The sequence below is a fragment of the Lepisma saccharinum genome, chromosome 8 (assembly GCF_977018435.1).
Source record: "Lepisma saccharinum chromosome 8, izLepSacc3.1, whole genome shotgun sequence".
Classification (NCBI taxonomy): domain Eukaryota; kingdom Metazoa; phylum Arthropoda; class Insecta; order Zygentoma; family Lepismatidae; genus Lepisma; species Lepisma saccharinum.
In genome coordinates this window covers 79,928,386-80,216,743 of record NC_139236.1, presented here as the reverse complement: position 1 = coordinate 80,216,743, position 288,358 = coordinate 79,928,386, and the positions used below count along the sequence as shown (strand labels likewise).

At 37.5% G+C, this 288,358-nt stretch overlaps 6 protein-coding genes across 10 annotated transcripts in view; 4 read left to right on the top strand and 2 right to left on the bottom strand.

Annotated features, from left to right (window-relative positions):
* Nucleotides 1-8,084: 8,084 nt before the first annotated feature.
* LOC145991190 (uncharacterized) lies at nt 8,085-16,577 on the top strand. Its single transcript, XM_083127066.1, has 2 exons — nt 8,085-8,206; nt 15,238-16,577. Exons 1-2 carry the CDS (start codon nt 8,149-8,151, stop codon nt 16,428-16,430), a joined length of 1,251 nt encoding a protein of 416 aa, XP_082983192.1. The 5' UTR covers nt 8,085-8,148; the 3' UTR covers nt 16,431-16,577.
* A 10,337-nt stretch (nt 16,578-26,914) lies between these two features.
* Nucleotides 26,915-39,758, bottom strand: LOC145991189 (uncharacterized). The gene is made up of 3 exons (XM_083127065.1): nt 39,532-39,758; nt 31,847-32,555; nt 26,915-27,553 (listed from the first exon to the last, which is right to left on the bottom strand). The coding sequence occupies exons 1-3, from the start codon at nt 39,599-39,601 to the stop codon at nt 27,361-27,363; spliced, it is 972 nt and encodes a 323-aa protein (XP_082983191.1). The 5' UTR covers nt 39,602-39,758; the 3' UTR covers nt 26,915-27,360.
* A 41,942-nt stretch (nt 39,759-81,700) lies between these two features.
* On the bottom strand, nt 81,701-117,297 carry TRAM (translocating chain-associated membrane protein 1). The gene is made up of 8 exons (XM_083127063.1): nt 117,125-117,297; nt 112,354-112,527; nt 100,470-100,585; nt 97,416-97,631; nt 94,821-94,930; nt 91,325-91,472; nt 90,255-90,412; nt 81,701-83,344 (listed from the first exon to the last, which is right to left on the bottom strand). The coding sequence occupies exons 1-8, from the start codon at nt 117,251-117,253 to the stop codon at nt 83,244-83,246; spliced, it is 1,152 nt and encodes a 383-aa protein (XP_082983189.1). The 5' UTR covers nt 117,254-117,297; the 3' UTR covers nt 81,701-83,243.
* Nucleotides 117,298-117,775: 478 nt separating this feature from the next.
* Nucleotides 117,776-209,078, top strand: Ars2 (arsenic resistance protein 2). The gene is made up of 20 exons (XM_083127894.1): nt 117,776-118,031; nt 136,236-136,357; nt 138,817-138,942; nt 147,628-147,735; nt 152,411-152,584; nt 161,638-161,704; nt 163,925-164,133; nt 176,926-177,083; nt 179,654-179,761; nt 180,179-180,366; nt 182,408-182,626; nt 183,415-183,555; nt 184,065-184,268; nt 187,791-187,958; nt 189,070-189,207; nt 190,663-190,787; nt 192,672-192,825; nt 193,834-193,970; nt 195,351-195,491; nt 208,163-209,078. The coding sequence occupies exons 2-20, from the start codon at nt 136,242-136,244 to the stop codon at nt 208,227-208,229; spliced, it is 2,748 nt and encodes a 915-aa protein (XP_082984020.1). The 5' UTR covers nt 117,776-118,031; nt 136,236-136,241; the 3' UTR covers nt 208,230-209,078.
* Nucleotides 209,079-220,681: 11,603 nt separating this feature from the next.
* On the top strand, nt 220,682-252,902 carry LOC145991187 (uncharacterized). Its single transcript, XM_083127062.1, has 11 exons — nt 220,682-220,770; nt 225,916-226,004; nt 230,920-231,025; nt 235,841-236,015; nt 236,782-237,087; nt 237,785-237,910; nt 242,008-242,103; nt 242,340-242,497; nt 246,049-246,222; nt 249,439-249,651; nt 250,582-252,902. Exons 2-11 carry the CDS (start codon nt 225,934-225,936, stop codon nt 250,747-250,749), a joined length of 1,593 nt encoding a protein of 530 aa, XP_082983188.1. The 5' UTR covers nt 220,682-220,770; nt 225,916-225,933; the 3' UTR covers nt 250,750-252,902.
* A 17,001-nt stretch (nt 252,903-269,903) lies between these two features.
* The window catches only part of LOC145991185 (sphingomyelin phosphodiesterase), a 176,469-nt gene continuing 158,014 nt past the window's right edge, over nt 269,904-288,358 (top strand). For all 5 annotated transcript variants that reach the window (XM_083127061.1, XM_083127060.1, XM_083127059.1 and 2 more), the window contains exon 1: nt 269,904-270,115. The gene's annotated coding sequence lies outside the window, so the exon portion shown is untranslated. The remainder of the gene's footprint in view (nt 270,116-288,358) is intronic.

Below are 288,358 nucleotides of genomic sequence, written 5' to 3'. Positions count from 1 at the left end.
AACTGAAATAACCGAAAAGAACAGTAGAAAGTGCATTAAAACTCCGTTTCTATAATAGCAACAAAACACGTTTATTATGGTGTATTTAAAGGGCATAGGCCTAAATACACTATACAGTACAGTACAAAGTCTGGGAGAAACAGAATTTCATCAGTGGTTGACTGCCTTTTCCTTGGGAAGTTCTTTTGTTGACTTCTAGCCACATTTAAAACCTTGCATTCTGCTTTTTTTCTTTTTCTTGCCTGTCCGGATTAAGCGAAGTCCGGCTTATCGGAGTCCGAAGTAACGAGTTTTTACTGTACTTCTTTGCACATATAATATTAATTAATAACAAAATTAATTAATTAAAATGTATAAATATTCAACATGCATAGATTTGGTTGGTTGATTGATTTGGTGATTTAAGTCCACTTTATGCACAGTAAGTCTAATCGGGACTGGACCTACAGTTTAAAGTAGGATACGAACCACTATGTGCCTCCAACAACATGCTTAGAATAACTAAGGATTATGTTTCTATGTTAGTGAGTGAAGATATAAAGTCTATCATGTGGGAAACCAGTATGGGGTAGAGACGAAGGCTTTCCTGGGTGGCTTCAGGAGGTGTGACCTCTGGGAACTTTAGGAAATTAGCTATATTGAAAAGTTAAAAGAGGAGAGTGAAAAAATAGAAATGAAAATAGAAAAAAAACATATATGTAGAGAGAAGGAAGTCAAAGGAGAAAGAAAATGTTATGTGTATCGATTAGAATATTAGTGTAATTTTAGATACTGTAGTTAGAAAAAGATAGTTAATTTTAGAGATATATTTAAACGCTGGGAAGAATCATCCAGACGTATTTCTTGTGGAAATGTCAGTGGTTCTCTCATTGTTGTCGTGTTCGTTTCTCGGAATCGCACGTCCTTCATTGAGAAGCCATCATGGTAATATTTGCAGCCAGGCTCTTAGCTTCTGTAGTGAGGAGCGGCGTTATGCAATAAAGCACTCGCAGCAAGTATGGTAGACAATGGTGCAGGCAAAAAGTGCTTGACAATTGCCTCTTCCCTGCCTTGTTCAGTTTCCACGATCGCCCTTGAGGCACTTCTACTGATTCAGCAGGTTGAACAGTGACTTGGTCGATTGCACCCTTTACAGGCGTACTTCCTTGTCCTTGAACCTGCCTGGGCAACGCCTCTTCGATTCTTTTTTGTTTCGTGGTGCGTTTCAGGCTTGTTTTTCTCTTTTTTATTGGCGATTTGCAGCTTCTCTAGATACCATCAAAAGCCGAGAACTGCAATATTCGTTGCACTCGGCAAGTGCAACACAACGGCCTTCAACGTCCAAAAGATTATAAAAATCAACAGGATCTTTCTTAACTGTACACAACACACCGGTTTTTGTAACTAGTTTGTTCACATTATTTTCTACATAAACTTTTTTTAAGCTCCCTGTAATTAGTAGGATAGTCTCACAATTTGAAAAACACCGAGTACCCTTTGTAGGGAGAGGGTAAGAGAAAATTCCTCCTTGTGAATGTTGCATCTCCCTTTCTGGTTGCTAAATTTTAACCTTTGGAGGGGGAGCATGATTTATGACATTCCGATGCTTCGACAAAAAGTACTACACGAAGGATTTTTTTAGGAAACTAAATATTTCGCACCTTACATCATCAAGGGAATATGATGGTGCCTGTCAATCCGTTATCTTTACCTGAACAATCCTCGAGTCAAATGAGAGAGAGGGAAGGAAGGTGATTAGAGTAACAGAGGAAGAATAAAGATACAATGAAAGATATGGGAAAGCAGAGACAGTAAGAAAGAGAAAGAAAAACAAAAACAAAGATAGATAGATAGATGAGAATAGAGAAACAGGGAGGGAAAGGTGGAAGAAGAAAGGGAAGAAGAAAGGAAGAGAGAAAGAATATAGAGAAGCAGGAAGAAAGAGAGATAAATAGAAGGGATAAAAGATAAAGGAAATAGACACACAGGAAGAAATAAAGAAAAATAGAAGGGGATAAGGACAAAAACAATAGAGAAAAAGAGAAGAAACATGGAAGGGGATAAGCAGAAAGAAATAGAGATAGATAGAAGGAGAGGAGGAGGATAGAAACAGGAAGGAAGAGAGAAAAATACAAGGGAATAAAGTAAATGAATAGAGAAAGAGAGAGAATGATGGAAGGGGATAAACAAAAGAAATAGAGAAAATAGAAGGGGATAGAGAAATGGGGAAGATAGAGGGGAATTGAGAAAGAAATAAGGAAATAGAAATAGCTGAAGAAAAATAAATCAAATTGGAAATTTAAACAGAGAAAATATACAGAAACTGGAAGAAAGAGAGAAGGAGATAAATAAGCACAGTAGACAGAGAGAGAGAGAAAGAGAAAAAAAGAAATGTTGTAAGAGGAAATCTTAACAGCAATGACCAACTAAGAAGGAGGACCTACTTGAAAATATTGTTTCCAAGTGAACTAAATTCTCCTTTCAATCCAACTGTGCACCAAGAATAGTGATCAACATACCGAGAAGTTCGACCAGCCCAGCTATTCTTATCTGTTTCACTCCTTAATGCATGTGGTTCAGTTCCATGGACGTCCGCAAGATTCTTTTCCAGGGAGGGGCAAGCAAGATAATTTTTCCCGGGGGGGGAGTGATGCCCTCTCAAAAAACACTGCTTCAGTCTGAAATTACCATGTTCCTTCAACGCACTTGTAATAATTAACATAAATTACTGTGACTGAAAATAAATTATGTGTGAAATATATAACTTTTAGGTGGACATTCATTTTCCATGCGGAGGCCGTGGCCCCCTTTGTCCCCCTTTCTGAACGCCCATAATTACATCATTTCCTCACAATAATATTATATGAATATTCGATCGTGACTTTTGGCTCAACCTGTATTTTGAACAAAGTACAAATACATGATTGATTGATTGATTTGATTTATTTACTTCCCTTTTTGTGCCACTTCTGGCTAATTTACAAATATGGGGATGAGTGATGGCATGATGAAATTGGTGAATGAACACTCACGAACATCCATGCCCAGGCCGGGATTCGAACCCGGCACCCCTGGAGTCGTAGCGCGATGTGCTAACCACTCTCCCACAGGGGCTGGCACACTTTCGTGGAGTTCAAACATCCTGGAAGTTATAAAAAATGCGTAACTATTTTTAGTTTTGCAACAGCATTATAGGAAGAAATGCAATTCACTTAAAGTGAAATGAAATACGAGCACTTTTCAATTCTTCGTAAAAGTAGAACATGCCTGCTCAAGATATTTAGGAAAAGGGAAAAACCGACGTCAAAGAAAGCAAATGACCTCCAAGGTACTCAAATTATACTGGACTATTTAATTCGTGAACTGTGCCTGCCTAAGTCGAATCGTCACACACCGTGGGCTTCAGAGTAAATTACTTACTTTCCTTATCTTGCCTGCGACATGTTTTAAGCCTTATAATGTTTTCTCTGTAAGGAAAACAGTTTTTGAGCAGGAAGTAAGGCTTCTTTATTACTGATACGAGGTCATAATTTTTTGACATTTTCGAACACATTACTGATCACAGTTACAATTTTCTTCATGTCCATCTCTCCCTCTCTGACACTAGTTCCTCTCTTTCCTCTCTGTATTTCTCGTTTGTCTCTTCCTCTCCTCTATTTCCTCTTTTCTTTGTCTCTCACTCTCCCTCCCTACCTCTTTTCTACCTACCTATCTCTCTCCCTATCTCTTTTCTACCTACCTCTCTCTCTCTCTCTCGCTCTCTCTCTCTCTCTCTCTCTCTCTCTCTCTTTCTCTTTGTTACTGTAAGGTATTCTTCTTCCTCTTTAATTCTCTCTCGCTTTCTCTTTGTCTCTCTTACTTGCTTCTCCCTCCCTTTATCTGTGTTTCTCTTCTCCTGTTTATCTCTCTCTCTCTCTATTATTCATGTTCCCTTCTCTCCCTTCTATTCTTCTTCACTTCTCTTTCTATCTCCCTCCCCTTCTCTCTGTCTCCCCATTTTCTGCTTTCCTGGTCACAGTTCGAATTCCTACTTTCTTTTTTTTCCCTTCTATGTATTTTTCTCTCTATCTTTCTTACTTCCTGCTCCTCTGTTTATGTCTCTTTTCTATCTTCTCCCTGTTTACCTATCGTTCCCTCTCTCTCCCCCTCTCTCTTTCTATCTCCTTCACTTCCTCCACGTCTCCCTCTCTTCTCTCCTTCTCTGTTAATTTCCAAAGGCTTATTAACGCATCACTAATTACAGTGCCCGCACGATTATCATCGTCTATTTGTAAAACCAGTTTACCGAGATGAAACTTCTGAGAAACCTATACAGCACAGGTTATACAAACTGGCTTCTTTTGCGGGAGATCTTTTTTTTTCTGACAGGATTCCCCTAAACAATATCGCGATTGCTTCCTTTCTGGTCCGCTTAGATATTATCGCACCTTCTGGGGAAATCCGCGCTGGAGGATGTAATCGCAATTGTTTCCTCTTCCAGATGGACCTTTGCTCTTTGGCTTGACAAGTTCGTGTTTATGCTGTTTGATCGTTTTCTCTGAACTGTTACGGGCAATCCCAAGGTTATTTAAATGATAGGCTGGAAATATTATGCAAGTCCAGCAGAAATCTTTGTTTGCATTTCATTCTACAAAGCAGGCCTTAACCTGTAAATAACATAATGTACAGTATTTAAAAGTTGTGAAAAGTTATGTAACATGAACCTTACCTGATGATAAGGAATTTATTAGGAAAAATAAATTTTGCATGATAGCGTCTACAAAATTTATTGTAATATGCTAAAACTAATATTCAGGGAACCTCTCATTATTCTATTTATATCATTAATAATTTACTTGATAGAATATCAGGTATTCTATGCATGCCAGTGGTCTTAACAACTATCCGTGACAAAAATATTGAGCCCTCTGTTTACGTACTTGTAATATTGTATTCCGTAGTTGGAAAATTATTCTACATTGCATTTTCTTATTATAATGAAAAATTTACTAAAAGTGTAGTTCTTTCTTCCATTTTGGAAGAACGGGGAACTTAACATCATACAGTTCATAATCAACTATTGATATAAAATTGAGATTTTTTGTACTTAAAGATTGATTATTTTGGCACCTCTGTGGAAAAAGAAGATTTTTCAAAAATCTAAATTTTAGGCAAACGTGCAATCTTGAAATGCATAATTGCAAATTCAATGAAATTGTAAAAAACCGTTCATATGACACATTTGATCCAAATCCAGAAGTTTGACGTGTATATCTCAAGTATGACCACAGATATAAATTATTATTGACTACTCCTAATATGGAAAATGCGCGGATGACGTATGGCGAGATGCGGCCAATCTCGGACTCCGCGGGCTGCAGGTGACTTGCACAGCGTTGCCGTTTCGCTACACGGCCTGCTGGAATCTTGGAAGTGCGTTCCGTTGGTCCGATCCAAAGCATTGTAGCAGTGTTAAATGATGAATAAACAATTTGTCTTATTATGAATGAAAGACATTTTCTTTGTATACTTTAGTTTTTGTTACATTTTCTAGCTTTTTTCCAATCTTTATACGAACGTCATTTTCTCCGTATCTGTATCATTTTATGTCGCTCATTTCAACAGAGTAAGTGCAACGAAGAGCACGATTTGATGAAGGCGATAAAGGATCTTAACAAATATTCGAACCCGTGACTTCTGGCTTCGCAGTCTCCCCTGTATAAATAAATAACGTGCCTGCGATGTATAGCAACTTCATAACAAAATAAAACAGGAAAGAAAAAGTGCATGTAAGGGATCTTATGTATGTGTGCGAGTTCAGGCAATAATTCATGGTAGGAACACAAGAGTGATAAAATAAAATTTGCATTCGTCAATTACAGTATCTGAACAATGCTTCCCTGTGCAAAACAATTCGCCTTGTAACCAAAACTTTAGGCTTACTTTCCGTGTCGAAGATGCTGGCTGAACACAGAATTTAAATGGCCGCCGGCGGCGTGTGGCAACAAAGCGCACTTCGTCGTAGCAACGAGAAGGAAAACGCGCGAGCCGGTTGCCAGGAAAAACAATTCTGTCTGTCGTTTTCAATTCGCAGAATATGTATGAAAAGATAAGGCATGGAAATTTGATTTTTATTCCATGCTCATCATTTGGATATGCTTAGCGTCGCCATTGGGCTAGCCGTTACCGAGATTGCAACACTGTTATTAAACATTAATTGTGGCTGTTCCACAAATGATAGCAACGTTATATATGGCTGAGATATTTCCACATAAACAAGCTTCAATCACGAGAAATGTCATATTTTTACGACTGGTTTACAAGAAGCTACACACAATTGAATTCGACTTACATAAAAAACACACGAAAAAAACTACACTTTTATGAACACTTTTGTTTTAATAGAGAACAGACAGAGCTAAAATCAATTTGCAGCAGATACTTCTGGCTTTCCAATGAGATATATTTGACTTCTTTCCTCCCACGGAGTACAATTTTACAAGCACGTAAACAGAGGGCTCAATATTCTTGTCATGGATAGTAGATATAAGCAAGATAATGAATGTATGTTGTTATCTCTCCACTCTCACGCCATCTGTTTACATATTCATAAAATAATAATAAAAATTGCATATCTTTAATAACAAAATTTAGTATTGTTGCTAATTCACCTTTTAACATTAATAATAAAATGTATTATTATTACATGGTTAGAGTACCAGAACACTTCCAGCAATCTATTTCGATGTATGTGCCTCTAGCCGGGGTTGGTGAAAGAAACTGTAGTTTGAATCGTAGCGCTGGCTAAGATTAGATGTTGTTATTGTTAGCTTTTGTTATTATAGTATTATTGTTATTAGGAAATCATGTAGACCCCTTTACCCAATACGTCTGAAAAAGCTATTATCTCTTTAAAGAACTAAAAACAAAGTGATCAATCTTACTCGAGACGTGTGTTAACACAAATGATCATTAGGCCAAAAACTAAATGACAATCGCCTTTTCAAAGGGGTGACTCCTAGACAATTCAAATTAAAGAATAGTTTGTGTGGCTTGAATTCGTTGTTTCATCAAGTCACTGGTACAAGAAATGTAATTGTATTAATTAACAGACTAAGATCGGGTCATTTATGTACTAGGCAACATTTATTCAGAATTGGAATAACGAACAATAAGCAATGTGAATGTGGCTGGGAAAGTGCAGATGCCCAACATATAATACTGGGGTGTCCAAAATGTAATAAGGAGAAAAATACCTCATATAAAACTTTATATAACTTAAAGGGTCAGTTTTCAATACAAAGTTTGTTTGTCAATCCAAATGTTCGGGTAGGTTCTAGTTTGATAACATTCTTAAGAAAATGTATCATACAATTGTCAAGGGGAATGCTTTTATTTTTCAATGTGAAATAGGGTGGAAAAGACATAAGGATATTTTTAATGTAAAACAATTATGTGTGGACAAAATGTATAATACACCAAAACGGCTTCAAATCTGTTAGGTCCAAAATAAAAGAATGAAAGCTATTTGAAGCTGTACTTACAGTGGAACCCTAAATAAAATTATCTCCAAGCAGAATCGAAAACAGGACCTATTGATTACAAGGCTAAAACATTAACCACTGTGCTTTCTGGGAATCCCATGCTCTCATTTTGCGAAGAAAGCAATGCGAACATGAAAACCCATTCCGTGCAGGGCAACGTTAGGGATGACGTCATCCGACTGGGCAGTGGTAATTTTTTTTCCAAACTTGTTATCTTCTGCATCTTGTCCAATCACCTCTTCCGTTATACTCGAACCCACACAATTGACGGGCTTGCAAAGTACAAAAAAAAGGACGATATGGAATACAAAAACGTGCAAAGAGAAGAGTAGAGAAGGAAGAAGATGAAATCGAAGCGGCAATTCAGAGAAAGGTTTCTGGAGTCCTTGGATGTGTAGGATGACTTTGCTCGTCCAGACGAGAACCCCTTTGGGAACTCCTCCTGGAACGAGCTAATGAGGGAGGGAGCACACGTAACCGAGTGGGCTAACCCATTCTTGAAAAGTACTTTGTCATTGGCGGCGTGAAACTGACACAATAATAGCTCGGAAGATGGGGTTTTCTGGTATAAAAACTGTGCATGATCCCCCATGGAAGCACATTCTAGTCTGGGCTTCTGGTTTTGGTGTTGCCCAGTTTGTGCAGGATGATTGGTTACGTTGTGCTGATTGCAGCGGTGGCTCTGGCTGGTCTATCAGAAGCCGGTAAGGATATCTGCTGTGCTCTTGTTATTTTGATTCTTGTCTCTCTCTCTCTCTCTCTCTCTCTCTCTCTCTCTCTCTCTCTCTCTCTCTCTCCCTCACTTTATTGTTTTCTCTCCTCTTTCACCCTCCTTCTCTCTTCCTCTCTCTTTCCCTTTTTCCTTTCTATCTTCTTGCCTCTATCTCCTGTATTATCTCACTCACTCTTCTCTCCTTACACGCACTTTCTCTCTTTTTCTGATTGTACTTTTTTATCTTTCTCCTCTCTTTTCTCCCCCTTTTCTCTCTCTCTCTCTCTCTCTCTCTCTCTCTCTCTATCTCCTTTGGTATTATATTTAACACAAGAAGGGAAAATATAGTACTTCTAATAGCATGTACGAGGGTCACTATTTATATTTTGAGCCTAACAATGAAAAAACAGGAATTTGGCATTGAAAACTGCTTTATTGTTTTTCGAAGTATTCTCCTTTATGGTCAATACACTTTTGCATTCGTTCGAACCATTTGTCAAATCAGTTTTTCCAATCTTCTTGAGACACCTCCATAATATGGTTTTTGAACGCATCAACGGCGTCTTCCGCCGACGAAAATCGTTGTCCACGCAATTTATTCTTGACATTCGGGAACAAGAAGAAGTCATTGGGTGCCAAATCAGGACTGTACGGCGGATGACCCATCAATTCGATTTTCTGACTGTTCATAAAGTCGGTTGTTAGACGAGATGTGTGACAGCTGGCATTGTCTTGATGAAGAATGATCCGACGGCGTTTGTTTGTTTTCCGTATTTGACCGAAGACCTCTGGCAAACAAATTGTTGTGTACCATTCAGAGTTGACCGTTCTACGTTCCTCTAAAGGCACAGTTGCCACATGACCAGTTTTCCAGAAAAAACAGGCGACCATTTGTTTCGATGTGCTTCGAGCGCGAACAACTTTTGTTGGATTGGGTTCATCTTGAAACACCCATACAGTCGACTGCTGTTTACGTTCCGGCTCATATGCATATATCCATGATTCGTCACCTGTTACAATCTTATATACGTCTTTTGAAGCACCACGATTGTATTTATTGAGCATTTGTTTGCACCAATTGACGCGAGCGTCTTTTTGAGTTTTTGTCAAATTGTGTGGGATCCAACGAGAACATACCTTTCTCGCAGCTAAATGATCATGTAATATTTTATATATCCTGGTGGAACTAATGCCTATGGTTGCCTCAATCTCACAGTATGTCACATGACGATCTTGCAGTATTAGGTTTTGCGCAGCATCAATGTTTTCTTGAACAACTACTGATTTTGGACGACCTTCGCGAATCTCGTCGGTGAGCGAATGGCGGCCACGATTAAATTCGTTATACCAGCGTTTCACAGTGGCAAAGGATGGGGCTTCATCGCCAAATGTGGAAGTAAGTTGATCGATGCACTCTTGTCTTGATAATCCACTTCGAAAATCGTAAAAAATTATCGCACGAAAATGTTCACGAGTTAATTCCATTTTATTGTTGTCGCGCAATCTCCAAGGCAACATAAACATCACAAATGAAGCTATTGACAAAACATTTGAAGTACGTTATGGTCAATAATGCCAGAGGATTCCGTGCAAACGTCAAATCGCGCCTAACTTCAATCAGTGTTGCCAAGGCTCAAAATATAAATAGTGACTCTCGTATATGGAATATATGTCGGTAATTTTTGAAAATATGAAAATTATAAGTAAAATATGTGCTAATATTATGGAGAAGTATGGAAATAAAAAATAACATTTTTCGAGCTTGCATACCACCATTCGTAAAGAAAATACAAAAAAACATGGATTTAGCACCATATGAAGATACGTAATTATCTTCATATTAATCCGTTCCTTACTTTTCAATTATACTGGAGCTGAGGTAAGTTACCTGACCGACATTCGGAGGAGAGTTTAGTTCTTGGAGTCGTATTAATCTATAAGATTATATTCGATTTAAACTCTCTCTGGATGCTTCATGTTGACCAGGGCATTCACTTGTTTACTTCAGTTGTCTCAACCTCTGTGGTATGTGAATCATGCACAGTGTTGTGTTATGTAAACTTCCTGATGTTTTCAGGATATAGGAAGTTCCATCAGGTTTATGGAGTCGGCTGTTTGCAATAGAAGTAGGAATAATCACGATTCGGCATGGAGGAAGGTCTCCATGGCCTGGGTGATATAGAGGTGAGGCAGACTGAGAAGGGACTGACTTTGGTTTTGGATTGAGGAGAGAGAAGAGCTTAGAGAAAGAATTTGAAGGAAAGTGAGGCGAGGCGCTGGTCAACCTGCAACGACTTAGTTTATTTTTATTCTTCGAAATTATCTTCATTCTTCAGATAGGCAGGTAATTATCCTAACCCAGCCATGATTCAGGTTCAAAGGTTCAAAAAACCCAATGAGTGACCATTGTATTTTCTAATTGTTAAGGTATTTAGTTTTAGTTGTGCCTTTCGCACTGCCAAGCATTTGACTTGTCATGTCAATGACGAGTGCTCTCATCATTGAGGATGGATGAATATGTTACATCACCCATTTATTTATTGTGGGAGTGACTGGTTTTGATCCCCATCGTTCTTTAGAATGATACGTGGTGGAGTTTACATAAAATATAATCTTATAGATTAATAAGGAGTGAATGATCTTAGCAGGGAACTTTTTTCAATCAATGTCCCTGCATAAGTGGCTCTGGGGTCCACCCAACCCTTCATGAATGTATACCTGGGAGCAATCTACAGGGATAAAGGAGGACTGAGGGTGGTGCCGATCACAACTTCAGTAGGACCAAGATCGAGAATGTGTGAATCCCGAGAACTACACCTTCCCAAGTGTCTGATACGAGACAAGGGGAGAGATATAACCTTCTTATTGGAAGCAAGAAATTGTTATAAAAAATGTATGGAAATGTAAGAATTTGACTTACATTTTTTGACATTGTAACTGCACAGCCATGGGAGGGGAGGATCGAACAGGTCCCTCGACCTCCCCCCTCCCCGGAAGTTTACTTTTTTAGTTACAAAGAAGCAGGAAGATTGTTAATGCTATTTTTAATAACAGAAATAAGTTATTCAAACAGAATAACCAAAGTAAAAGAGACGTTAGATCGAAAATAATTGAGTGTAAAATATGTTTTTCATATTGCACCATTTGGACGGGTTAAAGTTACAGTGGTGTAAGTCACATTCTTAAAAAGAAAAATAAGTCTGACTCACAGCACTCTGCTGATTAAGACAACAGCTGTTTCCTTTATCACGAGACCTTAAACTGTCATCTGTTGACAGTTGAATGAATCTCTGATTTACTTCACGTTTTCTGTTAGCAGATTGACTTATAAACATCTGGTTTCTGTGTCTAAGTCATTTTTTTAAAAAAGTGACTTACACCACTGTAACTTTAACCCGTCTATATAATCCGACGAATAAATGTTTCCACAGTTTTCCAAATTCCAAAAAAATAGTTTTACGTGAGAGCTCAAAATAGGTAAATTTTACGACTAAAATTTTACCCTGTCTTTTAAAGCTTCTTCTTGAACGAGTTATGTAAAAGTTGATAACAAAATGGAGTAACTATTCGTTTCACAGTATCTGGATGAAATGTTAAAAAATATTACAACACAGTTATTCTAGATATTCACTCATCTGGTAAATACCGTAGAAAAGTTTCCCCAAGTAGATTAAAATGGTTATTGTTGTATAATAATAATAATAACAATAATAATAATAACAACCATGATAATTATTGTTGTCATTACTTCTACCATTCAAGTTTATCTCAATGGCCTGAATATCTCCCTCCCCCTTCCGGCTACAAAAAACGTGTGGCGACGCAAATGTGGACAGTCAATATTTTAAAAAGGTCGCGGGTTCGAATCCCGGCCTGGGCATGGGTGTTATTTGTGAGTGCCCGTCATCACTCAACCTCATCTTCGCGATCATCCAAAAGTGGCAGAAAATCGAAGTAAAATAAACCAAATCAATATTTTAAAAATTTCAGTTCCACAATATTTCCAGATTCGAGTCACCACTGGCATAGCGCAGTCACTGGCATTTCAATGTAATCGTTACAAACAAGAACTGTCAGAGCTGTGACCGTACCATTAACGTCAAACAGTTTTGATTTGTCTCCAAAGCAAGATTGGCCGTGATCTTGTGACCCTTGTGTTACGTTGCTGGCAGTTTGATTGGATCTAACACAGAAATGGCGAACATATTCCCCCTCCTGTTGCCTGTTCGTGGGGATAAAAGAATCATCTCCTGTTTGAGGTTTCCCAATTAAGAATTCGGATCACGTCAACAAAATTACGTAACTTAACTGAAGGTCATCATCAGCAAAGAAGCACCATTATGCAACTGAAGTGATTTTTTTTTGTTTTGTTTTTTTGTAAGAAGGTAGAGAGATGCTCTTCCACCCTCGCAAAAGAGTGGGTTTTACAGATGGAATGAAGGGGGGGGGCTGAGCATAGGTGTGCAAAGGCTAATTTATTTGCAGGTGCCTTAAGGAGAGTTTCAATTGCCTATCTGGTCAATGTTAACCAGATTGTGGTACTTCATGTTCCTTTTTCACATAAACAATTTGCTGAAAGTTTAACATAACAGTCTTCGTCATCACTTTACCACAAGTTCTCCTATCATTGTAGCGATCAGTGGCTGTGGTTAGGGGGGCGTGCGGGGGCAGTTCCCCTCTCCCACTTTTAGTCACTTTTGCCTCCTCACTATGCTAAACCTTATCTACCAAGAGAAAGTAAACTGTCCTTGCCCCCCCCCCCCAAACTTGCTTTCCAGTTTAGCAACCCAATCGCCGCCACTGGTCACGATATTTATTTTATTTAAATAGTGAAAGTAAACAATTGGATATCAACATTGGTCAATGTAATGCAATACAAGACTATATATCTTTACAGATAATATATTAGCTGAATTCTTCTTAATAAACCAAGTTCAGTTTCTCCATGTTTTCTAATGCGCATTACTACATGAAATACAATATTGTGCCTGGTCACTTGATGGCGTGATTTATAAAGTGAAAAAATATGTTCTTTACTACGTGATTACTGATTTAAACAATGTCACATTGATTTGGAGAGAAAGAGAAAGCGGGGCATATCAAATTATACGAAGTAGCTTACTTTTTTAAAACATAGATATTATTTTCATTGTTTTAATGGTACTTTCTGCATTATATTATTTTATGATACATGAGGGAGTGTCCAGGTGCGCACGCCTATGGTGCTAAGTATACCCCAGTGATGTGCGTCTACTCGTAAACAACGATAGTCTACATTCTACACGTAGACTATTTTATACACGTCGATTAGGTAATATATGTAAACAACTTGGTGAAAGGTGATAACTTAACAAAGGGCGCCGTGGAATTGAAAGAAAATTATACTACGTGTCAGTTGCTGATGTGTGAAGAGAACTTTTCATACTCTATCTTTCAAACTCGAACAATTTCTCACCTACAAAGAAACCTAATGTAACGTTAGCATATATTCTAGTGTTTTATGGGGAAAAGACCACTCTTGCCTCACGACTGCCATCTGTTGTTGTTTTTTGCATACTATAGATCTTCTTCCATAGTTGATGATAGAAGAGAAGAGAAATTTTGTTGTAAATAGGGTTCTTTTGATTTCGTTAGGAACCAATATAGTTGAAAATGAAAGCCTTGAAAATTAATTTTAACGCGTAGATTACGTGTAGACAACGCATGTAGACGTAAACTTATAGTCTACAGCACATCACTGGTATACCCCCTCCACCACTAGACATACGATCTCTACGAAGTTAGTATAAACAAAATCACGTGAGAAATAGTTCTTTTTCTATGTGTTACTGCCTTTATTTTGCCCATGAATATATTGATCGTACCTGCCCAGCTCATAAAATAAGCCTCAGAATTTCAATACATGAGCTACGTTGATGTATATGGCTCAATGTAGCATCTACGTTGAGTGGTATGGTTTTATTACGCGGACTATATTCCTAAGCGCAATATTACAGCACAGCTGCCATTCAAACAACCAATAGTAATTCTCAGAAGCCACGTGTATTTGATATTGATTTCTTTGCTACAGTGGACAGAGAATAAAGTTAATTTTCATGCCTGTCGGATATGAATTTATCCGATGCTAATATCATTTGTTCCACAAATACGAGGGACAATCAAAATGTTAGTCGGAGTAGCCTTGAAACGTTTGTGTAAAAGAAATTGTGGTGTCGAATCCGATGAAAAAATGGAAAGAGTTTACTAGTTCATGATTTTGAACAGACCTCATAGAAATAATAGAGACATGAACCAAACATAATTAAAACAATGCAATGTTAGAAAAGATAATATATTTTCAGCTGTCTAACAACATACGTACTATTATTACGCAAAAAAGTTCCCCTCCTCCGAAACGTAGTGAATATCCTTGTAAAAATGTTTCCTGTGTATAAATTATTCCAGAAATTCGCACCATCTATCCTCTGCTACTGAAACTAAAGAGTTTAATTGACACACATGGTGTTTTCAAAGTAAACCATCTCTCTCGCTTGGGTTGCTGACTTGTAGGTTCTGACTACTATTAACAGTTTTAAGGGACACGCTTCATTTTCAAAACCTAATCTATTATCACATTCAAAAGCTTATTACATACTCGCAAGGATGTATCTTGTATGATATTCTTATGGCTCTAGTGGCTTCCTCCACTGCTAGAAATTACGGTAAAATATACAGTATTTTACCGTTAAAATTTAACAGCCTGCATGTTAAATGACAAAAATGGGTAACAACCGTTTCTTAATTTAAATATTTTATCTTGTATAAAATTGCATTAACTAGCTTAGCATTGTAATGGTCGTTAATTTTTTTAAAAACGGTCATTACCATTTTTACGGTAGTTGGCAGCGAAAATTGACGGTCTTTGACCGTTATATGTCCAGACAACTTTTGACAATGTTCAGTACTTTAGTTAAGTAAGTGAAATATTCATAGTAAGTATTTTGTATCGAAAAAATACTAAAAATTACACTCTTTTATTTGCAGTTCCTGAAGATGGTGATTCAGGCTATCAACCAAGGATTGTCTTCTTTCTACCAGAAGACTCGTTCCTTGAACAGGAACGCTTCAGGCGGCAAAACAATTATCCTCAGGGAGTTCAAGTAGATCCAATTCCTCCAGGATACCAACGACCAGCTATTCAGATATCGCCACCAGCACCCGGCGGTTACAGAGTCGAGGGTAGGTTTCCCCAAGGAGTACAAATCTCACCACCGGCTCCCGAAGGGTACAGAGTCAAGGGTGGGTTTCCAGAAGGAGTACAAATCTCACCACCGGCTCCCGAAGGGTACAGAGTCAAGGGTGGGTTTCCAGAAGGAGTACAAATCTCACCACCGGCTCCCGAAGGGTATAAGTCGAACTACGGGAGGAGAAGCACCGAGTTCTTCGTGAGGCAAAAGCGTGGTGGTTACGGAGGTGGAGGTGGTGGATGTCTGACGTGCGGCGGCGGTGGTGGATCTCCTGGTCTTGTCGGTGGCGGACATGGTAATGGTGGATTTGGAGGTGGTGGTTTGGTGGGTAAACCTATAGGAGGAGGCAGCGGTAGCTTCAGTGGTAGTCAGAGCTCGAGCTCGTCGTCCAGTTTCGGCGGTTCGGCAGGTCTTACTCACAGTGGAAGCGATAGCTCCAGTTCCAGTTTTGGAGGCGGCCTTGGCGGTGGCGGTTTAGGAGGATCGCACAGTGGTTCGCAGAGCAGCTCGTCCAGCAGCGCTGGCGGATTTGGTGGTGGATTTGGCGGCCGTCCTGGCGGAGGACACGGTGGGAACGCCGGTCTTGTTGGCGGACACGGAGGTGGTATCGGCGGTGGCGGATTGGTTGGAGGAGGACATGGCGGATCTGGCGGTTTCGGCGGCGGCGGCGGCGGTAAGCCCATTGGAGGAGGCGGTTATGGAGGAGGACTAGTTGGAGGTGGCGGACATGGCGGATCTGGCGGTTTCGGCGGCGGCGGATTGGTCGGAGGAGGAAATGGAGGCTATGGCGGTAAACCAATTGGAGGCGGCGGACATGTAGGAATCGGCAGAAAACCTGTTGGTGGAGGAGGTTTCGGCAATGGTGGCTACGGCGGAATCGGCAGGAAGCCCGTTGGTGGTTACGGCGGTGGCGGAGGTGGTGGTGGTGGCCACGCCTCAGCTAGTGCTAGTGGAGGTGGTGGAGGAGGCGGAAGTGGTTATGGACGCTAATCTTATGGATCAGCAGAAACCTGAAGCAAGTTTGCAGCAGGCCTAACGCCATGTCATAGCTATAACATCTCGGAATAATGGCATAACATTTGAGACTCTTGTTTGTATTATAAATGAAATACATTTTTTTCTCACTTTTAATTTAAATTCTAAGTTGTTTGTTGTCGACCCATGTCAATTGACAAGTATAGACTTGACAAAACTCCTCCGCCATTTTTATCATTCAATATTCCTCCCTTTCCATCTCATCCTAAATTTACATGTTTGCTCTAAGAATGTTTCTCTCTTTCGATTGGGAAAAAGCTATCCATGCATATAACCTTGCCTGTTGGATGAATCAAGGTAGGTGAAATACACAGATGTTTTTACAAGTCGCCACAAGATGATGCTGAGAATTTTCATCTCGGAAATAGACCAATTTGGAGGCCTACAGGCTGGATCTTTTGAGGTTGTATAAAGTAAATATCGAGTCCTGGTCGAGCCTGCATTTTTTGCTGAAAATTTCTACGTAGTACAGCTCCTGTGTGTGCCTAATCTACAATTATAAAAATATAAGTTTGTGTGAAAGAAATAATTTTGCATCTGCAATAGTGTGGAACATCACTGCTGGCCGTAATGTGCCGAAATGAACATGCATGTATACGTGATATGAATTTAGTTAATAAAGCGTTTTCGAGGATTTTACGAGACAGTCAAGATAACAGCAAAGAAAATGGCAATGTTCGAAAAAAGCTAAATGGAAGATCACAAAGCTCTCAATCTCGCTCCTTTGTTCTATCTCCGCGCTCTTCTTACGCTCTCTTCGTCTGTCTCGCATACACACAAATTACTTTTAATACTTTGTCTACAACGGTTAAGTAAGAGAGGAGCTGTAGCCTATATATACATTGGGCTACAGCTCCCGGCATAGGCGAATCTAGAATTATTTTTTGGAGGGGCACAGGATATGCTGTTAACATATGATGAGATATAATGTTCTAAATACAGGGTGATCCGTTTGGGTATGGATAAAATAAAATGGATGTGATTTTTTTTTTTTTTTGGTCAAATGTAATTATCTGAAATATTGTATACAAAAGACTGAAAGGTGGGAGTTTTTATTTTTATACACTACTAACAGTTTGATACAGTTTTCAGTTTTCTACATGTCCTCCATTGCGAACTCTGCACAACTCATAACGGTGATTCAATTCATTCCACGTCTGGGGTGATTCTCTCTGTGTTTCTTCAAATGTTCGATACCACAACAATATGGAATCGTATTTCGGTACTTTACGCACACCATACTGACGACGAAATTCCCGTTGGACTTGTGTAACACTCTCACACTTTGCATGCCAAAGAATACATTTAGCCCGTTGCTGGTTCGTAAACGCCATTTTAACAATAACGAATCAGTTCAAACTTCATTGTTGCCAACACACTACAGCAAAACTCCCATGTTTCACGCACGAAAATTTTACTACTATCACATTTACGTTTCTATTAATGTTTTATTTTATCCATACCCAAATAGATAACCCGGTATAATGTGCATAGTTTACGACATATTAAAAAGTAACACACACAATGACGAGGGTTCGTTTTAATTTTAGTTTGTGGCTAGATAAGTGGAATCCGAACCACTGTGCTATGTACACTCACCAGCAATAAAAATGGGACACTTAGATCCTATAGAGTTAGGCAACACACAGAACACCTTCGAGGGAAGCGAGTATTTCAGGATCAGAATGTCCTGTTTTTAGTGTTAGTGATTGTACCTCTACCAGGAACAATCCCAGGACCTTTTCATTACAAGGTGATAGCATTAGTAGGTTTTTTTTTTCGGAATATAAGAAATTGTGTGTTATTTGTGTTACCAGTCATTACACAAAGGGATGATTCCTTCGGGTAAACTGTAACAAACATGGGAAATATATTTACCTAGAATGCTCTCACTTTGTATCCATTAATTAACGTTAACGATGTTTCATTGTAATCCGTGCTCGAAGTGAGGAATTGTGCGAGGGAATGGTATCCCCCAGCTAGCAAAATGTCTTGCAAAGCTTCCCCCAACTGTCTAATTGTCTCCATGTTAAACCATGGAAGCTTCCCCAAGGGCCGATCAAACATATCCCCAACTAATATTTTCCACTTTAAGTTCTGCTTGTAGCCAAAAAGACCCGGATTCGATTTCAGGCATCGACTTATTAAAGTGTGTGCTAGTCCCGATTATTGAATATGTTCTCAACTTTGTTTCATGTTTTACTATCTGGAAAAATATAACTCGCGAACAATTTTGTTCGTTCTAATATAATGCTATCTATGCTCTTTTACAATACTTAGTCAACAATTTTGGAAGGGGCACGTGCCCCCTTGCCCCTCCCGCTAAATCCGCCAATGGCTCCAGGTCCTTAACGGAAATCTAATACGGTTTGCCTTGACTAATGTCATAACAAATTTGATTTTATTTGTCCATCCATGATGAAAAATTAAAATAATATATTTATGCTTCTTCTCGACGACGCAAGCACGTGAATCGAAATTTTATAGCTATAGTTACATTCACATGCTGAATTTTGCTCTCGAATACATTTTCTCTGCAAGGACCAAACAATCAGGTCACAATCTCCGTAAAGCATTTACCCACAATGCCTTCAAAAGAAAGCATGCATCAATATTACTGCAGATAATGTGTCTGTTAGCATGTTCACTTTCTTTGTTCTACTCAACGCGAGGTTCAAGAATTGAAAAAAAAAATCCTCTGCACCAGTATCAGAAAAATTCAAGTCCGTAACGATGCAAGAAAACATCGACGAACAATTTATATGGTAATATTTATGCATCACACTGTCAAACAAGTGCAAAGAAAATACGGTAGATTAACCTTTACATGTTCATTTTCATTGATTTGCGAGTTTCCTGAACTGGGACAAAAAGCTGGTAAACAGAGGACAACTAACTTCTCGCCAGGATTTTAATTTCATTTCTGAAAATCACACAGGATGGAAAAGTAATGTGTGTTATTTAAGTCTTGATGAACAATTTGTTGATTATTACAACCGACTATATCAGTTACATTTCATACACGATATCTATAATGTTTATCTTCAATGTAGATAACAGCTACAAGGCACCGTTAGTGTGATTATTTTTTCCACAATGCAACTCTACAATTCAAGCCAATGATGTTATTTCCCTTGCACACTACGTTCCACTTGTATAACTTTCCTGCTTACACATTCTACAACAGAACGATCTTCAAATTCGTATTTGCAGTTTTCATTCGTTGTTATCGATAACCTAGAAGTAGGATATTGGTTTCTTACACTTTGGCAAAAAAGTAACGTATGTGATCGTATTTACTTTTTCTTCTTCTTCTTTTCTTCGATTGATTTAGCCATTCAACATTCGAAAAGTTTCATCAAATCTATGCCATACGTAGAAAACAGTATACAAAGTAAATGTACCACATATTTGAAACAAAATGTAGGAATACGAAAATGAACGAATTGACTTTGGTAGAAATGTGCTTAGAACATGTTTGAACTTGATTACACCCGAAGTTTAACGTTTAGGAAAGTATACAGGAATTGTCTGTATAGGTTGTTGTGCAAATTATACAACAGCAGGAACTTCATTGTTCATCAATACGGTTCACGGTGTAAAAGAAGCTTGTCGTATTAATGTTTACGTTAACACATTTGATTCGCTGCTTCAAATAGAAATAACTGCTGCAAAGATCTGTACAAGGGCAATTGCATTTTAATCGCGAACTTTAGATATTTTCAGACTTTGGCTATTAATCGAACATATTACAAGGGAAAGTTATTTAATCGAACATGCTTCTTATTTTATATATTACTTTCTTATCTAAATTGTAGAAATAAGATTGTACAAATGAAAGAAATATCCACTAACCTGCTTCACGTTTTACTGCTGTTAACCACCCAGTCTGCAGGGTCATGTAATCGTCCTGATATATCGTTTTGGTCAACTTTATTTTCCCCCATTTTCGTTTATTCTATCACTCAGAATTCAAATCAAAAGCAAACACCGAATTATGATATTGCCAGGAGTTATTTGTATGTCCACAGAGTCTTGCTATAAAACTTCACTTTATGATGCAACCGATATATTTCGATATAAAATCCCGAAACGACACAACAGTAATACCTCGTTAGTATCGCTAGTTTCCGCCAGTGGCGCCAAATTCATCATAAACGTTAAATTACTCCCCAGAGGGAAGCTGTTTAATGCAGTTTGTGCCAGTGTTTTACGTTTGGGGGGGGGGGCATACGTATATCATAATCTAATAACGTTACTCAGTAACATTTATTTCATAAGATAAAAGCTGCAAAGCTGTGTACTATCTAGACCATTACTTTCGTCTGCCAGGCATAAAATTTTCCATTCTTTGTCACGCTGAGTTATTTTCATATTTTGTACTTCCGGTCACTGGCGAACGCAGAGGAGGCGCTGATGGGGCTGCAGACCATCCTAAATTTTGAGAATATCAACATTTTGAAATAAAAGCAGTAAAGAAAAACAGTGGTAAATAAAAACTCTCCTTAAAATGAGCTCCAATCATTATTTATGAGAGTTTAAAGTTCTAAATATACGAAATATCTTATTGCGTATCTCGCCCCCCTTGAGTGAAGCGATGTACAGTCCACCTTTACAATTCTAACCCCACTCCGAGAAATCCTGCATACGTCAGTGCTTCCGATGGTTATATGAGGTAGGCTAACTACCGTACTTGCCGGCGTATAAGATGCATTTTCTCCTTTAAAAATAAGTCTGACAAACAGGGCGCGTCTTATACGTCGATACTCTGTGTTTGATTGTCTTCATTTCTTGAAATTTCTGTGTTCTGAGTAGACGATTTCTTTCGGTTTGTAGGGCCTTACCGATGGTGCAGTGGTAATGTCGTCGCCTTGTAATCAAGGGTTCCCGGGTTCGATAGCCGGTGAAGGCACATAATGGTTCAGAGTCCACTTTAAACTGTAGTTCCAGTTTCGATTAGCCGTACTGTGCATACAGTGGACTTAAAAACCAAATCAATCCATCAATGAATCAAACCATTGCGCCATCGAGAGACCCCTACAGTAATAAGAAGTGAAACCTCCCCTACAACAGTAGCTGCGTCAGAAACAAAAATAGTGTAGAAGCACGGAGTTCGATAATGGTGCAATCAATGTCCAGCGAATAATTCGAAAATAACAAAGTCTAGGCTAAACAAAAATAATGTTCTTCAATAGTTAGTTATTACCTTCATGCTGGTATTCCCACCAGAGGTAAGAGATCATCCAACCAGTTACGGGGTAACGTGTGGTCAGCACGAAGAACCGCAAGTCATTGTTGTAGATTTTTATGATGCGTCACCAGGGTGCCCACAGGGGGGGGGGGGATTATGGCGCAAGTCGCGCCATCGAGATTTTTGGGGGGATTTTTTTCCTTCAAATAATATAAAATTCAACATTTACATCTTTTTCCAAAATATATGTAAAGATTTTACACCTTATATGCACCAAATTTAATCCATTAGATGAATAAAAGAAAGTCTTTAAGGGTATTATCGAAGGTGAGGGGGAGGGAGATATCCAACTTTTACATATTAGTCCTTAATTGACATGTGGGTTCTTGGGGGGGATTCTGGATTAAATTTTGGGGGGACAGTATCCAACTCTAGGTCTTAGATTATGAGGAGGATTGAGGGGGAGGGGGATTGATCATTAAATTGAGGGGATATCCAACTCGTGTGTATTGCTATTGTCAAAGACTGTTGCGGAAATCCTGGTGTGGAGACTGGGAATTAATTTTTTGGAGGAGGCAATATCCACTCTTCAATATCAACAGTAAGTCATTAATTAATTGAGTATTAAATTTAAAGGGAGAGATAGAAAGATATTGTTGATGTGTTAAATCTGTAGTGAAGAGAGAGTTCGAACATTAAATTTTGGAAACTGTATCTAACGATATGGTATCCACACGTTTTCGACCCCGAACGTGTCAAAGGAGAAGCTGGAAAAGACTAAGAAAGTATTGACATCCTATTAAATTTATATTCTTGAAAGCCCGCAAAGAAATGGATGTAAAAATTTTCTTGCTCGCTTCGCTCGCAGTAATATAGTGCTAGGATGCGTGTTTGGCGCTTTATTGACGTGAATGTGAAGTTGTTATACTATAGCTGCATTACAACACAAGCAAATTTTCTCGATTATGATAAACGATTTTAGGGGTGGTCTTGAGTGAAAGCCCCCCTGTTTAGGGAGGAGGGGCAGATCAAGTATAGTGTTCAGTGAAGCTAATAAAAAAGTTACTTTCGGTAGACAAGCTGCCGTAATTAAATACTTTGTGCGGATTACGATATGGTTTGAGGGCGCGAAAGATATGATTTGGGTCTTGCACCAGATTTCCAGTATTCAAATTAGTAATTCACGTCATAGCATGTCGTCTGAACACACCTCAACTCATCTTCAGTGAAAGTTGAGCAGACTCAGCTTATTGTTTCTCCAGGAGACAATTCCTTCGCCATTCCTTCAACACATGTGTTTCATAATCAATATCGGAACGCACGAATGATGCGAGTACAACGGTGGACAAAACTGCATATATCGTTGTATCAGGCGCGTCACCCGAAGAGGATGAAGGTGGGTGGACTTAAGACCACTGTGAAATAGTCTCACACCCCACACCCTACCCCCGCTCCTGTCCACCCAAACAGCTCACATAAGACATTTTCAGATTTAATAATACACTCCTCACAAAAATTTGCAATATTGTTATACTTATTAGGCTGTATGTTACGTGTAATAAATATATTATTAGTAAAAAATAGGAACGCCTTCTTTCAATTTCTCTCTCTCTACTTTTCTACCTTATGGCGTACACTGTCACTACTTTTTAACTTCATGAGATTTCAAGAACCGTCAGTAGATGTCTAGAAGTATGAAATATCGAAAATCTATTTTGTAAAGAAAAAGGCTATGCAGAGGAGCACTATCGATTTGAGACTATACAACTATACACGTGTACCGGATATTTCTTATAATTATATTTTTTTAAGACAAAGGGTTCAAATCAAAATGTGATCTTTGATACTGGAGGACAATTTATAAATATTAATTACTTCAACGAAAGAGAGTAACATTTACGTTTAAAAATGTTATCGATTCTAAGATTGCAGAAGTAGTTTAAAACAATCCTCACTTACTGTAATACGCAATCAAAAACAAGATCGAATTTCGTAGTATAAAAAAACGATTTTATTTCACGCTATTTGGTGCTCGTGGTTAAGATGCAGAGCCGTAGCTCCGGGGGGACTATGGGGGCAGTGGCGTGCCCAGGATTTTCGAAAGGTAGGGGTTAAGAACAGCCCTCATTTCGCCATCTTTTCTTACCTTTGATGTTCTCTCTTTTTTAGGAATACTGGGCCAAAGGGGTGGGGTTATAACCCCCACCAATCCCCCCTTGGGCACGCCACTGTATGGGGGAGTGAAAGAGAACCCAGAAAGAGCAAAAATAAGAAAGGTGAAGAAGATAAATTTACGGCGAACTATTAAATTAATATTATGGTAGTGTCCGTTTGCAAAGAAATAGATCTTAACAATTTATTCTCGCTTCGCTCTCAATTCAAACATTTCTGTAAAAGTCACTTAAGCTTTGTACTTGCTGCTTGAAAAGAAACTTTCTAAGCACAATTAGTGCTGAAGTCTCGCATTGTATGCGCAGTCGCGAATTCTCACACGCGCGCGCATGCACATAATACTTTGTGTAAAACAATTATTATTTCCATAACTAGATATAAATGTACGGATTATAAGATTAGATATCTGGTCACCATTATCAGGAAGAAACTATTTTATTATAAAATTAAATAATATGGCCAATGCTCTGCACTACGAAGTGCTAAAACACCAGCATAGATTGATTGACTGAATTAAAGGTTTTGAGTGCGTCGATACTAAAAGCCATTTTGCACTCTTCTATGTATACGGGGAAATATCCCCTTATCTAAAATACTGACTGAAAAAGTTAAAATAAGGGTTGTGAAAAGCCCCTTGGAAAAATTTGAAAGTGCAAGGTTGTAAATAGGCCTACACAAAGCAAGCACAAAACATTAGAAAGTCAGAACGTATTAAAACCTTCCTCACAGACTGTGCAAGAGGCCAGCTCTTCGGAAAAATCTAAAAACATTTGATAAAACACTGTTGTCATCACCCAACATGGATGACAAAGAGCTGGGAAGATTAAAGGTTTGTCTATCTGCCTTCACTGTGTTTCTTTTCACCTTCTCTCTCTCTCTCTCTCTCTCTCTCTCTCTCTCTGTTTATTTTTCTTTATTCTTATCACCCCCTTCTCTCTGATTCCTTTTCTTTTCCTTTATTCTTTTCAACCCCCTCTCTGTTCCTTTTTTCTTTATTTTTCTTCACCTCCTCCTCCCTATCTCTGTTTTTCTCTATATTTCTTTGTGTCTCTTTTTCACTTATTTTCTTTTCACCTTTTGTCTGTTTTTCTCTCTCTGTGCGTGTTTCTCTTTATTTTCTCTTCACCCTCCGTTTGTCTCTGTGTATTTCTTTTCTTTATACTTATTCTATTTTCTTGTAGATCTACGTTTTTATCTCTCCTTCTAACTTTATATTGTCTTGTAGCTTTCTACCTTTCTCAAGCAGCGTTATCTTCACGCATTATTCATCTCGGGGTTATTTCTTTCCGGTTGACTTTGCATGCTTGTGAACATAAATTGAAACATCCTCATTGTCTACTTCAGTGAAAGAACAATCACGTACCGAAACTAAGAAAACAAACGCCTACGTTAAATGCACATGCAGCATTGATAGCCAAGCTTCACTGGTTGTTGTTCCGTGCCATTTGCTGAATCTGTTTACAAGTCAGATTACCCAGTTTTACACAGCGGATCCATTGCTCACAGCATGTGTACCGGTCACAGATAATTTGCTTTAACTGCAACAGCATAAACTCCGGTCGTAAAACAGGGAATTATCGTAATTTGCATGAACATGGCATTCCTAAGAACTAGTTCTTCATAAATGATGCACGATGTTCGTCTTAAATAAGCTCAAACCGCAGTTTATGCCACGAAGATCATGGTTTATTGTCATTTTTTTAGAACATCTTCTCTCATAGTCTTTCAACTGACATTGGATTAAAGTCATACTGTGTCATTCGCGTTAACAATGGAGTTGAGGTTGATTTGTAAGTTAAGAAACTAACAAATTACAACGGACATGCATTTGCTTTACAAGTTCTGTTTGATAGTGTGTTTATGTTCAGTTATGTAGTGTCTTAGAATTCAGCTGAGTTGTTTCTTTAGTGAAATTTTCATTGAAACCCAAGCTCTATGTTTCTTATGCGATAAACGTTTTGTGTATAATATGTAAAGTATGAAGTAGTAACATAGACAGTCTCGTAGATGCTACGATAGAAAAAAACAATAACCCATCAACCAGATATGGTACTCACGTCAGTTGTAAATATCATTGTTTTTGTGGTTATAGTGTTTTAAAACCTTGTAAAAACGTGAAGAACGGTGTCTTGCTAGCTACCATTGTTTCTTAATGTAAAGTGATTTTACAAGTGACTATGTGTATATTTAATTAGATAAATTACATTTTTAAAGAAGTGGTACACACTTCAATAAAATGCAAGTGTATTGACGTTAATTTAAAGTTTAGTAAATATTATATTTCATTCCAGACCCATTCGTTTAATTAAAATTTGCAAGAAATCCACACACACACGCTGTACTAACCACTCCGACAAGTCGACGATAGCAAAAGTAGTGTTGTTTTGTATTATTTTATCATCAACACCCTAAAGTTCACACCTGTATCCGGCTGGAATTCTAACATAATTCTTGGAATGTTGAAATGTAGGACAAATGCTCGTACAAACCTGCGAATTTTTGTGCGTATAACGCATGGGTAGGTGTCTCATTGTTTATTAAGTCTGCATCTGCATGCATTATTATACCGGGTGGCTCATAAGTCAGTTGGCAACTGCTGCTCTAGTCAAGTAACTATTAGTGTCATCTGACTTATGGGCCACCCTATACTTTAATTATTTGGAAAGTGTACAATAAACCAAACTCATACGTACACGTCATATATTTTTCTGACTTCCGTCTGCTTCCAATGCTAGTGTTGCCATCTATCCCTGTGTAAAAGTACCTTAGAGAACGGTAAGTTTACCTTATTTATTGATCCTACCTCGTACTTACCGGCTGCCACTTGGTCTTGTTGCATATGTATAATATAATAGTATAAACTAATCGCCTTTTCCGAAACAATAAAAATTTTCTGCTCCTCTGTTAGTTTCATGAATGAATAAGGTAAAAAAAAACTCAGACGTGTGTAGCAACTTTCCTGATAAGCCAACAGATGACACCCTGTATTTCGGATACGTTTCAAATCAATATGGAAACTCATATGTGTAATATAAGTTTGTTTAGGACATCTTTTTTAGAGAAAAAATATCAAAGCTAGGATAGAAAATGACATGTATTTTGTAAAAAGCTGGAACAAATACATAAATATTCACATTTTGATAACTTTTTCTCTCACATGTGAAACTGTTATCCAAAAGAAACATGTTCCTATGTGGAATACTTCATCTTCATTTTCATAAAATGTTACAGTGTCACAGTTTCATTCCACATGCTCAGGCGCAATGTATCGCCTGCTTTCTTGTGTAATTGACGCGATCAAAATCAATTGGCATCCTTCTTTGAAATTTGTGGTGTTTGGTTCTCCGAACAGGCAACGAAAATTCCCCAAAAAAACAGAATCTGAGAAACGCTTCACATGCTCATATCACAGGTTCGATTCCTATAGCAAATACAGTTCATTCACGGTGTGAACGTGTTCACGCAAACTGGCGGCGAAAGTGCTCTCAGTTGTGGTTAGGTTGATGTGCATGGAAATGGTGATTATTCAAAATGGCCGGTCTTCGCGCTGTAGGTGACCTTGCCGGTGCTGTCGATCGAAGAACTGGATGAGCTGTAGACTCCCTTCCCCTTGCCAGCTGTGTCGACAGATCCTACTCTCACGACTGGTCCATCACCTACAGGGCCAGATCTCAACAGTACATTGTCATGGCAGGTAGGGCACCCTGCTCCATAGCTGCAAGAGAAAAAAGGTTGTGATTGTAATATCATGTCATTGCCAATGCCGTTTACAAAGTATTTGGCTTTCCCGACCACATAGATGTAGTATAGCTATACCTAGTTAAAAAGTGGAGCGTTTTGAATAAAACGGAAAAAAATCGATATATTTAAAAAGTAAAATTAATGAATTAATTTTCGAGAAGGTGATGTAGTAAATGAAAATATAAAACAATGGTTCTCTAGAAACACCTTTTCTCAATGCTCAGGTAAAATTTGAAAATTCTCTGCTCATCGGTTCTCGAGGGAATTGTGACCAAAGTGTACATAGGCTTGACGAGGAAAATGCTCAAGGTTCACCAGGATATAAGATCACCTTAAGAAGAGAATACTCATCATAAAACTGTCAGTAAAAGAAACAAACATTAAATTTTTCCCTCGGTGTAGATTGCAGACTTCGTTGCATGGAATTTCAACACGCAAAACGATTTGTCGACAGGTGTAGCATTTTCAAGAATGCATTAAACTCGATCCGCGTAGCGGCGGGCATGTGAACTACTACATATTAGGCCATAGAGATGGTTTCTTAAAGTGTATAGTTACTGGTGACGAATACTGGATCCATTATTTCCAGCCAGAGACGAAGCGAGTCAGCAAGATGTGGAGGCATTCATCATCGCCGAAACCAAAGAAATTCTTTACTGCTGCGTCTGCCGGCAAAGTGATGCTCACACTCTTCTGGGGTTGTAAAGACCCAATCTTGGAACATTATATGAATAGAGAACGCAATCTTAACACTGAGTCGTATTGCGGTATGCTTGAGAACCGCTTGAAACATGCAGTAAGTTCGAAACGTCGTGGTTTCCTAAGTTCTGGTGTGATCTTGCAACAAGATAACGCGAGACCACACACACAGCTCATGCAACAGCACAAAACTTTGCGGAACCTCGTTTTGGAGCGTCTACCACATCCTGCATATTTACAGGTCATAGCACCGGGTAATTATCATGCATTTAGCTCCCTTAAGGAGGTATTACGAAGTTCCGCAGTAACGATGATGTGAAAGATCTGGTGCATGAGTGATTACGGAGTCAGTCAGAACTTTTTCTCTTGAAATCAGGGCATTCGTGAAATATTGGCACATATGCACTCAACGTGGTGGAGACATTGCTGAAAAGTGACGAAATGTTTTCAGTCCTATTGTACAGTCACGGACATTTCTGGGTTGTAAGGGTACGTTTGACTTTCAATAGAATCGTTACAACTCAGAAGTGCCCGTGACTGTACATATTATGTTAATAAAAAAATATTAAGGTTACTTTCTGACTCTCCTATGTAATACTGACAACAAGCATAAACATTATGTAAAGGCAAGAACGTTATAGAAACTTGACAATACCATCGAAAGCGAAAGTGAGTTGAATAAATAAAATTCATGCTTCCCGAGTTATTATATTTGAGCTTCTGATTATACGAATAAGGGATAAAAGCTTGTCTGCTCAATATAGCGATCAATCAAAATCAATTCGCAATTACCAGTTACAACTCAGTTTTGCTACTGACTGTACAAGCAAATTTACCACGCTAAATAAAAAGAAGTTCAAGGCCAGTAGAGAGCACGTAAAGAAAACAAGTGTCGTGTTTGTTCAAAGCATTGAAAATTGATTTTCAAGAATCACTATTTACTTTTTCTCTTTGTTGACTCGTTAGTTCCTGGAACGCTGGGAAAAAAAAGGGAGGGGATGTCCTGAACAAAATCTGTGAACGATGATGTAACTGGGAAAGCCCATTTTTTTCAGCCTTTCCTTTATTTAACCACCCAGTGTAAATTGCGTCATCGCGTTCACAGACTACTCACCGCCTTCTAGCACGAGGACTTTCCTCTTTAACATATAGATTATGGCTTTCAGATGTAAATAGGGTTTTCTCATTCCTGAGTTAGGCGTAACGGAAACAGACCCATCTTTCGTTGCATTTTTAATGGGGAACGTTCACCTTTTGTGCATTTAGGGCAATGAAATGTTTATGAAACCGGTTTCAAGTTACTTTAGGTTCGTATTTCGATTAACTTAAAGTTAAACATGAGATTCCTCGCTACATGGAAGAACGTCCATGTCTAGTAAGGGACTCGAACCCAGAACCTACGATGACGAGAATGTGAAATGTGACAATTTCGCACCAGGCATGCATTTATTTAAATATCGTCGGAATGGGCGCTGCTACTAAATAAAATCCACGCATAATTTCAGAGTATGAATTTCCCCCCATGTTGCAAGTGCAAGGGGTTTTCAAAGTTCGTTATTAAGCTAGATAGCATGTTTGGAAAATATCCCATGTATTCCTTATGAAGAAACAACTTCAGATTCAAGTTACGGCTAAACAAATGGGAGTTTCGACTCTTTCTAGCGTAAATATCATCTTCAATGAATCCTCTACCCAATCATATGTTCTTTTCCGCCATCGGAAGTTTGATATTCTCAAGAAAACGAATAAAATAATTCTCCCATAAGCGTAATGCAATTCTCCTTGCCTCCTACGACCATCCTGGCAGTGTTGCAAAACCTGATGCGCGTAAAAGAGCTAAATTTCACCTTAAATTGAGCTAAAATTGACTTTCAAGGAGCTAGATTTACGAAGGCTGGTAATTTTAGTTGTCAAGGTGGTTGGGGGGCGGGGGACGCTGCTACGAATACAGGGTAATTTTAAATTGATGACAATTTATTCTTAGTTTTCACCGTCTAGATCTGACGGCATCACCTATCTCAATAATACACCAATGGTCAGTGGAGTGCCCAAGGGGGGGGGGGGGTTGGTGGGTGTCATAACCCACCCTTTTGGCCATTATTTCCAAAAAAAAAATAACGTTAAAGGTAGGAAAAATTTAAAATAGGGGTGACTACCATAAAAAGTGTACGTAGCCCCCCCTTCTAAAATGCCGGACACGTCACTGCCGATTGTCGTATGAAATCGAAAATAGGGGATTACCGGATAACAATATTGTCAACTTCATTCAGCAAACGGCGCTATATAAAAGTAACTGGGGAGGTGGGGCGACGCAGCCAATATAATATCACGTCACGTACAAAACTTATACTCATGGCAAAAGTTGATCTATGTGGGCCGGAGCCAGTGATGGCATCATAGTGGGGAAGAAGGGCGGGTGCCACAGTTCACAGCCAAACGAGTGCACGAAAGAGCCAGATCTGGTTCCAAAAGAACTAAATTGGCAACAGTGCTCCCCAGCTGCCTCAGGGAGAAGGACCTCGGGCAAATTGTCACTCTTTCCCTTAAATGCATTTTATGTGTTACACTGGAGAATGTTTGGAAAGAGGGTGGACGAAATGTTTTCAGGTGGCTCTGCCTCGCTTCAGAGCTTACGGCTACCTTTTTCCTTATCACTGTCTTTGTTTCTCTGTTCCACCTTTCCTTTCTTTCGTTCTCACATCCTTGGTTGTAAGAACGGCCCATGAGAACGAAACATGCCTGCTTAAATAAAGACCATTCTATTCTATTCTCTCCGTTCTTTCTGGTTCTGTCTGGTCTTTTCTCTCGCGTTCTTTTTTTCCTCCCTTTTGCTCTATAACATTCGTTCTCCTTTTCTCTTTCGTTTTTCTTCTCCTTCCTTCGTTCCCGCACCCTTTCTTCCTATTCCTGTCTTTCCATTCCCTCTGTTTCCGCTTTCTTTCTTTCTTCCTCCTTCTCTATCGCTTTATTTCATTGTCTGTTTCTGTTTGCTCGTTCTTGCTCACTTTTTCTCCTGTTTCTGTCTCTCCTTTCCCTGCTCTCGCTTTCCGTCTTTTCTTTCCCTTCCCTGTTTTCGGTTTCTTTCTTTCTTCCGCTTTATCTATCTCTGTTCTTCTCTGCTTTTTTAAACTCTTTTGTTAACTATATTTCAGTCCCTTTATTTTCGTTGTTTCTCTCTCGGTCTTCAGTTTTCAACCTTTTCAATCCCCCCACCCCCAGTTTTGGAACCCAATCGCCACCACTGATGCAAATTATGGGCTTTGGATAATATGAGAAAGATACACAATGAGAAAATGAAGATGTGAACGAGTACTTGTATTCTAGGTTGAAGATTTTGAGATGCTGTAATGGCAACACGAACCCTCCTTGAAATTGTGTCAATTGCATTGTTAAATCATGTGTTAAATCTAATACAATAAAGGATTTCGTAGCCAGAATTATAGGTGTATATTACACCGGGAAGTGAGTAGAAGAAGCTCTGGTTGTGACTTACCATTTTCTAGAATTGCAGTGATGACCATAATCTAAGGAAGCAACAACAAACGCTTACATATTAAGATGGACTTACCCTTGACCCCCTCCCACTGGAAAACCACCTCCTCCTGACGGAAAACCTCCGACTCCTACGCCACTGCCGCTTTGACTGGAACTGGAACTGCTGGACGAGCTGAAACCGTTGCCACCTCCACCTACTGGAAAACCGGAACCGTAGGCTCCGGGACCAAAACCATGCCCAAAGTAACCTCCAGCACCTGGATTGACAGGATGTCCTCCAAAATTAAATCCAGGATTTCCGAAACCGAAACCTCCTGGAGCAAATCCAGGGTCGATCTGTCCGTACCCACCGCCGTAGCTTGGTCCTCCAAATCCTCCTAAGCCGAATCCTCCAGTTCCCAAGGATCCAGCACTGCTCTGGCTGGAACTGGAAGAGAGGCTGCCACCTGAGGAAGGTCCCCCGCTAAATGTCAACGGAGCGCCGCCGGTTCCGGAACCGCTGGAGCTGGAAGCTTGGCTTGAGCTGCCGGATTGGCTTCCAGCACCGTCTCCTCCGGCACCGTAAGAGCTTCTTCGGAATCTGTTTGGCTTTCCGATGATCTCGAACTTCTCCACCTTCTTTGGTCTCCATTCGTCGTCGTTCTGGAGTTTTGGGTAGAAGATTATCACCGGTGCTCCCACCTTAGGGGGTTCTTCGTACACGCTTGGCATGTAGGAGTCGACAGGTGCTGGAAAATAGTCTGTTCCCGCATCTTCATCTTCTTCTGCGTACAAGATATGCCCTATAAAAGAAAAATATAACTTTAAACTCTTGGTATTGGCATGACAGAGTTCACTGTATGCTCAGATGGGATAGCCAGGGCTGTAGTCAAGGGTATACAACGGTATGAGCCGTATACCCTCTAGTTAACCATACTAAACAGCATATACCTTCTGCTTCAATGCATATACAATTCAACTTTCGATTACTGTAGCTTTTAGGCTTAAATGCAATCATTAAAATACTTGTTTCACATTTTTTTTGTTTTAAGAATACTTCGCTAAACCTCTTTTATGCTAAGTATGAATATATCATCAACATTATTATTCCATCATCTAGGCAGCCTCAGTGTCGGAGTGCTTATACTGCTTGCAATTCCAACTGGCGGCTGGGAAACAACGAATCAGCGATCAGTTGATTTCTCTTCGACTAACATCGGACATTTTCGAGTCACAAGGCACCGAAAGTTTCTGGCGGGACGAACAGAAAAAGCGAAGCAATATAAATCAATCAATCGACATGTTTTCTAGAAGTTAAATGATTTCAGCCACACATTTAATCTAAAGTCAATGGGAAAATGGTTTCTACCTAAAGTTTGACGGGACTTACTATAAACCCTGTGAAAATTTCGAGATTACAGCACTGGGGATAACCAGGACTTTACAGCGCGATTCGTCAACTCGTGCGCGCTTGTAAGGCTAGCGAACTATGTGAGACAAATATGTTGAAGAAAGTCAGGATTCTAATGTCCAGGAGCGGCAAGCTTCTCATCATTGAAAGAAGAAAAGGATCTCTTTCGAGAGCTCCAAATACGGGTCACCTATTTCCTACAAGTGCACGAATTGTTATCTAAACATAATGGTTTCATAATGCTCTTGAATCAGTTACAATAAATCTTGCCACCAAAATTTTACCAACCGGGAATAACTGAGCATCTGTTGGAATATATTCCTAAATGTTCCAGCGCACCCTCTGCTGTTCACATGTGAAGACAACATGGAAGATGTTAATTGCAGTTGCTAATTTGAAGAATGATTAAATAATAATGTTTCTCAAATTCTGTACACACACAAGTATTACTGTATACAATAAAATTCAAGTTTATCAGCAATATTTAAAGTAAGTAAGACTTGTTACATATAGGTATTAATAAATTGTTTGATTGAATTAAGTTATTTTACGTCGCCTTTCTGCTACCTTTGGCTAATCACGACGATATGAATGAGTGATGGCATGATGAACTTGACGAAAGGACTCTCACAAAGAACACCCATAACCAGGTCGGGATTCGAACCCGATATCTCTGACGTCATAGCGCTCTGTGCTAACTACTCCACCACGGAGATCGATTTATATGCAGGGTGGTTCAAAAGTATGGAGACAGCTGAATAAAAGTTGAATGACATTCTGTTCCGAAAAACTAACACTGCAGATTTGTAATAGGGGCGGAGGAAAATGTTATAGGGCATATTACGACGACGGACGCCATCTTGAATTCAAACTTCAAAATTTTAAATGGAAATGGGGTGATATGATATATCAAATGTGGCTAGAATTTCGCGAGAAATGCAGTGTTGACGGTTATTTCGACGTATCTTTAACCAGTAAAAAGTTATGAATAAATTATTGTACCAGTTTGCTCCTTTTCGATGTGTCAGAAAAAAGCATTAAAATGGCTCTAACGCGTCAGTAACGCATTGAGATCAAATTGATGTCTAGAGAGAGAAGTTCGCATGTCATTGCACACGATTTTGATCACGGATATTCCCAAAGAGTTGAATTTTGTGACTAGTAGTTTCCAAAAATTGTGATGTTTCCACTGGTATGAAAAGCCCTTCACAAGTGACGAAGCTAATTTTTATGTTCATAAGGAAGTTAACAAATAGAATATTCGAAGTTTTTATCTGATAACAAATTTCGGAGAGATCACAGGTGAATGGTTAGTAGTGGTAATTAAATGGTGTTGTGTGGTGTGAGGAACGCGATTGGTTAGTTCATTTTTCATCGACAGAACCGTAAATGACAAGGTTTATTCAACCTTTCTTACTGAAGAAGGTACTCTTTGCAGAATCTTTTTTCAACAGGACGGAGCGCCACAATGCTATAGGAACGTTTTGAGAAAGTATAAAATTGAAGAGGAAAACATTAAATTACTTACAATATATGTAAGTAATATGCACACTAAGCTCAAAAAAGCACTAACACCTCAAATATGCATTTATATGCACTATAAAACTTTGCCAGGGCGTTCCAAATAAAATGAAACGAATGAATCCATTGAAAGCATATGAATTTTCCCCAAGGGGAAAAAACATGCAAATATGCAACAATCCGCCCCATAGTCATCACAAGCCACTGATGACGTCAGTTTCAGCAGAGAATTTGCCACACACATTAATTTATGTCATCGTCCCACTTCAATCTCTTTGGTTGTTTATTGGTAGGCGTCGTCACTTTCATCATCCGCACTAGCCAAAAGTGATCTTTGTGATTCTCCCTTCATCAGTTTCATCTGAGAGATAGAAGGTAAAGTTCTCCGTGCACTTTGCGCCGTGCCATAAGACACATATATAGAGGGATTTGAAGTTAGAGCCACACGCATTCTTTAATCTCGGCCATGTGATCAGCGGCACGCTTCGGTCGCCTTTACCCCCCCCCCCCCCCAGGGTTGGCCCCAAGTACCCATTTATTTGAGGCTGAGTGCGCCCCACAGCCGCTTTATGCGAACTCGGGTCTCCAGCGTGGTAGTCAGATTCCCTTACGACTACACCACCACGACTCCAAACGTGGCAGAGAGGCGATTAAAAATAAACAAGCTTTGACAAGGCGAATGTCTTGTTTCATTGGAATTTCTAAAGTAACAATTGGAAGTTGCAAGAAGTTGACATTTGAAAGATGTTATGATCGGATGTTCTATCAACTTGTATTTGTACCTTTTTATTATTATTTTTATTTATTTATTGTCGCTTATCTGTCAATCTTGGCTATTCACGATGACGAAATGAGTAATCATCAAGTGAAATCGATGAAGGGACAATGACAAAAAACAGTCATGTCCAATCCAAGGCTCGAACTCGGGAACATGGATGACGAGTCGAAACGGATGTGTTCCATCAATTGCAACATAACGACAGCGCGGGAATTTTATAATCTTCCTGGCAGTGGCGGCGATTGGGTTCCAAAACCGGGGGTCGGGGGGCAAGGACAGTATATTTGCCTTTGTAGATAAGGTTTAGCATCGTGCAGGGACACGCCACCTCTAATCGCCGCCACTGCTTTCTGGTATATACGTCTGTTTGGGCAAAGGTATGCTTTAGTCGGCATCTAAGAAGGGTTGTACATTCAAAGTAGTATCGACTTGTTTTCCATTGTTACCGCGAAGTAGCCTCCTCCTCGAAAGAAGTCGACATCGCATTGTCTACAAAAACCGGGTGTGGATACACTGTAAATTGCCAACTTTTTAATGATATTGCAGCACTGCTCGGCGACAATTTCATCACAACAATAGTGGTTGAGCAAGAGGGCGTCCCTCGCCTTTTATAGTTGCTTCTTATCAACAACGGAAGAAAGCGAAAGGAAACGAGAGAGCAGATCGCTCAGGAGATATCGTTCTCTCCCGCGTTTAGCTCCCCAACGCTGCTTTGCTCCGTGGAGCGAAGACGTGGCCTTGAAATATCCAATTTGTAATCTCGATCGTCGGTTCATATTCCACTCCTTCAGTCACGCATGTAACTACGTACAAAATAGGCAGACAATGGCATTTCTCTTTGCATATTAATGCACGCTGAGAGTGTGTTCTGAATTGGAACCTGATCTCTGGGAATTATTTTACAAAACTGTCCTTGTTCCTTATTGCAGTCGAACAACTTTCCACAGCGTGTAGTTCACAGACCTCTAGATACAGACTGGGAACGTGGGCCTTTTAACATGGGTCGACTTGAAGCCAAAATTTTCGAAGAGGGGGTGATACTATCATGGCTGCGAGCATACCTTCATATTTTCAACAACTATTTTGAAGATTGTGAGTCATTGCACCACACAAGATTGCGATTTTGAAGTTTACTGAGAAGGATATAACTCTACACATTCCACTCCACAAGTGAGAACAGATAATTTCTTCATATATATGAAAACAATAACAAGCTGTAATGTGCAGCTCCGCCATCTGTCTATCCCCTTGGCTATGCGCGAGCGAAGATGCGTGGCTTCAGACAAAAGCGCATCGTTTCTAGTCTGTGCCTAGAGAGTATCCCTTATTGCACAACACTTGAACAATCTTTCGTTCTGACGTCAGACGATGAATGCCTACGAGGTTAGGTTAGGCCTGTTACGTTAGGTTCCATTAGCATAAATACAATGAAAAATTATTATTTAGGCTAAGAGAACCAAACCTAGCTAGCCTAACCTGATAACGTAGGCATCTAGCCTAAAATTAAAAAGCCTGCTCCCGTGACGTCAGAACACAAGGTTGCTCAAGTGTTGTGCAATAAGTGAGAGCCATACCTAGAGGTCTGTGGTGTAGTTTTATGCATTCTTCTTGTAAATGCTGAGGACTGAAAACATGGGCGAAACTTGGACCCTAATTTTGGGCGGGAATAATCGAACTTGGGGTTCAACATTTGGGAAAAAAAGACTCGCACAGTTTTCCATCTCATACAAATAGCATCCAGGATTATTTTCAAAATAAATGTTAGTTACACTTGTGAAATCACAAATATTACTCTCTATTACTTTGCTCCTCATGTTCCTGAAAATTTTGGGGGATCAAGTGCACCTTCGCCCCCGCCAAGTTACGCCGATGACTGAAAATGTTATATTTTGAATCAGTTCACTTATTACAAAGTCAACTAAAAGATAATCAAGCATGATTGTCGGCACATGCAGTTTATTAAAATTTCTTTGCGTCAGTATGTACGGACGTTCGAAGCACTATTTCAATGGAGATGAAGCAAAGTATATCTTTCAGGGTGGGGAACAAACAAGATATATTTCACCCATAACAGCATCACCCTTGCAGAAACCACCCCTTTAGTTAGAACTTATTATGTTCCTGCAACGCCCTTATAATAATTGACATAAAATACTCGAACTGAAATGAAATTATATGCGATTGATAGATTGATTTGGTTTATTTTACTTCGCTTTTCTGCCATTTTTGGCTAATCGCTACGAAGAGGATGAGTGATGATGATATGATAAAATTGATGAAGGAATACTCACAAAGAACACCCATGCCCGGACCAGGATTCGAACCCGGGACTCCTGGTGTCATTGCGCGCTGTGCTAATCCCTTTATACATACATACACATACATATATACGTATATACATATGTATGTATATGTATATATAAAGAAAAGCCCCAAAGCGACAGATTCCCCCCACACACACCTTATATCAGTTAATCTCAAATGTCGACTTTCATTCAGGACAGACAATCACAAACATCCATGCCCGCACCGGAATTCGAACCCGGTACCCCTACTGCACATTACATCATAAAATATATAATTTACCTGATCACTTGATTATTTAATGTCCTGTGCGATTTACAAAGTGAAGAACTTCATCTTTGCTAAATGATTATTGATTATTATAGCAAGCAATATCACATTGTTTTGGTGGAAGTCAGACAGATTGAAATGAAATAGCTTACATTTTTTTTAAAAACACACGGATATTATTATTTGCATTACTTCAGTGGTAGTTTCTACATATTTATTTTTCAGGACACATTAGGGGGCTACCCAGGCACCCCTGGCACCCCCGTGCGAACGCCTATGCATATAATTCTTATTTTATTTTTTTTACATTGTTTGTCTGTTTGTTTAGGCTAATGGCGAAGATAATGAATGTTGATTAGATAAAATTGATGAAGGGACATGAACAAGGGAACATCGAAGTCCAGTCCAAGAATCGAACGTGAGACTGTCGGTGGCTGCATCAGAGATCCCAAGTCGATAACCAAATGCGCTACCACGCCAGGAGTCCTGGGTTCGAATCCAGGACTGGTTATGGGTGTTCTTTCTGAGTGTTCGTTCATCAACTTCATCATATCATCATCACTCATCCGCATCGTAGCGATTAGCCAAAGTGACAGAAAAGTGACGTAAAATAATCTAATTCAATCAAATAAAGTAGATAACTCAACCTGTTCGGCCTCTCTTTCTCCCTCCCCTCCCTCTCCTGTTTATGTGCGTGTTTGAAATGAAATTGGTCAATGACCGAGAAAAAAGCGCACTAACTGTTGTTAAAAGTAACTAATTTTAATTCTTAATAAACAAAAAAGCTTATTTACTATGCCTACAGTCCTATTAATTGATTTCGTTTACTTTTCTTTTCTGCCACTTTTGGCTAATTGCGAAGATGAAGATGAGTGATGATATGATGAAATTGGTGAAGGAATAGTCACGAATAACACCCATGGCTGGACCTACAGTTTAAAATTGAACCACAATGTACCTCCACCGGGAATCGAAACCGGGAACTCTTGATTACAAGGCGACGACGCTACCACCACGTCATAAGGGAGGCCCTTGAACCACTATGTGCCTCCACCTGGTATCGAACCCCAGACCCCCATGATTACGTTACCATTACGCCATTGGGGAGGGCACCACCCTTGGAATGCATACACATTACTGATTGGGCCATTACCGGTCTTTAAAGTGTTGATCTAGTCTCGATTAACCTACCTGTGCATAATTAAAAGATTAGTACTCCCAAATGAGTTATAAAAACTAGAGTACAAAAGGGACTCGCGTTGAAATCTTCAAAGAAAAAAGGAGGCAAAAAATATGCAAGCAAGTTTTTGTAGTCATTATCTTGATGACCACTGGCTTAATACGATGCAGAAATTACCGACCTTGCATCTTGGTTGGCCTTCACACCGTTTACCTTGACATTCATCAAGCACTAAACGCTCTATCATCAACTTCAACCACAAGTATCGGCTAAAGAAACAGAGGGGAAAAAAAGGGTGAAGCAAAATTAACATACCTCGGGGCAATCCCTCGTCACCTTTGCAGAACACGGCAAGAGCCAGAACTAGCCACAGGCTACAAGACATGTTGACTTTTCGTGTTATCAGTTCCCCCTGCTGGCTCTTTTCACTCTTTCTTTCACGAATCCCAATGCGAGAATGAATGCTTTGACCTCGGATCGAGTCTTATATACACTCACACGAGCAACACTGGCTGCGGGCTACAAGGTTTCCTTTGTAGCAGTGCAGGAAGACACACGAAGATCGGTGTGATGTAGGAAAACCCTATTATAGAACTTTTGGACCCTTAGAAGCAAAGCCAATGCAACGTAAGGTTGAGGACAAATGGAAAAAAAGAGAAGGAAGAAGTGTTGATAATTGAACCTGCGTCATCTGGTGTGCAAATGCAATACTAATCTGTCTTCCTTTCCTCGATTTGCCACGTGATGGTGACGGATAGGCTGGAATTCGAACTGGCATGGCTGAATGGGAAAACCGGCAGTTCGGTGATGATTAACTTTGTTTATTTTCCACCTCTTTGTGACCGCGCTTTTGCAACGTCACCTCCAACAGCGTTTGACCTTGAGACATGAATCTTCGTTTCTGTGGAGTGCAATTTATGCAGAGAGCTGGTCATCACGAAAGAGGGACAAAAGCAGATGGGTAAAGAACTTGTAGCACGATAGCTTCTATGATTCTCGTACTCTATACCTTACATGGCTATGTAATGAGCTTTGGAGTTGCGTGGGTGCCTTATCTGCAAAGCATCTTGCATAAAGGAGGCATCAGAAGGCCAATTGTCTTTCGTATTTCACGTCGCATTTCGGCCAATTTTGGCCAATCGCAATGATGATGGTGAAGGGTGATGATGACTAGATTGTCAGGTCGTGACTCGAACCTGGAACCTATGGCGAGATCATGGTTTAACCGCTCAATCCGCTCGGCTAACCAGAAAGAAAATTATTTGTTGTGATTGTGAAGATAGAGGAAGGAGACAATAGATTGGGAAAAAGAACAGTGGTCGGAGACGGAAAGAGAATAACAGAAGAGAGAGAGAGAGAGAGAGTGTGTATTAGGGTTATGACTAAAAAAAATTTTGCAATTTTTTTTATCTCCTGTGGTCGCAAATGATGAGCTTTTGTGACCTGATTACTAAAAAATAATTATTACAGGTGGCTCTAAAAAAAACTTCCCGCACCAACCCGTTTCATTTGATTTTGATTTGATTTGATTTAGTTTATTTTACTTCGCGTTTTGTGCCTCTTGGCTAATTTGCGAAGATGGGGATGAGTGATGAAATGATGAAATTGATGAATGGACATTCACAAACAACCAAGCCCGACCGGGATTCGAACCCGGGACCCTTGGCGTCGCAGCGCGATTTGCTAACCACTCGGCCACAGGGTTGGGCCAAACCCGTTTCAATTTCAGTGTGTGTCACAAGAACTGTATGTACGGTACTGTAGCCTGTAGCTATTAAAAAAGTAGATCTTTATAATATCGCTCATGATAAAATGACTAATAAGATGTGTTTATATTTTTAGTAAAACATTATTTAGAAATTATACGTGTATTTGTATATGTATGTAGTTACAGATTATGCTAATTATACAGTGTGTGTGACTGTTTGTGGTTTCAAACAGCGAGGATTCTTCGGAAAGAGCATCACAATAAATTTAATATTTTTATAACCCTACATTATCAATAACAACTATTTTTGGGGCTCTTTCGAAAAATACCACAAACAACATTTGTAATAATTAGTAAATTAATGTAGTAATTATTAAATTATTATTTATTAAGTGACAAATTGTGTATATTTTCTCTATTTTCAGGTTTCGTAGTTCAATATTAGTATTATAATGGCATATTATAAATCAAGTGAAGCGATTAAGAAAAATGCGGAATCGTGGACGCAGAATGTAGCTATTGATGTAACAATAAGACGAGATGTACCTATAATTGAAACACTTAGTTCTTTTACTCGACTTCCGCGAAAGAAATACATTATTGGTCGCTATCATACACTTCTGGAAACAGAGAAAGATAAGAAAGAAAGAATGGCTATGATAACTGGTGAGCTTACTGTTCTCTGGGAAATATTTAGCTTTCCAATTTTATCAAAACAAGCAATTATGTCAAAAGTAGTTAAATTGATTGAAGAGAACGATAAAAATAGAAAGAAGAAAAAGGATTCACTTCAAGTTGAAATAGAAAATATATTTGACATAACGAAAACAGATTGACATTCGTGTGCCAAGAAGATAAAGAACTATACAAGTTACAAGTTAAATCACAAGGTAAAATTGGATATGTAACAAGCACAGTTGCTCCACAATCGTCCATCCATCCCTCTAAGCGAATTCGAAAATCGGCTTCACAATCTGAACCAAACGCTGTCTTTGCCACTGATGTAGACGACGCATCATCAGCAGAAGTAAGTATGGATGAAATTTTTCTGACACAGCATATGTATCAGAAGAAAATGAAAATGACAAAAGAAAACGAGTCGTGCGTTTTTCAACATCACATGCAACTTAGTTGGTGACAAAAAAATCTCTTTCAATTAATAAAGCTGCTGCAGTGTGCTCCAGTCTAGCCGAAGATGGAATCAGTGTTACAACACCATCACAGTCAGGTGTTTGGCGAGCTGTTATAAGAAGTGGCGAAGATGAAAGGCGTAAAATAAAATCTATTTTGCAAGAAGAGAAACAATTCTGCCTTCATTTCGACGGTAAGCAAATTGCAAATCACGAGTATCAAGTGGTAATCTTGAAGAGCTCACTTAGAGAATTGAAATTAGGTATAGTAAAATGTGAAAGCAGGTCATCACAGGATATTTTTAATGCACTGCAAAGTTTGCTGAATTAATTTGATGCATGGAAGAACTTCAAAATGATCGTATGTGACACAACAGCAGTAAATACTGGACGAGTAAATGGAATTGTTCAAAAATTAAAAAGTGAAATCATCACAAGAGGATTTGATCAGCCACAGTACATTGGCTGCCAGCATCATATTCTTGATAGAATCGTAAAGCATGTGTTTGACATCATTAATCCGATTTCTTCTACCAAACCAACTCTGAACTATGAATTCGTGGACGAAGTGATAAAACAATACGATGTCTTGCAGCAGTCCTACAAGCCAGAAAGTTAAATGATAACTGTACAAAATCCAGGTTGGCGAGATGATTTTAGATTTCTGTATGAGTTATGTAGAGCATTCCGTCTCCTTAAAGAAACTGGTGCAATCCCAGCAATTAAATGGAGAAAATTACAGTCTCTTCACAATGCCAGATGGAATTCACGTGCTATACATACTCTTATTTCGTACTTCCTTATTCCTAAATGGAGAATATCACTGGAAATACCGTGCTCTTCCATCTCAAATACATGGGAGGAAGCCTGGTTTTCGAACCAAATGTTCAACGCAGAGATTCACCAGAAACTGATGGATGGAATTTCCGAATTAAATTGCTCTGCAGCCATGAAGTGCTTTGTAACTCACTGGAATGTTGAAAGATCCGTTGTAGATATATCACGGACGAACATTTGTGCCGAACGAGGGGTGAAATTAATGGAAGAACTGTACCAGAAATGCAAAACATAAATATTTGAATCTGAAGCTTATTTCAACTAATACATTTTGACTGCGCTGAATGTACTTAAATTTGAGAATTTTCATTGTCATTGGTGCGGAACATTTTTTATGAATTGAACGAAATAATTGTCATTTTCTGATTCTGAATTAAAAAGTTCATTGATTTCTACTACAGGCTAAAAAAATATTTTTTGTCATAACCCTAGTGTGTATGCTACGCATCCTCGGTGTCATTCGTTGAAAGGTGAGGATGATACATAGATACATTATACGTACGTATACCTAGGTATATATTATAAATACACAGTGCTTTTCTCTGGCGGTACCCAATGGTACACCACACCGGCACCTTTTTAATAGGTGAGAATAAAAACTAATAACGTAGTATTTTAACAACAGAAATATACGCGCGCGTGTACATAAATGCACGATCATTTATGAACATAGGCCTATTACAATATTTTGAGTTGTTCTCACATGGGCGGCTCGCATAAAATTTTCCAACTTTCCATCCTTAAATTTGATATATTGACATCATGTTTACATGCTATCATAAGAAAAAGTCTTCTAAGGGAGAAAAAAGAGTTGAAGGAAGCCGTAGGGAATGAGAGAAAGGAAAGAAATCAAAGAAACCACAGAGAGGGACGGAGAGAGAAGGAAGAAGGAAAACATAAGTGCGCGGGGGCGCAAAAGGAGAAAAGTGAGAGAGAAAGAAATAAGGAAGCAAAAGCGACAAAGAAAGACATAGACAAGCGAAAGAGAGAAGGAAATGGTGAAGCCAGAAAGATAGAGAGAGAGAGAGAGAGGCGAGAGAGAGAGAGAGAGAGAGAGAGAGAGAGAAAGAAGGAGCGAGAATAGAGAGAAATAAAAATGCGACGGAGAGAGGAAGATAGGAAAGAGAAATTTAGATGAAAAACATGCACAAAGAGAGAGAGTAACAAAAAACGATCGATAGAGGGAAAGAATGAGGAAGAGACAAACAGAAAATGGGAGGAAAGACACAGAAAATAAATGGTCAAGTAGAGAGGAATGAGAAAACGTTAAAAGGTAGATAGAATATAAGGAAAGAATGAGACGCCCATGAGTTCTTGTGATGAACACCATAACAAACCAAGCTGAGAAGAGAACTAGAACCTTTCTTCCTAGAAGAAAAAGTACTGTATTTTTAAATAAATAAATAGTGATATTGTATTATTATTATTTTATTTTTTTATTGTTGTTTTTTTCTTTGCAGATTATGTTGTGAGCGATAATGACGACAGCACAGGAGAAGGCACAATGTGTGTGGTATGCTGAGTCTGGTAATTGTAAATAAAATTTTGAGAGCAACGTTGCAAAAAACCGCATGTCTTTATCTCATATATAGGGACACAAATTTATGGTAAATAAAAACTGAGGAGAGCGGTAAATAAAATGTTAGATCAGCGGTATATACCAGCGGTGAAAAAAAAAATTGCACACACTTTTTCATTATGAGAGGAAACAACATACAAAAGAGCTATAAATTGATAAACTACTTCATTTTTATATACTGTACACATGCACAAGTACTTAGCTGTCCAACCAAAAAGAAAACATCAACATAAAATCACTTCATTTCTAAATTGCATATCTCAAGTGATTTATTCATTGTATGTATTTAAAGGATATCCTTGCTGTCCAACAAATAAAATAATCACTACTGCACATACACAAACACATGTTAAAAATCACATGATGATAAACAAAATTCATTCATGACTGAATACCAATGACACCATTGTTTCCCTTGATGTGCGGGAACAGACTAATCTTATCGCTGCTACAGCTAGCAAGTTCAATGAAACTGGAAGTTGAGTAGACATTCGGCGGAAGAAAGGAATGCAGCTTGACAGGGAACCAAGTTTTCGAACTGAGATTATGTGCATTGGAAATCCCAATTTGCAGCGTCTTCCTGATGTGATCGAAGATAAAACGTTCTTCAGCTGCTAGTGGTAGGAAACTTTAGGCAAACGTTTCGTTACAAATCGACAGTTTGCGCGCGCAACTTCGATTGCCGGTTTTTGCGTGTTTTCTACTTAATTTGATGATATTTCACGGTTATTTCGCAAAAAAGCGTTCATTTCGTGGAAAAGCACACATTTCGCATTACTTCGTGAATAAAACTCCTGCATATTTCATCATTGGGGGTGTAGTTACGTGCAGAATGTTCAAAATTGAATCTTTTTTTTCACATTTCGCGATTTCGCGCATCGCGAAAATTCAATGTCCCTACTCATATAGTTTCGGAGTTAAGTTTCATTGTAACGGTAGCAGGACTTTGTGGACACGCTGTATCCCAAAATGCTGGAATTTACCCAAACTAGATTTTTTTTTAAATACCGCACTGTATGTACGTATGCGTTAATTAATTATTTAATTCGAAATATTTCAACTGTAAGCAATATAAGAATTGATTGATTGATTGATTTGCTTTATTTTACTTCGCTTCTTGTGCCACTTTTGGCTAATTTACGAAGATGGGGATGAGTGACGATATGATGAAATTGATGAATGGACACTCGCAAATATACATGCCCAGGCCGGGATTCGAACCCAGGACCCCTGGCGTCGTAGCGCGATAGCATTACTTTACAGCCTTCGAACCATTTCGATTAAAGTCTTGAACATCAGCTGTTACAGATCTGTTGGTCTTGCAGCTTGGTCAAAACAACTTAGCAACCACAATTTGCAAGTAAGCCAAACAAAACAAAGACTCTACTGAAGGAATATTACTAACAAAATTCTTCGAAATCAAATGCTATAAAGAGATAATAATATAAATAGGTGTATAATAATAGTTGATTTTTGTTATTAACCGTTGCTTTTCTGCCACTTTTGGCTTATCGAGACGCTGAGGATGAGTGATGATATAATAAAGTTGATGAAGGGATTTTCACAAAGAACACCCATTCCCAGGACGGGATTCGAACCAGGCCCACCTGTGCTAACCACTCCACCACGGAGGTCTGCCAATTACGGGAGAGTTGGCAAGCCTACAGTTGAAGTTCCGATTTGAACGCCACTTTACTTCAACGAAAGTTCCGAAATGTTGTGCTATTTGTTTTAATCTCGTGCAATGTGGGAGACCTTGGGAGTGTAATGTCGTCGCAGTTCGTGTTGGATCGGGGCCTCCAAGATGCGTATACTTCGTGTATACTCCGTATACGGGCCGCAACCTATGATGCTAAAGGAGCTGATGACGTCAAAGGATTAGTCGTCCGTTTTGGGGAAATACGTGTATTTGAATGAGCGATTAGTACGATAAAGAGTCCCTGTAAATCTATTTATTTTGGAGTAAGAACAAGTTATGGCAAATTACAATAGTTGTATCCTGATCAGTTACAAGTAAATTTATGCGTTTGTATGTAGTACAGTACCATATGTAATTCTATGTTAGTAAAGAAAAGTCTGTGTTCAACCAGTGCTTTAAGAATTTGTGAACATAGCTGAATGGTAATATTAAGTACAGTGGGATCCATGAGTATTACCGTGCAAATTGTCCATGACTATTTTGATTAATTTATTCTTACATCCTGTGTGTTTTTAAGCGATGAATTTTTATGTATGCTGGTGCAGAAGTTGTCAACAGCTTGTTTTGAGTTTTCTTTTAATTCTTGAAGCCCTTATTGGGTCAAATAAAGTGCACGAACATGGTGATGGACAATTTGCACGTTAATACTCATGGATCCCACTTTACATGGATGCCGAACTTGTAATTATTATATTCCTTTATTTAACACGAAAAAATGTTGATTGTTATTTATATGTTCGTATTATTGCTCATACGTTGTCCGAAATTGTGCAGTTCAAAGTGCAAGAGTCACGTCTTTAACACATTTCCTTCTTCAAGTTATGTTCCAGTTTACAAGAATTATGTGCTTGATGATATACATGACGGAAAGAAATATAATATATATCAATAGAATTTTAAGGCTTTGTTCAATTTGATTAGCCTATTTCACAAATACATTGTGGATAATTTTGTACCTTTGTACTCAGTAATGGATGTTATATTTTCCCTTTGTCGATTATTTCTATCAAAAACAGGAAGATCCTTTTTATTATTACGATGTAGTTAGCGAATTATATAAAAACGTGCACTTGTGTCATCAACATTTAAGATATTTGGAAATGTAGACAAGTTGCTAAGGTGAAAATTTACTGTGTAAAGAATAACGATTAGTACATTTGCATAGTCAGTCATTGTGATTTCATGTAACACATTTGCTTTATGTACATTTATGTTCTATGGAAAAGTAGGAGAGCGAGATATAATCTCAACCTATTCTAAATATCACAAGGGGAAAATATAATTATCAACTTACATGCCAGCGAATATTGCATGACACGATTTCAGTACATGTCCAGGTACAGTTAGAAGTAAATTGTCGTTGTTAGGGATGAATGAAACACACGCTGATATATGAAGACCCAGGGGGAAAAACGATGAATGTCGATTTTTCGCCCATTTTGAGATCGCAGCGCCATCTGATAGCTCAGAAGCTGTACTATAAGAATGTGAACGGCCTTTGGGGCGGGGGGCGGGGGGCGGTGAGAAGTGCCTGAAAAACGCATTCAAACATACGGGGCAAGGGGGAAAAACGATGAAAGTCCGAGCGTCGGGGGAAGAACGATGAGTATTTTCTGTAAAATGTGTGCCTCACTGAAACGGGTTAGCGCTACGGGAAGGTTATCCCAGTCATTCGTTGTGCGTGTGTTGAATCGTGCAGTGTTGTGATCAGTTCTATTGTGTACCAGTGGCGTCCGGTCCCTTGGGGCTTCCGGGGCTTAGCCCCTAAAGAAAAACGGACGTATTGACGTAATTATTCATCACCATAACGCATAACTATCACACGGTCTTTTAAAAGGCGATTTTTACCCACGTAAATTCGTCGTCTGCTGCAATGGATACGACAGCGCTCCTAGCGGCATTGATGTCAATTATCGCTTTCCGGAGCACGTCGCAAAGGAAGGCGTGGCCTACAGCCACCTACGCTACAGTGAAGATCACATGCTAGCAGAGAGAGAAGGGGAGAGTCCAATGGATTTGAGTGCTGATTCGGGGCTAGTTCCTTCGCGTCGCGTTCGATCTCGCTTGTTGTTCTGTAGTGTTGTGGTGGTTTTCATTCGCTATGTTTGAGTGAGTTTGGCAGGGTTGATGTTCGAACACAAATTGATGAAGGACATAGGCTGTCAATTACAAGACACAATGAATTTGTCCGGAAAGATAGGCATATATTAAATAGAATTATCGATTGCTTAAAATTCTGTGGTCGACATGAACTTGCTCTACGAGGACATAATGAAAAAGAATAATCTTTAAACACAGGCATCTTCCCAGATTTATTATCCCTTCATAGAAGAGGGAAAACTAAAGAGGGAACTTCGTGTTCTTTATTGTAGTGAAGAGTTGAAAAACATAAACTCTATCAGTAGATTGCATTCATTTTTTATTTAAAATTATTTAGAGGGTACCTTTTCAGAAACAGTAAAAATGACAAACATAGTTTTAATAACTCCAGTGGCAACAGCTGAATCTGAACGATGTTGCAGCACATTGAAGCGTATTAAAACCTGCTTAAGAAATGCAATGGAACAAGACAGACCAAATGCCTTGGCACTTGCTTACAATAGAGAAAGAATACCTTTCAAACATAGAGGGCTTCAACGAAAAAGTAATAACAAAATTTGCTGAGCAGAAGAACAGGAGTCAACGTTCGTAGAAAGATATGTTTCACAACAATACCTGTTTCTTTTGTAATTATGTGAATTGTCATTATATTTTAAATTCTTTAAAAAAATAAGTCCAGATTTGTAGTTTAGAACAAGATAAATACCCGTTTTTTTGTAATTCATGTAATTTGTCATTACATTTTAAATTCTTTCAAAAAAGTAAGTCCAGTTTTGTAATTCATGTAATTTGTCATTAAATTTTAAATTCTTTCAAAAAAGTAAGTCCAGTTTTGTAGTCTAGAAGAAAAAATACTTATTTTTTGTAATTCATGTGAATTTTCATTATATTTTAAATTCTTTAAAAAATAAGCCCCGGCCAAATTTGAGGCCACGAGACGCCACTGTTGTGTACTATTTGTGACGAACCTGAATGTTTGCTTAATATTTGTTGAAATATTAAGATTTTGAAATGTTTGTTATTTCAAATTATGTGCAAGATGTCACAGACAACTTTAATTAGATTGGTACAGTTGTGGTTGGAACTTGTATAAATGTTTAGAAATACGTCATAATATGTTCGCATTGACGTCACGTTCCCATCTCAACAGAGGAAGTGACTCGTACAAGTTCGCAAAAAGCTGTGGTTGAAGCTGGCATCAATGACTCTGAAAAATCCAAAAAAGAAACAGAACTCTCAAAACTTGAAACAGAACACAAACTTCATTTACTGGAAGCTCAGAAGTTTTATTCCCCCAAGAAGTTATACAAAAAGAAGAGTAGAAAGGATGACACCATAGCAGCAGTTACCATGGATTTTCAGAAAAATTTACCGACCCCCAACATTAGCACCAATGATGTGTATTATAAACATCAGTTGAGCTTCTACAGCTTCAATATTCACATCCTTTCCTCTGGTGATTCAGTTTTCTTCACATACGACGAGACCGTTGCTCATAAAGGGTCAGATGATGTGTGCTCTATGGTCGACAGTTTTGTGCACAACTTTTTGCCGGAAAAAGTTCGATGCTTGGTCATCTTTTGTGATTATTGTGCCGGCCAGAACAAGAACTATACTGTCAATCGATACCTCCACCATCTCGTGACAGAAAAACGTCGTTTCGATGCAATCAACGTGTTTTTTTTTCCAATCAGGGGTCACTCCTACTTAGAGTGTGATAAAAACATGAGCTACATAAATCAACAGTCCTATGTTGAGTTACCGGACGAATGAAGAGATGTAATAAGGAGCAGCAGACACAAACCAACGCCATTTGCTGTGGTAAACTGCACGAAGGAGCACTTCAAGACGTGGACTGAAGCCAATTTACCTGCCAAAATGTCCATTTCCTACCAGGCCAGTGCGTTGTTTGGAGATACGAGCTGAAACCCCTACCAAAATTTTCTACCGCAATACCTATCTTGGCACTTACTTGCGCGCTGATGTCAAGTGGCAACCACCGAAGCGAGGAAAGAACAAAGGGACCTCTACTTCAACTAGAACCATTTTGAGAAACCTGTACGATGGACCGCTGCCCATTCATTTGCCCAAGTACAAGGATCTCCAGGATTTGAAGCGATTTTTCACCAACCCAGAGGCTCAACAGTTTTACGAGACCATGCTAACCACCAACGCTACGGTAGAAAATGATGAGGATCTCTATGTGGACTACTTAGTTGATTATCAGAAATAGTTTGTGAGTTACCCCCAAGACTGATTCAACTTTTTTCATTTTGATGATAGTTTGATAAATAACAAACATCACTCTTTTTAATGTTGTAGTGTTACTCTCATTTTGTATTTGTTCATTAGTGCACACCTGCAATGTAGAATTAAAACCACATTTTTCGGCATAATTTTGATTATTACTCTTTTTTGGTTTCCTCTGATTCTCCAGCAACATGGTACTATGGTTAACCACATCTGTGGGAGTAAAAGGATTCTTCAAAATAATTATTTTGGCATATAATGGCGTATTTATGAATAGAAATACTTGTTTTTCATTTCCTGGCAAATCGTCTCGAATAAACATTCATCGTTTTTCCCCCTGCCCCTTCATATATTAAAACTTACGCCTTATACTGAAAAATAACTTTTTTAACTTGTGGTTTTTACCATTATCTAGCTTGTTTACCGAGAAGGGGTATAATTATAAGGACATTAGAATACGATATTCTTTTAACAATAATCTCCTAATAGAACATAAGGTATATTGTGTCCTCTTGCTTTTTGCTTTGGACTTCTTCATTAAAGTAAGTTGCTTGCATGTTGTGTTAATATTCTCAACGAGTTTCATTTTCCGTGTGATCGTAAATCCCTTTTAGGCATGAATTACTGTTAGATCATTTAAGATTGGTTCTTAGCATCTAGGTATTGCGAATATGTTATGCTAGTACGTTAGTTGCATTAGTATTTGTAAACTTTATCTCTTTGCTTGCATGTAAGATTTTAATGCAAAAAAATATTTTAAAATAATGTAACCTACAACCAAACCACGAAAACTTGGGCATCCAAATATTTACCAGATTTCTAGAAAATTAAACATTTATTCAAATTATACACGGGAATTGAGTTTCCAAAGTTGGAAAGCTTATTTAATACGAAACTCCAATCTTACAATCTCTTTCCTCAACCTTCTGTACGTAAACTTTTACAAAATTATCTTGCATTATAACTTGGACAGTAAGTTTTATTCCACATCAATTTAATAGTAATTATATACTAACGATGATAATTCTTTACGAACTTACAGTAAGTACAAATTTTATCTATATCGCCTTTTATCCACTGGTAATTTGAAAAATAAAGGTACATTATGCAGAAGGGTAAAGATTGCATTTTACTATTATCAATATTATTTTCTAATGTCATATAACATTTGAAATGGTCTTCAGGTGAAAGCAACGTTCTGAACGAATAAGAGAGGACTATTCACTCAGAAAACTAAATATTATACTCTTATAATGCACTTTGTTAAATGTTGTAAACGGACTATACCTGACATCCTGTGACGTCACGGAAGCTGGTGTGAGGCCCGTATATAAGTATCTCGGATGGTATCTTGGATGCAGGTAATAGTGGCAACAGCGCTTCTCAGAAAAACAGGTGCTGGCTCGAAACGCGATATCGGCTTCCTTTCGAGCTAAGTCAAAGATATCGAACTGGCGTTCGAATGAGGAGTTCAAATATACTTATACTCACGTCAGTGTGCGAATTAGCGGGAATGAAATGCCGGGGATTTCCCCCTTACAAAACATTCCTTCCCTGGCAAAAGACAATTATTTTTATTTCTGCCAGGGATGTTTTATTCCCCTCAAAGAAAATAGAATTGAAAGCATACGAGGTAGCATTCTTTAACTATATAACGAACACAATTTAAAAATCATTCACGTCCATTAATGTCATCAAATATTTCCCTGTCGAAAAATATGCAGCCTTGTGGAACCCAAGCGTCTCGATCGAGATACCCAAATGTAACCCTCCCGGTACCAAGCGTCTCGATCAAGACGCTGTGTCAAGGTCGTAGTTTTTACGTTATAACTTTTCTATTTTTGGCTAGAATTTCGATTTTTTTTATATATATTGTTCCTAACACATGTATTTAACAGAAATGTTTTTTGCAATTTTTTTTTGTCTTCGTGAAAATGGAGGGGAAAAAGCGGGAAAAGGGACTTCTCTTTTGCGTCTCTTTTCAAGGTCAAATTTTTGCCGACAAAGGAAGACCGGCTTTGTTGTTCTAAAGCAACCCCTTCTTTTAAAAAAAAAGTATTTTCAGGGGATTTCCCCCTTTTTCCTCCTCCATATATACGCCGAATGTGCATAAATTATATATCGTCTGAATCTGTGATTCATTCTGCGTACAACGGTATATCGTTCATATCTCCAGGGCAAATAGTCTCTGAGCTAAAGTCATTTCAAGGTACCGCTGCATTTTGAAGCTTGAATCAGTGGCGTGCCGACCATTCCTTTTGGGGCACAACTCAAGTTACATTGGTCATATGATAATAATGCAAAATATTTTGTGTTCCTTACATGTCAGCGATCATTTTCATGTGCATGTCGACACTGTCATGTACTTTTTTCTTGAGGGGAGGGTGGGGGAACCAATTTTTTTTCCGAAATTTTGGAATTTTGAGAGTTAGCCCCTCCCCCCCCCCGCCAGATATACGCCGAATTTGCTTAAATTTTATACAGTCTAAATCTCTGGTTCATTCCGCGTACAACGGTATATCACTCATCTCTCTAGGGCAATTAGCCTCCGATCTACACTCATTTAATTGAAACTCTGCATTTTGCTCAAAATCGGCTTGGGCATCATGTGAAAATGGCCTTGGGCACCAAAAGGTTAAGGAAGGACATCATTCTGCAACTGAACAACCTCACCGAGCCAACAGCAAGCTGTTTTTCACTGGTTTTCATGACATAGTGCTCATATTTTAGATATACAGTAAAACCTCGTTACTCCGGTCCCCGATAAGCCGGACTTCGCTTAATCCGGAGAGGCAAAAGGAAAAAAAAGCAGAATACAAGGTTTTAAATGTGGCTAGAAGTCAACAAGAGAACTTCCCAAAGAAAAGGCTGTCAACCACTGATGAAATTCTGTTTCCCGCAGACTTGTACTGTACTGCATAGTGTATTTAGGCCTATGCCCTTTAAATACAACATAATAAACGTGTTTTGTTGCTATAAACGGAGTTTTAATGCACTTTCTACTGTTCCTTTAGGTTATTTCAGTTAATCCGGACTTTCGTTAAACCGGTCAGCTTATCCCCTATTAGTCCGGATTAATGAAGTTTTACTGTATTAAATTATTCACAAGAAACTTGTTGGTAAGTTAGACGGACGTTAAATTTGAACTTGGAAATACTGTGGAAATTTGTCAAGTTTTCGGTGTTACTAATTCGATAGCTATTTTTATGCAAGAATTTCGGTATTGTTAGAATGTAAATATAGTAAGTGTTTCTAATTTACATGTAAATGATATCATAAGATTTAACAACCGCTGTTCTAAGGAAGTTAAGTCAATAATGTAGTTTACTTCCCAAAATGAAACCACAAATACGCCACTGAGTGCGTATCCTACCCCCGCCCCCAAAGAAAAACGCTTAATTCGCACGTTGCTTACACTACACATTCTAAAGCCGGCTTTAGACGAAAGCATCTCCTTTAACATTTTTGCTAGCACAAATGCTACGTAAATGCTTCCAAAAATCTTATAGCAGATAGTACTTTACACAAAAGCATTTTATGGAACATTTCTATTAGCTGCTTCAATTACAATGTACAATACATACAGCACGAAAGGCACGTCGAGTTACATCGTCAATGATGTGTGCATGGTGTTTACAATTGAAAAAGCTAAAATATTCTTCCATATGTGTACAGTAAACGTTGTAAAGTATGTATTTAATCACCGCAATTCTTCTCTACCTAAAAGCATTTAATACGGAGCGATATTCCTCTCGGTTCAATAGTTACCGTCGTTTAAAAGTGTGAAGTGATACGTTGTTTACATATCACGCGACCGCCATTACATTTGCACTCGTGACCATGAGGTCGCTTCTGATTGGTTACGCTACGAAAAATGATTCGGACCGAGCCTATCCTTGGGAAATGTCATGAAATATCCCATTGCAACTGAAATGTCATAACTAGAGACCGGATGTTAGGCAAATTGCCTATTCTTTCCTGTTAGAGATATGATGAAAACGAACGTTGCGAAGGCCGGGGAGGGGGGGGGGAGGGATTAGCTTCATTTAAAGGCAATTTAATTTTGCCTTTTTTGCCTATTTCATACGATATTGCCTATATTATTTCATAAATGCCAGATATTGCCTATTTTAGGCATTTTCTTTAAAATTGGGACTTAACTGAACTCGGTGCATACAATTTCCTGTTCCCAGGATTAGTTTCCGATGCTTCCAAGAAATTTTAAAATAACAGTTAGCGGGTTATTGCAGCTAATAAGGACTTGGACAAATTAAGGGCAATTCAACAAGTTCTGAAAGGTGAAAATATACAAACTCAGTTAGATCCACATGTTCTCGCGTGCTTTAAGTATGCTCCGGTAACATCTGTGGAGGTTGAAAGATTTTTTTCAATTCTAAAAAATGTGTTGTCCGATCGCAGACATAACTTGTCGGTTGATCACCTGAAGAAATACCTTGTTGTGATGTGCAACCGCAATTAGTGCTTCTTATTCAGAGACTGCCAAACCCTACAGTACAAACTTGAAATGCATTTAAACAGATTCTTAGTTCGAACTGCTGTGTAGAATATATAGTGTAAATTTTTTAACTGAAATAACCCTCTGTGCAGTGATAAAGTGTATATTTAAATAATTTGCGTACTGGTTGGAAGTAGCCAACAATTTCTTTTGTCAGACTATTGTGTGTAGCCATTATACAATGGAAAATTTTGGGCTGACGTGACTCCTGTTTGCAGTGATTTATTAAGTACAATATTGGACTGCTGTCTCTAATGATGAGCTCCTGGTTTATTTTAAGCAATTATAAAGAATGTACAGGTATGTTTCTATATTTTTTAAACACCTATTTCTTTTTGTATGTCTATCTTCATTATTTTGAGTTAAATTTAATTGCCTTTTTATTGCCTATTTGTATTTTAATGCCTTTTTGCTGCCTATTTTGAAAATTATAAGTGCTTATTTGCCTGCCTATTTTATATGTTTTAGTGCCTAAACATCCGGTCTCTTGTCATAACATTTCTCACTTCACGCGGTAGCTTTTCGGTCATGGCATAAATGTTAAGAAAAATGCTTTCGTGTAGAGTGGGCCTCATGCGTTGATTGCACCCTGGCGCCATCTATGGGTCTTGGGTTAGGTCGTAGGAGAAACCAACAGCTTATTTGCTATCCTGTTGTCTTGATGAGGTAGGCAGGGCAATGTAAGAAAAATAAACCATAAGGAAGTTGCGGGCTGCACGATTGTGCCTTGGGACACAGACGAAGGTGCCCTCCTGAAGGTCCATCAGATCTTTCCTGGAATCTCAAGTGCGATATTCAAATAAATCAGGCTTAAGTATTGAATCCCTCGCTGACCTTGACTCTGGAGATGATGACTGGTCTTCTGCCTGCAATTGTGGTGCCCTCTCTGATCTGGTTTAGCAATTTGCAGAATTGAGACAATGGAGAGGACTTTCCCCTCTGAGTAGAGATAAAGGGACGAAAAGGAAACAGAATAAGAGCAAAAGAGATATTTTTCTTCTGTCGCAAGGCCTTGAGGGAAAACAGCATCGCAACCAGTTGAGGTACTAATGAGTTTTTTGAAAGGGAAGATCCAGAGTTTCATTTTTTTCTCTCTCGGTACAGTGGCAAAGACATTTCTATAGGCAGCATCTTCCCACGTTGGTTTGGTGTGTTATGTAATGCTCCAATTATTGTTCAGTTCTTGCATAATGGAGGTACAGAGAGAGATCTTATCAATAAGAAGTTAGCTCAGTCATTTTTAAGTGATTATGGCTCCATTGTATTGCATTCTTTTTCTTCTTCTTCTTCTTCTTCTAACTCTTCTTCATCTCCTTGTCCTTCCACCATCTGTATGAGGTGTAAGGGGTGACCTCCTTGGAATGAATTGAAAGCTCAGCCTCTTTTCAACGTAGTACTACATCCTGGACGCTGAATTATTGCAGGCTATATCCAGTCAAAGTTTTCAAAAGGTCCCACCTGAAGAAGTCCGCCTCCACCTGCACACATTCAGGAGTGTGAGCTTATATCCTGGTACCTTTAAGCAATAAACCAGGGGGTCATTTCCTCAGAACATCGGTTCCCCCGTTTATTGTGTACTACTTTTTTTTTTCATTATCTTTTGTTTACAATTTACATTTTACATGACGTTTACATTGGTATTAAAGATTACACGAATTTTGTGAGTGCCCTGGTTGTTTCAGTCTCCAAGACAATCAAGGTTTACATATTATAATTTGTTAGAGTAAAGAGTGAGTAATGTTAGTAAGATTAGCATATAGTAAGCTATTATATGTTGACCAATAAATTGATTCGGTTGACCAGATCAATGATTGGCAGTAGCGGCGATTAGGGGGGCGAGGGGGCAACTGGTCCCCCACACTTCCCCACGTTTGCCACCGCACTATGATAAACCTTATCTACGGAGGGAAATATACTGTCTTTGCCCCCCCCCCCCCCCCCAGTTTTGGCACCTTGCCCCCCTGGTTTTGGAACCCAATTGCCGCCACTGATGATTGGTTTACAAATTATCGGTTAGTTTTCATTTTCAAAGGGCTGACAATTCACCACCTTCTTATTCCATACATACCTTATTTATATAACCAATCCCTCTATCAACCAATTAATCATTGACTAATGTATTATCCTCTAAAAAAAGACAGTCCAATTTAGGTTCAAATAGACCAATCAGGATAGCATGACGTGGACCACTGTCTAAAATTAAGCGACCGCCCCTCAGAAGAGGAAAAACTAATAGTAAACCTTTATTGAGCCAAAAGTATAGCCATGAGTGGCTCGAGATAAAATTTTTACCCGAGCGAGATGGAACTTTGGCGCCCCTTACGTTCCACCGCCCTCTAATAAAAAGCATGACCATTTTATATATTTACGTTTGGTTGACGGAAAATAATAACTCTATTTGTTTTAAATCTATAAGTGTTACGGTTAAAGAACACGTTTATTGTAGGTATGTGTTCATTTAATTCCTACATAATGACATCAAAATAACAGTAATCTCTTAGCTCAAACTATTACATGATTCTGCAATATACTTATTAGTATGTTGTGCAGGAGTAACTTCAATTAATTTGTGTCTCAACAAATCCAACTAATCAGAACTAATGTTTTGGCTACTCAAGAGGAATACCCCCGTTGGCGTCCCGGGCAGTCGCGCCGCTCCGAACCTAACTTCACGTAAAGCTCATCGTACATAACAAAACCACGTTCTACCCGTAAACACAACGAAAGAGGCTATTTTCCTATGGTTACTGTGCTAATTGTTTAATTCCAGCAATTACAGCGACCTTCACGTGTTTCTGCCTCGACTAAGTGTCATAAATCACAACACACAAAAACAACGCATCCTAAAATGAGACAGCATACAAGGGAAGGTAATTGTAAGCTGAACGCTTCCTGTTACAAGATTGTTGCGCATGGACACGATACAACAATTATGAGAACATTTATCTCGGAACTAGGCTAAACAATGCAAGTGTGATGCGAGCAGAAGGCACGTGGAGCATACAATGGCGAACTAACGACCTTCTCACGGACGATGGATGAACATGGGGAAGAAAATGGTGTCCATTAGTGGTGACGTCACAACCAGACGACGAGCTGACACTTGAGTCTACACGACGAGAAAACGTGTTTTCTTCCTATTCAAATCAATGCTATTTTCCTTCGGAAGGGGTAGCTTTAATTATTGCGACAGCAATTATGAAACAAAATTATGATGCGTATCGTACATCAATGTGAGATTTCGGAGAATACGACTATATGTCACACATACCTTACAGAGGATAAGGTAAAGAATAACCGGAGTAAGAAATTCATGCATTTTCATAACATTCCAGTTCCGAGCACAGCCGAAGCCAACCCGAAGCTCACCCGATCTCAAATCGGCCACGCTGCCGCTATGGATGCAGCCTCAGGCGATTGAACCGACGGCGCCCATTGGCTGAGATTTCTTTCTGAGCATTCGCTTTACTCGATTTCCTACTCCATTTATTCTTTACATTCTCATCTGTAAGGTATATGTTATAGATAGACTTAGTCTCTGAAATCTCCTATTTACGTTGATGTACGATGCACACGACAATTTTGTTTCGTAACTGCTGTCACAATAATTAAAGCTACCCCTTCCGAAGGAAAATAGCATTGAATTGGATAGGAAGAAGGGCACGTGTTTATTTGTTTAGACTCAGTCCCAGCGCGTCGTCTGCTGTAACGTCACGCTATTGGACTCCATTGCTATATCAAAATCAGAAACTATACTCTGTCCCGGGAATCTCTGGAGCAAGCGAACGAAAACAAGTACTCTGTGCAAGTAGTGACTCGAGAGGACTTGGCCAATGAACGCATGAGGGGAAGTGAGTGCATAGAGGGGAAAATGCGGATGCAGATAGCGGCCGTTTGCAACGGCGCGCACGGCTTTGCTCTGCCCACACGTTTTCTTCCCTTCGCTACCATTATGCAAGGTTTTGTTCCACAGATTCCCGAAATAGGGTGGATATCCCCATGTAAGTTAGCTATGCTGGAACAACTCTCCTGCAAATCGTAATTTAACTCTAGACGAATAGGCCTAATTCACGATATAGACAACGGGTAGGGAATTCGAACAAGTGTTGCGACTGGCAACCCGAGAACACTTGTTCGAATCACGTCGCCAGGAAAGCTACAATTCCTATTAACGGGTAGGGAAGTCACGACTTGAGAACAGCCACAGGTCGCATGGTGCACGAAGACGCCGTACTGGAATTTTGTGTTTGTCCTTGGTGTGTTGCAACGCACCGCTCCAGAAGAACTCTGTAATCTTCCGTTAAAGATTAACTTACGTAGATTGTAGAAGGTAAAATAGATTTTGTTGCGTGCATGATGTTTAAGACTTGTCTCGGCCGATATCCTTCACGTAAATTAGAGAAAATACGCGGTTTGTCAACATTTTAAAAGGTGAAGAAGCAAGTTGCTATTTCTGGAATACAAGTCTCTCTTCCGCGCATTAAAAGCGCAAAGTGTATTCTCTAAAGTTTGGTTAGATTGATTGATTTAGTTTATTTTACTTCGCGTTTTGTGCCTCTTGGCTAATTTGCGAAGATGGGGATGAGTGATGAAATGATGAGATTGATGAATGGACATTCACAAACAACCAAGCCCGAGCGAGATTCGAACCCGGAACCCTTGGCGTTGCAGCGCGATGTGCTAACCACTCGGCTACAGGGTCCGGCAGTGTGTCATATTGAAATATATTGTTCGATTTCGCTGAAATTCGCATCGGGATCGTTATTTCAACATCAAAGGGAATATCAAAAAAATCCTTACTCTCATTAATGGCGAATCACATCGAGCTGGATTTCTTAGCTAGTTGGCGCTGTATTTGCTTCCAGACTGGAAATGATGTCTGCGAGACTGGTTCTGGCAACCAGACAGTGTTCTTGCTTCTCTGCTCGATGCTTCGGTAAGAACCAATCAGAGCAAACGTTTCTTCATGTGAAGATAATCTGCGAGTTTGACAAAGAAAAGGCGCTTTTCGTCTGTGGTTTTTGTGTTGGTTGTGCGATGTATTCGTAACTCGATAAAAAAAAAAGTAGCAGAAAGGAAGTGCACTTGTGTTTATTCACATTTAGGACTTTATTCCTAGCCAGTGACGTACTCAGAGGGGGGCTAATGGGGCTACAGCCCCTCTCGAAATGTTGATAAAATGAAAAAATCAAATGATAATCCCTTAAATACTAAAAGATCAAAATGCGTAAATGCAGCCCCCTTTTAAAGTCACCCCGATTACAATTTTTGTCTTTGAGTCAAATTCTAATAGACTGAAAAACTCCAAACATGCAAATTGTTTTATGTATAACGAAGCTTTGTAATATCCACTTTTACAATTCCAGCCCCTCCGGGAAAAAAATCCTGCATATGCCGGTGTATATAGCACTAGATACCATTGATAATTTTTAGATACTTATCGGTCAACTCTTCTAGCTACCCCGTCCGTCCCCGGTAAGGATGAAAATTTACCTTGGTTTGCTATGAACATTTGGTGTTGGGGGATTTCCAGTAATCTTCACAGTTGGTGGTGAAAATAGCCTTTGTTTGCTGCGAATAATTCGAACCGCAGCTTCCTATCCGTCGCTCTTAATCCTGTGTACCTGGCGACCTCTGCAGCTGTAGGCGTTATCATCGTCCTCACGATTATTCGTCCCTTCGCACGATTTCTAGGTCTCTGAAGGTCACGTAACCGAGTATCGAATCATCTTCACAGATCACCGGTTCTTTCCCATCAAAGCTTTCTTGGCTAACAGCGAAAGTGGATTGCTCTGCAGGCAAAGGTTTGGTAATGTGGTTTCTGACCAGTCGAAGGTCACTCGGTGCTTCGAGATGGTGCTTCTAGGGCACAAGGAACCCAACCCATTGTTTCAAGCATTGAAATATTATCTAACAAAAACAGACATGTGAAACGTAGCTTCAAACGGCAATAAAATGTCACATTTGCAATGGAAAGTGCTGCATAATAGATTTCAGTTTCTTTTGTTGTTTGTTTCAAAAGACATACTATGTACAGTGGGATCCATGAGTATTACCCTGCAAATTGTCCATGACTATTTTCATTAATTTTTCTCTTACATCCTATATGTCTTTAAGCGATGGATTTTTATGTATGCTGGTTCAGAAGTTGTCAACAGCTTGTTTTGAGTTTTCTTTTAATTATTGAAGCTCATTGGATCAAATAAGGTGCACGAACATGGTGATGGACAATTCGCACGGTAATACTCATGGATCGCACCGTACGAGAAATATAAATAAAACGCACATGGGTCTTCATATGGTGATTTTGTTGCAATTAATTATCATTGAGTTGTGTGATTTATTTACAAGAAACTTTCCAGCTGAAAGTAACTGTAAAAGTAACGTAGAGTTACTTTCCAAGTACTGCACCAGTAACTGTAGCTGTAACTCATTAACATTTTCAGCCAAGTAACATTAACATGGACGTCCGTAGGATTTTTTCCAGGGAGGGGCAAGGAAGGTATTTTTTGTACGGGGGGGCAAACAAGCCACATTTTCCCCAATAATAGTGTTGTTCCCTCAAAAAACATTGCTAAAATTTGAATTTATCATGTTCGTGCATTAATTAACACATATTATTGTGGCTGAAATGAAATTATATGTGTGAAATATATAATTCTTGGTTGACTTTCATTTTCCAGAGGGCACGGCCTCCCCTTGCCCCCCCCCCCCCTTCCGGACACCCATGAACAGTAACTATAACTCAATTACTTTTAGAAAATAACTTTCCGAACGCTGATAACATTAATAATAATTTGACACCAAAACTATTTATAGTTATTATTAGTTCATAATTATTATTATAATAGTTACAATAATTAATAATATTTAATTTAATATCGACCACGCAACCTCCACCAAAATTTCTGGCTATACCATGCGGCCACTGAGTATAAGACACTCAAATGTCAATCTCTTGTCCAAGCACTCTGGAAACTGCAACTGTGTCTAGACCATCGATACACTAAACTTTAGAGAATTTTTCGTTCCATGTTACATTCTGTGGTCTTCGTTCGTCACTGGCGATGCTAGCGATATCTATGCGCAGGTTACCCACCTATTTGATTTCCAAACTCGAATTGTTTCTCTACTGTCTCGCTAGATGGCAGGCTCAAAGGGAGGGGAAGCGGGGGTACATAGACCTACAGCTTTATCCTCTATATACTTTGAGCGTTATCTGTCCTGTCCGTGTGTGTTTATGAACGTCAACCAGTGTTATCTGATTACCATTCACCCTCATGATTGCGATTACCCCCAAAAATGGCAGGAAAGCGTTGAAAACGCACGTAAGTCAGGTCAACTATGCACACGTCTTCAAGTAATAACACTCTTTCAAGGGAAGGGGTGCAAAAACCTGCACAAAGTTAGTCCCATTCAACTCGCATCAGCAAAATGGCCCTTTGTTATTCTTGCACTTCCTATATAGGGGCTATTAGCTCCCATTTTTCTTGTTTTATCACGTCAGCTGCTAGATCTGAATAGGAACGAAGGTTAGGGAAAATGAAAGATTGTTTTGTTTACTTCCTGGTCATCGCCAGATCTTTTCATCAATCTTCCGTTGAACTTCTGAGATTTCGAAGCATGACGTCACAGCCTTGGGTCGGATCCTGATGTTTATCCACTTGCTTTGCTGGTTAAGAAAGACGGAAGGTCAAATGCAATGAGCGTTTCCAACGCACCCTTCTTCTGTATTTTATTTCGTGAAGGTTGGGTTTCAACTTTCAAAATGCCCCAGTAATTTGAATGAGAGACCCACCAAGGTTTTTCACCCATAGCATATTTGAATTATGAATATGCAACTCACAAAAGATGTATTGTTTCTTCCGAAACGTGCAAGGGCATACAGTTTTTGTTTTCAAAATCGTTAATTCCAATGTTTGGAAGTAGGGGGTTACTTGAAAGGAAATTACTAGTTACTTGTTTGACCAGGGGCGCCGACTTGTCAAAATTATTGGGGGGGGGGCTCTGATCACTGAAATAAATTGATGAATGACTCACCCCCTCCCTTTTTAAGTTTTGGCCTCATTGTTCGGAATCTCGTAAAAGCCCATGAATTCCTCAAAAATATTAAAATTTTCATTTACAGTTCTAATCAGAATGTCAATTGTTCACGGATGGATATGTCACAAGTTTTGTCAACCATAATAGCAAAATATTCCCGACGTTCAATATCTGCTACCATGGAGCGCAAAACAGATCTCCCTTATATATGAATGATCTCGTTCTTAATGTCATGTAAGAGCCATTTGTTTTGTTTGTTTTTTTTTGTTTGATTTGGTGTTTTAAGTCCACTTTATGCACAGATAGGCTAATTGGGACTGGACCTACAGTTTAAAGTGGGATCCGAACCACTATGTACCTCCTCCGGGTATCGAACCCGGGACCCCTTGATTACAAGGCGACGACGCTACCACTGCGCCATCGGGGAGGCCCAAGAGTCATTTGTAGCCCGAACGTCCCATCCACTCTTCCAGTTCATGCACATCTTCTTTTCAAACTCTTTTTAGTAAAAATGATAACAATACTCAAAATTATATACTTAGTATATAGTAATAAGTCATGTGTTTTGCTGTATCTGGTCATGCCCCCCCCCCCCCAAAGTTGATGGTCTAGAACATTTCAAATGTGTTTTTAAAGTTAAGTTCATGTGGCACAATTCAGAGTAAACTTTACAAGAGAAGCAAAATAATACATTAGATCCTCTTAAGCAAAATTATTTGGGGGTTCTGCCCCCACATCGTTAACATTGGGGGGGCTCGAGCACCCCCCCCCCAAGCCCCATGGAGTCGGCGCCTATGCTTGTTTCTGTACATTTCAGCAGGTGATGAACAAAATTATTGTTTACTAGAAGACAGAAATGATATATGATTCTTCATACAGTGGCTCACAAAATTGAATTGAACGTACAGTACACCAGCCTCGATAGGACATGCAAAGTAATAATTAACCAGGAAAAGCATATTTTGCCCAATAACTTAAATATACTAATGTCCAAAATTAAAGCAACAAACGGAAATTCTTTCCCGTGTGTCCATTTGACCACATAATACGATCAGGTGATAGTAATATTTATGATGTAATAGACAACTGGTTAACTAACCTTAATGTGCCAGGATTCAGGGGTGCCAATCCCCCCCAAGACCAATGGCGCATCCCCCCCCCAAAATCATGTCATGTGTTTCCCCCAAATCATATCATTCGCGCCCTTAAACCATATCGTAATCCCCACAAAATATTTAATTACGACAGCGTGTCTACCGAAAGTAACTTTTTTCCTAGCTTTACTGAACATTATAATTGATATGCCCCTTCTCCCTAAACAGGGGTGCCATCACTCAAGACCACCCCTAAAATCGTTCATCATAATCGAGAATATCGCGTGGATCCCGCTTTATACTGTACGTTCAGTCCCAATTAGCCTTAGAGTGCATAAAGTGGACTTAAAACACCAAATCAATAAATCAAACAGTACCCTTAACATTGAAGAATATTAATTTAATGGGGTGTAAATACTTTCTTAAGATCCCGAGATATTTAGTATTTTCCTTTTCCAGCTTTTCCTTTGGCACATTCCGGGTCGAAAACGTGTGGATGCCTTATCACTAAATACAGTCTCCAAAATGTAATGTTCGAACTCTCTCTCCACTACAGAAATCCCTTGACAATCTAAGATTTAACACTTTATCAATATCTTTCTATCTCCCCCTTTAAATTTCATACTCAATCCTAACACCAAAATTTCCATGCCAATTTTAGACTTACTGTTAATATTGAAGAGTAGATATTGCCTCCTCAAAAAAATTAATTCTCAGTCTCCACACCAGAATTTCCACAACAGTCTAAGACAATAGTAATACACAAGAATTGGATATACCCTTCAATTTAATGTTCAATCCCCCTCTAACTAAAGTACTCGCCATAATCTAAGACCTAGAGTTGGATACTGTCCTCCCCAAAGTTTAATTCAGAATCCCCCTCAGAACCCACGTGTCAATTAAGGCCTAATATATAGGAGTTCGATACCATCCTCCCACGCTCGATAATGCCCTAAACACTTCCATTTCTTCATCTAATAGATTAAATATGGTGCATTTAAGGTGTAAAATTTTGACGTGTTTTGGAAAAGATATAAATGTTGAATTTTATATTATTTGAAGGGAAAATATCCCCCCAAAAAATCTCGATGGCGCAACGTGCGCCATAAAACCCCCTTGTGGGCACCCCTGCCAGGATTTATCAACAAAAAAATCACGATAGCAACAGGTTAAACTTGGCAAATTTATCAGCAAAAAAAATCACACGAGGAAATAATTTCTGCTTGTTGCTTTAATTATGGACACTAGTGTATTAAACTATGCTTCATAAATCAACGTAATATAAATAATTCAAAATGTTCAGCTACCTGAAAACAAACGTGGCATTCATTGTGTCTGATAGGACACACGAATTAAAACAATGGAAATTGGCAAACCATAATAGTATTGTTGAAGTTTTAAAGCACCTACAGTAATGTGTGAGTCATACATATAGAGTTAACAAATAGATATGTAGGAAAAGAACATAACTTACTAGCGCAATTAGCATATTTTCTAGAGCCTGCATCACTTATCATGATCACTGTGCCTTGTCACGTTTTCAATTAATCTGACAGAAGAAAGTTTTTCCATTGCCCCTCCCTCTCGCAGAAGACATCCTTCCTGGAATCTAGTGAAGCTTCTAAAAACGAATTTGACCTCATGTCGTCAGCCACGCAGCAGATCTCAAACAAGCCCGAGAAGCAGGCTCGTAGCTAGGTTGATCAATTTGGGGGGGGGGGGGGGTCAAACGTAAGATTTTTTTAAATCAAACTATTATAAATTAACAAACCATTTATACACCATATAGGCCTATGCTGTATACATACATTATATATGTATGTGTATGTGTGTGTATATACAGGGTGACAAGAAATAACCCGTACAAAGTTTGGCGTATCCTGCCAATAATGTAGTGTACCGTAGCCAAACAATTGTTGTGTTATTGGATTCGCCATAGTCTCTTGTAACTGTACCTGTTGTTTCGGCTTCATAACGATCACTTTCTTTGTGTTTCATAATGTCAACCAAACGCAGTGCAATTTTGGAACTGTGGCGTCAAGGAAAGCGTCAATGTGAAATTGTTCGTTTGCTGGGTGTTCCAAAAATGACAGCCTCAGACACAGTTCGGCGATTCAAGGAGTTCGGCTATGAAAGCCACTGTCGCGGAAGAGGAAGAAAGCCTACCGTCAACACGTCCCAGAACCGCAAGATCATCAAAAAGCAAGTTCAGCGAAATCCGAGGGTCTCCATGAGAAAAGTCCCCCGTGAGATCGGGATCAACCGCGAATCTGTGCGCCAAATGGCGAAGAAGAACATCAACCTCAAGGCGTACAAGCTCCAAAAAGTTCAGCTTCTCACGGACGAAAACAAGCGCCTGAGACTCGAAAGATGCCGCCCTCTGAAGCGCCGGGCCGCAGATCAGCGATGAGAGCGCATTCTCTTCATAGACGAGAAGCTGTTCACCGTGGAGCAGGCGCACAACCACCGAAACACGACAGGGCCTGGTCTGCAGAGACTCCCGGTACCTCAGCCATCGTCGAACACCGCCAAAATCCGCAGTCGGTCATGGTGTGGGGCGGAATTTGCACAAGCGGCAAGACGCCCCTGGTTTTCGTGGATCAAGGGGTCAAAATCAACCAAGAAGTGTACCGCCGCGACATTCTCGAGAACGTCGTCCTTCCATGGGACCAGCAGCACTTCGGCGATGCGCAGTGGACATTCCAGCAAGACTACGCTCCGGCCCACAGGACGAAAATGACGTAAGCGTGGTGCAGAACCCATTTTCCGGACTTCATCGCATCGACGGAATGGCTGCCCTGCTCGCCGGATCTCAACCCAATGGACTACAGTGTCTGGTCGATTTTGGAGGCCAGGGTATATACTAAACGCCACCACAGTTTGGAGTCGCTGAAGCAATTGCTGCGTCATGAGTGGAACCGATTGTCGCCCGAGGACCTGCGGCCCATCGCCCAAAATTTCAAAGCCTGTTTGGACCTCTGTATCGCCGCCCAGGGAGGCCACTTCGAAACCGTCTGAACATCTTGTTCCTAAGGTCCCATGTCATTGTTCTTCAGTGTTGTTTTGCTCAATTGTTTCGGTTTAATAAATTTATGATCACAAACGTTAGTACGGGTTATTTCTTGTCACCCTATATATATATATATATATATATAGTCTTGGAAAAGGGCCTCCTCGGTGGCGCATGGTATCATCGTCGCCTTGTAATCAAGGGATTCCGGGGTTCGATACCCGGTGGATGCTCATAGTGGTTCGGATCCCACTTTACACTGTAGAACCAGTCCCGATTAGCCTTACTGTGTATAAAGTGGACTTAAAACACCAACTCAATCAATCAATAAATTGGAAAGGAATATCATTTTCTTCTGTAGCCTCCAACAGTCTACGGATATACTCTCGCGAAATACACAGCCATTATTCGGGAAACTAAATGCAGAATGAACTCATTAGCTTAATGGCTGATACACCAAGAACAATGTTATTTGTCTTTAGATTTGTAAATTTGCTACAAAAAAATTGAGAAGTAAATAAAACCCTTTTACCGTGGTTTTAGATATAAAGTGCTGGAACCAGGTTTACAAGTATTGGCAACAGTGCAAACATGAACGTGTGCGTAATGAGTTCAAGCTAGGCATCTCATGTATACAGTTCATACCGGAATCGAATCCAGTATCTCTTAGTTCAAGGGCGGGCCCGAGTCTTCTCTGCCACCTGATTATTCACTTGGGAAATGATGACGATAAGAAATTATATGCACACGTCTAATTTCTTAAAATTAATCTTCTTTGTGTGTGGAAAACTGAATATATGATGGCACTGGATAAAACAGTTCCCACACGCTCAAATAATTACGCTCTCGTCTTTGGTTCGGCAGGTTCAACAACCTGCCTGGGTTCGATTCCCGATGGAGTCACATAGTTGTTCGGATCTCACTTTAAACTGTAGGTCCAGTCCCGATTAGCCTTACTGTGCATAAAGTGGACTTAAAACACCAGTTAAATTAATCAATCAATCGAAAGGTTCAAGGTTCGATCCCTGGTGGTCAGGCCGTTGGCCAGATTTTGATTTCGGAAGGGGTTATCCCTTATCGGCAGCCGCCATCTAAAGACGAAAATGTTGAGGGAGGAGTAAATGCGCTGAAGATGAATTTATTGGTATATTGCAACTTACCATATACAAGATGTTTAATCCTGTTAATGAAGTAAATTTAATTACTACTACACATTATTAAAATCAGATATTTGTAGGATTTCGGGAAAGGACTGCAGCCCCCGAGCCCCTTCCCTGGGTATGTGCCAACATTTGTATTAGTTCCAACATTTCTGAGCTTTTACAACATCGTGAGGACAATTTGGGAAGTACTTGAAAGCGATATGGAAGCAAATTCTGCTCTCGAAACAATGGGACTCGATGTGATGACCACGCGCAACCGAATGAAAGAACTCTTCGCAGGCCTTGTCCCTCAATATTAATTTTACTGACTAATTGTAAGTTTTTCTCGGCCTCCTCGATGACGCAGTGGTAGCGTCGCCGCCTTGCAATCAAGGGGTCCCGGGTTCGATACCCGGTGGAGGCACATAGTGGTTCGGATCCCCGATTAGCCTTACTGTGCATACAGTGGACTTAAAAACACGAACTCGATAATTGGAAGTTTTTAGAAGAACTAAACATGGTTTCTTATGCATCGTTCAACTTTGCTTCTTTTCACCCTACTTTTACAGTTTTTCTTCCTAAGAATTCCACTGAGTATAACACGCTACGTAACCAGAGGTACAAGATTCGGACATTGGACAGGTATGGTTGTATCATGTCTGTCCCATCACCATTCCTTCGGCTCATCATTCATCATCATCGTCGTATATAACCCAAGAGGTAGAAATGCGGCGTAATATAGAAATATATAAATGATCGACTTGGTTTATTTTACTTCGCTTGTCTGACACTTTTTGGCTAATCGTGAAGATGAAGTATTAAGATGACAATGAGTGATGTGAAATTGATGAGAGGACCATCATAAAGAACACACACGCCCAGTCCGGGATTCGAACCCAGGACCCCTGGCATCGTAATGCACCTTGTTAACCACTGCACAACAAATAGAAACAGAAAATGCTTGATAAGTTATTTGATCTCCATAACTCATGATTATATTATAAGTATTATTCGCTGTATGACTAGGGATTAATTATATTTGTATGTCTAGCCAACCTAGCCACCTAAGCAGCAGCAGCTTCCGCATTTGCAGGTGGAGGCTAAATGAAGAAAAATCAAAGAAAGTCAGAATTATATACAAATTTTGTAACATAATACTTATAGAGCATGCAGACGGCTGTAAAAACAATTGCTACATACCTAGTTACTTTCCTTAATTGAAACGTGGTATATTCTTCATTATACATGAGATCAACCACCCTGGGAGTCGAACCCAAGATCTTGTGTGGTAGTCAGACTCTCTTTTAGAATGCCAATATGTTGGATATTTGGTCGATCAGTCGATCCTGATCCATTGTTTCCAGAGGAAGACAATCTGGCAGCTTATCATTCGACATTTTACTCGCGATGTAGGAAAACGAGATCACAAACACTTCGTGATGCTATCTTCTCGCGTTTACAGAAGTTTACCACCGCTCGGACAACAAATCCTACTTCAAACTGACAGATATCAAGTGTCCACCAAATCAACAGATGAACCGACCGCTTCGATGTTTCTCCAAATTTTTAGAAAGTGGCCTTTCCCTCCTTGCAGGGCAGGTCATTAACAGGAGGGTTGAGTGCATGTGAGAAGAACCGTTATGTCATTCATTCCCGCGCCGAAAAAGGGACAAGCAATAGAATTCTGTTCTTGGAATATGAAACGCATGGGGATATCTTTTCTGAACCACAAAATAATTAACGCAGAAAGTTCTAGTCACCCGTAGCTAAATCTTCCTGTTTGTGTCGTCCTTTCGGGCAGTGATTTATCCACACCCCCCTAACACCCCCCCCAACACCCTCCCAAATTTTGACGAACACCCCCCCAAGCAGAAAAGTGGAACACCCCCCATGTAGGGGGGTGTAAGTATGGATTTTTATATCAACAATAGAATAACAATACTCCAACACAAAGGAACCATTTGTAGCTCTACCAGAAGTGTAGTCCAATGGACCTTTCGATCAACTACAACCAAAGTGTCAAAGAAGGAGGGTGGAATGTTCAGCATGGTCATTTCCTGGAAACACCAGCTTCCTTGACAAGGCTTTGGAAGGGACACTGCCATCTGGAAAATATCAAACTGACCTCTCGCCCTCCTTCCAGGGAGACATACCGCACACAGTGTTGACAGTTCATCGTTTGAATACCTAAATAAATATTTCTTAAATACGTTACAGATTTGTAAATTGAACCCCTGAGTCAATGAAATTTACATTTTGTTGCATTTTCCTTTCGATTCGTTCATGTGAAAAATGTACGATAAAAGTAAGGGAAGATATTCAAAGATACAGGTTTGACTTCTTGTAGTGAATTGTGTTACTATGGTTAGCAACACTTTTTTCTGTAACTTGGGCGAGATGGATGATTTTGGAGTGGTAGAGAAGAGAACTGTCAAATGCCTTAGGCCTTAGGTCAGAATCTCAGTGTAGCATCTCAGTTCGTGTGTTGTCGTTCTGCTTAGTGTAACTGTCTGAAACTTTATTGCAAAAGTGGTTGAAGAAGATACGGGATTTTGACAAAGAGAATGAAATCGGACAGAAAGAAACCGAAAGTGGTGAGTAGAGAAGCAGTGACACTATATGTAGGTATAATTTTTCCCAACGGATATTCATAAAGTCCCGGGTTCGATCCCCGGCCGGTTCAAATCCGGGAACTTTTCTAACGTTGGAAGCGGCCCCGGCGCTCACCCAGCGTCGAATAACATGGGTACCTGGGGGAAACCCTGGGGGGTAAAGGCGGTCAGGGGCGTGATGCTGATCACATCACCCCCACTCACGACCGGATCAAGAAAGTGTGGTTTTTATCCCCACACCCCCTATACGCCTTCATGGCGTGGTACTAAGCACAGGGGAGCACTTTACCTTTTTTTTACGAATATAAAATTTACTGACAGAGTATTTGATATAAAACGGCAAATATTTCATGAAGAATCGAAGTGATTCATTCACGTCTATAGTTGATGTATGTGACCATTTTTGTGGCTCTAAGAGTTCTTACCTCTGTAAAAGAAATTATATATTACAAAGAGAGTTGTAAAAAAAGGGGGGGGGTTCGCACGAGGTGGTTGCCTGAGAGCTAAGGACAAATGTGGTGTCGAACAAGCAAAACAGATAAAATAGAAAAGCGTTAAAGTCGTGGTGACCTGTGAAATTACTGGCATCCTATTAAATTAAAGTTATTGTCAGTTTGCAAAGATATATATTAGTAAAAATTGTCTTCCTCTTTATATGTAGGCTAGTCGGTTCCCTGACATAATGACATATTTAATTTTTTGCAACTTTTAAGAGGAAGCAAAGGAAGTATAAGGAATTAAACATAAAAATACATTTAATTTACATTAAGTCCCAAATTTATATCTGACCATAGGCGCACCAGTGGGGGCACGACGGCGCTTGCCACTCACTACCTGCTGGAAAACGTAGAGATAAAAATTTTGTTTGTTTCATTGTGCTCTTTGTGCTGGAAAGTGAAATAAATGCTATTCAATTTTTAAATAATTGAAAATAAAACATTACTTCAATTTAGAAGTGAAAATTCCTTGCCTTCCCTTTGCAGCTAACATGCCATACGTTTATTTGCACATGTTTTTTAGTTTTCTTTTAAGGCAAAGATACACATGACTCCTAATTCCCTAGAGTCTCTCGTCCAGTATTTGAAAGATAAACTCTGAACAGCGTCAAGAGTATTTTCCAAAGTTTTGTAAGGGTATAGGACTTCAATATGAAATTCGTTGACCGATTTCGTTCAAAAGCAATACCAGGCATCTATCAACTTGCATCCCAACTTCCCACTATATTTTAAAGTCTTCATAACCATTCTCTAAATATATACATAGTTTCATTACTTTATTTCAGTTTGTGAATCATTGTTTAAATAGAGATTTGAAAACAACAGCAGAATTTGTAACTCACTCGCAACATAGAACTATTAAAATTATATATATATATGCATATTTTCTAACTGAAGCTAGAACAGGAGGAGCCAGGGGCCATGTGCTGAGGTAAAGAGGGCGCCGAACGAGCAAAGCAAGATTGTAAAGAGTAAACATCGTGGGATACTGTGAAATGAAAGTATTGTCGCTATGTTTAATTAATAATATGGATTATCAGTTTGCAAAGAAATAGTTCTAAAAATTTTCTTGCTCGCTTCGCTCACAGTGTATTAATTTATTAAAGATTCATATTATATTTGTATTCAGGCATACAAGCGCGCGCACACCCATGCCATGCATTTTCACTGATATTTCATCGATGAATTGGGCACCCCCTAAGATGAACTCCGTCTTACACCTACGACAAGAAACATACAAATAAAGTTAGAGAATATTGCGCAAGTGTTCCTAATTTCTTTAAAACTAGCTTAAGAATTGCATGAAATAGTTTCTGGTAATAATATGTTTAAATTTTGTGTTTTTCAATGTCATCTCTTGTCTTTTGTTTTTCAATGTCATCTCTTGTCTTTTGTCTAATGATTGATTAAATCAAGTGGTGAACTTTATTGGAAAGCAATACTCGAAACGTTAGACTGAAATGTTAACATTATCACAAAAATCTATTTTCCATCTTTTCCTGCATTTGACATATCTTTTCTACTGAAATGTTACATGAAGGAAAGGGAGGGGGTTGATCTCTGGAAACATCTATGAACAAATTGAAGTAGAAACGGTCCAAAATATTCACTTAACATCCCCAAACTTACACCCCCCCAAAAGTTTCCAACACCCCCCCAAGAGAAAAATCCTGGATAAACCCCTGCTTTCGGGGCCCATGGAGCCAGTGGAGGGCCAGATGAAGAGAAAGTGCGGGTTTTGATGGATCCTGGATCTGGTGTGCAGCAGGGAGGAAAAGTGCTTTTTCAATAGGTCTCAGACTTCCCTGACCGGGGCGGACCACAAAACCATTAACTGCATCCCTTCCCAATACATCTGTTTGTGTTCAACAAGCAAGAAACAGGGAAATAAGAAAGAAATGCCTTGCTTGGGTTCGTGCTACTGAAAATTGAAGAAGTGTTCCAAACTGCAAGCAAAATTTACTGAAGAATTATTTTGCAATATTTGTCATCAAAGTGAAATTTCCAGCAAATACAGAACAGTTTCCTGGGGCCACGTGGACGTTTGCCGGGACCAGTGCCCCCGCGTCCCCCCCCCCCTCTAACGACGTCCCTGCCGAGAAGGAAAAAAGCAATGGTGAATTCTGGCTGGCAGATAACAAAGTATGTGCTGTCTCCAGCGCTCCTCTTAATGGATGAAAGCACTTATGTGATGGCTGATGCCAAGTTTTCCAGCAGACAACAGACCACCAAGTGACGGGAGCGGTACTGGGATAAAACTTCCGAGGTATAGTGAAAGCCTTAACAATGCCCTCTCCTACACACACCAATTCGAATAACTTCCAAGACTGTTTTGGCATAAACTCCAATTTCATTATTCGTTAAAGTAGTCAAGTTGTCAATGTTTCTAACACAAATTTGAAGATTCTTTTTGCAATTTTTAGGATGTTGTTCTTGATGATTCCACCATTACATAGGAACATAGTTTATAGTTTTGAAACATCATGAAAAGAGAAGTTAAAATAAGCTAGGAAGGCTCATAAGGATATTGAGTTTTTAAAGCATAAGAGGATCATGATAATGACAATGAATGTGATGACTGGATATGTTGAAATTTGTTATATTCCAGCTTTCATGCATTTTCTTGCCACCAAGAATCACAAAATCTATGATGTAGGATATGTCAGCAATTGTTGCATAATATGGGTGGCGAGAAAGAGAATCTTTAAAGAAATAGCAGGCCTCAAAGCTCATTTACATTCCACTTTGATTTCTTGTGACCATACTAAATGGCACCATGCACAACATAAAGGCCACAGGTTGAAAAGGACTTGATCATCTTCATCTAGACCCAAATTGTTAGACAATGAAGTTAGTTTACCATAGACAAGTAAAATTAATATTTATGGCATCCAAATAAAAAAAAAAAAAGGACAAGTAACAACTGCTGTAAGAGAAATGCTACTCAAGTCTAGGTTATCAACAGGCATGAACATATGCTAGTACCTCAGATGTACCTCATTGGGACTTATCGATCAAGTAGAAGATCTTTCCCAAGTTTATTTTTCAAATTCCCTGCGATCTCAAGTTTTCAGGTGTGTTGGAAACCTGATCAATTTCATATCAATGACTTGATCCACCCCGAAAAAAATTCTGGAGATGCTGTAGCTGAGTTACTGTTACCCAAAAACAGTTACTCACACTTGTAATTCCATTCCAAGTAACTAGTTACTTTCACATAGACTGAAAATGCGACGTATGACCATAACATATACAAACATTTCCAGTGTCTAATTATTTTGTTTACAACACTTCCTTCAAATTAGCCCTTCTTACTTTTAAATAAGTGCATGGTGATTCAAAAGCCTGGTCTTATAGAACAAGCACGCTATTAGTACATGTAGCGAAAAATATAAAGAGGTGGAAGTTGGAAATGTGTGAGTTTCAATCTGAAGGGCTTGAATTTTCACAGTAGCACCAGAGAGGATTATAGAGAGTGATACCGAAGCGTCGGTTCCTTTGATCTTCGTGTCCCTCGCGTGGCGGGCAACGTGATTGGTGGACGGATTTTGAGCACACCCCACCTGCGCTGCTGCAGGTTTCTTCAATGTTTGGCACTGGGAAAGTGCACTGTTCGAAGTGGCTGCGGTAAAAGTGTTGTTAGAAGCAGCACAATGCGGAGAAGAGGATGGATTTGGTGTTCTGCAATAACCTGCAAGAACACTGGAGAAAGAAAAGATAACCAAGGAAAACATATAAGTTTCTTCTGCTTCCCAAAAGTACCAGAAAGGTGTCTTGTTTGTATATTCATGCACAGAACAGAATGTTTTGATAGTTGCTTAATTTTGATCGTCAATAACATGGAAACTGTTAGAAATATCCCCAGCTTTTTTTCTTATATATATATTATAATGATCCGTCCACTGGGGTGTTTTTAAAATATTTCCCTTACTTGTTTGTCACTGTTATATAATGTCGTCAAGAAATTAATAAATATCGCATCCAGAAGTGTATATTGATATTTTTTACTTTACAAGTCGAGGAAACGAGATCTACCAAACAGTTGCCGTGATGTGATTTATTGCTGGATATAATTAGGCAAATACCATGTCCACGTTCCAGAAGGAACACCTTTTTAAACTCTTTGTACGAATGAGGATATACCATTCTATGAAAAGAATGAATAAAGAAACTTTTCGAAGACAGCTTGACACAAGAAGAAAGTTTAGTAAAAAAATATTGAAGGTTGTGCATTCATAACATATCCATTTCATGTGATTATAAAGTTCTATTGTTACAGAATTGGAATCCTCTGTATGAATATAGTGTTATTTCATAATATAGACATCATATTTGACAACCACGAGCTGATTTATAGACTTGCTTTATTTATGAGGTGTACATTTGAAAATATCTCATGATTTTTTTAAAATCCAATTATAAATTTGTGGGCAAAATCGCTTGTGAAAACTAATGTAAGTAATGTACATATTATTTTTTGTCGGCCGCGGTGGTCTAGTCGGTAAGGTGTCTGACTGCCACATGGGAGATGCGGGTTCAATTTCCAGGGTGGGTGATCTAAGGTTGGAATTTTTCCTGCCTTATACCCCTATAACGTGACTCTAGAGTTCACCCAGCCTCAAATCAATGGGTATCTGGGGGCAGCCATGGTGGATAAAGGCAGTAGAGCATGGTGTTGATCACACCACCTCCAAAATGGCAGAGATCGAGAATGTGTGGGACCCTGTACTCACGTTCCCTAAATGTGTTTTTGTGGCTTGGTGCATATGCACATACATTATTATTTGCATTGCAATTACTATTATTATTAACATTGTTATTAGTCTTTTTATTACCATTATTAGGGAAAACTAGTTCACAAAGCATCCATGAGAGGAACAAGTAAGGGAATCTTAAAATTTATTTTTGAAAAATGGTAAAGATTATTTTAATAAGGAACAATATTTTCATTGTAACATGTAGAAATTCTGTTGTAGTCAAAATGAGCTACAAAATTGTTACTATATATATTTTTTATTTTTTCAAATCGAAAAACAATATCAATTTAACAAGTCTTGAACACTTCCAAAATATTATTAACTTTTAACATTGTGCAAATACTAATGGTTCATACAAACATAAAAGGCACAAGCGTAGCGAGCAAAAACAAATTACCAAATTTTAGATAAAAATTTATAATTTAGACAGACTTATTAGTGTAAATTTTTAATTTGACGGTTTAATTCAACCTTTTTTGCTCTCCCTGTGGATGCCTTTGGGAGGACGAATGCCAGTATCTGTAATAACGGAAAAAAATCAGTAAGCATTCATACACAGAAAATTGTAATGAAAAATCACGAATTGCCTACCAGAAAACAAAATACGCACATAGGAAACTACCACACATGTAGAAATTATATAAGAAATAGTAGATATCATATGTAATTAAAACGATGAAGAGAAAGATCAAAATGCTTGTATGAAATATGAAGCTTGTTCCTGTATGAGTTTGTCTTCGTTCAGTGACTGGTGCAAATCAAGTTGCACTTAGTCCTATGAACGAGACAGTCGTATGATTTCAAGACGACAGTAGATATTCGGCATCAGTTTTCCATAAAATTAATTCCATCTTGAATATTGTCTTTTGTGAGGCTACTCTTAGATTTTTTTGTTAGTCCTACTTCTTACTTCATAGTTATACTTCTCCAGATAATTTATTTCAATCCAAGGGTAAGGGGAAAATGCACACTGACCCCACTGTGGTTGCGCCACTCATTCAATCATACTTTGCAATAAGCTGTAGATTTTATTCCACCGAATGTCATATTTTTATTATTATTATTATTTTTCATTCACTAAAAAATCATTTGTAGGAAATAAGGAGGACAGAATTTGCAAATGCGAATAATTACATTTGAGAACATTACTCATTATCATGGTCACGATATTTGCGCACATTTTGAAAAGCATATCAAGCAACTCAGTGAAAGAAAAAGATAAAAAAAATTATTTAAATCACAACGCACAGTATTACACATATGCTTTAACATTACAGGCAACTGGGATGCACGCACCCAGCTTTGCAGGTGCTGTCGGATCTAGGGTTGCCAGACATTCCTCTTTTATCTTTAACTTCGCTGCTTCTAATTGAAATTATATCCAACATTAAACCAAATCGTTTGTGAAAATAGTTAGTTCACACATTTAAAATGAAACCCCTTTTGTACCCTTCCGTCAAGCATTGTTGGAGCAACCACGGGAGTAGATTTTCTTGCTTCTCTTCCGACCGCGGAAAACATAAGCATCCGACGCAGCGGCAACCATGCCAGCGTAAGCTCCTCCTGCCTGGGGGACAAAAATTCTCCCGAGTTAGCACCACAGACAAATGCATGCAACCTAATACATTTGTCTGTGGTAGCACACACAGCTGAGGGTGTACACTGGTATGAGTCTCAATGGTAGTCAGAATACCATACGTGATCGCAATACTGTACAGTACTGTACTGAGTAAATAAATAATTGATGATAATTACATGCAAAGTAAAATAAAAAAGTAAAGATACTTGAACCTGTGAACATGTGCAGCCCCTCCCCCTCCTACACTGCTAAAAAAAGGTGTCGAGTCAGCTTGTAATGATAGGAATGTCTGTAGTCTCTCTTAGTACATTTGGTTCCTCGGTTGTTTTCCATAATTAAGCAGACATAATAAATGTCAGTGACCATCGGCATGGCCAAATTGTCATTAGTGAAATGCAATGTTAATTAATTCACTTCTAGTTGGAAAATTCAACAACTGTAGAATAGCACATTTAAAACGTAACTTTTATCCCTACACATTCTAGACAAATGATGCATGTTATTTCAGGTGTATCAGCTGTGTTATGCTGTAGCTCTCCAGGTCAATCCTCCACTTTTAGTGGCTTATAGCATCAGAAAAAGACCTGTCAGCAAACGTTTGGAATTGGATGTCCTCTATGTGTTGTGCAAGTTGGTGTTCTTTGGCAACAACCTGTATATTCCTGTTCTGCACCCTCATATTGATGCATAGTAGAGTACTGCATGACACCTCTTTTGCTCGCTCATATTCATTCAAGAACCCACCCTCGAGCATGCTGAGCAAACTGCATTTGTAGTGGAATGATTGGCAGGTGTTATTGTCATGCACGAGGTCATCCTGTATTACAGTGTCTAATTAGCAGCACTGTCAACCTAAATTGCATACATGGAAGGAAACTACTCCATGCAATTACAATTCTAAATAATAAGTCTGTGCGTTACTACGAAAGACCAAAATATGATATACACATATATATAAAATGAAGAGGTTTTCTCATATATAAAATATCTGCCTATGTAGTTTCAGGTCACATTCATTTTCATGTGTATGACCATGTGTATTGGTATGATAGACTAAACTACATTTTAACATGAGGATGAGGACTATCTTCGTGTAAGTTTCAATTTCACTGCATATTTCACTTCACAGTCCATACTTGAGGGACCACTACCATAGATAGATGACTGTTATACGTGTACTACCAAGCTTCAAGTGCATGCTATTTGTTCTGCCTGGTCGAGCGTTATTACCAGAGTTAAGATTTTTAGGGGAAAATTTCATTGGGAAAAAGGAAGGGAAAAGGTGCTAAATAAGACTCAAAAAGGGGCAAAAAAGGTGCTGATTGGGGCAAAAAAAGGTGCTGATAATTATACTACTTATTAAAACTTTCCCTCCTATTTTATTAGTCTAAGCTATTCACTCGAAGCTGTGTACACATTACGCACATAGGTTGTGTTACAGTTATTCACCAGAGTCGGGGAAAAACACAAAGCTGTTGTACCTTACAACATTAAGCATTTCTAAATTTTTAAAAGTGAGTTTGTTTCTTTTCGGAGATAAAATGTCTTTATATAAGCTGATGCTTCTCTCTACATCCACAGAAACAAGTGGGGCAAACTTAGTATTAACTCGGAATGGTAACTCTGTGGAAGTGGCAAATTCCACAACATCCGGATTCTTGTCAAGACTGGCCTCAAGTTTGTCTCTGGCAAAACCATCTAACTGGCCCCTCACAGTAGTAAAGATATCCCATTGTTTTTCCTTTTCGACGCCTTGTTCTTCTAAGCTTTTGATGGCTGTCGACAGGTACTTGTAGGAATGTACACAAAATAGTTCTTTTTGCAAATCATCTATATTGTCTGTGAGGAGAAGTTGCTGTGCCTTGGAAATTGCACCTGCGTCGGTTGAATCCAGGGAAAGCACAAACTCCTTAATTTTTTCAAAATTTTCACACAGAAATGCAGCACACTCAATCCATGATCCCCAGCGAGTAATGATGGGGAAATGTGACAGGGGCAGGCAGGTAGTTTCTCTGTAGGCAAGAATGCGACTTGGGGCCTTAAGGAGTATTTTCTTTAGATCAGATACGAACTCATTTACAATGTTGTATTCGTTCCTAATAGATTCAGAAACCCTGTGAAGGGCATGAGCCATACAGGTTACATGCTTTAACTTAGGGAACAACGGTTTCAATTGGTTAAATGCCGAAAGCATGTAGGGAGCCTGGTCAGTAACTACAACTACTACTTTTTCGAACTGAATTCCACCGGGCCACAGTTTTTGACAGAAATCCATAAATGACTGCATCACTGTACTGGCATTGGTTTTCTGCAACTCATACATGTTTAGTAACATGGGCTTAACTTCCTCACCTGTCAGAGGAAAAACCAAAATGTTCAAAACATATCGTTGCATTGAGTCTGTCGTCTCATCCAGAATGACACCTATATCGCAATCTGACACTTTCACCTTAATTTTATGAACAGTTTCTTCACACACACAGGTTCAATAGTTTTTCCTTAACGTACTCTCATTGGGCACTGTACTTTTCAAGGAACCCTTTCAAGGCCGGATGGTTCACCTTGAGTGGAATCCCCACCTGTGTAAAAGATGCACACAAGTCAACATTAAATTCCTTTAAATTTTGGTTCTTGGAAGAACACTGCTCAAATGCATTGCATAAGAGAGGCTGCCAAGATTTACTTCCTTGCAGATTCTTGTTCTTTTGATGCTTAGAGCTGGAAATATGTTGCTGGATGCGATCTCTCTGGTGTTTTTCATCTAATGTGATTCCCGTATCACAAACAGTGCATCGAATAACAGTTCCATCACTTTCTATGAACTCGTGCTTAAATTCTTGAGCCAGACTGAGAAATCGGGATCTGGGCACTTTCGGCATGGTAAAATACATGCACTAATAGGATCTAACAAAGTGAAAAAGCAAGTAAGGAACTTACGTCCACAACCAATATCTGTCCACTGCGCACACATGAAACGTGAAACCCACCACTTCAGAAACACATTGTTGCTTCACTGCTTCCAAGATCAAACTGAGTTTCCTTCTATCTTAAAAAAATAACGGCGATCTGGTGCATATCAGTAGCGGTCTTTTCATTGCTGATTTCAAATAGGCAACAATCAAGCACAGTTTAAATACATTCAATTTCAGTTAACAATGTGAAAACATCTTAAAGAGAAAAGTGTCGCGAAAAAAGAAAAACATTCAATGATTTGCTGTGGAAATATATTTAACAACACCAGTAAAAGGACACAAAAAGGGGAGGAAAAGCAATTAAGAACACAAAAAAGAGGAAAATATATAAATGTTCCAGAAAAGGGAGGGAAGGGGAAAGGTTATCAAAAAAGGGGAAAAAAGGTGCTGGAAAATTAGCTCCATTCTCACGTTGAGGCAACATTTCTCACACTGAGTCTTTCCTGAGAGGTCTCACTTTCACTACGAAAAAAAGGTGCGCACCTAAAAATCCTAACTCTGGTGACATCATGGCAAATGAAGAGCTCTCAATTCCATACGCTACCTGGCATCGTTCATGCGAATTATTGGGTGCTCGATGGAAATCTTCCCACTGCAGCACTCTAATGCACATCGATTGATTGTTTTGCTTTATTTTACTTTGCTTTTTGTGCCATTTTTGGCTAATTTGCGAAGATTGGAATGAGTAACAATATGATGAAATTGATGAATTGACACTCGCAAACATCCATGCCCAGGCTGGGATTCGAACCCAGGACCACTGGTGTTGTAGTGCAATGTGCTAACCACGCCATCACAGGAACCGGCCCTAATGCATATCTTATGGTCTAGTGTTCATTCTACATCAAGGGTCTCCAAAATACTGGAATACACTAAACTAGACCTTTTCACAGGAAAATACCATTATATATGTGTGTGTATGTGTGTGTGCTTGAAAGGATAAATAAAAACAAAACAACTTTTTCAAATCAAAATTAATTTTTAATCTTAGCAAAATGCGAGTGGGAGGAAAATAACACACACCATTTGTACACAAAACTATCATAGTGCAAATCATAACTTTCATTCATTACAGGCAACATGTCGGAAATTCAAACATTTCCATTCAATAAAAAAATGTGAACAATTCCAAAGTAAAATTAGAAGAAATCAAATATATTGTAAATTTTATTATTAATATATAAATCTATTCAATTGCAATCAATTTTGCATTTAAGCATTTTCAACAATTAAAACACAAAATGTACCACTATTTGGAATACAATTATTGATGCACAGTACCCATGGAAAGCAAGCATGGTGGAAAAGTCATTTAAATTACAAGAGCTACAATGACAATTTGCTATTCATAAGCATACATATATTTACAAACAGGCATAGTTGATCATAATGGGACATGTTAAGAGTTAATAGACTGTGTGGTTAACAGTGTCTTTATTATATGTATATATTTTGTTGAGATTGTAATACCATGGGAAATGAAAAGAACACAATGGAATGAAAGTTTTGACATGAAAGAAATACAAAAAAATGAAATTAAGAAAATACAAAACCATTTATCGGTATGGTTTTTATTAATTTGCCAACGAAACTTATCAATGAAAAAAATGACATCACAGGAACCAAAATCATACATTCACAAAGGAGTTATCTCCATAAATTTTAATAGGCAATAATATGCTTACTCTCACACATACATAAAGATGAATGACTTGAAAATGGAGAAAGAAATTATTTTATTGCAAAGATTTTGGAAGATGATATATTTCAACTACATACGGCAATGTCATTATACACTCCTCACAAAAAGATTGGAATATTGTTATATTAGGTAATAGGTGACAGACATGGTGGTATATGTCGGCGAAAACACAAGAAAATCCAGCAAACAGATAGATACCATTGGATTCGAAGCATGTGCCTATCACCTAATATAACGATATTCCAAACTTTTTGTGAGGAGTGTATGTATATACGTATATATAATGATCCACTGATACAGAACTGGAAGAAAATACCATATATAAGTTTAATAAAGGCAGATATTTAATTTTCATATCTGGTCACCATAATACAAAAAGTTATATATATATATATAACTTTATACATATAGATATATGTACAAATTTTGTTTATAAAATTTATGCTGATTTACAAAATTCATTGTAGAAACATCTGCCGACTATTAGCATCTACAACTTAGTCTCTTTATAAAATATATCTAAATCCCATCCCTACAAAAAAAGGCATAAATTTGTTATAAAATTACGTTTATTCAATCACCTCCTCCTATATTTTGTACACAATCTTTCTCGAAATGCAATTTCCATGAGTTAGTGAAGCCTGTGCAACAACTAAGAAAGCCTTGCTTCAAAAAATAATCCATAAAACATCACATTTCATTATGAGCAAAAAATGGAATACACATGTGACCTCGACAATCCCAAATCTGGTTTATGTGCACATACAAACACTCTCCTCTTCTCTCGCCAAATGACTGATTTATTTGCCCTTGTGACCGGAGGATCGTTGTCGCAGGTTCTTCTTTGTATTCTGATCAACTTCTGGCAATTCGTTAACATCATCGTCAGCTTTGCTTTTGTCTGGAAAGAAACAGGACATAATTTCAGCAACTATTCACAGACATTTATTAATTTAAGTTGATGTACATGTATATGTATAATGTGTTTGGAAACTCGCTATGATATATGATATAAGAAGAAACATGTATTACTTTTTTTCCATGTCTCTATCGCTTTTTGTACAAAAGTTACGTACGTTCAAAGTCTTGGTTGTATGACTTTTTGGACACCCTGTAGTTTCCCACATTTCCACCCTTGCATAAAGGCACAAAACAATACATCATTATCAGCCCTATAAAATTGATAGAGCAGAACTTGTTTACAATGGTCTCTTCTTGCTAACTGGTACAGGCTGGTGCTGCCTTTAGCATTAGGATTTGGTGCTAAATGCATTTGCCACAGACAATGCAATTCGAAATTGTTTCTGTTTCTTGAATTAATCTCCAAGAAGTGAAGTGGGAGAAGATGTGCCAAGGCAGAGGCAAAGATATAGTACAAGCAATGCAAGCACTGCTTGCATTTTCGAATATAATTTAATGTACTTAATGTTTTAGCCTTATTTAGTTTCCATCGTACTAGATTTTGCGAAAAATTACGGCCGCAAACTCCCTCAGCAGCTTTGTAGCAAGCACCAGCCTCAATGCGGCTTCTCTGAAAAAAAATAACGCACCAGAAGGAGTCGCATGGTGAAGTGTGAAATTCGAGTGGAACCCGTCCACAACGCTTCTACCAAAAAGCTCTGTTTGCTGAGCTTGGGTTATTCCCAAAAATAGCCGAGCTCAACCGAAAGCAGAATATATTGTAACCAAAAACTAGTAACGAATATTTGTCTTAATGAACACGTAAACAAGATCACGAACATAACAATAATTCTTAGTCATGTAATAACAAAAGTAAGTTATTATCATTGTTCTAAATTCCATATATATATAATTTTATATTACAATTTATTTTAGATTTCGCGAATTGTAAAAGTTGTAAAAAAAATGGACATTGGGAGTTTGGGCAAGATGGTAAAGGGCGAGCGTTTGTGTTTCCAGGAAGTGGAATGTCTGCACCCCCGTGAAGTGTTACCCCAGGGAGGGAGGGAAGATTCGATGGACCTTGGTCTGCACCAGAGTGCATGTAGCCGCTGTTACCGCAGGTAACACCAAAATATAAAGAATTGAAGAACCAGTCTTAAAATATTATTACGTACATAAACTGGTAATATTGTCGTAAAGTAAACATTGCAGACTGACATTTTTTCTGACACCGGCAAAAGCGAAGAGGAGGACTGATCCGGTACCCTCCACAGGCAACATGAGGAAAGGGCCCTGAGCCCACCCAAGGAAGACTTTCCGTCGCAGCAAAGACTGTTTCAGCGGGAGGAGGAGGCAGGTTAATAGCATGACTGTTTAGCCGCCGCAGTTGCCGGTGATACTTACCGGAAACATACCAGTGTTGCCATATCCAATTGACAGAAAAGAGCTAAGTCGCCTAATCGGGTCTATCTTATTCTGAAGGTGTCCAGTCACACTGGGGAACGATGACGCAGTGGTAGCGTCGCCGCCTTATAATCAAGGGATTCCGGGTTCGATACCCGGTGGAGGCACAAGTGGTTCAGATCCAACTTTAAACTGTCCCGATTAGCGTTACTGTTCATGAAGTGGACTTAAATCGCCAAATCAAAATTTTAAAAAATCAAATCACACTGTGGCAAAAGCAAACTACCAAGTGATATTTTGTATTTACACTAAATATCAGCGATTATGAAAGTCCTCTTCGTCCTTCTTCGACATCATGGGCGAGAAGGAGAGGAGAGGGATGGGTATGGTCAAGGGGTGAGCTGTCCTTCTAAAAATGTCAACCTAAAATTCTATATTTCACACATATAATATTATTTCAGTTACAGGAATTTGTGATAATTGTTGATAATACTGATTGAGATTGACATACGTTGTCGCAGGAATGCAATAATGAATATGTTAAAGGGGTATCTCTCTTAATAATGTATTTATTATGAGAATTGGATTTGTCATATTGAAGTTTGTTGTAATGATATATTGTAACAGTGTTTGTGATACTTGTTTTGTGTAATTCAGATGAAATGTGTAAATATATGATAATTTCTGTTGTCACAGTTAAGCAGTAAACCTGATCTGTCACCAAGATGTCTATATATATATATATATATATATATATATATATATTATGTATTATCTGTCTATGTTTGTGAATATGTGTGTGTGTGTGTGTAAAGGAGGAAGAAGGGAGAATGTGTACGTGTGTACATACAAGTTGTAAATGAAAATGTAATATTTTGATATTACCTTTCTGTAATTGGAGATTTGTCTCTGTTGAAGGGAAATAAATAAATAAAAATAAATAAATAAATAAATAAATAAAATTTTGGATTGAAGCAATGTTTCTGAGGTGGTAGAACTGTTTTTGTCTGAAAACAATACTTACAAGCATAATTTCCCGATTGTTATCTTAGCACGCTCTGAAGTGTCAGGTGTCGCAGGTTCGAATCCTCAGCAAGAAATGGTTACTTCAGTGGTCGTTATTATTTTACTTACGTAATTATAAAAAATAATAATTACATACACAAAGAAATAATAATTTTATTTCAATAATTCACCATTCATCCTCATCGTCACGATTATCCAATAAAGCGAAAGCCTTAAAGGTAGCAAAGGACGTAAAATATACAAAATAGTAGTGGTGTCAGAAATGAGATTTCAGTGGATTTAGCGAAACATGGGAGTGGGAGTAGTTAGGAAACAGATGAAGACTACATCTACTCTACATACATCTTATTTGAAACGAAAAGTTTCGCGATTTGGGCAAATCTCGTTTCAAAAGAACTAAGATGGCAACATTAGTAGAACTGGACTTCTTGCAGGTTCCGAAGGAAATATTGGGGAAGGGCCGATGCTGAGAGGGGAGGGGGGAAAGGAGGGTGCTTCACGTGTTACAAAAGTAAACAACGGTTTGTGGGAGGGACTGTGCAGTGGGAGTTTTGTGACTGGTGTCTTTCGTCTTTATGTTGTTTTCGGGCATTGTCAATTAATTAATGAAGCTTGCTCCAAGTTCCGAGGTGGCGGGTTCATCCTATCTGGACAGTATGTGTAATCGTGCGATAGAAGATATTTTGAAGCAATCTTTCGGTTCGTTTTTTAGCAGAAAAAATCGAAATTGTGGCGAAAGGGAGGTCAAAGCCTATTTTGAACGATTTAAAAACCAAGTCGTCTGCTGGATATGACCGACATTTCAATGTTTCGTGGTATAACGACTATCCGTGGTTATGTGGATGTGTGCAGTTGTCGAAACTCTTTTGTTGGCCATGTACTCTATTTTCGGGTGAAAAAAAAAACGTGTCGAATTCAGATGTGGATAGCATGGACCATGACCATGACGCACCCAAAAATTCAAATTCAAATGAAAAACTTCTCGTTATGACAGCATCATAGAAGTTTTTTGATTTGATTTGATTGATTTTGCTTCGCTTGTGCCGCTTTTGGATAATTTGCGAAGATTGGGATGAGTGGTGATATGATTAAATTGATGAATAGACATCACAAACGCCCATCCCCAAGCTAGGTTTCGAACCTGGGATCCCAGCATCATATAACTATTTTCAAAGTCGGATTGATCTGCTCTATAAGTAGCCTTCAATGTTTCTGTAAGTATCAAATTACGTATTATTGTGTCAACAACCAATGTTTGCGATTTCACTTTAGTCCTTATGTCAACATTTTTTTTCCTGATTAATAACTTTACCAAAATCTAGTATTGAATTTCATACGTACCAGATTAATATTATATGAACTACTTGGAAGATATTGGGGGGGGGGGGGGGCATGAGGTGGGGAGGTGCCCAAGTCTCCCTTAAATGTCCTACTGATAACCAGTAACACTTTTAAAAATCCACGCCACACCACTGGTCTGCACCCTGTGTCCAGCTTGGTCCAGCTCAAATTATGTCAAAAGTGTTGACCGCTACCAGTGTTTGCAACTTCCAAATTATTTACACAGCAATTCAAGTGAACTGTTTCACAAATTTTACAACCACATTCAATAAATTGACTGCTTTTGAATAAAACTTGGGGTGAAAATAAAGCTATCTAAAAAAGAACTGTATACTGATATTAACACAGCACAATTAAATCGTATACACTGTACACATTATGAACATAAGAACATGTTTTAAGTTTTATTATTATGACACAAGTGGTTCTTCCAGGATTTTTTTTAGTAGTCTCCTCATTTTGTCATCTTTTCCTGCCTTTGACTTTCCTTTTCTTAGGATATACTGGGCCAAGGGGGGGGGGGGGGGTATGCCTCACACCAACCCTCCCCTGGCCCCGGGCATGCCTCTGTATGACACTTTATTACTTAAATTTTATGTATATATGTACTCTTTCTGCTGTAATGATTCTGATTCCACCGCTTAGTTTCTATCTCCAAACTGATATATCTTTCCTTCCCATGAGGGACAAAATTAAGAAACAGGTTGGTATCACTTTCGGTCATTTCAGAGATTTTCAAAGTGATCTTGCGTGGATGGTTTCCAGTTGTGGAAAGAGCGTGGGAGTGTCTTCACGTTTTTAGAACCTTGAGGCCCTAAGATTTGTTGAATTGTTCGATAGCGGGAAATTTCGCATATATGCAAAGGAGTTTGGAATTTATTGTGGTGAGTACATTGTCTATGCACGTGTTTCTTTGGTTTGAAATGAAATTTTTAAAGTTTGCGTTTAACTTTTTATTTTAATGTTTGACTCCGAATGTGATTTTTAGGGTGCCCACAAATCCTAAATTACAATCATGCAGTGTAAATTAAATAAATGAGTCCCCCCCCCTTTTATTTTACCTAAATCCGTTTGGTCACCATTTGGCCACATTAAAAAATAATGAACAAATAAAGGTACTAATAAATAAATAAGAAATTACGTACCCCTTTAGCCGTATGCGGAAAGTTCGCATATATAAGACGTTTACTACCATACGAATAACGTTACCTGGAATTTCGAAAGTAAATGTGACCTTTGCAGATCATATGGTTTATTTTTAGAACTGTCACTTTATTATATATTTTGACAAATCCAGCGACCGGGCCAATGAGGCTATAAACCTTAAATCCCCCTCTTGGCATGCAATTGTACTACTTGTTTTGTTGTACTGAAACATTGCTTGCCTCCTTCGTAAGACTACGCTTCGCTACTGTGCCAAGGTCATGTGAAAGTAACTAGCACAAATGAGGTATGATTACTCATGTAAATGCAGGGGTATATAGACTTTGTGCACAGCCTGTATTGTTTGGTATATCAAAATATAGAAGGGTGGTTCAACAAAGAATTGCCCTTACGTACTCGCATATTTCATCGACACAAGATATATATAAGATTGCTTCAACATAATGTGCTGGTTCGTACGTTACCAATAAAGCAATCTGCTATATGTGGCTATAAAATACTGCCCTATCCAGCCTACTCACATGGGCATCCAGAAGGGGGGGGAGTCAAGGGGGAGCCAAGCTCCCCCTGGAAAATGAAAGTCAACCAAAAAATATATATTTCACACATATAATTGAACCGGTGAGACCAAGAAGGGAAAGATTCCACTTTTTGAACAAAATGGGCTGAAAACTTTGAATACATATCAGAGCTAAAATAAATATAAAAAAGACGTTAAAATATCAACGTTAAAAACTGTACTTACGTATGCGAGTATGTTGTTCCTATTTTCCTTTCTTTAGAACTACGTTCCAGGGACTAACTATCCCCTTCTTCAGGTTCGTGCGAAAAAATATAGGTACTTAACATGGTACCACGTCGAAATGTAATAAAAGGATTGTGGACAAGGGTTGGTGTGGATACATTTAGGATATTATGTCCCCACCCTAGACGTATTTAAAAAAAAAAATCGTCGTTCACTAAAGATTTGTACTATTAATCTATTCTCATGTTAAAAACATTAAAAACTAAAAACTTGCGTGTATCACTAGGTACAACTCGCCGGTTCGGTTTTTCCAGCTGAACTGGGCTTCCTAATCTGCGTGGAGGTCACTCGTCTACTAACGTTTTCCACTCCCCATTATTCTCTTATTTCCCCCTCAGTCGCGTCACCATTCCAAAGTAAATTTCTGTTCTTCTCGGGCAGCTTGGATAACTTCCGGAGTGACGTGGAAACCGATATTGGGTACAATCTTCCCGGTTTTATCCCATTTTTTTAGGAAATTGATCCACCTTTCTTCTAAATTTCCTTCATCCCTCTTAAGATTATTCTCCCCCCCCCCCACAAATATTCGCTGTTTCCTACACATTTCTTCCTAACTTTCTCTTTTCCTTTCTAATGATTTCTATGTCCGCTTTCCAAGATGTGTTCTGAGAGGCCTGTTTTGGGAACTTTTTCTTTTATATCTCTTTCATGTTCGCTCCATCTTTTACCCATATTTCGACCAGTCTGCCCTGTATACTCCTTCCCACATAGGGTAATAGAGGGAGCAAACCTGCCTTCACAGGATATCTAGCATTGCAATTTGAATATATCATACCTTCATATGTAAATAAATTTAAAAAAATGACAGAACTGAAATATCATCTGCAGTTTCTGAGAAATGACATGTGTATTTCTGGCATGTGGTTGTTGTTCATATATGGACCCGCAGTCCGTTAAAAGGTTAAACACATGAAGGACGTAAGACAAAAATGAATGAAAACAGTGATGGACAATTTGCCTAGTAATATGGATGCATTCAACTGCACAGGCATTCAAAATGTGTTGGGGAAAAAACAGTCATGTGGAAATTGGAAATCTGTAAAACCAGGAATCCTGATAACAATGATCTGGTATTTAAATAAAGGTTTGACAAAGAAAAAGCATGATATAAAACACAGAAACAATAATATCCACAATGAAAATACAGCGTAGGACTACATCAACTTACGTTCGTCTTTCTTCTTCCTTGAAATCTTCTTGTCCTGTTTTGGTTTCTTGGTCGTCGCTTGCAGGGCAGCCTGTTCTCGCATTCTCTTTAAGTGGAATGTTATAAAATTCCACATCAACCACGCTTGTAGAAGGCAAACAGCTACCAATGAATTTATTCTAATAGAAAAAAAAATATTTTCATTATTACCAACATAACTGAATGGAATAAGTTAACTTGGAATTCATAAGTTCAGATCATACCCCCCAATAAAGAATAAAGTTCACTGCTTGGTCAATTAACACATGAACACTATGCTGGCATTCTTGTGCATTTTTTTCTTTAATGAAAGAGAACTTAGTCGTTTACAAGCAAGAACAAGCACATACTTTAAAACGACCATGGTAATTTATGGGCAGGAATGTGATAAAACATTTAATTCATTAGTTAATACAAGATTGGATTGAAAGAAATTAATTATTGCACCAGACTGGCCTTCCTAAAGAAGACTCTACCAATAACAGCCTGAATAACTATGCAATACACTCTAACATATATGGCTAATTCTACCATATCACTGCCGAATTTAAAATTCAGTTAGCAACAGTTTGAAAATGTATAATGCCAAGTTTATTATTCTGGTTTAATGATACACATGATAACACACAACATTAACAAACCCACATTGTACTCGTTATTAAAAAAATAAAGGTAACGGAAATTTCCATCAGTAAACTCAAATTATTTTAAAAAAATTTTTTGGAACGGAATTTAAAAATTCAGGTGCCAGATTACTCAGGCGCCATGGTGAGCAAGCACCCTGAATTTTCCTATCCCTGATTATAAATATTTTGAATTACAAGTGTCTCAATATCTAAGTATTGGCATTCGAAATCAGTAAGGAGACTGGTAGCAGTATGTGCTAGAAGTGGTAGTATAACTGCAATAATATGAGCATTTGGAGAAAACATCCACAGAAAACATTTGAAAGAAATTACAAAGCATCCTTCCGTGCAATTTCAGATGCTACTTTCAAATTACTATATGCTACTGTCTATAAAAGTAGATAGGAGTAAACTAGTCATACCTACCTAACAATCTGAGTATTAAAATTTCCTGAAGCTACATCAAATCCTTGGTTATCACTCAAGGCCAGACCATACCAGAATGTAAGGACTGATAGAATTATAGAACTGAGTCTCACAAGAACAAAGACCACATTGGCCACCATGAAACTAGCTGAAAAATGAACGATAATCATTAATTGAAGCACAAGGTTGACAAATGAAAGTTTGACTTACAACTAACAACTGCTTAGAGACACTTCAATTCTTTTCTCATCAATTACATAGCAGATTGAAAATAAAGTTTGTTATAAATAATCAATATACACTCCTGTTCAGATAAGGTGGCACATGCATAGTGTGTCCAACCTCATAAAATATGCCAATTTATGTGAACAGGAGTGTACATAAACACATTCTGTGTTTTGCACTTCTGGTATGATCACATAAAAGAATAAGTATTCATGTATTATTAATTTAATAAATCATGTTGGTGTTAAATCTTGCTTCAACTAATTAAGTTTGAGTCATAACTACAAGCATTAACTTTTAGTAATTGTGATACCATCACGATACAGTGGATCCTAAATATTAGGTTTTCAGGGGATTGAGATGAAAACACTTGAACGAAGGAAAATGTAAATTTGAGGAACACTTTGTTGTTGTTTTTTGACAATAGTTTCCAAACTTTAAAATTATCATTGAAGTCTAAAGCAGCTATATGTTGCTCAATTCTGGAATTCTTTCTTTCAAGTTGTGGGAAGGACAAAAGTACCATTTCAATGATGAGTATGGATTACTTTTGAAAGCAAATTTAAAAATTACAATGACATTGGATAACTCAGGACCCTAGTTACAACACAAAACAAGCAAATTAAATATGCAGAGAGGTAAAATGGAATTTTACTTTTGATTGATTTTACTTCACGTTTCTACCATTTTTGGCTAATTGTGAAGATGAGAATGAATGGTGATAAGATGAAGGGACAATCACGAACACATATGGACAGCACTTTATGCATAGAAAGGCTAATCGAGACTGGACCTGCAGTTAAAAGTGGGATCCGAACAACTATGTGCATCCACCAGGTACTGAACACAGGACTTGATTACAAGGCGACTACGCTACCACTGTGCCATCACAGAGATTTACATGAGGATGGATGTGTGTGTACATGAAGAATAGAAAATATGAATATAATGGCTAGTGTGCTGCGACATTTTTGCTGTTCCATACGCATGAACACCCACACCCACAGACAACCATGCTGAAGCAATTACAACAAAAATATTAACTTCAATTTATGCTTGCTGAGTAAAGTTGGTGCCAGCTCATTGACTGAACCTGACTGAACACGTCAAGTAGTTGACTTTTGACTCTCAGCACTGAAGTTTCCACATTCGAGTTCTGGCATGTGCCTGGGTATTCTTAACTAGTGTTCCTTCATTCATTTCGTCTAATCACCACTCATCCTCATTATTGCAATTAGCCAAAAGTGGAAGAAAAGTGACAAGAAATAACAAAATAAAATACAATACAACTAATGCTAGTGGTTCAGATGACACTTCAAACTTAGGATTCATCTCAAGTAGCATATCTGAGCATTAATTTTTTTTAACATCAGATACCTGTAGTGAATTGTTGAAACAATAAGGAGGCAGATGTTTTTATCCCCCTCAAAGAAGTAAAACTGAAAGCATATATACACCACTTCTTAACCAAAAACTCAATATGCTGACCAAGGCAAAATTTATTTTATTATAAAACATAAACTAAACGTTGAGAAATGTGATATTTAAGCACACGAGAGAAACAGGACATGACATAGAGTGCGATGAGGCTAAGCAGATAGGAAGGGAGAAGAGAATACTAGTGAGAAAATGGAAGGTGGCCAAGGAAATAGGGAACAAAGGGGAAGAAGACACGATGAATTGGATTGGGGGATGAACATAAAAGAGAATGGAAGAAGGTGTTAGAAAGAGTGGAAAGAACGAGAGCGAAGGAGGAGAGAGGAAGGAAGAGGAATGAAGAAAGAAAGGATAAGGAAAAAGAGTGTTAGATAAGGAGTCCAACCACATTCCAGATGAAAGGAAATGTTTATCTAAATCGCCGGGCAGGTGAAACAACAGTTGACAGGAGGCCACCTGCTGGAACACCTGGAAAAGGATGTTCCAGATAAACCTTTCATTGAGTCTGGAGGGGAGTGACTTCTTCTTCGATGGGGACCTGGCAACTCTGCAGGGCCCGAACTTCTGATTCCATCTCTTTCTACTCACACCAATGATGCTACGAAGTTAGCAAAAATTTTGAATTTTTCTACTGTCCGGTGAGTGTATCCTTTTACCTTCTTTGATTTTTACTTAGCCCTTTTGGCCATCCTTGCTTTTGTCCATTATATTATATATATATCTTCCTGTTTTGTACCTTATTTCATTTTTATTTGGGACAGAGTCTGAAGAAGACCTTGCTAGAAGGTTGAAACGTAACGTAACATTTATGTTTTATAATAAAATAAATTCTGCCTTGGTCAGCATATTGAGTCTTTGGTTATCATGGAAACAAGGCTTAATGATTTTATAATTACCATTTCTTAACTATGTCATGAACACAATTGAAAAATTATTTCTATCCATTAATGCTTCAGTCATAAAAGACTTCTCTGCTTGTGGATTAAAGGACACCATTCTGCACCTGACCAACCTCACAGAGCAGAGACAACAGCAGGCTGCTTTACACTTAAGATTTCATGGAATAGTGCTGATTGTACAGTCACGGACACTGCCGGCTTGTAACGATTCCATTGAAAGTCAATGTATTCATTACAAGCTGGCAGTGTCCGTGACTGTACATGTATTAAAGTGTTCACAAGAAACTTGTAGGTACGTTAGATGGATGATAAGTTTGAACTTGGTGATATACATTTGGTCAAGTATTCTGTGTTAAGACTTCGATAGTTCTTTTGTGTACGAGTTTGGGTCTCCTTAGAATTATTATTATTATTATTTATTGTTTGAAGTAGAGAATGTAAATATACTGTTTCTAAATTATATGTAAATGTTGTCATACGATTTAATGACCGAGGATAGAACCAATGTTCTAGGTACTTAGACCAGCAAGGAAATTGTTTAGTTTACTGACTGGAAAACATACACAAATTTGCATATCCAAAAAAAGCTACCTCCCAAAATGAAGTCAGAAATACGCCAAAGGAAAAAAAAGCTTAATTCGCACAGTGTACGGAAGTATCATATTACTAAAGAAAGACACGAGTTCATGGTAATTTAGTGCAATAGCACGTTGGCAGACATGAATGGTCAAAATACAACACTGAAGTCCACACACTATCAGTATGTTAAAAAATACATCTTTATTTCATCTTGGGTTTGTAATCTGCGACATGTGAATTTCACATACAAAGCATGCAATTGCTGAAAACAGTTCACAACCATGCACTTATCAAATAAAGTTTCCTTAAAGAAACAAAGGATAATGCCATTCAACAATTTTTGTCACATTACGTACCTTTGCTTCCATTATCTGCTTTATCTGAAAAGTATATTAATCTCGCAGCATGGAACAGTGCCTCGGAGATATAGTGAAGGACCAGAAGACAAATACCAACTCTGTTGAAGCTGAATAAGAAAAATATCATTTTACAATTAACCCCAGATCTGAGAGAAAGCAAAATTTCAACTGTAATTTTTTATATTTTTTTTACAATAGCACAGTGGAACCTGGATTTCAGCTTTCTTGCTTTTTTGCTTTTCTGATCCCAATACATTTTCCTGCATTGTAAGTTCTTTAGCCATAGTGGCCTGAAAATATACAGGGTGTACCAGAAATGATAGTGCAAACTGAAAGGGTGAAAATTACACGATAGTACAAGCAAAAAAGTCTGAGTAAACATGGGATCGCAAATGAATCGCTTGCGAGATAATTGCGAACGTATGGTTACGATCCTCCACTGACTTGATTGCTTTTACACATCGTACACATGTCTCCTTGCGCACTCCGAGGTTTCTTTGTTTAAAACTGAACACTGCCGAAAGAGGGCATTGTAAACATCATACGTCCTGTGCAGGATGGGAGGCATAACAGGCAAGTCACTTGTCTGAGGCGTGACAGTTGTGCTACTCTAGTCAAAATGGAACAACTTTATACCAACAAAGAATATGCAGATATGCATTTCATGTATGGTAGGGTTAATAGCATGGGAGGCTGCACGCACCTCATGGAACATGAGACCTTCGCACACGGTATGACCTGGTAGGCCTGCAAGCATTACGCATACAATCAAGTCAATGGTGGATCATAACCATACATTCGCAATTAACTCTCAAATGGTTCATTTGCGATCCCATGTTTATTCAGACTTTTTTGTTTCTACAATCATTTACTTTTCACCCTTTAAGTTTGCACTATCACTTCTGGTACACCCTGTATATACAATGGATTCTTTTTTATTTCAAATTTGGATAATTCGTATTATGCAGTTACTGAAACAGAGGTTTATTCCCCTTGTATTCAAATTTTTTAACCTATTATCTGGATAATTTGAAGGAAGATACCTGGAGACAGCCATAGGGAAGTTTCTGTTTGATGGTATGCAGTCTCCATCCTCTCCTCAGTAACATAGAATTGCCAACCTTTTTGGTATATTGTTCAAAATGTCGAAGCGTGGCATGCTGAATCTCAAGCAAACATGAGTGATCAACTTGTTTCATGCAATAAATTTACCTGAAGATTTTGTTAACCGTGTAAAAATAAACAAATGAAAACAAACATAAATCATGAACTTCTTACTATTACGAGATAAATTGTTTTGTGCATGCTCTATAGGACCAAGCACAAAATATGGCAATTTTTACGCATGTTCATTATTTTCGTTCATACTGTATACAGTAGTTTTTGTTGATTATGCAAGTTTTTGTTAGTTCGAATTATTTTCATATCCTCTTGGAGTTTGAATTTTAAAAAAGTCCACTGTACTCCTTTACATCAAATATGAAACTATGAAACATGCCTATATTGGATAGCAAAATTTCAGATAATTCAGAACACATCACAAACACTGTACAATAAAAAAATGCATGGAATATGACTATTAAATAATCAAATGTTAAGCAATAGCGTCTACAAAGCAGTTTACTTCTGTCAGAAGAATAGACCTCCATCTAATTCCAATGTGGCAACTTTCAAGAAACAAAACACCATGATTGACAATTTCACACCTTGTGCTCCTAAAATAATAAAGTAACTGGTTTCACCAAGTGTATTGAAATCACATTTTCACTCACTTTTAAAATGCACTTCGCTACTAAAATATCACTGGCTGAATGCTGTTTTGCCGTATCTCTACTTTCCGCCCGAAATGAGTTGGAGACATTATCGTGTTCTGTACATGTTAATGTGTCATGTAGCTGGATGTCAAGGTGTGTAAATTACAGGGCTGAGCCGATACCATTTTGAACCAATACTGATACTCTTACACATTACCATCTATACCGATACTTGAAAACTGCAATAATTAAAAAGTTGTTCAAACATATTGATTAATATAGTATGTATGTATTCCATTCTAATTGTATTGTATCAATTTACCAAGATTTTTACTTTAAAATATTTAAGAATAACATAAGAATATTAAATTACATGTTATGTTATCACCAAATTCAGTTTTTCACACAAAAGTAATGCAAAATAGAAAGAAACTTCGAGCCTTGCATAATTTCGAAGATAATGAAACTCCATGAAAGTGCCACGTTTCACTTTTGCGGATCTCGTGAAAGATCAAAATGCCAGAAAAATATTGGCCGGTATTGGTAAATAAATTCCAACCGATACTTTCTGCTACCAATACTGATACATCGGTATTAGTATCGGCTCAGTCATAGTGAATTATCAACAATAATAAAATGTTTGAGCAAATCTTCTAGTCTATTCAAAGTCCACATACGGCAAATTAATCAGCTCTGCTGAAAAGTTAGTCAGATGGACAAACAACAACATAGTACGATTCTGCCTACGATATGATGAACGCGATTTATCATAATTTCACATTCAATGTGCTTACAAACCACCACACCAGATAATAATCTAAACAGTAGCAGTACTTACTTCAAGAGATATGCAGCAACAACAAATATCAGGTGCAGAGTGGCATATCGTATTCTGGGAAGCATCTCTTCCTTCTTCGTCTTCTGGAAATACAGTTCAGGATAGCAATGCAACCAGTATGATATCTGGATAATGAAGAAGAATTTGTACATGAAAACCATTTTATCGTGAGGATACTGTTCCCACAGCGAAGAGATGTTGAGGAGCAAGTTCTCCCTGGAAGAATCAGAAAAAAGAAAAGTGTCATGTTATCATTCTGCTGGACCCCGCTCGGTAATGTCTTTTTGAAAATGTTCCTCACCTCATAGAGCCCTAGAGCGCTCCCCACGAAAACAGTGCAGTCAAGGTCACGCCACTCACCTACAGTGTTGCCAATTAGCAACAATTTGAAGCAACGAAATCAATGCGTACGTACAACACGTGGTTGAACGTATGCGACTGTGTCGACTGAGCAGCTTAGAAGAAGTGTGGCAACCCTGGAGGGTCAGGAGAAGGCAAGGGGAAGCTCCAACCTTGACTGGACAGTTTTCGTGCCGAGAGCTATAGTTAAAAATTATTTGCATTTGTCTAATATTATGTCTCGTTTCTGCCTCCTTAGGTTAATTGCTGCAATGGGGATAAATTGGAAGAAACTAATTATGAGATGCTTAAAAAAAAAATGCCCATGCCAGGAGACAAAATGAACCTTCGTTGACAAGATCATGAGTAGATTAAATTAAGGAGAATCAATGTGCAGATTCATTTTGCTGTTCTCTAGATGTGTAATAGTTACAAAATAAGACAGTAAACGTTAATATTAAAGGTTTCTATCTTTTCTTGGTGACAATTTATCCTGATCACTCAGAACTTTTTCAAGCTTACCTACCAAGATACACGCACAGGCCACTTCACATGGCTAGTCACTCTACACTACTATAACGATAAGTGTGATGAAAAGAGAAGAAAGTGAGACTAAATATCGAGAAAACAATTCAGTCTAATCTATCTCACTAATCAATCACTTTGATAAATGTCCTCGGTTAAATATGAAGTCTTGATTGGCACATCATTTTATGTATGTACCTGTCACAAATTCAAATCAATGCAATAGCTCAGTAGGAAGCTAAGGATATATGTTGAAAAGGAATACCAGCTTACATATGCTGATGAATAGTGTTTATATTCAAACAATAATAAATATTTTTATAATTATTATATTGACAAAAAACTAGAAATAACAAAAGTTACAAGAGCATCAAATTATGCATTTGTTTACAAGAACATTTATAACATATAAATGTTATTTATATGAAGAAAATATTTCTTTATTATCTCCTTGTGAGGTAGAGTAAGTCTTTTTCTTAATATTTTGGCATGCATCAGTTCTACATCTGAGTATACGCAATATGTCAATTTCTTCAACCAGGTTTACAAGATGGCTTCCATTCTTTAATTTTTAAAACTCCACATGTGGTTAATTCACATCCAAAATGCAGAAGATATTTCTCTCACTTTGTCTTATTTTTCAAAACATTCATTTGAGGTAATGCATTATTCATCTACTAGCTTGATAATGCAGATGCAAGCAGATAATAATTTCCTGCTTCCAATTTTTAAACCTGGCACTTTTCACAAGTTCCAAATCTTTTTTAAAGATTATGCCATTATAAAAGCATTTCCAAGATTCTGTTATGAACAAAATGTCTCTATATAGTTTAAACAAACCATTAAAGATTAACTTGCAAAGTATAATCTTTCAAAATATCAAGATTTATACAAATATCAATCCTTCACCAATAGTCACATTTTTAGTTATCTTCCATCCATCATCAGATCCCCCAAAGTCATAGACGATTTTTTAGTATGTGTTATCTTCAATTGTTTTTGTTTTATATTTTTGTCAATAAGTGCTTAACAGCTTGAATGTTTGTGTAGTAAATGTACATATTTGTTCTGTTACAGCTATTTTACAATGTATATCACAATATACTTATCTAATGATTACAATTACCATTTTTTCAATGTTGATACAAAATACCAAGAATGGCATCATATTAGACATTGAACAATTTTAAAGAGTTGACCTTTGTATATAAACCTTGATGCCAATGCAAATGTAGACAATTTCAATAAATTTAATTATAAATTTGAATGTAACTTATCTTGCTTGTCTGAAAGAACACATATGATTGAAGATATTTGTTTTTTTCATATTGTCAGTCAAAAATAACTGTTATGAATATGAATTCAGAATATTGCACAATTTGATAATTTTGTCATGATATACAAATTGGCTTTTTTAAACATCATATTTAATTAAATTAGTTTAAATAGTAATTCAGACATTTAATTGCATTATTATATGAATAAATTTTGAGCAATCATCTGACAAAATTATTATAAATATTGCACAAATGTGGAACTCTGAACTTAACCTAACCATTTTCAAATGTTCTTATGACAATGTATTAATTTTATTGTCATACTACACTAACATATTTTGTAATATCTAACAGTGCCTGTTACACTTTCCAAATTCCTTCATTTCTTTACTAAGAAAAGATCTGTTCATATGATGAAAATGACAAAGGCACACTCGCAAAGAACACCTATACGCAGGCTGGGATTCAAACCAGGACCTTGGCATAGTAGCAGTGGCAGCGATTAGGGGGTACAGTTGCCCCCACTTTTTGCAACTTTTGCTCCCGCACTATGCTAAACCTTACCTGCCAAGGGAAAGTTCCCTAGTTTGCCCCCCCCCCCCAAGTACCCAATCGCCGCCACTGCATCGTATCGTAGTATGATACTCTGCTAACCATTCTGCCATGCATGCTACACAAAGATCTTGGTTCAAAATAATGAGCAGCTTATAGGAAATTTAAATTTCAAGGTTTCTACTTCAATATGATATAATTTTAAGAATATTGTGGACAGTATTTTTACATCTGCTTGCTGCTTGTTAGAAGAGATTACATATCTTCTGATTATCTCGCAAAATATCTTAAAACAATTTAATCTATCTAAACAATTAAAATGATAAAAAATTTTAAAACGTTAGAAAGTAGAATATATTACCTGAATATCACATCACCTCCCCACAGAACAGACATTATGTAAAAGATGACTAACTGACCAGACTCGTTGAACTTGCTGTGCTTGACCTTAGAAAGGTGGAGTTTTCTGTTGACTTTCTGAAAAGGAACAAAAAATTTCAGTCCTGCTTTCACATAAAAGAAGATAAGTCAATTCTAAACAAGGTTCCTAAAATGAAATTACTTTTCCAACAACCACATAAAAGAAATTCTGAATTAATATCCAAGCTCCATATCTACACTGAACACACTTTCTATTTCATGTTGTTTCTCTGCTAATTTTCATGATGATGAAAGATGATTACATGAAATAGATGAAGGAACATTTACATAAGAACACAAGTCAACTCGATGGATCGGCACATTAAATGGTGAACATTTGATTTTTCTTATTTAGTGTTGCTTTTCTTCAAACTTTTGACTAATAGCGACAATGAGAATGAGTGATGATGTGATGAAATTGATGCCTGGACACTCACCCATGCCGTGATTTGAACCTGGGACACCTGGCATCATAGGTAGAGGCACATATTTTTGGCAAATAAAAAGCACAATTTCGGTAAAAAAACAGAGGCAATTTCGGGATCAAAAGCGGTAAATAAAATGACATTTTGGTTTTAAAAATGTAACTATGATCCTAAATTTGATTTAAAAGCTTCACTTAGACCTCACTACTAGACCTCATATTTTTACGTTCTAAAAAATGTACCTTTAGGTTTCTATAATAGGCTCTAAAAATCCTAAAATAGGTTCCAAAAATTCTAAAATAGGTTCTAAAACATTAACGGGATGGACTACGACCGCCATCTTGAAAATTAGTCCCATTCATTTACATGGTAAATTGTTACCATAATTGCGTTGCTCTGAAATGGAACTTCGACCATCTGCTTGTAGGGCCTTGTTCTTCGTAACCTTCCCCTGTGTTCTAATACTTCGAAGCATAAATTTTATAATTATATTGAGAGCAAAATAATAAAAACTGACAAAATGCAGCTGACATGCCTTTCCACTTAATTTTCTTATTTCACAAGAAGAATATTATAAATCCAACATAATAGTTCACTAGAGGAAACATTTATGCTGCGATTGATGTATGCTTGTCACTGGGAACTTTGCGTATTATTATGCAATTACTATAATATTCGATGTCTGCAGCGTATTTTTTTCGCAGCATATTGTGCTGCCACCTACCATTACTCCTGGAACTTCCAGGAGGCGGAGGGATATTTGAGTTGGGCAGCTTCTGCTAGCTAAATGTTCGTCGAGTGATGTCAACCAACACAATCGCCAAAAAATAGAGAAGATTGTCTCTATCAGGTCAGGGAAAAGAAAGACGAGGCGAGCAATTAACTTGAAAATTTAGCGAGAATAACAAAAAGAATATAGATAAATGTAAATATGTATTTAGATTACTTCCTGTAATGTAGGTAATTTAAAACTGCGCAGTCGTCATGCCAACAATTTTGTCCGCAAATTCATGGGTCATCGAAAACCTTGCTGGTCTGAAGCCTAGAAATTGCCTGAGGGAGGGATACCGCTATGGTTCTTCCGTCCCTCGGTAGGAGCGAGCTCCAAATGTTTGTCACTTCACTTGTGAGTGGTCAAGGTCAACTTTTCGGAATGAGACAATGGTGTGTTTATTTACGATACAACAGATCCCAGTGATTAGGTGATACAACCAGAAACATTTCCTCTTTTTGGAAACCGTTATGTCTTTCCATTTGGAAAGGGTTTCTACAAAATGTGCGAATCCTTATTGTTTTGATTGCACGATAAGCTGCATATTCTATTCTTGTGTAAAATTATTTTCTTTCACCTAGATGCTTCTCTTGAATAATTTCACAAATGATAGTTTACGTATTCTCACGAAATCCGTACTGCTTATGTATGGTATCCTACAAAAATAATTGTAGACAAAGGAGATACGAAATAGACTGACTGCAAGCATAGATGGATGCATAAAATTTTCCTGGGAGGGTCACAAAATTTGCCGTCAAGATACGACAGGATGTAATATTGAGAAGATTATGGGCAGACACAAGATTCCAAGACAAATGCAAGGATGAAACAACTGTTTTTCTTTTACATCCACTTTTACATCTCACCAAATCCGAACCTGGGACCCGTTGATTATACTGGAAAGGAAAGGCGCCAGCGTTAGAAGAATTTGATGAAGTAGAACTTGTTCCACAATTACTTGTATTGACTGACAGTGATTAAAAAAGGAATACTTTTGAGAATTTTCTTATTCAGACGAAACTTTATTTTCTCTTATTTAACGTCGCCTTTACGCCACTTTTGACTAATTGTGACAACGAGGATGAATGATAACACTGGTCGACAGCGAGAATTTTTTTCGAACTGCTGAAAATGAATCTGAACTTGGTTTTTGTCCTGCACCCTTAGATTTAGAATTAATGCCAGTTATAGTATCAACCTTTAGACCCCGGCCAAAATTTGAAGGAAATTGCAGAGCTTCATGTTGGCGGCCTTTGTACCCCTCTACTTGGCTGCACTTTTTAACACTCTGTGCAGTGCAGGTGTATCCAGTGTCAGGGTGGTTTAAGGATATGGCATTCAACCAACTACACGGAAAGCGGTGTTCAAGTTCAAAAGATTCATCAAATGCCTGTCTGCTTCTTTAAACGGTCATTTGATTAGTTAGCATGCACCACGTCACCATACACCACACTTGCACCGGTCTGGAAGGTAGTGCAGACACCAAATACACTACTTGACTCGAAATCAACAAACTAGAGGACTCTGTGTTGCACCGTGCAACCAACTAGATGCTTCGGTGCAAAGAGAGTCGAAGCAAGTCAAAAAGTGCAGCCAACTAGACGGGGCTATCATCCCAGAATCAAAAATGATACCTCGTTGGAAAGCTTATGGAACTCAGATTCCAACGAAGTACATTTAGGTTCCATCACGCCCAATTTGTAGAAGAAGAAGAAAATATTTTTTGGGGGGTAAAGTTAATTTTTGGAGAACTTGAGGTAAATTTTGCAACACTTACAGTTGAGCTACGCAAACATAAACTCAGTAAGACACACCCTATACGTTAAGTTGGCTAACTGAAGTTGTCCTGTAGGACGAATTCCAATGAAGAAACATATGTAAAGTATACATATTGCAATATACAGGGTGAGTCAAAAGTCCGTGACCACCCCTAATAAAATGGAAGGGAGTGTAGATTGCAACAATTCAATACTTTTTCCAGTTCTTAAAACTGGTTAAAACTGAGATTAATTGCGAAAATTACAGGACATAAATGAATGAGATAACACCTATGCCCAGGTCGGTGCTGGAATCTTGAACGAAAGTCACACACACGTATATATACTAAAACAAAATTAATTTTTGTTATAGTCATGTTGGTATTATAAGCAGAAAAAGTGATAGCATACAGAATACACCACTTAGAAAACTGTGAAAATTGTCATACTCTCAGAAATTAACTCTCTTATTATTCGATATTTCATTAACTTCAGTTGGGGGTTAGGGGGCGAGGTATCTGACTAGGGGACACCTGTCCCCCCCCCCCGAACCCTTGTCACCGTAGCGTGCTGTGCTAACCACTCCGCCACGGAGGTTGACTCTCAGGCGAAACTATCAGAAACATTGGAAAGATCAGAGTTCCTATTCGCGAACCGTCTTCTAAACAAAAAGTAGGAAAGTAGCTACTCATTACATAAACGACAGAATGAGTGAATCAGTGAAGTCAGATATATTCCACTTTCTGAGGTTGTATTATTTAATATTATTAGTATTATTTTACTGTTCTTGGATCCTGAAATACTGTAATTTATTCTGTTGTTCTCAAAAGGAACAGTATTTCCTGGTGAGATATTTTGCTCTTGCCTTGACGTTGTATTTATGTGGGCCTTTAATATATTTTTGTCAATTTTTTTCAGATTGAAACATAATTTTAATTACGATTTTTAATAGCGATCTTTTATGTTTGAGCAAATTTATAATATTTATACCAATATTACGAAATGAATTATTAATTCATATGCAGTCCCAGGTAGCCAAATGTTGCTTTCGGTGTGAACTGTCTGGCCTTCGATATGTCGGTGTTGGCCAAGCATTGTGAGGATAATGGCGAGTTCATTGAAAAGGAAAGCCAAATAAGCTTCGCCAGGAAAGCCAAATAACAGCAACAATTGGTTTGATTTATTTATTTATTTGGTTTATATTTCTTCGTTTTTCTGCCACTTTCAGCTAATCTCGAAGATGAGAACGAGTGATATGATATTATGAAATTGATGAGACGACGCTCACATGGAAGCCCATAACCAAGCCTGGATTCGAACCCGGGAACCCTGTCATCGTAGCGCGCTATGCCAACCATTCGGCAACGAAGGTCGGCACGATAAAAACAATTTGACTCGTTGCGTTGAGCAGGTGTACTCCAAAGATAAGCCATTCAGTAGGTATCGAACCTCAGACGACATTTTCATCATGGAGTTTATTATTCCAAAGCTGCTACCTCGGTGGCGCTTAACTGACTGACTTCTGTTCTAAAGGCTCTAGGTTCAAATTATGGCCATGGTTTGCATATTTTAGTGCATTTGTTCTATTCCCTGTTTCATCGGATCACCATTTATCCTTGCCGTGGAAAGTAACGAAGTTTTTGGTTCACTAGTTGCTCAAAAGGCAAATCGGAACTGGAGTAGTGGAGTTTACGAGCCACTGTGTAAAGTGTTCCCACCGGGAATCGAACCCGGTCCCCTTGATCACAATCCCACGTTATCCCCTACGCTATCGAGGCGGCCTGAAAAGTGGCGTAGACGAGTGGAGGAAATACGAACTATAAAGAGTGTATTCAATCCTGAATATTAACTATAATACAAAAATAAAATTTTCAATACTTAGATTCTAAGAAAGCTTATTCATATAAAGGCAGCGGCGGCTCAAGGGGGAGAGTCGCCGTGCCATGGCACTACCCTCAGAAGAAATGCATAACCCAAGTATTGTTAAATTAATACATTGATAGTTTACAGACAAGGAGATTCGAATCTTGCAATCGGTCAAGCTGACGTGACAACCGCCCCAACCACAGACTAGATATGAACAGCCCCAACCTCCTCACTGCATCGCCAGCTGTTTCGTACTCTCAGCGAGGCAGCGGTCCGTGCCACTCAAGAGCTGGCCTAACCAAGTTCAAACACGTGAGAAGTCTCAGCGAGTAACATTTCCACCATGAGCCGGGAAGAAGGTGGCAGGGGGTGGTGTTAGCCCATAAGACACCAGCTGTGCCCGTTTTCGCTTTGGCACAGCGAGGGAACTTTCGCAGTGTTGACACAGTTGCCATCTTCAGATATAAGTCGCTAAATACGACGGATTTGTAAGACCCGTTGGGGAAGTAATTCTTGAAAAAGGTACTATCTACTTTTCTGCCAACTTTTGGAGAAACGAACCTAGCATTTTTCCAAAGTTAAATGAACATTTTGATAATAGATAGATGCACCTAGAGGGCCATCCAGACTATTTAAAAATATAAAAGTAAAAAATCCTATGGTGATGCGAGTTTTCTTTGGTATTTCGACAATTTCCTTTTACATCAAATGTCTAGAATATTTTCAACATCCAGTTGGAATACGTGTCCATGGGGGAGGAGAAGGTCAGAAGATTTGTATTCCCTTCCTCTTGTAATTGTGTTTTTAGTGAAGTGTCCTGTAGTGTATAAAGATAGGTTAGTGAGTGAAGATGAATCGTATTAGCGTGTTATTACTTAAACCCACACTGTATTCCACGTTACCAAACGAGGATAAACATCTTGGCCAGTGTGGCAACCTCAAGGAGGGAGTGGGGGCATTGAGGAGTTTTTTTTCGATTTCTTGATCCCGTTGGCACTACCCATCATACTTTCCGCCGGCCACCACTGTATAAAGGTGGATCCCGTACAATTTGTAACGAGACTGGTTCGTTACAATAAATAAGTATGCAAGTGGTCAGTAATTTGTCAGTATTTGGTAAGTTTTTTTGTTACTTTGTTCAGTTAAATCAGTAATTTTGACCACTTGAATAGTTTCCACCCCTGCTATCACCAAAACCAAAACAATCGCACATAGGAAATTCCAACCCAACCTGAGTCGCTGGCTAAGGGCTAGCACTATAGACATTCAGTTCAGTGGTCAACCTTGCCTCGGGGACAGACAAAATCAAAACAAAAGCAGTTGGAGGGTGTTGGTTGAATGTTCTGCGAGGAAGGAATTTACAGTACCGTAAGTTTGGGGAGGGGAGCTTGAACGAGGGTCGGCACGTGTTTCCTATTTTGTGGGTGAAAGTTTTATTATAGCGTATACTATTTTTCGCTGTTTGTAAGTAAAATACAGAGTGATTAACTTATATTTTAGGAAAGGAATGAAATGATAACATTGTACACAGAGAATACCATAACACTTCCTTGCAGTACTTTGCAAACATTCAACTACACCTTTTATTTTTTTTTAGCTAAATTAAATCAAAATGTAAAACAACCTTTCTCATCTTGTCTATTCTAATGCATAACATACAGCCAAAGTACATCTACGTTTCGTGTTTTGCACTAAGTACAGGTAAATTGTAGAGGAAGAACTGCAGCGACGGAGGAAAATGCAAATCAAACAGGGAACTATATTTAGTCACGGAATAAGCCACACTCTTGCATTGGACCCGCTCGCAAAACTATCGTCTGTGGTTGCTAGTAATTCGGAAATTTCACCACCAGATGTCTCAGACGTAAGGGTGGTAAAGTCGTTTCCTTGATCCATGGCGTTAAATTAGACTTAAAAAAATCAAAGTAGGTTCCGGGGTGTAAGGGGTACCTTCCACGTAGGGGCCCAAAAGTCAACCTCACTTCCACATAGTACACCCTGGACTGTAGACTAACGAGGCTCTGGCGACTGGCACTATGGCCAGTATAATTTTGTGTGTGTTGTCCTGTTTTCTGTCCTTGTGTGTGCTGAGTGCCCATTTACAGCCTCAGCTTTTAACAGAAGTCAGAAGATTTTAAGATTTTTAGTTATGCAACGTTAGAGTTGTCATTTGTAATAAGGGGCTGGCCCCTGTATAATGTGAAGGGTGCAAAATAGCCTAAGTGCTGACGCACCCAAAATTTTAAATTCAAATTCAAAGTAGGTTCCGAAAAACTTAAAATGGTTCAAAGATCCTGAAAAATACTAATTAGGTACAATTGTTAAAAACAAAATTTCAAAGGAACCGTGAGAAATTTTAACAGATATATGTAACCATAAAAAATATTAATATTCTAACCAAATTTTCATTTCTATGCATTATTTTCAAAATTATCCACTAATTATTGTAAAACTAATACTTGTACTGTTAGCAAAAGTTACTTATTGATATGATAAATGAATTACATATAATTTCCTGCACAATACATAACATTGTTCACATTATCCTCAGACAAAACGCCGGCTTTTATCTGTGAGGATCATCTTATATGCTGAAAATGATCTTTAAACAGATGCTTAGTCAATGGTGCAAATTTGAATGCTAGAAAGCACCAAAAGTAAGCGGATCAGAAGTTTGCAGTTTGAACTGTGCAGGCAACAGTGGCGCCAGACGTTTTGTTTTGTTTAGAGCTTGAAAAAACATTATGGACTTAGAGGGAGGGAAATTGGCAGAGAATATTTTTCAAACAAGTTGGTCATTGAATTTTTTTATTACCAAACAGAACAAATACTTCTGTGTGATGTTAAAATTATGTAAAACCTTAAAAATATATAAAAAACATAAAAAAAGGTTTGATTAAGATGCAAAAACCTAACATAGGTTCCAACAAGCAAAATAGGTTATTTTAGGCACTATAAAACTTCATGTAACTTTTTACTTCTCATTTACCTGCAAAGGCAAAATTGGTTAAAAACCTAAAATATGAGGTCTATTTATTACACCAAATAAACATATCCCTTCTAATAGCACATTTATGTAGTAACCATAGTATTAAGATGATTCCTGTATAAAGGGGTCTATTTTCTCTTCTGAAATATTTACAGCAGCTCCATGAATTGCATAACTCACAGGATAATTCGAACTTCAGAAAGTGTCTCGTCAATAAATAAACTCTAAATTTCATGTTTCAGAGTCTATTTCGCATCATTTTGTGACAAAAGAGAGCAGGAAAATGTATCTCGCACATTTCAGAAACATGAAAAATTAGCATCACAATGCGTTATTTCACATTCCATGTTTCCGCCAAAAACGAAATATGCATGCCTCTAATCATAGCACACTGTACTAACCACTCCAACTTTCGATCATGAAAAAGTTTCTCAGTTGAATCCCGACTTGTTGGTGGTCTTCATGAGTCTAATAGTCACTCGTCTTCTCTCAACACAAAATAGCAAAATATAAAGAAACACAGAAGACTAGGCTGAAACTAGAACTTGGATCTTCAGTGTTAAGATAATGCATCAACCACTGAATACACTCAAACACAAAGGCAAAATTACTAGGTTCTGGTTCTCAAATTCATTTTTTTGCAATACCAAACAATTTGTATACTAAGCTCCCTCCCCAACCCTCATATTTTTTTACTGTCAATTTTAATTACTAGTAAAATAGTATACAGGGTGACAAGAAATAACCCGTACAAAGTTTGGCGTATCCTGCCAAGAATGTAGTGTACCGTAGCCAAATAATTGTTGTGTTATTGGATTCTCCATAGTCTTTTGTAACTGTACCTGTTGTTTCGGCTTCATAACGATTACAGTTTTTGTGTTTCAGACTGTCAACCAAATGCAGTGCAATTTTGGAACTGTGGCGTCAAGGAAAGCGTCAATGTGAAATTGTTCGTTTGCAGGGTGTTCCAAAAATGACAGTCTCAGACTCAGTTCAGCGATTCAAGGAGCTCGGCCATGAAGGCGACCGTCCCAGAAGAGGAAGAAAGCCTACCGTCAACACGTCCCAGAACCGCAAGATCATCAAAAAGAGAGTTCAGCGAAATCCGAGGGTCTCCATGAGAAAAGTCCCCCGTGAGATCGGGATCAACCTCGAATCGGTGCGGCAAATGGCGAAAAAGAACCTCAACCTCAAGGCGTACAAGCTCCAAAAAGTTCAGCTTCTCACGGACGAAAGCAAGCGTCTGCGACTCAAAAGATGGCACCCTCTGAAGCGCCTGGCCGCAGGTCAGCAATGGGAGCGCATTCTCTTCACAGACGAGAAGTTGTTCACCATGAAGCAGGTGCACAACCACCAAAACAACAGGACCTGGTCTGCAGAGGCTCCCGGTACCTCAGCCATCGTCGAACACCGCCAAAATCCGCAGTCGGTCATGGTGTGGGACGGAATTTGCGCAAGCGGCAAGATGCCCATGGTTTTCGTGGATCAAGGGGTCAAAATAAACCAAGAAGTGTACCGCCGCAACATCCTCGAGAACGTCGTCCTTCCGTGGGCCCAGCAGCACTTCGGCGATACGCAATGGACATTCCAGCAAGACTCTGCTCCGGCCCACAGGGCGAAAATGACGCAAGCGTGGTGCAGAACCCATTTTCCGGACTTCATCGCATCGACGGAATGGCCGCCATACTCGCTGGACCTCAACCCAATGGACTACAGTGTCTGGTTGATTTTGGAGGCCAGGGTATGTGCTAAACGCCACCACAGTTTGGAGTCGCTGAAGCAATCGCTGCGTCATGAGTGGAACAGATTGTCGCCCGAGGACCTGCGGCCCATCGCCCAAAATTTCAAAGCCCGTTTGGACCTCTGTATCGCCGGCCAGGGAGGCCACTTCGAAACCGGCTGAACATCTTGTTCCTAAGGTCCCATGTCATTGTTCTGCAGTGTTGTTTTGCTCAATTGTTTCGGTTTAATAACTTTATGATCACAAACATTAGTACGGGTTATTTCTTGTCACCCTGTATATTCAAATTATTTCTTCATAAATCTGTCAAAATACTGTATACAAAAGTCCACATAAGTGTAGATTTTTATCCTGAGTTACATCGGGCTGTATCATCATCATCCTTCACCATTTCCTGCCTCTGGCTGGGTCGGCATAGAAGTAATTTCCTTCTGGTCTTCCACCACTCCTCTCTTTCCAAGTTGTTCCAATCTTGTCCTCTTCTCCTAACACTCTCCGCTATCTGCTCTTTCCACCAACATCTTGGTCTCCCCTTTGGCCTTATTTCCGCTCCTTGTACATTGTAAGCTCTTACTGGCAGTATTTCTGCACCCATTTTCTTCATGTGTCCTAACCATATCCTCTCTCCCTGATCTATCCTGTCCTAAAGCTTCACTACCCCCACTGCCTGTCGGATCTCCTCATTCCTTATTCTATCCCTTCTGGACTTCACCAATATACTCCTTAAAAATTTCATCTCCACTGCCTGCATCTTTCTTTTGTCTCTCTCTGTCATTGTCCAAATCTCTGTTCTGTACGAAAATTATTGGCACATAGTATGTGTTATATATTACCTTCTTGTATTTCATAGGTACATCCCTGTTCCATATTAATCTTCGAACGCTTTGATATAGTCCACCACCCATGTCTTCTTCTGTTTACCTCCTCATCTATCCTTTCACTTCTCTCAATTATGCTTCCTAGATATCTCAAGCTCTCCACTACCCTCAACTCTTCCATGTCCATCCTTATTCTTGGTTCATTTCTGGCTCTGTTTCTTGTTGTTATTAGCACGTCACTCTTTTCTGCACTGAATTTCATTCCTGCTCTTCTGATTTCCTCATTCCAACTATCAATCTGTCTCTGTACTTCTTTTTCCCTGTTTCCTCATATTACCAAGTCATCAGCGAACAACAGGGTCTTCTTCTCTTCCCCACTTCTTTGTTAATTTCATCCATTGTAATTATGAAGAGCAGTGGGAAAAGAGCACTTCCCTGTTTTAGTCGATTACTTATACTGAACCACTCTGTTCGTTCCACTGGTATCTTCACACAGCTCTCGTTTGCCTTGTATGTCCTCTGCACTCTACACTCTTATGTCTTCCTCATCTCCTCGGGCTGTATTCTAATCAAAATACTAATCTTTGCAATTCGATAAAATACTCTTGGATTGTATGCACTAAGCAAAAAATTTTAAAAAACATTTTATTTATGTGCTATTTACTCTAAACTTACAACATTCTATTTTTTGCTCATGTTTTATGGATAAAAACTTTTTGTTGCAACTAAAAAAACAGTGAACATTGAACACTATTCACGTCAGTGTCAAAAAATTCCTCAAAACATGGAATAGTCACTGCCTGATTCTTATATTAAGTTACTCTCTAGTCCCTGGTGCGTGTGTGTCATTAGAATCATTCAAAAATTAATTTTCAAGGTTATACAGTTATAAATGCAACACTTTTATAACAAGAGATTCACCAGCAGAATTCAAACAGGAGAAAAGTTAATTTTTCAAACATATGCTTTACCAAGTTTCGAACTGGGGAAAATATGAACACACTAAGTCCTGATATAAATCCTTCCCTGATAAAAACATAAGGCTCTGAGAATTGTCACGAACACAAGATAACTTGGGATAAAAATATTCGAACAGAATTTGACACCTGAGTTTAGTAGTGATAAGTACTGAAGGGGTTAACAATAAGATTCCCAAAATTACTAATCAATAAGGGCAAAATTCCCAAATAAAACACATATTAAATAAGGTGATAAATTATATGAAATATCAACTTCACATATTTCAGAGGTAGGTAGTAATTAAAAGATTTGGAATGTAATCTGTAAAAATACATATGATCTGAAATCTAGGGCCAGCTTCTGATTGATTTGAGTTTGCTCAAGTTATTTTTAGAACCCATCATATTTTAATTAAGCTTTGATAAACCAATAGTGTGTTGACTGAGTAACCAGAATATCGCAAAGGTAATCCAAAGTTATAAGTACGACATACTTACATCTAAAATGTATTCCTGAATGATCGCGTGCATCACAATGCAGATCAAAAAATAGAAGAACACCACACACGAATCCTTCAATCCATATGTGTAATGTGTGATATCCAAGGGATCTTGTTCATTTGTTACATTGTGGTGAACTGCGATGAACATATATGCAAGAGGAGAAGTAACCTGGAAATAAAGTTACAAACATTGTACATGGCATCAATATAGGTTTTACTTTACACAAATCACACTAGCTTGCATTTTTCTTATTTCCTGTCACTTTTCTGGGAGCGATTTTACAATACCGGGAATTTCTCCATTTTGTTTGAAATTCAGCATACTCACTAAATTAGGGCTTTTAATCACGAATCCGAAGTTAAAATTTGGCGCTCACGTGTCAAACTTGCAAAATAAGAGGGTCAGTCATCGCAACCGACAATGCACAATTGCTCATTATTTATTGCAAGATTTTCCGTTTCAAATACTTAAAGAACGAAATATATATATGTTCCTGATATTACTACGACCCTAAAATTTAACTATGTTTCTTAACCTAACCTAGCCTAACCTAACCACGCGCCAATGGTTCGTGGGGCTAGCACCAATGGTCCGTGGGGACCATAATTCAGGAATTTCTATACGTGAGCGCCAAATATTAAGTGCAGATTCGTGATTAGAAGACCCAAATTAGCAAGTATCCGAAATTTCATACAAATTGGAGAAATACCCTGTATTGTTAAATTATACCCATTTCTGCATCGTTAGGTTAATCGTGATGAGAATGAATAGTGACTAGTTCGAATTGTGGAGAAGCAGCCTGTGGTCATACTGGGTACAATTGGAGTTTGTCCTTTACAACGGTGCACTCGGCCGAAAATAGCAGAACAAACATCATTAAATAAATGTGGATGGTTAGAACACTGGTAATAGGCTACTTCGATGTGTATGGTAGTGTTTCGAAAAACATCAATTACATCCAAATCTTTTTTTTCATTTTATTTTTGGCCAAATATGCCAGAAGCACAGTGCTGTGTGCTCTTCAAACTTGAATTCTTACTGTTTGTGAGACAGTAGTAGACACTGAAAAGTTTATTGCCTTGGTTTGTGCTGCAATCAGATCCAATGTGACTATTGGATGACAAAGAAACTTCGGGACCGTTTGCCCACTGTACACCCTCGAGAATTACGTCGAGTTAGTTTTTAATCGACAGATTTCAATGTTTTACGTAATGTAAAAATTGTTCCAGCGTTAGGAAAGCACAAATAACGGAGATATTTGATCCCAAAGAAAGGCCCACGTAAGTTAAAACCTGCAATTTCGGAGTATTTTTGCAGCTTTTTTTAAAATTAAAACTGTTTGTATGCACACTCAAACAGCGAAAGAACACGTCGAAAATAACTTCAGTACCAAACCTAACTACGTAAAGTTATAGCTGCTGTTGTGGAAAGTCATTTTGGGTGCTATATTCACTTGTGCGAAGCCTTCGGGCTGTTCTGCTACATGGTCAAGTAACACGCTAAGGTGACAGACGTACTTTACTTCACAAAAACACATTTCCGAGAGCTAAAATCAACTGAAAACATTCATAAACAACAAAATCTTCATAAACCATGCAAAATATTTCACTTTCTCCAGGGGGTACAGAGGGTCAAGGGTACCGAAACTTCATACCCAGGCCAGGGTACTAATTCCGTATAATGGAAACACCTAGAAATTATTTCTTTAGGTGTAATAATGAATTTCTAACGAAAATAATGTATATTTTTTTGAATTTACAAGTACTCACTGTTTTTCCTTCTTACGGTTCTGTAACACACAATGTGGCGATAGCGTACTGGTTCATCGCACGTTGTGGCAGTGTTTTGACAATTTGAAGTGTGTATGCAGTGTTTCCAACCTTCTTCACAAAAAAATACCTAATTTCGTGGCCGGATTTGAAATGATGCTAATACCTCGTTAGCCCCACAAATCATTTCCAGTAAGGTTAGGTTACGCAAGCTTTGTTTGAATTTTCAGAAAATAAAAAATCTTGCAACAAAAAGGCGTATTTGGAAACATTGACAGGGGGTTACATTATGAAACGCACGGACCAACCTTGACGTATAGAAGCAAATGGAAGCAAGAGGAATTGCGTGTCAGAGAGATATTTTTTTATAGAAAAAAAAAATTCAAGCTAAAAAATATTACACGGCGAAAGCAAACACATTGAGGAACTTCAACGATGATGTAGAAAGTGATTTCAGTAAGTAGTTTCTTCTGTAAAAATGAAGGGTAACAGTTCGTTATATCGAAGACACATTAAAATCGGATATTTTGTGTTTTGCATGGTTCGTACTTACCAATTGTGTATTGCGAAACATAATTCAAGGTGCCATTATGCTTTTTACACGAAAACAAACACAATTTTTCACAGAGAGAGTAGTTTTTGTTATTCCTTTTTTCGCTTCCATAACACACACTATGGCGGGCAGAGGTTGACTAGTGTTGTAGGTATGCAGTGTTTCCAACCTTGTTCACCGAAAAATACCGACTATTGTGTTAGTCACGTGTGCAAATTATACATTATGCACGGGTAGCTGACGGATAACCCCACGAACCCTTCACGGATAGCTCCACGAACCATTTCTGGTAATGTCAGGTAAGCATAGTTAAAAAAAGGGAGGTTGGATACACTGACAGGGGGTTACGTCATGAAACGTATGCAGCATCCGTTTCACATAGCGAAAGCAATGGCACTTGTGCGTCTGTGAGATATTTCTCTTGAAAAATACATGATTTCCCGGTCAAATAGATTCAACGATGAAAGAAAATACCTCAACGAACGTTGGAAACCTTAGAGAAACTCATTTCCGTAAGTAGTTTCTTCTGTAAAAAGGAAGAAATGTGTCTCCGATATAACGAACTGTTACCAAATGAAGAAATCCGTTTCCATTTCTACCTTTTTTAAAAGCCTGTACGTTGAAAGAACAGACCCAGATTTCTTGACTACTAGTGTGGGAGCTTCCAAGTGCAAGAAGTGGTGTTGCCACATGTCTCATATTTGCTCAGTTATAAATGGCAGTTTCTGCTGTCAACATGCACCCTTCACTGGCAGTTCAGGGAGAGGCAGAGAATGGAAGACCCATTCATTTGCTTACCAGAGGAGTCCATTAGGCTTAGCCATACTTTGAATCCTGAACTGTTGCTCTGAGGTTTGAGTTTGGCAATGCAGTGCACCACAAGGATTTCCTATTAGCTAGTGGACATGTTGGTACTAGTTTACTATCCTTCGGACAGATTTCTTCATTTCTACAGAAGAAACTACTTACCGTAATAAGTTCCTGTAGTATTGTCTAACATCTGGAAGGTGTTTTGTGTGATGTGGGAATGTTTCATAGCGGAAATTCAACCATTGACGCATAGCCCCACGAACCATTCATACATAGCCCCACGAACCATTTCTGGTAAGTTTAGGTTAGGTAGGGTCACAATAGGTTACAATAGTTAAAAAATGGTTTCGAAAAAATATGCGTAGCCCCACACACCATTCTCGCATAGCCCCACGAACCATTGACACACAGCTCCACAAACCATTTGCGGAAACGTACGTTCTTCAGTTACAAAAACACTTTTTTTTAAAAAAAAATTGATCAAAAAAACGTGAATACACGTTAAAAAATGATCTGCGAAGCAGATAGGTAAGTACAAATGTTAAAACTCAGAAGTTATAGGTGTCCGAAGGATAGTAAACATTTACCGAGATGTCTATTGTGAAATAAAGTACATGTGCTACTTTACCATGAAGCAGAACAGCCTGAATGTTCACGCAAGTGATTATAGCACCCAACACAACATTCCACAAAAGCAGCTAAAATTTTACGTTGTTAGGTTTGGAATTGATAGCAATTTCTGACATGTTCTTTCGCTATTTTTAGTGTGCACACAAAAGGTTTTTAAAAAATCAACATAATTTTCAAGGGGTACTGAGGGTTAAGGGGCCCCTTTATTCACATGTATTCTGCTAGCTAATTGGAAGAAACTGGAGTCTGTACCAGGTACTAACAAAGTCATCAAAGCTGTAAACATTCAGTAAACAGCTCACAGATAATTTTAAAATTAAGAGCAGATATGTTCCCTCTTGCACATACAAATGTTATAAAATCAGTGCCAGTCATTAACAACATTTGGCCTAGAAGAGCTTTAAGTGTGTGCTCAGGCAGTAAATTTCAAAGTCAGAGCATTAGCAGTATTAGCTAGGTGGTAGAGCAGCCACAGCCTGAACCTCACTCAGAAGAAAACAAAAATACTATTATATTCTATAATATTGAAGTAGTGTATCAAAATTATCTAAAAGCTTGCCTTTCATGCAATTAATTACTATGGTAAATTTTTACTTGTATAACAGCTTGTCAACCATTCCTCTAACAAGAACAATCGATATTCCCTTTCAAAAATAGTGGTTACCTACATTTCGAGATTTACTTCAGCATGCATATTAAATAATCCACTTCCTAATATACTAGTATAAAATTTTGGTTCTGGAAATATGTTAGTCCAGTCTTTTCAGTGACCAGCTTTCACCTTAAAATGTTTACAATTTTAAGTATGGTTATCCTTCCAAAAACAATTAAATTAAGTAATCTTCCAGTAACAAAGCATATTACTTTCGTGTGAAAATAATCTCAAGAAAGGCATCTACTGGTACAAATATATTTTTCCTCAGACAAAACTGAATTGGTAACATTATTTATGTCAAGCTGTATCAAAAACACAACCTAAATATTTTTGAAGTTTTAGTGTTACCTGGATCATAAGCCCAATAACAAACAGCATAGCCACACAGGACACAATATCGGCATGATTTTGAATGACAAACTCATGGCTAAATATTGGGGGATTTTTGCTAGACGATTTTCTTCCTTTCAAACCCATCTTATTCCACGTTGAAACAGCTGTCTATGTTGGGGGCAGAGAGACCGAAGGACCGAAGCATCCGCTACTTCACGTACGTGTTGCCGATTTGGCACCATCAAAGACATATAGACACTACTTTCATCTATACTGAAAATAGTTGTATATACAAAATACTATTTAAAAATAAATGACCTATTAAATATACTTAACAACGCACTACAAATAATAAAGCAAGAAGTCTTTATAAAATTATTTTGTCTTTATTTTGACACATTTGCCACGTAGAGAAATGGTAGCATAGATTTCATGTATTTATTAGTTTTTTCTGGCGATGAGCATATTACACCACTAGTGTAATTCTCCAATATTTATAGTTTCAAATATAAGTATAAAATAAATGCAACAAAAGTTCTATCCTAGTTGTGCTTTTGGGAGTAAACGAAGTGGTGTCAAACTATCGGAGTATTAGACTTTTCCACCAGTAAGTCTGCTTTTGCACAAAGGGCGTGGTGATCCCAATCCAGAACGAGTTAGGAATTAGAATTCTGTGCGAAAAGCGAATGCAAACAAAAAGTAAGAAAATAAGTTAATGGAAATCGTCATAGACAGTGTGACAGTAGAGTAATGGTAATACATCTAATAGTTTTCAAGTAGACAAAGCAATTCTTCTTGCACAAGGAACATCTTTGGATGTCAAACGCTGTATATAAAGACTATTTCTCCAGGATGTAATCATTAATCAATGAATTGTCCATGATCCTTTGCGTGGTATGTGATTGCTAGTAGCTTCATTTTGGTAAGTATTTGACGTATTTGTCCAAATTGTAAACATTTTTGTGTATCTTATGAGGAACTTGATATATATTTATCGAGTAGGAACATTTATTTTCATTCAGATAAAGTACTATGTTATATTTTCAGAAATTACCCGATAATGGGTTGTGCGGCGAAAATGGCACCACGTTGGTACCGAACATGGCAGAAATTGCGGGCAAATCGCATTTTGAGCAAAATTGATCCTTACACATTCTGAGCAAGATTTATCTTAGTATCTTTGTGTTGTTTACTTACACTATTAAAAATGTAATCGAACACTGCAATCTTACCGCCCAATTGCCGAGAAAATGTCACAGGAATAGTTTGTCGCTGCCGTAGGTACTTACAAATGCAACTTTCTTGTAGTCTTAATTAACCGATATTTGAGAGTACAGTAGAGCGTCGATTATCCGAACGTCGGTCAACCGAACGACCGCTTAACCGAACTGTGTACTCGCTCACTTTCAGATATCTGTAATGAAAAAAGTACGTGACTTAGCTGCTCGTAAGCGTGTAGGCTTGCTTAGACAGACCAAAATAAAGGATTTTTTGAAACGTTAATTTTGTGTAGTGTGTGTATTGTTCATGCAAAATGCGTATGTAATATGTACATATTTTTGTTTAATAAACTGTACCACATACTATATATTCCTACTAAAGTTGCCTTTGTACGTTACTTTGTAATACATACTTAAAGAGATGCCTGTTTTTATGAATAAATTTACTGTACAGTATTTCTTTTTGGCAAATAAACATGTACAGTTCGATTATCCGAACAAACCAGTTTTCCGAACACCCATGTCCCCCAATTACTTCGGATAATCGACGCTCTACTGTACATAGTTTTGGCCTTACAGAAGAGGTAAGCGTTTATTCATATATTGTATCTATTGTCGGGACGCGCTAGCAAGCGGCGTGGACCAACCCACTCTGGTAGTGACGCGCTGTTGCCGGATTGACCTACTTCAGGATTTTCGCGAGCCCACAGAAACACGTGTAGGATTAAACATCTGGGGTAACAGTTTCATACATCGGAGACACATTTCTTCATTTTTACATAAGAAACTACTTGCAGAAATGCGTTTCTGTAAAGTTTCCAACATTCGTCGAGGTATTTTCTTTCATCGTGGAATCTATTTGACCAGGAAATCATGTATTTTTCAAGAAAAATATCTCACCGACGCACAATTGCCATTGCTTTCATTTGCTTTCCCTACGTGCACCGGATGCTGCATACGTTTTATGACGTAACCCCCTGTCAGTGTTTCCAACCCCTTTTTTTTTAACTTTGCTTGCCTAACCTAACCTTATCGGAAATGGTTCGTGGGGCGGGTCGGGTACCCTATTCTACACCCTCGAATATTGAAATATTTTTTTTTTCATTATGAACATTATTTGATCCTATTTGTGAATAAAAAAAATTGGAGCGCGGAAAGAAGTAGTTACGACTGTACAGCCGTTTAAAGTTGAAATTTTGTCGTTTGAAATGGTTCGCAATTATTTCCAATTTCTAGATCGTGATACTAACACGACACCAAATTTTAACTATCGATCTCAACCTAACTGAACTAACCTATCCACGCGCCAATGGTTCATGGGGCTAGCGCCAATGGTTCGTGAGGCTAGCGCCAATGGTTCGTGGGGCTAGCACCAATGGTTCGTGGGGCTAGCGACAATGGTTCGTGGGTCCAGCGCCAATGGTTCGTGAGGCTAGCGCCAATGGTTCGTGAGGCTAGCGCCAATGGTTCGTGGGCCTAGCGTCAATGGTTCGTGGGGCTAGCGTCAATGGTTCGTGGGGCTAGCGCCAATGGTTCGTGAGGCTAGCGCCAATGGTTCGTGGGGCTAGCGCCAATGGTTCGTGGGACTAGCGCCAATGGTTCGTGGGGCTAGCGCCAATGGTTCGTGGGGCTAGCGCCAATGGTTCGTGAGGCTAGCGCCAATGGTTCGTTGGGCTAGCGCCAATGGTTCGTGGGGCAGCAGACCATGTACAATGTCCCGTATGTCTCGTATGTCCTTCATCCGTTGAACGTGTGTCAATCTCATATTTAGTCCTTTTGTATTAATTCAATGTCACACAAATCAATTCCAATGTCTAAAGTCGCACAAAACAATTGCAATGTCTCAAATATCCAATCCGCCAATAAATTACATAAATAATATATTGAAATCGCAAATTATCCCATTGCACAAGTCATTCATAACAAGAAAAAATTGCAAATTATCCCATTGCACAAGTCAAAGATAAGAAGAAAAAGAAAATGTTCAGACGTGTGCCTGTGACATGAATCTAAGAGACGCCATGATCATATCCCTGCAAAACCGTTTCGACGTTACATAAGGAATCTAAATATTGAAAAACGTAAGTTTCCTAGCACGTAGATCTAAAAAAATTACTTTCCGCGCTATTTAGAAACATCGTTTCTTATGAAGAACTAATTTTCGTAACGAGAATATTTGAAATGTGCGAAAAATCGAGGGTGTAGAAAAGGGTACCCGAGCCCGTGGGGCTATCCGTCAGTTACCCGTGCACAATTTGCACACGTGACGAACACAATAGTAGATATTTTTTTGGTGAAGAAGGTTGGAAACACTGCATACCCAGAACAATAGTCAAGCTGTGCCCGCCATATTGTGTGTTAAGGAAGCTCAAAAAGGAATAAGAAAAATTACTCTCTATGTGAAAAATTGTGTTTGTTTTCGTGTAAAAAGCATACTGGCACCTTGAACTATGTTCCGCAATACACAATTGGTAAGTACGAACCATGCGAAACACAAAATATCCGATTTTAATGTGTCTCCGATCTATGAAACTGGTACCAACATCTGGTTAAACAGTAAACAACGGGACACTTCCATTGTTCTCATTCCGACTCTGTTCGTATTTGAAGAAACAACGTTACCTTTTTTTCGTGAGCGGGCGTTCGTGTGTGTGTTTGTAAGTAAGAGTTGTTTGGATAAATTGTACTGCAATGTCGGAAAGAAGAAAGAAAGTAATTGGTACACAGGGAAGAGAAATGATTTTGAACGTACGGGAGTATTATTGTGTGTCATGCTGGCTCGGTTCACGGGTTTGTGGAAGGAGCTTTGTGGGCGTTTCAATCCAGGAAAAGCGGTGACTACCACGAAGAAATGGACGCTGAGGGTTACATTTCTTGGTTTGTAGACAAACTGCTGCCAAATATTCCTCCTGGTCAGACAATAATCATTGACAATGCGCCATACCATTCAACACAAGTCGACAAGCCCCCCACGATGTCATCCCGCAAAGCTATCATAACGTGGCTGGAACGCCATAACGTAGCATGTGATATGAGCATGAGGAAGGCTGAACTACTGCAGCTCCTTATGTTACACGAACGCCAGTTCCCCATATATCAAATAGACAAGCTTGCAGAAGAAGCGGGACATACGGTGGTCCGTCTCCCGCCTTATCATTGTATGTACAATGCAATCGAACTTATTTGGGCACAGGTCAAAGGGCTGGTAGCACAGAGGAACACTTTGCCACCTTTTACACCGTCTAAAATTTTGCAATTGACAGAACGGGCTATCGGGGATGTGACAGCAGATAGGTGGCGTTCGGCTACAGAACACACAAGGAAGATTATTTCCGAAGCATGAGAAAAGGAGGGAGTTGAATAGCAGCAAATGGAGGATTTTGTAATTTCACTTGGGCGGGAAGACAGCAGTGACAGTAGTAGCTCAGACGAAGATGTTCCTTTACCAACCAACAATGAAGATGATCTTGGGATAGCGCCACTGCAATGGTAGCCGGTAAGCAAAAACAACTGATTCTTTAACTACTACTTCTGTTCTTTCATTCATTTTTTATGTTTTTACATACAGGTAGTTCAAAGCATTAATAACACATGTACCAAATGTATCATTAATGTTAAGGAAATCGAGCAATTGCCAAGCGTTTCGTTGTAATTTATTGAACTCTGTATTTCCAGAGCCTGTATTCTCATATAGCTTCCCAAATTATCTCACTTCACACACCCACATGTGCCTCCCCGATGGCACAGTGGTAGGGTAAGTGTTGTCGCCTTGTAATCAAGTAGTCCTGGGTTTGATACCCTGTCGAGGCACATAGTGGATCGGATCCCACTTCCAACTGTAGGTCCATTCCAGATTAGCCGTAGTGTGCATAAAGTGGACTTTAAAACACCAACTCAAATCAATCAATTCACACACAATTGATTTGTTCTTGATAAATTCTTCTCCGTAATACAGTAACTCAGTTCTGTGAAATTCTGTTTTAGAGGTGAATTTTTGTAGGTTCCTCAAAATATAATTAAAAATGTGTTAACGAAACGAAGTTGTACGTAATTTGTATAGCAGTGGGTTAAGAAAATTATTTATTTTACTTTTATTTTTATGATTAATAAGTAGATCCTATTTGTTTATACGTAATTTGCCCTAATTTCAAGAAATACATTTCATTTTTAAGTTCTGAAGGTTCAACAATCGCGGCGTGACAAAGAAGGCAAAGAGAGGCGGCATGAAATCAAAGGAGAACGATTTGCCACAGTTGTTCATAACACACGACTCATTTTCTTTTGTTGGTAATTGTGATACGATACAACATTAAGTAAAAAGATGCCGGTAGCTGATGCTTGCAATGTACCATAATAAAAACACAACAAAGGTTCTTTCATTAAAGATTTTCGGTTGCTGTGCAGAGCAGGAAGATAAAATGTTTCATGCTTGCCAGAATGCCCTAGCTTGCCAACAGCTGACTAGCCTGTCCGCCTGTTTGCGCGAACGTGGCAACGTAGAAACCCCCCAGCCACATGGCAACCAACGAGGAGACAGAATTTGGTCACGTTCTGTGTTCTGATTGCACGCCGCTTCTTATCGCGTCCGTACAGTAGTCACGGTCTGATCTTGCGAAGGCCTGCAGTCTGACGGGTGTTGTGTAAATACGGTCATTGTTTATCCTTTTGTGAATGTATTGTTTGTATTTACACGTTATTACACATGAAATTTCCAACTAGGAGACGTTATCGCGTTTATTACATGTGCAGTCAAAGTTCGGGCTCTGTCTGGCTAATATACAGACACAAACTTTAGTGTAAGTTTCTGGAAAAACTCACAAAAATGTCTTATTACTTTATACATTTATTTGAAAAACACAATCGTTTGCTTGGTTACTCCTTTGGAAAATGTAAGTGCTAGTAATTTTCTTCAAGTGTCAGTGTTGCCATCCCAAAAAATGTTTTGGCCCAAGTTCATTTTGTTTTATTGCAATTTCATCATGCTACTAATGCAATTTTGGTAAAACTATCATATGCGGGAAATCGTTCTAACTCGTTCATTCTCTACTTTTTTACATTCGTACTTACCTATTCTACATTGCGAAACATCGTTCGCTTTTTTTTTAACGAAATTAGTATCTATTGTCAACATATCGAGCAATTATTATTTGTTCCTTTCTCGCTTCCTGAACACTCTAAAATGGCGGGCAAATCTTGACTAACTTTGTGTTTCAAACAGCAAAGCAGTGTTTCAACCTTCACAGAAAAAGGTATAATTTAACAATACAGGGAATTTCTCCAATTTGTTTGAAATTTCGGATGCTTACTAATTTGGGCCTCCTAATCACGAATCTGCAGTTAAAATTTGGCGCTCACGTACAGAAATTCATGAATTATGTGGAATTAACACTGGTAGATTGTCCATACACTACTGTGGTAGCCATATTTGATGTGCGGTATTCGTTGCGTACTTGTTGCTGTGTCTACAGCGTTGCCGCATTGTTACTTTTTCATTTGGGGAAAAGATCGTTAATGTGGTGCATATTTCTTTCTGCGCTCCAGATTTAGGTTCTTCACAATTAGCATCACATAATGTTCACAAAAGCGGTAAAAATTTACTATCCTTCGGACACCCCAATTTTTTTCGTTTCGTCAATTTTTGACATTCTTACGTATGTGCTTCGCGGAACATTCCTGAAGGTGTATTAACGTTGTTTTCATGAAATTAATTCCAATTTTTCACATTACCAGTACTTCTTGCCTCAGACACAATATGCCGAGTACACCTTCCTGCATAATCACGCGTCGTGCTTGTCTTTTGTCAAATTTTTGACATTCGTACTTACGTATCTGCCTCGCGGAACATTCCTGAAGGTTTATTGACGTTGCTTTGATCAAACTAATAGTAATTTTTCACATTACGAGTACTTCTTTCTCCTACCTTTCCGCTTGCCTCACACACAATATGGCGCGGATACCGTCGTAAGTAATGACGCATCGGTCTTCTCTTTTCTCGATTTTCAATTGTTATGCAGTGTTTCAACCTTCGGAACCCAAGAAATGCCCGAAAACAAATTTTAAGGAGCGATTTTACAATACCGGGAATTTCTTCATTTTGTTTGAAATTCGGTATACTCACTAATTTTGGCCCCGTAATCACGTATCTGCAGTTAAAATTTGGCGCTCACATGTGGAAATAGCAAAATAATCTCAATTAAGTTCTTATTTCCACACCCTCGATTTCCAAATTTCCCGCCGATTCCGGGCTCCGCCCCTGGGGTAATTGACCTACCGCCCCCAACCGCTATCGCGGCCCCGTCTATATCTATAGAGTCCCTGTTAAAGGCATGTTAGAAATTGGCCGGATTCACCTGCCCCCAAATAAGTTCTTATTTCCACACCCTCGATTTCCAAATTTCCCGCCGATTCCGGGCTCCGCCCCTGGGGTAATTGACCTACCGCCCCGAACCGCTATCGCGGCCCCGCTTCCGCTTCGGCTCCCCACCTATATCTATAGAGTCCCTGTTAAAGGCATGTTAGAAATTGGTCGGATTCACCTGCCCCCAAATAAGCACCAAATTTTAAGTGCACCCTTGTTCAATCAGAAACTTCACGGAATCCTCCACACCCGGTACAAACTTAATCACACATCCAGCACACGTCATGATAGTTACGAAGGTGATGGTGTACGAAGGTGTACGAACGTGATGGTGTCGGAAGATGTACGCGCCAAACGCTATCTCCGTCGGAGAATTAATTTTCAACTAACAACATGAATTTCAGCTCTGAAACATTCCCAAATCACACAAAACACCTTCCCGATGTTCGACAATGCTACAGGAACTTATTATGGTAAGTAGTTTCTTCTGTGAAAATAAATAAATGTGTCCGAAGGATAGTAAACTAGTACCCTAACATGCCTTTAAAAGGGACTCTATAGTGAAAGCCGGAGCAGAGCGATTGGGGGCGGTAGGTCAATTACCCCAGGGGCAGAGCCTGGAATCGGTGGGAAATTTGGACTCAAAAATTTCAAACTGCAATATCTGAACTTCAGTCAGCTATACATTGGTAAATAGTTCTTTCCGCGCTCCAGATGTATGTTCTTCACAATTAGCATCACATAATGTTCACAAAAACAAAAAAAAAAAGTCTGAAATCGAGGGTGTAGAAATAAGCACTTAATTTAAATTATTTTGCTATTTCCACGTGTGAGCGCCAAATTTTAACTGCAGATTCGTGATTAGGGGGCCAAAATTAGTGAGTATGCCGAATTTCAAACAAAATGGAGAAATTCCCAGTATTGTAAAATCGCTCCGACATTATTATAGAAAAATACATGATTGTACTAATCTGTCTGTTTCCTTGCAATAAAAGAATGTCTCTTCAAAACTAACAACTGTTCACATAAAGATTCTACAAACTCATCTGCAGTTTTAGTGAACGTTTCTAAATTACATCTGTCAACAGATACCCATTGCTTGTATGTAATGTAGTCTACCAGTTCATTATCTAGGTGCAACTGTAAATCATCTTTAAAATTGGAACGAGTTTACACTCCACATGGTCTTCTCCCTCACTGTCACTTTCAATTTCTTGGTTATCGTCAGGGGGTTTTAGGGGGTTGTAGAGCATTCCGGCGAGCCTGAAGAATTCTACTGTGCGATCCAAATTTGAATGTAGGCACCTCTTTAAGAATATATATTTCGCTAGATATCCTGAATAAAATACTTTTTTTGTCCCTGAAGAATTCAAAGTGTCCTTTGCATGCCTCCAAGTCGACTCTATGCTATTGGTGTGAGCGCCGGTATCTGCATCGACGAAGTTGATACTATGGTTAACTGTGAGGTGCTTGAAACCTTCCTGTTGTAGGTGATCGTAAGCTTTCCAGCAATCGGAAATGATTGTAGTACCCGGGAGAATCCACGGCTTAATTAAAGATATCAAAGTTACCGCGTCCCTTCTCTCGACGGGAACAAGAAAACACCGCCCGCTTCCTCTTTCAATCCCGCCAAAAACCCATTGTCCCTCAACACGGTGACCGCGATGGTATTTTCTGCGGCCAAACTTGGACTCGTCTATTTCTACAACTTTGCCTTCACCTCCAATCTTCTCCCCATTATCGTAGAACGCATGTTCCAAAACCTCCCGACAAAAGGAAGCCCAATCAATACCTGTCTTATGTGAAATCTCTGCCTCCTCACAAATAATGTTCAGTGCACAATTGGAGGACCACAGTTTGACGAACACACATATCTGTAGCATAGACAATTTAGATCTAGCGAAGAAAGTTCCTTTTCGAACCGAAACGGAGTAATTGCACGCCCGACTTTTTTTCTTCGACAATACAAACCGTTTCTTACACTTCCACGTGTAGTTGTCAACCGACACACGGTCCTTGCACAATTGTAAAACGTGCCCACGTGGACACATGTAATCGCCTTCCTGCGGCAAAACACCGAAATCCATTAACTTGTTAATGAGGCCACTCTATCCTCCTCCACACTCCATCGAAAGAACTGCAGCACATTAACGTTCTTCTGTCCCGCCATTCTTGCACAACTAAGAATGCAACAGTGTGGCAACGCTGTAGAGAACGTAACGAATAGGTGTCATTTATCGCACAACACTTTAGCAACATTGTGTTCTGACGTCACGGAATACCTTTTGATGTTAGGCAAGACAAGGTATAGTTCTGTTAGCAAAAATATTAATTTTTCTTTGTATTTATGCTAATGGAACCTAACCTAACCTCGTAGGCATTCCTCGTCTGACGTCAATACACCAGGTAGCAAGATTGTTGTGCGTAAAGGAAGACCATTAGCAAATTAGGAAAGAAAGATGGTTCCGAATTGCTTTGTATAGACAATCACCGTGGTAAATCGCAAGGTTATTTTACAACTTTTATACGTAAATATACAATTTTAAGAAGTGACCGCCAAATATGAACTACAGATATGTCATCAGGACACCGAAATTAGTAAGTAGGCGAAATTTTTTAGAAATTGGAGAGTGGTCCGGTATTGTAAACTCATGACTTAAAATTATCTGCGCTAAACACGATTTATAGTCACTTACAGCTGTGCCATCATTCAGTGTAATTTTCTTAGATTTCAGCACTTGTATCATTTGTTTTATATTTTGATGTGTTGTGCAAACGCAGACTGTGTGGGTACTACTTCCACCTGCCAAGACACAATGTTTAGGTCGTAAATCAGTGAATTTTGTAAATCCAATCTTATCAGTAGGATTTTCGTTTGTGAACATCTCATACAGTTCCTTCAAGTTGCCCAACACTAGCTTCTTTTGAACATGAATTCTACAGTCACCTGTTTTTATTGAAACAGTCTTTTTTCCAGGCATAAGACGGCTGACAGCATCACTGTTGCACAAACTGATTATCTTTTCAATGACAGCTTCATTTAAACCTTTCCAGGTTTGGGATTAGGTGTTGCCAAAATACCCTTTTCTTTAACCAATGGTTGTTAAAATTTGCAATTTTTCACTCACACTTTCATTATCTTCTTGAAACTTTTGTTTTAGCTTACTCATCATTTCACATTCTGCATTCTTTTCCACAGTTTCCTCTGCTTGTGTTAGTATCTTTTCTCTCAAACATCTTTTTATTTTCCTATATTTTTTATTACTGTATGATTTCATTTGCAATTTTCTCTTAGCAACAGGTGATTCTTCTAGCGAGATTAGTGTGTTATTCAAATACTCGAAACTGACATCTACGGACACAAATGCTTCGTCAACATTACTAGGCCCTGGACTACTTCTACTGGGTATTGGTACTGAACAGTCATCTGCCTCCTGATTTGTAACCTGTTGCAACTTCATTTGTTTCCTACAACTGCCACAATGATGTCTGACATGTCGCACATCCATTCAGTAACAGGCTGGAGACTTCTTTAACACTCTGGTGTCTGTCTGTCTTAAAAGGGTTGCAGCAGAAAATCTTTGCAGTTTCACTTACTTTTTCAGCCATACTGAAGAATAACAACACTCACACAATGTCTAATATCAGTAATAATAACCCTTTTACTGAACCCACTACTTAACTTGCAGAAATACATAGTCTTTATGTAACCTGTGCAAAGAGCAACTTCACTGCAGGAGAGTCAAGGCACAACTGAATGCTGGCTGATGGAAACAGCAAGCATGTACTTGTTTGAACATGTTCAGACTTGCATTCCCTGACTAACTCTTATTGTGGCATGCTTTCAGACTGCGGTTGTTCATAATATTTCACCCATAGCCATCCTAAATCAGAGGCATAACTTGCCTTCCCCCAATAATTTGAGACTCATAACAACACTTTATAAAAACCTGGTAATTATTAAAACTTTTAAATATGTTATACAATAGTAGTTTCAAATGGAATCGTATCCAAATATACAAATTTGTACATTGTTTTAGATGGACCAAGATATATATATATATATATATATATATATATATATATATATATATATATATATATATATATATATATAATGGATAAAAGCAAGGAGGGCCTGAAACCTTATCTACATCCTCACCTGCAACATCTGTGGTGATTTTTACCTGGGGGAAACATCAACGGCCCTCAACCTCCGCATCAATAACCACCGCTCCTCCACCCACAACCTGGACTTCACTGTCGCCGTCCACACCAACCACCACAACATCAGTTTCAACGACTGCTTCCGGGTAGCGATCATCCACCTCCTACCCCAACCAGCCAACACCTCTGTTCCCAAAAGATGGGGAGGGCCTATATATCGGCCATGAGTGCAACCACTCCACCTGGCCTGAACAAGGCCACCCAGTAATGCCCAACCCTCACCCGCCCTCCCTCCCAACTCATCCTACACACTCACAGTTTACGACGAGCCTGGTGACGAAACAGTGTTTTTTACGTTCTACGCACCGCTTCTTCTTCAATGGGGACCTGGCAACTCTGCAGGACCCCAACTTCCGGTTCCGTCTTCTGTTTCTTCTCACACCGATGATGCTATAAATTAGCGAAAATTTTGAATTTTTCTACTGTCCGGTGAGTGTTTCCTTTTACCTTATTATATATATATATATATATATATATATATATATATATATAATGGATAAAAGCAAGGAGGGCCAAAAGGGCTAAGTAAAAGAAAACACTCACCGGACAGTAGAAAATTTTGAATTTTTCTACTGTCCGGTGAGTGTTTTCTTTTACCTTCTTTGATTTATATATATATATATATATATATATATATATATATATATATATATATATATATATATATATAAACACACAGACACACAGGTTTAGCCTAAATGATTCATCGGGTTGCAAAGCACTGTTGATTTACAAGTATACGACGTACAAAGACGGGTGATACATGAAAAGATAGATACACTCACGAAGTTGAAAAAGCCCACCTCGTGGCTCGCGTGCATGTTAGATGGCAGGCCTGTGACAGCACTACAAGATGGCAGCAATGCAGGAGAAGAGTTTTTGTGGGTTAGAATATGCGAAGTGTTCGTCGATTACAAGCGTTCAGCGTGCATTCGTACGCAAATACGGAAAAGTTGCACCTGATCACCAGAGCATTTTGCGTTGGTTTCGCCAGTTTCGTGATACTGGTTGTCTGTGTAAAGGGAAAAGCACGGGGCGACCGCGTGTCTCTGAGGAAATCGTGGAGCACGTGAGACAGCTTTGTGCGCAGCCCACAAAAATCAACCGTTCGTGCAAGCTGTGAACTGGGCATTCTGCAGAAAACAGTGTGGAATGTTTTGCGGCAACGTTTGAATTTCAAACCCTACCGTGTGCAACTGTTACAACACCTGACTCCAGATGATTATGCCCGCTGATTGTAGTTTTGTACCCGAATACAGCAAGCTATGGAAGATGATGATGACTTTGCGGGAACATTGATATTCAGCGACGAGGCGACTTTCCATCTGTCGGGACAGGTGAATCGTCACAATGTGAGAGTGTGGGGTACTGAATTGCCGCATGTCTGTGTGGAGTTGGAAAGAAATTCACCAAAAGTGAATGTCTTCTGTGCCATATCCATGACAAAGGTGTATGGCCCCTTTTTCTTCATCGAGCGGACAGTGACAGGTTCCGTGTACCTGGATATGTTGCAGTTGTGGTTGTTGCCACAACTGACTGCTGACTCCTCGACTTTCGTCTTTCAACAGGATGGGGCTCCCCCTCACAGGAGCACAATTGTCCGCGCCTTTCTCAACAGAGAACTGCCACATCGCTGGATAGGGTGTGCTGGTTTGGGTGATGTTCCTCTGTTGCCATGGCCCCCCAGATCGCCAGATCTAATGCCATGTGATTTCTTCCTGTGCAGTTATGTTAAGGACAAAGTTTATGTACCCCCAATGCCAACAACGCTGCAAGAACTGCAGGAACGAATCACTGCTGCTGTGATAGACATTGACGGAAACATGCTAGTGAACGTATGGAGGGAACTGGATTACCGTTTGGATGTGTGCCAGGTGACCCAGGGTGCACATATTGAACATTTGTAGAATGTACCAGAAACTTGGTGAGTGTATCTATCTTTTCATGTATCACCGGTCTTTGTACGTCGTATACTTGTAAATACACAGTGCTTTGGAACCCGATAAATCATTTAGGCTAACCCTGTATGTGTATATATGTTGTAAAGTTTTTTATCAATTGTTTTAAAATATATTTTAAATATTTTTTTAACAAATATTTAAATGTTTGTTAAAAATTTGCCCTCCCCCCCAAAAAAAGTGAGATCCCAAGTTACGCCCCTTTCCTACATACCCATTATTTCACCATTTGGCCAATTTGGGAAACAACATAGTCCCTTTACAAAGGAATGGAATTTACATTGCAATATTCCCATGTCTTACCTAGTGTATAGTATTTGTTTATACATGTCAAAAAATATGATCCCATTGCGATCCCATAACAAAACTTCTAAGAGTTGATGTTGAAATATGTATGTTTATATGTGCATTTTTAAAAAATTTCAAAATATAGGATTTCGAAAAAAGTTTGAATAACCTTGAAATGAAAAAAATTGAAAAGTAGTCATGTGATATATCTAATTAAAGATCATAGCAAAGCAACAATTTGGTTCTTATCCCAACCTTCTACATCAATTCTAGCTTGATTTATGATTTTTTTGTGATTGCATGTTTGCCGAAAATTTTGCTTTTTTCCATATTTCAGAGGGTTCTAACTTGAGAACTAAAACAGATACATATCTGCAATTTTGCAGTTTTTCCTACCTTAGGGTAGTACTTCATAACAACTAAGTATGAATAAAATCAGAGATGGTCACGTTCAAAATTGACCAAAATTTGATTCACTTGACATGGAATGACCCTTGTGAATTGAAAATGCATTATCAATGGGAAGCGCACATGCTTGCGTAGGGTAATTTTTAAGTTGTTTTTTCAACATAAGTAACTTTTATTCATGCTTTAAGGAAGGCTCAAATTTAGTGCGACAATGATTGCCAAAATTCTACAATAATTTTTTTCTTTAAACAATCAGAACGGTCACCATTTTCTGAAAGAAGAAACTACTACTACACTTACAAAAACTTGATGTAATTTTGTTCAAGCATCAGTGTTGCCACACCAAAAATATCCATAAACCTCTAAATAAATGATCATCTTCAGTATCTCTATTTTTCCAAGTATTCAGTGAATTGCATCACTTTCTGCACCCTCTTCATGTTGAGACCCAGAATCATTCACAATTTCCCCCAATCAATGTTGAACACCATCCTGGGAGATTACCTGCCAGAGCAACTTTGCCAACCATTGTGATAAATGTGAAAAGGCACAGCACACACATACACCTCATGGCCAAGCAGAGAGGATGAAAAGAAACAATTTGTGCTACCAACATGCAAGAAAGTTATGTACTGAAATATCAAGCTTGGCATCAAAACTATCAACGAGCAACTGAGAAACACACACTTTCCACAAGCACTCAAAAACTGATAACATGCATATACAGCAGTAAAAAAAATAGAGGGTGTCCAGTTGTCATCACAGCTGAAAATTTTCACCTGGCACCTGAGTTTTCAAATACAGTTATAAAATTATTTATGTGTGTATATATATATATATATATATATATATATATATATATATATATTATATATATATATATTCATTCATTCATTGTTTTCTGCCTAATTGGCAGGTTTTTCACTGCAATCTCCAGCTTTCCCTGTTCTCTGCCTTACGCTTCGTAATAGCATATGACCCAGTTAATTTAATATCATCCATAAGCTGATATCTCTTTCTTCCACGGACTTTTCTTCCTTCAACCATTCCCTCCAAGGCATCTCTTAGCAGGCAGTTTCTTCTTAGACAGTGTCCTAACCAGTTTCTTTTCCTCTTCTTGATGGTCTCCAGTATAGATCTTTTTTCACCAACTCTTTTCAGTACGGCTTCGTTTCTTACCTTGTCCGTCCATTTTACACGCTCCATTTTTCGCCATGTCCACATTTCAAAAGCTTCGAGTCGTTTCTCTTCATTTCTTCTCAACGTCCAGGTTTCTGCACCATATAGTGCTACACTCCACACAAAACATTTCACTATATATATATATATATATAATTAAAGTTCACTTGTGGAAATTTCCTTTACTTTTTTTTTAAGTAACTAACGCAGGGTATGTTTTTTTTTATTGTTTATGTGTTTTCTGTATCACATGTGCCATTAATTCAGAATAGTGAACATGCCATATAAATTTTTGCACTGTTGCTAGCTGAACTTTAAAATTTGCAGCAATAATAATAATAATAATAATATCGTGTTTATTAGAGTGGGCGTGGCCGCTCTTACAACAAACCCTTGTCTGGGTGATTAATACAAGCATTACGGTGGAGTCTGCTGTATATTAGAAGGTATTTCATACCTTCTTTAGAGAGGCCATTCCTATGCAAGAATTAATTACTTTAATCCTGTAATAATTAATATATTAGATCAGGGTGTCTACCAGTCTGGAAAAGTCAAGGAAATTTACTATTTTTCTGGAAAAATTTGTATTTTTGTTTCTGGGCCATACCAAAGCTGGTGTCTTGCTACTGGTATGTCAAGAAGGTGTAAAAGGTATCAATTTGAAAAACATAGTGCAAATATCCATGGATGGACCAGCAGTTAACTGGAAATTTCTCACTTTTTTCAAGGAAAACATTGCTATTAATGAGCCAGAAAGTACAACATTGCTGGAAATAGGAAGCTGCGGACTTCATGATGTTCATTGTACTTTCAAAGCATCTTTTCAGAGTTCTGTTTGGAACATAGTGGTATTCTTAAGAGCAGTGTACAATTTATTTAAAAATTTTCCAGCTCGGAGAGCAGATTTCACAAGAATTACAGGATTCCAAAAACGTTTTGTCCAATTCAGTGGTTAGACAATGGAAGTGTGGTCGAAAAAGCAAAGCACAGTACCTTTTACCATTTCTGAAAACCTATGCTGACAAAGTTTCTGGTGCCAAGGAACAACGAAGGTGTGAAAGCTTTAAAACTATTAAGTCACAAGTGAGGAATCCTCTGTTACCAATTCTCTTTCAGATTTCTTTCTTGTCAGGTTTCAGTCTGATTCACTAATGGTACCTTTCCTTTATGAACATTTGCTCAAGCTACTGAAATCCCTTATGGCCAGGTTAATAAAGAAGTTCATTCTGCTTGAAGCTGTAAGTTCCGAAGATCTTTTGAAACTAAATCTAACTTATCCAGAATTTGTGTGTTGTACAAAAGAAGTTTACAGTGGATTTGCAACTGTGAAACTATCTGACATTCAGTTATTACATTTTCGTGAAGATTGTCTGAAAATATTACAATGTTTGTGTAAGAAGATATGTATGAGATCACCATTGAAATATAGGCTCTCATATGGTGCAGCATGTCTCTCTCCAGCATCTGTTTTTGATGGAAAAGAAGGTGAAGACCAAGTAAACGTGGCATTACAAGTCCTAGTTGGAAAGTGCCATTTTTCTGACTTATGTAGTAATGACAGTGTGATTGCAAGAATGAAAAATTTTGACATTGCTCTTAATTGGCTGGATCAGATGTGGATGACAGTTCTTGAAGACTGTAACAACAATGCCTTTATACTGTTTGTCCAGAAGATTTTAATGCTTTCACATGGAAATGCTTCTGCTGAGCACAGTTTCTCTGTAAATAAGCGATGCCTTGTGGATAATCTTGATGAGGACTCACTTATTGCTCAATGATGTTTACATGATGCAATTGTAAGTTATGGAGGGCTTCAAAAAGTCCCTATAACAAAATCTTTAATCCATGCAGCAAGGAATGCAAATGGAAAGTGGAAGGAAGCATGATACATAGAGGCACATATTTTTGGTAAATAAAAAAGCAAAATTTCGGTACAAAAACTGAGTCAATTTCGGGTTCAAAAGCGGTAAATAAAATAAAATATCGGTGTTATAGCGGTGAAAAATGGGATGAAAAGTGGTACATAAAAACACATATTGGTTTTAAAATTGTGAATATAATCCTAAATTTGATTTAAAAACTACACTTATTCCACAGAATTAACATTTCACTTTCCAATATTAACAGCAGAATTAGTCAATTTTCCGGGAATTGCATAACTCTCAGGATAATTCAGACCTCAGAAGGTGTCGCATCGGTGAATAAACCCTGAATTTCGTGTTTAAGAGTTAATTTCGCTTTTTGCAGTTCATTTTGCATTATTTCGTGACAAAATATGGTCACAAAATGCATCTCACACCTTTCAAAAACATGAAAATTAACACTACAATGTGTTTTTTCAAATTTCGTTTTTTTGTCAAAAACGAAATATGCATGCCTCTAATGATACAACAAAAACTCAGAAGACTCATTTAGAAGAGAGGATAAGAAGTATGGCAGAACTGAAAGAACTGAGTACAAAGAAAGCTAAAATCCTTGAGAGATCTGCAAAGGAAATACAAGAATTTGATGAAAAGATGAAAGCATTAATGAAGAAAATAGTGTAGTTGTGTTTTTTGAGTAATGTGTTCTTTTGCATTTATTTTAAAGGAAGAAAACTATTATACAAAATTACATTCAGTTTATAAACATATATATTATTTTTCTTGTGGCTACTGAATTGTTATGGAAATAAATTAACTCCAAAAAATTGGTAAAATAATTATTTTATAATGTGTGGGTGTTTCGGATGGCTTTAAGGGGTGAAGGGAGGCCATAAATAATTTCACATAATGTGATAATGAAATCTTGCTAGTATATTGGTAAATTTCCATAAATATACAGATACAAGAGGATAAAGTGTGCTTTGTGTTGAAAAGATTAATGTGATGTACTACAGTTTACGGTTTTAAACTTGAGTGTGACTAAGTGAATTTTCATCTAAGTGCTCTGATTTTCTTACATATATCACCTTTGACTGGGTGCCAAAACTTCGGGGTTGGGGCAAAGACAGTTAATTTTTTGTTGGTAGATACGGGATAGCATTAAGAGATGATACTGGTGGGGCAAAAAGTAGGGGGACATACACTCATACACTCCCCTAATCGCTGCTACTGTACATACATGTTCATGTACATTAATTGCCCTAATTACTTGGTCTGGAAAACCTGGAAAGTCAGGGAATTTTGTTTTCACAAAATAGTAGACACCCTGTAGATGTATTAAGGTCACATTTCAAAATGTTTTAGCCATAGTTCGATTCACTACTTCATTAGACTGTATTTGTGAAAAAAAAACTGCTCCTGAGAGAAATGTTCTGATGCTTGAATTATTTTTATTTTTTGTACCCCTATATATGTGTGTGTCTGTGTGTACATATAAAACTTTATATATATATATATATGCATACATATGTTCTCCATCCCAGAAGAGTTACATTTTCTAAGTATGTACTTCTGTTCATGTATTTGTATTTTGTGGTATATATATTCTTTGTCTCTTCTTTACAGAGAAAAATGGGAGATAGCGATGACGAATATGACCGTAAACGGAGAGACAAGTTCCGTGGAGAAAGAAATGAATATAGGGATGGGCGTCGTGATGACAGACGAAGAGAAGACTGGATTGAAAGGTAAGAGTACATTTCAACAACGTTTAGTGATGAGGGAAATCCCAAGACCCAAATATGTCAACATTTCCATGTATATGTGCCTGTTTTACATAATGTGATTTCATAACTTGCTAGGTGCACATACAAATCCTTACATCATTGTGAGATTGTGTTTGATGCCCAAAAGTTTATACAGGGTGCATATAAAGTCTCGATCCAACATCTTTCTGTAGCACAACTGGAGTAATAATCTATGGGCCCTGTAAGGCGAGAGTTGAACATACCTTATGCCACAGTGTGGAAAATTTTGTCATCTTAGCTGAAAAAAAACTGACCTAGGAGTGTGTTTTGATTTGCTTGATGTTGCAAACAATGAAGACTTAGCAACATTTCACATCTTCGCTAGGCTAGTGTAAACAAACATAACTGTTGTGTATGGGCAGATCAAAAGTGCAAACATAATCCACAGTCCATTCCTGTGTACAGAACCCACAGGCACAAGTTTAGGGTTGCCAATTTGGTGCGAAGAATCTCATTGTTATATTCAATATGTAAGGAGTTGTAATAGCTTCACTGTGGAGTTAAAATTCTACATTGATGCAATGTAATTCAACGTATTTGAAATACACCGGAAGGGATATTATTAATATTCCATAAGGACAATGAAAAACATATTACGTTTATAAAATTAGGCCGCCAGTTTCAATTCTAATAATTATGAGTGCGCCGATTTGAAAATTTAACTGTTACCGATAAGATAATAGTATAAAATTTACCAACATTGATAACTTGATAAAATTTGCAAATTTTCTGAAACACATGGGAAGCATAGCTCAGATGATTATAGGGGATTCCTGTAAAGAGATTAACATTAAATTTAAGGTAGAGAGACTTAACATAGTGCTTAAGTTACTGGATCATGTTGTGCCTGTTTATGAAAGAACACAATTAGACACATAAGTAATAATAACGAGATATAGTCTTATATAGGGGCTATCCACGAATAAACATAAGCAAATCGAATACTACAATCAGCTGGGGGACTTCAGCACAGCAACTTCCGGTTCAGTTTACATGTTACCGTTGGTGGACAATTGAAGCTCATACTTGTGGCTTTTTTCTCTTTTTGTATGTCAGATAAAATATATCACGTAAAAGTACTTAATGGCGAGGAGATGATGATGGTCCTGGTAAATTAGATGATTTTTCAAATCCATTAAATGCGCAACTAAGAAGAAATACTGAATTATCCCAGAATGTCATCTGCACTGTAGCATTTTTGTCCATATTTATACATATTTAGTTCAAACTACTGGTGTCTACACAAGACAGACACTTAAAGCCTATAAATCTTTGGATGCCTACAATTATTTTTCAGATGAGAATGGAAAATGTTTAAAATTCTGGTGTTTGGTATTCCAGACTGTGGAAATTTTCAGTATGGGAAATATTAAAAAGATTTCTATCACTCTTTTGGTAGATATGAACAATACATATGATGCTAAAATATGCAATTATTTAAGATTTTTTACAAAAATATAATTATTTGTTAACCAATAATCAGTACAAGTGTCACGTAAAAACTCACCACTCGTACTTGCTTCTGTTACTTGTTGATTTTCTCATCTTGTTATTACCTTTACATGTGAATTAAATATTCCAGCTCTTGGAGTTAAGTTGCATTCTAAATGTGAGTGTTTAGCTAAAATCTGAAAATATTGTGATTTTCTTCCGGACATATTCATGTACATTAATTGCCCCAATGATTTGGTCTGGAAAAGTCGGGGAATTTTGTGTTTATGAGTTTGTAGGCACCCTGTATTTTACTCTTTTCCATCCAGAATTGTTATCATTACGTAACACGTCTGTGGTCAGCGTAGGAAGTTGTAAAAGATAAGGTCTCCACTTTTACATAGTGTTGATAAAGTTGGACACTCATTCAGTGGCCTCAGCATGTGGAGATGAAGATAACAAGGGTCCTAGAGCAGTTGGACCTCAAGTAGTTCATGATCAAGAATCCACTGATGCAATCCATAGCGACTTCGAATACTTCTGTTTGCGAACCAAACCCAGAACTAGTCAGCCATTACCAGTCAGAAAATGTTGTACGTGTACCTCTTTATATGATGTGTGTGACCAGACGACTTGGAAAGGTTTTGGCTTACAAAAGAAAGTGGTATATTTTGACATCACAAAATCAGAGTACATGAATTATATCTTTATATTCATAAAAATTAAGAACAAATTTGCATATTTATGCTCAATTACATGCTGTTTATAGATATATGTGATTAGTAATTTTACCAATGTATGTGCATGTAATGGCCAATACCATGAGAGTAATGATTAATGTATCCCATCCCTAATAATGCATTTTCCAGTACAGCCTGTAGTATGTCAGTTTTCAGTACCATAAAAAAAAAGTCCGCTATAAAGAGATACAATGTTGTTTAATATGATTTTAATGTTTTGCCTTTTAGAGAGTCTTCATGGGGTAGGAATAGAGGACGAACAGATTACCGTGACTACCGTACCAGGGACAGCAGGTATAGTCCGGTCCGAAGTCATGACATATCTCCTTCAGTAAAACGTATGAGAACAGATTGGTAAGTGATGTAGTTGAAGTGCTGCTTTTTTAATTAATAATAGTGTAGAAATATCATGTTAAACCAATAATATAGAGACCTACTATTTGCAAAAATATATAATAACTGCATGTACTCGAATGCATCCATTCATTGGATGCACTGAAGGAAAAATGGAAATTCATCCAAGAGCAAGGCTGAATTTGCCACTTCTTTTGTGGCTGGGATCCGCAATGTGTGGGGAACAACCTTCAAACCTAGTATGGTCATTCCTAGCAGGGTACCTTACCATTGTTTTCATGGTTTATGTGAAATCCATATTCTGGGTATTTCAAATACAATTTTTTGAACGTAGCCTTTATGCTGTATTTTTGTATACCTCATTGGTTTCAAATGGTTTTAGATGATTGTGTATCAAATGCAGCACAAGTGATGTCAATTCCGACTAGATTTATCTGTGATAGTTTGATCGATAGGGCTGATGTGCTGAAAATGAACAGGGCTTCAGATATGCATTCATTCGTTGCATTTTTTTAAGCAGAAATAAGAAATTCTTCCGTGAAGGAGGCTGAATTTAATATCTCCAGTATGGCTTGTAATGAGAAGATGTTGAGCCAAACACTCAAACCAAATATGTGCATAGATGGCAACTTGTAATGAACATTGAGTTCTTGGTTTTTTTATTCCATATGCAAAATGCATATATTCTTACACATAGGTTCAAATAATGCCTGCATTAGTGTGTCAAATATGAATGTTTCACCTCCAATTTTTTAATGTAGCCTTTATGCTGTACTTTGTATACCCTCCTTAGTTTCAATTAGTTTTACTGGTAGGTGATTGTATACAGTAATGCAGCACAAGTGATGTGAATTCCAACTAGATTTATCTGTGATAGTTTCGATAGGGCTGATGTGCTGAAAATGAATAGGACGTAAGATATGCATTCATTCAATTGGAAGGAATTCTTCCAAGAACAAGACTGAATTTATTTCCTCTACTATGCGCTTTAATTTAGAATGTCTGGAGCTCAACTTTCAAACAATATATGTGCCTTCATAGTACCTTGTAATGAAGAATAGGCTTCTTTATTTGTTTTTCATGGCATATTCGAAATGAACTTACGTAATCTGAATATACACAGTGTGACCCAGTGAAAAGGTGATCAACCTTAAATGAAACACAAGGAGTTATTGTTTTTGAAAGTAGTCTCATTTTTTATTCAGTACACTGTTGAAAACAATTGGAAAACTGTTTCAAACAGTCCTGGAAGTCCTCTGCTGGAATTCTTTTCAGAAGCTCTGTTGCAATTTTTGGATGTTCTCGGTTAAACTTCCATGATCAACTTTAATTTTGTAAACAACCAAAAGTCTGCAGGAGAGTAGGGTGGATGGTAAAACATAACATCACGTTTTTTTGGCCAAATAATCACAAGTAATAAACAAAGGGGACACACACACACACACACACCTTCCCTTAAAATTAGTTGGAATGTGGTTTTTGGGATGCTAGCGAGTTTCTCCATCCGTCTGACAAGCAGGAGCAAGAAGCCGACCTCAATCGGCGACCCAGTTCATCCCATAGATGTTCGATAGGGTTGAGGTCAGGGCTATGAGCAGGCCAATCCAGTCGGGTGACATTATTTTCTACATACCACTCCATGGTAGCCCTGCAAACATGACAAGTTGCATTATCGTCCTGGAACACTCATTCTTAGTTGCCATAGAAATGCCACAATGTGGGGAGCATGGAGCTGTCAAGAATATATCGGTAGGATGCAGACGTCATGTGGCCATACACCGGTACCAGTGGACCCACGCCATGCCAGCTGAAACAACCCCTGAAGATGATGCCGCCACCATCATATTTCACTGTGGGCACTACACACTCGGGTAACAGACATTCTCCGGGTAATCGCCATACCCACACTCTCCCATCTGATCGAAACAGTGAAGCGTGATTCATCGCTCTATAGGACCTTCCGCCATTGCTCCACCGTCCAGTTTCTCCGCTCTTTACACCAGTGTAGTCTCTGCCATTTATTGTTTTTTGTTGTCAGGGGTTTGTGGACAGCGGCTCGACCATGATAACCGAGCTCCTGGGCCTCCTTGCGAAGTGTCTTGGTCGGAACAGTCAAATTGGTCTCACTTTGTAACTCTTCTGCAATCGAATGCATCGGACGGGTCCTGTTTTTCCGAATCTCACTCTTCAGCACTCTCCTGTCCCGGTTGTCCAATTTTGTGGGTCTTCCACTTCCTGATGCATTGCTGTAGTGTACCTTTTCCTTCCACTTCTTGATGACAAAGGCTACAGTTGATTTAGGGACCTGTCGGCCATCAGCTATGCTATGTATACTCGTGCCTCCTATAGAGCAGCCTACTATGATCCCTCTTTCAAACATCCTGAGCTCTTTCCTGTCCATCATTTTATCAGCGAATGATCTGAGAAGCCTCCTGCTGCCATATATATACACCCGTCTGTACACGAGGAGTTCATTTCAGAGTTGAAACCAGGGTGTCCAATGACTTTCTTCCACATAGTGTATAATTCAAGTACTAGCTGCATACGTACGCGAGATACAGATGTTTCAATTTCAACTACAGTTTTTGAGTGTAGCCATTGTACTTTCACATACCTCATTGGCATAGTCACACATTTATGGTAAATGAAAAGTCAGTATTTTGGTACAAAAACTAGGAACATTTCAGAATCAAAACAAGAATACAAAATGTCATTTTTGTTTTAAAATAATGAAGTCCCAAATTTGATTCCAAAAACTACAATTATTACACAAAATAAACTTATTCTTTCCAATAGCACATTTATTAAGTTACCAGAGTATTAAATTTATTCATGTATAAAGTGAACAATTTTACTTCTCAAATATTTACAGTAGCATTGATAAATTTTCCATGACTTGCATAACTTGCAGGTAATTTAGACTTCAGAAAGTGCTGCATTAGTAAATAATCTCTATATCTCATGTTTAATACTTCATTTCACATCATTTAATGATGAGACATGGTAGGAAAATTCACCTCACAACTTTCAAAACATAAAAAATTAACATTACAGTGTGCTACTGCGTTATTTCACATCTCTCGCTTCCGTCAGAAACTAAATATGCATGCCTCTACTCATTGGTTTTAAATGGTTTTAGTTGGTCGTATTTGAATGCAGCACAAGTGATGTGAATTCCAACTAGATTTATCTGTGATAGTTTGATCGATAGGGCTGATCTGCTGAAATAAATGGGCATCCATGCATTTCTTGATAGAGTGAAACAATTGTTGAATGAAATGTGTGTTCTCATGGCAAGTTTAATGAACATGTGTAGTATTAATTTTTTTCATGATGTATGCTTTGCACATATTTTCAGAATATGCAAATAGGGAATTCAGTTAATGGCTGCAAAATGAGAGATGCGGATGTTTCAAGTACAGTTTTTGAATGTAGCCTTTGTATATCTCATTGGTTTTTAATAGTTTGAGTTGATTGTATATCAACGCAGCACAAGTGATGTCAATTCCAGCTTGATTTATCTGTGATAGTTTGATCGATAGGGCTGATGTGCTGAAAATGACTAGGGCTTCAGATTTGCATTCATTCATTGCATTTTTTTCAATGAAAGTAGAAATTCTTCCTTGAACGAGGCTGAATTAAATCACCTCTACTATACCTTTGATTGAGATTGTGTGGAGCCAAACATTCAAAGCAAATTGTAAATAACATTGGGTTTCTTTGTTGTTCATTAAAACCGTGGTGGAACAGCCCGTGAGACCCAGGCCATACTACTGACTGCTAGCCTCAATCCCATCAGAAGTTAGAGATCATCGAACCACTATCAGGGTGGCATATGGTCAATGCAACAAATCCCCAGTCATGATCGTAAGTTTTCATGACCAGGATGTGCTACTCATTCATAGCTCCCAAATTTCCTCACGATGGTGGTTGGCCACCGGTTCCATACACAGGCTGAAATCTCAGGTAAAGAATTGTTTTGCTTCCCCTAGGAGATTCGAACCTTTGTGTATCCCGCAGGAGAGCCCAAGGTTAGCACCTTAACCTGTACAGGGTGCGGTACGGAACTTTGTTTCTATTGCATATGCAAGATGCATATATTCTTCCACACAAGTTCAAGTAATGCCTGGAATAATATGTTAGATATGAGTGTATCACCTTCAATAGTTTAATGCAGCCGTTATGCTGTACTTTGGTATTTCTAATTGGTTGTAAGTAGTTTTAGTTGATTGTATATCAATGCAGCACAAGTGATGTCAATTCCAACTAGATTTATCTGTGATAGTTTGATCGATAGGGCTGATGTGCTGAAATAAATGGGCATCCATGCATTTCTTGATAGAGTGAAACAATTGTTCAATGAAATGTGTGTTCTCATGGCAAGTTTAATGAACATGTGTAGTATTAATTTTTTTCATAATGTATGCTCTGCACATATTTCCAGAATATGCAGATAGGTAATTCAATTAATGGCTGCAAAAATATGGGAGATGTGGATGTTTCAAGTACAGTTTTTGAATGTAGCCTTTCTATACCTCATTGGTTTTTATTAATTTTAGTTGATTGTATATCAATGCAGCACAAGTGATGTCAATTCCAACTTCATTTATCTGTGATAGTTTGATCGATAGGGCTGATGTGCTGAAAGTGAATACGGCATCAGATGTTCATTCATTCACTGCATTTTTTGAAGTAAAGAAGAAATGTATCACCCCCACTATGGGTGGATTGACAATATGTTGATATGAACGTATTTTAAGTATGAATTGATATCTTCCATCCACATTTTTACCCATTTAGAGAAAGCCATTGAGTTACATGGTTGAATTAGTAAGAAACAAGGGTTCAATGCAGAAGTATCTTAAGTGTAATTAAGAATTGAATTGATCTATTGTTTCCAGCTGTTTGCACAAGTAAAAATATAATTAGCGTAAATCTCATTGTACTGTGGTGGTGGGTTTTTCTGTAGAGAAATAAGTTCTATCCTTACATATCTGCAGTAAATCATGCATATTGTAATTTTATGAAGTTATAATCGAGCATTTTGCAAGATGAGATATAGAACATATTTCGTACATAGCTATTTGTAGTTTTGATATTGTATTCTACAAATTGTTTACCGAATACATTTTGCTTGATATTCTTTAAATACAAATTATATATGTACATACTTAGATAACTACTTTCAAACTACATGAACATGTAATGCCTTAAAATGCTACATAACTGTCCCAGATCAGCCAAGTTTGTACAGTTGGGGGTCAGTGTTTATATCATAATTTGAGTGACGACGATTCTGGCAACAGTGTGTGGCTGACAACAGTGTTGTTATTGTGTGTGTGAATTGCCATTTGCAGTAGACTGTGCTTTAGTTGTTCGTTGTTACCCTGTGCAGCATGGTGAATTTTTTGGAACAGAAAGTGAATGCCCGTGATGGTGGCCTGCTCAGTCCCCAGATTTGCTCTCCTCGGCTTTTTTTTTGTAAGCAGGAGGTATTCCAAACACGTTATGCTACGATTTTGAGCTGATGGATTCCATCAGAGATGTCATTACCGGTATCCCAACAAACATGTGGAAAGAGTAATGGCCAGCATTACACCTCTTAGAAGAATGTGTGGAGTGCCGGGTGTTAATACAGTGAAACCTCAATTTTATGTTTTTCAGGGGACCAAGGTGAATGAAATTTAAAATGCAGGGAAAATTTTGCAGTATTTTGCCCTTTTGGAACCATGAGAATTGATGTATAATGCGTACAGATGCATTTTTATAGTAAATAGAAGATCCAGATATCGGTACAAAACTGGACATATTTTGTGATCAAAAATGGGATATAAAATAGCATATCGGTGTTAAAATGGTGAATAAAACCCTAAATTAAGCTACACTTAAGACTTGAAATTATCCTTTCACTTTTAAGAGCACATTTAATTAGTTATCAGAGTATTAAGTTTATTCCTGTGTATAGGAGTCCATTTTTGCTTCTAAAATATTTACAGCAGAATTAGTCAGTTTTCCATGATTTGCACAGATTAATTCAGACCTCAGATGGTGTCGCATCTGTAAATAAACTCTAAGTTTTGTGTTTGAGTTTATTTCGGATTTGCAGTTCATTACATATAATTTCGACGCAAGACATGGTAGCAAAATGGACCTTACACCTTTCAAAAACATGATAAATTAATACTACAATGTGTTATTTCACATTTCGTGTTTTCATCAAAAACTAAATATGCATGCCCTTAATAATGCAGGAAATTGTAAAATCCGGGAACGTTAAGTCAGCGTCCCACTCTATTCAAACATTAACCAGTAAATGCCATTCCTTTGTGTATAATTAGTAGAGGCACATACTTTTGGCAAATAAGAACAGTCAATTTCGGGTTCAAAAGCAGTAAATAAAATAAAATTTTGCTGTTATAGCAGTGAAAAAGTGGTATATAAAAATGACATTTTGGTTTTAAAATTGTGAATATAATCCAAAAATTTGATTTAAAAACTGCAATTACTACACAGAATAAACATATCCCTTCTAATAACACATTCATGTTGTTACCAGAAGATTAAGTTTATTCCTGTGTAAAGGGGTCCATTTTTGCCTCTCAAATATTTACTGCCGAATTAATCAATTTCCCATGAATTGGATAACTCGCAGGATAATTCTGACTTCAGAAAGTGTCACGTTGGTAAATAAACTCTTAAATTTCGTGTTTGAGTCTATTTTGCAGTTCATTTCACATTATTTCATGACAAAACTGGGTAGGAAAATGCACTTCACACCTTTCAGAAACATGAAAAATGAACATTACAATGTTTCATTTCACATTTTGTGTTTTGTCAAATACGAAATATGCATGCATCTAATAATTAGGTATTAAGGCCATTCAATGAAAATATATTTTTTTACACATACAATTTCAACTTTAAATTATGCTATGAACATTGCTTCACCTTGTATTTTACTGCTGAAAGTATCAGTAGTGCAGTATGTAGCATAACTTGCTTGGAAGCCAAAGGTCCTGTGTTTGCATCACGAGCAAGGAACAAAATTACTATAAGTGGGAAAATAAAAAGAATGTACCACATATTTCCTTCTAAATTCACATATCTTGCTTCACTTCATACAGAATCCACATATTTGTGTAATGCAATTACTTTTCACCCTTTAGTATTATCATAATATCATCAGTAATATGAATTTGAGTCCTATTTACCATTCTAATCTTTCTTTCTCCGATTCTTCTGTCATTTGTTTCTTAAATCTCCAATTTTTCAAACTGTCCTAGAGAAAAGATATCTTAAGTAGCACCATAAGCAGGAATATGAAACCTAGCGTAGTACTGGAAAGAAGGTAGGTAAGGTTAAACTCCATATGTTCACCTGTGACATTTTGTTATTGAAACTCTACTCACTGTACAGTGACAACATATTTGAATGGATTGCTGTAGTGAATTAGGGGTCCCAGGTTTGTTCCCCAGTGGAGGCACATTGGTTTGGATCACCTTTTAAACTTTAGGTCCAGTCGCAAATATCATATTTGAGGTATATGTGAATCCAGATAATTTGACAGTGGAAGGAACCCAATTTTTACAGTCCTGGAATTTACATTTTTCTGTCATAAATTGTTGATCTTGACATAGCAACATGTTACAATTTTATTGTTTTACATTTTCTGCACTCCACATATATTCTGTTTTCTGGTGCATATGTATGCCTATATCCTTCGTGGAGTTCTATTCTTGGGTTAACTGATTTAGTATATTAGAGCTCGTAGTATCTTCTTTGTAGGACCAAGTTCAGTGTTGTTTACACACTTGACTCAAATACTTGAATAGTTTTTATAGTTTTAGGAAACATTTATCAAGAAATGAATTGCTGTATACATCCTTCTTTGGACCTGACCAAAATTCCTGTTCCTAATTTCATGCAAATTTTTTGTCAGTTTTGCATGTCCATTTTCCTGTGTCATGCAAAGAAATAGATTTTTTTTTTAAAAAAAAAAAAACTTCCTTTTAGACTGGTAGGATTAGATAAATCATTTTATCTATAAATCAGTAATTCTATGCTACTATTTGTCATTTTTTATAACTTATTAACATAGCTCATGTACAGCTAGCTATTCAAGGCACAAGCCATCAGACACACATGTTGTTCAGATTCCACTTTAGTGTGTAGGTTCAGTCCTGATTAGCCTTCCTGTGCATAAAGTGGACTTAAATAGATTTCAATGTTATATATCTCAAAGAATAAAGGCATTTACATTCTTCATAAATGTCTGTATTTTATATCAGGTCCAAAATATCAGTATCGGATAATTTTATATATATTGTTTGTTACTATTGGTAAAAATTTCGTGTGTCCTTGCCTAATAAACATACATGTATCTTTTACCCTACAGAGTACTAGAACACATGGATATTCCAAGTTTTAATGAGGTTTTTTAATGGTATGGATACCAAAAGTCTATTTTTCATGAGTACATAACTTTTAGGGAACTTCCCCAATCTTCCCCCTTTTTTAAAAATATTTTAGAGTAAACCACATTATTGGGAAGAATATAAAAGGAAAGTCATTTTGTATCTTGGTGTATATCAGTGTTTTAGGTCCATTGTGAATTTCAAAAAAGTGTCAGTTGCTACCATATTCTTCTGACGGAGAAGCCTCTACTATAGTTAATCTGTTTTGCAGGGATGACCGGAGATTTGGTCATGATTCAGGATACAGCAGTTACAATAGTTGGTCTCATGATAGTTACAGCACTCAGTCATCATACTCAAATCAAAATAACAATCAAAGGTAATTGTTGTGATACTTTTTTGTAAAAGCTTTGTTGTTGTAATAGGGAGAGTCTTAGTAGTTCTGTGTTTAGTTTTAGCATAAATAGTGGTAGTAGTAACAGTACACCCCTTCCCTTTTCAATTATGCACATGAAGCAGATAAGAGACTGTTCATGATAAATAAGATATGTTCCAATGGTACCTTAATTTTATTTGTGTAGCGTTAAGGGTGATTTCAGACCAAAGTGGCGTTTGTCACTTGAGGATTTCACTAATCGAAACCAAGCTTGTTTGCTGGTCATGCTGGTGTGGTGTAGAATGGTTTGTTCCCAAGTGTCACATGTCACTAAAGCCCGACCAGCAAAAGAATAAACTTCAGGAAACTCGAATTTTTCGTCTCCAGTTGTGCGAGTTTCAAGGGGAGAAAAGCAGTGTTGCTACATGCCTGAATTTAGTCGTCGTACACCAAACCTTTTGCTGTCAACATGCACCCTTCGCTCGCATTTCAGGGAGAGTCAGGAAATCGAAGACCCATTCGATTGCTACACAGCGGCAACCATTAGGTTTTGCCGTGCTTGGCCTTGTTGAGAGTGCCACCTGTTCCGAAAACAACTAGAAACAAGAGATTTTGCAAAATGCCACTAGAATTTCCCCTCACCACGGCAACTGGACCAAGCTGATTGACTCAGCAGTTCATGGGACCCTCCCTGGCTTTAGACAGAAAAGACAAAAGTAGAATTTTGAAGTTTGTTCTTTTGCCGAACAGGATTTAGGCCTTACTTTCATGTGACGTTGATGTGAAGTCTCCCTTAAGCTGCGTGCTCTTCCTGCTTATTGAAGAGTATCTTTCATATATATCTGTGTGTGTGTGAGAGAGAGAGAGAGAGAGATAGATTGTGTGTGTGTGTGTGTGAGAGAGAATGATATCAGTTACTTGCATGTTTGATGTCCTTATCTTGTATGTGACAAGTAGACAACATGTGAGTTCGGTACATACAAGATGTGTGTCCTTCCTTCTTCTTGCCTCTAAAATGTTACAACGTTGGAAGGTGCTAAAAAAAACCCAAATCTCATCCCTTTTTATGTGGTCAGCCCATTGTGTCCCATGTTTTTATGGCTTTAGAAACGGACTTCAAGGGGTCAAAAGTCCAGCTAAAAGTGGCATGCATGGCTTCCTTCACTACATTGAGGGTGATGGTCATGTGTAACAGATGAGGCATGGAGAGAGGAAATATTAGACATTGTTGCCTGCCTCTCACTTGTTTCTTTCAGTGTTCCCATGCCGACCCTAACACTGAGGTGACACACATCTGACTAGTACTGAACTCATGTGAATTTTTTTGTGGTAATTAATTTTCTGTAAACTTACAGGGCTGAATTGGTTTCAGTATGTTAGTGTATGAAATTTTGCTTGTAAATATTCGCTAATTCACTTACAACATAATCAGAATATTAAAATAATACTACACATTCACACTCACTCACTCAAAACAATGTTTGCAGGACATTGAAGAAAATTTACTTTATTCCAAAAATATTTTTAACTCCACGAATGGTGCTTGCGTGTATGTCCAGAATATCAGAATTAAAATTGAACCAGTGCTTTCAAAAAATATATTTGCTGATATGAATATCCCCCCACCCCTATTAATTTTGATTTCAGAAAATTGAACTTAAGATTTAATGAATTAGTACCATACTTCTGTCTTTAGTGTGTACAATCATGAGATATGTTAATTAATATTATATATATGACTATTGTAGTACTTAACAGATTTATACACTTGTAGAGTAAATACTGTAATAATAACTGTACTGTACTTCCAAATTTTCCTTCTCCCTTGTCTTAAAACATGACTGGTGAATCCTGCTTTAACTAAGGAAACAAGTACAAATATTAATATTACAGGTCTACTGGAAACATTTTTCCAGAATCCATTATGAATTTGACACGCGAATATGTATCTGTAATTCTGTGTTGTTTTTTGTGCTCCAAAGTAACACAATTCAAATAACGCTTTTTGTAGTTTTTACTTTATTAGTGAACATTAGAGATGATAGAGTTAGAAGTATGGTATTAATATTATGTATTTATTCTGGTCCTTCTGCATTGCGCACCTTGTTTCCATCTACAGTGTACACACAGAAATAGAAATTTCGTAAACTGGTTGTTTAAGTCATTTCTATTTCTTTTCTTTGGGAGCCATATTTAATTTTTACTTTTTAATCGTAAATTAGGGGAAAATGTCTTAACAGTTCTTTTGAAATGTAAATGAACTGAGGGGTATTGCTTGTGTAGATATAAATTAATTACATTTTAGTCTGTATGTGTAGTTGTGTGTGTATTTTACTATAATTTATTCCCATTGGATTCCATCTATGTGTAATATGTTTATTTAAGTGTAACTATTTTGGCTTTTTACGTGAAATGGCTACATAAAGACATGGTGGATTGATAGTGCATTGGCACAAAATGCCAAAGACCCCGGTTTAATTCCTAGTTGAGCTATTTTAAGAAAGAAAAAATAAAGATACTAGGAGGAATGAAGTGGGACATGTAAAGCTTTTTCTCTTTTATTCGCGAATGCCCAACAAGACAGCTAAAGTTCAGTATAACAAAGTAAGTTACGAGAGATTGTCTGAAAATAAATTTCATCCCTAAAGTTAGGAAGAATAGTCTGAAAATAAGTTTTCCCTGCAAAATTACGAGGGAAAGTCCGGAAATAACTTTCACCTGCAAAAGTAGGAGGGATAGTCCAAACAAAAAGTTTCACAGTTCAGTTAGACCATTCTGGTGACAAATGGCAGTATGGGTAAGAAGGTGGACACGTTTTTTTTTTTTTTTTTTGCATAGTTCGTATTGACATGTAGGCACTTGGTCCATTGTACTGGGTTGAAGAAAACTCTTATTGTATATAGAGGTCCATACAGCTGACCTCCATGGTGGTGTTGTTATCACAGCACGATTCGATGCCAGGGGTCCTGGATTTGAATCCCAGCCTGGGCATGGTTGTTGTGTGTGTGTCTCTCTCATCATTTATCCTCGAAATAGAAAAGCAAAGTAAAATCAATCAATCAATACAAGTCCATGCTCTCCAAATAAATTAATTTGCAAAGATGCGTATCATTGCAGATGTGTTCAAGTAGCTGGAAAGTTGCTGGTCACCAGGCCAGGACTATTCGAGGAGAGGGGGTGGGTGATATTGAAGGTATGAGAGTTGCTGTTCAATAAGTTTTACCTCCTGGCCTGTAACGTTTTTATTGAGTGAGGGAAGTTTATGATTTTGCATTTAAATAAATATTTGGAATGTCTGCTCTCAGACGATTCTTTCGGTTTGAGGTTGTGCCACTGACTAGGTAGCAGTAGCTTGAAAGATGTCTGACTATGTGGACGTAAGACTCAAGCAGTCCTGTCATTAAATTATCTGACTGCTGATGTTCCACCTATCAAAATCCACAGTCGGGTGTGTGACATGTATGGGGAAGAATGCTTCATAGACATTTTGGGCATATCACATCAGTGAATCACATCATCAATGACAAACTTGGGTTTCAAATAGTGTGTTTCCAGGTGGTCCCCTGTCAAGACTATGTGCAAATATGTCAGCAAAATTTAGAGCATTACGAGGTGGAAGGAGATGACTTCCTGTGTTGTATTGTCACCAAGATGGTACATGGGCTCATCATCATGACCCAGCCACTAAACGATAGGCAGCAGGACTCACCTCATCCAAAGAAGTTTTAATAGACATAGCCACCAGCTGGAAAGATGAGTCAGGCATGCAGAAACTAGTGCACCGATGGCAGAAAGATATCAACGCTGGTGGGGACTACCTTGAAAAACAATGTTACCCTGTAAACGAGGGCAGTCAAAACTTTCATTTGATTGTAAATTCATAAACTTCCCTCACTCAATAAAAAAGTTATAGCCCAGGAGAGAGAACTTATTGAACAATCTACATATATATGAACCATGATGGCAGACTGAAGTGACAGCGGGGTTCACACCAAAGTGACAAGGCCCCTTCAGTCTACAAGGTAGCATTCACCTTGCATGTGCAAACAACAGACCGAGGCACATGAAAGTGGCAAATGCAGCTTGTCGTCTTGCTTCTGTTTGAAAGGCTGCATTGATTACTTAGGTTTCGCTTCTAAGTGATATGTGGCACTTGTCGCTTCGATCTGAAAACTCCCCCACCTACGTTGTTGCACTTTTTGACAGTAGGTGTAGTGCAGGTGTATCCCGGTGTTAGGCTGGTGCAAGGAAATTACGTTCGACCAAATTAGACAAAAAGCAGTGTTCAAGCTGAGAAGATTTAACAAATGCCTGCCTGATGCTTTAAACATGCATTTGATTAGTTAGCATGCACCATGTGACCATACACCATGCATTACACTGCTCCAGAACGTAGTGCAGACATCAGATCAACAAAATAGACGAGTCTATATTGCACCGTGTAACAAACTAGACATGCAAGTGCAGAGAGTCTAAAATGTGCAGCAAACTAGACTATTATAAACATATGTGATTTCTCAGTTCAAGCTGGAACATAAACACAAATAATATTGAGCATAAAACCTATTTACTATGACAAAATATATTTATGACATAATGTCCGTAAACATTTTTTAAAAGAATCACAGGAGCAAAAACATTGAGATGATAACTTCTATGTTCTCAATTTTTTTTCCAGGGACGCTGATGTGGGTCAAACACAGCCACCGATGATGTCATTTAAAGCCTTTCTTCAAACGCAAGATGATAATATCACTGATGAAGATGCTATTAAGAAGTACAATGAATACAAATTGGAGTTTAAGCGACAACAATTAAATGAATTCTTTGTTAATCACAAAGAAGAGGAATGGTAAGCCAAGTGCAGAGGGGGTGTTGAGGGTCGCAATGATCATTAGGATTTTTTTTATTCATTAGAGGTGGATACAATCTTATTTAGCTTCTCGACTTCATGTGCATTGTTATGAGATTTCAAATTCGTTCATAAAACATTAATGTAACTTTTAAATTCTCCTGTAAATACCATATAATAGGGAAAGTGTCTTGTCATTGCAGAAAAGGTGGGAAAAAGCATAAAAATGCCATTTTTTAAAGAACTAGAGTCATCGAAACTCATACCTTTAAGTACATGGATAATAAAATATGCAAAGCTGCCTTGCATTGCAAGCAGTATTACTTTGTCGTTATGACTACATCTGTACTTGAATATGATTGATACATGCATTTCAAGTACACAGACGCCATAAACATATTTTCGATAGCAATTGCATCACAGAGGAGAAGCTAAAGAAATAGCTTTAGATTTAAGTATATTTTACAAGCGTCTTTCCAGTTTTGTGTGAATATTCTCATTTTCTTTAATAAAGTTACCAACATTTCAAAACTGGAAGTCTGTTGTGCAAACTTAGTCTGGGAATTCTGTTAGTGGTGAATTCATGGTAAAATTATATTTTTACAGGTCTACAGGTGTACAATTTGATTGGTCAAGCTCATTCACTTTGAATAGGAAACAAAGGATAGTGCTTCAGTTTGAAATATGGGAAATTTTGAGTAATGACAAGTACAGTTGGGAGCTGAGAAGACTGCAAGTGCGGGGTGAGGTTCGGGTTTGAACAGGGAGGAAGTGTGGGGAGGGAAGCTTCGACTTGGTGTTCAATTTTTCAGTGTTGCCAGACATGCAGAAGTCCCTGTAGGAAAGGGTGAGAATCTGATAATGGAATCGGGACTTACAGTGTGAGGTGCTGTCTGGCGTTCGGAACCATTCGTGAACCTCCACTGATGATGTCAGCCACAGGACATCTCAAAGACCAGCAACGGCATAGGAATTCACACTTCTTCCATGTTTTCGGAAATAAATTTGTTTTAAAAATCGAATGAATGTTCTGGCGTGTGTGTATAAGTAAATGTATATGTATAGAGCAGACTATATCTAGTAAACTGGGTCGCTGAAGGTTAACTATCAATAGAATTAACATGCAACGAAAAGCAGGAAAGCCGGCTCGGGGGTTGAGCAAAGGTATATTCAGATATTTTTTTTTTATTTGAGGGGTATAAGTTTGTGTTTATGTGTGTGAAAAGGTATACTTAGAGTCAAAATGACCATAAATTTGTCCTTTTATAAAAGTTGTGTGGGGTGTTAGGGCGTAGTTGGTGGATAAATCAATGGGGCCGAGACAATACAACTTCATGTTCCATAATCCGAAAGTTGCAGAAAAGTGATGCTACATACCAAAATGTAAATACAAACGAGGGAGAAAATGTACTACCCTGCATAAGTTAAAATTAATTGATCCATGTCCAGGAAAGAAGCATTAACAAGACACTAGGAAATACACAAAAAGCACGCACACACCCTTACTTTCTTAGTCACGTTGGAAGCAGATTGCTTTGATTTGTGAAGTTTTACTCCATTATTAGTATTGCTTTCACATGTTACTATGTAATATGTTCCATTCATTTGCAATGCGTTTTCGTACCATGCCTTTTTTATTTATGCCGCTGCCACCCTGAAAGGTGGCAACAGGCAGGTCAGTTTCGCATTCCTCAGCCTCGCAGTCTTCTCGGCTCCCAACTGTATGGATGGTGGTGTAGATAGGTATTCTTGAGTTGGGTGTTCAAAGGGTCTACGTCGAGATAACAGAAAATTGAGTTGTTAGATTTAACGAGCTTTCAGACCAAAGTGACCTGCAATACTTGACACTAGGAACCAACCTTCAGAAGTACCGTATTTACTCATCTATAATGCACACTTTTTTCCAAAAATTTCCCCCCAAACAACTGTGGTGCGTATTTGGACTGCCAATATGAAACCGTACAGCATCATTCCATAATTTTGACACTTGCATTGGCTTTTCTTGTTTACGGAACCCTGTCATCTTATGTGTCATTGTAAGGCTTAAATTCTGCAGTTTCTGAATGTGGCAACAGTCGTCCATTCAAGATGGCGACACTAATGTGCAATGCGGTTGAAATATGCTCATCATAAAATGAAGTAACATTCAGATTTTTATGGTACTTCGGATGAAAAAAAAGCATAAGGAAAAAGAAAATAATTAAAATGTATTACTGGTCAAATAATACAATATATGTACAGATGGTTTTCAAAATAATGGAAACAACTACGATCAGCAACACAGCATCTGTGTGGGCTGGCAATATTGTTCAGTTTGTGCAGCTCGCTTTGAACTGTGAGTGTAGAAACGATGTTGGTTGAGATGATGATTGAGTTCTGATGTCACTTGTGTCGCATTAGCTCGACGGTTCTTTGAGACAAACCTCTTCAATGTTCGGTGGTCCCGAGGATGCGTTTTCGTCCACTATTACTCTTATTTGAAGATGTCTTGCCACAAGTTGTGTATGCCACCATCTCCTTGGATACTCTTGCTCTCCATACACCTAACACACTGGCAGTCTTTGTTACACTTACGCCAACTAACCGTGCTCCTACAATTTGCCCTCGTTGAAAGTTGGAGAGGTCCCCCATTTTTACCTCATCTACGTCTGGCTGATCACACGCATGGATACGTGCTACTGACTACCATCCTTCACCGCAAAAACAAATGAAATACTGGTTGCAGTGCACGACTGATCAGTGTTGCCAGCCCCCACATATCCCATGTTGCTGAACATAGGAGTTTCCATTATTTTGATAACTACCTGTATATGGAATGTGTAAATGTAAATGCCTTAATGGAAGAAATCCTGTTCTGCAAACTGCTAGTTTGAGGGTCCTGAATGTGTCTTGTAAAAAAGTTCGTTAGTTATGGGAAAGTATATATTTGGAAGATTTTTTTAGAAAAAATAAAGAAGGAATGAGGAAAACCACGTATAAAAGTTTGAAGGCCATTTCTCACAATTTTTCACTTTGTAATGTTATGATGTATGACCCCAAGAAGAGTAGTGCTGTTGTGGCGGAATTCGAGCTGTAATGTTATGATGTATGACACCAAGAAGAGTAGTGCTATTTCTGGCGGAATTCGAGCAAGCACCTTCGGTCACATGTGATGTATATCAGCGGTATTTGTTGGGCGACAAATAATAGAAAACAAATTTTTGGTGACTCATTGTATACACAAGACTATATTCTCCTCTTGGTCCACATAGCAACAGGTGACTCATTGAATAGGTATCATCTCATTCACTCTTCATATGCATAGCAACAGCTTTACAACCTACAACTAAGAAAGCCATTTCTTGAACCTGGATTGCACTGCGCATTATATACAAGATATAATTGTTTGTCACTTTTTCCCATCAAAAACCAGGGTGCGCAGTATACACACGTAAATACAACCTTTCGTACCAGAATAACTGAGCAAGCAGAACATGTCAGACCATTTTCTCATTAGGTCACATCATGTTGCCTTGCAATGAATGCTTTACTCCAATGAGTTACATCCAAAGCCTGGAACTGGCAACCATCTTCAACTTGTTTGACAGTATAGTAAAGAATCAATAAATGAAATGGTTTCATTAATTCTGTTTTCTGGAATTCATGTCTGGCATCGTGTAAAGAGGCCATGCATATCTTGTGTTAGAAATGGTCACTGCATAGAACCAACGTGAATGCAACATTAGTACCACTTGAATGTTAAAGCTCTCTGCTTTATCCAAACTATGATGTCGCATACAAACACAATATAACTTAGTAGCAATCAAGGAAATTTTTTCTTTATTTTTCTCAGAAAATGAACTCAATTTGATGGTTTTTGTACACCCACCCGAGAGTTAAGTTTGACATTATGATAACTCTAAGTCTAAGTACCTGAAGTAATCCTTCCTTAATTGCTTGAGAACATCTATAGAGGAACAAAAAGTGTTGCCAACCTACTGATATAAAATTATACCTGACATATTGTGAAGATTCATTAGTTTCCTTAATGCAAGCAGAGAATGCAAAGCTTACATTGTACCAATATTACACCAGAGTTAAGCAAAGTGAGGCTACAATTGCACATTAACATAACTTTGCTGCTTGTTTTGGTTTTACATTCTTATGCTGATAACAGTATCTCACATTTATTATTTCTGCGTACAGATATATTCAAAATATAGTTCATTTTAACTACTATGCAAGTAACTCAAGCCTGTGTTGAAACTCCTGATTGTAATTCTCGTAGTTCTTCCTTTCGAATCACATCTACATCTTTGGTAGTAATGATCAGAAGTTTAATTTTTTTTCTTCCTTTACCGCAGGGTTCCCACTGACCTAGAAATTCTGAAAAAGTCATGAAATTTATGTGCGAATATTTTTTTCAATCATATGTAAACACTAATTTGCCACAACAAATGTTTACATGCAAAAATATGCATAATAATATAGCTTTTCTTGCAATGGGAGTGAGTTCTTTCATATTTTTACTGTTAAAAATATTCTGCATTCCGAGTTGAAGTGAGTTCAAACACCCATCCAAGAATTGTCTGGAAATGCATCTAAAAATGCATCAGGTCAACAGGATATTTTTCTTTTAGGGGCAAGCAAGTAATTTTTCAAACCAGTGCTGCCTCCCCAAAAAACACTACTGTAGTTTGAAGTTACCATAGTCCTATAACTACCTTGCAGCAGTCTTAATGCAAATTATTGTCACTGAAGTGATATTATGTATTTTACATGTATAATTTTAGACAAGGATAGACTACAGGGTGTCTGGTGTCCATGGCACCTGAATTTTCCAATTTATTTCTATAAATATTTTGAATTGCTTCTAGAATTTTTCATTACTTTTTTAAAAAAGTAATTAGTACTTTATATGTTTTAGTTTGTGTATTTTCTATATTTTGGTGGAAAATTAAATAGATACACATAATGCAATTTCATATGATTGGGAGCTCACAGATGGCTATGCGGAAAAGCATCTCCTAAAAAGTTAATTACTTTTAATCCAGTCTTTTATTAATAAATGAAATATTTTAAGGTTGCATTTCAAAATGTATATGTTTGCTGGATTTGTGGTTTTCTTTGCCTGTATTTGCAAGGGGGGGGGGGGGGATCCTGGTATGTACTTGAAAAAATGGGCTGGCTCCTCAATTATTTTTAGTTTTATCTACCCCTGATTTTTAGTTGGCATTACTTGAGTGGGAAATGCCCCCTTTTTTTCCGGATGCCCTTGGTTGAGTGGGAACCCTGCCTAATCATGTCCAAGCACATTTTGAGAGTTTAGCACTTAATACAATAAAATTTTCAAACAGTGATTTTAGTCTTAAGTCCCCATTTAATTCACTTTTTCTTCCCTATATTGTAAGGTGCATACTTAAGACATTAGGTTAATTTTAGAGAGAGAATAGATTGTATCCATCATCTATAAGAGTAAACAAACCAGCATTTCAGGACCTGCTGTTGTTTTAGACAATGTGTTGTGTTGCAAGTATAGCTTTCAGCCATTGGAAAACCACGCTGTGCAAAGCAGTGTGTAGTGGAATGGCAAATGGCTGAAAGCGATGCTTAATGCAGTTCATCTAACGCCTGTTTTTTCCCACAGCTATGTCCTCTCTTATGAGGACATGGACCAACAATGTGAAGAGATTTCCATGCTCTATCTATACATATGTTCAAATGGTGAATACAAAAAGGAAAAATATGGCAGCATTATTTTATTGTGTGGTGAATTTTGATTTAATATGTGCGTTTTGAAGAGGAGCAAAGTTGTTCACAGGAAAAATTCGTATACCTTTTATTGAATACAACCGCGATTATAGCTAGGTTCCGCTGCGCACAATGCAGTGGTCGCATTATATTTTGGACGCGTTTAGCTAGGCGTCATCTCAGCGAATCATACCTGCAGCTCTTCGTCGGGAACAGGTGAGATAACCCTACCATTAACCAATGTGGATTGTTGCCATAACTTCTTTTTTATTGTTATTTATGCAATATACTTTGTTTTTTATTTTTTAAAACTATATAGTTTGCTGTGTAATTATTACCAGTAATTGTAGGGGGAATTAACAACATTAAATGCAATTTATTTTTTATTTTTTTGAAAAGAATCGAATTATTATATGGTGGACAGTCAGTTCTTTCAAGCAGGGATGAAATACATTTACACAAACACTTAAGAGATTGTGTGTCTTCAGTTGAACTACAATGAAGCTTTTAGTGCTAGGACTATATTTTTAATGTGTGTATTAATGAAAATGTTGAAACAGCACCTAAGACACTTGTTCTAATTGCATTCGTGCATACATTACACCATTATGTTCATAAAAATTAGGAATGGGACTGATTAATTGGTACTCGATCGGTATCGGCAGATATAGGCATATCTGTTGATCAGTAAAATTACCGATTATTTTATCAATCCAATATATCTATAAATATCTTATAATTTGGTTAAAATTCTGCCATTTTCTTCTTATTTTTATGGATAATCTCCATGCTCTACTTTTTTTAAGAAAGTAAATCTAAATATGCAACTTCTTTTGCACTGCTGTCACCTGGAAAACACATTTATTAAGGAGATCAAAGAACCATTCTGGTTCTTCAAGGACGATTTGGAATTTTATATCGGATCTGTATCGGTGAGGGAGAATTCACACCGAAGAAACACGCGACACGAGTGTTTCACCCCAAAGAGACAAGATGCACACGGCAAGCGGCAGTGGTTTCTTTGCTCAGTTTGCATGATGGTACCGATATAGTTGCATTAATCAGTTTATTAGTCACCCGAAAATAACATAACAAGAGACATTGTTACATGTAAATTGCATTGTAAAATTTGTGCAAGTTATTGAAACTTGGGCGAGGCATGTTGTGCACAAGAAAACTGAGAAATAATATGCACTGACCTCAAACTATATACGCTAGACTTTTCAGCCTGAATAAAGCGAATACCTAAACACTAAGGAAATGGTTCTCAACCTTCGTGAAAGTCAATGCCATTAGCCGAAGAATTTTCCTCGTTAAGTCTTTACAGTATTTAAGATTTTATGCATGAATTAATATGTACCTATGAAATTACATACTGATAAATAAATTCTAGTATAATCAGAAGAGTAATAATAGTTTGATTACGTGTGTAGGATTGTTGACAAATATAAAAATATGGAAGACAAAGTGGTAACGTCGTCTCCTTGTAATTAAGTGATCCCGGGGAGGCACCAGGCAGATCCAGTTCTGGTTAGTCTATTTGTGCATAAAATGGACTTAAAAAATGAAAACTCACAACTCAAATATGATATTGGGATTATGATAGTTGTCAACCAGTTTCAGCAGAACATTTCGGTGCTCAGTATAGTTGATACGAGGGCATGGCATCGGCTCGCGGCCCAGCAGTTGAAAAACAATGCACTAGAGTACTTTACCATGTTGACTAATATATTTTGGACTAAAGTGCCTCATAAGCTGACTTTTTCAAATAAAAGCAGTCCGGTAAATGCCCAATACACGGCCTCTTTTCACGATGTTGAAGGCAAATTACAGCCGATAGATAACTGCATTAAAAAACTTGATAAAGTGAAATGAACGATGTGTTCAAATCTTAAAGCATTGTACATATCGATACTTTATTATATCAACAAATTAGAGGTTCAAACATAATGCTGGTTGGGCTCTCTTGTAGAGTTTAAATACAGCTCGTTGGAATGAAGCATTCGCTGAGCATGCGCGAACAACAAACTGAAGCAACGCGATGCACGGTATTGAGAAAATGGCTCGGTCCGAGAGGCACGTAAGCGACACGCGACACATGCATCTTGCAGTGTCTCTTCGGTTCGAAAGGTTGCATTGATTACTGAGTGTTGGCTTCCAAGCGACACGTGTTTCGTGTCGCGTTTTTTTTCGGTGTGAATTCTCCCTAAACTTTATATCTGTGTTTTATCACTATCGGTCAAAATTTCATATCGGCCCATCCCTAATAAAAGCCAATGGCAGAATTTTCCCACTAAGCTACAGGCTGTAGAAATATTGGATTGGTAAAATTATCGGCAGTTATACCAATAAACCAATATCGGCCAATGCTGGTCTTCACCATCTCGAATGTGTAGTGGTAAATCTGTGTGGTGCAGTGATTAGCACAGCATGCTACGATGCCAAGGGTCCTGGGTTCGAATCCCAGTGTGGGTGTTATTTGTGAGTGTCCCTTCATCAATTTCATCATATCATTAATCCTCATCTTTGTGATTAGCCAAAAGTGGCAGAAAAGCGAAGTAAAATAAATCAAATCAATCAGCCAAAGTAAATATGCAGTGTTGAATATATGTAGCCTTATTCCATCTTGAAAATCTTAATTTTTCTTTCAATATTTATTTTGGTGTTTGGATAGCAACTTTGTCACCTTGTAGTATTGAACCATTTTTTCGTTCAATATTGTGTGTGTGTGTTGTTCGTAGCACATTTCTGGAGTACACATTCCACTTAAAACTATATGTTCATTTCAAATTAGCATACATGCACAATAAAGTGACAAACCTTGACAATGCCAATGAATATATTTATATGTCAGCGAGCGTGTGTTTTCTCGTGTAGTTTTTTCCTAATAGATTCATGTCACCTTCCCAATGTACATTTTGGACATTCAAGTGAGTTACTTGCTGTTTTACACCTTATTGCATACCAAAATTACATGTGGTGAAACTGAGGGCATACATAACTGCTGTCGTAAATAATAAACAGTGCCTATTTTTTAAGGTATCTGGTGTACCTTTACAATGTGTTTGTGAATGTATAAGATTTTAATCGCGGCACTTGTGAATGGGTGTTTGCAACTATAATTTTTCTCCATCAAAGCATAATTAGGGTCATTGGGATTGGGTTGAATTCTTGAAACCTGGCTGTTTGTAAATGCGAGAATTAGGTGAGAAAAATGTAGGCTCATCTGCTGAAGAATATTCCAGAAAAAGAAAAGTGTTGTTTTTATTGTAATTATTGTTTTAATAAATAAAGCTACATGGTTGTCTTCTCTGCTTCTGTAGGTTCAAAATAAAGTACCACCCAGAAGATTCAGTGAAACGGAGGGAAGAACAGCTTACAGCGCTGAAGGTTTGTATCTTTTAATGTTCTTGTAAAAAGATTGTACACTGGGTAGGGGATGAACTGGAGTGTAAGGTGTGACCTTCCAAGAAGGCACTCAAAAGTGAACCTCGCTTCCACCCAGTACACTGGTAACTGCAGTGTTGCAGACTAAGGAGGCTATTGCATCTGGACCTACAGTTCATATAATCCTCTGTAGGGTTTGTGTTTTGTCCTATGTGCTGAGTACCACTTTACAACCTCCGCTTTTAACCTAGGTAAGGATAATTTAGTCCTCACCATAGTGGTCTAGCCAGTGGGGCATCTGACTGCCACACAGGAGACCCGGATTCGATTCCTGGGGTGGGTGAACTAAGGTCGGAATTTTTCCATCCTTGTCCCCGCATAAAGTTGCTCTGGGATCACCCAGCCTCAAATCAGTGGGTACCTGGGGGCAACCCGAAGGGACTTTACCATACCTTACACACACCTTTGTTTTAGTTACGTTTAGGGCTGAACCGCTTATAAGTGCTGACACACCCAAACTTTTCATTTCTGTCATTCAATAGGGCCGAACTGATATCAACCAATACTTTTGCATTCTAATTATCCTGTAAATTATTCAAAAATGCTATTTCATTTTATTTGGCACACACAGAAGATGTACAACATAAAATTTCAGCAACAATTCTACATTTGGCCAGAACTCAAACCTGATCCTCTGGCAGTGAGTTACCCTTCTTTCATGTGATTTTTACTGTCACTGAGTTTGTTACCTGTGTGAAATTGTCAGCATGTTTCACAGAAATGTGTGCATAGCATATCTCCTTCGTGTTTTTCACAGTTTAGATTTTATTTGTATCGAGGAAGGAAAAGAAAGCTGCGTGAAAAATTAAACAGAATTCAATCAGTTTACTTTGTTAGTATCTTCTGCAGAACAATCTGTTAGACCGAAGATTATTGGAAGGTAAGATATTTTAAAGTCGATTAGGTAAATTTGACATTGTAATCCTTATATAGGGTGTTTTTTTTAGAGTGATAGAATTGAAATAAAACACACAAAAAAATAAGTTTGAAGCCAATTGTGTTTTTATGTGAAAAATAACTTTCTGACATTTACTTTTTGAAAATAATTTCCGGCATATGTCCACCACGACTAGCTGTGATGAACCGGATTCGATCAGTCCAATTTCGAACCACTTTTTCAAGTAATTGAGGGGCTTCCAAAGCGTCAATTGTTGGTGGTTTATCAGCATAAACCAGAGACTTTACATATCCCCAAAGAAAATAATCCAGTGGCGTTAGGTCACATGATCTTGGAGGCCAATCCACTGACAGCACCGATATTTCTGAAGTGATCTATACATTTGGCGAGCAGAACATTGATTTTGGAAATATATATCCACAATTTGTAAACGTTGTTGAGGCGTCAGTCTTTCCATGATCATTTGCCAATGCTCACTGATATGGAATGACAAAACAACATGTCATCGAAACAAAACAAATGACAGCTATCCCTATCGAAAGTTCTATCACTCTTAAAAAAAAACACCCTTTACAATGAACAATGTTTTGCGAATTAGTATATCTCTTAACATTTGTGACTTGTTGAATAGATTCTCTCGGGCTATCGACCAGGTGAGTTGTGGAAAATATTCCAAGCTTTCAAGAGCTAACGTGACTTCAACCCTGAAGATGAGAGTGACATTAGCTCTCGAAAGCTTGGAATATTTTCCACAACTCTCCTGGTCGATAGCCCGAGAGAATCTATTCATCATTCATCGCCAGGAAAGCTTAAAGTCTTATTTGTGACTTTGTAGATGTATTTAGAGCCTGAATATGTGACATGACAAATGTAAACTCGGCCTCTTATATTAAATATTTTAGAAATATATATAAATATATATTGTTTAATTGATTTGACTTAGAATTTTTGGATAGGATTTGAATCACATGGATCCTTCATATTGTTAATATATTTGTGTGTGGGAGTGGGGAGGGGGTGAGAGGCTGTAATACGCAAGGTTGAAATAGAAAGAAACGTCTACTTGTACCCTTGAATTTTTGGAAAGTTTGCCTTGAAAACCGGGAATTGTACTTGAATTTTTTCATGATCCTAGAGTGGCCATCGTGATTGAGGACATTGAGGCTGTGCATTAACCTGAGCTTAAACTTGTTATTAATTTACTAGAGTGGATGTTACAGTATTAAATAAATGCCACATAATATTGATTTTTTTCCCCCCTCCAGAACCGAGTGTCTGTGTTTATGGAATTCCTGGAACAGATTAAGTTCGATGCTGTCTCGATAGATGCTGACCAAACAGAGCAACTTGTGAGGCTATTGGATGCTGTTGTGATCCGACTTGAAGGTGGATCGGATTTCGATCTTCAGGCCCTGAATGAAACTTCGGAGAAGGAAGAGGAAGCTCCCCCAAAGGTCTTCGTACCTGGGGAGGAGTAAGTATTGTTTCTGCTCCTCTGCATTTTTTCTTTCCTTGGGTACAGTTTGGAGAAATTTAATATTATTCTTGAATCATTGCACTTAAGCTGAGTATCGATGTACCAGTATTTAAAAGTATCAGTTCAAATTGAGCTAGTGATATCTTTCCAGAGTCCAAGCATCTTGAGGGGTCTGCAAAATACACTAAGGGCCCTAAATATATGTGTGACGCACTTGCAATAATTGGTTATTAATTTATATCAATAACCTGTATCTCGATCCTATTACGAGGGCAAATCAATAAGTCTGTTCCACGATTTTTTTTCACAGCAATTTATTGGTCAAACAAGACAACAATAGGTGTGCAGGAGTAGCAGTTCGTTGCTTATTTTTCTATATATCGACTACCGATGGCAATGCATTTTTCCCACCGTGACACCAATTTGGATATGCCAGTGGCATAGAACATCGTCGGCTGCTGCTACAGTTCACGATCAGACTAGAAGTTCTGGCCAGACAATGCCTTCTTCAGGGTTCCCACACACCTGGAAAACCTGGAAATCTCGGGGAATTTGAAAAAATACAAATCTCAGGGAAAATCTTGTAATTGATTAATGGTTCCCAATGAAGCAAAACTGAGGGATTATAATATGCTCCTGTCTGTGGATAATCCAAGCTGTTGTAGCATTTCTCTTTCAGCAAGGAACTCGTATCTATTTGTTTGTCTGTTTCTTGTTTTTAAATGTGATTCCAGGGCTGGTGACCAAGTGTATACCCTCATATATTTTGCACTTTTTAAAATTTAATTAACCGATTTCGATCTTTTACATGACGTTAAATATATGCGATGTGCTCAGCGCATGGAAGACCTGATACAGGAAATTCTCAGGAGAAAGAGACTGAAGGCTGTAACTGGTGATAAAGTAATTTGCCAGTTTAAGACATGTTTGCACAATGTCAGTAGTGAAAAGGAATTGAAAGAGAAGTTTTGTAACTTTTCAATCAAAACTGATGCACTAGATTCTTTTTTCACAGGTGTCATGAAGGGCAAGGATGACTTCTCTGAGTTATGGAGCACTGTTAAGTTGGTTTTGATTTTATCACATGACAATGCATATATGGAAAGTGGGTTTTCTGTAAATAAGCAGGTTTTAATAGAAAACTTGAAAGAAGAGTCTGTTGTGGCTATTCGGCAAGTTTATGATGCAGTGAAAGTGGTAGGAGGAGTGTCAAATGTAGAAGTAAGCAAAGATATGATCCAGAGTGTTAAAGGTGCACGTATTAGATACGAAGAAGCATTGCAGAAGATGAGAAAGAAATGTGATCACAAAGAAAACAAAAGGAAAGAAATGAAACGTAAAGCAAGCGAGATCTGTGCTTTACAAGCCAAACAACAAAAGATGCAAGAAGAAGCAAAGGCTATTGCAGAACAATTAAAAAAAAACTTGAAGCTTCTGAGAAGTAAAGTTTCTTAATTTGTACATTAAGTACATTTCTTGTTTTATATTTCAGTCTCAGTAACTTATTATTCCTTTTTACATCGGTACTAATAATTGTCACTTCATTTTTATATGTTTTAAAAATTCCAATAATTTAACTATTATTGTATTCATTACAGATTAATTGATATTGTATCTATTTATAAACATCTATGAAAAGTGAAAATATTTCAATGTTATATATCAGATATGTTAGAAATTGTTTTAGAGTTTTTTAAAGTTCTGGAAAACTGCTCATCTTTGTTCTTAATTACATGCAAAGAAGTGTAATTTTATTTTATTATTGAACTAGTTTTGTTATTTGCATCAGAAAACAACAGTAATAAAGAAGGTGAGGATAGTATGGCTATGAGGGGAAATGGAGGAGGCCATTGTAAAATTATAGTAGTCTTTTACTGTGCATTCAATACTCTGGAAAACTCGGGGGGGGGGGGGGGGGGGAAATGGATTTGGAGTTTGCGTGGGAACCCTGCTTCTTCATATGGCCGAAGAGGTGATAGTCAGAGGGTGGCAGATCTGGACTGTATGGTGGATGTTCCATGCTTTCCCAGCTGTACAGAGTGATTTTTTCCTTGACCACCATGGTGACGTGTGGCCATGCGTTGTCGTGAAGGCCTTGAACCGCTGACACCAATTCCCAATGGCTTTGCGGCACAGGACGTCGTCCCCATACACCCGCATCACCCTCGCGTGAATCTCCGTCGGTGTTTTGCCTTCAGCCCAGAAGAACCGCACCATGGAACGCTGCTCCTCAACCATCGACAATGTCAGGCAGGTAGCCATGTTCGTCATTGCTGCCGTCTGTGGCAGAGACAAAGGAACATTACAAAATCACTCATTATGACCTCGGGTTGGATGACATTTGCGGTACCCAAAAGTTCATCTTGGTGTGATTATCCAATCCTCTGCAAAAAAAAATCGTGGAACCGACTTACTGATTTGCCCTCGTACAATTGCAACATGAAGAGAAATGCAAAGTACACATTTTGTCTTTTTTTTACCAATGATTGCACCCATTTTTCTTGAGAATGTGCCCTCAATATGAAGCTTTTAAATTAAATGACTTACTGGTTCCACATCATCCTCTGTCATTTCCTCTTCACCTTCTTCTGTATACTCCTACATGATTTATGTTGCGCACATCGCGCTGCGACGCTTTAACCATTTTTGTCAGTATAATTCTAACTCAGTATCAACACAATAGGTAGTAGCTATGGTGCTATATTGGAAAGGAAATTTAAATTTACATATACTGATAACTTTATAATTATTATATTGATAAAAATGAAAGAAAAAACTAGAAACAACCAAAATTACAAGAGCATCAAATTATGCCTTTGTTTACAAGAATCTTTATAAGATATCAATGCTATACATAAGAAAATATATATATATATCTTTGTTATCTCCTTCCAGGATAAAGCAAGTCTTTGTATCTACAATTCTGAGCTTCAGTTTTTGAAATTCATCATCTTCTCAAATCACCTCCAAACGTAGAACATATAAGTGTCACTCTATGCGACCTTCCTCCAAGCACTCATTTGAGGAACTGTAACATTTACAAGCCAGCCCCTTAAGGAAGATGAAAACAGATACTTATTCACTGCTTCCAATTCAACATGGCATCTTTTATACATATCAGTGTCATTCCATAACTTTCGAATCTTTATAAGATTATATCATGATCAAAGTTCATTCAAGTCATAAAAGGCTTCTATATAACTTAAACATCCAAGTTATTATAACGTGGCCAAGTTTAATCTTTAAAAGCAACAATTATTATACAAATATATAACCATCCCATATTGATATATTTGTCCTTATCTTTGTTCCCTCTTGAGCTCCACACCAAGTCACAGACAACTAGTATTAGAGCAACTAGTTCAAGCCAGATTTTTTAGTATGTGTTTTCTTCAATTGTTTTTGTTTTATATTTTTGTCCATAAGTGCTTAACAGCTTGAATGTTTGTGTAGTAAATGTACATATTTGCTCTGTTACAGCTATTTTACTATGTATATCACAATATACTTATCTATTGATCACAATTACCATTTTTTGAATGTTGATACAAAATACCAAGTATGACATCACAATGTACATTGAACAATTTTAAAGAGTTGACCTTTGTATATAAACCTTGAAGCCAATGCAAATGTACACAATTTCAATAAATTTAATTATAAATTTGAATGTATCATATCTTTCTTGTCTGAAAGAACACATATGATTGAAGATATTTGTTTTTCATATTGCCAGTCAAAAATAACTGTTATGACCAACTTATTATAAATATTGCACAAATGTGGAACTTTGAACTTAGCCTAACCATTTTCAAATGTTGTTATGAGAATGTATTATTTATATTGTCATACTGGCGCTCAACAAGGGACGAACCCACAACAACAGATCTGAGCACTACTGAGAATTTTAACATATAACAATTAATATAATGCCTCTATATTTACAAACTGTTTTCATGTTTACCATTATAATCATCTGAGTATAACTGAATATTTGTTTTCCAACAATGCAACCAGAACTTGTTCATCATGAACCAATACAGTGCAACTACACATAATGAGTTTTTAGTACATAATAATGTTGCAAAACAAAATTTAAAAAAATCAAGTTCTACATACCCACAATTATTATCTAGTGAAGTTCCATATGAACCATTTTTACATAAAACAATGTAGCTACATAACATTTTTATTTATTATCAACCAATGAAGTACCATTAAGAACTTCATTCTTAATCTGAGAGCATAATTTCTATATTAATCTTTATTTAGCCAAAAATATATTAATTATAATTTTCTATATGTAGAGTAGATTACCTATGGTCCAACTAAGTTTCATAAACTAGTAAAGCATAATTGGGAATTCATCCATTTATCTAGTAACATCAGCTAACAAGACAAGAATCTAAGTCCTTGCATCGAGAAGCAAACATCCTCAGATTTACGGAGTGCTGAATATAAGATTTCTTACATTGCAAATGAATTTATGCAAGAAATGTATAAATTATGATGTGCGCACAAAAATTATAAATCATAAATAACAGTTGTTCCTGAACTCACAGCGTCATAGCACGAATTTCCTATTCTGCCCTTTGTGAACACATTTTGGAGCCATAATGCATTCTAGCATTTTAAAGGAACCTACTACTTGACTTAAGCTTGGATCAACACGTCTTTGCTTCTTGTCAAGTTTATTTCTATTTGAGCCTACAATTCAACTCTTGGAATCTTAGAGCTCTAGAAAATGTTTTTAAGCCACAGCTAAATCTTAATATTAAAATCTATTATGCACATGCTATCACATTATATTATACATTTTTTGCACCCAAAATACACATAACAAAGAATATTTGTTATATTGAATTTTTCCACCGCTAATCACAACTAAGGATCAAGATATACGAATGAGGACCAATGTCAGATTACGAAGATCAACTTAAGGCAAACTCTACACATGAATACTTCATACCTGAACTAAAGTTTCAGACTCAAGGAAAGAAGCACGAAAAATGAGAAAATTTTTACATTGACGTCTGACTAAAGAAAAATTGTGCATAAAGTACTGTGACTCACTGTACCACCCTTAAGCAACAGTCTAAGAGAAGAACTCAACCAACCAACCCACATGGGTATGTTTGTGAAACAAAGCAGTATCTTTTGTCCTTCAAACCAACAAAATAAACAATATGTTATCAGTTAAGATATCATTATCATGTTTTGTAATATGTTTGAAAATATTGCATTATACATTTATGAAGTATGAACATAAATATTGGATATATAATCTCAGATGCATAACACTGTCAAACATATACATGTGTGTATTAAAAAGAATTTACAACCATGAATCAATTTTTGATTATCAGAATTGCTTTGAGTTTGCAATTGAGAAAATACTATCTGAAATTGTCAAAAAATTAATCAATCTGTGTCTACTCTTAATATAGATCACACTTATAGAGAATGACATCACACTGACAATACCTTGTGAAAGCTCATTACTATAATATCTTCAAGTGCAAAGATATCATATGATCATGTCAAAGTCCTTTAATATGCTGTCAAAATAAATCACAAATTAACGTTGTTATTCATTTAGAATAAAACAACTAAAATATACCTCATACCAACAAAATTTCATCCTAGTCTGTATAAATATTTTATCAATCCTAGCAAGTGCATTGATAAAATAACATATCTCTGAGGCTTAATTGACTAAAATCTTTGTAACGTAGTCATGTGTGATTTCAGAAGTCATCAAAAATACATCTAACATATCTTTAATCCAAAACATGGTAAGAATGGTTATCTCAAAAGATACTTGATACTTACGATCATTATAAATATAAGACACGTGGCTCAGAGTAATCACTTATTTAATTAAGTACATTTATATTATAACATAAATGGAACATTACATTCCCTGAAAAAACTAGTGTAACTGGTCTTAATATGTATTTTTCCTTCATAAATGTGGAAATAGTCAACCTTCAATCATCATATATAGCAGCACCATCGTGTGGCTTAGCTTGATAAGTGTATTTGAAATCATAAATACCTAACCTATCAATACTACACGATTACTATTGGAAGAATCCAAACTTGATAAAGCACCAAAGATACATGTGCATCATAAAAAAAATATATATATTCATATAATAAATATTTCTACATTAAGTGTCACAATAGGACTTACTATTGCCTTTACGTGAACACTTCACAATGCTTTCATGCAACTGTGGCATGGAATTATGAGTGACGAGCTTGGATCATCTAGTGGATGTCTCTGCTACATGTCAACTTCATAAAATATACGAGGAAACAATTCATCTTCAGGAATTATTGACTTAACAATTCCCTAATAGCAAATAAAATAATTCTCGTATATAAGCATTTTAAATGCACTTACATTCTTGGTACACTACCACTACTTAACTAACATCTTGGGTAACATCTTTCACCAGCTATTCAAGTTTGTTACATAGATGAACTATTATTAAAGTGTTTTAAAATTTGCTTTTGTTGTGCATAATAATGCCAAGTTTCCCACAAACGTGCGGAGTTATATTTAAGTATAATAAACTTAAATATAGTGATCATGCAACTAAATTGTGCATAAAATAAATCACAAACTTGTACTTCAAAATATTATATTGTATTTTTGTCCATCAAAATGAACAGTAGTACTGTGGTCAAATATACCTCCCTAGACCAACAGTCTAGAAGATACTCCCAACCAACCACCCTTATAAGTTGATGTGTTAAGCAGTTATTACATCTAGGTAAGATATAGAAGCTAAAGAAACATCAACTAGTCTAACTTGGGCAAGAAACTTCTGCACAAGATCACTAATTTTATATTACAAAATAAATAAAGAAGTATATTGTATATGCCTACTTAAATATTTAATTTGATACCTAAATTTGATTTGTGTTATTGGCTTTGGAGTCTCCAATTAGAAGCTGAACTCCGAGTATAAGCAGAGTTTCTATAAGTTTTGCTACGGCTACCGTCACTAGTTTTGCTACGGCCACCGTCACTATCTGATCGGTAATACTCTATTTTATCATAACCATCACCATTGTTATTGCTCTCTCTGCGTACTGTGTTTTGCACCCTTGTATCACATGATTGTTTATCATGCTGCTGTTGAATTTGATTACAAACATCAGAAGATGATTGTTTGTTATTATTTTTATTAAAAGTCCTAGAATTTCTATAGGATTTACTAGAATACCTATCCTTATTTCTATTTTGATCATTAGCACATGAAACATTTGCTACTCTAGCCTTATTCTTTGGATTATAATTATTTCTGTTCATGTCATTGAACCGTGCAGGATTATTTCTTAAAGATTGAAAATTTTCAATTACTTGCAACGTTTGCTGCAATGTACGTACGTTATTGATCACCATGTGTTCACTAATCCTGTGTGGTAATAATGAGGCTAATTGTGCTATCAAATGAGGTTCTTCAGCATGAGGCTGAGTAGACTTCAAAATTTTGTAGTTCTTATTTGCATATTGTAACAGGCTTACATTACTCTCTTTTGTAAAAGGAGAATTCAAAGTTTGAGTCAACTTTACTGATTTCCAGCGGTCATTCTGATAATGTGCCAAAAAAGCCTTTTTAAATTCAGAATAAGTGGTAAACTGATTCTTTACTTCTAAGTACCAAGTTCTAGCACAATCAGTTAGAAGTTTTGGTATGTACTTCAAGAATTGACTTTCTTTGATGTCATAAATATCTAGGTTTTCCTCTACTTTTTCTAAGAATTCCGATGGTGCAAACTCTAAAGATATCCCATCAAAATGAGGGAAATGCCTCAAGTCCTGTGGTTTAATGAGAACTTTAATTTGACTCTTATTACAATTAGTCAATGGAACATCTACTGAATGACTAACATTAGTCATATGACCAGCATCATGTTGTGCATATGAAATTTTGTCATCAACATTATTATTAGCAACTGATTTGTTCTTCCTCAATTTTCGACGCTTAGATGCTAATCTTGTATTTCGGTATGGACCACTAAGCATACTTACTCTATCATGATCTGAATCTGTACTATTACCAGGTGTATAAGCTTAAATCTGCTGTTTTGTAGTCAGAAAAACACATGGTTTGTTCATAGAAAGCAACAAGAAATTTATTCAAAGTACTTGCCCTCGCGAGCTACACATTTTGCCCACCTCTCGGGCAATTTGTGGATACCACGCCAAAAACAGTCCTCCTCTTTCGAGGCAAACCACTCATCAAGCCATGTTCGGACGTCTGCATACGAATCGAAGTGCTGCTCAGCGAGGGCGTGGCCCATCGACGAAAACAGATGGTAGTCGGAAGGGGCAAGGTCTGGTGAATAGGCGGGATGGGGTAGCACCTCCCAGTTGCGTGTCCCCAAACAGTTTTGGACCAGTCTTGACGTGTGCGATGGGGCGTTGTCGTGGAGGAAAATCAGCTTTTCATGTCTTTGTTGATAATCCGGCCTTTTGTCACACAGAGCAAGGTGCAATTTGATCAGTTGTTGGTGGTAGCTGTGGGCAGTGACAGTTTCACCAGGTTACAACAGCTCAAAGTAGACGATACCCTGTTGATCCCACCAAACACACAGCATCGTCTTCCAGCCGAAGCAATTTGGTCTCGAGGAAGATGTTGATGGTTGGCCGGTATCAACCCACGATTTCTTGCGTTTAGGATTCTCGAAACATATCCACTTTTCATCGCCAGTCACAATCCGATGCAGGAAAGACTTTCTTTTTTGTCTCGCAAGCAAGATTTCGCATGTGTTTTGCCGTCTCTCCAGCTGCCGATCGGTCAATTCATGCGGCACCCATTTTTCGATCTTTTGAACCTTTCCCATGGCACGTAGATGCATGGAAATAGCTGCTTGGGTAACACCCAATTGCTCGGCAAGCATCTTTTGCGTTTGGGTATCGTCCTCGTCCAAAAGAGCCTGCAATTGATTGTCCTCAACCTTCCTGGGCCGATTTTCATGCTTCTTGTCGCTCAGGTCAAAATTGCCGTCTTTGAACCGACGAAACCAATCGCTGCACGTTGTTTCCGATACAGCACTGTCACCGTAGGCCTCCACAAGCATTCGATGCGATTCGGCAGCCGATTTCTTCAAATGGAAGCAGAAAAGCAGAGCTTCCCGCATATGCTCTTTTTCTGGCACAAAACTAGACATGCTTACCACAGGAACACTGTCTGTTGTTGTCTGCACGTGCTGACGATGTGCACTGATTCGTGTTGACAGATGTCCAACTCATACAAACACCAGGTATGGTGTGCCCATGGTAGCTTCATACGCTCACTAACGCCATCTATGAGCAAACAGCAGATTTAAGCTTATACACCTGGTATACATCTCAGATTCAGTATTCACTCCTATATTATGTCTAACAAGACTACTTTTTGGTGAACCATGACAAACTTCATCTTTATTCCCAACTGTATGTTGTCTCTGATTTACAGTGTGAGAACTCATTCGAGGTGTAAAGTCACTCTGTGCTTTAGCTGTATTTTTAACTGCTATTATATCATGAGTTGATAATGGTGTTAATGCATTATTAACTACACTCATGATATTGGTTTCTATTTGTAGAAGTGCATTCTTAACACCTAATTCCAAAGAAGAGTTGATATTGCCTTTATTATTTACATCATGCAACTTATGCAATTCATCATCTCTATAATACTTGTGCCTTGTACTAATATCCACCGACTTATCACTATCCACATCACTCCTAATTGCATCATTCTCTGGAACGCGAGTGATAATAATATGCCTTGCACTGCTAGACATAACTTCTTTATCAACCTCATCATGTTGTATGCCAATAGATTTGACATCAACCTGTGGTTCAGTTGAATTAGCATACTTGGTTTCACTTCGTAACTTAATTAGATCATTACTTAATGTACCAAGTGATACACTACACTGAGCACAAACCTCAAGACATTGGTCCAGTTGAGAAGTAAACTGTTTGGATAAATTACTAACTGTATCGTCTAATTTTTTATCCATATCCGCAGCAAGATAAACTAGCTCATCATTCATCCTTTGATCCAGTAATTGAACTTTCTTTTCTAACTTTTCTGTTCTATCTAAGCATTCCTTACGGAACTGTGAAATATCAACCTTAATTTCTCTAAGTTCCTTACTTTGAGCTTTACTGGCTTCAATGCTTTCTTTCATCTGACTCTGCACAGCACAGATACCTTCTTTCATTTCACCTTGCACTGCAGAGATACCTTCTTTCATTTCACCTTGCACTGCAGAGATACCTTCTTTCATTTCACTTTGCACTGCAGAGATACCTTCTTTCATTTCACCTTGCACTGCAGAGATACCTTCTTTCATTTCACTTTGCACTGCAGAGATACCTTCTTTCATTTCCGCCTGCTGCGATTTGAGCATCATCACAATGTCAGCCAATGTGATCTCCTTCTCCATAATGTTAGGTATTGAAACTAATATCAGAAAGAAGAATATTCACAACTCAATAACTTATTCTTTCCTATCCAATAATTGTACCATTTGAGTCCTCATAATCTAAGTTTATCCATTTTTGTCAGTATAATTCTAACTCAGTATCAACACAATAGGTAGTAGCTATGGTGCTATATTGGAAAGGAAATTTAAATTTACATATACTGATAACTTTATAATTATTATATTGATAAAAATGAAAGAAAAAACTAGAAACAACCAAAATTACAATAGCATCAAATTATGCCTTTGTTTACAAGAATCTTTATAAGATATCAATGCTATACATAAGAAAATATATATATATATCTTTGTTATCTCCTTCCAGGATAAAGCAAGTCTTTGTATCTACAATTCTGAGCTTCAGTTTTTGAAATTCATCATCTTCTCAAATCACCTCCAAACGTAGAACATATAAGTGTCACTCTATGCGACCTTCCTCCAAGCACTCATTTGAGGAACTGTAACATTTACAAGCCAGCCCCTTAAGGAAGATGAAAACAGATACTTATTCACTGCTTCCAATTCAACATGGCATCTTTTATACATATCAGTGTCATTCCATAACTTTCGAATCTTTATAAGATTATATCATGATCAAAGTTCATTCAAGTCATAAAAGGCTTCTATATAACTTAAACATCCAAGTTATTATAACGTGGCCAAGTTTAATCTTTAAAAGCAACAATTATTATACAAATATATAACCATCCCATATTGATATATTTGTCCTTATCTTTGTTCCCTCTTGAGCTCCACACCAAGTCACAGACAACTAGTATTAGAGCAACTAGTTCAAGCCAGATTTTTTAGTATGTGTTTTCTTCAATTGTTTTTGTTTTATATTTTTGTCCATAAGTGCTTAACAGCTTGAATGTTTGTGTAGTAAATGTACATATTTGCTCTGTTACAGCTATTTTACTATGTATATCACAATATACTTATCTATTGATCACAATTACCATTTTTTGAATGTTGATACAAAATACCAAGTATGACATCACAATGTACATTGAACAATTTTAAAGAGTTGACCTTTGTATATAAACCTTGAAGCCAATGCAAATGTACACAATTTCAATAAATTTAATTATAAATTTGAATGTATCATATCTTTCTTGTCTGAAAGAACACATATGATTGAAGATATTTGTTTTTCATATTGCCAGTCAAAAATAACTGTTATGACCAACTTATTATAAATATTGCACAAATGTGGAACTTTGAACTTAGCCTAACCATTTTCAAATGTTGTTATGAGAATGTATTATTTATATTGTCATAACGCCAAGGGTCCCGGGTTCGAATCCCGGTCGGGCTTGCTTGTTTGTGAATGTCCATTCATCAATTTCATCCTTTCCTCACTCATCCTCATCTTCGCAAATTAGCCAAGAGGCACAAAACGCGAAGTAAAATAAACTAAATCAATCAATCAATCAATCAATGATTTATGTTGCATCGAACCATAAGAAAAATGCCTGTGTACAGTTCAATTTCGATTTATGTCTGTTACACTACTAACTACTTTGGAGTTTTAGCGATTAGTTACTGTGTGTTTGCTTGATAATGTTTTCTTTCACTTCCATATACTCCTGTATGATTCTTCTCTTGCAAACCAGCCATTTGTATACTGTTGTTTTGGTTACGGTCTGCTGCTGACATCTAGGTCATGTGTGTGTGGTGCGAAGGGGTTTCGTAGTTAGGTTAGGTGAGTCAAGTTTAGGGCTCCTAGTGTTAGCATTTTCCCTAAATGCTTTCAACATCTCATGTTGATGCTGGTCTCAAAGACACTCCTTCGGGCCTCGTGTCGGCAGTAGTCTATGGAATGCTTTTTCAATGGGAAACTGAGATATTTGCATAAGGTAACTTTTGCAACTTCTTTTTGCCAATAAATAGGGACTTTTTGGAGCTGCAAACAGTGCTAATTACTTTCAGAAAGCTTCAAATTTACCTTCACAATCATTTCCACTATTCTGCGATACTTTCTTCTATGAACAAAAAATGTATTTTTGATGGTAAGCGCAGAAGCCTCTAAGGTACATTTTACTTCTTTTCCGTCCAATAAATTGCACTTTTCGGAACTCCAAACAGTGGTAATTACTTTCACCAAAGCTCGAATTTACTGTAACAATAATTTATACACTTCTGCAATACTTTGTTTTTCTCCCATGAAATTTGTAAAAATCATTAAACATTCGGTAGTGTTAACGAATTTTACAGTTAAAAACACTTTTTTTGCAGCATTTAAGTTTTATGATGTTAAAAATCATGTTACTTATGTTTCTTCTTTTACAGGAAGGATGAGAAGAAGAAAGAGAGAGAGAAAGTTCCATCTCCTCCAGAACCAAAGAAAGATCCCTCGCAACCACTTAAGTTAACTATTACTTCAGAACAGGTCGAGCTGCAGAAGAAAGCCAAGGAGTTCCTGAAACAGAAGGAGAATTGCGAACAAGGTAAACATTCTCTCATGTTATATTCAGGTCAGAATATTTTTTCCTTTGCAAACTGGCTAAAATAGCTGTAACAACTAGATTACTTATGACAGTAGTATTAATTTAGTATATTCTGAAACAACATACTTTGTATTGTAAAGAATTGTGTGAACTCATCTGCCAAAATATATTTTTTTAAATTTATTTTGCTTTTAGTTATTTAGCATGGCTTTCCTGATACTTTTGACTAATCTCGACAACGAAGATGAGTGATGAAATTGAAGGGACACTCACAAAGAGCACCATGGCCAGGCCAGGATTCGAACCTGGGAATCCTTGGCATCGTAACACGGTGTGCTAACAACTTCACCATGGAAGTTGGCTCATCTGCCAAAGTATCTGGCTCTATCCTTGGAAGTGTCCAATGAGAATAGGTCAATGTTTTAAAGACAGGACAAGCCACTACTGGTAAACCTGGTGTTTCTTTGTATTGCTAAATCTACAAAAATATGTGGGAAACCTTATTTCAAAATTCATTACCTGGGGGTAGGGGTAAAACACCCAACTGTCAGCCTGTGTACCAATGTATTGTCATGGTTCAATTGTTAAAAGAAGAGAGCATTTGTGTGTTTGTAAATGTAGGCATCAGTGGTACCACAGTTCTGAAACTGAGAGTGTTTGCATGTTATGAGTGTATTGGTATCGTGGTTTTCTTGAAATCAAGGGGTTTCGGGTTTATTACCCAGTGGAAACATAGTAGTTTGAATCCCACTTTAAACTGTAGGTCTGATCCCGATTAGCCTGTGTGCACATGAGGTGGACTTTAAACAGCTCAAAATCATGTTATACACCCAGAGGCGCAACCATGAATTTTTATTTGTGTGGGGGGGTGCAAGTACCAGGAAAAATGTACCAATAATAATAATAGTTTATTTATTTAAAGTACTGGCATATAATAATAATGATGCTAATATTAATAATAATATTATTATAACATTATTATTATTAATTTGCTTTATTTTATTTCGCTTTTGTGCCACTTTCGGCTAATTTGCAAAGATGGGGATGAGTGATGGTATAATGAAATTGATGAATGGACACTCACAAACATCCATACCAAGACGGGATTCGAACCTGGAACCAACATTATTATTATTATTATTATTAGTAGTAGTAGTAGTATGAAAGATGTTATTACCCTCGAAAATTATGCAAAAAGAGGGATAGAAGTTGGTGCTAAAGCATTTGTTTTCGAACAAACTATTTGAATTATTTTTAAACACTTTCAATTTCACATTAATAATGGAAAACAAGCACACAAACTATTTTTGAAAGACTTGATAAATGCTTGATAAATGCATTCCAAATATAATTCTTTTTTACATTAACATGTATAACTTTCATGCACGATGTATGTTTTACACATATGCAACATGGAGCGACGTGGACACTAAAATGTGTGTGTATTCAAAGTTTCTGTAATACATATACAGTATATATTATTTAAATACATTACACAACCAATTCGTCCATCTCACTATAAACCAACAGCAAAAATTACATAATTGTCTCTCAAATGTGCACACTCCCTTTCCTCAAGACAATTATTGATGCATTTAAAACAATCAATTAGGACAAGTCTTATTTCTCTGTCTGGAAATTTACAATGCATTACAGAGAACAATGATAGACTGCAAGGAAGAAAATTTTTGGATCCAATTTTCTTGCAGGCAGAAATCAATATTGATTTAATATAGGGCACACATAATTTCACGGGACGCCAATGCATTCTCTCCTTTACAACTTTTGTGCCTCCCCAATGGTGTAGTGGTAACATTGTCACCTTGCGATCAAGGGGTCTTGGGTTCGATACCCGGTAGAGGCACATGGCACAGTGGTTCGGATCCCACTTTAAACTGTAGGTCCAGTCCTGATTAGCCTTGCTGTACGTAAAGTGGACTTAAAACCACAAATTAATCAATAAATTTTACAACTTACTTTCGTTTGGCGCCTAGGGCCAACTCCCGCCGCCCTCTAATTCTGGTTGATAAGACGAAGAAAATAGGCATTGCGAGCCAAGCGAGTAAGAAAATTTTACGAATAGTTTTTATTTGCATAAAATTTGAAGTTGTGGCCAGTAATTGCCCCCCTGCAGGTACACTTGGCTGTCAATGTTTGCCCCATCCCCCCCAGAACTCATTTCCATCCAAGGTTAGGGGGCGCCCTCTGGTTACGCCACTGTATACACCCACATTCAAAGCCATACATTCTTAAAATGTCTCTCACAATGTACAGTATGTACTTGCTTCCTGCTGAAGCATAAATTATACATCCTATGCGCTTGCATTAAATTTGAATGTACATTAACAATTCTGTTGAATGTCAGTAGTATGGTGACAACCCAGAACTGTCCATGACATTACAAGATCTAAATCCATTTGGTTTCTGAACTTGGTACCTATAAAACATCTTGGCATCAGTTGACGTAACTACACATTTCTTATAAATGGTTAGTAATATTGATAATGCCAAACATATATGTGTATATATCTTTTTTTGCTACAGGGAAATAATAATATTTTTTTTTCTAGAAGTCACAGTGAAAAAAAGGAAGAGAGAGTATGATTTTGAAAGCGGGAGTGACTTCAGCGATGAAGATATTGGTGAACGTATCATTCATACCGGAAATGATGAAACATGTAAGTCCTATTTTAGAAATGTAGAGTGACTACCTATGTGAGGTTGTGTTGTATGTGTATCTTGGTGTAGCTTGAAGTTGTGGTAAACCAGAACAAAACGTCACAGATGAAATAATATAAAAACCACTAAAAATAAGTGGGTTTGATTATTTTGCATCTACATGTAAGTTTACTTTAGTTGTGCTCATCAATGTATTTCTAAAACTTGTCTTTCCTTTGGCAAAATCCTGGAAGATGAGAAGTTTTTCATACTGTGCTGCTGCTTTTACAATTTGTTAATTTTGGCCAAGATAAGACAAAGATGTTCCCACATGTGTCTCAAGACAAGCGTTACATTTTGGTTTGAAATAGTTATATTTTCCACAGTACAACAATATGATTTGATTTTTTAAAAAAAAAAACATTTAATTGTTGCAGCACCAATGGAAGAAGAGCCTCCACCACCTGGCTTAGATGCGAAAGAAGAACCTACAGAAGACGAAAAGCCTCCGGAGAAAGAAGAAGGTGAAATGGATACGGTGAAAGAAGAAAAAGAAGATGAGGAGGAAGAGGAAGAAGAAGGAGAGACAAAGGGAGATGAAAAGACAGAGGACGAAGAGGAACCGGTAAGTTGTTCATTTTGAAAGTTTTGTGTTAAATGTACGGGGTACAGTTCCACACATGATACATTTCAAGTAGAGGGAAAAAGAAAAAAATGAGTTCTGTGTTTTGTATTTCTGTTCACGTAGCGATTGTAATAAAAGTTTTAAGATGATTACAAAGGTAAATAAAGGTTATTAAAAATGTCATTAGTAAACATAGTTCAACTCCCATGTATTAGATAGAAATGCATATTTCATTTGCGACGGTAACACGCAATGTGAAATGGCCTGTGATGTTCATTTTTCATGATTTTGAAAGGTGTAAGGTACATTTTTCTACTGTGTTTTGTCACGAAATGATGCAAAATAAACTCGTAAACGTGAAATTTAGAGTTTATCTGCCAACACAACAGTTTCCGATGTATGAATTATCCTGTGAGTAAAATTTGAGAAGTAAAAATGGACTCCTTTACACGGGAATAAACTTAACACTGGTAACTACATAAATGAGTTTTTAGAAAGGAAATGTTTATTTCATATAATAAGTGTAATTTTCGAATCAAATTTTGCATTTTATTCACCATCTTAAAACCGAAATATCATTTTATATACTGCTTTTCATCCCAAAATGTGGCCCGTTTTAGTACCTAAATCTTAATCTTTTATTCACCGTAAATGTGCGACCCTAATGTTTTCACTTATCGGAGCAATGTTTTGACATTTTTCACAACAGCTTAAAAAGTAAAGCTGAGCTGCAAGTATCGAAATTTAAATATTGAAATTTATAAATACCCAAAATTACTTCGAATTGTTATAATTTTCAAGTGTTGGCATTGGTGGGAATCGGTAAGTGGTGGTGTTGACTCACAGGCATACTAAAATGGAACACTTCCATTAGCACTCATGAAATTTTCCAACTGCCAGGCTGCTTAGATCATCCTCTCATTCGACTCCTCATGCTTCGTGAATTAACTGTACCACTCATGCTTAAATAATCAACGTACACAGTCTGACAATTAAGTAATGAGACAGTCGTTATCAGATGAGAAGGAAACAAAATAATTGAACATTGCCTGTTTATTGCTCAAAGTACATCCCTCTTGCATCAATACAGCAATTGGCACGGTTGGCCAACGATCGATATGACTTCTGCAAGTCTTCATGTGGTATGACTTGAAGACTGGACGTCACAACCTGTTGGGTGGTGCTTTGTTCATCAAGATTGCGTAATTTCAGCAGCAGCTTCGCTTTCGGGAACGGGAAATAATCACAGGGGGATAAATCTTAGGAGTAGAGACAATGATTCAACACTCTCACTTGTCTTCGGACTAGGGATACATAGACTACCACTGCTCTGTGGGACCGTGCATTATCGTAGAGCGGGAACCAACTGCCCGGTTCAGAATACGGATGTCTGATACAGTCAGTTCTCTTCTATAATCATTAAGAGCACTACGATAATAACAACCAGTTACATGATAAATAATTCTTCTTTGTAGCTAATCAGTGGTGAATGATAAATAATGTGTGTGCTGTCGTTAAAAAAACACAACATTTTCTTCACCCTTGGCTTTTGGACCTGCTTTTTCTTGCCTCTTGGTAAATTTAGCGACTTTCATTCAGCAATTTGTCGGTTTGTACAAGAACCGTAGTGAAAATGCTCTGTTTTGTCCTCCACAACAATAGAATTCAAGAAATGTTTATTCCCACAAGCAGTCTTCAGAATGTCTTTCATAAAACTTGATGTTCACTCACTGGTCCAGAGCTATTATGTGACCACACCCGTACACCTTTCTCACGACCTGGCAGCATAATTCCCAGCATGCCCATCTCATGTTCATGACGTGTTGCCAGGTTGTAGAGTATCAACCACACTACATCATGAATGCGTTACTTCACAGATAGAATGCACACATGGGACAATATAAAATCAGTACTGTGTATTATAGACAGTGTGACTTGCTGTTGTGACTACACATATCTCAATGTAAAACCATGGGCCATATAGACTAATGCATTTCTCTTTGTGACAAAATGTATGCTTCCATACTTTTTTGCTTTCCAGGCAGAAGAGACTGTGAAGAAAGAAGAACCAGAAAAAGAGGAGGAGGAAGAGGAAGAAGGAGCAGAAACAGAAAGTGATAAGGAAAAAATTGAGAAGGAAAAGGAAAAACCGAAAGATGATGATGATGATAAGCAGCCCAAACCTCGTCCCCTGCATAAAACAGCATCAATTTTCCTCAGGAATTTGGCACCAACCATCACCAAACAAGAGGTTGAAGCAGTAAGTATATGCTGTAGCATATTTTTTTTTAAAGAAAGTGCATATGATTGGGCATGATGCAGATTAATTTGTATATATCAGTATCATCCTATGTAGATGTATTAGTGTATTTTCAAAATTAATGAGCTGATGTATTTATTCACTATATAAGTTAGATTGCCACAAAATCGATGTAATGGATATCCAGATAATCTGAATATCTGGATAGTATGGATAGAACAGATTTGATGTAGGATTTGTAGAAAATCCATACAATGAAATACAAAAGTGATGAATAAAAGAATATGTGAATAGCCCATAAAACAAATGAATGATAAAACTGTCTGGATAATGCACACACTAGGATAATTCAGATAATCAAAATATCCCGATATCTGGATAAGGTCAATATCTATTTAAAAACATTGGCATTTCTTTGTTTATTAAAGATTTAATAACCGTGACTCAGCTGTCTTTTAAATGCAACTAACTTTAGTTATAAACGTTACAAAAATATATCCTAATATAACAAAATAAATTTTCTTACTAAGCAAAAAAAAATGGGCGGGAAAGAATACTGTGCTAGATATTTACTCACTCTCTAAGCACGTTTCAACTTATAAGAATATCCAGATATTTGAAATCTGGATTTGACCATCCCTAATATATAGTGAATAATGATGTGTTCTCCACCACAGAACAGTCTCTTATGTCAAATAAGAAAAGATTACTTTATACAATGTAGTGAATTTTAATTTTTGTTTGCTTATTGAGTACAAATATCTCTCTTACCTGTGTTTTTGTTTCAGATGTGTAAAAGGTATCCTGGGTTTCTGAGGGTTGCCATTGCAGATCCACAGCCTGAAAGACGGTGGTTCCGAAGAGGTTGGGTGTCATTTGAAAGACACGTCAATATCAAGGAAATCTGTTGGAACCTGAATAATATCCGAGTAAGTGCCAGCTTTTGGTTTTTCTATAGTATTTTTGTTTGTTTTTTTTGATCAGGGTAGCGTTAGTCAAAAAAAATCTGGTTTTCAAATTAACCAGAATCCATTTTTGTATGCATTAAATATTTCATGTGGATTATTTGGATATTCACATGGCAGATTAATATACAGGGTATTTCATAATTCCCCCTTTGATTTTGTGGGTGGTTGATTTCCGGTGGGAATTTTTCCAGTATTGTCTATACATGGAATCACCCTGGGGTTCGTCCAGTCTCTAATAAATGGCTACCGTGGGGAATAATGGCAGCCAGAGAATGGTGCTAATCACATAATCTTCACAGAATTTTGAAATGTGCAAGGGTTACCTTTACTTTTCATGTTTATTATAAATCCAGGTATCTATCAACTGGAAATTTTAAGAGATTTTATGGGAAATGCAATCGGTACATCTAAAATGCCAAACATGAGAAGTGCCCATGCTAATGGTCTACATTTTTTTGCTTTCTCTCCAGCTACGAGATTGTGAACTGGGTGCTATTGTGAATCGTGATCTGAGTCGTCGAATTAGGACCGTAAACGGCATCACATCCCATAAGCAGGTTGTTCGGCATGACATAAAGTTGGCAGCGAAAATTATCCAGAATCTGGATGCCAAGTGGGGCTTGTGGGCTGATGACGAAGGAGAGCAAAGGGATCCATCGAATGCAGCCATTCCTGTAAGTATTAGTATTATTCTTTTTCAAAACCATGTCCTAATCTACCACAAGGAATTTACAAGTTTCCAAGTTTTACTCCTTTGGTTTTCACGTTCTGTACCCAAACAAGTGATGCCTAGTAGTAACACAGCTGTGCGACAAACCTTGTAAATTATAGTTGATGGTAATGAAAAATGAGGTCTTGAATGTTTAAAATGTAGCTCATTGAAAACTAGAATATTTCACAAGGAATACAGATTGTTGACATCTTGCATCAAAATGTTATGCTTTCTTATAGTTTATCGTATTCCTGCTTTGGCAAGAAAACTTGGGGCTCCCATTGAAAAATTATCAGTCCCAAACATTCTAAGCACGTTTGCAATGTACTTTTAGGAGTTAACAAGTTACCATGAAAGAAATGCTACATCATAGTCATTTTGATCGAGAAGCTTGCCTCCCCCTCTCCCCTTAATTTTTCATTCAGTTATGCATTTGGCTAAATGATGATTTTTAAACTAGATTGATATACATGATAAGACGATTGGCCTATCTGATAGCCAAATACTGAAATTTAAAATAATGTGCTTCAGCACATGTATGTTACTGTTCTGTGAAGTGCACGTTCGTAATTAGGGAAAAGATTTTATTGTGCAAAATTATGGTCGGGAAACAGAAAAAAAGGTTCTGAAGATGTTTTCAAAAAGGTGCTGATAAAATTACTTTATTCAGGTCTAAACCAATTACATTAATATTCTTTATTCAACACTGTAACAAATAACATAATTAATAATTACATAAAAGTATCCAGTACTTAGGAAGTAAACGTGGCATTTACTGGGTTCCTACCAACTTGTTATACTGGATTATGCTCAACATTTCTGTGTTTTCTATTGTAAGTCACTGACGCTTTGAGCTCGGGAGATCCTTCCTTATATGTGGAGAAACTCCACTATACATCAACTGAAACCATTTTATAGCTCTTGTTCTCCTGTACAAAATGAGACTATAGGATTTTTTGTAGCTGCTCAGGTACAGTGAAAATCCTTTATATTTCTGTCCCAATTTTTTTTAACAAATGAAAGGAAAGATACTGAAAAAGGTGCTGATGCGTAAAAGGGGGATAAATTTGCTAATCTTACAAAAAGATGCAACAAAGTGTGTTCATTTGACTTGATTTCATGTCCTAAAATACATATCTGAAATGATCCGTATGAAAACAGCTATATTTCTGGAAAGATGCTGCACCTTAAAATCCTTTCTCTATTCATAATAATTCCAATATTTCCAAATTTTGTTGATTCTTGTGTACATTATCAGGATAGTAAATTTACATTGTTATATACCTGTACTGGGATTTGATAAAATTGAATATTTGGAAATCTAAAATTGTATTGCGTTGTGGTTAGAATTTGTCCACTTTGTATCTTAAGAATTACATTCTTGTATGCGTGAAGTTGTGTAAAAATATTAAATAATGTGGCTATTCCCAATCCAGGATGAAGTTTTAAGCATGAAATTTTGCATGCATTAATATTAAAGCAAGTCTAAATGTCTTGTTAAAGTACAACTTCAGTATACATCTTAACCAGCCTTGTGGTAGGGGGTTTTTCATTGAATGAAAGTATTTATTTTCTAAATTTCCAAAGGTCAAGAAATAGTCATGAAAAAGTCAAGAATTTTGGATTTGTTATTTTGGGAGACACCCTGATTATGCTGGCATTGTAGGATTTTTCGTTTAAGTGTGTACAAATTTGTTTTTATGTAATGTTTTTATCCTTGCGAAGTTGCTTCCTCACCACATGGTACAAACGATTTAAGGGTGACGAAGAACCATAATGGTACAAATGAAAGATAATCTTATAACTAGTTCTTGGATTTTAGGTTTGTGCATAAATCAAACCTCTTTTTTTTTTAAGTTTTTATATTTTTTTTAGGCTTTGCTCCATTTGGTGACGAAAAAGTTCAATGACTAACATAATTGAAACATGCATGCTTTGTGGATTTACCTTCCCCCAAGTCCATGATGTTTTTTTCAAAGTTCTAAACAAAATGTCTGGCACCACTGCTACCTGTACAGTCCAAAGTGCTAATTTGAAAAAAATTCAAATGTTCACCACTGACAATGCTTCTGTTGAAAGATCATTTTCAGCATATAAGATAAACTTTGCAGAAAAAACGCAGAGTTTCACTGTGGATAACACTAAAAATATAGTTATGGAGTCGTGATGCTAGATACAAGCAGATGCTTTTCATATTTCAACCTTTTGTATTACCTCCTCTTACCACCTGCACCCTGACAGACAAATATATTAACAATATAAATGGTCCGTGTGATTGCAATGCATCCAAAATTTCTAATTCAATTCATATATTTAAAATATTTAATTTAAGGTGTGGAGTTTACATATGCCATTTCATATACTCAGGCTCGAAATACATCTACAAACATATCGCAAATGTTATGGGAGGTACTAATCTAAGAATTAAAGATGGGACCGATTAATCGGTACTCTATCGGTATCGGCCGATATAGGCATATCGTTGTATCGGTTTATCGCTAAAATTACCGATCCGATATATGATAAATATCTTATAATTTAGTGCAAAATTCTGCCATTTTGTTGTAATTTTTATGGACAATCTCGATGCTCTACTTTCAAAAAAAAGTAATTGTGTAAATATTCAACTTCTTTTGCACTGCAGTCACCTCGAAATACACATTTGTTAAGGAGATCAAGGAACATTTCATGTTCTTCAAGTACCATATCTAATTTTATATCTGATCGGTAGAATATCGGTTACCAGTATCGGTAAATTTTATATCGGTACTTTATCGGTATCGGCCAAAATTTCATATCGGCCCATCCCTACTAAGCATAATTGTTAATTGTAATAGAATTTCAAACTCAAATTTATCTATTAAATTTCAATACATCTTATTTTGCAATAATCTTCCATCTGTCAGATAGATTGATCTGCAAAGGACAATAACAAAGTAAACAGATTTAGAGAATTCTGTTTTATTTTCCACGCAGTTTTTTTCTTACGAAAAACTTGCCTCTGCATTTAAAAATATGTATAAATTCAGTGGGATTTGAATTGCTAACAGCACAAGTATAGTATTACAATAATTTGTGGATAATTTTGAAAATGGTGTGTACAAATGAAAATTTGCTTAGAAAATTAAGATGGGTTTTTGTTGTATACACCTACATTAACATTTTATATGGTTCTTTTGAAATTTCGTTTTTAACTATTCTACCTAATCATTATTTTTCAGTAATTTTAAACTTTTTTTTTTGGAACCTACTTAAGGACTTTTTGAGCCTAATTTAAGATTTTTGGAGCCTATTTTAGGAACCTAAGCACACACTTTTTAGAACCTAAAAATCCATGTCTACTTATGACATGCTTAAATCATTTGTAACATGTGTAAGGGGAAGAGGGATTCACAAGGGTAACATTTTGGAAGAACACACTCCCTTCATCGGACTTATTTGTAATACATTCGATATGCAGTAAAGTCCTCTTTTCTTTTTTCAGAGCTTTGGCCTAGTTTCGAAAAACCCTGCTTTAAAAAATATCACAGATTACCTCATAGAAGAGGCATCAGCGGAGGAAGAGGAACTGCTAGGCCACTCAGCCGACCAGGAGGAAGGACAGGTGGGAGAAGACACTGCCACAATAGAAAGAGATGAAGCTTTGATTAAGGTAAATTAATTTGTCCCACTACAAGTACTCTGGTGCTAAATAATGTTATCACTAAGTGATTAAAAATGATACTCCCAGGTTCACAACTTCAACTAAACAACCTTCCATGTTTCCAGGTACACATGCTTTTACAAATTGCCGATACAAAAGCTGTTGATATCTGTTTCAGATTTATTCACTGATAATGTTTTCGTTTTTCCTCTCTTAAGGTTTGCAAAATTTTTAGTAATTAATTGTTGCTAGCATTTGCGCCATTTTATAATTAAATGTAGGTATGGAACAGATTAATATGTACTCTATGTGTAACAGCTGGTAAAGGCATGTTGATGCATTAGTCATCCAAAAAATAACAAAATGGCAGAATTTTGCATTAAATAGGCTTTTACTTGGTGCAAAATTCTTGTTATTTTGTTAATTTTTATGAATAAGATGTACAGTATATATATATGTCAGAGTTCTGTAAAGTGCAGGTGTAAATAAACAGTATGTTTTAAAATCCATTGCAGTTACCTGGTTTCTAATGTTATGGATGGTAATGAACAGAGGTTGTTCAAAGTACATTGATAATTTTACCGGTATATTAGGGAGATTGAATTTTTTGATCTGTACCCTGTTGGTATCAGCAAAATTTCATATTGATCCATCCCTAATCAAATGGTGAATATTTGTCTTATCCTTGAGCTTATCATTGTTCTTTCCACATAGCAAATTTGGACCATTATATACATTTGATGACCCAGGAAATTAATTGGACAAATCAGCACATGGTACAGTCATGGACACTTGTGTGATGAAATGATTCCACTGAAAGTCCATTGGATTATTACAACCCAGACAGGCCCGTGACTGTACATTACAATTTATAAGATACGTCTATTCTGGAAAGAGTTAAAGTAAAACTTGTAATTTCAAATACCCTTTAGTACCAACATGTGATATATTTGTACATATAGTTTTGATAAACATCAAATGGAAAATAAAACACCTTGTTTCCTACAATATACAAACTCCCATTTGCAACGTCAGGGACTGAAGAAATCGCATGCAGTTGTAGATTTAACTTTTCAATCAAGAAGCTGTAAATAAAAATGGTTCTGCCTTCTATTTATAGGTTCTTGATCGCTTACTGTTTTACCTGCGAATTGTTCATTCAGTAGACTACTATAATCATTCAGAATATCCAAATGAAGATGAAATGCCAAACAGGTGCGGCATTATGCATGCGAGAGGAATTCCTCCATCTTCTAAGGTAAGTGATAGAAGTACTTAGAAAGTATTTTGTTGAGTTAGAAGTGTCATTATCTGTAACAAGCTGATCACAGTATATTTAGATAAAAATTACTTAATCAAAACTGGCATAATGACGCAAGTGTGTGGCTAAGACTGTATTGTGAATTACTTGTCTCCAAAAACAATGCTGTCTACCCATCTGGAAATCCTGGAAAAGTAAAAGAATTTACTTTTTCTGGAAATGTCTAGGAAATTTACTGTTTCTGGGGGGGATCAGTATTTTTGCAGTAGCACTAAAAGTAAATTTTGAACAAAGGAAAAAAGGGCAAGCAAGAAATTTTAAATTTATTGTGGACAATCTCTACGTCAATTTGGTGTGGTAAGTTTAATCGGTAGCTACATTGCATATTAAATACTGTAGGAAGAGTTTTGAATTATTTTCAAGAATAAATCTACTAGTTAATGGGCTATTGGCATGTACTACTATTTTGTTGCAATTTTTGTGTTGCGTTTGATTGATATTAAGATTTATACATACAGTCTGTCACAAAAAGAATAGCACCACCCTTTAAAATTGCATGTTTAGCATGATTTAATAAAAATCATTAATTTTTTATCCGCCCTGTATGCGACCATGGCTCCACCCTTGCTCTTGTCCGGTTCACAGGCTCGGAACAAAATAAATTGTTTTCTATATAGTCCAGTTGCAGGAAGATCACGTGATTCATAGCGGAGCACAAACACAGTTGTGCTATGTTTTTTGTGATGGACTGTACATTACTAAACTTTACTATAATTATGTATTATTTGTTATTATTTATGATTTTTTTTATATAGAAAATAATTATTTCTTTACCATTAGCCAATACAAGGCTAGTAATATGTAAAAGCTCACCCCCTGATACCCCTATCCAACAGTCAATTTCTGTTGTTTTGCTTCTTGTCATTACTTTTAACATGTCAAGTGAGTGTTCCAAAAACTTTGTTAAGCTGGTGCTGAACTACTTTCTTACACATATTTTTAATACATGAATTTTCATAATAATTTAGTCTGGAAAAGTCAGGGAATTTTGTTTTTACAAATTTGTAGATACCATAAGCACTGCTTTCCTCTGCCCATTTGGAATTTTGTATCGGATTGGTAGAATATCAGAATCGGTAAATTTTATATTGGTATCGACCAAAATATTATATCGGTCCATCCATAATGTACAATATATTAAATGGTTACATAAGCATTCAAGAAAGTTATATTTTATGTAGCTACATGGCTATATTGTAATGCAGTAAGCCCATAATATATACCATCTCTTGTGTCCATTCTGCTTTTCATGTTAACAACCTAATAATTTCCAATGCCCTCTAGCATCATTGACAACATGTTATTGCTCTCTTGAGGCTTTCATCTTAATGAATATATGTTTTGTTGTCTCAAGCTCAGGACATTGAAACCTTTATTTCTTTCAAATTTCAGGTTAGTCAGCAGGAAATAAGCGACTATTGCCGTTCCTTTGAACAAAAAATTGCATCTTTTCTCCAGCCTCTTACTAAGATTTTGGTAGATGAACTGGACAAATTAGGTGTGAAAGATGCTGAAACGTATCCTTACTATCTATTCTGCATTATTATTAATTTAATGTTAGTTTTATTCCTTGCAAATTTCTTATTTTAGGAAAGAAACAATAATCAAATCTTAATAACTACATTTACGTGCAAAGAAATAGACCCACCTCACACTTTTGACATAAAATGTTTACTTTTTCTCCCAACCGTTTGGAGCCACTAGTGAACTCTATGGCAACGACAGAAGAAAAAGAGTTTACCGGCGACCCAACGAGAGATTTGCTGAGTGTTGCATTGAAGAGTGGACCAGTTACAATGTGGTGGTTCATGCATGTTCTGGAGTGCAGTTTCTATGGAAGCACGAAAGGATGTTGTTGTGATCTCTAGGGAGGGCCGTTGTCGCCAGAGAAGGGGTTTGACAGCGTATCGATACATCGAAGAGATTCTGGGAGAACATGTTGTGCCTTATGTTGGTTTTATCGGAGAAAATTTTACTTTTATGCACGACAATGCAAAGCCGCACACAGCAAATATCGTTCGTGAGTACATTGCAGAGGTTGGTTTTAGAGTTATGGAGTGGCCAGCATGTAGTCCCGACCTAAACCCTATTATACATTTGTGGGACGAGCTAAAAAAAGAGAGTTTGCGCCAGAGTTCCTGCCCCTACTTCGATCGCAGAACTTCGTGGTGCGGTAGAACACGAGTGGCATAATATCCCACAGGAAAGAATATTAAAATTGATTCAGTGTATGCCTAATCGTATGCAGGCTGTTATTAGAAATTAACAATTGTTACCATATGTTATTGTTTAAGTTCTTGAAAACTCAGTTTTCTATCATTCTGAAATGGTTATTTTTTTTGTTTTTTTCAAAGCATTACATTTTGAAAATTTTCACTTAATCAGAATAAAGCAATGTTAAAAAATTTAGGTTCACTTTAAGCGTTATTAAATTATCTTTCAAACAACATACTTCATACCTTTTATTATTATTTTTTTCTTTTTTTTTCTGAAAAACATTTTATGTCAAAAGTGTGAGGTGGGTCTATTTCTTTGCATGCAAGTGTAGATCTGTGGCATGTAGGTACTAAATATGTAATACACATTTATTTTATGTTTAAAATAAAGGGGACCAAGCTTAAAATGGACTCACCCTTGAAAGCCATGTGTGAGCACGTGATATGCGCATGCGGTTGGTGAAAAACTTAAAATGCAGGAAAATTTTGTACATTTTGCTATATTGGGACCATCAAAATGAGAGAAAATGTAAAATTTGGGTTCTGCTGTATAAACAGTAAGTATGCCACCACTTTATTAATTATATTAATTGAAATATACTAGGGGTGGGACCGGTACTCTATCGGTATCGGCCGATATAGGCATATCGATTTATTGGTAAAATTACAGATTATTTTACCAATCCGATATATATCGATAAATATCTGATAATTAGGTGCAAAATTCTGCCAATTTAATGTAAATTTTTATGGATAATCTCCATGCCCTACTTTCTAAAAAAGTGAATGACTAAATATGCAATTTATTTTTTTTCACTGCAATCACCTTGAAACAACACATTTATTAAGGAGGTCAATGAACCATTCAGGTTCTTCAAGGACCATTTCTAATTTTATATTGGATCGGTAGAATATCGGTATCGGTAAATTTTATATCAGTACTTTATCGGTGTCGGCCCATCCCTAAAATATACAAGGTTCAAAGTAACATTATTTTTTTACAATATTTTTACTTTACAATACATTCTTCTCTCTCTCTCTCTCTCTCTCTCTCTCTCTCTCTCTCTCTCTTTCTCCACCCTCCTTCAACTTCATTTACCACTTCTGAGGAAGAAAGCCATTGTATATTGTTGTATATTCGTTGGTTATGTGGATTTAGGTTGTATTTCCTTAATTGATATTCAGCGAAGTTGAGAAGTTCATCCAGGCAAATACACAAGAACTTGCCAAGGACAAGTGGTTATGCCCATTGTCAGGAAAGAAATTCAAGGGACCTGAATTTGTACGCAAGCATATTTTTAATAAGCATGCAGAGAAAGTGGAAGAAGTCAAAAAGGAGGTAAGTTAGCGTTTATTTTAAAAGTTATTTTCACATATTCTCCCTAACCATGCACTCATGCCAAGTCTAGTTTAATTATCTAAAGCATAAAACAAATACACTTCTTATACAAATAAATAAAAGGGGAGTCGAAATCAATCTGATAATTTTCTGGAGTCTGGGTAAAATACCTCCAGGGTGAGGAGGGAGTCTGAGAAAAATCTTCAATTCCGAAGCATAAAACATGAGAGGGCTGATAATGGAATGGAGGAGTGGGGGGAGAATCACTGGGGCGATGCCTCTGTGGAAGCAAGCTAAATCTGAAATTTCACCAAAAAAATGTAGTTTTTTTTTTTTTTTTTTACTTCTGCTCTACCAGAGACTTACAGCCAAATCTGTACTGAACAAAACAAGCTATGATTTGTGACTACTGTTCGAAGTTTGAGATATTATATTTTAGGGATGGGACCGATTAATCGGTACTCTATCGGTATCGGCCGATATAGGCATATCGGTGTATCGGTTTATCGGTAAAATTACAGATTATTTTACCGATCCGATATATCAATAAATATCTGATAAATTAGCGCAAAATTCTGCCATTTTGTTGTATTTTTTATGGATAATATCCATGCTCTACTTTCCAAAAAAGTAAATGTCTAAATATTCAATTTCTTTTGCACTGCAGTCACCTTGAAACAATTTATTAAGGAGGTCAATAAAATTTTAAGGTTCTTCAAGGACAATTTCTAATTTTATATCGGTTATCGGTATCGGTAAATTTTATATCGGTACTTTATCGGTATCGGCCAAAATTTCATATCGACCCATCCCTATTATATTTTATTTAAAACGTTGAATTTTAAATTTCGCACTGAAAACACACTGGGCGTTTGCGCAAACACCTGGAAAAACAGGTTAAGTACTAAATTGTAAAAACAGTTAAAGCTGTCATCACATTTTTTGTATCTTTTTCTCATGTAACTCTAACATTCCATTGTCCTGACTCCTGATGATTCTTTTCAACAGGTGGAATATTTTAACAATTACCTTCGAGATGCGAAGAGACCTCAACTGCCCGAACATCCTGGAAGTCGCCAGCAACGTAAGGATAGTACCGGCGAGCGTGAGACATACTCAGCCTCTCCTGCAAACTATATGCAACAGTAAGTTGAATAATTGTGTAACCAGTTTTCTTGTTAGCAGGACTGTGGTATTGTTATCAGAGAGTATGGGTTGGAATTTAGTCTGTAAATATGGTTGTTGAGCCTAAATATCCTGAAAAATATGCAATGTGTAATTTTGCAACAACATTGTAGGGGAATTGACTATTTTAATGGAAAAATCTAGTTGATTTCTATAGTAATAGTTCCAATGGAGAATTTGTATATTAAAACTTATTAATATTTTTAACAATTTTCAAGTATTGGTTCAAAGTGTTATTGGCTCAGTGCTACTTATTAGGCAAAATGACATACACATGAGTAGATTATAGAGCTTATGGGCACTGAAACCCCTTGGTTTTGTTTGCACAAGGTCTGTGGCATTTCCAGTATGAAGCTTTTACTCTTTTGCAAGAAGTTACTCACCCAGTCATTTTCGTTCTGTCTTCCAATTTCTCTTTCTTCTTTCTTGTCTGTTTTTTTGGTAAGCAAGTCATGGTATGGACTTATATTCTGTTCTTACTTTCTTGTATTTCTCTGCTTGCTCGCCTTCTTCAATTCACAGCATCCTCATAGCCCAGTCAATGAAGGTAAAAAGTTAATTGTAGGGAACATTTTTGTAAAAGCTGAATTTTAGTCAGTTGTTAGACCAATGCCAGGAGTGCAAAATCCTAAATGTCCCCACCCCTCCACCATACTCCCCCCCCAACCTCAAATTCACAGACTCTAACCTTTTTCAAGTCTTGATTTTCATTAGATAGTCCACAAACTAGGTGTTTGATTTTTCACTAATGTTAAAATTTTTAACTTTTGAATTAATTACGTGACAAGAAATTGTTTGGAAAAATAGGTGTAGCCTAAATTATAAGCTTTTAAACAATGAAGTTTTAAGGTATTATAATGTAATGTAAAAATGTGTCTCCAAATGGAGGATAGTACCAAAAACCATCTTGTAGTGATGATCTTTACCTCAGTCCTTCTGCTAAGTCCCAGATACAGTAATTGACTTTTTTTATATAAAATAGTGAAACTTGGTAGGATTAATTGTTATACCATTTAAGATATTTTCAGTTGAGTAGCCAATCACTATATCCATGATGATGGTTGCCATCTTAAATAGAGTCGCCATATTGGATACTTTTTGATTTGATATATCTCAGGAACAGTGTCACCTATCAACGTGCACTTTCCAAATTCCGTCAATTTTCATAATAAAAAGAATAATAATCATTCTGACGAAAAAAAACTCACTATTTAGAACATGACTTCGAAGTCTAAATAATTCTCGAATCTAGCTATAGTATTTTATATAGAACATTCTAAAGAGAGATACAATTTATGAACAATTCAATTTAATTTGAAGCCAAAACTTTCAATTTATAGTTATGGTTACAATTATGGAGCATCTGGCGGCAGGCACACTGGGTATTCAAATAACTATGGAGGCTATGGTGGGTACAACCGTGACCCTTACACTCGGGATGCTTACTCACGACCATCCAGGGGATCGTACAACCGATCAAGGTAAGAGTGAGTGAAATTTATTCCTTTCCAAAGTTCATTTCTCTTTCATGTAGCAAAATTTGTCTACAATTTGAAATGTGAGCATTAGGAATTTGTAACTGCTACTGCTATACAGTTTACCAATACCTTGCAGTATAGTTCGTTAACTTCTTTATTCGTATGGGTCAAGTTGGTTGCAGCAGATTGTGCCTTAGAAATAGAAGCTGCATATTTTACCAGGCTATATGATTTACAAAAAGATCAGCAAAATGGTGGAATTTTTGCATTATATTCCACGCTCTTTTACTAATATTACGTACATTGACATGGTGATAGAGTTCAGATTAATTCACATTAGTAAAATGTATTATGTTTTAGGGTGAGCCATTTCCAATGTATCAATATAGAAAGTATTCATTATTGGGAAAAGAGAGACGCGGTGGTATATACATACGAAGATACTAGTACTCACTTTTATTCATGAAGCTTCGCGGATAAAAGGGAATACTAGTTTCTCCGTATTTATAGAAAGTATGTTGGGATTTAATCACAGGTACTTTGGGAGTCTAAATATCACGGAAATCGAGGAAAGTGCATAATTTTCATTATTTTTAAAACATTGCGAAAAGAAACTGATTTCGTTACTAAATGATGATCTCATCTGCAATTGAAAATTGATAGGGTCACATATTTATGGTGAATAAAAAATCAAGATTTCAGTTTAGAAAAAACTGAGCATTTCAACTTGGGATCAAAGTGGTATATAAAATGCCGTGTCTGTCTTAAAATGATGAATATAACCCTAAATTTGATTTAAAAACTAAACTTATTACACAAAATAACATTTATCTTCTAATAGCACATTTATGTAGTTATCAGAAAATTATTTTTGTGTAAAAGAATTCATTTTTGCTACTCAAATATTTACAGCAGAATTGATCAATTTCCTGTGATCTTCATAACTCGCATGATAAATCAGACTTCAGAAAGTGTTGCGTTGGCAAATTTCATGTTTAAGAGTCTATTTCGCATTATTCATAAAAAAACATGATAGGAAAATGTACCTCACGACTTTCAAAACATGAAAAATTAAAATTACAGTGTGTTATTTCATATTTCCATCAAAAATGAAATATGCATGCCTCTAAAAGTTGATATATTAAAATTTATAAATATTCTGAACTTTGAATTGTCTCAATTTTCCAGTAATGGTATTGGTGAAACTAGATAAGACTATCTGCAGTTGGCTCAGCCCTGGTATTCTTCAACTTGGCAAGCAAATGAACATGATGTTCTAACGCAGTTATAATTATAGTCGACAGGTTACAAATTGTATTTTCACACAAGATTTGAATATATTTACAGTCTTATTTCTTAACTAGTATTTGTAAGTTGTATGTAGTAATGATAAAGCACCCAAATTGCTCAACATTGATTAAAACAAATGTTGTTAAATTTTCTCTTAATTTGAGAAACTGATGTGCTGCACTTTTTCTAATAGAAGTTAGCTGCCACCTTGGATATGATGGACCTGAATGTTTGTTCATATTAGAATCTGTTAGTGTTCTTTTACAAGTTTGGTTACTGTGAGTACCATATTTCAGAAAATTTTGAGTTCTCTTGCATGTATATTTCAACTTTCATTACAGAAATTTGTTTTAATATTTTTTTTATTTCATTGTTCATATTTTATACTTTTATTGTTTCATGTTTGTGTGTGTATTCGAGAGAGAGAGAGAGAGCACTAAATATGCATTCCAGAATTTTATAAAATACCTTTTCTGCCCATTATAAGTACATATTTTATATTTCTCACATAAGCATTAGTGATGTGAGAAATCAGTAAATTTGCCAATTTTGATGCACTCGTCAATAAGTTTTAGCTTATTCTAATTTCAGTAATTAACAGATTTTGATGTATTTCAATATAAACATTTCTAGCATTCTAAATGCATACAGCATGTCGCCATACAAAACCAACACTTTCACAGGGTTTAGATGACATTAAGACAAAAAAACTTTACTTTACAAAATTTTCCTTGTTAAAGCGTAGAGGGACCACTTCCACATCAGGTACGCATTTAGTTCAATATTGCCACTGCTAATGGAAGAACATTGTACAAGAGAGTATGAATTGCTTCCCATGTTGCAAGTGGAAGCGATTTCTAAAGTTGATAATTAAGCTATATACAATCTATAAAAGATGTGATGAATAAGTATTTACTAGGGCTGAGCCGATACCAATACCCTGACTGATTCCTACCGACACCAATAGTATAATATAACAAGTTATTGAGTCATACTAACTCGATCACATCACCAGGCACGTATCTAGAAATATAATTTGTGGGGCAGTCCGATGAAATATTGCTATTGTTATAATTACATGTATAGTACAAAGATGCTATAAAATCAGAGAAACAGCAGCAAATATTCATCATCTAGCTTATGTGCAGTTAAGACCGCTAAAATTGATATAAAAACAACCTTCCTGGCAAGGACATTAATGTCAAAATAGTAAAAATTTAACATTTATTAAATAAAAAATGTTAGGTCCAGTAAAGTTCCTGATTAATATTTTATGTATACAGGGTGGTGCAAAATTCCGTTTACAACTCTTGGGAGGTGAATCGCCAAGTAAAAACAAGGAAAAAATGCCATGTGAAAAAATGTCGAAATCGGCACCGTTTGCGAGTGACAGGCGTGCGAAAATCGCCTCACACCATGTGTAAAGTACAATAACTCAAGAAGGAAGAAAGATATGAATGGCGGATTAAAAGAATACAAAGAAAGTCGTGCCTGACGAATACAATGGTGCAGAAATTGAGGCCCAGTGTAAATTGCGCAAGGGGACTCTCAAAAAAATTGGGGAATCCCATGATGGAAAATATAGGAAATTTGCTACTATTTTCTACATAATGTTGAGATCGGAATGTAGGCAGTAAAAAATGACGACGTATGTCCACATGTCCCACTACTGCTGGTACACCGTCCCACATTTGGGAAATAGGAAAATAACTGCAAATCTCCTGTTGCGCACGGTTCTTATTGCGGTACGAAGAAGAAAAGAAACCAAGTTGTCACATGTCCCACTACTGCTGGGACACCATCCCAAATGGAAAAAAATACCGGAAAATCCTAAAAGAACGTTTCAATCTCTTAATGTTGACACATTACTTTGCAGTACGAAAAACAAAAGTTAAACAATGGCCACATAACGTCAGGCTGTACATACTACAAGAGAGCTCCCCAAAGAAAGTGGGTAATCCTCGAAGGAATGAAGACGGAGAATGGCGAGAAAACGCACACTAAGGCATGTAACATTTCCAGGCACAGCACATCTTGAAGGGATTCCATTGAGAAGCGCACAACCTCCGCACATGCAGATCGATGGTATGAAGTACAGCGATCTCCAGCATCTTCACTCGCACCTTTCACTAAAGGACACTATGCGGTGCTGTTAGGGACTCACAAACACCGGTATACTCAGAGAGTTTGTTGAAAATGTCCACCATTGACTTCAAGACAAAGATGGCATCGGCGAAGTACTGATTGTCTGATACGCGCAAATACCTCTGGCATGTCAACAATTGCCCCAGCAGCGGCACTAACACGAGCAACGAGGTCTTCAGCACTTTCCACAAGGGTTTCATACACGAGCCTTTTCATTTCTCCCCATACACAGAAACCCTGTGGTGGCCACGGTAAAGGTCCACCCCTGCCAATCCAACGATCGCCGAAAATATCGTTGAGTAAGGCCCTGGCTCCCCGGTCGAAATGTGCAGGGACGCCGTCGTGTTGAAACCAGATACGTTGTCTACCTGCCAGTGGAACGTTTTCCAAACGTTCAGGTAATACGTCATGTAGAAACACCCGATAATTCCCACCACACAAAGTAGAGGGCAAAATGTACGGGCTTATCAAGTGGTCACCTACTACGCCACACCACACATTCACTGCGAACCTATGTTGATGATGGCGCACAATGATTGCATGCGGATTGTCCATATCCCAGACGTGGCTGTTGTGGCTATTGAACATGCCGTCCCTGGTGAACATTGCCTCATCGGTCCACAAAACTATTGTTGGGAAATCCGGAATGGCAAGAGTTTGTTGCACGTACCATTGGCAGAAATCCATGCGTAGGGGAAAGTCCGTACTGATAGTGGGTTGTCGCGTACGAGCAATGACACGTATGCTGGTGTCAGGACGGTCTCGTATCGCGCCCAACACGCCCTCTTCAAATTGCACTGTGAGCACAGTGCGGGGTCTTCCACAATCCCACCTACGGGGTAGTAGAGATCCAGTTTCACGCAGTCGAGCATCAAGTCTTTGAAAGAGTGCATGCGCTGGTAACCGCCTATTGGGAAAACGTTCGTGATACGAACGCCGTGCTTCACGGCTGTTTCGGTTTGCCTCTCCATAAACGAGATGCATGTCAGCAAGCTCGTGGGTAGAGTACTCCACCATTGTCCTGTTCGAGAACTGCCCAGCAACAGGGGCACTTTCCCTCCGAGTGACGGATCACAACTACCGTGATTAGCACCCACGTAATGTCACACAGGTGTCCACGCAGTTTTTGCAAACCGAGAAAGAACACGGAATACGTACTCTACGTACAATATTCCTTGGCGCAATTCAACCACACACACACGCCAGACTAAACTCCACGCTGCGACACGCAGAACAGACAGGAAGAACAACGGTCGATTACACTCTCTACGTAGTATCCACCAACGCTAATACGTAACAGGTGACCTACACTCCCAGCGCCTCTAGTGGGGCTTCCTGTATAAATTAGCTAAAATCAATCTCAGCGTAATCTGATGGCATAGCGTCATTTTCGGGTGAATTTCCTATTTCCCGATTGTGGGAGGGTGTACCAGCAGTAGTTGGGACATGTGGACATACGTCGTCATTTTTTACTGCCTACATTCCGATCTCAACATTATGTAGAAAATAGTAGCAAATTTCCTATATTTTCCATCATGGGATTCCCCACTTTCTTTGAGAGTTCCCTTGCGCAATTTACACTGGGCCTCAATTTCTGCACCATTGTATTCGTCAGGCACGACTTTCTTTGTATTCTTTTAATCCGCCATTGATATCTTTCTTCCGTCTTGAGTTATTGTGCTTTACACATGGTGTGGGGCGATTTTCGCACGTCTGTCACTCGAAAACGGTGCCGATTTCGACATTTTTTCACATGGCATTTTTTCCTTGTTTTTACTTGGCGATTCACCTCCCAAGAGTTGTAAACGGAATTTTGCACCACCCTGTATTATTAAAAGTAAATATATTATTATATAATATAAAAAAACGACATTTTTTGGCTGACCCAAGCGATATTTTAAATAGATGGAAGAACTACTCTAATGACCTTTTAAATGTTCATGTAGGAGATAAATCGGATGTAAATGAACTACACACAGCAGAACCTTTAGTTCTGACTGAAGTTAAAGATGCTATTGAAAGGCTAAAGAATAACAAAGCACCTGGCATTGATTTAATACCAGCTGAGTTAACTACAGAAAACTATCAGCATATATTGATGGTTAGTCCAAATAATACTTTCTGGTACAGATATCATCAGCTCAGCCCAGATTTTTACCTTGCTAAATAAGTTATTGTTTATGTATTATAGGGATGGGCCGATATGAAATTTTGGCCGATACGAATATAAAATTTACCGATACTGATAACCGATATTCTACCAATCTTATATAAAACTAGATATGGTACTTGAAGAACCTGAAATGTTCATTGATCTCCTTAACAAATGTGTGTTTCGAGGTGACTGCAGTACAAAAGAAGTTGAATATGTAGACAATTACTTTTTTAGAAAGTAGGGCATTGAGATTATCCATAAAAATTACAACAAAATGGCAGAATTTTGCACTAAATTATAAGATTTTTACCGATATGCCTATATTCGGTCGATACCGATAGAGTACCGATTAATCGGTCCCATCCCTAATATATTATAACCCATGATTCTCAGGTTTGGCTTACAGGAAAGCAGTTGTATTGTACACCCAATGGCAAAATAAATAGCAGGGGAATTTTCCACCACTATTATAATTCAGCCTGTTTTCCACAATGTGATGACCATGACTTAAGATAAATACGTCAATAGGCAGAGGACAGCATCTGCTTTGCATCAACAGAACTCCATTCCTTAAAGAAACACAGGATGTGGAATAAAAAGCAATGAAAATTGTGATGAACAGTTTACATACTAGTATTATCTTTGCCATTGACTGTACCATTGGAAATATGAGGTTTCCCCATAAAAGATAACCGAAAGTATTATGTACCAGGTATTATGATTAACTTTTTTTTGGTCACCCTGTATAAATTATATGCTCTCTTACGTTATACATTCACAGTCAGAAATTGAGTATCAGTATTGGTTTAAATTTCAGATTATTACTAGATCTGGTCTGATGATTTTGGCAAGTATGAAGATGCTTTATCACATTCCTAATAGGTGCTTCGCTTCTAAAAAAACTAAAATGCAGGAAAATGTAAAAATCGAGGAAAATTTTATAACATTTTTTCAAGTTTATTGCAGTATTCAGAGGTATGAACCAAACTGGTTACAGCTTGCAGTTAACTAATATCCCGGGACTCTTTGTTTTCAGGGTTGCTAGCGGGGATCCTCGTCAAATTGTTGGCTATCACGACCTAGATGCTCCGGACGATGTGGACATCTTCTAGGTGGTGTGTGTGTGTTTTGTCATATCAGTTATTGGACACTTGATCTCTCCCCACCAGCCTACCACAGAAGCCAGCCAAAGTCTTAATAATGTTTCAAAAAGTGTGAGCAATAGCAATCAGATATGTTGTCAAATCTCGGTGGAATTGTACATAATGTATATTTTTTTATTAGAACAATCAGACCTTTCATGTTTCATTACAATATTTTGTGATGTCATGACTTGGTTCAGTATTTAATTGATTTTGGAAAGGTTTTACAATTGATCATGAAAGGAAATAAATTGTCATTGAAAGTAAACTTGTAGGTTCATTTTCCCTTAAATTTTTTATACCTCAGAACCAAAATTTAACATCTGGAAAATGTCGCACATCCTTAACAAGGAGATGATGTTATCCACTATTTTCCCGATCAGTTTTCTTTTTAAAGTCACAATAACAATGAAGCCAATTCAAATTTGGACCAATAGAAATTTAGCTGTATGAGCAATGTTGGACAGTGGCCAATATTAATCTCACTTTGTTCTTTTCTAGTTTTTATACTCTGAAGGTGATTGTGATATTCCTTTAGTTGCAAAGCACAGCTGATGGTTGTTCACTTTTTTTATTTGTAGTGGTGGTAAATTTCAGTAGCTCTGATTGCACTTTAACTAGACTAGGCCCCGATTGGCTTTTCTGCATCAGCCTGGCCAAACTTTTTAGTGTAATGATAACTAGATGAGTAACTATACTCTGTCCTGGGAGTCTGTGGAGCAAGGCCGTGCATAAAAGAAGAGGAGAAATTGAGTGGGCGGAGCGAAGCAGTACGTGCTGCTGCGGCTGCAGTTGCTTTTACCCCTCCACGCAACCCTGTTCCCTCAGATTTGTTCGCTTGTTCCAGATTTTCCTGGGACAAAGTATAGCTGGAGTATCGAGAGGTTGGTGGCGATCACGTGCAGCCATCTGTACCTGGGATTAAGAGTATTTGGTACAATAAGGGTAGACATGCACACTGTCTAGAAATTGAGAAGGTGTTAATACATCTACTCATTTTTATTCGTGCAACCTGATAAATCTAAATCTTTCGTGCATTTTGTGTGTGCGAGAGAAATCCTGTTACATCATTATTAATCACACATCAGCTGAGCAATAAGATCAAAAACTTTTTACCAACCGAAATGTAAATTTATTAAAGGAAAACTGACGGGAAGAGATACGCTTTAGAAATTCACATGATTTTACTTATACGAAATTCATTCCATGGCATATCACTGTGGTGGCTTGGCAGGGACTGGCTAATCAGGGGTCAATTCTGTTTTCAGATCTTTTGGATAACAACAAAGTAACCATGAATAATATAATATTTCATTCATAATTTCAGATGCAGCAGCCAGAAAATAATTACTTTAACCATTATTGTCATAATTATATTTATTTCCATATAATAAGCTTGATGTTACTGCCGCAAGGGCAATATTTTATACCCTGATTAGGTGGTCCTGATGTCTGGAAATTAATAAGTTATTCTGCAGCCTGCAGAATTTGATCTGGGTTCAGTGTACCAAAAGAAATTCTCATGCCGGGTGCACAGCATGCTATGATGCCAAGGGTCCTGTGTTCGAATCCCAGCCTGGGCATGGATGTTCTTTGCGAGTGTCCCCTCATCAATTTCATATCACTCATTCTCATCTTCGCAATTAGCCAAAAGTGGCAGAAATACAAAGTAAAATAAACCAAATTAATCTTTTACTGGGTGTGAAATAACCATTTTGGCCTAGGCTGAATTAGACTTTAAATGGGTTGGAAAATATTTATGTAGCTTTGGTATTCCCATTGTATCCTCCTCCACCAACCAGCTATTACACCATTTTTTGAAACAGTAATAACTACAGCTAAAAATATGCTAGTGGACCTCTATTGCTGCATTGTCTGTATAATAATGCACCATTTCTAAAATGTATTTTTAAATATGTAGTTTATTTTCCTAATTAGTTTTTGTTTTTGTTTTAAGCCCACTTTATGCACAGATAGGCTAATCGGGACTCGACCTGCAGTTGAAAGTGGGATCCTAACTACTATGTGCCACCACAGGGGATCGAACCCTGGACCCCTTGATTACAAGGCAATGACATTGCCAAGCTATTTGAGATCCATTGCATACATTACTAAATATTATGGATGGACCAATACAAAATTTTGACCGATACGTCGAGAACAATGGTTCTGAACCCTTCATATACTACAAGCCTCTTGCTGATTTATGTGGATAATGGATTCCCAGGACTTAATATGTAATTCTAAACTGCATGAAATATTGATTTAACCTAGGAATGGTGATGCATGGAATGTTAGCTTGATCCAAAAAATGCTAAATTAGCAAGTTGCCCTCCCCTTTCAGAGGACTGAAACAAAAACTTAAAAATGTCAAGACAGGGCAACAACAAAAGCAAGAAATAGCAAACCCATAAACAAAAAGATCAAGATGTTAAAAGAAGTGTTTGACAGGATAAAAGAAAATGGGTAGAAGAATTAGCAAATCTAGCAGAAGAGGCAGCAAACAGATATAACGTAAAGGAACTACACAATATAACAAGACAATAAGCAAAGGAGAAAATTCCAAAAACCAATTAAAGATCTTAATGGGAAGTTTCTTAAATCAGGCAAATTGAAAAATGGAAACATTATCTCCAAGAATTATTAAACGGGGAACAGCAAGAAGAAGGAATTACAAATCAAAATCCAGATTCATCAACAACTGGTGAGAAATATGAGATTAAACTAGAAATTAAACATTTTTAAAAAAGGTAAAGCTTCAGGTAAAGATAGAATACCACTGGATATTTTGCTAGCTGACATAAAAACTTCAGCCTCCACTTTCATATCCCTCAATGTCCCAAATTTGGACAACGGAGAGGTATCTACAAGAATGAAAAACTGGATTAATTATTAAATTACAGAAGAAAGGAGATATTATAAAGTGTAGTAACTGGAGAGGAATAACGTTGTTATCAATACCGATCAAAATAGTTGCAAACAATATAAAGTAACCGTGAGTGATTATAAATGCTAATAACCATTGTTGTTCAAAATCTGAAAGTAACATTTGTCCCTCACCATGGCCATGCGGTCTAAGGCATCATGCTTTGGCCTCCGGCTACAGGATGTGCATAGGTTCGTGTCTCCTGGGGGAAGTGTTACTTTTCTCCTGCAATTTCGCCCTTGGGACTGCTGGAAACTCACCATCGTGAGTGAAATTTGGGGGGGCTAGGAATAAGTAGCGTAAGCCTATCATGGAAACCTATGACGAGGACGGGATGTTCGTTGTGCTGACCACACATCACCCTGTAACTGATTACAGGATCTCCCACCGCGACAGGTAGGAGTGAGGCTGGCAGTTGGTAGGTAGGCTCCGGCCTACCTACATTTAATAACTTCAAAAGTAACAGTCACAAATTCTTCAAATACACCACAAAATGTCAACTATATTGCCAGGTGTCATTCCACTGTTGCATTTGACTCAATTAAACCTCTATTGGCATACGTGTTCCAGAGCAATGCAATTGGTATATGGTGAGCATGGCACTTGCATATGGATTTAATTTTGTGTGTGTGTGTGTGGCATTTGTTCTAACATCTTTTTACATTTAATTAAAATAATTTATAAATATTTTTGTCAAATATATATATATATATATATATATAATGGATAAAAGCAAGGAGGGCCAAAAGGGCTAAGTAAAAATCAAATAAGGTAAAAGGAAACACTCACCGGACAGTAGGAAAATTCAAAATTTTCGCTAATTTATAGCATCATCGGTGTGAGAAGAAACAGAAGACGGAAATATCACTTTTTGGAATTTTATTACATAATAACAAATACTTTCTTGTATTTCAGTATTACTGATTATATATTATGAGATACAATTTATCAAGAAAAACATGACAATTTTTATAAATTTATTTGGAATTTACTTTTGATAACTAATTTGCATAGCATTAGTAATAAATTCCACCTATTAGTTTCATCACGACCAATATATTGAGGAGAAGGGACAAGTAATTCATCTTCATGGAAAGATCGATTCCTATTGCTATCATGATCACTCTACAGTGTTCAACATTATCTTATGGCCCTGAGAATCAACCACAATCAAACTAGCTGTTCTTTTTTCGACAGAAAACTGTGAAAAATACGAATTCAATGGGAACAGTAATTGAAAAAAAAAAATGGTTACGCAGTTGGTATATGTATGAGCATGGCGCTCACAAAACATGGACTGTCATCAAAATGGCATGAATACGCAGAATGAGAGCAGTGCTGTGACCTACAGTTGATATCGTCTGGCCACAGCTATTACAAAACCAGCTACTCATGACCAGAAATGATACCATTATCTCCACCTGAAAAACTTATGATTATATTCTATGATGAGTGCCACACCCACACATGTACCAAGGAACGTTTAATTGAATGTATAACCTGCTACAAAGTTGTCAATGGCCAATGTAAACAGCAACCATACCGGAAAGCTCTGCAGAGACTTGTGTGACAATGCACCATCTTTCTGGAATATGCATTCAAGCAAAATAAGAACAGTTTATTTCTAGAGTGTATTAAATACAATGGAAACTGCCATTAAGGTATGTGGCTGCAACTTCTGACTAGCTACAACAGGTCACAGTTTCACGAACACAGGTGTATGCAGTCTACGGATGACCACTTTTTTTTTCCAAAAATTCCAAATTGAAAAATGCTGTTTTTGAAAATGAAAAAGGAAGTACGAAAAATGATTATTTTTTTTTCAAAAAAGCTGAAAATCGAAAAAATCAGTTTCCAAGTTTCTCTTTTTAAGGTCTGTTTTTGAAAACGTGCTATCTTCATGTAAATACTTCATTTTGCTGCCATATGCCAGAATATCGTGAGATAAATTGTATCATACAGTCATACACCCTTATTCAGCTGCACTCCTCAGTACGCATGGCCACTCTTTTTCGAAAAATTCAATATCGAAAATTATTTTTTTAATAATGAAAAACTAGCAATATTTAGAGATAGGAAATTTTTTTTCAACAAACTATATATATATATATATATTTAGAGAGAGAGAGAGAGAGAGAGAGAGAGGCAAGTTTGTTTGAACGAACTGAAATGTAGAGGGAGCAAAGATGCAAAATGATCAGACATTTATATTTGCTATTATACTAATATCGTAATTGCTTTTCAGAAAAACGTACATGGAAAAGCAAGAAAGAAACGGATTTGTAAAAAGAAATTACTTTTTTGACACTAAAATTTTGAAACCAGTATATGGAGCCAAATAAAGTTGTGAAAAACAAACTTTTTCAATAATTAAAAAATTGAGACAAAAGAAGATAAATTAGAAAAGAAGAAAACACACAGAAATTAGAAACTTTTCTACAAAGTTGCTGGAAATGAGAAACTGAAAATTTATTTCACTTTTGAAAATCAAAAAACATTTTTTTCGAAAATGGCATTCATAATGCAGTCATACTTACAGATATCTGGGATTAAATTTCTTACAGGTGGGGTAGCTTCAGGGTGACAAAAGGAAGCTACATTGAGCATTTGTGAATATTAAAAAAATATTTGTGGAAGAGTGAAACTGGATAATATTCTGTAGTTATCAGATACAGAAATAAATTATGTAAGTATATTTATTAAGGTTACTTATGGGAAACTAATTAAAAATAACCCTGTATAAGTATCACTTTGGCACTACACCATATCAATCTATCAGTTTCATTTTGAAATATCTTAAGTTATGATATACCGAAAATCAAATATAATTTTACATAATTTCCAAGGTATTTATACTGCTAAAGTGTCATGTGTGTCTCTGAGGATTCTGCAAGATACCCAGGAAGTATCTGTGGATATCAGCGATTAAATTTAGGCTATTAAAATTCAATGTTTACTTGCTTTTGGTTTAATAATAATAATAAAAAATATTGACATGTATTTCTTCTATTTTCAGGGGTGATTATCGACCAGTAATTCATTATAGAGACTTGGATGCCCCCAGGGAACCAGAAGAATTCTAAACAGTAGTGTTTTTTTTTTAATCAAGAAATGAAATTACAATGACAAGATAAAGAAGTAAAATTACTTAAGATTGTGCACTTTGATCTCAGTATCGAGATTAAAACCAATTTTTACAATGTTATTTTGAGACTGTGAAGTCCTGTGAATATATGAAGGAGTGAACGGTGTGTGTGAATGCTTGTGAAATTGACACTGAAATTGATATCAATACGTATATACATTTACCACCACTTAAAATAAATAAAAATTATCTGTTTTCCATGATTTTTTTGCACTGTTGAGTAAAGTATTTTAATAATTTTCATATTCTTTTTTTCAAATATGCAGTTACCGTTTTCATTTACACATTTTTCTAACGTGGATACTGTGTAAATGGAGAACAAAATCATGTATATGTGTTTGAGTGTGGGAATGAGTGAACTTGTAAGAAAAGATGTTGAACAAAGTTATTTTCATTATGGACTATTTTAATGTAACATTGCAATTGAGAAAATGACATTATTCATTAGCATTATTTTATGCACTCAGACTGTTTCATTTTTTTACTGCATACAGTTGCGGTACAAACATCCAAATGTGTATTGATATAAGCAGTTAAAATCGTAAACATTTTTTCCTATGTTGTAAACAAAATATGTTTATGTATACGTAAAAACTTTGTTCTTCTAACAAAAGTCAATGAAATATGGTGTTACATCACGATCTGAAAATTTTATTCATTTAATAAAAATTGCAAGGTTAATGCTCTAAAACAATACACAAAAATAAGTACATATTCATTTATTCCTCTTTTTGTCCATTGTTCTTGGAATGTAACCTGTCAATAAATGCGTGTTTATTTTGTAGAATTTTTACTCTTTCCATTTTGTAACTACCTTAAAAAAGTGGCTGTTTTTTCTTCTTCTTCACCTGGTGTACTATGAAGCAGTCTTGAACTGGGTCATTCTACAGAAAGAAAATAAGAAAAGAAAAATTCAGTAAGAAATTTGAAATTACTATGTAGTTCCGCATATGATACTACCAGGTATTAGGTCGTACAGCATGGCAGTATGGAGAATACAAAGATGTAAATGAGGAGTCCCTATGTACCAAATAAAAGATAATTGCTAATAATGGTAGATTAATAAATAATTTGCATTGCTATTATTATCGACAGCTTTGACAGTACTGGTAAATGAATGGAAAAAAATGAATTGGTTGTTCCATAGGTTGATCTGATATGAACACAATCTTATCCTTATTGGTTGTGGCCTCCAGCTCATTTGAAAATACAAACTTTGAATCATTCAGGGAGTATTTCTTGTATATTTGCAATGTATTCAGCACTGTCCTTTCCCCATAGACTTTCACTATTGCACAGTCATTAACTTTCATATAGTTGTATTCTTGATCTACAGAGTTATGCTCCGAACAGTCTGAATCTAAGAGAGAATTCACACTGAAGTGGCAGACGACATGTGTTGCTTGGAATCGAGCCAATCGACAGCAATGTTTCATGCTGTAGTGTCATGACAGGCCTAACAAGCATGCGTTTGATAGGTGAAATCCTTGAGCGACGTCTCTTCAGTCTGAAATCTACCTAGGTATGCAACTTCGTAGTGCAATCTTTCTCCAAACCAACTTTTCAAAATGTACAGGAAATGTTAATGAATGACCAATGAAGCTTTTGAAGCATGGTGGAGATCGTTTTCCCAAACATTATGATAGTGTAAAGTGAAACCTTAGTGCAACTCATCATAACAGAATTGGAGGAACGTAAGTAAAAAATGCAATGTTTAGTTGTTGTTTTTTTTGCTTTAGTGATAAGTAAGGTGAAGTCCTGTATCTCCAATTTACTTAATTGAATCCAAACAGAACTCTTCAAAGTGAGTGGATATGTTAAAAAACAGAAAACTTGTGTTTATGGAGTTAGGTTCCACTAGTTCTCGCACAACAAACAGCCATCTGGATACTACACATTTTTTTCAGTTCATATTTTTTTTAAAATTTTGTGTGTATAAAGTTAAAAGAATACAATCTAGATTGAAACTTCCCATAATATGAGCAAACACTTGCTGTAACCGAGCTTGCATATATTGCCAGCAAGGACATATTTGAGTAGGGGTCTGGACCCCCCCCCCCCCTGAAGTAATTACAACAATTAAATAATGAAAATATATTTGTTCTTTAATCGATGTTTATTTCCGCCAAACTTATTAGAAGATGAGTATTATATTGTAATCATACTACTTCGAACGACAGTGGCAAAGTAGATTTATGCAAGATTTATTACTAATAATATTCATAAAATATCACCATGAACTTTACTTTTTGTCAACTGGATCTAACAACCTTTCTTTTCATCAATTCTTTATCTATTTGACATTAATTTCCTTACCAGGGCAGATTTTTTGTACAAATTTTGCCAACCTTAACTACACAAGCTAGATAATGAATATGTGCTGTTATATCACTACGAGGGTCACTATTTATATTTTGAGCCTAACAATGAAAAAACAGGAATTTGGCATTGAAAACTGCTTCATTGTTTTTCGAATTATTCTCCTTTATGGTCAATACACTTTTGCATTCGTTCGAACCATTTGTCAAAGCAGTTTTTCCAATCTTCTTGAGACACCTCCATAATATGGTTTTTGAACGCATCAACGGCGTCTTCCGCTGACGAAAATCGTTGTCCATGCAATTTATTCTTGACATTCGGGAACAAGAAGAAGTCAGTGGGTGCCAAGTCAGGACTGTACGGTGGATGACCCATCAATTCGATTTTTTGACTGTTCATAAAGTCGGTTGTTAGACGAGATGTGTGACAGCTGGCATTGTCTTGATGAAGAATGATCCGACAGCGTTTGTTTGTTTTCCGTATTTGACCGAAGACCTCTGGCAAACAAATTGTTGTGTACCATTCAGAGTTGACCGTTCTACGTTCCTCTAAAGGCACATTTGCCACATGACCAGTTTTCCCAAAAAAACAGGCGACCATTTGTTTCGATGTGCTTCGAGCGCGAACAACTTTTGTTGGATTGGATTCATCTTGAAACACCCGTACAGTCGACTGCTGTTTACGTTCCGGCTCATATGCATATATCCATGATTCGTCACCAGTTACAATCGTATATACGTCTTTTGAAGCACCACGATTGTATTTATTGAGCATTTGCACCAATTGACGCGAGCGTCTTTTTGAGTTTTTGTCAAATTGTGTGGGATCCAACGAGAACATACCTTTCTCACAGCTAAATGATCATGTAATATTTTATATATGCTGGTGGAACTAATGCCTATGGTTGCCTCAATCTCACAGTATGTCTCATGACGATCTTGCAGTATTAGGTTTTGCACAGCATCAATGTTTTCTTGAACAACTGATTTTGGACGACCTTCGCAAATCTCGTTGGTGAACGAATGGCAGCCACGATTAAATTCGTTATACCAGCGTTTCACAGTGGCAAAGGATGGGGCTTCATCGCCAAATGTGGAAGTAAGTTGATCGATGCACTCTTGTCTTGATAATCCACGTCGAAAATCGTAAAAAATCATCGCACGAAAATGTTCACGAGTTAATTCCATTTTATTGTTGTCGCGCAATCTCCAAGGCAACATAACACAAATCAAGCTATTGACAAAACATTTGAAGTACGTTATGGTCAATAATGCAGACGATTCCGTGCAAACGTCAAACCGTTTGACAATTTTTCGCTAAAATGTCTACACAAGAAGTCATGTATTTGTGTCCGTAACACGGCAAATTCTTTTGCTGAGAAGGAGAACCCGCGAGTCTGCCACCCTCGTGCAGACCCTCAGCTGAACCCCCACAGGAGAGCTTCTGCCATAGTGAAGGTTTGGGCGGCAGGCAGAAGCTCGGGGTAGCTCTATGGACAAAGTATGTGGGAAAGGATACTGAGGAACCTCGATCTCCAACCAACTGTCATGCGCAGTTCGATCTTTCTCAGAAGCCAGAAGGCACCGTCCTCGCTGCGAGTTCCTTCCTTCCAGTGTTGCCCTATGAGGTTCAAGTTTGAAGCGCATTCGTTACATATTCTATCCTCTCTATTGAATAATTTTTGTGCCGAACTTCTTGTCATAAATGCAAAATTGTGGCAGAGAAGGATGAGTAGAAATGAATGAAAGCTGGAATTAGACACGATGAATTAAAATAAAAAAATACATTACAAAGATAACTCGTGCATGCATTCAGACTTTTTCCTTAAAGATGGAAACACTTCGGATATGTGAAAGTAAAAGAATGGCGCGATCTTAGACAAAAAAGCAATACCTGACAAACCATATCGGTGTCAATGTTTCAAGTTTTCGAAGTGCTTGGATAGTTGTTGCAAAGTATTGATGCTCCAAAGGATGGACTACGTCATTTGATGCAGTGTAGGTGTTGCTGTCTACGCAGGTAACAAATGACCGCTAAAATGCATAGAATTAACGGAAACATACCTTCTCGTCTATTGAAAGAAAATTAGAGATAAAGCGTGTGCTGGTCGACCAACTCCAAATTTGAAGAAAGATAAAAAAGCTATAGCGTTCCAATGAAAGGGTCTCAGGTTTCTAGTACGTACATGCTATTGGTTGCCATTTCCCTTTAATAATTGTAGGATCATTGTGATTAGTTGTTTTATAATTGCAGGCATGGACGTTCGGAAGGGGAAAAGGGGCCACACCCGCCTGAAAAATTAATGTCAACCTAAAACTATTTATTACATACATATAATTTCATTTCAGTCACAGTAATTTATGATGATTGTTATAAACACGTTGCAGGGACTGAAGGAGTGTTTATTTTAGAGAACAGCACCATTACAAGGAAAAATGTGCCTAGTTTGTCCCCCCTGGAAAAAAATTATCTTGCTTCCCATCCCTGGAACAAATCCTGAGGACGTCCATAAAACCCGAAATTTCTTTCATAGATGCACAATTTATTGTACAGTAGAGCGTCGGTCAACCGAACGACCGCTTAACCGAACTGTGTACTCGCTCACTTTCAGATATCTGTAATGAAAAAAGTACGTGACTTAGCTGCTCGTAAGCGTGTAGGCTTGCTTAGACAGACCAAAATAAAGGATTTTGTAAACGTTAATTTTGTGTACTGTGTGTATTGTTCATGCAAAATGCGTATGTAATATGTACATATTTTTGTTTAATAAACTGTACCACATACTATATATTCCTACTAAAGTTGCCTTTGTACGTTACTTTGTAATACATACTTAAAGAGATGCCTGTTTTTATGAATAAATTTACTGTACAGTACTTCTTTTTGGCAAATAAACATTTACAGTTCGATTATCCGAACAAACCAGTTTTCCGAACACTCATGTCCCCCAATTACTTCGGATAATCGACGCTCTACTGTACTTAGTTTTAGCCAAAAAATCTATTTGCGGAAACTAATTATGTGTCGTATGACTTCGGTGAACCTCCAGAAAAATAATGCACGAGCCGCGCCTGTACAGAGCATATGTAAATTGATAGAATCATATGCTTTTTCTACATCTATAAAAATACCATAACGGTATGAACGACTAATTTTGCTATTTTGAATTGTAGTGTTTAGGATAGCTATTGCATCTTGACTGCCATAATTGATTCTAAAGCCAAGTTGAGCAGGATAAAAGAAATGTTGACGTTCTAGTGTCTAGGTAATTCTGAGGTATATCGTTCGTTCGAATATTTTTTCCAAGACTGAAATTAACATTATGGGTCTGTAAGATGTAGCACAATATGGTGATTTATTTGCTTTTAAAATTGGGAGAACTATATAATCTTTCCACTCCCTCGGTACTATACCGGTGCGGAATATGTTGTAAAAAGATAGAAGAATATCTAAACCTGCATTTGGTAGATATTTTATGACTTGTTAGGGTATTCCATCTAAACCTGGTGCAGTGGGTTTAACATTATTAATTATGTTTTTTAATTCCTCTGTAGAAGTGGGAGGGAATTGAAGTGAAAAGTTAGAAATATTTTCCTGCATTTTTTATATGGAAGGTGTACTAATAGTGGAGCCAAAAGCATTAAAAATTGGTCTTGCCAACTATTATGTATTGGTTTTTTACGAGGTGGACATGGTTTACGTAAGGAATTAAATTTATGCCACACATGCTGGGGCTGTAAATAGTTTTCCTCCCTCCCCGCCTGGCAATGAGCCGCCACCCCCCGTGACGTTACACAGGCTGAGCGTGGCAAACCGGAGATTCCTTGCAAACTTGTATCCGCACGTAGAAGACCTTGCTTTCCCCGAAAACGCAGAAAATATCACGGTGGGCCACGTCAATATTAACCGCATAAAGAACAAAATAGATGAAATCGCAGCTTCCCATATAATAAACTTCACATGCGTTGCAATCACCGAGACTTGGCTCGATGATTCCATTCCAGACAAACACGTTGAAATTGAAGGGTTCAAAATGTACAGACTTGATCGAGACTATCCTAAGCAAGGGGGAGGTATTATTGTTTACGTAAAAACAGCTGTAATATCGGAACTTATATATTCTGTGTCAGATGTAGACATTGAAGGATTGTGGGTGTCTTTAAAACTCAAACAGAATGACAAACCTTTAATTCTAGGATGCGTATATAGACATCCCAAGGCCCCCGTCACTTTTAATGAAAAACTAGAAAATATTTTGCAGTCATTTCCGGCTTGCCACGCTTCGGTTCTCGTTGGGGATACAAATCATGACGTCATGAAACCAACTGCAGCGGACAATGCATTTTTCGATACGATGGAATCAGCGGGGTACAAGCAGCTCGTTCGCCTGCCGACACGCGTCACCGACACGAGTGAGAGTCTCATAGATCACATTTTTACCAACAAGAAAGAATTGCATGATAAATCCGCCGTAGTAATGCATGATTTAAGCGATCATTTTCTGATATACACCTCAATTAACCTAAGGCCGCAAAGATCTCCAAGAATACTCGTAACTAAGCGTTCTTTTAAAAATTTCCCTGAACAACAGTTCGTTGATCATTGTTCTTATCTACCCTTTCACAAAACAACAATGATGTCGGATATAAACGATAAGGTGACATATTTGCAGTCATTAATAACCGAAGCTCTGGATGTCTATGCGCCAATAAAAACGTTTCGTGTTAGGGGCAACAAGCGTCCCTGGATCACTGGCGGTCTTCTTAGATTGATATCACTCAAGAACCGGATGTTTAAGCGCGCACGTAGTCCAAATAATAATAATAATTACACGTGGGAACAATATAAGACCATAAGGAACTATGTAACAAAAACAGTAAAAGATGCGAAAAGAAATTATATCCTTACGCAGATCTATTCCGATAAATATTCAGGCAATAACAAATTCAAGATTTTCAGGTTCTTAACTGGAAATGATAGCAAAAGCCAATCCATCGCATCTATTGAACATAACAATGAAACAATTACGGAAGATGCGAGGGTGTCGAACGTCCTCAATGACCACTTTGCTAACGTCGGTAAGTCAATATCCAACACATTCACTAACAATTTAAGGGCGAAGAAAAATGAAAGTAGCAAACAAAATGAAAAAGACGCTAAATATCAAGAAACCAGCTTCAGTTTTAAGCCCGTCTCAAGTGATGACGTTATGAAAATTCTTCAAAAACTTAACGTCAGAAAAGGTCCAGATTTCAATGAAATAAGTAATCGCATAATATATCTACTCGCCCCATGGATTGTCGAACCTCTCACAGATATAATTAATTCATCCTTAAAAAGCGGAATCTTTCCTAACACTTGGAAACACGCAAGGGTCACACCTATATTTAAAGGGGGGTCCCCGACGCAAGTTAATAATTATCGCCCCATATCAATTACTTCCTCATTAAGCAGGATTCTTGAAAAGGTAATAGACAAGCAATTAGAACAATACTTACATTCTAACAATCTACTGACAGATAGACAGTTTGCTTTTAGAAAAAATCGCTCGACAGAATTACTCGTGCACGAACTGATACATAACTGGAGAAATATATTAGATCGTAAAGGGAAGCAATACATTGGCATTATTTCTCTAGATATCAGTAAAGCATTCGACAGTGTTCAACCAAATTTATTAATACAGAAATTACATCAGCAATTTAATTTCTCTGCCCTTGCATGCAACTGGATCGAAAGTTATTTATGGAATAGGAGTATCGACACAAAAGTAGGCAACTCGATTTCAAACCGTGTAAATGTATCTTTCGGTGTACCACAGGGATCTATTCTAGGTCCTAAACTGTTTAACATGTTTGTGAATGACATCGCAGCCAGGGAATTTGGGTTTGAATTATATTTGTACGCAGATGACTGCCTCCTGTACTGCGCATCAAGCAAATTAGAAAAAGTAATTGCAAATATTGAGGAAAATATGCCCGAAGTTCTTGAGTGGTATCAATCTAACATGTTGAAAGTGAACGAGTCTAAGACGCAAGTATTAATACTATCCAGTGAAAATAATAACAATACGCTAATTGACAACATTAAAATAGGAAATTTCAATATAAAACCATGTGAATCTCTAAAATATCTCGGTATGCACCTAGATAAAAGTTTATCCTTTTCACAACATGTAAAAAGAATGTGTTCACGCGCAGCACCTAAAATCAAGCAGTTTCAATTTGTCTGCAAATATGTACACCTTGCCCACAAATTAGCGTTCTACAAAGCTTTTATTAGGCCGTTACTTGAATACTGTTCCTCTGTACTTTATGGGATTAATAGAAATAACACCACGAAACTAGAGAAAATGCAAATTTGGGCTATTCGTAGCATAAGAAATACAGCGCACACGACCTCACGTGCAAGCAGAGAAGAACTCCAATTACCCACGCTGGAATCCAGACGAAAATATGCATTTCTACTAAAAATTCACCAGGCAATTAACAAGCACCACCACTTATTAAAGGACAAAGTAATGATCAGGGGCGGCGCGTGCCTTTTCAGTCAGGCAGGGCACATTTTTCTTTTGGGTGGGGAGGGGGGCAGTTAGCCTCTATTCCTCTTTAAGGTTTTTGAGGGGAGTTCCTTGATATGGAGTAAGTAAATTAACATTCTGATCAAGATATCTCTCCAAAGAGCATTAAATACTCACTACGTAGGAATACGAAAAATCAGCAACATATGGAACAAAAATACATGAATAAAAAAAAAACCTCGAATACTAACGTTGCTTGCAGTAACTAAACTTTGGGTAGATACTGGAATGATTAGGAAAATGTTACACTGAAGTTTCTCTTCCATTGTCAATGAATTGAAAGGCGTAGATATTAAAGTTTCTACATGATTCAATGTCATATTCACCAAGTATCCACTAATATCAATGACTAAGTAGGAAGATGATGCAGCGTTAAGTTCAGTTACAACACTTTACTTTGGCCATGTACCCCCAAAAAGTTCGTTTATACTTACGAAGATATTCTGCATGTCAAGTTGCTGGAACACAGACACAATTACACAAATAAATAAACACGTACAGTAACTATAAAATCGCGAAAAACTAATTATTTCATAAGCGACCAATACGCACAGACGGAACGCAACGCAAACTCACACACTCTCAAATCCAAATCCGTATTACAATGGGAAGAAAAGAGGAAAGGGGGATCTTTTTGAAAATACGAGGGACTAGTTTGTGCAATAAAAAGTGTTGTCAACTTTTCAGGTCGCCGGAACAAGCGCGAAGAAAAGCATTCGAGGGATTTTTTTCTATTTTATTGCTGCAGGCTGGAAGAACGAATGAACTGCCTACCAAGCGTTGGAAACACTGAACGAGGCAAACATGAATGGGCAGGGCACCTCGTTTACTGCCCAGAGACGGCTACGAATTTTGCGCTTTTCCATTGTGAGGGGACCGTCCCTTGCCTATGCTGTAAATGTTTGGATCAGTCAGTGACGTCACGTCTCCAGGGCAGAGCCGAAATTGAACTCTCTCCAACAGGACGGAGAAATATATTAACCTCGCACAGGGTGCATGCCCTGTAAGTCTGGTTGCAGCAACGTAGGGGTTGAGGGAAAAAACAAAAAAAAAATATTTACGCGTATATACCGATCGTCTCTTCAGATGAACTTTTTATGTTAAAATTGTTGTGGGGCAGTGCCCTAGTTGCCCTTTATGTAGCATCGCCACTGGTAATGATATCTAGTAATAGAAATTATCCCAATCTGCGATCCAACAACACCAACAGTATCCGAGTACCAAAATGTAACAAGGCAAGATACGGATCAAAATCCCTGTCATCTCTGGCAAGTAAAGCGTGGAATCAACTGCCTGTAAATTGCAGAAAGGAGAGAAATTTGGCCACATTTAAACAACAGATTAGGACATTAATTTATGAATACTGACACTGTGCCTATTCTACCTCATTTCTTCCTTCATAAAACGTAGCTGCAAAAAATGTTTATTTTAGTCTATTTCTTATATTTTTCAATTATATAAATTTATAATATTCCATTGTATGTATACTTATAAACAAATAGCATAACTGTATATTAATTCATGTAGGGCAAAAAGCTGTTTTTGTTGTTCGGAATCAATGTAAAAAAAATGTAAGCTTAATTGTAACCCTACTTTAATAATAATAATAATAATAATAATAAAACATTTCGGGATGATTCCTGTATGTCTATTGAATTGCAATATTTAACCCACGCTTGACATTTGGCTTGCAGAAATATATTTTTTCCTTGTGCTATTGCTTTTTTCCATAATATATGATTTTCAAGGGTGGGATATTAAGCAAATTGATTCTCTCTCTTTTTTTCAGTTGGATTTTGCTGTCTCGCACTCTAATATCCACCAATGAATTTTTGGAAAAATTTTCGTGAAAAATTTACTCTTTTCCGTGAACTGAGAATGTCTAAAACTTCTGTGATAATTTGGAGTAGTGTATAGTATGAAACCGATTGAGAGGAATTCATTTGTTCTTGCTATATAAGAATCTATTAGAATTGTATATGTTTCCCATGATATATTATTAATTTTCCATCGATTTATGGGAAATATATGTGGAATTGGTTGTGAGGATATAAAATGAGAATGAATATAAATGGGATAATGATCACTACAGTACAGTCCTTCCGCTGTTGTCCACTGAGATTTTGATAATAATGATTCTAATATGATAGTGAGGTCTATTGATGTGGGATTATTTCCGTTGCGTGGGACATGGGTGGGTGATCCATCATTTAGAACAATAAATGAGTTGTTTTCTATCCAGTCCGCGATGCTGGACCCAAGTCTGTCTGATGATTGTGAGCCCCAAATGATATGATGACAATTAAAATCTCCAACAATGTTGTATGGGGGATATTATTTATCAATGCTTCTAAATCTGTTTTATATTCTGACAATTGTAATTTGATGGGATATAAATATTGATTATTGTTATTTTCTTCCCTCTCTGAAGATTTGGATAGCACGTGCTTCTACTTTATAATCGCGGAAGAGTTTATGATGTTTGGATATCTGAATTTCCTGATATGATATTGATTCGTGGACATATAGCTCATATTCAGAATAGAGTGGGCCATGGAAGTCCACAGGATTTTTTCCAGGGAGGGCAAGGAAGGTATTTTTTTTTCCAGGGGGGCAAACAAGGCACATTTTCCCCAAAAATAGTGTTGTTCCCTAAAAAAAACATTGCTTAATTTTGAATTTATGGTGTTCATGCAATAATTAACACACATTATTGTGGCTACAATGCAATTATATGTGAGAGACAAAATTTTTGATTGATTTTCCAGGAGGGGCCACGCCCCCCTTTGTCCCCCTTCCGGACGCCAATGGGGTGGGCCTAAACAATTATAATGAACATACAATTTTGTATGTTTCATACTGTCTACCGTTAGTTTCCTGTAAGCAACGAATTAAAGGATGGCATTCCGTTATTAATTTCATTAAGTCCAATTTTCGTGTAAAGCTAAAAATATTCCATTGAATTAGAAACATCATCTACATGAGGGACGGGAAATTTTTCACTCGAGCACAGACATATTCCATCAACATAAACTTTAAATAATCTAGCTAACAAACTGCCCATGACTTTAAGCAAATTCCAAAAACGACTGATTGAAAAAATAAAGAGATCATTTTTGTTACCTACGTTAATAAGTTAGTTACCTACGTGACCGTTATTGTAACACTCATATAACTTAGCAATACGAAAATATGCATATATGATATTTTTGATCGCTATCTTTAGGACTGTTTGTTAGATCCTTTAGGCTTTAGGTCTTTAACCAGAGGGTCTTCATTATCGCACTACTCTTGAGCACCTATCGTTATGATATCAGATGAGAAATGCTTACGTAATTAGGTTTGGTTCTATTAAATTTTATTTATGCTAAGAGAACTAAGCATAGTTAGCATAACCTAACATTAGGCATTTAGCCTAAAATTAAAAGCCTTCTCCCGTGACGTCAGAACGCAATGTTGCTCAAGTCTTGTCCGATAAGGAAGACCCTGCGCCAAACTACGTATACGTATTAATGCAGAAGTATATTTGGCGGTCGGAAGTTTTTTTCTTTCGTAATGGGAACGATAACTAATTTGCAAGGTGAATATTATTCAATATCATCTCTGATTAGATACGAGACAAGAAATGTTGGGTAACGGTTCCGATTGTTTTATGATTTTTTTCAAATTCTCCTAGCAGGAAGACTAATTATCGTAGAATTTTGGCAATCATTCACACGAAATTTGAACCTTCCTTAAAGTAATGGTTAATGTTCGTGGTAACACTTTACTATACCTGAGACAGATTTCTTCAAATTTACAGGAGAAAGTACTTACGCAAATCATTTTCTGTAGCGTTGTTGATGTTCGGGAATGTAATTTTGATTCATTTTAATGCGAATGCATGTGGTTTTGTACGAAAATCTATTTCCGACGCGCTATTGCTGCTGCTGCCATTTGCTTCCTGCATGAGAGCACAATACACTCTTGTATTTTCCGTATATGATAAATTGAACGAAAGGAATGCTAATGGAACCAAACCTAACAGGCCTAACCTAACCTAGTAGGCATACCTCGTCCCTGTGATGGTTTGTGGGGCTATCGTGAATTTTTGGGCTAACGTCAATGGTTTTTCTGGCTCAAGGAACGATCAACGGTAAGCTATCGCCATGTTGTGTGTGGAAATAAACAAGAACAGTAACTACTCGTAAATGTAAGAAATATACATTACTTTCCTAACAAATTCAATTATTTCACCCAAATAAAGTGTTCCGGAATGCAGAATAGTACGTTAGCAATGTAATATAGTGCGAAAGAAATGATTCCCAGGTGTCTCAGGTATAGTAAAGTAGTACCCAGTTCGTTATATCGGAGACACATTTCTTCATTTACCCTTCATTGGTTTCTTTCACCGTGGAATATATTTGACCGGGAAATCATGTATTTCAAGAGAGATATCTCACCGACGCACAATTGCCATTGCTTTCGCTACGTGAACTGCATGCTGCGTACGTTTGATGACTTAAGTTCCTGTCAGTGTTTCCAACCCCCTTTTTTCACTATGCTTGCCTAACCTAACCTTATCAGAAGTGGTTCGTGGGGCTATCCGTCAGCTACCCATGCATAATGTAAAATTTTCACACGTGACGAACATGATAGTAGGGATTTTTCTGCGAAGAAGGTTTGAAACACTGCATACCCACAATATGAGTCAAAATGTGGGTAACAGTATGGTATAGGGAAAACACATTGGCCGAGTCTGCTGCCACGCACGTGTCAGCAGTAAGAATAGCGTCAAATTTGCTCCTGCCACGTAATTCGTCTGCTAAAAGGATGTTACAAATCTTAAGAACAGACGAAGACAAAAAAATGCAAGTTTATGATTAGTGGGAATGAATGTACAGGTAATTTAGAACCTTTTTCTTTAGAAAGCATTTAGCGATATTATTTTAATGCTAACAGAACCTAACCTAACTACGAGAGCATTTAGTTTTATTATTAGAAGAATGCTAAGGGACCTAATCTTAAAACATTTTTGTGAAAGTAATCGCTACAACTTCACAGTATGTGTTACAGATGTAATTGCATACATAGCATTATGAAATCACGATAAAACAAAGACCGAGTGTGTTGCCACGCGCATGTCTCTTTTGAGGTTCCAGCAGAAAAAGAACGTGTCAACAGACACTGCCAAACACATTTCTTCAAATTTACAGGAGAAACTACTTACGGATCTGAATTTCTGTAGACTTTTGAAAGCTCGTGGAAGTGTTTTTGGTACTATTATAGTATAAGGGAAACACTATAGATCATATATTTCGCACTTTTTTACATTGCTAACGTACTATTTTGGAATGTGGAACATTTCCTAAGGTGAAATAATGCATTTCTAACTATGATAATGTCTATTTCTAACATTTACGAGTACTTACTGTTACTTATTTTGATTCAGTAACACATTATGACGGGCGATAGCGTACTGGTTCAGGCCACGTTGTGCGAGTGTTTTGTCGATTTATGCAGTGTTGCAACCTCGTTCACCGGAAAATACCTACTTTCGTGCCCGGATTTGAAATTATGCTAATACATTGCAAACCATTCACGTTAGCCCCAAAAACCATTCTCGTTAACCCCAAAAACCATTTTCCGTAAGGTTAGGTTAGGTTAAGTTAGGTTAGGCAAGCATAGTTAAAAAAAATTAAAAATACTCGACAAGTCATGTTCTAGTGAAAACATGGCGAGGCTGAAACACTGACTATGGGGTTGCGTCATCTTAACACACAGAACATTGTACTCTCGTGCAGAAAGCAAATGGAGGCAGCAGAAACAGCGTGTAGGACAGAGATTTTCGCAAAAAACTGCATGTTTTTGCATTAAAATGGATCAAAACTACATTCACGAACTTCCACGCTACAGAAAATGATTTCCGTAAGTACTTTCTCCTGTGAATTTGAAGAAATCAGTTTCCCTTTACGTGTTTTCTCCCTTCGTTCAACTTATTCGGCCGGTAAATCATGTTTTTTTCGACATTAATGTCTCTCCGATGCACAAAAGCTCTTGCCTCCATTACGTTCGACTGCGTGAACCAAATGTTCCGTGCGTTCAATGACGTAACCCCCAGTCAGTGTTTCCAAACTCGCCATTGTTTTGCCAGAACATGACAATTTTAACTATGTTTGCCTAACCTCACAGAACCTAACCTAACCTTGCATGCATGGTTACTGGGGCTATTTATGAATGGTTTGTGTATTTATGAATGGTTCGTGGGGCTATCCGCGAATGGTGTGTGGGGCTACACGTGCATGGTTCATGGGGCTATTTATGAATGGTTTGTGTATTTATGATTGGTTTGTGGGGCTATCCATGCATGGTTCGTGGGGCTATTGGAATGGTTTGTGGGGCTATCTGTGAATGGTGTGTGGGGCTACACGTGCATGGTTCATGGGGCTATCCGTACATGGTTTGTGGGGTTTTTGAACCAAAAAAAAAATACAAAATGAGGAACACGAAAGTAGGTATTTTTTGATGAAGAAGGTTGCAACACTGCAAACCCACTCAATCATCGACAACGCTAGTCAAGATTTCTCCACCATATTGTGTGTGAAAGGAACGAACAATAATTACTCGATATGTGGAAAATTGAAGCTATTTCCGTGAAAAAAGCGAAATCCCACCTTAAACAATGTTTCGCAATGCATAATAGGTAAGTACGAATGTAAAAAATGACTAAATGAACGAGTGAAATGTGTTTTTCCTATACCATACTGTTACCACAATGTGCCCGCCATATTGTGTGTTGCAGAAGCGAAGAAAGGAATTAAAAAAAAAAAAAACACTGTATGTGAAAAATTGTGTTTGTTTCGTGTAAAAAGCATAATGCCACCTTGAACTATGTTCCGCAATACACAATTGGTAATTACGAAACACACAATATCCGATTTTAATGTGTCTCCGATATAACGAACTGTTACCAAAGTAATAAGCACTGTTTGGATTTTGAAGAAAAGTTATTTATGTTGAAAAAATAACTTAAAAATTACCTTATGCAAGCATGCTTGCTTCCCATGGACAATGTATTTTCGTTGTCAAGCGACTGTAAGTATCGTAAAGTAGTGGGAAATAATGTAGAAGTAAATCGGAACTCTAGTAGAATGCATTTAGGGACTGTGTTTTAATGCTAAGAGAATCTGGCTTGCTTAACTTAACTACGAAAGAATATATTGAACAAGATCTTAAGTAATCGCTAAAACCCAGCAGTATGTGTCAACAGAAGTAAATCGAAATCGAACCATGTTAAAATTGCATTTGTAGCATGACGAAATTACAATAAAGCAAAAGGAACTTGAGCCAAATGTTGTGCTATTATATTGAATTTAATACGTCATTGGCTGCTGACACTGTCTATCTTCAGTCTTGTGGGATTGCACCTAATTCCTAGTTTACATCAGTTTAAGGGTAACAATCAGAGTTCATTAGAATCATAAGAATTTATGAAAAGAACAAAACCTTCAAATATGCAAAAATCTGCCCCTTTCCATAGTGTATCTTGAATTAGCGGTAAGGGTTCCAATTGTTTTATGATTTTTTTCAAATTCTCCAAGCTGAAAGACTAATTATCGTAGTAATTTTGGAAATCATTGTCACATGAAATTTGAACCTTCCTTAAAGTACCTGAAAACTGTTTGGATTCAAAAAGAAAGTTATTAATGTTGAAAAAAAACAACATAAAAAATTACCTTACACAAGCATACGTGCTTCCCATGGACAAGGTATTCCAGGCAACAGTAAGTATCGTAGACTTAGTGGGAATGAATGTAGAAGTAAATCAGAACCTTACTAGAATGCATTTAGGGACTTTATTTTAATGCTAAGAGAACCAAACCTGACCTGCCTAACCTAACCATGAAAGCATATATTGAACAAAATCTCAAGGGTACTAGTTTACTATCCTTCGGATAGATTTCTTCATTTCTACAGAAGAAACTACTTACCGTAATAAGTTCCTGTAGTATTGTCTAACATCTGGAAGGTGTTTTGTGTGATGTGGAAATGTTTCATAGCGGAAATTCAACCATTGATGCATAGCCCCACGAACCATTCATACATAGCCCCACGAACCATTCATACATAGCCCCACAAACCATTTCCGGTAAGGTTAGGTTAGATAGGGTCACAATAGGTTACAATAGTTAAAAATTGGTTTCGAAAAAATATGCGTAGCCCCACACACCATTCTCGCATAGCCCCACAAACCATTGACAAACCATTTACGGAAACGTACGTTCTTCAGTTACAAAAACACTTTTTTTTTAAAAAAAAACCGTGAATACACGTTAAAAAATGATCCGCGAAGCAGATAGGTAAGAACAAATGTCAAAAATTGACTAAACTCAGAAGTTATAGGTGTCCGAAGGATAGTAAACATTTACCATCTCAAGTAATCGCTAAAACTCCGTAGTATGTGCTAACAGACGTAAATCAAAATAAAACCATTTAAAAATTGCATTCGTTGCATAATGAATTTGCAAAAACAAATGGAACAGGGCCTATCTTTCTTTGCATGTACCTTTAAGACTGCAATTATTTTTGATGTAGATGATGTGGCCCGCAGCTGCAAACATTTGATTTTTTCTATTATCTGGTGAGCGTTTCCTCTAATTTTTTACTTGTTATTTACCCCTTGGTGGCTTCCTTCGTTTTATCCATGTATTAATAAATGGTATGTGAATATTGTTATACATTGCAGGAAACAAGTAACGCAGATATGCAGCCATCAACAGAATATTCTAATCTACAAGAAGACATGGAAGAGCAGGAACATTTTAATAATTCTGTGTAAGTGCTTTTGTTTTATTAAAAGTATCACTTAATTTTTACCGATATCCTATCTGCCGAACACGTCTCACTCGTTTATTTCGTCACTTTTTACATTCGTACTTACCTAATGTCCATTGCGAAACATTGTTTTATGTATAATTTTGCTTTTTCACGAAAATAACTTCAATTTATGAGATTAAAAGTTATTATTGTTCTTCCTTTTCCCGCTTCAGTAATACACAATATGGCCACGCAGCTTGACTTGCGTAGTGGATATGGTGTGTTTCCAATCTTACTAACCTAAAAATGCCCCACACACCATTCACGCATAGCCCCAAAAACCATTCACTGTAAGGTTAGGTTAGGCAAACATAGTTAAAATTTTGGGTTATAACAGGAAAATACCCCACACACCATTCACGAATAGCCCCAAACATCATTCCTGCATAGCCCCCCAAACCATTCACAGTAAGGTTAGGTTTGGTTAGGTTAGGCATACATAGTTAAAAAATAAAAATAAAAAAGGGACGTTATTTTCTTGTAAAACAATGGCATGGTTGGAAACAGTGACAGGAGATTATGTCATTAAACGTGTGCAACATCCGGTTCATTTAGAGAAAGCAAATGGAAGCAATGGCAACTGAGCGTTCAAAAATACATGAATTCCCGGTCAAACAGATTCAACGATGAAAGAAAACACCTCCACGAACCTTCAAAATGCTACAGAAACTCATTTCGGTAAGTAGTTTCTTCTGTAAAAATGAAGAAATCCGTTCGGCGGATAGGATACTGTTACCCTTAATTTATTTTGACATGTTGTTTAAAGCATGTGGTTCAGTCAAAAGAAATAAATTATATAATATATTAGTAGAATTTGGAATACCTAAGAAGCTTGTTAAGAGTCCGTATCACCGCTGGTGACGATACCTAAAAAATAGGTTCTTGCATGGACATTCTGTGCTCGAACAGTCAAGTGTGTGGCATTTAAATTTTACTGAGTTAAAGATCAAATATGAAATTTGTTATGTCGCGAAGCCTTTTTTTAAATACATTACTTATTACGTAGTTTTCCTTATCTCAATTTCGTAAAATTCACTTGCTCGCCAATTGTATGTAATAACTTAAATCAACATTTTAAAGCACAAGAAAGCTTTAGTTGTTCTTCTACAGCAAAGAAATGAAACTGATCTTACAGAATTTTCTTTAGAATGTCTGTAGCTTTTCGACGTACAGAGCAATGTATGTAAATTTTAACTTCGACTTTTCTAAGCTGGTCGCGCTAGCCGTTTTCCCCTCTGTACTGCTGGAGCTCCTATTGAATTCCGGCTTGGGCGCGGATGTCTGTGAGTGCCCATTCATCATATCATCAATTCATCACTCATCCCCATCTTCGCAAATTGGCCAAAAGTGGCACAAAAAGCGAAGTAAAATGAAGCAAATCAATCAATCATTCAACTTTCTGGATATACGACAAATACCACTATGTAATGTAACACTATTTCTGTATAACGAATTTTAGGCATGCTCAGATCCTCCGATTATGGGGAGCAAGGGCCTTGATAAAAGTTTAGCTGACGAAATAAAACCCTCATTCCATCTAACTGTTTTTATTACATTGATGGGCACAAAACACGGTCGTAAAATCACTTTATTAGATGAATTTCAACTTCAGTGGCACCATTGTTTTCTGCTGGCACTTTATTTTCCATCTCTGTCTTTCAAAGACTAATTTACGTATAAACGTGGATTAGTACTGCAAATTCAAAACAACTACACATAATTTATTCATGTGCAATATATGGACAATTTATTCTGCAGACACATACAGATAATACAACTAAAGAATAAAATATGTGGAGGTGTTAATAAGAAATTTGCTAGTGGGAGAGTCCAATTACATAGGAAGTAATACACTACCCTTCCCCTACGTAGTTGGAACTTTCGTCGGTTTGAAAATAGTATTTACTTTTATTTCTATAAAAGCATAATGTTTAAGAATGGTTTTAAGATTCCTCTGCACTAAATTTCTAAGTGAGACTCTTAAGCAACTTCTCCCTCACCCCCTCATTTACGCAGCATATGCAAAGAGTGTGAATACTTTTTGCTGAAAATGGAAAATGAACCACAGCAAGAAACTAATGAAATACGTCTGTTTTTATGAGCAGCTGCAGAATTATCTACAAACTTGCTGAAATTCACAATTTTGCTAGCTTGTACTCATTGGACAAAATACATAGTGTCAGGGATGGTGCTACAAAGAGGTTAGGCGGGGATGAAACCCCACAACAGATGTAAGCTCCCTATAGCTGCCAGATTTTTATAGTACATTAGACTCCTTTCGATCGAAAATAAAAGAACTAGAAGCAATCTTACGTAATATTTTCCATTATAAAAATTCCCTTAGGGCAAGGCCATTGCAATGTTCAAGTACATTTCCTGCTTTTTTAAGTAAATAGCAATATTATTACAACGTGTTGTACGTAAAATCGTGGTTGGAGGTAGCAGCTGCAGATCTGCATGGATCAACAACGGAAATTGATTATTTAATACGTACTAAGTGATTGTTAAATCACAAGTCTCCAAACTTGCCAAAAAAATTTGCAGATACTCTTCTGCCTATCTGGTAGGTGGATGTGTTCAGTGGCTGTGGGATTGCTGTTTGATTGTTGGAGGGTCAAACGATGATGATAATACGATTCCTACGAAGCTAAATGTTAACAATTATTATCCTATGTAAATCATGTCACTATTTTTGGAACGAGTGTGAAGAAATATTTTTTATAAGTTGGAGGATGTTACCAATTCTATTGCGAAGGTAACACTGAGAGAACAAACATATTTTCAGTGCAAATTCACCTACACTATGAGACAAAAGTATTGACTATCAATATCATTGACATAAATCAATGGATACAGTTGCAGCTCTCGCACTGGGCAGATGTGATTAGTAGTGAAAATAACTACCAATAGTTTTATGTGTGTTTCACATCTGATTCTTCTCCATGGAATAGTAATTGGCCACTCAGCATAAATTATTTTCCAACGTCATAAATAATAATTTATTAACATGTAGACCTAGGCTTTCAAGGAATAAAACTGCCCAAGGTTGCTGATTTTTGCACTGAATTGCAATATTTAGTTGCACAATGTCTAATCGGGACAAAACCTACAGCCTATAGTGGAATTCGAGCCACTTAATTAAATGTGGCTAAACGTGGATCGAACTCGTTACCCCTCGATTACAAAGCATCATTATTACCGCTAACCGAGGCGGGGAGGTTCACTTATGATCTTTCTAATTCTTAACATTTAAGAGTTAGGTTGTTTCTGTAGTCTTTTAATTCCTTAATGTCGTATTTTTGCCTCTCGGATGTTTTCAATAACGATGTAACGATGAAAGGATTGAGAAAACATCGCTGACAATTATGTTCATTGCAAATACTTGATGGAGAAACTACAATCAGAAAAGCTGCTCCCCGTGGCGGAGTGGTTAGCACATTGCGCTATGATGCCAGACGTCCTGGGTTAAAATCCCAGCTTGGGTTGGGTATCCCTTCATCAATTTCATCATATCATCACTCATCCCCCATCTTCGCAATTAGCCAAAAGTGACAGAAAAGCAATGTAAAGTAAACTAATCAATCAATCAGTACAAACCGGAAAATAAACTTGACGGTTCTTGAGATGTTGAACGTCCTCCAACTTTCAAAAATTCATTTTTCACACCTATTCCGGAAATTGGAAACACCATTTGTAGAGGATAATGATTGTACACATTTTACTCTATATATAACCTATAGAACTAAATAACAATCTCACAGTCACTGAATAAATCCACCTACCAGGTAGGCAGCAAAATATCATGTCAATTTTGTGACAATTTTGGCGACTCATGATTTAACAATTTCTTAGTATCAAATGATCAGTGGTCATTGTTGATCCAGGCAGATAAGCAGTTGCCCTGCCCTTTCACGATTTTAGAACACATCGTAATAAGGTAACATCTTCCTGAAGTAGATAATGTACTTGAGCATTGTAATGACCTTTTATGAAAGTTTTATCGAAATGCATCTACTATACAATAAAACAATATTATACTCTAAAAGGAAATGGCACAACCACAAGGAGACAGGGGGACATTGCCTTTTTGCTTTTTTCCAACCTTGGACGGAAATCATTTATAAGGGGGGGGACATACAGTGAAGTAAAAGAAAGCAAGACTAGCAGAATCTACTAGTAGCAGGACAAGAGGATACTGAAGACGGAATTAGTTTTCATGTCCATCTTGCATTGTTTCTTCCAAATAAAAATACATTTCGTAAAATTTTCTTTCTCGCTTCGCTCGCGGTACCTGCTTTTCTTGCAGTCTTCCGACCCGTAGCTAGGGAGTTGGTCCTGGGAGCCAAACAATCTGATTGAGAAAAATTGTAAAAGAGAATACCATGGTGTCCCATGAAATGTTTTGTGCTCTATTAAATCAATACTGTTTTCAACTTTCAAAAATTTGGATCGAAAAATTTTCTTGCTCACTTCGCTCGCAGTTTGCCAATTGCTGCTATAACAGTTTGGTTTGGAGGAAAACGAGCGCTCACATTTCAGAGACAATTTATATAATTTTTGCTGTTGGTTTGTTAAGAGGCAGATGAATAGATTACGTAATGTATTTAAATAATATGTTAATACCTCGCACACACGCACGCACATATATATCACATCAATGCAAAAAACTAAAACAGTGAGATAAAATGAGTTCTCACCCTGATATAAACTTTAGTAAGACACTGGCGCCTAGACCTGCAGATCTCTGTGGGTGTTGTATTGTCTCATCCATCCATCCTCATTGTTATGATTAGCCAAAACTGCAGAGAACCAACGTAAAATAAACTAAATCAAATCAATAAATAATAGACAAGTCATTTCATGGTCATTTCAGGTTAGCTCTAGAGCAAATTGGCAAGGAGAAGAACATCCCAGTGAAAAAGCCTCGTAGTGCCTCAGCCACGTCAAATGATTTCTACAGCACTGAAGTGGATATACAGGTAACAGCCATATCTTTCTACATTAGTTTTTAATGTTTCTCTGACTTTGACAAAAGTCCGGACAAAAAAAAATTGCCATAAAAGGCGTTCCTTCCAGCGTACTTGGCTCCATATGTCCATCTTGTGTAGTGTAGTTCTCTTCTCAATGTCCTTTCCAAAACTGTTTGGCAGTGACAGTCATCGATGGTTCGGAATAATTCCTGGCAACATTGAAACCAATCCGCAGCTACAAGATATCCAACATGGCAATGATCCATGTCGGTCATAAGTAGAGCCCGGAAGTTTGGCAAAATGCCTCTTTTTATCTACTGCATATATTGATAAAATTTTTCCTGATATACGTTTTTTATGTTGTTTCAAATGTTTTAGAAGCCTTTTCATTTTGCCTATTTTGCCTATTTGGGACCCCACTGCCTATTTTTAATTATAATGCCTTTTTTTGCCTTTTTCAATGAAATTTGAACATTTTTTTTAAAAAAAATGTGTAAATAAATTATTTTTCTCCCAAAATACGTTGTTGGCATTTATTTTTCTTCCGTTTATTATGTGAATAATTTTCGCCTTATTTAAGTAATATTGAACTCACGTATGTTTCAACATTGCTGAAGGAGAAAAGTGTGTTTTAAAAAAAATAGTTTTTCATGCTGAGTTAAGATATTGCCTTTCCATTAACATGCCCTTGTGAATGATTGACTGCTGAAAACCTGTTGCAGAACACCTGCACAATTACGTCATCACGTCCAGCATCCATGTCAGGAGGTTATTGACAAGAAACAGCACTAATGCCCAAGGGCCTTTGCATGGATTCCATAATCAAGTCCTCTATCTTTAGTTCTGCACTGTGGATGGAAAGGATCATGTAGTTGTCATCATGCCGAAATTTAGTGTGCTATTAAGTGATAAGTTACATGGTTACGTGCATGAATTTGGTGAAAGCACATTTTTGACAGATTGTACTATTCTTCTCTGCAAGATATGTGAAAAAACATTCAACCATGAGAAAAAATACTTTATATCTCAGCATGTGTCAACAGCAAAACATAAATCTGCAGCTGCCAAAAAGGTTGGACAGAAGAAGATATCCCTAATTTCAACAGTGGGCACTTCATCCAACAGGCAATCTCAGTTTTCTCTTGAACTGTGCAAAGCTTTCATGGAAGCAGGGATACCTTTCTGGAAAGTGGAAAACAAGTCACTGAGGAAATTCCTGGAGAAATACACTAAAGAAACGGTGCCGTCGGAATCTGCGCTGCGGAAAACATATTTAAGCATCTGCTATGAAGCAGCTCTGCAAAGAATTCGTGCTGAAGTTGGTGGAAAGAAGGTTTGGATTTAAACAGATGAAAGTACTGACACTATGGGATGCTGAATAGCCAACGTCATCATATGAGCTGTGGAACCAACATGCTGAGAATCCTCGTCATTTCTTCTCACGTCAGAACAACTAGAGAGAACCAATGGTTCGTCAGTTATTCTCAAATTCCCTACTTCTGCTCTGGCCAGATGGTGTACATCATGATGACATGTTACTTTTTATCAGTGATGCAGCTCCCTATATAAAGAAGGCTGCCATAGCATTGAAAATTCTCTTCCCGAACATGCTTCATATCACATGCGTAGCCCACGCAATGCACAGAATCGCCGAAAAGTTAAAGTGTTGCACCCAGAAGTGGACAGGTTGATTTCGAACACAAAGAAGATATTTCTGAGATCTCCCTCTCGAACCCGAACATTTCAGGAAGTTGCACCTGAGCTTAGTTTACCTCCGCAACCAGTCTTGACGAGATGGGGAACCTGGATATCAGCAGCTATATATTATGCTAACCACCTTGAAAAAATCAGTGAGGTGATCGATGCTCTTCCAGAAAATGAAGCGGCTTCAATTCGTGAAGTGAAAAAAACTCCTGTGCTATTCAGAACTGAAGAATGAACTGTCGTTTATTTTTGCACATTATGGTGCATTGCCAGAGACAATTACAAAGCTAGAAAAAAAGAGGTGAGACTCTTGTAGCATCCATGAAAATCTTCGAGGAATCTATGCAGCAGATGATGAAAGTGTCAGGAGAAAAGGGGTCAGCTGTTGTGGAAAAGTGCAAATGGGTAGTGAGTGCAAATGATGACTTGAAACAATTGAAAACAATTTGTGATATTCTAAAAGGCGAAAATGCTGTTATTGAAATGAGTCCAGCTACATTTGCTTGTTTTATGTATGCTTCATTAACATTTTGCCAGAAATTATAGATAAAAGTAAGTGACTTTCAAATGTGCCTTTTTCAGTTTATTTTGCCTTTTTTCCCATTTTTAGTGCCTATTTTCCACATTATAAATGCCATTTTGCCTGCCTATTTTAACGAAAATAAATGCCTGAACTTCCGGGCTCTAGTCATAAGCATTTTTCGACCACAGTTACGAAGCCGATTTGAGGTTTCTTGGGAGATGCACCACTCCATGCACACCCTCTGGACTGTCTACTCTGACACACCAACAAACTGGGCCACTTCATTCACTTTGTGTCCCTGTGCATGCCCAAACACAATGACACCTTCTTGCCACTCCATCACGTCTGATTTGCAACCCATTTCACAAACTGCATGCACAGGACTGAAGCTCATAATCTCTTGAGGTAACTGTTCAAGCCTTATCAAGAAGTCAACAAGCTGCGATTTTTTATTGCTTTCATTCAAGTAACACTGAATCAATTAAAGAAAATATTACAAGTATACCGAAAAGATTCTCTCGGGCTATCGACCAGCTGAGTTGTGGAAATTATTCCAAGCTTTCGAGAGCTAACGTAACTCTAATATAAAAACCATTCACAAACCACCTCCGAAGATCAGAAGCCTACTACGCAACCCCAAGGATGAGTTAGGACTCAAAACACCAGGAGTCTACCATATTCCCTGCAAATGCGGGGAAGCATACATTGGGCAAACAGGTAGGGCAATAGAACAGCGCTGTAAAGAACATCAAAGCTCCATCAAGTATTACCACCCTGAATAGTAGGGACTAGCAGAACATTCAATCAACGAGGGACGTAGACCAGATTTCAGCAACACAGAAATCATAGCCAAAACTTCAAACTACTGGGACTGCATCATCAAGGAAGAAATAGCCATTCATGAAGAAAATGAAACTTAATCACGACACGGGACTCGAACTGGACCCAGCTTGGTTAGTGTTAGTTAACCTGAAGCATGCACACAGCAGACTAGCCACCCCATTGGTCCGCCATCTTCACCAGGATCCCCCCTCCATATATACACCAGGTTGACGCTCAGAACTGCACTTCTGCCCCGAAGATGAGTGTGATGTTAGCTCTCGAAAGCTTGGAATCATTTCAACAACTCACCTGGTCGATAGCCAGAGAGAATCTTCTCGTCATTTGTCGCCAGGAAAGCTTAGCCCGAGAGAATCTTCTCGTCATTTGTCGCCAGGAAAGCTTCAAGTCTTACTTATTACAAGTATAATTTTATATATGACATTAGAAACTTCTAAGTGTTTTTCATTGTGCTGTTTGTGTGTTATTTTAGTGTTTTAGCAAATATAATTTTACATTTGGCACATGTAAGGATTCTAAACAGTGATGATCCAACATGCATATCATGTCTGCAATGTTTGATATTAAAAGAATAGACCTGCCTAATGTAAAATTGCATATTTTGACTTAAGTGCATTTCCCGAACAGCCTAGATATATTGCTCTGTGTGCTGAATGGTTTTTACAAGGTATCCAGCAGGTTGACCAATGCTTGTGAATGAATGTTGTGGGTGAAAAGTTATTGTGCACAAATTTAATACTGACAAATTAGGTTGTAGACTTTATCATGGTTGTTTCTGTTGTCACATTGTGCTGGTTTTAAATAATCATTGTTCCATATTTTTTTACTTGGACATCCAGGAACTTTAGGCATACTTACCTCCACCTTTTGTGGGAATTGGTAAATTTGGTATCTGTAAATGCCTAAGATCTAATTAAAATTTTGTCTCATGCTACATGACAACATCTTAATATTGAAAAGTGTACTCACCTTGGTGCTCTTATATTTGCCATATTCATGGATACATTTTGAAACAGGAGGCCTTACATGTTAAAGAATGAGACGTTAAAACTATTAAAAATAGGTATCTTTAGGAAGATTGGAAGGGTTGTAGTACTACATGTGAAAGATGAAGGATGAAGCCATGTGGTTTAACATGTACAAGTTGCACTTCCAGAGGAACCACATGTAGACAAATTTATTGTGAATAAAATATCAAGATTTTGGTACAAAAACTGGACATAATTTGGGATAAAAAGCTGTGTGTGTATATAAAATGGCATGTCAGTGTTGTAATGGTGAATAAAAACCTAAATTTGATTTCGAAACTATAATTATCACACAAAATTAAAATTTCACTTCTAATAACACCTGTATATATTTATTAGTATTAAGTTTATTACTGTGTAATGGAGTCCATTTTTGCTCCCCAAATATTTACCAGTAGAATTAATCAATTTTGCATAACTCTCAGCATAATTCAGACCTCAGAAGGTGTCACGTTGGTAAATATACCCTAAATTTCATGTTGAAGAGTTTATTTCACATTTTTGTAGTTCATTTCACATCATTTCATGACAAAACATGGTAGCAAAATGCACTTCACATTCTTCAAAAACATGAAAAAGTAGCATTACAGTGTGTTATTTCACATTTCATGTTTTCATCAAAAACTAAATATGCATGCCCCTAACCATATGCTGTAACCTTCATCTTTTAGTGCAGAACCAGTATTGTTGTTTTAGATTTAAGCCTCATAACTGCACTACTCATTTCAGGCTGATGCTGAAACACTTACGGGCGTCACAAAGAAGCAAACTCTGAAGCAATCGAGACGACTTCCATATTGGTTATGGTTCATCATTGCCAAATCATTGGGCATCAAATTACATCCGGACGACAGACCAGTTTTGGCAACTGTTTTATATGCTCTTACAGCGACTTCTGCCTTAGGTGAATTTTACTTATGTTTTATTTTTGCCTGTGTTCTTTAATTTGTTTTTCCCTCTGGTCATGAAGTTCAAGTTGTAGTGTAGTGGAAATGGGTGTCAGCCTCCGTGGTTTTAACCCCCCCCCCCTCCCTTTTTACAAGAGTTCAAACAACATGGGACTTCTGATATCGTAGCATGTTATGATTCCTCCACATATGCTTGTATGGTGCATAGTGACTGCATATAATACCATTAAGCACCGGCATATGCTTGTAGAGGGAGCTGATAAGCTACACCCTCCCCCCCCCCCCCGTGGCCCAAAAAAAATTCAAATGAAAATAGTAAAGAACCTACTTTACAATAACCCCCAATTACCAACTTTGTCTGGACAACTTTTAAAACTAAAAAGATAATGGTAATTAAAACAAAATATTTAATTGTGTATTCTGTCCTAGAACGTAGCTATGTAATATCCACCTTTAAAATCCCAGGCCTGTAAAAAAAATAATAACAGCAGCTAGTGCTGTTGTAAGATCAAGTATGAGTGAACCTTCCTACCTGCCTGAAAGATATTTTCTGCCTATGACTATGCCATGTCAACCTTTTTTCCAAGTCTTGTACTTAATCTCACATTCCTGAAGAAGGCTGTACTTAATCTCGCATTCCCGCAGAAAGATCAAGGTTGATTAAATAGTTAAGAGTAACAAAATAAACGTGCTTGTTGGGACATTTTCTTGGCTGTTTTTTTTTTATATTTTGTTTTAATATGCTCTTTTCTTCCCCCACAGGATTTTTTGCCACAAATATGTGGTACTCCGTGTACAATATAGTGTCGATTCGCACCAACGATGACATCCTAGATGGAACGGTGTCAATTCTCATTGTTGCCTTTTGGTGTGCCTTGGGTGTTTATGCCAACAAGTTAGCCTTCCGGCTCTTCAGTCATCAGAAGTTCTTGAGCATGCTGAGGCTTCATTCGAGAACGGTCATGAAGTTGAATGCTGCTTTTGTTGTCTTTTTCCTATGGACATCCTTTGCCGTTCTTCACAATGTTAGCACATACAATTATTGGCTAGGAGAACCATGTAGGACTGGTAAGTGAATAATATTCAGTAACCACTTTCATGATTATCATGCTGTCTGATATACTGTCTTCAGTATAGTCAGATACAGTAACTCCTTGAGTTAACGTAAGTAATGCATTCCGTAAACCTTTACGTAAGTCGAATTTGTAAATTGCTTAAGTGTAACTTCATAAGAAATGTATGTATATATATTATTTACAGAGTATTATTTTATAAATGAAACATCATGCAGCAGTATTTACTCGGATAAAAACTATAAAAGTATGAAAAATATATAAAAGAATATAAAAACAAACTGAAATCCACTTTTCAAATAAATAAAATGTCTTGTGACAGCTACGTACAGTTATTACGTAACTGCAATTTTATGTAAGTCAGGGGGTGGGGTTACTGTATACATTATTTTAACGATCTGTTTTGTATATGCAAGAGACAGTTACATGCATGCAAGTTTTCATATTGTAGGCAAGGAATTTACAGATTAAAGAACAACACACATAAAACATCATTTCTTGATTTGGTGTTGTGTTACACCAATTATCGTGGTACCTCATAGCATATTTCTAGAGTGTAGTGTTTCAGTGTTTAATATAAAATATCTGTGGAAAGATTTAAATGATTAATAGTGAATGAACACACTGCAGTACTAGGTCTTTTTAAAGTAATCTAACAGTCCATCTTTTCATATGCTGTTTTCTATTTACAGTTTCATTGCATACAGCTGTATGTTCTGTTCGTTATGGAAGTCAGGTTATATTTTCCATCTTCAGTTTGATTTGGAACATCCTTGTTGCTGTCGTCCTTATATCTGTTTGCCGAACGCATACTATAGGTAAGCATTCAATCAAGAGTAATTTGAGCCATGTTCCATAGCAGAATGGTTGGTAGGGATGTGACAAACCTGATTTCCAATCTGCAAATATTGGCCAAAATTGACATGTCAGTTTGGCAAAGATCCAATGTTTTCAATAATTTATTTCTTATATTTTAAAGTTTATTACAAGAGGCCATGACGAAGATGGAGGGATAACGTTGAGATGAACCTAAAGGAAATCAGTAAGGATGGAAAGGATTGGATTGACCTTTCCCAGGATAGGGACAGATGGAAGACTTGTGTTGCTGCAGCCGTAAACCTTTGGGTTTAAGATGGCTAGAGAGTTAGTTAGTTAGTAATACATGAGGACATATTGTTTTTATTTAATAAACTACAGTGTTGTATTTTTCAGCTATAAGGGAGTAACCCTTATACTAAGACTTTCAAGGACACCCAAATTTATAGTAATCATTTTTGGAATACTGAAAATTAGGGATGTGACGAATCTGAAAATTTACCGATGCCGATGTACTCACTGATAATTTTTGGAACCAATACCAATGCCGATATTTAACTGATTCCGAGCATGACAAAATAAATTTGCTATGTGCATTTCTATTGCATATCATATGTATTCTCAAGAGATACAAATGTACATTTGCATCTACAAAAAGTGGTTATGTGAACCTTTAAGAAGAACATAGATTTTCAAGAGATTTGACATTAGTACACAATCAGTTCTTTGAAATGCAAAATGAATTCCTGTACAGTGTACTTAATGTTGCAAATTTAATGCTGCCAGATTCAACTTCAGAAACACGAGTTTTGGAAGCACTTCTGGAAGTAACCTACTTCTGCTCTTATTGCAAATCTGTCCACCATCACTGAACACTCATTCACTGAATACTGATGCAACAAGTATGCCCGAGTATTTTCTCACCACTTGCTTCAGGTTTGGATTCTCATTTTTGAATTTCCAATACTACAACAGCGGATCCTAGTCATGTAGAATAGTTGGCTCAGCAATGTACTGTTCTATTTCTGATTTTGAGGTAGGTTGATCTTCTCAATGAGAGTTAGCAATAATTTTATTAGAAAAACTCTACAGTGATGAAGAATCATAACCAAATTTCCAATTAATCTTGCAAAACTATAATATAAAACTTATCAGAAGGCAAAACTAGTATAATCTGTGCCGGTTTAAATATCGGATTTTTGCCGATGCCGATATGTCAATTTCTGCTCATTTTCATACATCTGTAATCGGCTTCGGCACATCCCTACTGAAAATACTATTGCTATACTGATGTATATTGTTATTGGAATCAGTTTAAAAAAAAATGATGAGTATGTTGGATCTATAGATTTTCCGACTTCGTCATGTCGCTAATGACCATATTTTATCACATAGCCAGGTGTCCTGGATTTGAATCCTGGCTTAGGCATACATGTGTCATTGTGTTCTTACTAGTGCTGATATATACAGGGTGACTGGTAATTAGAAGTATTCCCTGAAAGGGGTTAAAATAGAGACAATTTGCAATAAATTTGACCATATGATACCCCGTCCGAAAATTAGTAGTTTTCGAGATAATCGAATTTCTTTTGTTTCTTTAAAAAATGACAATTTTCCATATAAAAAGATGAATTGAGAAAAAACTGCTCGTTGTATGGAACTTATTTCAGCATTTTCTGATAGCTAACAAGTAAGTGGTTCCTTGAAAAAAAAAAATTCCCAAATAACAATCACATGTAACTACCGGGTGGGTCTAAAGTTACAAGTGATGATAAAAAAATGCACTCTTAGTTTACTTGGCAACGTATTAATAACAAAAATGGTATGACACGAAGCGTACAAATTACTTAAATTACTTCCTTGTGACATCTGCTATCCAACAAGGTACAAATGTTGCTAACATTCACATTTGTGTACAAGAAATAATACTTCATTCATCTTTATGTGAATGGAATCAATGAATAAAACAATTAAAGAACATTACACGTTTTGCTCAAAGTGGGCACCTCCGTTACGAATGCAGGCACGCAGGTTTTTACGGACATTTCATCTCGTAACTCGTGTTGTGATGCTGTCTTTGATGTGTTGACCAGCTGTTAAGATCCTCTCTCCGAGTTCTTCTTGCGAGTTTACCGGTGTCTTATAAAATAAGTCTTACATGTGGCTACAAATGTAAAAGTCGCAAGGCATCAAATCGGGGGATCGAACCGGCCAGGGAATCGGGCTGCCTCGGCCAATCCATTTCTTTGGGTAATTTTCATCCAGACACTGTCGCACGCCCAGGCAGAAGTATGGATGGGCGTCATCAACAATCATTTGATCGAGCCATTTTTCCTGCCCAAAATCTTAAATGGCATCACTTATGAACATTTTTTGAGGAACGGGATGGCAATGTTGTTGGAGGATGTGCCTCTAGCTACAAGACGTGACATGATTTATCAGCATGATGACGGCCCAGCTCGATCCCCCGATCAATTTGACGCCTTGCGACTTTTACATTTGGAGCCACATGACAAGACACCGTTAAACTCGCAAGAAGAACTCTGGGAGAGGATCTTAACAGCTGGTCAACACATCAAGGACACCATCACAGCACGTGTTAAGTGACCAAATGTCCGTAAAAACCTGCGTGCCTGCATTCGTAACGGAGGTGCCCACTTTGAGCAAGACGTGTAATGTTCTTTAATTGTTTTGTTCATTTATTTCATTCACATGAAGATGAATGAAGTATTATTTCTTGTACACAAATATGAATGTTAGCAACATTTGTACCTTGTTGGATAGCGGATGACACAAGGAAGTAATTCAAATAATTTGTACGCTTCGTGGCATGCCATTTTTGTTATTAATACGTTGCCAAGTAAACTAAGAGTGCATTTTTTTTATCATCACTTGTAACTTTAGACCCACCCGGTACTTACATGTGATTGTTATTTGGGAAAAACGTTTTTTTCTACGAACCACTTATTTGTTAGCTATCAGAAAATGCTGAATTAAGTTCCATACAAGGAGCAGTTTTTTCTCAATTCATCTTTTTATGTGCAAAATTGTCATTTTTTAAAGAAACAAAATAAATTCGATTATCTCGAAAACTACCAATTTTCGGACGGGGTATCATATGGTCAAATTTATTGCAAATTGTCTCTACTTTAACCCCTTTCAGGGAATACATCTAATTACCAGTCACCCTGTATATATTCTCAAGGATAGTAAATAACAATACTTGAACATTTTAATGTGTTCATTGTAGGTGTACATACCAAAATTGAAGTGTTCAAATCAAACTACTATATCACTATAGCAGAGTTTTTTCTAAAAATTATTGATATCTTTACATAATCAGAATGTTAAAAGTGGCTCAAGTTAATTTGAAAATACAATTTTTTTCCCACACACTATTGGTGCAGAAACAATAACTATTGCAGTAAGACTTGAAGCTTTCCTGGTGACGAATGATGAAAAGATTATCTCGGGCTATCGACCAGGTGAGTTGTGGAAAAGATTCCAAGCTTTCAAGAGCTAACGTCACTCTCATCTTCAGGGTCACCTGGTTGATAGCCCGAGAGAATCTTTTCATCAATAACTATTGCATTCGTTTAATTGTAAGGGTTACCAGATCACTATGAGCAAAAAGTAAGTCTCCAAATGTAGCACCTAAGTGAAAATACGGTACATTTACAATATTGTTACATTTGCCAATAACAATACTATCATAACAAAAGTTTGTTGAGGCTGATTCATATCAATATCTGTATTTCGATAAACCATTGAGGAAATATTTGATTATTGAAATTGGCAAATACCCAATTCTGTATTACAATAATGCTGTGGCATATTTACACGCATATACTCGTATTCAAGGCACCATTGAATCCAAGGTGGACCTAAATGCTCCTTACATTCAAAGAAATACATTATATGTTGTCAGTCCCAAGCTTGATACACAAGGGGAGCTACTTGAAAACCATAAAACAGATTGACAGGACACCATGGACTGACCACATGTCCCCAATGAAAAGCTGTTGGGCAGACCTTGGGCCTCAATGGGCTATCTGCCACAATAAACTATACTGTACAATATCTTAATGGTCTCTTCTAGGAATTCGAAGATTTTGCCGGGAACTAGAACAGGATGCGATGACATACACGTCCTTCTACTGTAAACGCAGTACATCAAGCAAAGATATCTCAAATGGTAAGTTCCTGTTCATTATAATTTTGTTAATTTGTGTTTCCATAATTCTGTAGTTTAATAGTCGCAATGTTTATCTCGTTGTTCTTATTATTGTATTGGAAGAAGCAGCTAAATACATTAAGTAGACGGACAGTATTGTGAAGGTGGTTTGAAAATTGTTGTGAAATTTTCTTCTTTGTAGTTTCATGAATGGTTTTATCATGTGATGTGAAACCATTTTTTTTAATGACTTTCAGATTATGTGTGGATCGATGATTTTGATGACTTAGCAGAGGGAGATGAAATTGTTCCACCCCCGTCACAAGCTGAAAAGGAGATGTTCTGTATCTCACAAAAGAGACCCCAACATGCATTGAATGATACTGCTGCAAACAATGATGTGGATATAAATCAGGTATGCTTGTATTTACTTTTGTTGAAATGATCCACAACAAGGAAACATCTCAAGATAAAACTCAAAAGTTCTCAATGAGACATATATCTATACCCTGTCCCAGCTAACTTTAGAGCAGGGCCGTGCATATCGGCACAAGAGGAGATCTAGTTGTGAAAGTGCAGAGTTGCCAACTGTATGGTCCATTTGCCATGTGCGTTTGGTATTATCCTTTTCAAAAGTTTGCAATGCTTACAGGAAATCGGATAACTCCCGTCTCCCATTACGCAATCCCATTTGTCTACTGTTCATTAGTGGAGCCGTCTCACGTCATTACTTGCGTAGAGACTTGTTCTCGTTCACCTGGTCTACAGTAAGCTGGTACGGAGTTTAGAGACCTTAACTTTTCGCAAATGCTATAACACTGAAAAATGTGGATTGTTGAGAGAAATGGTTATGTATGTACAGTGAACATGTTCTAAACACATGCTTCATTAATTTGAAATCGTAAAATAATCCGAATTTGGCATAAAATTCAAAATGTGACCTTTTTTTTGACAAATTTGAACCCATTCTATGCTTCGAAAATTAAAAATACTGCCAAAATCCGACATTCTTGTGTTTTAGGTTTAAAAAATAAGCTATACCATATTTAAGCATGTATAACATGCACATTTTTCAAAATTTTATCCCAAACTATGAACATGTTTTACACGAAATGATTCCAACAGCTACATGAAACCATGTGTAAGTGGACATTTATTTTTCACCTTCTGTTGGGACATTTTCCATCATTAAACAGAACAATGGGGTTCTGGCAAGAGATCGAGTGCACACCTGTTTGCCACATGGGAGCCGTTATATCAGTATTCGTAATGCCAGAAACGTTTTGCACTACTGAGTGGAGTTGTGTGGTTTTGGCAATTGAATCCTCATGTACCATCGCACGGGAGCTGTAACATAGGCATTTTTGTTGCATGACAAATAATTGAAAATTACTTCCTCAAAAATCATTTTCAGTGCATGACACCGTCCTGAACAGCTATTGGCTGTACAACCCACAAATCAAAATACTGGTTTAGAAGTACAATGAAGATACAATATTAGGTGCATTTTTCAGAAAAATGTGCTGGAATAAAAAATGTGAATTTTGGGAAAACTAACACCAATGTTGGAAAAAAATAACCCAAATACTGTACCAGCTCCTTACCTATATCACTTGATTCATTTTTCAAAACTATGTATTTGATGTCAATATTTCAAACCCCTATCCAGTATAAAAGAAATTTTAAGCAAAAGCGGTATAATGCTAAAGCCACTTCCATACAAAACAATAAAGAGAATTAAGTTTCTCAATCATAGTGAAATAGTGGAGTGGTTAATTCAGTTGTACAATGCTAAAACTAGGGATGGCCAGATCCAGATCCTCGTGGATCCGAAATCCGGATCCGGTTGGTTCCGGATCATAAGGATCCTAAAATTTTTCAGATCTGGATCCGGCACTTTCGGATCCACATCCGGTACTTTTGGATCTGCATCTGGAATTTTCGGATCCGGATCCGTTTTGCCATCCCACATGCGCTTCTTTGGAAAGTAAGAATGTGCTTATAACATATTGTTACCTGCTAATATACATATATATATATAATATATATACACATAGTGTGTGTACGCGCGCGTGCACAATTTGTAATTAATTAATACACATACAAGGGAGGTCTAAGTCTCCCCCTCCGATTTCCTTGAAACTTGGCAGGTGTATAGAGGCCCCCCCCCCTCAAATGTCAAGATGAGGAGAAATTGAAGTGGGGATCTGACCCCGAAACCACGTAAATATGGCATAGGAAGAAACAGGGGGCATAGGGCCTCTCTACACACCTGTCAAATTTCATGGGAATCGGAGAGGGACACAGGGGTCAGATGATCCCCACGTCAATTTGTCCTCATCTTGACATTTGAGGCAGGTTTTGACCCCTAAAACAGTTTTTTAGCCGAAACAAAAAAAAACAACATGTATTTCTTCCTTCGGGCCCCTCTATACATCTGCCACGTTTCATGGAAATCGGAGGGGATCACAGCGGTCAGATCCTCACATCAATTTGTCCTCATCTTGACATTTGAGCGTGTTTTGCCCCCTAAAACCGTTTTTTAGCTGAAACAAAAAAACACGTAATTCTTCCTTTGGGCCCCACTATACTGCCAAGTTTCATGGAAATCGGAGGGGGACACTTAGATAACCTCCGTTGTTAGTCTTACACTTCGTAATTATTTAACACTGCATATATTATAATGTTTTATTTTAATATGTAAAACTGTAGAACAATTGTATAATTTTTGTATAACATATCTATCTTGTTATATGTGTTAAAGGTTTCATCCTGGAATGGAATGTCTCACATTTATGTGTGTTTTCATTTCCAATACATTCGAATGAATACATATTTGTTTCAATGGCATTTACAAATTCACCTCTGACATTTGTGCACGAGTGTGTTAGCCGATGCGTAGCACGAGAGTGTTAGCCGATGCGTAGCACGAGAGTGTTAGCCGATGCGTAGCAATTTATTTATTTTAGGAACAACACTTGAAAAAATTCTTGTAGGACTAACGAAATATTTCTTTGTAATCGAAGATCATAATACCTTTTAAGGTGTGGTAATATTATAATGGGATTGAGATACGAAACTCTCGGATCCGGATCCAAATCTGAAACTTTCGGATCTGGATCCAGATCAGGAACTTTCGGATCCAGATCAGGAACTTTTGGATCCGGATCCAGATCAGGAACTTTCGGATCCAGATCCAGATCCAGATCAGGAACTTTCAGATCCGGATCCAGATCCGAAACTTTCAGACCCAGATCCGTAACTTTTGGATCCGTTTGGCCATCCCTAATTCAAACCAGGTGTTACATTTTCCAATTATTTTTTTTCTGCATTGCAGCAAGATAATCCAACATTATTTTTAAGGTTATTGCAGGAAAGTTATATAGGCTATATGTGCATGCCTATAGTACTAGAGCAATGGTGGTCTACTCTCATTCCTTCTCTTCCTCTTTTCTCTCATTCTTCTATTCTTTATCTCTCTCTCCTAGTCGGTAGGACATCTGACTGCCATGTGGGCATCCCGGTTTCAAATTCCATTAGTGGAATGGTCGGAATTTTTCCAGCCTTGTCCCAGCATAAAGCAGCTCTGGGGCTCACCCAGCCTCAAATCAGTGGGCACCTGGTGACAACCCTGGAGGGTAAAGCTGGCCGGATCATGATGCTGATTACATCACCTTTAAAATGGCCGAGATCGAAAATATCCCCTAAATGTGCCTTTGTGGCATGGTGCTACATGCATGGGAACTTTACCTTTGTGCCTGTACCCTTCATAAGTTAGTTTGCTATGGTGATACATACAATATTGGTGCAATGTTAATCATAAGATGTACCGAAAAAGTTTTGATATGTATTCATATGTGATGGTATATTTCTTTTGTTAATTCAAACACAATTAGCTCATCAATTCATCTTTTATGTGCTTTCCTACACACACAAAGATTAATTGATTTGTTTCTTGTTTTACAGAGGGAGACAACAGCTAAAACTAATGTGGACTCAAGAAGCATAGCTGATGAAACAAACGTTTCAAATTCAATGACAGAAAGTTTACAAGCACAGGGAGGAAGCTCGCTTGCACTCAACAGTAAACCTGCAATTATGTCCAACAGCGACGTTCTCCAAAAGTATTGGGAAATCATGGTTTGTTTAATTTTATTTTAATATTAATTTTAAAAATATTTCTGACATAGAAGGAGAAGGAGCGTTATGAAAATAACACTAGTGGCTATGTTTCACAAATTGTTCAAAATCATGAAAAAAATTCAGGCTGTTGTATATTATGTTAGTATGAATTTTTCTCATATTTTTAACCATGGCTGAACTGATATTGATACACTTCCTGATTCTTACCAATTCTAATGCTTGAAAAAAAAATTGACTGTTGTTGGCATGAAATAATGCCAAAGAGATTCGAACTTCCAACCATTCTGCCTCTCAAAGGCATTTATAAGAAACTGCCTCTTTTAGTGTTGGGTATCACAATGTGGAAAAAATATCGTATTGTATCGTCTGTGATGATATTTTCTCATATCGTCCATTTTTAGCCTCTTTCTAAATCATTGAAGTCCCTTTGTCACATACATACAATAATCAAGGAGGAGATTGAACCATTCATAGAACATTCACAATGTTATATCAGACTAGCTGATTACCTGGCATTGCCCGGGTATTGTTTTATCCCAATCTTCTATTAGACAGGAAAATAATTAATTCTAACTATAGTGCAAAATGAACTTGGAGTTGAACGGCATTGGGAGTGCCACAACTCATCTTAGCGACCCCGTAAACTATGGATTCCACACTAATATCGGTCGTTTTCGATTATTTTTACACGTCACTCCCTTCCCACCCCAATCCTACCGGTGCCAGGATGTCTTGGAGTTGAATGGCATTGGGAATGTCACTATTCATCGTAGCGACCCCGAAAATTACGGATTCCACACTAATATCGGTCGTTTTCGATTATTTTTATATGTCACCCCCTACCCTAAGGGTACCAGCTTGTATTGGAGTTGAACGGCATTGGGAGTGTCACTATTCATCTTAGCGACCACATAAACTATGGATTCCGCACTAATATCGGTAATTTTTGCAACACAGTCATATCAGCCTGAATGTTAGATAACCCGAGAAACACTATTGTTGTGCGGGATTGCATAGAGTGACGGATGTCTGTCTGTGCAGAATTTAATATCGGTCGTTTTGGATTATTTTTACATGTAACCCCTTCCCACCCCACCCCTAGGGGTGTCTTACCCCCCAAAATATTATTTCCAGATTGCAAGTGATACGTGTACCAGGTTTGGTTGAAGTTGCTCCAGACGTTCGAGAGTTATGCGGAACAAACAAACATACACACCCACACACACACACACATCCATTTTTATATACAGGGTTTTCATAAATCATTGTCGGGGTTACAAACAAGCACTGTATTTTACGTAATAAGGATAGATACATGCAATTTTTTGCAAAATGTTAGAAATCTCACCAATATTTTATGACAAAGTCACAAATGTTCCATGTGCTCGCCTCGCGATATCCTGCAGATATCTAAGTGATAGTCCATTTCCTGCCACACTCGGGATAGCATATCACGTGTAACACTGTTGATGGAATTCGTTATGCGTGTTTTCAGTTCCTCAATGGTAGTGGGCAATGGAGGATAGTAAACTGTATATTTTACGTATCCCCAGAGAAAAAAATTGCAAGGAGAAAGGTCAGGGGAACGAGGCGGCCATGATAAAAGGCTTTCATCCTCATCACTCCCGTGCCCAATCCAACGTTGTGGTAATTTTCTGTTGAGCAATGATCGCACTTCACAGTGAAAGTGAAGTGGGGCTCCATCCAATTGCATGATGAAGGTGTTAGAATCTTCTTCCACTTGAGGAAATAGCCACTCATTCAACATATCCAGGAATGTCAATCCCGTAACCATTTTGTCCATGAAGAAGAATGGACTGTACACCTTTTCTTGTGGCACAGCACAAAAAACATTCACTTTAGGCGAGTCCTGAACAAACTCAACAAACTGATGAGGATTTTCCGTTCCCCATATGTGCACATTGTGTGTGTTTACTTCGCCTCGTCAGTGGAAACGAAATTCTCGATGAAATTGTCATCGTCAGCCATGAGATTTTGCATATTGCTGGCGAATGTTTCCCGTACACGACGGTCGTTATGTGTTAGCTTTTGATGCAGACTTAGGCGGTATAGTTTCATGTTTAGCTATTTTCCTAGAACACTCCATAATGTTGTCTTCGGAATGTTTAGTTCCTTGGATCCAGCAGGAATCGATTTCTTTGGGTTCCGTAGATAGGTTTCACGAACTCGCTCCACATCATGATCCGACACTGATGGTCGACCACTGCTTTTGCTTCTGCAAATGCAACCTTTTTCTTTGAACTGTGCATACCACCTTCTAATTGAATTGTCTGACGGTGCATCTTTCCGATATCATGCACGAAAATGCCGTTACACAACTGTAACGGACCTCGTTGCATGATATTCAAGGACACAGAATGCCTTCTCACTAGTAATATCAGCCTCCCTGATGGCGCAGTGGTAGCGTCGTCGCCTTGTAATCAAGGGGTCCCGGGTTCGATACCCGGTGGAGGCACCAGTGGTTCGGATCCCACTTTAAACTGTAGGTCCAGTCCCGATTAGCCTTACTGTGCATAAAGTGGACTTAAAACAACATATCAATCAATCAATCACTAGTAATATCCGCCATCCTGGAAAACTGCCACCTTGTGGCAGAATCGGGAAACAGAGGTCTATGAAACAAATAAGGAACAAAACTTGTTGAGTGCATTTGTGTTCACCGTGTCATTCACCCAGATCGATTACAACAATGAGGAAACGGGGTGTAAGGGGATGACCTTCCACATAGGCACCCAAAAGTCAATCTCACTTCCACATAGTACACCCTGGACTGCATTTTGCAGACAAACGAGGCTCTGGCGACTGGCACCATGGCCAGTATAATTTTGTGTGTTATGTTTTTTGTCCGTATGTGTGCCGAGAGCCCGTTTACTGCCTCAGCTTTTAACGGAAGTCAGAATATTTTAGGATTTTATTTATGCAACACTAGAGTTGTTATTTGTAACGATAAGGGGCTGGACCCCTCATAATGTGATGGGTGCAAAATAGCCTAAGTTCTGATGCACCCAAAATTTTAAATTCAAATTCAAACGAGGAGGAAGCCCTGACAATTATTTACGAAAACCCGGTATGTATAGAAGAGATTGATAGATATCATTTATCAGTATGGGTACATTTTTACTGGTATTTGCAAAATGTCTCATACTGTCTATCCCTGGTTTACACATAAAATAAGATTTTGTTGTTTTCCAGGTGAGGCTTCGAGTATCGTCAATAGCTCTACAGAGATGGATGGTTTCTGTTTCATCTCTCACAGTAGTGTGGGCCACAGTTAACTTAGTTCATTGGCTGTCTCACACACCACACGTGACGGAAGTTCTTAACTTCCTGGCACCTTTACTTTTGTTACCCATGCTTTGTTCTGCATATGCCGAGGTCAACAATGAAGGTGTACAAGTGTTAAGGGTGAGTTTCTCAGATTGGTGTTGTATATTAACACCAATGGTGTTCAGGTAAACATTGTATGACCAACAGGGAGGCTCTATGGCCAAACACGTTAAGTAGTGTACTTTTGATTTTTCCAGCCTCTCCGATGGCATAGTGGTAATGTCATCGCTTGCAATCAAGGGCGCCCGGTAGAGGCACATTGCACTGTAAAAACTGTAGGTTCAGTCCCAATTAGCGTATCTGCACATAAAGTGGACTTAAAGTAACAATTTAAACAAATTTTGATTTCTCTACTGGAGTACAGTGATTCATATCCCAGCATGGATATGAGTGTTCTTTGCGAGTGTCCCTTCATCAGTTTCATCATGTCATCACTCATTCTTATTGTCGCAGTTAGCCAAAAGTGGCAGAAAAGTGACAATAAAAGACAAAAGGGGCCTCGCCAATAGCATGGTGGTAACGTCGCCTTGTAATCAAGGTGTCCCAGGTTTGTTTTTTTGGTAAAGGCACATAGTGGTTCAGAAACCACTTTAAACTGTAGCTTCAGTCCCAATTAACCTATATGGGCATAAAGTTGGCTTGAAAAAAAAAACAAAGGAAATAACCAATTTTAGGGGTTCCCACTGGAAAGCGAACCCAGAACTGCTTGCTCCAAAGACAAGAATGCTAACCATTTAGCAGGAACCCTTATTGTTTACAATATAAAATTGTTATTGAGAGAATTGCGTTAAATTTTGTTGCTGACAATTTTGTGGATTGGGATAGATTAATCAGTACTTCATTAACAGCTGACAATATCATGAATATGCTATTTTTATATTTTTATGAATATAAATGTATAATTTATGTACTCTAATTTTGTTAAATAAATTTATAATATGCATTTACTCAGTTCTATTTATCGCTAATTATGAGCTCAAGTTACAAGCATTCTCTTTTAATTCGCAGTGCATTTGTCCTCTTGACGAAAGACTTATCATGCTACATTATCTGCAGAAAGTGCCTCTACAGTTGACGGTGTTTAACCATGCAGTTTCGTATGCAACAATTGGGACAGCAGCACTCGGTCTCTTATTGGCCCTGGCATCGAAGATTCTACTTCAAGAAATATCATGAGCGAGCAAAATGAATTATCCATCGTATGGTAGCAAGTATATGTATTTGTTTTAATTCAGATTGTTACATTTAAGCAACTTATTTTTGCCATCTTTTTTTACACATAGAACCGCGACATGGTAAAGCACAAGGTATTTACCTTGTAATGCAAATGCAGAATATCACCAGTATTTTGTTGAGGTATTACTATACATTTGTATTGTGAATTTCAAACTAGTAACTTTCGAATTATTCACAACCCTTGCTTTTTTTTAGTTGTTCTGAAGTAGCAAAGCATTTTTTTTAAAGTAATGCTTTTCAGAAATATTTGCATTATTAATGATGTGATTGTAGAAGTGCAGTTAGGCTTCACATTATGCTTGCATTATAATCTTCAGCTATGAATTAGTTGATCACCAAATACTATAGAAAGGTTGTACATATGGTCATTTCTGTTTGAATGCACTTCACACTCAGAAACTGAACTTCAGCATATTGAAGACCAAGTTTTTGGAGGTCCCAGGAAAAAAAATGTTATCAAAGTGTGTGTGTGTGATCCCAAGTAACTGCTTTACTTAGAATTTATTTCAGTTCTTTCATTAAAATGTTTTTTGTATTGTATCTATTGACATACTCTTTTCTTTCCATTTAGTATAAACTTTCACTGCCAGCAATGATTTTCCAAACCTGTAATGGTCTAAGGATGCAGTTTACACTGTACAGTGGGATCTATGAGTATTACTGTGCAAATCTTCCATCACCATGTTCGTGCACTTTATTTGACCCAATAAGAACTTCAAGAAAACTCAAAACAAGCTGTTGACAACTTCCGCACCAGCATACATAGGAGTCCATCGCTTAAAAACACATAGGATGTAAGAGATATATTAATGAAAATAGTCATGGACAATTTGCACGGTAATACTCATGGATCCCACTGTACATGCTGTTCAATATTAGCCAGCAGTATGTTGACCAAAAAATTGTTTGAATCACCTACAAAGTTACTTTGGGAAATAAAAATTAAGCTTTAGTCACAAAATCAATATATAAATAAATTATGTTTTTCCACAAGTTTAAGCCGGCTCCTGTGGCAGAGTGGTTAGCACATCGTGCTACAATGCCAGCTTTGCCAGGTTCGAATCCCAGCCTGTGCATGGATGTTTGTGAGTGTCCATTCATCAATTTCATCAGGTCATCACTCATCCGCATCTTCGCAAATTAGCCAAAAGTGGCACAAAAAGCGAAGTAAAATAAAGCAAACCAATGAATTCACAAGTTTAATATCAGCATAAGGCCCTCTTTGTACTTTTTCTTAATAAAGTAACGTGAGTGCAATGAAGTGAAATGAACCTTCGGGTGCAAGCTTTCATTCTTATGTAAATATATAAACTTGAAAACAATACAGTATTATGTCTGTGATAATTTATATGGTTCTCGCAAACTTGCCTTAAAAAAGAGCACACATATTTTGTTAACTTCAGCATCTTTGAGATGTGTATTGTTTCCTGTTATGTTATTCATCTTATACATCAGAAATTCATGTGTGTGATTTCATTGGGGATGATCTGTAGGGGTTAGAAAATGTTAAGATTCTGGTGACATTCTTTAGCTTTTTATGACATCCGTAACCCCTTAATTTTTCATCAATGTATGTTTGCATAGAAAATGTAATTTTAGAATTCCTGAATTGCATTTGCATCATAATGTGTATGACAGTAGCTTACTAACGGTATTGAAGATTGAAATTAAAACATAGTTATTTGTATAACTACTGGAGAAATTACAGAAATATGTAAGCATATCAGTGTACTAGGGATGATCAAAAAGAAAGAATACAAAGTCTGTAAATTCCAATAGATATTTATTAGATGAATACAAACAGACTCATGTGAAAGTATACTTCAAACACTACTTGTCAACATAGTCTCCCAAGCCCTTACTTCGTGCTCGGCAATATTATGCAAGTGAAAGTGGCATCCTTTGAGATGCTTCTTCAAAAGAGAAAAATGATGGAGCAAGGTCCAGGTGGTATGGTGGATGTTGGAACACATACCACCCAAAACCCACCAGGGTGTCACGTGTGTTGTGATGACCAATTTCTTCTCTTCCCTCTGTGAACAGTCTACACCATTTGGCCACATTATTGCAACTCGTTACTGATTCACCATAGCCAGTAACCCTGTATTCTTACTTTATGATCATCCCTCATATGTAAAACTCTAGATGTGTAGTTGTTCTGCTGAATAGTGCACATCAAGTTGGGAAAGTAACTAATAATTTCAATTAGTAATGTAACATTCCATGTAAGTACAGTCCAAGCTATACGGTCTTCATATTGTCATTGTAAATGTAATATTTTTAACATACACCAAAGCACAACATGTGCTTAATAACATTCATGTGATATTTATTGATCTGCTTTATGGAGGAATGTAACATGTACAAGCTCTCAGTTGTAAATCAAGATTGTAGAATGCAGTTACATTCTAACTCAAATTTGGAATTTAATGTATTTTGTACGTGCCTTTTCTTAACTAACTATATTTTTATATTAAAAAGTGAAAGAGGAGAGAGGAAACACTCACCGGACAAAGAAAAAATTCAAATTTTCGTGATGGTGTATCACATCTTCAGGAGTAGAGAGACGTTGTATAACTAAGTGACTAGAGGGAAGAGTAAGCATGACCTGCAGTGTTGCCAGGTCCCGAAGAAAAAAAAAGGTTGACAGTACCACAAAAAAAATGGTTCTTTCGCCTGGCTTGTCGAAAACTGTGAGTGGTGGTGGGGGGGGGGGGTTGGTTGGGAAAAGGTGGTGGTGAGGGTGAGGATAGGGGATGAGGGGCATTACTGGGTGGCCTTGTTCAGGCCTGGAGGTGTGGTTGCATTCATGGTCGATATGTAGGCCCTCTCCCATCTTCTACGTATTGAGGTGTTGGTGGATTGGGGCAACGATTGGACGATCGCTACCTGGAAGCAGTCATTAAAAGGAGTATTGTGGTGATTGGTGTGAGTGGCAACAGCAAAGTCCAGGTTTTGGGTAGAGGAGCGGTGGTTGTTGATGCGGAGGTTCAGGGCTGTGGATGTTTCCCCCAGGTAGAAGCTCCCACAGATGTTGCACGTGAGGATATAAATTAGGTTAGAGCTGTTGCAGGTTCCTTTGGGGTAGAGGGTGAATTTGACGGTGGCAGTGTGGATCTGGAGGGGTGGGGGAAGTGACAAATATGGGGCAGGTTTTGCACCTTGGGCGGTTGCATTTGTGGGCAGGTGCGAGTTGATTGTGAGTAGGTGAATTGTGGTGGACCAGGATGTTTTGGAGATTGGGAGGGCGTTTGAAGACAACTCTGGGCTTGTCTGGGAAGATATTTCTGGTGTCAGGATCACTGTGCAGTATAGGAGGGAATGTAGAGTCCACAAATGCAACCGCCCAAGGTGCAAAACCTGCCCCATATTTGTCACTTCCCGCACCCTCCAGATCCACACTGCCACCGGCAAATTCACCCTCTCCCCCAAAGGAACCTGCAACAGCTCAAACCTAATTTATATCCTCACGTGCAACATCTGTGGGAGCTTCTACCTGGGGGAAACATCCACAGCCCTGAACCTCCGCATCAACAACCACAGCTCCTCTACCCAAAACCTGGACTTTGCTGTTGCCACTCACACCAATCACCACAATATTCCTTTTAATGACTGCTTCCAGGTAGCGATCGTCCAATCGTTGCCCCAATCCACCAACACCTCAATACGTAGAAGATGGGAGAGGGCCTACATATCGACCATGAATGCAACCACACCTCCAGGCCTGAACAAGGCCACCCAGTAATGCCCCTCATCCCCTATCCTCACCCTCACCACCACCTTTTCCCAACCAACCCCCCCCCCCCCACACACACCACTCACAGTTTTCGACAAGCCAGGCGAAAGAACCATTTTTTTTGTGGTACTGTCAACCCTTTTTTTTTCTTTGGGACCTGGCAACACTGCAGGTCATGCTTACTCTTCCCTCTAGTCACTTAGTTATACAACGTCTCTCTACTCCTGAAGATGTGATACACCATCACGAAAATTTGAATTTTTTCTTTGTCCGGTGAGTGTTTCGTCTCTCCTCTCACTTTTTATTTAGCCCTTGTGGCCCTCCTTCCTTTTATCCTATATTTTTATATTGTCATGTTAACTATTAAGCAACTATATTTAGAAAATAATGTTATAGCCAGAGCTGCTGGATTGAGTAATGTTGATGTACAGTGCAAATAACTGTAAATATTACTAAACTTGTTTTTTTACAATTGTCTTTGTATATGTTAAAAATGATCAGATAAATTAAGGACTTGTTGTTCACACCCGATACTGATTATGCACGGACATTGACATATATTGTTTCGTTGATGAAATTGGTGATAATTTTTATATTGGGTCAACCCTTGTATCTTGTTAACTGATTCAAATATCACATAATTGTGGTAGGTGTTTGGAAGTCACATATTCAGTATAAAATACAGGTTTTATTTATACGTGGCTTATTGAATTCTTTCTACAACCAACGTTTCGGGTTCATCGTCGGATCCTTCTTCAGGGTTATCCAGTGGTCACATTAATAAGTCACTGTCTTTTAAAGTGCTGCAGGTGGTGCACAGTAATGTGTGTGGTTAATGCAAGACAGCTGACGACTGCAAGGTAGTTTTTAATCAAGTGACTTTTATCCTTTTAGCCATATTTCCCTCAGTTTTTAACTTTTTTACCTTTTCAATGTGACTTCATTGGACTGACAACCCTGAAGAAGGATTCGGCGACCAAGGACATATTAATTTTTGGGGGGGAGTGGTCAGGGGCGCCGACTTGTCAAAATTATTGTGGGGCTCTGATCACTGAAATAAATTAATGAATGACTCACTCTCAGTGTTCAAAATCTCATAAAAGCTAAGGGTTTGCGGGGTTCTGAAAAGTCGGGACCGGGACCTGGATCGGGAAAAAATTTCCCGTCCCGATCCTGACTTTTCGGGATCCCGAGCAGAAATACCGAATGCTCATTTTAAAATGTTCTTATTTCTCGATGTTTTCTGCATTGTAAATTTCTGGAACTTATCGCAAATTGTTAGTTTTTAATCCATAAATCACTTAACGTTAAAATGACGTGTAGAATTCGAGATTTTCAGAGCTTTGGGAAATTTCGAACATTTCCCGTCCCGAAAAATTTTCCCGTCTTTATCCCGTCCCGACCAAAAGAATTCTTTCCCGCACACCTCAAATAAAAGCCCATGAATTCCTCAAAGATATCAATTTTTTATTCACAGTTCGAATGCAGAATATTAATGTCACAAGTTTCGTCAACCATAATAGCAAAATATTCCCGACTTTTAATATCTGCTACCATGGAGCGCAAAACAGATCTCCCTAATATATCAATGATCTCGTTCTGAATGTCATGTGAGAGCCATTTGTAACCCGAATGTCCCATCCACTGCCCTAGCTCATGGACATCGTTTTTTGAAACTCATTTTAGTAAAAAATGTAACAATACTCATAATTACATACTTAGTATATAGTAATAAGTCATGTGTTTTGCTGTCTCTGGTCATAGCCCCCCCCCCCCCTCCAAAGTTGATGGTCTAGAACATTTCAAATGTGTATTTAAAGTTAAGTTCATGTGGCACAATTCAGAGTAAACTTTACAAGAGAAGCAAAATATTACATTAGATCCTCTTAACCAAAATTATTTGGGGGCTCTGCCCCACATCGTTAACATTGGGGGGGCTTGAGCCCTATCAAGCCCCATGGGAGTGGTACATTTATATTATTATTATCAGGGTCATCATTAATATTGTTATTATATCTGAGACACTTGGTTCGGATCCATTCAGATATATTTCTAGTTGCATGCCTGTTGGCGACAGACCCGAAACGTTGGTTGTAAAAAGAACCTTATAAGCATTTTATCTTGAATATTGTTGACAAGAATTACGTCTCACGTATTTATCTCTTTATGTACAACATTTATTTACACTTATACCCTTCGCTATATATACATATTTTCGTAACAAATCCAATATCAACTGCTCCTGGTTGCCTTTTGCCCCATAACACAGAGAACTGCACTTATCAAGAATTCACTCTGCCCCCCCAGTTTATCAGGCAGAGTTCCCTACACATAGCTACGGTGCTTACACTCTGTGTGTATTGCTGCATCCAAAAAACTGTCAATCCATTGAGGGACGGCCACTTTCTGCAATCTGTGAGCCTGAAAATCTGAAAGCATAAGAGAGATCGTAACAAGTCGGAACCGGTATTTATACACCCCCAAATCATCGGGGCAAGGTCCTGTTATTACTTTTCAAGCAGGGAAGCTGTTGAGAGAACCCAACCATTGGCTTCCTCGACAACCGGGCAAAAAGCAACCTAAGCCAGAGCATGTACAAAGAAATACACATTTACATACATACTTTCCAATTTCCAGCTGTGTGCGTAAAAACCACACCGCAATATTAGCAACTGAGATGTTATGCTAACACTTTAAGAAATCACTTGAACTTGGAAGTCACAGTGCCTTGAATATAGAATAGAATAGAAAAGTATTTTTATTTACTACAGAGCAAGGTTTAGAATATGTAAAGCAATTGAAGGTGTCCTCTGTTCAGTTTTCTTCTTTCAGTTTCTAAACTGTAAAATTGTTTCTTCTGTCTTTGTGGCTTGAATTTATTGAATACTTGGCATGTGATCTCCTCATTGAAGGTTCTCGGTTCCAGTCCCAGCTGGGACATGGCTGTTCCTGGCAGCTTTCCTTTTCGTCAGTTTAAGCTAAACGTTATTCATTATCATTGCAATTAATCTAATGAGGTACATAAAGAAAAAAAAGGATTCAAAGTACATGTGAAGTTCAGTACTGTTAAAAATCTGTGATACATTTACTACAATGGATTATTGTTATTGCTAGGACAATAATATTGTGATATTATGCTACTTATGTATGTTCCAAAACTCTAATAAAAGCACCCAGTGGTTATGGTATTCGTAAAATAATTTATTTTGTCCCTTTTGATGCTATGCAGTTAGAATGCATTAATTGGAATAGTTTCTCATGGGAAAAATTTTCACAATGCAAATGGTATTCTACATTTATCACTTACCCCATTGTTTGACTAGTGTCTGGAATTAATGTATATACAAAGATTCGTGAGTGCAGCTCTAATTTTTTAAAATAACCCTTCATTGCAGCCTGCATATTTCATAAACTTCACAGAGTTCGACCACCGAACCGTTTAAGTAAAATTGAAGCAATCAAAGAGTTTTTTAACATACTTAGTCTTGCCTTTCAAATTAGCAATGTCACAGCAGCTCTGGCTAAAAATGAAAATGGACCAAAGTAATTTACAAACCAATGGTTTCTTTTGAATGTTCATTGGTGAATGTGAAAAATTGTATTTGTTGAACTGTTTGTTTTACATGTAATATATTTAATGTGAATAAAGGCAAGAAATAACATTGAAACTGTGATAAATTTGTCACTACTATCATATTGATCATGTAAAATAATGTAAAGTGTTAAATTATAAAGTGCCCATCCTGTGAAGTGAACAAAATAGGTCAGTATGATCATAGGAATGTGAAACATTCAATACGAGGTAAGTTGAAAAGTGAAAAGAACTTTACGCAGTTGTTATGACGTAACCGTTTATGATAGGAAATAAAACAAAGGTGTCAATATCCAAAACAGCTCTGGAAATTTTACTTGCATGACTCAAATTACAAATATTCAGTATGAGCCTGTCACATGTAATTGTTATGTCCTAATATTAATGACATAAACAGAAATAAACATCTCAAGATTGGAACTTCATAATTAAATATATTCAAACTTGTAACAAGGTGGATTACATGATTAAAACTTAAATCATCCATAAGACATATAAACAAGATGCATAATCGTTGCTATGCACAGACTATGTACATTGGCCATAACTGCTAGTTCACCACATACAATAATGTATTTTATAATATATATCAATCTTCTCCCCTTCAAGAGAAAACAAACTTATGAGGGGTAAAACACTCTTGGCCTTTTTACTCTTTCAGATTTCCTTCTTACAAAATCACTTCCTCCCTTCGAAGACAAACTTGTTCCTGGACCAAGTCTGCTCGCTTCCTTCGAATATGATCTACTTTCTTGCTTCGGAGACGAAGTGTGAGCATTGTGTTCTTCACTGTCGCTTAGTTCCTGCCGATGCATTTCATTTTTAATCGGAGGATATAAATATGCTTGATATGCACTATCGTCATATTCCTTGGGTATTTCTGACTGATTTGAATCTCCTCCTGTTTCATGAAGAATCTTTAAAAATGAATAGTGTACACTTCTGTATCTGCCACTTTCTACATCTCTTACTTTATATACAGCAAAACTGCATCTTTCAATAATCTCTCCTTTCCGATATATCTTTCTTTCAGGGCAGTAATAATATACTTTACTTGCAATTGAAAATTTCTCACATTCATAATGAACATTTTTAGTGTCATCTTTAATGATTATATTACTTGCAGTGTTGTAAGAAAACATTAATGAACTTGGAGATGTTCCAGTTGATGGCAATGAAGTGTTGTTATGCCAGTGTATTACTGTACGCAGTAGTGATTCTACTTCAGTATTTAATTTTCTAACATCCCCTTTTGGAAAATCTCCTATGAGGGTTAGATACCTTTTCACGGTATTGACTGTTCTCTCAGCCAACCCGTTTCCCGAAGGTTTATATGGGCAGGAATGCTTTAGTTCAATACTCAACCTTTGGCAGAACATCTTAAATTGTTCACTTGCAAAGGGTTGTCCATTATCTGAGACTAACTCTTTTGGAGAACCAAGTATGTAAAATTGGCTTTTTAAATGTCTAATTGCTTCCTGAGCCGTTAAATTAGAACATTGCCAAACATTCAAAAATTTCGTGTGAGCATCAACACACAACAGGAATAAATAACCTTTGAAATAGAAATGATCGACATGTACACGTTCCATAGGTTGTGATGTCGGTGTCCATGATATAAATTGTCCTTTTGCTGGAGCTCTTGCATTCGTCTGACAAGCATCACATTTTGTAACAAAACTTTCAATGTCAGAATTCATTTTTGGCCACCAAACTAAATCTCTGCAAATCTGTTTTAATCTCACTACGCCACTGTGAAGGCCATGAATTTGAGTCAGAAACTTGCATCGCAGTGTCTCTGGCAATATAATTCTATTTCCCCACATCAACAATCCCTCTTCTGTTGACAGTTCCAGACGTTTCTTCCATAAAGCTATTGCTTCCTCATTCATATGTGGATCAATTCCTCTTGGCCAACCATTCTTAACGTAAATTGTTATTTTAGACAACAATTCATCGCTTTTTGTATGCTCCTTGATCTCAGATATGCGTAACGGTTGTAACTTTTGTTCTAGATCTGCATACGCTGTTAAAACAAAATCTGATTGCAATTCTTCAGGTAGTGGTAATCTTGACAAAGCGTCTGCTATTGGAACCTTCTTAGAATACACTATTTCGTAATTCAGAGATGCCATGAATATTTTCCATCTCTGCCAACGTGCATTGTGTTGCATTGGCACTGGTGTATTCGAATCAAGCAATGATTTCGCAGTCGTTGAATCAGTGTATATTGTAAATTTTTGACCTGCCAGATATAAATAAAAATGTTTCACAGACGAAACAATGGCTAATGCCTCTCTTTCTCCCTGACAGTAATTCCTCTGAGCAGGTGAAAGTGTAGCTGAAAAACATGCCACTGTTCGATGTTCGCCATTTATCTTGTGCCCTAATCGTCTTCCAACACCGTAGCAAGAACTATCCGTTTCTAGGATTATTTCTTTTGAAGGATCGAAAGGAATTATAGCAGGTGTCTGAACAATCTTATCTTTAACAGCCTTAAATTCCGATACACATTGATTAGACCACAACCATTTTTCGCCTTTCCTCAGAAGTCGATATAGGTGTGGTATTGTAGATGACAAGTTGTGTAGAAAACGGCTTTGAAATGCAACCATCCCTAAAAAACTTTGTAGTTGAACCTTATCCTTTGGCTCTGGACTTTCTAAAATAGCACGCACATGCTTTTCAGTTGGTGTGATTCCATTTGCCGTGAAACGTCTTCCTAAGAAAATCACTTCTTGCACTAGGAATTCAGATTTACTTAAATTGACTTTAACATTATAATCTTTGAAGCGTTCCAGAACTTGTTTTGTTCTTAGGAAACATTCTTGTAGACTATCTCCAGAAATGATAACATCATCAATAAATGCTGCAACTCTTTCCAATCCTGTTAAAATTGAATCAATTACCTGTTGGAAAAGCTGAGACGAAACATTTGTACCAAATGGTAAACGTTGCATTCTATACAAGTGAGAATCATAATTTAAACATAATATGTTTTGTGAGTCTGGATGCAAACTAACTTGTAAAAATGCTGAACGTAAATCAAGCCTGGTGTAGTACTTTCCTATTTTAACTTTTTGTAAAATATCAGGAAAATCTGGTAGAGGATACACTAAACCATCGGTTTGAAAATTGACCGTCTTCGAGTAGTCTACACAGACACGTATAGAATTATTTGATTTCTTAACTGGCACAATAGGACTAGCCCATTCTGAATGTTCTATAGGAGCTATAATATTCTGCTTACACATATTATCTATTTCTTGTTTTATTTGATCTCGTAATGAATACGCTATTCTGTACGCTTTCCTGAACACAGGCCTAGCATTCTTCTGTAAAGGTATTGATACCTTGAAATCTTTAATGGGTGTACTAATATCCTCATTAAACAATTCTGCAAAAGATGTCAGTAATTGTGAACGACAGTCTTCAATGTTCATTTGTTTTACATTACTTGAATTATGTACGTCGGCTTTACGTTTGTTCATAATCATGGCTTTGCTATTTTGCCCTTGCACATTTGATGTTCGTGAACATTCACCTATATCATCAATCCTTTGCTGATGTACCTTTGGAGTATCAATTATGCTTGAACGCTGATTTTTCGAACAAGCATCTGGTAGCGAATCTTTTGATTCAAGACCTAAGCATTCATGTGTAGAATCTTCCTTTTGAACATAATAAGTTTCAGGAAACTCATTTAGAAGTTTGCTGCGCCAATCACCAAATAATATGTTCATTCCAACTCTACCAATTAATATATTTGTATTGATATTATCGCCAACAACAAAAGGCATCATGTACATTTTGCCATGATAGTAAAGTTTTAAGCTTAATTGGCCTAATAAACACAATCTTTCACCTGATATCGAAGTATATGAATTTAATAACGGACTCAGTGTGAAGTTGCCCATAATATTAGTTAACAAATTGTTTGAAATGAAATTAGCAAAACTACCAGAATCGACAATAGCTTCTAACGATTGGTCTTGTATTATAATATCTATGTACAAAGGTAAACGTTCATTTCGCAATGAAATCTGATCAGCTGCGTGTTGTAAGTTAGAAATAGATTCGTTTGTTTTTTTATTGTACATTTGTTGCGTGTTTGTAGTTAAGAAGGTATATACACTATCTTCTTGCACAGGGAATAAGCTATGTTGAGAATTGTATTCTCCATAACCATTAGCTTTGGTATCCAAATTACTGTTCCTCATTTCACAATTTTCTTTATACATACTAGATAAATTGACGGCAGGTTCCTTGCATTGTTTATTTCTATCGAAACATGCAGCCAAGAAATGCCCTTTCTTCTTACAAAAACTGCAAATAGCATTGAATGCAGGACAGTTCTCTTTGAATGTACAACCTAACCTTGCACAGCGTTTACATTTTATATCATTTGCCTGATTTTGCCGTGATACAAATTTTTGGCTAAATTCAGTATGGGGTTTAGATTGTGTCTTGCCTTTGGATGCATTATTTGTTCCGAATCTTGATTCTCTTGTATCTTGTTGATTCTTTGAAAAATGAGCTTTAGCAAACGAATTGTTTGTACCGAATCTACGTGAGCCTTGTATTTGCTTATTTTCACCTACCAAAAATGCATTTTGATTGACTTTATTTTTATTTGTGCGTATTATCTCATGTTGGAGTACTACATCACAAACCTTTTCGAATGTGTTGGGCATGTCTGACAGTAATCTATCTTTTAGTATACTATCGGGTATTCCAAACACAAGTTTTTCTCTAAGACGAGTGTCTAATTCATCTGTTGTAAACTCACAAGTTATTGCAGCAACTTTTAAACGATTTATGTACGATGTAGCTGTCTCACTTTGCTCTTGCTTTATTTGCATAAAAGCGAATCTTTGAATCCATTTATTAACCTGTGGTGCATATATTTTTCGCAGTGTATCAAAGAATTCCTCCAAGGTGCAATCTTGTGGATCCTTTGGACTTAATCTGTGTTCAAGCTCTTGATATGGTAAACTACCGATTACAGAAATAAGAGTAAACACTCGTTTCCTTTCTTGTATATCGTTAGCCTCAACAAAAGCCTTGAATCTTTTAATATACGAATTTATATCCTGGCTTGGGTCATAAGCCTCAAATGCAGGTATAAAACTTATGTGTTTTTCCATACTGGCTCACTTGGACTTAATTACTATAATTCTACTTACAGTAGTAATTATTTATCTTCTTTAATCCTCGTCGCCATTTTGTTATGTCCTAATATTAATGACAAACAGAAATAAACATCTCAAGATTGGAACTTCATAATTAAATATATTCAAACTTGTAACAAGGTGGATTACATGATTAAAACTTAAATCATCCATAAGACATATAAACAAGATGCATAATCGTTGCTATGCACAGACTATGTACATTGGCCATAACTGCTAGTTCACCACATACAATAATGTATTTTATAATATATATCAGTAATGCATCAAACATCTAAGCAATAATCAACCTCTTGCTATACAGAAGACAGTATCAGGTGGCCGTTCAGTGGTATTTCTTTTACACACAGAGCCAGTCCCCGTGGTGGAGTTGTAAGCACATCGCGCTATGATGCCAGGGGTTCTGGGTTCAATCCTGGCCTGGGCATGGATGTTTGTGAGTGGCATAAAGAGCGGAGTAAAATAAAACAAATCAATCAATTACACATAGAGCCAGTGTCTTTGAATTGTTTGTACCAACAGTACATGTTCTTCCGATAGGTGGATTACTACCGAAACGTGTGGAAATGTCTGTGATCAACTCAGGCTTCACTAACTGCAACACACAATACACCTTATGCTGGGCACTCGCCATTTTGCCCCACTAGCAATCTGGGTGGAGCAGTAGCAAAGCTGCATAAGCATGCCAAGCGAGAATAAAACTTTGAGAGTTTTTATTTATATTGATGTATTGTTTTATTTTCTATCATAAATACTTATTCATGGTTGGGAACCACAAAACTTGTAGAGTAGGAATTGTTGCTTTACTGGTGATGTGATTCAAACAAGTGTTCTCGGGTTACCAGCCAGGTTGAATTGGATTTGGCTTCCAACGTTTCGAGGGCATTCATTGCTCTCATCTTCAGGGAATGTAGAAATGGAAACCAGTGTAGGTTAATATACATTATGCAGATGGCACCCTCGGACATAGTGTGTACAGAAAACCCACCCACACTGACCTGTACCTAGCTTCCGTCACAAAGCACAACGCCTCGCCGTTCTGAACACACTAGCCCACAGGGCAGTAACCGTTTCTGACCAGGAGAATCTACATCAGAATTCACCCACCTCAGAACCAGTCTACAGCAGAATGGATACCACATGAGAGATATGAACAGGGCCATCAACAAGGCAGTTTCATTTCAGCAGAGACCAAGCACGGATAACAGTGTGGCCCTTAGTAGGGCTGGGCCAATTCTTCACAACCAAGAGAAGCCGAACATGAGGATGAGGCCCTTACAAGGACCGATACTGCACCGCACAGCCCCTCTACCAGCAGCAACACAGGACAAGAACACCCTATTGTAACAGTTTAGCCATTCGTAGGACACACCTCCGGAAAGTTAAGCAGAATTCTAGCCAGGCACGGGGTGAAGACAATTCAGAGACTGCCACTGAAAACCAAGGCCCTACTCCGTTCAGTGAAAGATGACCTGGAACTCCGTATTCCAGGAGTATACCGAATACCCTGTGAGGGTGGGACACCATACATAGGCCAAACGGGATGCACCATTGAGCAGCGGCGGAATGAACATCAACGTAATATCTGATTATTCCAACCGGAAAAGTCGGGACTTGCTGAACACAGCATCACCGAGAGAGACAGGATTTTATTTGCAGACACCAAAATAATAGCCAAATGTGCCGGTTACTGTGACCGACGGGTAAAGGAAACCATAGCCATATCACGGGAAACCACCAATCTCAACAGGGACGTTGGGACTCCAGCTCAGTCACGCCTGGAACCAACTTCTCCGTAGAAACAAGACACCACCAATGGGGTGTACATTTGGGGATGTTAAGTGCATATTTTGGACCGTTTTTAAAATGTTCGCCCTAATTCAATTTGTTCATAGGGGTTTCCAGAGATTAACCCCTTCTCCTTCACGTAACATTTCAGAAAAAAAATATGTCAAATGCAGGAAAAGATGGAAAATAGATTTTTGTGATAATGTTAACATTTCAGTATAACGTTTTGAATATTGCTTTCCAAAAATGTTCAGTACTTGATTTGATCAATCGTTAGAGAACACACAAAAGATGACATTGACAAATACAAAACTTAAAGATATGATATTACCAGGAATCATTTCATGCAATTCTTAATCTACGTAGTTATTAAGAAATTAAGAACATTTGCGCAATATTTTTTTAACTGTATTTGTATGGTTCTCATCGTAGGTATAACTCTGAGTACATCGGGAGGGGGGGGGGGTGCATAATTAATCGATGAAATGTCAGTGCATGGATGCGTGTGTGCTTGCCTGTCTGAAGTAATAGTAATAACAGATATAATATGACTTGAATAAACTATGAAACTGCAAGCGAAGCGAGCAAGAAAATTTTTAGAACTATATCTTTGCAAACTAATTATGAATATTATTAATTAAACATGGTGACAGCATCCCACGATGGTTAATCTTTACAATCTTGCTTTGCTCGTTCGGCATCCTCTTTACCTCAGCACATGCCCCCTGCCCCCTCCTGCTCTAGCTTCAGTTAGAAAATATAACTTTAATAGTTCTATGACTCTAGTGACTTCTAAATTCTGCTGGTATTTTCAAATCTCTGCTTAAACAATGATTCACAAACTGAAAGAAAGTAATGAAACACACTATATATTTATAGCTTGGCCTTGAAGACTTTAAAATATAGTGGGAAGTTGGGATGCATGTTTAATAGATACCTGGTATTGCTTTTGAACGAAATCTGTCAAGTAATTTCATATTATAGTCTCATACCCTTACAAAACTTTGGAATATACACTTGGTGCTATTGAGAGTGTATCTTTCAAATACTGAACAGACTCAAGGGAATTAGGAGTTATGTGACTGTTTGCCTTAAAAGAAAACTAAATAACATGTGAAAATAAACGCATGTCATGTTAACTGCAAAGGGAATGCAAGGAACTTTCACTTCTAAATTGAGGTAATGCTTTATTTTCAATTATTTAAAAAATTTAATAGCATTTCTTTCACTTTCCAACACAAAGACCACACACAATGAACCAAACAAATTTTTTCTCTCCACGTTTTCCAGCAGGCTGTGGCAAGTACCGTCGTGCCCTCACTGGTGCGTTTATGGCCAGATGTAAATTTGGGACTTAATGTAAATTAAATTTATTATGTTTAATTTATTATACTTTCTTAGCTTCCTCTGAAAAGTTGGGAAATATTAAATATGCTATTATGTCAGAGAACCGACTAGATAAAAAGAGGAAGACAATTCTTTTCTAAATCTATATCTTTGCAAACTGACAATAACTTTTATTTCGTAGGGTGCAGTAATTTCATAGGGCACCACGACGTTGAGGCTTTTCTATTTTTGTCTGTTTTGCTTGTTCAGCACTCCATTTGTCCTTAGCGCCTGCATGGACCCTCTTCCTTTTACAACTCTCTTTCTAATATATAATTTCTTTTACAAAGGTTAGAACTCTTAGAGCCACATAAAATGGTCACATATATCAACTATAAACGTGAATGAATCATTTTCTCTACCTTCTTCGGCTAGTTTTGCAGTAAAGTTTAAGACGGTGTTACACTAAGCAGAACAACAACACACGGACTGATTGATTGATTTGGTGTTTTAAGTCCACTTTATACACAGTAAGGCTAATCGGGACTGGACCTACAGTTTAGAGTGGGATCCGAACCACTATGTGACTCCACTGGGTATCGAACTCAAGACCCCTTGTTTACAAGGCAACGACGCTACCACTACAACATCGGGGAGGCACAATACACGAACTGAGATGCTACACTGAGGCATTTGACTGTCCTCTTCTCTACCACTCCAAAATAATCCATATCGCCCAAGTTACAGAAAAATAGTGTTGCTAACCATAGCAACAGAATTCACTACAAGGAGTCAAACCTGTATCTTTCAATTTGTTCCCTTACTTTTATCGTACATTTTTCACATGAAAGAATCGAAAGGAGAATGCAATTAAATGTAAATTTCATTGACTCGGGAGGGTTGAATTTACAAATCTGTAACGTATTTAAGAAATATTTATTTAGGTATTCAAACGCTGAACTGTCAACACTGTATGGTATGTGCTCCCTGGAAGGAGGACAAGAGGTCAATTTGACATTTTCCAGATGGGAATGTCTCTTCCCTAGAGCTGACCGAAGCCTTGTCAATGGAGCTAGTGTTTCCAGGAAATGGCCATGCTGCACATTCCACCCTCCTTCCTTGACACTCTGGTTTTAGTTGATCGAAAGGTCCATTGGACTATGCTTCTTTTAGAGCTACAAATGGTTCCTATCTGTTAATGTTGAAGTATTGTCATTCTATTGTTGATATAAAAATCCATATTTAGACCCCCTACAAGGGGGGGGGGGTGTTAGGGGTGGGTGGATAAATCACTGGTGTTGAGATACTCGGTCGAAGCTCTTCGAATGTCTACAACAGCAACAAACCGAGTCCCTTTCAGCTGCAATTTCAATTTCTGGAGGAGACAGGAGAATAGGGAGAATTATCAAGCAGAACAATCCCTTGGAGGCCAAAACTGATGGACAAACACAGACCGGTGACTTTGTACATTGTAAATCAAAAGGGACCATGTACCCTGTTGGTATTGTAGACGTGCCCGTCTAAATTGTGCCCATAGATGCTTCAAAACCTCAAGGTAGAACTCCCCTGCTACTATTGGGAACAAGTTCTCTATTAATTAATGATAGCTATTGAGTCGAAGAACATGATGAGCATTGTCTTGATATCTTGGCTCTTCCACACCAAACTGGTACTTTGTTAACAGCTCATACGGAACATTTTGTCAGCAGTCACGATAGCTTTCAGGAAATTGGAATATCTATCCGCAGCCCTAATCAGGTCTCCGAAATGTTGAACCCTTTAGTTTTTCTGTTTATTTCCAGCATGGTGTCCCTTGTGTTACTGTTACTTTTAAGAGGATCCATTCCCAACGTTCAAATTTACCAGCAAGAGAGAGAAAACATCAGGTTAATTGGAGAAGGGGTGCAAATCATGCAATATGTAAATGCACTACAACATCAGTCTGCAAAATTATGGGAGACACTGTGTGTATTTTGCAGACTAACAAAGTTGGATACTAAATTTATAAAAAAAAAAACAGTTATATTTTTTTTAGTAAAATCTAGTGTACATAATGAAATAATGCATTTTGAACATCGGCATTATTTTTGTAGTGGTGGTCAGACTTTGACACAATATTCAATAGTACAATGATTATTTTATTGCCAATCGGTCGGTTGATGTCATTGTATCTTAGGAGAGATTTCTACTGAAGCCACTACAAGAATGGAACCTGACGAAACCATTTTTTTTCTATTTCTTAAATTTAATGTTCTGAAATGCACATTGAATTTATTTTGTTATTAACTTTTATACACCTCATTCAAGAAAAATCTTTGAAAGTAAGGAGAAAATTGTAGTCGTAAAGTTTACATTTTGTAATGTCTTCCATCAAAATCTTATTTTTAGAACTTTGAAAGTTCATGGATCTATTTAGTACTTGAATGATTGATTGATTTAGTTTATTTTACTTCGCGTTTTGTGCCTCTTGGCTAATTTGCGAAGATGGGGATGAGTGATGAAATTGATGAATGGACATTCACAAACAAACAAGGCCGAGCAGGATTAGAACCCGGGACCCTTAGCGTCGCAGCTCGATGTGATAACCACTCGGCCACAGGGTCAGGGAGTACTTGAATGAAATGGTAGTGTATGATAATGTGATCTTTTGATCTGGTTCATGCGTTTTACAATCAATTTTCCAATACAGTTTTTACTTTCATATTCTGGTGGAATCTGTGCTCAAAGAAAGAGGGATGCATGCCTTTGGGTTCGCTGGGAGATGCTCCTATGGTTTAACATGTTGACAAGAAGTCAGTGGGGGGATGCTTTCCAAAAATTTTCTTAGGTTGAGAATACGAACCCCACCCCTCACTTCAACACTGTTATTATTATTAATATTTTAAGTTCAATTTATTCATCTACTTTGGAAGTTTTGAACTCACGTTACTGATTATTTACTTTTTAAGTGATATTGGTAATTTCTCCCATGAAAAAATTACAATGGTTGAACCAGTGAAGTTGGTTCAACGTTGCACTTGAAAATGAGAAAATTATGACAGGACAGTTGGCCCACTTTTTTTTTTTTTTTTTTTTTTTGTCGCAAAGACCCAAACTTTCTACCGATTTCCTGCCATAAAATATTCCTTCCGAGCTAAATTGGGAAGGATAAAGTAAAAATTAAAAGATGAAGAAGGGAGCATGGTTTTCTAAAAAGCTTGTCTGTAGTTGGTATTCCCTTTTGTTTGAAAAGTGGAAATAAGATCTCTTCAAAATATCTGCCTTTGAATTTATTTTCTCTCCCAGACACACGAGTTTTTAGAGTATCCTACTTTTCCCATTATTTCAAACCCCATATTTGAAATAATGGGAACCCCGAAGTTCAAATTGTGCAAGGTTAAGCATAATTATGCTGGGGTTGGTATCACTGGGACATGCTAGCTTCGGCGTTCCGCAGTCTTTTGTTAATAAATACCGACGACTAAACTCACGCGGAAGGTAAAGTGCGTGATGGTTGGCGGACCTACGAAACCAGCTTAGTTTGTGAAGTAGTGTGGAGCTGTCAAGGTTGGATAAGAATTTTTGTGAAACGTAACTTGTGCTTTTATATGAATGTTAATCTTTCGAGTGTGTGTTAGTGAAATGAAGCATTTTCATGCATCCTATTCATATGTGTGACGTTGTCAGAGAAAGGTAAATAATATATTTTTTTCAGTCTTAGCATGATTGCATTCGTGTGTATGTAAACTAGGACAAACCACGTACGATTTACATGTAATGATTTACAGTTATATAGAGTTAGCATTAATAAATTTTAGATCAGTTGGACTCGTATGTATAATTACAATTATCATGATGAATTACGAATAGTGCTGATTATTTGACTTTTAAAAGTTTTATTTTCCTTTTCGAAGTTTGCCGTCTTGATACGGCTTCATGAACTTGGTCTCGACGCACTGTTTGCTGTCTTATGAATTGGTCGGTGGTAAACAGTATAATCCTTCCTATTTATCTTTTTGACTTCTGTGAAAGTTGGATTGTCTTAAGATTGTTCGAGGTCATTGCATTACTACTGTGATAAAAACATTACCTGACATTACTTCCGTGTTAGTGCGATTTCTTCATTAAATGCCGGTTTAGAGAAACAGCTGTCATTGAACTAGTTGATGATATCCGTGACGTTGAACAATATATTTAATACGGGTGTATAATTGTTACAAATTCAAAGATTTCTGAAGTTTCCCTGTTAGATTCTCAAGATATCTCGTTTATGTGAAGAAATATATTTAATATTACCGTAAGGAATTTCATGTGGAATTACGGAATCCAATCGATGCAAACAAATGTTCTTATTTGAACAACAAAGTTTATACATAATTAACGGTACTCATTGAAAAGACGATATAGCCAACTTGAAGGTTCATTATTACTACACTGATGAAATTAATTGAGGTCACATTACTCTTGCAGTTTTTACTAGTGCATTACAGTGGCGAGTCGTGTTTTTTTTTTAGGTGTAGGAAGAAGTTATGGTAAGAATTTACAACACCGGACCCCTCCCCGATTTTTGTAATATTTCAAAGCAGGGTGCTAGGTGCCAACGAAGATCAAACTGTGCTAGGTTTAGTACCATTTTGCTGGGGTTGGCATCATTGATTGAGGAAACCCTCGACGCTTCCTCGCTGGATGCTTTAAAAACGCAACCTCCCCCCTTTCCACTCCCCACCCCTCTGTTTGTAGTGATACCAGCGAGGTTCCTTAGGCGGGGCAGCAAAGCATGTGTGTCCACTGTTTTTGTGTTGCAGCTGGAGTGAGTGACAGCAGTCAACTCTTGACAGTAGCTAACCTAGTCAATTGTATGTACATTGAGCTCATAAATTTATAACGTGCATTATTATTAAACTCCTAAAAAGTAGAGAACATGGAAGGAAGTATAAATGAACTGTAGGAAGTTCTTCACTTCACTTCACCCCTGGTCCATTAAATATACTCTAACACCCACCCCCTCTTGTACTTGCAAGGCTAGTTGGGTTATTCTTTCATTTCCCACATGCAGTAAAATTTTCAGCCCATTCAAGCTTTATATGATAATTGTTAATAAGTTTTGAGGGGGTGTCAGGTCATAGAATCATATAAATAATAATTATTATGTTTATGATTGTTATTATACAATAACAACTATTATAAACTCATAAAAAGAAGCATTGCATTCCAAATTTGTTTATTATAATCTTGGGGTGTCTTCTACATGATCCATCAGATGAGCTAGCACAAGTGCACATCTGTTATTTTTTTGCTTTTCATACAGTTAGTGTACTGAAATGCAGTTATTCTATTTTAGTAACTTTTACAAAACTCATTCAACAAAAACGTTTTAAAAGTTAGGGGTAAATTTTAGTAATAAAAGTTACGTTGTCTGACCTCTCACATAAATCTCATTGTTTTGAAATTTTGAAAACTGTGGAAACATTTGTTCATTGGATTAAATCGTAGAGTATGAAAAACATAACCTGATTCCTTTATTTTACTCAATTTTTCAATCGAACGCAGTTTTTACTTTGGTTATTCTATTTCCATATCTATTATCTAACTGAACTTTATTTCTGTTACTAGCGGAAAAATTAAGTCTTTCTGCTTTTTTTTTTTTTTTTGTAACTTTAAATGATTGGTGCCAATTTGTAAGAACTGGGGGGAGCTTGATGGTCAGTTTTGACTCCCTCTCCAAATGCCCATGCAGAAATCACCCCATAAACTGTGCACATCATCATCTCAATTGCCAAGTCTTGTTCTCTTCATTTTAAAAGAAGGAAGTAAGAATTGACAAACCTTGTGTGTTAGTCAAGGTGGTTTGAGACAGGGATATTTAAAGACATGAACAGCAAGAAATGGGTTCTGAACTACTGAATATTATTATGCTATTCTCTACTTTATTAGGGCCTCACCGATGGTGTAGTGGTAACGTTGTCACCTTGTAATGAAGGGGTCCCGGGCAGGGGTGCCGACTTGTCAGAATTATTGGGGGAGCTCTGATCACTGAAATAAATTAATGAATGATTCACTCCCTCCCTTTTTTAAGTTTTGGCCTCAGTGTTCGGAATCTCGTAAAAGCCCAAAAATTCCTCAAAAATATTAAAATTGTCATTTACAGTTCGAATGCAAAATCTCAATTGTTCATGAATGGATACGTCACAAGTTTCGTCAACCATAATAGCAAAGTATTTCAGACTTTTAATATCTGCTACCACGGAGCGCAAAGCAGATATATCATTGATATCGTTCTGAATGTCATGTGAGAGCTATTTGTAGCCCAAACATCCCATTCACTCTCCTAGTTCATGCACATCTTCTTTTGAAACTCTTTTTAGTAAAAATGTTAACAATACTCATAATTATATACTTAGTATATAGTATATTTGCTGCCTCTGGTCATAGACCCCCCCGAAAGTTGATTGTTTAGCGGTCTCAGCCCCCAAAGTTGATGGTCTAGAACATTCCAAATGTGTATTTAAAGTTAAGTTCATGTGGCACAATTCATAGTAAACTTTACAAGAGAAGCAAAATAATACATTAGATTATCTTAACCAAAATTATTTTGGGGGCTCTGCCCCCACATCATTAACATTGGGGGGAGCTTTAACCCCCCCAAGCCCCATGGAGTTGGTGCCTATGGTCCCGGGTCCGATACTCGATGGAGGCACATAGTGGTTTGGATCTTACTTTAAGCTGTAGGTCCAGTCCCGATTAATCTGTCTGTGCATAAGGTGGACTTAAAGCAGCAACTCTATTCTGCTTACTTCATTGGGGATTTCATTGTGCATATGCTATGAAATTACTTGTTTATCCAGAATTTGAAAGGGTGGTGGCTGTAAAGCTAAATTTATTGCAAATGACCATAAAATGGGTCTTTGTGAAAAATTTTGTGGACAGTGTTGAGGAAATTTTGCAAGGGTGTTAGGCTGTGTGTGGATAAATCACTGTATCATTGATACAATGAAAGCTTCACTGCCTTTGAAGCACCACACTCAAGAGCATAGCAAGATTGTGGGTTTGAGTGGCACTCCCCCCTCCAAATGTCTGTGAATTAGTAGTTAAAATAATGCATGTAAAATTAACCTTGTTTGTCCACTTTTCCTTCTTTTTTTGTTGTTGTTTGTTTTCATATTCACAATATTTCTTACCCACAGAAGGAGTAAGAGATTATGGAATTACATCTTTACATAACACAAGAATACAGTAAACTAACTGTTAGCCTACTTAATCCCGGTTATCCTGTACTTAGAGTTGAAGAATTTTTAAAACAAATGGTGAGCTGCAAATATTTTTGGTAGATTTGAAAAATGAACTGCTAAAGTGTAAGAAATCTTAACCTTGAATACAAATTTCGATAGTTTTGTTCGCTCACAATGTAATTTGGCATAAAGAAGGCTCTTGCTGTAATTTTAGTCTGCAATTTATGAAATACTGATGGAAATAGATAATGTGTCTGTATACTTTGATGACAGTGGGAAAAGCAGATAGTGGAGGGTGGTAGGAGAAGAGGACAAGATTGGAACACCGTGGAAAGAAAGGAATGGTGGAAGACCAAGAAAAAAATGTAGCCAGAGGTAGGAAATGGCGAAGGATGATGACTTTGATGACATTCTAATTGGAGGTTAAAAATGAACCAAATATTACAAAGTAACTAACTTAGTTTTTGAAAGACTTAACTTTTATGGAGTATGAATATATTAGAGAAATCAGTTTTTTTTTAAAACTACGGTATATTTTTTAGGAAATGAACTAGGTGCGTGCAGTATTAGAACAAAATTAAATATCTATGTGGCAATATCAGTACAAGAAAATTCATACAAAACTTGAAAGTCTCGTAGGACTAATAGGATACTACAGTTCATTTGCATGAGATTTGCAGATAGAGTGAATTATCTATACTCTGTCCTGGATATCTTTGGAGTAAGCAAACAGTAACAAGTCTTTGTGCAAGTAGTGACAAGAGACTGCTCCACCAATGAGCATGTGAGAGGGAATGGGATTGCATGGAGGGAAGAAAGGGACTGCAGTTATCAGCCCTAGCAGTAGCGTGTACTGCTTCACTCTGCCCACTCGATTTCTCCCTCTTCTGTGATGCTGTGTGCAGTCTTACTCTGCACATTCCGGTGATAAGAGTATACATGATTTACTATGTAAGGATTCTTCCTGGTCATGGACTCCACACGTTCTACAAGAAAGCTAATAAGTATTCAACATCATAGCCAGACAGTGACGTGCGGTGACGTCGACACTTGGGGTAGCAGTCAGTGGCATGCTCAAGGAGGTGGGGTTGGTGTGGGTCACACCCCTTCCCCCTTTAGGGCCCAGTATTCCTAAAAAAAAGAATGTCAATAACGGGAGAAGATTACAAAATGATGAATGAGTACTAAAAAAGGTACACGTAAACCCCACCCACAGTATTTATGACTGTTAGAGGCCAAGAGTAGTATATTTAAATAAAACACTACTAAAACGAGAGTGAGAGAGAGCCCGAGCACATATTTGTAATTTAATCATTATATATTCCATACTTGAAAAAAAAAAAGAAAGAAAGCATAACATTATTGTCTGCACATAACACGTTCCCATTTCATAAATAATAAAACTACATCCCATATTATACATACATATTGTACAACATGTAAAATGTTGTGTAAATACAGAGAACTGCATAAAATTTTACCCTGAGTTATTTAGAAGATTTACAAAAAAATATATGAGAAACCAATCCCCTATCTGTCCTATATTAGATAGACTGGGGGACCTGAAAGCCTGGGCTTTCAACCATTGCAGCGGGGAGAGGGGGCATGGGAGGTAGAGGTAGAAATCTTCCTTTTTCTTGGGCCGGCCGTTTCTACCTGGAAACTGGTCTGGCGGAAGAAGAGCGAGCTAGGGTATCCAGCCAGCTTTACCCGTGGAGAACACCGATGGACGAGAAGAGCGAGGAAAAAAAGGTGTTGCATATGAGCTGTGGTGGCTTTAACAAGACAATAAATATTGTGATTTGAATATAATTCGAGATGTGAGATTGATTGATCTATCTCTGCTAGACTAGCTACTCCTCAGTGCACGTCACTGTAGCCAGATATCCCAAAAGAGATTGTATTTAAGTACTAAAAGACTTTTGAACTTGATTTCCTGTTTTACCAAATTGAACAACAGTAAGTATAAGCAGTGCTTGAAGTGGATGTGAGTATGCTTGGTCAAGTTCGGGATTAAGCAGGGGGATGCCTGAGCAAATTATCTTAGCTGGGGGGATGCTTTATGAAAAGTTTCTTAACTGCATCCCCTTTGTTCCCCCCATGTGCACTGGCTGTTCCAAGAGATTGTGCTCCTTTGATCAGAGGCGCAGCCACAATTTTTTGTCTTGGGGGCAAGTACCAGGATAAACATACCAATAATAATAACAAAAACGTTAATAATGGCATTATTCTTATTTCTACTACTACTAGTGCTAGTAGTAGTATCAAAGACATTATTATCCTCTTAGGTAAAGGTAAAGTGTTCCCCTGTGCTTAGCACCATGCCATGAAGGAGTATAGGGAGTGTGGGGTAACGTCCCACACTTTCTTGATCCGGTCATGAGTGGGGGTGATGTGATCAGCATCACACCCCTGACTGCCTTTACCCCCCAGGGTTTCCCCCAGGTACCCATGTCATTCGATGCTGGGTGGGTACCGGAGCCGCTTCCAACGTTAGAAAAGTTCCTGGATTTGAACCGGCCGGGGATCGAACCCATGACCTTTAGCATGGTAGTCAGACATGTTACTGACTGGGCCACTGTGGCCATTATCCTCTTAAATTATGCAAAAAGGGGATAGAAGTCAGTGAGTGGAACAAATGATTTGAAATATCCGTCAATTTCACATTAGTTAAAAATGGGAAACAATCACACAAACTGTATTGTTGAATGGCAGAAAGTGAATGATAAATGCATTCCAAAGATAATTCTTTTTGTACATATAACATGTATAACTTTCATGTACAACATATGTTTTACACATATGCAACATGGAGCGACATAAAATAAGAAAACACATATGCAACATGCTAACACTGAATTGTATATATATTCTAAGTTAATTCAATACATATATACAACACATATTATTTAAATACATTACAGAAAACATATACCAAGCGAATCGAGCAAGAACATTTTTAAATCTAACTTTTGCAATTGAAAGCAATATTGATTTAATAGGGTGCAAATAATTCCACTGGACACCATGGCATTCTCTCTTTCACAACTATTTTTCCATTTAGATCATTCAGCACCCATGGCTGACTCTCCCCGCCCCTTACCTACAGCTCTGAACTTGACAAGACTGAGAAAAGCAGGCAATGCGAGTGAAGCAACCAAGAAAATTTTACGAAATGTATTTTTATTTGCATAAAACTTGAAATCGAAGGGGGCAATTGCTTCTCCCCCCCTGTGGGTGCCCTTGGCCGTCAATGTTTGCCCCCAAAAATTGATTTCCATCGAAGGTTTGGGGGGGGGGCAATGCCCTCCCCCCTGTGGTTGCGCCACTGCCTTTGATACTACAGTTATTATACAGTAATCCCTAATGACTAGTTGAAAGTAAGCTGCTGGCGCGGAATTTCTATTGGTGGGAACAAATTACTTCAGGCATCAACAAGCATGTATTCTGGGCTGCGACACTTTTAGCATTCATTCGCATTGATTATTTTCACTTTCGCTGATACTTTATTTTGGATTCTGGTTCCTGATAGCAAATGGATCCATCACCAGCAAGTACCATTGCTATTATATCTGCATTTGGAAAATGTGTTGCTGAACTACTTCTACATCTTTAGACTGGCAGAAGTTACGTCAGATTGGGGCTAGCCTTTCAATTGCCGTGATTTCCAGTAGCGCATTCTGAAAATTTGACCTGGTTTACGCCAGCAATTCGTATTTATTGTATATATTTATTATACACTCCTGATGAAAAGTTTGAAATATTGTTACGTTAGATAATAGGTGATAGACACGGCCTTGGAATTCAACAATACATGGTATCTGTCTGGTGGGTGTTCTTGTCTTTTCACCGACATATGCCATCGTGCCTTTCACCTATTGCCTAATTTAACAATATTGCAAACTTTTTGTGAGGAGTGTATATTCATTAGATAGAAATAAAAGCACCAATGCAGACATGCAAGTACAACAAAAACAGAAGTCCGGCAACTTCAAATTTTCGGGCAATTTCTAAACATATGAAAAATGTTGGTTTGCTGTATACCAGGTAACATGGGAGAATGCGCCGCAGATGATTTCTAGGAATTTTATGGAACAATATTATATTAATACACAGCCTATCAATGAATGGATTAGTTGAATGTGCAGTGAAACTATAAAAAAAAAAAAAAATCAAAGAAAGAGTTTGCATCATTATTGAACATTAATATGTTATGTTGAATTTTCAACCAACGTCAGATTTAATTTTAACAAGAAAACATTAGCAATAATTTGCTAAAGAGCCAGAAATTAAGGAGCTTGCAAAGAATTTGGACAAAGGGAGAGAATATAAGGTGAAGTACCACTGTTTCATAGAGAGAAATGGAAGATGACAAAATTCGAGATAGGACATGTAGTCAAAATCAGTTGACACAGTACTGCATAATAAAATAAAATAATTTTCAATCGAACAAATAAGAAAATTGCCTCAGAAGAATAAGATAGAGGAAGGGAACAACCGCATCGAGGATAGGTGTGGAGTTTATGATTTTGTATCTATTAATATCAATAATAACATGGTTTATGACAATGAGAGACTTGGGAGTATAGTTATCAGGAGAGTTATCCAGGTTCGATACCCTGTGGAGGTACATGGTGGTTCAGATCCCACTTTCAACTGTAGGGTCAGACCCAATTAGCCTAACTGTGCGTAAAAGTGGACTTAAAACACAAATGAGAGAGAGCTCAAAAGTTAGAGCACAGTTACGAGAAACCATTAGAGGTTACAGGTTTCTTTTGAAAAAGGATAATTATATTCAGTGGAGAAATACAATGTGATCTTGTCTTCCTTCCATTGTGGCATACGAGAGTAAACTCTGATATTATCAGTCAATTGTTTCAGATTGTAACCAGTGTGTAACTATGCGTTATAAGATGGAACTTTGATTAGTACAGAATAATGTACAATATACAAAACACATGGATCCATAGAATATTATTTTTGGGATTATTGACCCCCACCCTCATTTTATGGAGATAAAGGTGGAGTGTCTGGATAATTAGCAAAGCTACATGTACCACCCAGTCTAGTTGCATGAAAATCACCTTCGCCCCAAGCCCTCTGAATTCTGTTGGGCATAACTTGACCAAAAACTATGTTAGCCTTGGGCCTCCAGATATATTATAGGGAGATTGATTTCTTAGATTTTAGATTTCCATCACTGGAAATGATTCAGTCAAAGCATGCTCTCTCTTCATCACCAGTTAAATGTGTTGGATTTGTAGCTGAGAGAATACTCAACAGTAACCATGTATTTTAGTGTTCCATGGTACATTAACTTCTGCATTGCTCATTCAGATTTGATGGCAAAGTTTATGGGAGTCGTTTTTCAAAAGAGTATTATAGTATTGTAGCATGGTTGAACCAAGTGGTTGTATTGGGTTTGATTGGATGTGTGTGCTTCCATAAGACTGATTGATTGGTTGATTTAGTTTATTTTACTTCATGTTTTGTGCCTTTTGGCTAATTTGCGAAGATGGGGATGAGTGATGAAATGATGAAATTGAGGAATGGACATTCACAAACAACCAAGCCCGAGCGGGATTAAAACCCGGCCCTTGGCGTCGGCTTCCATAAGAGTTTTAGGCTATTCTTTAATTCAATAGATATTGTGATGCGGCACATTAACATGGAATCATAATAGTAAGTCTTTCACAAAATAGTTATTGCCGTCCTAAATTTATGGCTAGAAGCTCTGTCCTAGACAAGATATCCTGAGGGCACATAGTGGAAAGGTAGAGCAAGGAGCTCACATATCCTCGTGGTTGATGAAATCAGTGTGATGAACACAATTCTCCAGCTGGAATGAGGCTGAATTGTTGAGAGCAGTGAGGAAACATCCCAATACCCTCTGGGTGGTTGTTAGTCATTCACTCTCTCAATCATCTTTACTGTTTTGCAAGGAGACCTAGGAACTTAGTGGAAATGCAGGTTCAGCCAGGATAAGAACCGATCACATGTCAAAAAGCTACAGTACAACAGTTATCCGGAAAGAAGTCTCGATAGGTTATTTCCATTTGATATACGCACTAATTTTCGACATAGTTAACATCACTGTTGAGTGACCAGTGTTTGTATCCCTTTATGGTAGAATTATACAATGCAAACCAAGTGGTAATAACTTCTTTGGCGTCGTTGTTGCCACCCATCAAGGAAGTATTTCAGATGCAGGAACACATGGAGGTACATGAGAAGTGAATAATAGGTAATCTTCTGTTCACTATAATCTTGCCCTCAACTGAACATCAAGGAAGTATTTCAGATGCAGGAACACATGGAGGTACATGAGAAGTGAATAATAGGTAATCTTCTGTTCACTATAATCTTGCCCTCAACTGAACATGCTAAATCTTCAAACACCACAAGATGTCCGTTCTGTGAATCAAGCAAATTTCCGCATCCTTCGTTAAAGGATCGCACCCAAGCCCATCCATTGAATCACCTCCATCCTCTCAAATTTACGGTAAATTTCATCCGGTTTCATGTTCCTCGCATTCAAGAGATGTGTTACGAACCTCATTTCATATGTGGCTGGCTTCAAGATTTCCTTGTGTACAATAAACACACAGCACTGTGCGTTAACGCTGTTCTATTGCCTACAAATGCTAAAGTATCAACAAGCTCGCCACACATGCCTACCATTGTAACTTCAGCTGTGCAGCGGCAATAAATTGCAAATTGAACTTACTTTCTGGATAAACCCTGTACATCTGTGTGTGTCACCAGCTGGGTATATTTCCAGTGTTAAGGAAGTTCCAGTAACTTCGAAAGAAGTTACTGGATATTACACAAATTATATTATAGCATCCCCCTTAGAATTAGCGGTATGTTTGTGTGAGATCGTACTGTTTTAAAAAGTGGTAGAATAAGAAAAGAATTCACACTGAAGATACTGCCAGCTTGAACTTTGTCCTCATTCAGCAGAACGAGATACCCATATTTTGGTGCTAGTCGTGGCTATTTATCTATTAAGGAGCTGCATAATTAGAATGAATGTAGCTACCACATTATTATTATTATTATTCAGAATCAGAACATACCTCGAAAGCCTTATCACTATGATATGTAACCACTAATTGGTTATTGGAAGTTGCTTGTTAGTATCATAGATTACTGACTCCAGTTTAGCTAAGTGCGAAATTGCTGTTTTTTGTGTATTTTTCACGTTGATTCTATTTATTATTGGCCTATATTTACAAAATTTATAGCGCGCATTGTCATTGGTCTGACGTGCGTTCGATTCACACCACCGGCAAAAGAAATTTCACTTGAAAACGAGAGAAGAGGTGCTCTCTCTAAGCGTAGTGTTAGAATAAATATATTTTAAAGCACTCGACAATGGATAATGTCAATTTTTAATTGTTTTTACAAGGCGACGACGTCATCTTTACGCATCGGGGAGGCTTTGATATTTGAGAAGTCACAGAGATTTTTTCCCACTAGATATTTCTGAAATACCAGCCTGACCAGTGGCGGCGATTGGGTTCCAAAACCGAGGGGCAAAGACAGTTTACTTTCCCTCGTAGATAAGGTTAGCGTAGTGCGGGGGCAAAAAGTGGAGGGGGGAATTGTCCCCCTAATCGCCGCCATTGAGTCTGACTATTCTGCAACTACAAGTATAGTCGTGCAAACTCCCCGATGTGGTGGTAGTAACGTTGTCGCCTTGTAATCAAGGGGTCCCTGGTTCGATACTCGGTGGAGGTGCCTAGTGGTTCGGATCCCACTTTAAACCGGATGTCCAGTCCCGATTGTGCATTAAGTGGACTTTAAATGAAACGAACTCAACAAGTATAGTTGTATCTTTTCAGTTTCTTCTGCTTGGTTCTTGAATTGATATTAATTTTCCAGCTGAGTCCATCGTCATAAGTCACTTACAATTCAGCTGCAATAACACATCCGCTCCTATTATATGATAAGTGGCATGTTAGATGATGCTGGCCTCTGAAGGAGAAATGAAGGTCACGAAGGATTGAGCCCACATGATAATTGAAGGAGTAATAGCCGGGAATTGCTTTTTATGTGCTCATTATACTTAAATTACTAGTGTCGCTTGTGACGTGCCGGAAGTTTCTTGAAGAATGGCATATGGTTTCTTCTGAATTCATTCCACCATATTGCAACCTTTTGCAGCATCGTTATGGAGCGGTAACCTTGATAGAAAGCATTATTCATTAATACAGTGGTTTGGCCGATAGTCTAATGTGTAACTTTTTCGTCTTTGTATCAGTCTCGTAGCTTGAATTGATCTCCGGGGGTGGCTTTGTAAACCAAGTCTGACATCATCCCTTACTGCACACTCCATACTACTTTTGATGATACAGATATTTATATCATACAAGATAAAATGCACAATATTAAATCACAGTGCCTACCATACATTCCACCCCTGGCCGAAGCAATAAAACTCCCCTTCGTTCCCAAAACTTGGGAGATGTTGACCTTTGATGCAGATGTGGAAGGAATATGGATGATGGTATCAAAGTCACAGATTTCTGTCTAAAGGGGAGGCCGCAAAAGGGGCAGCAACGGGCCTGCTTTGTATTAAAATGGATTCAAGGATCTATTTTGGGAAGATGTACTTCATTCAGTGGTTCTTTCGTATCCTACTTCTATGCCATAAGTGAAGAGTCGAAAATTATCATTACATCCTTTCTTGTTTATTGGTATTTTTCAGAACGTTTGCAGCTTTTATTGAATTTTAACCTTTTCTCATTTCTTTACGGCTTCTTAACTTCATTTTACCCATTCCCTGTCGGTTGGTCCTTTCTAGTCACGCTTACTACTTACTAAAATTCTCAAGTATTGGGGCTTTTTTGGTTGATTGATTTGGTTTATTTTACTTCGCTTTTCTGTCACTTTTTCTAATCGCGAAGATGAGGATACGTTTGATGAAATCGACGAAGGGACACTCGCAAAGAACACCTCTGTCGTCGTGACTTTTTTGGCATTTACATAAAATTCAAGCGGGCATTTTAGCATGTAAAATAAACTTGTAGGTCTTTTTTTTTTTGTAATGTGGGTGCTTTCAAATAATGTGAAGACCATTTGTGAGATTTTTAGGTCTTAAATTTCCTAACCAATACGCATGAATATGAAAGCTGCTGACTCCCTTGCCCCTGTCCTAATGTCGCATTTCTAGACAAATGGGTACAGAACTCGCAGAGCATAGGAAACGTACATGCATTTAAGATATATGTGATTTTAGTGTTTGTATAATTTATATACTAATCGCAAGTCCAACTGGAGGCTGGCCTACTTTTTGTTACATAGCTCTGTCTGTCCACCAATCGTCTTCGGGGGTGTGTGGCTCGATGAGTGTCAACAACATCAGTTGCGAAGTAAGAGCTGTGGGGGTAACATCGCTCTCCCGTTAGAACGTTGCCAAGCGTACGTCTGTTTTTGTCACTTGTTTTTATTGGTTTGTTTGTACAGTGTTTTGGTGTTTTGTGTAATTTTCCGTTCTTTGTGTACTATTGCACAACTTTTATCCAGTAACGGCGCTGATCGAATATCTCTCTCTCCCGTTTTACAGTACGTTTGGCAACATGCTGTGTATCCGACGCTCATTTGTTTCGTCCCGCCAGGAACTTTCGGTGCCTTGTGACTCGAAAAAGCCTGATGTCAGTCGAAGAAAATTAAACTGATCGCTGATTCGTTGTTTTCCAGCTGCCAGTTGAAATTGCGAGCGGTATAATGTATATGGGAGGGTGTGCACATGATCATGTGAACAGTACAAGGAGACGCACCTAGTCGCACGTCCGTGACATAGCCTTCCCGATGGCGAAGTGATAATGTGGTCATCTTGCGATGAAAGGGTCTCTGCAGGACCATTGCACAGATGTTCGGATCCCAGTAGGTCCAGTCCCGATTAGTATATCGGAGTATAAAATGGGACAAGAAAACAAACTTTCTCATTTCTGCGATTAACCCAGAGACGCAGAAAAGGCAGCAACATGAAGCATGAACGAAAGGGTGCTCGTTAGCATCGCCGACGTGAAAGTTACGCACGCTGATCTTTCCTTGACCTTGAATTTCAAGAAGCCACATTGGAAGTGTTTTTCCTTCCTGGTTTGGCAAGATTTTCATTCTCGGCGTTCTCGTCCAGCGAGAGGGAAGAGTTAGTTCCCCTCGTGTATCTTTTCGCGTCGTTTTCCATGCCCTACTTCTTGGTAGGATTCGAGTAGGTAGCGTCGTAACTCGTCCATCGTGCAAAGGTTATTGCTCTTACCCGGCACCTGTCGTGCTGGAATCCATTCTCTTACGTCACCTGTTGAGGTTGGCAGCCGTGCTGTGACTGCCCACAATGTCAAACGCTCAAGTTCACGGTACTTCCGGAATGGTTCTTCCGCGGTTGCCTTGTGAGATACAACACCACAGTCGCGACGGGACCCGGAAGATTATGTTTCTACTGTTTTGTCCATACTCCACCATCACTAACAACCTTTCTCCCACAATATCTCCATAATCAGTGTTTTTTTATCTTTGAAGAAAGGTTCGGGTACACTTCATGTTCATTTGTTATTATGTTTATTGCAAGAACAACTCAAAATATTGTGGTATGTTCATAAGTGATCAGGAGTAGAAAATAAAATAAAACTACTTCAGGCGCCCGTCTCTTCTTCTCAGAAGTCAGCTTTTTCTTTTGGCAAATATGATCGAAGAAAGCCGTGATATGATAGAGCTACACATTTTGAAATGTGAGCTTAAACCATTTAATTTATTAATACAAGATTAGATTAAAAGTAATGAATTCTTCCGCCGGAGTGGCCTTCCTAATTAAATTTAAAGATTTAAAATTGAAAAAAAAAACTGTACACGTTATTTTTTAAAAAAGTAATAGAAATATCCTTAAAGGAGCTCAAAATGAAAAAAAAAAAAGAAATGAATTAAAAATTCAGGTTCCAAGTGAAAATTTTCAGGCTACTAGAATAAAGATTTTCAGAGAATCGTTATTGGAGGGTCAATAATGCCCTGTTCGCAAGGGATATTTAGAATGCGCTTGGACATATAGTACATCCGCAGGATTTTTACCAGTGATGGGTATCAAAGATATTTTTTCCCAAGAGATGTACTGCTCCCGAGCCAGCCATGATTTCACCTGATGTTTCACTGCCACTGTTTTACCTTTGTGAACTTGCATGGATTTTCAATTTCCCTCTTTTTGAAACGCGTACATTCACCTCACCAAATACTCCCTACAGTTTGTTCCTTTATACAGCATATTTACAAAATTCAACCTACATGATTGTACCATAATATCTACACCTTCCTCATTCTTATCAGTGGAGATGAAAAGGCTTCCAACCGCGTGTAGAAAGAGAGAAATTAGTGTACCAATATACCTAGGTAGACTATAAAACGTACCGTACTATTCAAGTTGTTAACCCTGTACGATATATGCAATTTTCGCTCTACCTTCACTTTCCTCCTCTGCCCCTCTCTTCCCGGAAGACAATGAATATGTACTGCATTTGAAAGTGATATTACCATGAACTCTAGAACTCATGGTTGTCCATGAACTTCCATGTAATCCCTACTGAATTCATTCAATTGAGTTGTGAATTGTGATTTCTTTATTCTTGGTTAACCTCATAGGTCACCTTTAGCTCAATTAGACTTACAAAGGGGCATCCGTGATGGTGTATAGTGGTAATATTACGTGTTCAACAGCCAATATAATTTTAAAGTGTAATTTTAATATTATAGAATATGTTTATAATGCATGCATCTGCAATTTTATTTATTCATGATAAAATATTCAGATTAGAGCAAGAAAACTGTTGCATCCGGCTTTGTAACAAGGAAACTGTATAACTGCAGAATATTGTAAATTCTACGGTAAGTGCTAACAGTGAGCATAGGCGTAACTTGACGGGGCAAGGGGGCACATCCTCCCGCCAATTTTCGGGTTTCTTTAAATTTACAAGCTTTATTAACTTTTATTAATACCTTGTGACCTGAGGAGCAAAGTAATATATTCCTCTGTGGGGCTTATGGACGGAATGTATGTCTCGTGAGCAACACTAACCTCACTTTAAGGGCACGAGGGACAGTTTCCACGTCCAGCCAGTCGCGGCAATATAGCTCGTTGATCGCGAGAACCCGACAATGCTCCTCCCCCACCGACCCATCCCCGCTGCAAGCTGGGGAAAAAGAGGTCTGTGCACTGGATGGTTGTAGGAGGGAGAGAAAACTTAGCATTTCGCTTATGGGAGTTTTGTTTCACATGTTCTCTTGGGAATATCAAACTTCCGGTGGTGTAGGAAAACACATCATCGGGAACAGGACAGGTTTGAAGTTTAAGTTGTGTAAGGAATACATGGGAGTCTATAAATAATTATTCATATATTTTTTACAGATCGTATCTAGCTTAATAATCAACTTATAGAACCGCTTCCGCTTGAAACGTGGAGAGAAATTGTCCTGTTTTGCTTTTTTCAGTAGCAGTGCCCATTCCGACGATATTGAAATAAATGTGTACCTTGTGCGAAATTTTCACTCTTTGCCTCAAACTGTAGGTCCAGGACCGATTAGCCTTTCTGTGCATAAAGTGAACTTAGAACTCAACAACACTGTTGTTGACAGTCAACAATTTGGGTTACTAGTTTGTGTGTATCGTTCTAAACAAAATGTTTTCTGGAAAGCAGCAACCGTGATAGGGCTGTCATTCGTACTCGCGCGCGCGTGCCTCTTTCCACGAGATCGGTCTCCCGGCGTTTGATGTCGCGAGGCATTTGGAGCGGAGAATGTTCATGTGACGACCACTGTCACGTGTACGGTGGTCCTCTTTTTTCAATCCGTGTTACCCCGTAGGGGAAAACAGAATGCCGTGCGCCACATAAATAGCTGGAAACAAGTTCGTGCTTCCTTCGATTTGTAATACGGCTCCGGATGTAACTTTCCGCTTCGTCATTTTTTTTTCCATTGACGTATTTTCTAGGAAATGTTGTTATACGGCTGTTTTCTTTCTTTCTTTTTTTTTTGCGTTAGTCCATAAATATAATATCTTGTGGCGCACAAAGGTTGCGTGCCGTCCTCCGCGGCGAAGTGGTTAGCACAGCACGCTACGACGCTGGGGTCCCCACTCTTCCTCGTCGTCGCGATTAGTCAAAACTGGAAGAAAAGCGACGGTAAGTAACAAAAATGAAATCAAGGGCTCCGTTTCTTCGGATTGTTTGGATTGGGACACATGTCGTTATGTGCCTCTATGCAAGCTATGGTTCTGGTTCTGATCAGGACCATCAATAGGGCGGTAAAATTTCATTAGCATTGAGTAAAATAGCCTCTTCCCCCATTCAATATTCATTGCTTCTTGCTATGGTCCATATTTCTGCCCTCAATGTAATTACAGGTCGTATTAAGGTTTGATATTTTTTTAACCTTTCCAGTTAAAAAAAAGGGGGGAACCCCCAAAGCAGGCCCGCCTCCACCCGCATACATTGGAGGGTATCCGCTTATGCCCTGGTGCCTTTAAATAAACCAGGGCGTTTTTTACTCCTTAATTTATCGGTTCCCCTGCTTTCTTTTCCTTTCTTTATTGTTCTTTATTTATAATATACAATTACATACACACACATCAATCAAAATTTTAAAAAAATATTTATATAATAATAATAATAGATAATGCAGTTACATGTATTATTTAGTTATAATCTCTCTCTTTTTTTAAGAATGTCCAGAACGAGTCATATTTATTGATTTTTGACAATGGTAAATTGATATTATATATTTTTAATATTAGGGGTGTATATTATTTGCCTACATTTTCCATGAGATATTAACATCTGAGTTTAAATAGATAAAATTGTGATTAATATTGCAGAATGATATGAATATAATTACACTAGGTAATTATAATACGAGTAATTACATGAATGAAATACAATGAGCACTCATTAACTTCCTGTTAGTTGGTTACTCATTTTTATAATACATTTTCAATGAGTTTAAGTATTTCAATAAAATTTGAACATTATCTAATTTGAATTTAATTCTCTTGGGGAATAAAAACTGGTATCCAGCAGCAATGTGGTCTGTTTTATGCTAGGTTAGTGTGCCCTCTGTTGAAAAAGTTTTGTGGTTCTTCGGGAGTTAGCTCCAGGGAGTTAGAAGGAAGTTTGTTTAAATACGAAATATTATAGGATCTGTATGTATTTGTATTATTTTTGTTGCTACTTTAATTTGTTATTTTTATCCCAAGAAACTACATTTTCAAACATGCTTGTTACTTTTATCCCAAGAAACTCTACATTTTCAAACATGCTTGTTAGTTTAATTTATTTAATTTTTAAATTAGTTTTATCTGGGCCGAATCCTTTAAATGTAATGTTGGTGCTCTTCTCCAGGTAGACGTGGTGAAAGGTCATGCTTTCGCCTAATGTTGTACTTAGTGGGTGCTTGTGTATTAAGGGGGAGAACCCCTAAACTATCAAGTTTCAAGGTGCAAGGGTTTTTGCTGTGCATGTATCAAAATTCGTTATTATTTTTTAAAAAGAATATATTAACGCAGGACATTTCACCATTCTCACATTAAATGAATGCACAAAAATTAAGATTATGAACTCTTCCCAGTATTTCACATAGTACCAAGATCAAGAAATATTAATTTAGATATTCTTTTTCTTTAAAAATAATAGTTAAGTTTGTTTTGGAATTGTAAACTTCGATT

Coding starts and splice junctions, on each gene's coding strand:
- LOC145991190 (XM_083127066.1), top strand. CDS start 8,149: ATGATTGGTTACGTTGTGCTGATTGCAGCGGTGGCTCTGGCTGGTCTA. Junction 8,207..15,237: donor GGCTGGTCTATCAGAAGCCG/GTAAGGATATCT, acceptor TTTTATTTGCAG/TTCCTGAAGATGGTGATTCA.
- LOC145991189 (XM_083127065.1), bottom strand. CDS start 39,601: ATGTCTTGTAGCCTGTGGCTAGTTCTGGCTCTTGCCGTGTTCTGCAAA. Junction 32,556..39,531: donor TGACGAGGGATTGCCCCGAG/GTATGTTAATTT, acceptor TTTCTTTTATAG/GGCATATCTTGTACGCAGAA. Junction 27,554..31,846: donor CCAGTGGGAGGGGGTCAAGG/GTAAGTCCATCT, acceptor TTTCTCTTGCAG/CTATGGAGCAGGGTGCCCTA.
- TRAM (XM_083127063.1), bottom strand. CDS start 117,253: ATGGGTTTGAAAGGAAGAAAATCGTCTAGCAAAAATCCCCCAATATTT. Junction 112,528..117,124: donor TTATTGGGCTTATGATCCAG/GTAACACTAAAA, acceptor CTTTATTTCCAG/GTTACTTCTCCTCTTGCATA. Junction 100,586..112,353: donor TTCAGGAATACATTTTAGAT/GTAAGTATGTCG, acceptor GTTCCTTTTCAG/AAAGTCAACAGAAAACTCCA.
- Ars2 (XM_083127894.1), top strand. CDS start 136,242: ATGGGAGATAGCGATGACGAATATGACCGTAAACGGAGAGACAAGTTC. Junction 147,736..152,410: donor AATCAAAATAACAATCAAAG/GTAATTGTTGTG, acceptor TTTTTTTTCCAG/GGACGCTGATGTGGGTCAAA. Junction 187,959..189,069: donor GAGATGAAGCTTTGATTAAG/GTAAATTAATTT, acceptor TTCTATTTATAG/GTTCTTGATCGCTTACTGTT.
- LOC145991187 (XM_083127062.1), top strand. CDS start 225,934: ATGCAGCCATCAACAGAATATTCTAATCTACAAGAAGACATGGAAGAG. Junction 231,026..235,840: donor GCACTGAAGTGGATATACAG/GTAACAGCCATA, acceptor TACTCATTTCAG/GCTGATGCTGAAACACTTAC. Junction 237,911..242,007: donor TTGCCGAACGCATACTATAG/GTAAGCATTCAA, acceptor GGTCTCTTCTAG/GAATTCGAAGATTTTGCCGG.